This window comes from Parasteatoda tepidariorum, chromosome 9 (genome assembly GCF_982258835.1).
Source record: "Parasteatoda tepidariorum strain Cologne lab strain chromosome 9, Ptep-v5.0, whole genome shotgun sequence".
Taxonomy (NCBI): Eukaryota; Metazoa; Arthropoda; class Arachnida; order Araneae; family Theridiidae; genus Parasteatoda; species Parasteatoda tepidariorum.
Genome location: NC_141763.1, coordinates 79,554,546 through 79,784,392, shown reverse-complemented (window position 1 = coordinate 79,784,392; position 229,847 = coordinate 79,554,546). Strand labels below are relative to the sequence as shown.

At 27.6% G+C, this 229,847-nt stretch overlaps 6 protein-coding genes across 8 annotated transcripts; 4 read left to right on the top strand and 2 right to left on the bottom strand.

Moving 5' to 3' along the window:
• The first annotated feature begins 32,676 nt into the window (after nucleotides 1-32,676).
• LOC107439827 (coiled-coil domain-containing protein 40) lies at nucleotides 32,677-73,325 on the top strand. The gene is made up of 19 exons (XM_016052544.4): nucleotides 32,677-32,916; nucleotides 36,882-36,974; nucleotides 40,979-41,078; nucleotides 41,163-41,265; nucleotides 42,784-42,867; nucleotides 43,713-43,932; nucleotides 49,013-49,170; nucleotides 49,873-50,013; nucleotides 51,400-51,503; nucleotides 54,578-54,821; nucleotides 55,565-55,747; nucleotides 57,366-57,611; nucleotides 59,201-59,414; nucleotides 61,553-61,722; nucleotides 63,025-63,116; nucleotides 63,667-63,787; nucleotides 65,450-65,638; nucleotides 70,108-70,266; nucleotides 72,997-73,325. Exons 2-19 carry the CDS (start codon nucleotides 36,962-36,964, stop codon nucleotides 73,231-73,233), a joined length of 2,778 nt encoding a protein of 925 aa, XP_015908030.1. The 5' UTR covers nucleotides 32,677-32,916; nucleotides 36,882-36,961; the 3' UTR covers nucleotides 73,234-73,325.
• A 431-nt stretch (nucleotides 73,326-73,756) lies between these two features.
• On the bottom strand, nucleotides 73,757-112,739 carry LOC107439828 (ubiquitin carboxyl-terminal hydrolase 22-A). Of its 2 annotated transcripts, none has more exons than XM_087152226.1 (13): nucleotides 112,464-112,739; nucleotides 109,238-109,370; nucleotides 106,814-106,903; nucleotides 103,698-103,778; nucleotides 101,465-101,646; nucleotides 100,148-100,295; nucleotides 98,746-98,836; nucleotides 88,262-88,311; nucleotides 87,412-87,466; nucleotides 82,973-83,087; nucleotides 77,822-77,973; nucleotides 76,378-76,524; nucleotides 73,757-74,387 (listed from the first exon to the last, which is right to left on the bottom strand). In XM_087152226.1, exons 1-13 carry the CDS (start codon nucleotides 112,581-112,583, stop codon nucleotides 74,336-74,338), a joined length of 1,416 nt encoding a protein of 471 aa, XP_087008352.1. In that variant the 5' UTR covers nucleotides 112,584-112,739; the 3' UTR covers nucleotides 73,757-74,335. The 2 variants fall into 2 exon arrangements, with proteins under 2 accessions (XP_087008352.1, XP_087008353.1); XM_087152227.1 differs by having other exon boundaries at nucleotides 112,225-112,705.
• A 50-nt stretch (nucleotides 112,740-112,789) lies between these two features.
• LOC107439829 (tubulin polyglutamylase complex subunit 2) lies at nucleotides 112,790-123,119 on the top strand. 2 transcript variants are annotated; one of them, XM_016052547.4, is made up of 7 exons: nucleotides 112,790-112,947; nucleotides 116,017-116,096; nucleotides 116,280-116,367; nucleotides 116,767-116,892; nucleotides 119,224-119,334; nucleotides 120,502-120,677; nucleotides 122,388-123,119. In XM_016052547.4, the coding sequence occupies exons 1-7, from the start codon at nucleotides 112,893-112,895 to the stop codon at nucleotides 122,442-122,444; spliced, it is 693 nt and encodes a 230-aa protein (XP_015908033.1). In that variant the 5' UTR covers nucleotides 112,790-112,892; the 3' UTR covers nucleotides 122,445-123,119. The 2 variants fall into 2 exon arrangements, with proteins under 2 accessions (XP_015908033.1, XP_042902735.1); XM_043046801.3 differs by lacking the exon at nucleotides 116,767-116,892 and having other exon boundaries at nucleotides 122,388-122,847.
• Nucleotides 123,120-123,993: 874 nt separating this feature from the next.
• Kdsr (3-ketodihydrosphingosine reductase) lies at nucleotides 123,994-144,721 on the bottom strand. Its single transcript, XM_016052548.4, has 11 exons — nucleotides 144,375-144,721; nucleotides 143,505-143,594; nucleotides 140,961-141,035; nucleotides 139,255-139,311; nucleotides 138,250-138,315; nucleotides 135,759-135,854; nucleotides 133,084-133,275; nucleotides 130,501-130,584; nucleotides 129,127-129,210; nucleotides 126,120-126,221; nucleotides 123,994-124,739 (listed from the first exon to the last, which is right to left on the bottom strand). Exons 1-11 carry the CDS (start codon nucleotides 144,465-144,467, stop codon nucleotides 124,635-124,637), a joined length of 1,044 nt encoding a protein of 347 aa, XP_015908034.1. The 5' UTR covers nucleotides 144,468-144,721; the 3' UTR covers nucleotides 123,994-124,634.
• Nucleotides 144,722-144,896: 175 nt separating this feature from the next.
• Neurl4 (neuralized E3 ubiquitin protein ligase 4) lies at nucleotides 144,897-195,963 on the top strand. Its single transcript, XM_016052549.3, has 24 exons — nucleotides 144,897-145,286; nucleotides 149,318-149,666; nucleotides 150,550-150,719; nucleotides 151,747-151,858; nucleotides 152,635-152,723; nucleotides 154,118-154,328; nucleotides 164,933-165,032; nucleotides 167,240-167,507; nucleotides 170,009-170,171; nucleotides 170,765-170,834; nucleotides 172,939-173,093; nucleotides 174,776-174,918; nucleotides 175,698-175,901; nucleotides 177,218-177,316; nucleotides 178,083-178,193; nucleotides 185,248-185,412; nucleotides 185,501-185,659; nucleotides 187,097-187,276; nucleotides 187,912-187,993; nucleotides 189,834-189,932; nucleotides 190,155-190,287; nucleotides 190,381-190,493; nucleotides 192,683-192,806; nucleotides 194,687-195,963. The coding sequence occupies exons 1-24, from the start codon at nucleotides 145,122-145,124 to the stop codon at nucleotides 194,886-194,888; spliced, it is 3,666 nt and encodes a 1,221-aa protein (XP_015908035.1). The 5' UTR covers nucleotides 144,897-145,121; the 3' UTR covers nucleotides 194,889-195,963.
• A 4,462-nt stretch (nucleotides 195,964-200,425) lies between these two features.
• LOC107439833 (uncharacterized) lies at nucleotides 200,426-228,350 on the top strand. Its single transcript, XM_087152224.1, has 10 exons — nucleotides 200,426-200,887; nucleotides 212,799-212,948; nucleotides 214,267-214,328; nucleotides 215,432-215,666; nucleotides 216,648-216,722; nucleotides 218,236-218,296; nucleotides 224,535-224,650; nucleotides 224,742-224,847; nucleotides 226,757-226,812; nucleotides 228,182-228,350. The coding sequence occupies exons 1-10, from the start codon at nucleotides 200,807-200,809 to the stop codon at nucleotides 228,299-228,301; spliced, it is 1,062 nt and encodes a 353-aa protein (XP_087008350.1). The 5' UTR covers nucleotides 200,426-200,806; the 3' UTR covers nucleotides 228,302-228,350.
• The last annotated feature ends 1,497 nt before the right edge of the window (nucleotides 228,351-229,847 follow it).

The following is a 229,847-nucleotide window of genomic DNA, read 5'->3' as shown; positions in this document are numbered from 1 at the left end:
TTTTTGAAAATGAACCATATACAGCACTTAAGCCAATTACAATGCTCGTAAATGTATCGAACAAAGATATCTTGTATTGGTCCTTTTAAATTTCTAAATCCATAAAAATCCCTTTTTCTTTCTCAAAATAATCAATCAGAGATTGTTTGAAATAACTTATTCCATAGTTGAATCGAACTTAACAATTTATTAAAACAAAATTCTGATAAGACATATCATTTTTCCTATCTAAGAGTTTCATTTTAACGTTACACATCTCACTCACTTAATGGAAAAAGCGAAGCAAGACAAATTCAATTACAAATCTTAATTTACTTTGCCTCTCAGGTTATATAGATACACAAACATGCTTCATCCGTTAGATCTTCTTCGTCTGACTAGTTCCTGATTCGCGATTTTCTGCATCGACGAAATCCTGTTTGGAGAGATGCTGATCTCTATGGATCGATGTTTCCTTACGTTGCTTATCGACTTGAAATTCAACACTGTTATTCCTAAATCTTCTGTCCAGTTTGATATTTTTCTTTCAGTCGAAAAAGAAAATAAATGTTTAGCAAAACAGATTTGTCTCTTTAAAAAAAAATTTGAATTTATTAAACATGTTAAATCTTGTTTTTTATTAAAATTGAATTTTCAATTATTTCATCGTCATGTGTTTTTTTTTTTTCATTTTACGTGCAGAACTATATGTATGATGTTAAAGCTTGCTTATTTAATAGTTCAGTTTCTAAGTAATAAGAGTTTGATGGATTCTTGTTAGTTTTTGATTGGTTCGAAAGATCAAATTTGATTTGGTTCAGAAAGTTGAATTTGATTTGGTTTAAAAATTTCAATTTATTCTTGTTATCTTTAGATTAATTTGAAAAGTTAAATTTGACTTGGATCGAAAAGTTAAATTAGATATGGTTGTTTTTTGTTTTTAATTAGCCTCTCATCTCCACTTCTCAAGAAAAAAAATATTTAGTAAAACAGATTTCGTTTTTTTTAAATAGATTCATTAAATTAAACATGTCAAATCTCATTTTTTGTTAAAATCAAATTATTTCAATCGTCATATTTTTTTAAAAATCTATGTACAGGAATAAATATATATTGTTAAATCATACTTATTTATCAATATAGTTTCTCAGTAACAAAACTTTGATGGATTCTTTAATTAACTAATTTATTGAAGTTAGAAAAGAAGATAGAGTTAACCTATATATAGATGAGAAATGTAATGAGAAAAATGTAAATGAAAAGAAAAATGAAATTTAAAAGAAAAATTCTTTTTTTATGTTGCTTTTGGTTTAAAAACCAGGAGAAATAAAAGAAACAAATTCTGCATCAAATGTAATTTTAGAGGTAAAAAGTTGTTTATTCATTGTATACAATATTATTGGAAGCATGACAAATTATTGGAAGACATTATTGGAAGTATTTCTTTATAACGAGTTTAATAACAAAACTAACAAAATTTGAAAAAAAATCAATTTTTTGTATTGTTTTTCCCCTATTCAGGGATTTTTGATTACTATAGTACGAAAACACAGTTTTATAAATATTAACTTATTAATCAAAATTTTAACTATACTCAGTATCAGCTCAATCTGAAAAATATACCATTAATTGTTCCTAACTAAAGATAGTCAAAATGGGTCACAATCAAACAATTTTTTCCATTTATTTTGAATTTTAACCCCCAATTTATTTTTCTTTCCCTTAAAAGTTAAGTGCTAAACATTCAGAACTTGTTATATTTTACATTATTTATGCTTTAGAAACAAATTTCAAAACCGTAATTATAAACAAAATCTATGCTTGGTTTAAAATAGCTTTCAAACATCAATTCCGTGATGCAACTCTCGCATGTTTTCCATTTAAACACTTGAGAATAATTGACATCACTAATCTCAAATAATAAATTATTAAAAACTTTTCTTTGATTAAATAGAGCTGTAATATGATAACAAATGCATGTAGTTTAATTTGGAATTGCGTAATTGGCAAAACAGAATCATCTGCAGTTTAACTTATAACAATGCCAAATTCAAAACCTATGAGAAAAATTCATTTTTATCCGTCCCTCCAGAAACTTTTGAACCCGATTCTTGGAATCGGAGCTAAATCTTACCCCGCTGCCCAAATTTGATGTCCCTATTAAAAATGGTTTTGAATTTATTAGGAAGACACACACAAACTCTTCTTTTTATTATAGATCAGTGAAAAAAAATTATATAAAATAGAAACATTCGAATTAATTAGAAAACATGTGATGAATTCGAAACGTGATGTTGTGTATTTGGAGATCTTATGACCTCCTAAAGCAGTCTTTCGGTTTTTATGCTAACGATTCCATTTTAAGGAGCTTTTGAATACTGTGAACTGAGGGAGTCTTTAAATAACACAACAGTGCTGAAACGAAACTTTCGTGGAAGTTTCGTCTGACCTACTTAAAATAATCAATACACCAAATGAAAGGAATGAGGGGGAAGCTCAAATTTTGTGACCGGAAGCCTGGTTTTCAATGAGAAACAAATATTGAAACTCTTTTAAAGAATAAAATTACCTGGAGATTTCAGTCTCAGTGTTTCACTGTTTTTGTTGAGTTTTGTATTTGAATCGAATTTGGGGTAAACGACAGTTAAGATTTCTGTAGAAATTCATAACAAAAGATATTGCCATATGCGACTTATTATACTTTATTGTACTATAGTTTACTATACTCATTATACTATCTTATTTGTTTTTTTACTTTTATTTTAAAAAAGAAGTTTAGTTGAGATAAAATTTAAGCTTATTAGAAGTAATTTAGCATATTTTGTTTTTAAATTTTAAAATTAAGTAGTCTTATAGACAATAATTATTTTATTCAAAACTTGTCTCCTTGCATTGTATTTGCATGTACAGAGCGAAAAATAAAAAAATTTACCACCCTGAATAACTTTTGATCTAATGATCGGATCTTCACATTCAGGGACTCAATCTAATGGTTTGAGGGGGTGAACTCAAATATGCTATTTAATTAATGCAGACGATGTTTTCAGTTACGAAATCAGGAACAGAAACATTTTTTTATGAATAAGCATATTCTTTGTCGGTGGATTCAGATTTCTGACACCCAAAATATAGAGGGTAGCCACAATCTGAAAAATATGGTCCCAATAGTTAGGTCAGGAGAGCGGTGCAAAGTTCGAACCCGTTAATGTATATTCGCCATATCTCGAGAAATTTTTAAGCGAATTGAAAAATTTTTGTACACAATTATAAAATTCATTAATCCAAAGGTAATCTGTTATCAATTATCAAGGTAAGTAATTATCAAAATTATCAAGCTTATATATGCAAAAATAACTCATAGTAAATATTCATCATTTTTTGTAATTGTTCTTAATATTAATCAAAAAAAATTGAATGGTAAAGAATACAATTTAAAGAATATAATTTTGCATGACAAAATACAAAATTTGAGTATAATCGGTTCGAGAAGTTCCTGAGAAAGTTACTTTCAAAAAAGCCGCATTTTAAAAATTCAATTTTTCAGGAACTACTCGACCATTTTCATTCAAATTTTGTATTTTATCATATGAAAATAAATTTTTTAAAATGATGTACAAGTTTGTGTGCCTTAGATTTCAAATTTTTATATTTTTATTAAATAAAATAATAAAAACAGTAAATAATTATTAAACTCATTTTTTGCACGAAATTGTATTTGGATGAGAATGTGCGAAATTTTTTTTTCATTTCGCTTAAAAATTTCTCGAGGTGAGGTGAAATACGCAAAAAGTAAAATTAACATTAAATAGTCCAAACATTGGACCATTCTCCTCTCTAAACTATTTTGACCGAATTTCACAGATTACGGCCTTTATTTGTGCCTGATTTTTTAGCTTGAAATATCATCTACACTAATTAATTAGCAAATTTGAAGTCAATCCTTTGAATCATTAAGAATGAATCATTGAACGTGAAAACCCGATCATTAGATCAAAAGTCATCAAGGGTGATCCGTTTTCCTTATTTTGCAAACTGTACATTTGCGTTTTAATATGCTGAATCTTTTTTTTCTTCTGAAAAAGAATCTTAGTTAAAATAAAATGTTTTTGATAACTTTTTTTAATTTTAAAACGAATTCTTTTTTGCAATTTTGTACAAAAATAATAATTTTATTTAAAATTTATCACCGTTTTACATTGTAGGATAATTTAATAAATATTAGTTTTAATTTGAATCCCATGATCCATGGTGCATTTCTTTATTTATATCCATATTTTTTCAAAGTATTTGCCATAGCTTACACGTGATAGCTATAGTTTATGTCATAAGTTAAGTTACATCAGTTTGATTACTATTTTTAAAGCATTTTAAACATTTATTAATTTCATAGAAACATTAAATTTTAAAGATTATACGAGATACAAATATGTTAATATAATATTACATTAAAGTATAAGGAAACTAAAAGTGAATACTACTTTAACCAACGGATGCTGGAAAAAATAATTCTGGTAAAATTACCGTACTGAAAAGTAATGACATTTCTGATGACTATTACTAATTAACTAATAATTATACTTGTTGAGTAATTATAACATGTGAGATAATTTTTATATATTTTACTGTTTATTACAGTTTTATTTTGTACTATAAATCTCAATTATAATACATACTCAGATTTATTATTACTGCAACTCTCGTAATTTTTTATACAATAAAAAAAAATATTTTTCAGAAAAATGACATTGAAATAAACTTTCAGAGTAAACATTAACAATTTTAACATTCTAACTAATTTAAATTTTTATAGGATCATACCATTGTAAATCATTAATGTAAAATATCTTTAGATATTAGTTGCGATAAACTTTAAAAAAAATAGCTAAACACTACCGATTTTAGCTTGAAGGAAATACAGCCTTAATCATCGTTTTAATTTCGTTTTTCCAATCTGTGCTCCGAAAATAAAAGAAGATAGACTTGAAAGCAGAGCACATCAAAAAAAGAGAAGACGAAAGATAATTGGTTTTGTAGAATGAATACATTCCGTAATGTGTTTGGGAAAATCTCCTAATTTGAAACCTGCAACCACATAAACTGCATAATCAGAATCATTCTAATCAGAAATTGTTTCATCACGAAAAGTAATCACATGATCACGCCATCGTTTAAGTTGCACCCGTATATTTTTTTAATGCTGTTGGAAGAGTAAAGGAATGAACGTTTCTCTTCATACAGATTTGAATTGAGTTACATCGTAAGAAATAATTCCGTAAATAAGCGGAGCACTTTTAGACAGCTCCATTCTCCGAATTTTTTTTTCCAAACGTATCTTATATTTTTCATCAACATCTTGAAATTGATCAATTCCTAACTCAAAGATGCATTTTTAAATTAAAAATGACAATATTTTTTAAATATTACTCAGATTTTAGGAAATACGATAATTTAAATAAAACCATTCTAACAAAAGCATTTTTGGAATAATTAAAAATGGAAATCATTTGAATTCAGTCAGACAAAACCAATTAAAATAAAAGTTCTGTTTCTAGTGTCGAAATTTGCAAACTTTGTTGCTACGTACAATAAAGTTTATAAGTTATTACTGAAATTCAATACATAAACTTTAACAATATCGCAGACATCCCTTCACTGAGAAAATAGTATGGTCAATACTACCAGAATATGGTAAAAATCGTGATTTTGACTCTATATAAACACAGAAAGGTCGGTAAGTTTTAAACTAAATACTTTTGCAATAAGTTTGGCAAAATTGACTGCAGAATATGGTTTTATAATATGTGATAAAATTTGGTAAATGTAGTAAAATCTGGTAATTTTATCGCGATAACTCAGAGCACGGCATACGAATCATTTATTTGGTTGAATTTACTTTTCTGTTGTATAATGTTTACTGAATATGTGGTATTAAGAACTATAATTTTAAAAACCGTAAATTCTGGTAAGCCTTTAGCATATGAATGGAAAAATTGCCAAATGAATTGTATAAATACAGTATATTGTATTCAAATATTCCGCCTATGTAGCATAAACAAAATGATTACCGAGTCTTTCAGTCTCGCCTTGGTGCGTTAAGGATCAAAAATGTAATAAATTAAATTTTTTTTCAGTGGATGGTAAAAAATAAAAGTGTTAAGGAATTCACTGTAGATTGTGAAACAATTATTCATCCCATTAATTACAAATTTAAATTAGAATATTTTAATAATTTTGAAATTTTGTCTAGATATATTGTTAAAGGTAACCGATTTTTAAATTAATTATAACAGTTTTTCTATCACATAATCCAAACATGGTCTAACACCTAATACCTGTTTTACAAGGCTCTTTCTTTTAACAAAGATATACCGCATAATCTTGATCCCGACGAAATGACGTGGTCAGCACCTGAGTCTATACCTCAGTCTCCAATCTAGTTTCCCCATCATTTGCACATTACGTTCCTCCATTTAAAATTAATTTTAAAACTTACTTCTTATTTTTTAAATGAAATTCGTTTAGATCAGATGCGCAATACTTTTGTGTTTGTCCTCAAAATAGGAAAACTATAAAAATATAATCAGATTTACTTATGATTACTATCAAACTATCTTTATCTTTCAGGCAATGTTTTAGAAATAGATTTTTACTGGCTTTGTCCAAACGCTTTATAAATTAATTCTTGAAAAAAAATTAAGGGCACTCATTTCAAACTCGTTTATAAAATAAAGTTATATCTGGCAAAAAACTATTATTTAAAAAATAATTAATTTCAGTTAGATCAAATTCATTTTTTTATAAAATGTCGTATACTTTAATCATAAATCTCAGATGAATCTTTACATTTAAGTCCTATTGACTCGAAAATATTGACGGCAAAATGAAAACTTTTGTTTAGTTAATTTGTTGATATTTATGGCATAAATATTTTCCTGAATTTCAGCGAAATTTATTTTTTATGAAATCAGTATAAGATTCTTATGAAGTCCAGTTATTATACTAAAAATAATTCGCATAATGCTTATATTTTTTAAATTCAAAATTTTAATAAATTAATCGAAATTCTTTTGAAAACTATAGAAAAATAATTGAAAGTATATCTACAAAAGTAGTTTTTTGAAATAATTTTATTAAATAAAATCTGTAAGTTTCATAAAGCACTAAGAAAAGTAAAAATTTCTTAGAAGAAAATATCATAATCTAAAAGCAGTTCTTCTTTAGAAAATGCCGAAAAACTGCCATCTTGTTAACTAGTTATACTGTAAAAATGTTTTCTTAACAATAAGCCAGAAAGCTCCAGGAATTTTTTGCAGAAAATTCGATAGGTTTTTTACGCAATATTGAATAGGTAACTTTCAATGCATGGTTTCATGAAAAACACTCAACAAAATCAACAAAAGGTTTTTTTCCTTTCAAGTTCTTCATCTTTTTTTAACATATTTATGAAAATAATGAAAAAAAACTTTTTATAAAAATTTCAAAATTTTGTTAAATATAGATGCGAGTTTTATGCTAAAAGCAATCTGAAATAATAACTATTTTTATGGATTTTATTAAGAAAAATAATAACTGCTTAAATATTTATGAAGATATTAACTAACGGCAGATTCATTTTAAATTTCTTCTCTTGATTTATTTTATACACAGCCATACATGACAATATTTTTACTATCGTTACGAGATACGATGTAAAAATAAAAAGTACATACTTTAATTTGTATTTCCTCAATTTTTAAATTTAGCACTTTTTTAGGGTAAAAAATGCCAGAATTTGTAACTGAAATATCAACTGATATCATTGCTATTTTCTAAAACACAAACGCGTTTTTTAGAGAATTTTCCCAATAAATAGTTTTCTTCAGCTATTTAATTTCTCTAAGCTATGAAAGGTGAAAAAAAGAGCATCGAACACTTGAAAATATTTAGCAAATTGAATGGTAAGCTTCACGGGACAAAAAAAAACATACCCATTAAATTTTCAGAAACTGAAAAATTTTTTTTCTGAAGAATTCAGATCACATAAATTTTGTATAATGTATAATGATAAAAAATGTATACACCAAGTATCACACTACACTGCCTTCTGGCGCTCTTGTAGAAATTATACTTTGTGTACTGTAGTCCACACAGCAAGTAAATAAATCTCTTTAGAAATGCATCTGTTTTGAATTGCAACTTACTAATTAGCCTCATAGATTTAGTCATTTTCTTTCCTTTAATTTTTTGCAATGGCCATTAGAATTTTCGTACAGATTTACAATCTTTCATATAAAATTTTCAAATCCATATTAAAACTTGATACAGTAACTCCATCTGCGTAAACATAGGGTGGTTATAAATAAATTACTCTGTTTAGATTCACTTAGAATCTTTTCCGGTTGACTATTGTTAATAAAACTAAAAATTAGTTCAAATTTTGACAAATAGGTGATGCTTTTCACGTACGAGGAAGGATATTTGCAATTTGGTGCAGTTTTTGAAAGCAAATAGTCAAGGTGTTCCATTTTTTTGGACACCTGTATCAATATAAAGTTACATAACAATGATATTTTTTATATGTATAATACAATTTAATAAAATTACAATAAGAAAACTACTTCATCGAAAATTATTTTCTGGAAAATCCGTTTATATATTTTCATTATTTAAATTTCATTAAAACCCTACTTTTAAATTGGATGCAATTTTCAACAAAACATAAATCGATGCTGTTTTTAACAAGGTCTTCTGCATCTAGAAACTTGTTGTAGCTATGAAGCAATACCTATTGTTACAATTTAAAAATAATTAAAAAAAATTATCCTTAAAAAATAAACGAAAACCATTTTAACCACTCGCTTCCTTCCCGATGTGGAGCCGTAAAAGTGTCTTCCTTACAGAAGGACAATAAATGCAGAGAAAACCGTTTCACAAAGGAAGACTCTTTCGCGATCGTGTTCAACAGCAACAACGTTTAGTATAGTGTTTAAGCTTATGTTTTAAGCAAAGAAATAACAATAAATAAAATATAACAACTTGTACTGTAAGGAGAAAAGAACGTTATTACTCGGAAATTTTTTTTAAGTGGCGTATTTTTACGAACTAAAAAGCACTGAAAATCAATCTTAATTTTTTTAAGGGTTGACTTCAAATATGCTAATTATAAGGTAATATTTTAAGTCAGACTCAAAAGTGTTTTTTTTTCTATATTTTTTCTTTAAGAATAAAAGTGTTTTTTTTTCTACGTTGCTTTGGTTTATGAATAACAAAATTTCAAATATAGCCGCAAGCTGGAAATTACGGTCCAAATAGGAAAACGTGCGAAAATCTGAGCCACTTAATGCTAATTTCACTTTTTGCGTTTTGGTTATATCTACACTGTAAAAAATTCCTGTTCAAATTTCGGTAAAAAATACTAGGACCCTGAGGGTAGTATTTTTAACAACCATTTTACCTCAAAATTTATTTTTACCGCAAACTTTTATATCATGAATCTTACATTAATTCTTTAATTGCGGTGATACAGTAATTTTTTTGGTAAATATTACTGCAGAAATTGCGGTGTATCAAATTTTTTGCTACGTAAATTTTTACAATAAAAAGTACTGGCACCCAGAGTACCGGTACTTTTTGTCGTATTTTGATTCGCATTGTTTACAATGTAAGACTGTATGAATTGTGCAATGCAATTTCTGCACCCACTTATGAAATTTATTGACCCATATCTAATTCAACAGTAAAAAAATTTCAATAATCATTAATTTTTTTTATTATTTAATAAGAGCCAAAAAATTTGAATTGTTACGACACATAAAATTTTACGTAATTTTAAACTATAAACATTTCAAATGACAAAATTGATTGTTGACAAATCGAATAGTTCTAAATGAATAAAAACTTCAAAATATGACGTTTTTTTAAAATTGAACTCATAAATCATTGGAGCTACTTTTTTTATCTTTGAAACTAAATTGTTTTAAGTGATGTAAAAATTGGTTAAGATTACAGTTTAAAATTGTTTTGACTGCTATTAAATAATAATTTTTTTTATTAAATAATCATTAAAAACTATTTCTCCGGAAACTATTCTCCGGATCTTTGTGTAAACACGTTGCACAAGTAGGGCAATAATTTTTTTAATTGCTCAAGAATTCATAAGTATGACAAAAAATACTAAAACGGTAAATAACAGTGAGGTTCTCAAAATTCGCTCTTATAACAGAATTATTGAAACTATATATTCCAGAATGTGAAATGGAATATCCATGTTTACTTAAAAATATAAATCCGTCGAACAACGTACGTTTATTCAGAAAAAGTACCTTTTGTGTTTGATTCGGTAACTTAAGTATTCATTAACCCTAAATTAGTGGTATATTTGAGGTCAACCTTCAAACCATTATGATTAATTTTTAGAACGTGAAAATTCGATTATTGAAGCAAATGTTATGCAGTTGGATAACCTTTCTCCTTTACTCACTGTACAAGTATGTTTTTTTTATTTTTTTATTTTATTTTTATTTTAAAAAAAGGTATAAAATCAACCTGCAGTTTATTTCCGCATCACAAATTATCGAATTTTAATCTTTTGTTTATAATTATTATTTATTAAATAATAATTATTATAATTATTATAATTATTATAATTATTATAATTATTATAATTATTATAATTATTATAATTATTATAATTATTATAATTATTATAATTATTATAATTATTATTATAATTATTATTATAATTATTATTATAATTATTATTATAATTATTATTATAATTACTATTTTAATTATTATTATAATTATTATTTATTAAATAATAATTAGAAATTTTAAAATGAAGAAATAAAATAGCGAAATATGCTTCCCCAATAGCAATTTTAAAAGTTTATTTCTGTTATTTATAGTTTTAATTCCAATGATTTCAAATTATTTAATTCATTTTCATCTTTTGCATATGCACTAAAAACAAATTCATAGCTAGACTAAGTTCACCTACGGAACTGTGGATTCAACTGTCAGACATAAAACATAATTTGAGATTGATAAACAACTGTGCCAAACAATGGTTCGCCCTTCAGGGTTCCGAAAAAATTAGAAACCGCTGATTTAGAGCATAATTAATTACAAAATTTGGAAGTATCTACATATTTCTCTCTCCATTCTCTATATTTTTGATATACAGAAATATATATATATATATATATATATATATATATATATATATATATATATATATATATATATATATATATATATATATATATATATATATATATATATATATATATATATATATATATATATATATATATATATATATATATATATATATATATATATACATATATATATATATATATATATATATATATATATATATATATATATACACATATATATATATATATATATATATATATATATATACATATATATATATATATATATATATATATATATATATATATATATATATATATATATATATATACATATATATATATATATATATATATATATATATATATATATATATATATATATATATATATATATATATATATATATATATATATATATATATATATATATATATATATATATATATATAAGAAAGAATAAAAAAAAGTGAGATTAATAAAGAAAATTAAGAAAAATAGTAATATGTTGTTTGTATATTTGAAATTTCCCTTTCATTATTTTTATTTACATTTTATGTTCTATTTATTTCATAAACAACAAATTTTAATTTCAGAAAACTTTTTATCACTAATAGCAAATAATTCAGGACGTAAAATTTATATCATTTTTACTCAAAATAAAGAAAAAAAGTATTCTTAATAACGGAGCTCAAATTTTCAGTTACATCAAACATTAAAGTAATTTTAAATTCCTGAATTTCGAAATTTTCTATAGATAAATCCTAGAGAATTTGTCAAAATCTTTCGATACTTTTTGCTTGGTTATAACGAGGTAAAAAATTTCAAAACAATGAATGCAAATTAAAAGTTTCAAAAGCGTGTCCCAAAACGTCATGCACAGTTCTACCGAAAGATATCTGTAAAAGTGTATTCCTTGCAGTGAAGCTTTGGAAGCAGTGAAAACCATTTAATGCTGTTTTGAGGCTCTGACGTCTCTTTAATTTACTCTATTTATTAAATAACAGATATTTTTCTATCTGTTACTACAGATTAAATTAACTGATTAAGTAACAGATATTTGTTACAGTTATTCAGGACTGTTATTTTTAGTTTCATTCCATTATAGCTAGTGTCCTCCATACTTATTTTTCATAATCAGGAAGAAAAGTTGAAGTTTTGTCTAGAAAATAGCTTTCGTAAACTAATTTTTAAACTGTAATTAAAAAATTAATTCAACTTTTCAATGTCTGCAATGTTACTAATTCAGGTGCTTTACATCACGTTTCTGTTCCCCGTGGAATTTTACAATATTTTTGGCTCAATCGTCACTAATGTTATCGCTTAAAAAACGGTAAATAAAATCTTTATTTACATAATCTTTTGAATGGTAAATAAACGGAACCTCATTGTTGTCAACTTCACTCATTTTATAACTAATAATATATAATCTAATTTATAACCAATCATTCTAGCAACAAATAATATGTATTTGCATAAAAAAAAATAAAAGTTGTCTAATTTTATGTTGCGTTATTCACGCTGTTACACGCTGTAAAAATTTACAGCATCTGCAAAAAAGTACTAGTACCAGTAAAGTAAAAGTACAGTAATAATAACCCTAAAATTACTCTACTTAAATAAATATTTGTATAAAAATTACGGTGTAACATTTTACGGTAAAAATGGGTTTTACAGTAAAATGAATTTTATGATATAAATGGATTTTACGGTAAAATGGATATTATGGATGATGCACCCAAAGCATCGATACTTTACACAGCAATTTGATACGGAATTTTTTACGGTAAATACAGTTGCTTGATTTCCAGCTGATACGTCCAGTTACTAAAATTTCTTGATTTAAAAAAAAACAGTGACCATCTTTAATGTCCAATTAGCCACCTAATTTGTTTTTAAACATTCGAAGAAATAACAGCGCATTATGTAAAGGTAACTTACGGAACATATTTTTAAGTTTCTAAAAATACTTTCACGAAATGTATTTTCCCTGATCTTAAGTTTTTTAAAATACTTTCAAATTGAAGTGTAAAAGAAAAATTCTGCACAAATAAAGAAAACTGATATATCTTTTGATATTTCTGTGCTTTTAGAGGGGTTATTTCTTTTTACTTCCTTGCAAGATAGAGTTTTATTTCTTTGTAGTTCTTTATAATTATAACTCTTCTAGGAACGTCGATGTTATTGGGATAAACAGGGATTTATGTCTGTATTTGGTATTTGCTCCTACAAATAAGTGGCGACCACCAGACTGTTACTGAGAGCGTCTAAGGTTAAATGTAATCCGTTTCTATGGCAACCGTCGATATCCCTCTCCAAGTCTTCTTTTTCTCTTTGCTTTTTTAAATAGATTGGCAAGATTGGAACATCTCCAAAAAATATTAAAAAACAAATAAAAACTTCGTTGGTTTAGTAGTTCTTTTTTCTTTCTAAATAAGGAAAATCAGAATGCACTTCGTTTTTATTTTCTGTTAATTTTGTATCAATAAATTAAAAAAATATTCAAGTAACTGGATGAAAAATTTACTAAAAGAATTCTGACTACATTACTTTAAAAAAAGAATTTCGCATATTAATGTTTTATTTTTACTGCATTACTTGCGCGTTTTTTAATAAATAAAATTTATTAGTGTTTGTAGAAGTAAAATTATAAATTTAAAAAAAATATTATTGAAAAATGCGAAAAATTTTCTACAACGCAACAAATAAAAAAAATTAGACATTTTATAAATAAATAAAAATATTTATGTTTAAAAATGTTGCCTGCAAAGTTTGAGCAAAAATCAATTTTCATTTTCATTTGCATTGTTATTGATATAAACATTAGGGAATTTGGATTCTCTTGAAAATAGTTAAATAGTCATTTAAATTAATTTGTAACATCTTAGTAAGATCGTCTTTCTCAGTAATGTAACATAGAAAAACTCAAAATTTTGAATTACTAAAAGAAGTAATGAATTAAAACTCGAATGTTGCTTTCAAATGTTACGTAGCTGACAAATTATAAGAATAGATTAATCTTGCTGCTAGACAATTATACAAATGTACCAGGAAACTATAAAAATATGATCTGATTTTACTAAGTTAACTTTGAGAATATAAGCTAGTTTTCTTAGAATGAAAATAACAAGCAAAAAACTTCAACAAAATTACCATTAAAAACTCTTAAAAGCTATAAAAATATTTACCAAATTAAGATATTAATGTTTTTTATTCTTGCACGATCACTGTACTGAATGATAATGACATTTCTGGTGAAAAAAACAACCTAAATTCTGGTCAAGAAAACTAAAATATACAGCTTTTAAACAGCTGGAAATACTGGTTTTAAGTATTATAATTCTTATAACCACATATTTAGTGAAAAATACAATGCTGAAAATTAAACTTTACCATGTAAATTGTTTTTATGCCATGCTCTAAGATATAATGATAAAATTACTAAATAATACAATATTACAAATTTAGTAAAAAATACAATACTGAAAATTAAACTTTACCATGTAAATGGTTTTTATGCCATGCTCTAAGATATAATGATAAAATTACTAAATTTTACCGCATTTTTAAATTTTCTCACAGATTATAAAATGATGTTTAGTTTCAATTTTACCAAAATTATTACCAAACAGCTTCGATAAAATTACTGAGCATTTTAGTGCCCTCATAAAGCCAGAACCATGGTAAATTTTACCATATTATGGCAGTTTTGACACATATTTTTTTTCTCAGTGTACTTACTTTACTTTTTCTTAATTTTGATTAAAAAAAATCTTGTTATTACTTTTAGATGCTCTAGAAGGTGTTCCGTAATTACCAATCTTAATGCTTAGTTTTAAAATCTTTGTTAAAAGAAATCTACATATTCGGAGCTTCAAGCAGTTATTTAATTTTGTCACATGTTACATTCCTAGGTTTAAAAAATATATCAAAATAAAGATTTTTTTAATAAGGCCTATTTCCAGAATAGTCTTTAAGAAAAAAAAACTTTAAATTTTAAATTTGAACTTCATACATATTTCAATACGCTATTTGCATACGAAGAAGTCTTTTCCAAATCAATATAACTAAATTTATACACTTTTTGAAAATATAGTTATTGTCATTTCGAAAATATGATTACAATTTAGAACTTATTGCATTCTTAAAATTAGTTTAAAACAAAAATATATAAGTAGTAGCATTTTTTTCAAATATGGAATAAAATTAAAAATTGGTTCAACAGTTTTTTTCCTTAAAACAGAAGAAAGAAAACCTTTATGTAAAATGAAAATTTCCAACAAAATACAAATTATTTTTCCGAACTACGAGCATTCTTTTTATTTTAATAAGTTTCTTTTATCATAAATCTTGCAAATATCAAAAATAGTAAGCAACAAAATACATTATTTTTTATCTTTGATACTCAAAGAAATGTTTTTCTTTCTTGAAAAAAAAACCCTTGAAGGAAATTCTGTGTCTCAGTGAATAGAAAGGTTCTTTCTCTTTTAATATTTCTAAGCGCCAAAGTTTAATATCTCGCCAAATTCAATTAGAGTTTTATAAGTTTCTTTTCAGATAGAGTTGCCTCAAGACAGTATCCAAAGAAAGAACTTAGGTAAACTGTTTTAAAACATTTCTTTTCAGTCTGTGAGATAAAAGCTCTTTTTAATAAATTAGTTTCGAAATAAAATTTGTCGTATAACTTATTAATTCTTAAAAACAAGGTTATAGAATATTTTGATTAATCGGTATCTCAAATTGAAGTCAAAAGGTGTTATGTTCTTTTTATCTCTCTTTCATTTTTTTTAAACAAATAATTACTTTTTTCGAAAGTTTTATTATTTTTAGAAGTAAGTTTATTCCTCGGTTCACACTTTCACGCAAATGTTTTTGGGATTCTCTTTTTAAAATGCTATTTTATAAGAATATTGCTCGCATATCTTTCGATATGTTTCCTAATTCTAAGGGTTCAAAATCATTTTTGGAGCAGTATTAGTAATTTTTAAGGTCTATTATAGACACTGTTTTGGCTTTTATTGTGCTGCTGTATCATACAACAAGTACATAATTCTTCAATGAAAGGTCTTGAAAAAGTTGGAAATTTAAAAGCTTTTTAAAAATTGATACTTTTAAATTTTTGCGTAATTGAAAATATTATTTTAAATTTGATTTTTTTTAAAAAATAAATTTTTTTATCTAAATTATCCTCATGACTTTTACTATGAGTAGTTAAAAAAATGCAAAGAGCTTTAAAAATCCAATTACTCTCTAAATATATAAAATATAAATAAAATCTAAAAATATTTTTCAATTCGTAGGAAAGCAGATTAAACATTAAGTAAACTGAAATGTACATACATGTATACCTGGAAAAAAAATCTTGTTTGCTTCACTTTTTTATGAAGCACAGAAAAGTTATGCTACGAGCGCACAAAATTGGTGCTCATTCTCAAGACACCATCAGTGCTCAATAGAATAACTTTTCTTCACTTTAATTGTGAAGCAAACGAAGTTCTTGCAGGCAATAATTTTCTTGTAGATTTATTCCTTTCATAAAATATCTTTATTCTAAATTTCCAGCAGTTCTCTTTAATAGTTATTGAGGTTTATTTTTATAGTTAAAAAAAGCAATAAAAGATGATCACAGAGAAAAAAAACTTGAACATTTATGCATTGTAATTATTTTGAATCTAACATATCAAGCAGGAACTAAATTTTTATCGTTACTATTTTATACATTATTTGGCAATGGTTTAGAAGTGAAATTGAAAACGAAAATTGAAGTGAATTGAAAGTATGGTGACTACCTTAATTTTTGAAAGAACTATAAGGAGCGTTAATTTGTATTCGCATTCACACTCCATTGGACCTCGTATTCCATTCACCAATCTGAAAGTATACTTAATTAATAATTTTTTAAAAAATATTTAAATTATAAATTCAGGAAATGTAGTTCACGTACAAATTAAAATTAAGTTCAATAATTCTGTTTTATATTCAATTTCTATTTATGAAATTTTAATTCATAAAAAGGAAAAAAAATTCTATCATTTGAAATAATTACCAGAGATTTCTAAATTCTGATTTCATTCGTAAACCTATTAAATAATTTTTAGCTATGAAATGATTTTTAATTAAATACAAATGTAATAACACAGACACTATTCGATTAATTTTCGATTTTTAAAGTTTGAAGCTGCTTGTATGCTCCCAAACAGTCCAATCAAGTTTTTACTTTAAAAATTTCCTTTTATTGATAAATGTTAAAAAGGAGAATAAATTTAAAATGTTCCTGTGTGTGACTATGTAATCAAATTTGTTTTAACGCTCCATTTACTGTTCAGAGAAATATTATAAATTTGCATTCATATTTTATTGTATGTTCTCAGTTCTATGCAGTTTATTCTACACAAGGTGTTGTATAAATTCTAATCAATGTGTTTTATTCTATAAAATTTTCTTGTACTTCTACATTGAGAAAAATAATATGGCCAAAACTATGGTTAAATTTTGCATGTTTCTGGCTCTAGAGGAACATTAAAAGTCCCAGTAATTTTTACCGAAGCATTTAGTTAATGATTTTGGTTACATTAACCAAAAGACACAGTGTTATAATTTGTGATAAAATTTGGTAAAAGTGGCACCATTTGGTAATTTTATCATGATATCTTAGGGCATGGCATAAAAATTATTTATTCTATTACATTTGTTTTTTAGTTTTGTATGTTTTACTAAATGTGTAGTAATGAGAACATTAATTTTGAATTAAAAATTTCCGGTAAATCGTTGCCATGTGAACAGGAAAATTGAAAAAGGAATGATTATTTAAGCACTGTATATTTTGATTTTATTAGCCACAATTATGTTTTGTTTTTTTACAAGAAATGTTCTTATTGTATAGAACGGTAAATTTTCCAGAAGCGTTTTGTTAACGATTTTGGTTAAATTAACCAAAAAAATACAGTGCTATAATATGTGATAAAATTTGATAAATGTGGCACAATTTGGGAATTTTACCAGGATTTTTCAAAGCATATCATAAAAAACATTTATTCAGTTAAATTTAATTTTTAGTTTTGAATTTTTTACTAAGTGTTTGGTAATAAGAACTATAATTTCGAAAACCAGAATTTTCCGCAAACCATTATCGGAACGGAAAAAGTACTAAATGCATAGTTTAAAAATATCATATACTTTAGTTTTATTAACAAATTTATGGTTATTTTTACTAGAAATGTCATTACCATACAATGCTGTAATTTTCCAGATTTTTTTAAGCATAAATTCTAGCAGATCTGTTTCTATTTTTTTTTGTCAAGAAAAGACACTTTAATAACTAACTAAACTAATAAATTCTTATAAATAAATGGATGATGAGTATATTTTCCTTATACACCCGAGTGAATGATGTTAAAAAATTAATAAAAACATAAGCATATACTTATTTATTATTTGTATTTATCTAAAAGACTATTTGAATAAAATATAAATTAGGTTATAATTACCGTTAGAAGTACTATAAGTAAAATACTTAATATAGCTAAATTACTGGCTAAAAGTATGATCATTGCTTACTCTATTTTCCACTCAAAATACTCTCAGTTTGAATACATTGTTTCTCAGTTTTATGAAAATTTATTTCAATCTATAACTCTAACAACTAAATTTAAATGTATAGTAGAGTAAATAGTAATATAACTAAAAGACTGATTTTAGGACATAGCTCTGACTCCATTTTTACGTTCGACCCAGTGTTTTTCAAGTTTATCTGCATTTTAATGAAGCTGTTAGTAAATTGAGGTTAAATAAAGCTGTTACTATGTATAAAAGCTTTTTAAGGGCAACTAAAAAGCTAGTTAAATCTTGTTCTATGTATGAAGCTAATTAAATACATAACCATGTCTAAGAAGAAAATTAGTTATAAAACTAAAGCTAAAAAATAATTACTAACTTTAGATAAAATGGTGATTAATAAGATACCCATAGCAAAGCAGATAATTAATTGTGTAAATATAGTTAATAATATAGTAATAGTATAAATATAGTTATTGTGTATACATAAATAATTCATTATGGAACATTGAATAAAACGATAGTCAGCAGCATTATCATAGCTAAGAATATAACTAATTATTTAACTATAGCCAAAAAGATAATTACCAGTACAATCATAGTTAAAAAGATAATTAATTACATAACTATAGCTGCAAGGTTGATTAAAGTTATACTAGTCAGCGTCTTGATTTTCTAAAGCATCAAGATTTTATTTCGGTTTCCGGGTTCAACTTTAATTTAACAGAATTACTTCTCTCTCTAAAAGATCACCCGTTATGAGTGGTTAATGTATTAAAAAACCATCAATTAAAGATATAGCTCTGACTCAGTCTTTACATTCGGCAGGTCTTTTTCAAGTTTTTTGTATTTAAGCGAAATTGGGACTCAATAAAGCTATTTGTATGAAATCTTTCTAAAAGCAACTAAAAATTTAGTTAAATCTTGCTATATCTGAGAAATAAATTAAATACGCAACTATGTTTAAGTAGAAAATTAGTTACATAACTGAAGGAAAAAAATAATCAATAACATAACCTTAGCTAAAGAAAGTAATTAATTATATACCCATAGCTAATGAGATTATTAATTACCTAACTATAAAAAAATAATAATTATAAAGCCATGGGTTAGAATATGGCCAGTTAAATTATTACAGCTGGAAATGTAATTAATTACTTAAGCATAGTTAAAAAGATAATTATTAATAATATAATCGTAGCTAAAAGGATAATCAATTATGTAACTATACTTGCAAGGTTGATGGTATACTACTTAGCGTCTTGATTTTTCATTCCAGAAAGTCCATAATTCGATTTCCAGGTTCAACTATTATTTTCTCTAAAAGGTCACCTACAAATGTCCTGATAATGATCTAAGTAATTTAATTTGAACTAAAACTATAGCTGCAATAATGTTTAAATTTCGAGTGGTTACCAACTATAATATTCCGAACACTATACATCAGATTCTTGTTTTGGCGGATTCTGATTCACTTCTACTTTAATCAAATTGCTCACTTTCCCATTAGATCATAGTGATATGAATCTCAATCTAAAGTAGAACTGCACAAGCATTTTTAACCTAACATCCGTAACAGCAAGGTAGGAGCTCTGATTAAATATGCAAAATTTGAAATTTTATTCTAAACTAAATAAATTTATAAAATGAATTTAGAATCTATTTGTCAAGATCTTTTTTAATAATGTGAGAAGAATATGTATAATATAATTTAAAGTTATAAATTACCAATTTAATATAACCCAATACTATATGAAATGAATTGCTTCGGAACTTAATACAATAATTTTCTACTGAAAATACTTTGTCACAACTCTAAATCTATTTATGTATTTTTATCGATTTACTTTACTGAAAAGAGTACAAATCTCATTTAATTAGAAATAAAATAAATAAATGAAAATAATGACTTTTCTTCGTAGTTTGTGGACAATAAAAAATAAACAGTTTTATTATAATTTTTTTACCAACCAAACCTTCAGTGATAAATCCTAAAAAAAATCACTTTGAAAAGAGAAAAGCTGGTTTTCGTTGTGCTGGTTTCATTCTCATTTAGGCTTCTTAAGATTCTCATTCATCTTGAGAATCTTTAAAAAAGAGCTTTTTACCATTTCATAACTCTATAAAAATTTATTGTCAAAAGAGCTACGAAATGTGACACTTAAATTTAAAGTCAGAACTAGTCTATCGAACTCTTTTTCATGAAAGCAAGGCTATATGAAATTTAATTCTGAGTAAAGTATTTCTAATTTAATAAAAAAAAGAACCCATAAAAGTAATTGTTTCAAAATTAACTAATGCAATGATATGCAACCAAATAGATTTTTATCAAAACTTTAAATCCAATTATAATATCCTTATGTTATTTCCTAAAAAGAATATTAAGCTAATTTAATTAAAGAAATATAGACATTTTTTTGTAGTTTGTAGATAATAAAAAACCAGACTTTTTAATTATAAAGTCTTATTATCGACCAAAGACTTTAGAGATTAATCCAAAAAAAGCCAAGAAGAAAAGAGAAAAGCTGATATTCGTTAATGAAAAGAGAGCTTAAAACAGGAAGAGATAGGACTAATACTAAGTTTTTTTTTTTCCTTTCCATTTTCACTCCGCCATTAGAAGCGGTACAGAATGCAGCAGAAGACCACAGTGAGGGGAATGGCCCCGTTTCTATAGAAACGGGAGACCGATCCACGCTTCAAATTAGGGAGATATGATAGAACAGCGAGTGCGGAAAAGGGAAAATTCTCACAAATCCTTACCTTTAAGGACCCTTTTTCGAATTCAAAAATGAATTAATTATAAAAATTGGGAAAAAAACAATAAGAAAAACCGTGCTTACCAAAATAGAAGTTTATAGAATCGTTATAGTTTGATCAGCATTCATAAAAGGAAAACGATTTTCATCAGATATTGGAAGATCTAAGCCTAATTTTCGTGTTCCTTCTCGCAGCTCACTGACGATACTTCCACCTTGTTCATGATGCTCCCCCTAGTGACAAGGGATATCAAATGTGACAATAGGACTATTGTAGCTCCACCTACAGGTTTTTATTCGAAACTACATAAATAAATTTAAATAATTTGAATCAGAAATCTTAGATATCTTAAATGAATTTATTTCAGGCCAGCGTAGTATTTTGCAAATATTCAAAAAAACAAGTACTTTGATTAAGCTACAAATATTATTAAAAGTTCTAAAAATTTTCATAATTATTAAATTACTTAAATTATTATAAATAAACACTATTGAAAATCTTCACATTTTTTTATTAAAATACTTAAAATTGAATTCGTTTAAAGATGGTTGTTGATTACAACTGCTACCATTGTCGTTGAAAAACTTTAACTGAAAGTGCAATAGGAATACAATGATTTTAATCTGGATAAAAATTAAACTATTATTAAGTTGAGTAAAAAATTTAAAACTGGTAAAAAAGCTCATCATTAGTTAGTGTAAAAATTTGATATTTATATTTTCAATGAGAAAAATTATGAAATAAGTATGATATACATATGCCACTTAAGTTAATAAGTCTTGTTTTATCAAAACCAAATTTTAAAATTAGGAAAAAAATACTTTCTTAGGTATTTTTTTTAAAAATTTGTTCTTTTTAAGCAGATTTCCGAAAATAAGATACATCAAAATGCTCGTAACGTTGCAAAATCTTTGTTCAGTGAGTAATGAGAAATTCAGTGCTCAGTGAGCAAAGAAAAAAAAGAGAGAGAGAGAGAATTTCTATCTAAAGTAAGTAGTTTAATAGTTTGTGAGGCCATATTTCAAATATTCTTGTTGATTAGTGTTACATATTATTTAAATTTTGGAAACCAGACCAAAAAACAGTTTTTTTTTTAGTAAGCAGGAGCATTTTACAGATTCGGTTTTTCAGCTCTCAAGGTAACATCAATTTAGAAAATTCAGGATAATTCCCAATGACCTTACTTTATTCACATAATTTTACAATGCATAATTTTATAATGCAAATATGTTACCGGCAAAGTATGAAATCCGGCATTCTATAGAATGCCTAGGCATTGTATATAATGCCTAAAACTAGCCAGCAATGTATGAAACGATTTATATTTCACACATTGCCTAGGCATTCTATAGAATGCCAAATAAGAAGCAGGCACAGTATAAAATCTTCTGTGGTCATGTTAGTAAAGGTGATGAAATGGATATTTTGTGCAATATTTGTTTCGAAACTGAATATATATATATATATATATATATATATATATATATATATATATATATATATATATATATATATATATATATATATATATATATATATATATATATATATATATATATATATATATATATATATATATATATATATCATGATCCAAATGGGCCATCCTACATAGTCTCCAAAAAATACTTAAGAATGGTCGAAGGTTTGAGATTCTTTAATTTATATTTCTTTTAATAAAACTTTCATCATATCTCGAAAACTAATAGCTTGAATTAAACACTCCCAAATTCTTATTTATAGCCTCATTCATATTTATAGCCTAAATTCACATAGTAGCCATCACAATCTGGAAAATATGGTTCTTATAGTTCAATCACAAAAGCAGTCAACAGTTTGCGCCCCATTATGTTAAATTTCTCTCTTTGCGTATTTTGATATACTTAAGAAGCCAAATTTTTATTTATCAAGAACTATTCCATCAATTCCCTTGTTTAAATTTGAAATAGTAAACTTTATGACTGTGTAAAAAGTCCATTGCAAAAATTTAAGGTGCTTTTGAGGCTATTTTAAGGTGTTAAGGTTGATTTGACGTTTATTTGAAGTTAGTTTCAAAAAACCTTAAAAATTCACCCTCCGATGGCTTATAATCAAGTCGCATGAAGTTGTTTTATTCACACTTGAGAATGAGAGAAATCTATCTTAGAGCAACTAACTTAAAGAGGCTGTTTTTGAGTAGTACGGGTTATTTTTTCGACATTTCAAGAAAATAAGTATATTTGAGGTGGGAATAATTGCCACCCGTTTTCAACTAAAATTATTGCTGAGCTATACATGAGGTTGATTTTATGAGGTTGAAATTGAAGTTTATTGATGAGGTTATTTTTGGTGTAAAACCTAATTGTATTTTTTTACATCTATCAACTTCAACTCAACCTCAGAAACGAATTATTTTGGCACGGAGACAGTTTTTATTCACTTTATTAGTTACTGAGATATGACGAAATACAAAAAAGCTGAAATTCATTATGGTACCTAAGCTTTCGACCACTGACCTGTCTAATCTTTTAGGACCATATTTTCAGATCGCTGAAACTCTGTCCTATTTTGAGAGTCAAGAATCTAATTCCGTCAACAACAAAAGGATGATTTGATTATTCCTTATTCAGAAACAGTACGTTTTAGCGTCTGATTTCATAACTTAATATATCGTCAACTCTAAGAAATTAACTCATTGAAGGTCTTAGAGCCAGACTTAGTACGTAAAAATCAGATCATTAGATCAAAAGTTATTTCCGATATCCTCTTTCCTTGCGCACTTTACTATAATAAGACATTTATAAAGTAATTTACAATCCTTTATATTCATAAATATTAATTTTAAAAAAAATTTCGTGAAAAATATTTAGAATTACCATTATTCAGGATATATAAATTATAATTTTTTTCAAAATTATTGAAATACATTTTATTTGTAATCAATACATTTTCGCAAAAAGCTATTTTCTAAAAATAAATATGGAAACAAAATGATTCATAAATCATCAATTCAAAAAATAAATTAATTTCTGACTTTTTTAAAAATTTTACTTTAATAACCAGACGCTTTGTAATGTACTTATTCTGATTTAAAAATATGAATATTATGACGTTAAAAATATCTATAGTAATATGAATAACTATCGAAATTAAATAAAATCTTATTTTCAATTCATTTTGAGATGAGGCATTATCTTTTAGGAAAAAAAATCATTATTTGTCAATATAAATTCAAATACAAATAAAAATAAATAAAACTTCAAGTAAATGTCTTTCCTAAATTCCGTCAATGGCATTGTCGTTTCCATAAACCTTCTTTAAAATTCCACACAAAGTCTTTTTTTTTATTTTTATATGAAATAGCTACAGGGCATTTATATCTTGCATTTATGATTCTTCGTTTTCAAATCACGAAAACAAGTTAAAAATGAGTAAGAGGAAAAATATATTTTCAAAAAAAATTATTTTATGATATTTGTAAAACAACAAAATATCGAAACCGAAAATGCAGTTTGCGTGAGTGAGGTTAAAAATCTGAAGCATTGTAAAACTAAAATATGGGAAACATGCTGTCTAAAAACCTTTCATAATTTCTATTTTTAGTCCTTTTATCAAATGTCTAAAAATTGGAACCTCAAAATTTGAGTTATATTTCGTTTAACATCCTTAAAAAAAATTAACATTGCCATAATCTGTTCATTCGTTATCAATTTAAAATGTAATTAATCTGAACCCAATTTTAGACTTATATATCTTTTTTAATTTAAAATAAAAATGAGAAAAAAAATTGATAATAGTATGTGCTTAGATAGATGATGCTTTTTATTATCCATTATTATTTTAGAATTTAATATACTTTTAGTTTCTTTGTTAAAGAAGATGTAAGATTTAATATATTTTTAGATTCATTGTTTGAAGAAGAAGACTAAAAGCTTTAAACTGCATTGATAAGTATGAGAAATCGCATATACTAAACAATTTTAGATTTATAAAATGATTCAATAAAGTACTCTCTAAGTATTTTTTGAGAAGGATAAGAAAATAAGTTAGTACAGAAGTGTTTCCAGTATTTTGTCTAACCCTGTATATATATATATATATATATATATATATATATATATATATATATATACATATATATATATATATATATATATATATATATATATATATATATATATATATATATATATATATATATATATATATATATATATATATATATATATATATATATATATATATATATATATATATATATATATATATATATATATATATATATATATATATATATATATATATATATATATATATATATATATTCTCGCCTTCATATGGAGAGAACCAGGGATCCGCTATCTACCCTCAAATGCCCGGTTTAATGGTCTGGGCAGGTATCATGTTGGATGTCCACACACCTCTCCATGTCTCTGAAAGAGGCTCTGTGAATGGTGTGAGGTATAGGGATGAGGTCCTGGAACCCTAAGTTTGCTTTTTCCTGGGTGCAGTTGGCCATGAGTTCATTTTATTGAACGATAACACGAGGCCACAGAGAGCTCTTCTGGTCAACGAATTTTTAGAGAGTGAGGATATTCGCCGGATGGATTGGCCAGCCAGATCTCCTGATCTCAACCCTATAGATAATGTCTGGGGTGCACTGGGAATGGCAACTGCAACTCGCTACCCCCTCCGAGGACCATCCAGGGAATGCAAACAGCGTCGCTGAATGGGGACAATTGCCACAAGAAATGTTGAACTGCCTCATTTCAAGTATGAAATCGCGCTGCAAGGCCTGTATAATTGTAAGAGGGGACTATACCCCAATTAATCCATTTTTATTATAGTTTATTCTGCAACCGTTGTTTCATACCTTCCGACTTCAGTGAGTGTTAAACACGATCATGGGTGTGTATTACAATTGTTGAATGGTTATTTGTTTTGTGTTGTATCACTGTATGTACATATCAAATTTCATTAAAATCAGTCCAATAGTTCTAGAGATAATCGACCAAGTCGGCAAATTCTCTTAATTTCTTACACCAGTGTATTTTCCATATTTTCTCTATATTTTTAACTTTATAATATATATATATATATATATATATATATATATATATATATATATATATATATATATATATATATATATATATATATATATATATATATATATATATATATATATATATATATATATATGGCGTGCTTAATGTTTTAGCGGCCCAGTGCAAAACATTGAGGTATTTTGGAGAATTGATTTTTTTTTTTATTTCAATAATAATTTTTTTTAAACATTATTTTCTTGTTTAACGATCAACACTCTGATAAAATGAATATATAATACTTAATATTATTTAACAGTAATTTTGTAACAAAATAAAAAATTTAATATTATTATTTAATTATGGCAAACTAATTACTAAATAAATTAAGTTAGTTACTACTTTCTATCAAACTCAAAACCTTAATGAATTGTACAGACAGAGAATCGATTTGTCAAGTGAGAAGTAAATTAATTTAGATCGGAAAGCATTCTTAAATTAAATTATTCTTGGCAGAAAAAGTTTTTATTGTTTAATTAAAAGTATATAACTTAACAACTATATTTAATAAAATTTAAAATTACTTGTATTCAAATCAATGTGTATAAAATTAAATGTGTATAAAATTAAATGTGTGTAAAATTAAATTGGTATATTTGAAATATTTACTGATAGGGAAAAAAACAAATTATTTTGCATACTATAATGAGCACATTAAAATATGAAAATGGCATAAAAAGAATAATGGAATATTATTATTTAAAAGTTACACTCTTAGCCACATTTCAGTTTTTGAATAGCAAAAAAAATCTTATATCGTTTTTTAATTTATTATCATTTAAAAGTTACATTCTTATCCGCATTTCAGTTCTTGAACAGAAAAAAAATCTTATTTCGTTTTTTAATTTATTATCATTTAAAAGTTACATTTTTATCTACATTTAAGTTCTTGAACAGAAAAAAAATTATCGTTTTATCTTATTTCTAATTTATTGTTTTATATTCCTTTTTTCGTTTTTTGATTTATTATCAATAAGATTTTATACCAGTGATTTATTATCTCAGCCTTAAGTATATACATATTAGATAATGCAATACTGTAGAAATATAATTAATTTCCTCATGATAAGAATAAAAGATTTATTATCAATGAGATTTGATATCAGTGATTTATTATCACAGTCTTATGTATTTACATATTAGATAATGCAAGGCTGTAAAAATATAATTAATTTCCTCATTATAAGAATAAAAGATTTATTATCATTGAGATTTGATATCAGTAATTTATTATCACAGTCTTATGTATTTACATATTAGATAATGCAATACTGTATAAATGTAATTAATTTCCTCATGATAAGAATAAAAGATTTATTATCAATGAGATTTGATATCAGTAATTTATTATCACAGTCTTATGTATTTACATATTAGATAATGCAATACTGTATAAATTAATTTCCTCATAATAAGAATAAAAGATTTATTATCATTGAGATTAGATATCAGGGATTTATTATCTCAGCCTTAAGTCTATACATATTAGATAATGCAAGGCTGTAAAAATATAATTAATTTCCTCATTATAAGAATAAAAGATTTATTATCAATGAGATTTGATATCAGTGATTTATTATCACAGTCTTATGTATTTACATATTAGATAATGCAATACTGTATAAATATAATTAATTTTCTCATAATAAGAATAAAAAATTTATTATCAATGAGATTTGATATCAGTGATTCATTATCTCAGCCTTGTGTATATACATATTAGATAATGCAATACTGTACAAATAATACTTTCTATATTAATCTATGATTTAAAAAAAAATCACAATGATTCATATTAACCAATGTTTTTTTAAATAAAATATTTTTTAATCGTGCTAACCCTGCTTTTTATTTTTCTTGGCATTATCTGCAGCAGTTCTTAGGGATTGCTATCCACACACTCACAAATGGGCAATAATTGAAATTTTTAATATAATTAATTTCTATGACATCAAAGTTAAATCCATATTATTATTTTAAAAATTACAATTCTGATATAAAGGATCATTAACTGAAATAAAATTAGATAGATTTATAAATATCAATAAAAATAATTCGTAAAAATAATATATCCACGTAATAAATTTTTTCTCTCCAAGATATAGCAAATGTAAGGAAAAACAAACAAAATTGCTTACAAATATGGATAAGTAAATTATAATGCAATTTTTTTAACTTCTTGGGCAGCTAAATTATCTATTAAAACAGAAAAATCTAAAGAAGTTTATAGATCATTCTCAAAAGGAATAAATGCCAAAGATGAAAGGTGGGTATTAGTTATCATTGATCTGAATACATTTTTATCAGCTTCAGTTTTGAAAAGAAACGTTCTCCAGTAGCAATATTAAGAGGAACAGTAAGAAAAATTCTTAAAACAATCACAAAAATTGGTATAGCATCGGTGAAATTATGTTTGCACTGTAAAGTTTTTTTTCTGTAGTATTCATTATCCTTCTTGAGACTAGAAACCTTGATTCATAGGCAGTAACTAAATAGCAATGTGAGAGAAATTAACTATGGCAATGTCTTCTTCACATTTCCCAACTCCCAGACCACAGAAAGACGACGATAACTGGCTATAAGTTAAATAACCTTTTCTACTGGGAAAGAAATAGAACTAAGAGTGTAATTTATTAACAGTTAAAGGAAATTTTCTCTACGCGGCAAGAAAGAGAAGGAAGAAAAAAACTGTAACATAAGCATATATTAACAAGTTTTGGTAATTTAGCGGCCCATTAGAACATCTAAGTCAAGCATCAGGGGCTGTGGTCAGTAGGTGGGTGGGAAACCACTTTGGTTAGCCTGCGTAGGGACCGAGGATACGTGATATCGGTTCTCGTTAAACCGTTCTACTGTAAAGTGCTCGAAGTCGCACACAGGTCTTCGGTCTACCAAAGCGGGAGAGCCATTATCTCTGAAGAGGGTCAAGATTTTCGTGAAATGTTTTCGGATCATCCTTAACGACGTATACCATTTCATCACCAACAGCCCGTTGCACAGCTCTGGCGTGATGTAAATTAAGTTCCTAATTACCTAGTTTTTGAAATTACATAATTTAATTGGATTCATTACCATAATCACGGATAAAATTTTTGTGTTAAATATTTTCAACCCAACTTTTTAAAACACTTAGGTCACGTTCCAATAATATCACTGGTTACACTGGTGACAACAGTTTGTCGCACCAATTGTTCCGATATGAAAATTGGTTACACTAGTCGTTCCTTTATTCAAACTGGCATTTAAATCGACCATGCCACCCTTCATTTATCAGAAGGTACCTCATGATAGAATCAAGTTAGCATGTCTTATATGCTAATGAATTGATGTTTAGAATTTATAATGGTAGTTTCGCCACATTACTACCTTCCCAGAATTTTATCGTCCCCTTTTAGTCTTATCTGACACATAGGTAATTTTCATTTCTGTCGGACTAACTGCTGAAGTTTCGCCTTAAAACTTCTTCACATAAACAAATTTGCTTTCGTGAAATATTTTATGTTGAAAATACAGTTATTAGATATTTAAAGTCAATTTTCTCATAAACATTGCACTATATACCATCTATATCAGTCCCGCAGTGGACTGATCGTTAAGACACGGCTCCCAGCAGATCACCAAATTCAAGCATCACTAGTTGCGGTCAGTGTACGGGTGGGTGACCACTTGGATCAGTCTGTGTATGGACCAAGGGTGTGCGGTATATGTCCTCGTTAAACTGTTCTACTGTAAAGTGTTCGACTTCGCGTGCAGGTCGTCAGGCTACCGAAGCGAGGGTGCCATCCCCTGTGCAGAGGATCAAAATTGTGATGGCATATCTTCGGATCATCCTCAGGGGTGTTTCCCAGACCATCGCCAATTGCCCATTGTGTAGCTCTAGTGCGATGTAAACCATCTATATCAAAATAGCAGTTGCAAAAAATTTTCTAAATTCCAGCAATCAAATGTTAAAATTTATTTTGACTGTCTGTCATTTACATTAATGCTTTTACTTAGTAAGTAAAAGCATTAATGTCAATGACAAAGAAATAGACCTTATGTTAAATTTCCATGTTTGTTTGGCTAACCGACGGAGGCATTTTAAAGGTGGCTTCTCATGTACGTCAAATGCTGTCAAGTTTACATTTTAAAAGACCTTATTATATTTAGATAAAGTTGCTCTCGTGAGGAAAATTATAAGGAAGGAAAGTTTATTTTATATTTAAAATAAATTAATTTATAAAAATTATACTATTTACAAAAAAAAAATGAAGCAAAAAATAGGCTAAATATTTTTATTTTTAATTTAAGGAATCAAAAGAAGAAAATGCATTAAATTCTAAATGATGTTGTGCTCTGGATAATGAGTTTTAAAAAAAAGCTATTGTTTTTAATGCTTCTTACATGAGCAATAAAATATTTTTAAGGGCTAAATAATTTAAATTTGTTTTAAATTGAATTGTCAAAATATTTTTATGTAACTATAATGTTTAGAATGTTTATTATTTTTTAACAGATTGAACGAAAATGTTTGAGGTATTCAGTCCCCATTTTCTGTATGTTGATAATCATATTTCAGTAACTTCCTAAAATTCTAACACATAAAGAAATGGCAATACTACTCGATTATCTTATGCAGTATGCTTATATTTAAAAAAAAATCTTATCTTGTGCACTGGGGAGGCGGGTAAACTCCTTTATTTTATGGTAGGAAATATTTAAAACTGCCCCATCATTAGAGATTATTTCCTATTAAGAGTTTTTGAAATGCGTCGATTTTTTTTTATGCATTTAATGTAATTTTCGGTCAGATTAATGTAAATGTTGCAAATTTAAAAACTAATAACTAAATAAAAGAACTCAAGTGATAATAAATTAAAACATTCATCTTTTCATGTAAGTAACGGTGATTTAAATGGCTTTTTTTGTTTAATTAATGCAAATTTAATTCGATTCTTCTTTAATAAATCTAAACAATAGATGATTTAATATTATATCATTGTCAGAAGTATAACGATTTACTTTGTAAAAAAATTAAATAAATAAAATTACGATACCAGTAAATTTGGAAGCAAAACTATAAACAATTTTACTGAGTAAATTTTTATGTTTCTCTTTTATTGTTAAATACTTCAATATACTGAGAATATGAATATATTTTAAAATAATCAATTAATTTTAAATTTGGAAAAATGTACAAAAATGATCAAAAACTGTTATTGATGCTAAAATAACTCAAGAAAAAATAATAACTCAGTGTACAATGATATATAATTAATAGTAGAAAAAACAATTCAAACAATTTTTCTATATGAGATTTCTTTTTTTTAAATTCTTTTTTCTTCTTATTTTTCTTTTGTAGGTGATTTTGCGTAAAACTCATTTGTTAATTTTTGTTTACTTTAACTTTATGTTTTGAATTGACAGCAGATCACCGAAGTCAAGCATAACTGGCTGCGGTCAGTGTCAGTGACCACTTGGATGAGTCTGCGTATGAACCGAGGGTGTGCAGTATTGGTCCTCGTTAAACTGTTCTACCGTAAAGTGCTCGACTTCGCGTGGTAGTTGCAGGTAGTTGGGCTACCGAAGTGGGGGTGTCATTCCCTCTGCAGAGGATCAAAATAGTGATGGTCTGTCTTCGGATCATCCTCAGGGATGTTTCCCAGACCGTCGCCAATAGCCCATTGTGCAGCTCTAGTGAGTCGTAAATGAACTACAACAACAACAAAAACAACAACAATTATGAATTGAAGAGAATAAAATATTCAAATATTCAAACTAGAGACTTGTTAATATTTCTTGTATTCTATTTTTTTATTTTTTATTTCTCATGCGTGATAAAAGTTTTACTTTCAATCAACTAAATTTATAAATCATACGAAGAAGAACTGTGGAACTAATAAAGCATGTGCATAATTTTTGTGCTTTATTTTATAAAACTGTTTTAAAAGTCTAGAAACATAAATTCTTTAACAATTCAAAAATAGAACACCCTGAAAATAAATAAAATACCCAAATAAGAAGGAAGAATACCCAAGTAATAAATATAATCAGGAATGCACTTTTCACAGAAGATTCTGAAGGAGGAGAGCGTCAGAACCTAATCACGCCGAAAGTAACTGAGGTCACGTGACTGGTTCACTAATATTGAAACACGGCCTTAACTTCACTTTGACTTTAACTTCAAGTCCCATTCAACTTTATTTGTAAACAATTCGAAGTAAAAATACGTAATTTAACGCATCGCGGGTGATATGAAACTTGACAGCCAAGAATATGATTTTAGTTAACGTTTATTATTTTTAAAATGAAAATAAATTCTATCGAGATCTCTTTATAAAATCAACTAGAAGCTTAACTGTGGGATTTCTGGCAAGACAGTCTAAATAAACTCTCTTGTTAATGTTATTTGCTAGAAGGTTTTGTTTTTCTCTTTCATATTTTAGCCCATGTTGTATCATACCAAATTATTTTGCCTGAAAAAAAATATTTTTGTATAATGACAGTAGATATTATCATTACTTTTTATAACGCATTGTCTCTTTAGAGTTAAAAATAGTTGGCGAAACAGATCACAATACAAAAATATCCCCGTAACCAAATGAAAAAAATGCTTCGTAATAAAATATTTATGATTTATAAACTATTGAATACATTGCTTATTATTAATAATTTTACTTGTAAACTTTTATTTCTAACTGAAAAATATATTTTACCCAAAGATAGATTTGATAAAGTATCACCTACCTAGAACTAGGACAGAGAATGAGACAATAATGAAATAAAAGATGCAGTTGCTTACAACAGCAATTTACACAAATTTGCTTTACCCATATTAAATTAATATTAAGGTTAAAAAACTGGAATAAAACTGTTTTCAACCTGATTTACATAATGTGTATTCTATACTGAAATTACTGTCCCAGTTATGTTTAAATTGATTAATTTATATATTTGACATTTTATATAATTATCTATAAAAGAATAAGTAAAGTTTTATAATGATGTTTTATACTTAAATGTAAATTTAATATTTGAGGGCTAGGGCAAAAAACTGTACAATGTATTACAATAACAATACCAGAGTTCTCCCTAAAAATTAAAAAATGGGCAGTTAACTTTTTGTAAAAGTTTATTAAAATGTGTAATATTATGAAATAACTGAGCGATTCAATTTTTAAATCTCAACAGTTTTTAAATTGCCGTCTTATAATATTTTATGGATGTATTTCAAAAATAAACCTCTGTGTATAAATTTTTTTCAAAAAAAGTAAACTAAAAATTATTAATTGAATAATAAATGATTATTAATAAATTATAATTAATAAATGATTATTTGATAAAAACTTGAAAGCTTTTTTCTATCATTTAAACTGAAAATTATGAGAAAAAAAAACTTTTAAAAGCATTTTTTTTTTAAAAAAAGAGGTATTTATTTAAAAAATAATTTTAAATCATTAAATAATTTGTTAATACCCCCCATGGAAAAAGAGATGAAAATTTAGCAAGTTAAGAATGACCCTAACAAAGTAAATATTTGTAACAGTGATAAGAATTGAACCTGTGTAGTGGACAATTACAATAAATTTTTTATTTAAATCTTAATGTATTCAAAATCCCTTAAAAGTCCCAGAAAACATTATATTACTTTCTTGAAAGTACTATTTATTAAATTATTTATCAATAAAAAAGGCTTCCTTTAATTTTTTCTGAAATGGGGAGTCACATGATAATTCATGAACTGATGTCACACACGACCATCTGCCATTCATTTACAATCGCTGTGCTGTGAAAACCAATACTTCTTGCTTTTATTTGAATTTTCATAATAAAATCCTACTATTTTAGATGCTATATAACTAAGGGAGAACAACGATATGTTTAATAAATTGTACCCTAATGTAGCTCAAAGAAAATGTGGGTTTAATATTACATATTTTTATAGCAATGTTAAATTTCAATTGTACCCACTGAAACATTGTTAATAGTTGACGAAATTTTCTACTTCTAAAAAATGTAGGTAAGCTTAAGTTATCTATTTATTTTTCCTGGTGTGAATTCAATGCTGGGAATTATCTTCAATATACCAGTTGTCTTTTCAAAAACTTGTGATCTCAGCAAAGCTTACAATTCTTCCTTAAAAAAAATATATTAAGTTATTTAAAATTAAGTAAAGTAAGATAAAAATTTAATTCATTCCACTAGATTTTATTAACTTTCTTTTAATTGTGTTACTCTATGTTATAAGAGTATTGAAATCAAGCACATGGATTTATTTAGAAACAAGAATTAAATTTTATAAATACATATAAAATAATTTATAGCCATAGCAAAGGTTCTATTTACTTAAATAATAAAAATATTGAGAAAAGATGTCAACATTTCTGTCTACTTTTTAATTTTTTAATAAATATAAAAATGTATAATGTGTTGTTCATTTTACTATTTTAGAATTTGTCATTGCAAGCACTGACAATTAGTTTGCAAAAATAAGGAGAGAAATCAACAATAACCATACTTTGTAAACACTTTATTGCAGAAACAAGATTTAAAATATATAAATTTGAAAATAAAAATAATTTCTAACAGCAGTAAAATTTCTCTCTACTCAAAGAATAATAAATATAAGCATTAATGTGTATTTAAATATTTATTACATAGTGAAAAAAAAAGTAGACATAAACGGCATTAGTAAATCTTTACTTTAAAAAAAAGTCCTTCAACTCAAGTAAAAAAAAATACAAACAATAATTAAATTACATTGCTTGAATTTTTGAACTATAGCACAAAGAATTTAATGATAATGGATTGCTATTTTTAAGTGGACTAGATTTCTGAAAATACTGATTTGTTTTATTGCAATACTGTAAAATCATCCACCCTATACTTAAATAGCTGTGAGTGATTTTAATTAAGTAATTAGCATTATTTTAATTAGCATTTAATTAAGTATTGGAGCATTATTTTAACTTAAAAGTAAGTGAAATAAAATAATATTTTCTATGAATTTTAACACCACTAATTTCAGCCGAAAAGAAATATTAACTTGTTCTGAAGAGCTGCGTAATCATTTCTTCAGATATTTTAGTGATAAATAAACAGTTTGAAATTTTTAAAATCTTTCTTTAATTTTGCACACTCTTAAAACTATAAATTTAATTCACAAAGTTTTTACTTATAATTTACAAAGGATGTTTATAAGATATAAGTGATATCAAAATTAAAAGAGCTTTGAAATAACCTTAGCAAATCAAGGCAGCACGTTTCTTTTCAGCACATGTGACATCATAACAAATCAGACATCGTTTCTTATTGCTCCACTTATGGAGGGAACTTTTTGAGCAGTTTAAATGTTTAATAATAAAATAAACATTTGACAAAAAAGCAATCAGATTTTCGGTTACAGGAGAGAATTTTCAATAAGTTGCGATTGAAAAAAAAATTAAGAGATGCTGTAAGTGTCCATTATTATTCAAACTCTGAATAAATTTTTTTTTCAAAATGAAGTATGAATAAAAAAGCAATGTTTTTAAAGGATGGTGGCTTATTTGTATAAAGAGATCGGTATTTATAGGAATCAAAAGGAAAGCCGGGCAAGCCGCCTTTCTAAAAGGGAGAACACTGTAATACACTGAGATAAGAACTGTTCCAAATTTTATATTTCTTGATTAATTTTTTAAGGACTACATGAATTCCATATTTGATATTTAATACAACTATTTATAGTAACTGGGAAAAGAGTTTACAAAATATGACAATTACAATTATGTATAATTGTATCCAAATAATTTCTGGTGCCATCTAGACTCACTGGAATTTTTAGTAACTTTCTAAAGCAAAATTTAAAAACCTGAGTGTCACGGACTTAACACAATGTATTCCACCTGTAACTGCAGGTTTTTAAATTTTAAAGAATATTTTAAATTTCTGAATGTTTATAAAAATTTTAGGATATGTAAATGACACCAATATTTATTTAAAAAATAATTGTGAACTGTTCCAGTTTTTAAGAATAGTGATTTCTTTTTCAGGAATAAGTGAGTTTTATATTTGATATTTACTACCATTATTTGCAAAGGATTTTTTGAATTGCAGCTTTATGATGTTAATAACAATTAATTGTAAGAATTTAGCATTGAAAGTTTTACAAAACATGAAATTTGAAAAACCATGCCAATAACAACCAAAAACTTGTGAATTCTTGATATACTTATTGTAATTTTGCCAAAAAGAAAGCTCCTTAATTGTCTTCACTTTTTTTTTTAATATTGATATTGTTATTCATAATTTAAATGCTAAGACTATCATTTTTTTGGTCTTTAAATTCAAATTTTAGTTTTTATAAGAATATATTGTGATTATAATTATTATCTTTGATGTTTAGGATGTCTGTATACTGATGCATTGTTCCAGACTTTTTTGATGTTCCTTTTTTGATTGTTGCAGTGTTTTTAAGTATTATACATGGAGGAAAACAGTAAGTATTCTAATAAAAAATATTTAAAAAAAAGAATAGGTATTTAACTTTTTATGATGGTTCACACTTTTTAATGAACTGAAACATCTTTTTCGATACCAACTTGAAATACTGATAGTATGAGTGATTCTTCTGCTTTAATTGATAACGTGAGCAGGAAAAAATACTGATTGCACAATTTCTTATAATTTTTCAATGTGAGCAAAAAAACAGTTCTCTGAATGAAGCATAAGAAAAACATTTTATAAACCATTCTTAGTTCCTTTTAAATTAGAAGTGTTACCAAAATAACTTTTTTGCTAGTGTCTGGATAATTTGCAAAAAACAGCAAGATCTACAAATCTTTGAAATTTTCATGCTATTGTTTGTAGAATAAAAGTATCTTACGTAGTAGTATTATATATTTATTTTTCTTCTCATAGCCGATTTCTTTTTATTTTTCAATGTTTTATCCATTTTAACTAGGTATTTATTTATTTATTTTTATTTATTTCTTTAGAACTGAATTCTGTAACGATCTGCCCATTTGGTAATTTTATATCAAATAAGCTGATCTCTAAATACATTACATATGATCTCTGACAGATTACATCTATATTATTTTAGGGGTTTTCAACCTTTTTTTCACCTATGTACCAGTAAAGTAAATAAATTCTTAGTCCTCTAATGAAATAATATCCAAAAAGAAAACTAATATCAAGGAAATTTTTTATTTTATTAAATTTGTTGTTATGAAATAGTGGCTTTTGTGTTGTGTAATTTTTAAGTGGATAAGCAAGAGAATATATTTTGTTGATCTGTCCTCAAGAAATGAACAGCTTTGTTGAATTTTGGGCGGAAAACTTATTTCAGACAGAACTGAAAACCTATTTCTATGCTGATTAGAAGTCAGAAAAATAATCTACAAAATCTCTGTTAGTTTGATACTTGGTAATTTTTTTTGTAAAGGTGTGACCAAAAGCGATATAGTGATTGAATTTTACATCAAGTGCTATGGAATGGTCCAGAAATGACATTCTTTGATTTTTGTAAGAAGTTTGTGAAATTGTGAAGAGGAGAGGGTAAAAAGAAGTTTGACATCACACATTTTGCAGCAATTCTAACATTTTTGAATATTATATTCAAAAACTTTAAAAGAATCTAAGTTTGTTAAAAAATTTTAAGTAGTGTTAATGATTTTTTAATTTCTAGTGCCATTTCTGCTTACTCTAATTTTTAGCAACTTTTATTACTAAATTATTTTTAAAAAATTAAAAACAGTGTCATTGACATAACACAATTTATTACGTCTAATTTTTGTAACAGAACTAAATTTTTTGCTGTAACACAGAGAAACCATGACATATCTCTTTTAAAAATTACTAATTTTACTTTTGAGTGTGCGCAACAGGTTAAAAAACTTGGAAGTAGACGAATAGGTTATTTATAACAAACAAAGGTTTCTGCACCAGGATGGTGGGCATAGAGAGCCCGCCTTTTAATGAAGTTAACCAAGTTTGAATCCCAGCGATGGCTGATCGATACAAATCTGCATCCGGCTTGCACCGACCATAGTGCTGGCGTGAAAGATCCTCAGTGGTAGACGGATCATGGGTTAGACTCCCCTTGCCATCAGGCTAACCGTGGGAGGTTCTTGTGGTATTCCTCTCCATGTAAGGCAAATTTCTCCTAATACTTGATCCAGGAGTTTCCTTGTTTTCCAGATTGGGTTCAAAATTGCAAGGTTACGGAGTTGAACGTTAGTAGTTGTGAACTCAAAAATTCGGTCGGCTGTTCAACGACAGTTATAAACTAATAAAAAAATCAAAGGTTTCTATGGGTGAAGAAACAGATTCTAGCCCAAATTTATCAATGTTAAAACAAAAAATTACCTGTGCCAAACCTGAATTAAGCCAATTGCTTCATACGACAGTGAAAGCTGGTCACTAAATAAATTTAAAAAACACAAGTTGATGATCTTTGAGAGAAAAATATTCTGAAAGATTTTGGGTGCAGTTTAGCAAAATGATGTCTATAGAATACAATATTATTATGAAAATTACAGTAGATTTAAAGAACTAAATATTGTCAAAATTTTAAAGACTAACCACATTAGATGGCTTTTATATGTAAGGATTCAATCTTAACTAAATTTGTGACTTTTTCAAAAATTGAAGGTACACGCGAAAAAGGAAGACTAGGTTCGTTAATTCTCTTTAGTGAGATCTGGGGGTCAATCAGTGGCAATCTATTGTTCCAGACAAAGGACAGAGTCAGATATATGAAACTCATGTCGACAGCCTTTAAACACATTTAAGCCTTTAAACTTTAGGAAAAAAAACAGTTTTTATTTTTTAAAAACATTTTAAATTTCTAAATGTTTATAAAGGTTGGATAAAATGTGAATGAACCCAAAATTTGTTTAAAAAAAATTCTTTGTACTGTTTGATTTGTTTTTAACAGAGATATATGCTTTTATAGTCTGTAAATATGACATTTGTAAATGTTAAAATTGCCCTTGCTCAAAATGTCATAAATGTTGAAATAAGATCATTTAAAATTATGTTAAATATTTTTATGTAAGTTATTTTTATCTAGTTTATCTTTATTTAATTTATTTACATATGTATATATTTTTTTTCTTTCGTATCTTTTTCAGCTTGTGTTTACTTAAAAGATATGCGTATCTTTTTTATTTTGTGTTAAAAAAATGATCTTAAATAAAGTTTAACTTGATTCCTTAACTTTACATTTAAAAGAAATTCTTTTAAGGCCTTAATACTTTTAACTCTCCAAGGGTTGAATGCATGGATAAAAATGCTCTGGAATTTATGTTGCTACGCAACACTTACTCATCAAATAATATTGGAGAACGAGTTTTTTGATACTAGAAACGGCTGGATTGGAAATTAGGAAAAAGCTTGAACTAATACTAAGAGGGTTAAAAAAAAATTGTGTTTTATTCAATAGAAAAATATACCTGAATTTTAAAATTTAAAATATTTTAATAAGCACTTCTTTATCTCTGAATCGCAAATATTCTGAACAAAACCGCAAAACTTTACTGGGTGATAGAATGCATTTACACGAGCAATATTTGTCATAGAATGTATGATTAGAAAATGTAGTTTTCCATTGTCCCATTTAAAGAATTCACACACACGTCTAGGAAAAGATGCTTCAGAAAACTTTTTATTAACGGGAATAGTATTGATCTTTAAGGAAAATACTCAAAAGAAAAGGATGTAGTTGATGTGCAAAAAATTTCTCGAAGAAATGCTCAAAGAATTCGCTCAAAAGTTCTCCCAGCTGCAATGCAATTTTCATATCTGCAGTGTAGAGTGTAATGTACTTTCGTATAAAAACAGCAAGAAATTTATTTTTTGGCATTTCTTCGAGCAATTTCAACATCGATTATATATTTTTCTTTTAAATGATTTCTTTGTACCGCAGTCATATCCCGGTAAATAAAAGAGTTTTTCAAAGCCTCTTTTCCCATTGTGTTGATTCTTTAAATGTGAGAGTGCAAAACTACCTTTTACCTTTTCACTGCTTGTGTTCCGATCTTACATTCTACAATTCATATTGTTCGTGTAGATGCGTTCTATAACCCAGTAAAATTATGCCGCCTTGTTCAGACTTGCCCTGTATTTAACAAAATTTTAAATGTGACTGGGAGTTAAGTGATATGATTGAGTGTAACAAATATGACATGGGGGACAAAAATATTGAAAACTGTGGGACATCATTTACAGATAATTTCAAATTGACAACTTAATGAGCTATTCTTTCTTAAAAAAGGAAGAAAATTATTTTAACTATTTATAATGAAGCAGTGTAGCTCACATAAGTTTGCCTTTCTTTTTAATTGCCTGAGCAAAAGTTCTGAAATCTCTAGTTATGATCTGCTAAACCACTTTTCTGACCAGAAGTAATTATTTGCTGATTACCACGAACTGAAATACTTATACTATTATCACTTCTATTTTATTTTTAATTCCTAAGATGCAAGTGTCTTTACACAGGTCAGTCTCAGTTATTGGATCTCTCTAAAAGTGATTCTGCGCCAAGTACATCAGAATCTTCAGCTTCTGTTGAAAATATAATCATTGGAGATAGTTTAAAGTGATTATGTTTCTCAAATTTAAGTTATATTTGTACTATATTTCGATTGGATTACTTTTTATGAACTTGTCTTTTTTTTAATAGTGCTCCGCATGTTCATTTGGAATCTGAAGGAAGTGAAAGGACTGGTTTTAATATTAAACTTGATGTAGGAGGCGGAAATGACAAATTTTTGTTGTTCGATCATGTATGTTTTTACTACATAATTTATTATATTCATTTTCTAAACTTAACCAAGTTTCATAATGAAATGTGGTTTTTCTACTATTATGCATGTTCAAGCTTTTTCATTCACTGTGATAATATGGTTGCTACTAATGAAAACATTATTACATATCAATTTGAAATAATTTATAACTTCTTTCTGGCATTATATCATTTTGTTCAAGCTACTGTTATCTTGGGATTCTCCTTGAGGAAATTATCTGCTTTGCAGTTTATTTGATCGTTTCATTGTCTTTCTTTTGTGATTATGAATTGCTCTAAAAAAATATTGGAAACATTTTCAACCATTTTACTGTATCAATGGTTACTTCACTAATTCTTCAGATTGTGGAGAGATTATTGTAATTTACAAAAATAAATTTTTATTGTAGAACTAGTAATTTTTAGTTTGAAGGTAGATATGAAACTATTAAAATTCTATTTTTTGATTATTTAAATTATTTTCTAATTCTTAATTAACAATAATATATTTTGTGCTTTATTAAATATTTCCCCAGGGTTCCAAGAAAGGCATTTGTTATTATTCACCATAAATTATAAGAAAAATTGCTGCTTCAATTTTTATTTTGCAGATTTCATAAAATAAAAAAATAAGCTTTTTTAAAAAAAAATTTGTAACAAAAACCTTTATTGCATACATTTTCAGCTACCTATGAATAATTTTACGGTGTGTATAATATATTGAGGAAATTTAAGCCATTTCATTAATCATCAATATTTTTGGGCTTTCTAATTCTTCTGTATGTTGAAACTGTAATTTACATAACTGACTTTATTATTATTGCATTTATTGATTCTATTGTTAATAGAGGTCCGAGAAATATTAATCTATTTATAATTATTTTATGGATTTTGTGCTACGTTTTTTTTTTTTTTTTTTTTAAATTTCACCAGAATTTCAAAAAAGGCATAACATAAATTATATGAAAAAGCATGGCTTCATTTCCATTTGTCAATCAAAATTAGATAATTTTCTGTCAGAATTAGTTCTTGTCTAAATTTTAGAACTCTTTATATATAACTGAGAAACTGTTAGAAAAAACATTCTTGATTTTGTTGAATTCATTCAATGTAACAATAATTATGTAATTTATGTTGTAATTCAATGAAATAATAAATATTCGAACTTTGATAAAAATAAATTTCAGTCCATGTAGGGTTGAGTAACAAAAAAGAAATATTTAAACTTACCATTGATATTTTAATGAATAAGTGAAGCATGTATTAAAATTTTTTTTGCAAATTTGTGAGAAACTTTAACAGTTTTTAAAAAGGTATTTTCAATGTATATTTTCTATTGAAAACTGCTAATTAAAGATTTTGGCTGAATTCTTTGCTTAGAGCACACAAAATGTAATATAACTTATTATTTTACTAAGCTTTTCAATTTACTGTGTAATTTGAAAAATAATTCTATTTATGTTTTAAATGATCTTAAATCTTTATTTTTAATTTGCAATATAATTTATTTATGGTATAGCCTTTGTTGATAAAGTATCAAAATGATCTGAAAGAAAGATTGTTGAAGCTTAATCAAGAAACTGATGATCAACTTATTGATTTGGTATGTTTTTTTATTACTGTTACCAAGAAACTTTAAATCTTTTTTAATCTTTCAGTTTCATAGTATCTTTTAATTTAAACCTGCTACTAAAATGCAATTATTTGCAACTATGGGAGTAAAAACTTTTTTTTTTAAATTTAGCTTTTAATAAATGCCTTGTGAATAAGAGTTAGGAATAAAAACTTGTTTTTTAGTTGCTTTACATTTACTTTATAAGGGTTTAAGAAAAATCTCTTTCTTATATAGAAAATATTTAAATGTTACTTATGTACAAAAGAAATATTACTTTTAATAATTTATTTTTGATCTTAAAATCTATTTTTAATGTACGTTGCAAAAATTATTTTGATAATATTTTTTCTGAAATTATAATTTTCTTTCTAAATAAAAATATCTTAATCTCTAAATGTGTATTTCATTTAAGGTCACTATGAGAGCAAAGTATGTAAAACATTAGTTGTTTAAAACTATGTTATAAGTTTGGTTTCATTATTAATAAAATAATAATTAGTTTCGTTGTCAATAAAAGTATAAAAACTGTATGCATTTTATCATGATTATTTTTAGTATGTAAATCGAAGGACGAAAGAAAAGCATGAATTTTCTTTCTTTTTTTTTTTTTTTTTCAAACTTAAAATACCAAATGATTTTTGTGGATTCTGATATTGATCCTCTTTTTTTAATGTTTTAATACTTATTCAAAAAATTTTTTTGCACGCGATACCGGATATAATTTCACCTGACTCAAAAATTCACATATTCTTTGTTTCAAAGATACACTTGTTAATACTTTATCTACCAAGCACTGTATATTCAAAAATTAAATAAGTGTTTGTTATAATTAGAAAAGAACTATTGAAGCCCAAGAAAAAGAGAATCAGTTATTTGCTGAAAGAGGCTATGATCTGCAGAAGGATTTAAAGCAATTAGATGAAAAGTTAGAAGCTATTCATGTCAAGTATGAAGAACAAGTCGAAAGAAAAGAAACCAATCATGAGAAGTGTACTGATATTAAAAACAATTATCAAGCAATTGAGGAGAATCGGAAAAGTGAAGTTAAAAAAGGTATTCTTATTGTGTAGTAATATATTCAGTAATAAATGTTTAGCACTTTTTTTTTACTAATCTAATATAATTTTTTTCTAAATTGCATCAAACGGAGGTTTTAAGAATAAAATTTTTGGAATTATTAATCATCTAATATTTTTTTGATGTAGAAATTTAAAAAGATTAAATGAAAATACAGATATTTTTTGGATATTTTTGCAAAAAGAATTACCAAAGCAATATTTTTATTTACATGCTATGATGAGCTCCTTAGTTGGTGTAGTGGCCTATGTCTTTGATTTTTGTTGGGAAGATTTGGTTCTGAGTGGGTTATGTCTTTGAGTTTGTTCTCAAGATTGAGTACCTGAACAGACTGCAGTTCTCTAATTGTATCGTACTGGTTCCGGATCCACTCTTATGGCTATATCACACGAGAGAAAATATGTGCAACTGCAAGTGTAAGTGCAACTGTAAGTGAAATTTCTCCAAAAATTGCTCGTGTGATATAGAAATCAGGGTTGCACGAAATATCTGCAACCGTTCAGGCAATTTCTTTCATGAACCAATCAGATCGTTTGCTTTTATGACGTTTCAATTTTATGTGATGACGTATACAAATGTAAATAAAAATGGCGGCGACGTTGGTGAAGAGTATGATCGGATGAAATTTTTTTATAGACGTAACGGAACAGTTTTTTAGTTTAATAATAACATTTTCTTTAAAATCAAAGCATTAAAAATACTTTCACACGATGAAATAACCATCTCAATGCAGTTGAGGTACTACCATAACAGGAACCTGCACATCATTTTAGTATCGGTGAGTATAGTACACTATTTTCTAGATAAATTTTCTTTTAAAATATTTATTTATTTTAAGCTAATAAAATTAAAACTTATTATAATTTGTTCCGATCAAAGTTTTAATTACTTTAAATGGAAATAATTTCTATTTTTATATATGTAAAGATTTATACTGGCGAAAAGCTTTACTTTGAAATATTCGCCAAGCAACTTGCCAAACTTTGTTACATTATTATAACATAAAATATAATAATGATTATATTTCTTTATTTTCAAATTTTAAACTTTATTACTGTTGATTGTAAAAGCATGTGTCCGATTATTTGAAATTTTTTTATTATTATAATTATTTGTGAATTAATTATTTTATTCTTCCCTAAGAATTCTTTTAATTTTTGAAAATCTAAAATGCAAATTTCCAATCTCCTTGTCTGTTTCTACATTCATCCCCTCAATTCTTTTTTTTTTGTGTGTGTGATGATTTACTAATGATACTTTACTTTTTATTTATACTTCACATTTATATTTTGACACTTAGCTTTTCTACAATGACAGTAAGTATGTAAGTGTACCTTACTAATTTTTCAATATACATAAATTTTTAATAGTCTTCGATCATAAATACAATCTATTTTTCTTAAAACAAATTTCAATCCAAACATAAGAACTACAAAACCAAATATACCTGCCATCTTTCATTAGTGTATAGAATAATCTTAGAACTCTAATCAAAATATCTGTCAAACTTAAAATAAGTTTAAAGGGGATACCTAAGGACTTAAATGATTTCAAATTAATGGTATTTAATCTCTCTTATTCTAATAATGTGTTGGTAAAATTTTATCATGAAAGTGATTTCTTTCTTTTATTTCAGATATTTCGTGTAATCCTGTAAGGTTTGTCTGGTGAAGAAGGAAAGAGATGCAATACTGTTTTTATGAAAGAAATTAAAAAATAAGAAATGAAAATGAATAATGTTCTAAATGTTTCACTTGACAATAAATGTTTTGTTTTTTTAATTGATTCTTGTATTATTTAAAATGCAAAACAAAACACGTAAAAGTCTGTAACAAAATAATATGATACATAAAAAGTATGTTCTTAATAAAATATTGTTTTTTTTTTCATAGTTATAAATAAATTTTAATTTATATACTGTATATTACAATAATTTTGTCCTAAAATAAATCCTATAATTTTTAATTAAATTATCTCATATCAATAAAGAATGTTTTAAATTTTACAATAATAAATTGTAAGTATGACATTGAAAATCCTCTTATATTTAAAAAACAATTTTACTAAGAAATTGGAAAAAATAATTTTCATAAAAGTGATATTCCTGATATGCAATGTGTAAATGAATAAAATTGATGATCCCTTAAAAACTAAACTAAACTCAGCGGCGCGGCAGTCCACAGAGGGCCAAGGCCTTCTGTGCCCACCTCAGTTTTCTTGTCCTTTGGGCTCTGGGATGCAGGAGCATTTGTTCCGGTTAGGTGTTCAGCCATACGTGAAACCCCCAGTGTTTAGCTCCCAAGTATGCTTGGTACTCATTTATCGACCCACTGAAGGAATGAAAGGCTGAGTCAACCTTGCTCAGCCCGAGGATCGAACCAGGGACCTGTGGCACGACAGCGCGAAGAGCTACCGCTAAGCCACCGGGCGTGATGATTCCTTAATGCAATGTAAATTAATTTGATGACAATAAAATTCTGACACATTGTAGTATAGACAAGAAGACAAGTATAGACATTATTTATTATGTATTTTTTAGACTAAATTAAAAAAATAGAATTGATTTGATAGAACTAATAGTTTTGATGTTATAAATATTTTATGAGCAAAAGGAAAGTCAAAAATTGTATATTTCATACATTAAACCCTCATTTCTTCTAAAGAATTATTTCAAAGGACTATGTTTTTTAATTAAGCTTAAAAAATTAAATTTGAAGAAATGCCTTACTTGTTTAGATAGCAATGTCAGTTGCATAAAATGGTATAAGTCATAAAATTGTCCTTTCTACACATGAAACTTTTATAAATTTTCGAGTAGCTAAACTATTAAATCAGACAGCTTGTTTTTATTCTCATTCGATTTAGCGTATACATAGATAACGATACCGCACTTGCCTAGCTAGCATGTTAGATAGTAAATATATATAAATAAACTATGCTTTTACAGGGTGCGGAGCCAAATTCAACAAAAAATAAGCAACTTTTAAGAACATTTTAGGCACTCAAAAAATATTTTTAAGCACTATGTAAATTGACAAAATGCAAAATAAATCTCAGACTTCACATGATCATGATAAAATAACTAGAATTTGACAAAGAACTCTTTTCTTGATTATATTAGCCATTTAAAAATGATCAAGAGATTTTTCGGTTCGATTTCAAAGGGTGAAAAATAAAGCCTGAAATTGAGAATATCTTGCAAAATACAGCAGAGTTGCACATGAGAAAGCAAGGATCTCACCAAACCCAGCTCACTAGACGCACATGCGGACTCGCAAGTACTTCACCAAACCTGCAAAATGATTGGCGCTTTCATACGCTATGGACTGACGGTGCGCTGAAATTGATCGTGGTTGAATGAATTCTGAAAACGTGAAATAGAAAAATGTGAAAAACACGTTTTTACATAATACGTGGCGAAAATCGACATTCCCTTTCATAGACTTCATTTTCGAAAAGGGAAAATAAAGCACCTTTTAAAAACACCCATTAAGAAAAGCACCTTTAAGGGCCTTTAAAAAATGAAAATCGAAAATAAGCACCTTTAAGCACTTTTCAAAAACGCTATGCACCCTGTTTTATACCCTAGTCACTCAAATCAAGATAAAAAAAAATTGTCAAAATTCTAGATAGTATTTAAGTCCATCCCCCTTATCCTTTTAGAGACGCAGCATGTATTTAAGTCCATCTCCCTTTCACCCCCTTATCCTTTCAGGGACGCAGCATGAAATTCAATGATATCTTAATATCATCTCATATTATGAGGTAGAAATCATAATCCTTTTTATACTATGCTACTTCACTATTGGGGAAATAAAGTTTTTTAGAATTTTAATTTGCTGCTGAAAAAAAGACTTAACACAAATACAAATGTAAAAAATTAAATCAAAATCAATCAATATTCTACAGCGTCTGTGATTTCTTTTTCCTCCCTTTACGAACATCGTTCAGAAACTATGATATAATAAAATATGATAAAATAAAATATGAGCCAAAAGTAAAGATAAATAACAAAATATGGTAACCCAATTACATGCAACCGTTCAGGCAATTAAGCAACCCTTTCGGCAACTCCGAACGGAGGAATTGCGCTTAGAGTTTCACTTACACTTGCAGTTGCACATATTTTTCTCTCGTGTGATAGAGGCATTATGTGATGACTTCAACGGTCTCAGAATCTTAAAAGTCTAGGCATGGTATAACAGTTGGGTCATGAAGTGCAGAGGTGATGTCATTACAACCACCAATAATTGGCCCTTGATCAAAATCAGAGTAGTGTAGTGTGCACATTTGTCTGTCTTCGGATCATCTTTCAAGATAAATCCCAGACTGTGGCTAATAATCTATTAATGTTTCTCTCGTGTGTTAGAAACAATCAAACCAAATCCATACTGTGATAAGCTTTTAAAATTTAAGTGTTCAACCATACAATATGTATAGAAAGAATTTCATTGTAGGGCAATCGCATTGGTAATCAATTATCTGAAGAAAATTACAATGAGTAGGTCCTCTGAATATTTCTCATTCATGTTGGAAAATCTAACATCAGATAATCTTGGCTATATTTCATTTTGAAAATAATTAATCAGAAAATAAATTTAAAATTTAGTAAGTATTTATAACCAAGTTTTTTTTAAAGGATATTAATAATCTATAATCAAGTAAATAAAAGAGTCTTTGTTCTTTTCTTATCATTATTTTAACCATTTATTGAAGTAAATATGGTACATTTAAAGCATTCATCTTAAACTCTTTGCTCCTATAATATATATATAATAATAATAATCATAATAATTTATATGTAAAATTATAATTGTATAAAATTGATTGATCATTATTTATGCTATCAAATAAGATAATTGTGTTGATTAAGTGTAATTTATAATAAATTTTTATTTCAAAATTAATAAAATTATTCTAATACAATCTAAATTTTAAATATTGAAGTAGAAATTAAATTAAGTCATATTTTTTTTAACATTTTGTATGCTGATGTTTAGAAAAAATACTTGGAACAATTGATTTTATATTGTTTTGTGCATCTCATTTTCCTTAGATCTCGAATTACAAAAAGCTGTTGAGCAATTAGCTTTTGAAGTGGTTCAGCTTACGTCTTTACAAATGGAGTCATTTACTGATGCTAAAAGTCTCCAACGTACTGTGGAAAAATCAACCAAGGATAAAGAATTATTGGAAATTCAAAAGCTTAGACAGGTGATTATACAAAATGTCTTTCTTTCTATTTTGTCTTCTATGCAATAAAACAGGATAACTCAAACACTTTTTAACTCCCAATGTTAAGTTTGCATTATTTCTTATTCATTTGATGGATAGAAGTTCAAAAATTTTAGTCATTGGTCCAAAGGACCAGGTACTAAAAGACATTATTACATATCTCTGTTTGATTTTATTTTTAAAAAAAAAATTTAAAAAATTAATTTAAATTAAAAATTACAATACAAAGTATATGTTATGTCACAATTATGAAAAATGAAAAGTAATGATGAAATTTTGCTGATGCAATTCAACAAAATAGAATTTTCAAACTAAAGTAATTAAAGAAAAACACTGGATAGGCCACCCCATTAGATACACTGCACATACCAAGTTTTAATGCTTTAAATCATAAACACTGTGGCATATCTCCACAAAATTTAGTTAGTTCTTTTAGGTACCCACGGTTAATTTTTTTTTAAATTTCCTTTTTGATATCTTTTTTCTTCTTTTTTGCTCAAGGCCCTATAAAGCATGAGGTCCAGTGCAGAAACACCAATTGCATATGTCTAAGGAATGAAGTATTAAAATATACCTGTTTATTCTATGCAGTTTTCATTATGAAGAAATAGCTGTTTTAAAGTTAATTATGATTTATGTAATAACCCTACTAGTATTATTTAATGCAGTTTTTTTCTTCAGGATTTGTTAATTTCTCAAATCGAAAATAACAGATTTAACTTGGAAGACAAGATAAATTTCTACAGAACTCAATGGGGCATCAAAAGAGAAGAAGCATCTGAATTAAGAAAGGAATTGAATTCAGCAAATGTAGAAATGGAGGTTAGCAATTTTATTATTTAAGTAATATTTTATATCAAGATTATTTTATTATTTTATTTTAAAGCTGTTAAAAAAGCACCAGAATGCTTTTTTTATGCTATTTTATTTTATTTATGTCTGTCTTAATTAAATACCTACTATTTACTGAATTTTATGTTCTCACTGTTCTCTTTTTAATAATAAGATTTTTAATTTTAATTTTTTTTTAAACGTTTTTATTGAAAGTATGTACTTTTATTTTAGTAAGAATGTTCAAATATTTGTTTCAGTAGTATATTTCAAAGTGAGGATTAAGAGATTAAGTGTATATAATTTTTTGTCTGGTAACAAATAAATAAAGGTATTTTGTAAAAGTACATTAAAGGTACAAAAAGTTTATTTCTGAAGTATCTATTAATACTGTCCGTTATGTCTAAAACTCTTTATATTGATGAAATGTACAAGTTTGAATAGACGATCCATGTTTAGGTGGTGTGATCATATTGTCTGAATTAGATCAACGTTATGAGGTTTTCTTATCACTGCTATTGCTTATTGAATTTTTGTGAAAAGGAAAAGAATTTGTGATTGAATTATTTAATATTTGTAAAATTACCCCAATGCTGAATTGTTAGTATTTTTAAAAATATGAATAAAATTGAGGATTAATAATGCTATTGAATTCCACCTAAGTGGAAATATCTCTGTAATATAAATATTTTTAGGAAAAGTTTAATCGATTTTTTAATATTAAAGTTTTCATTTGAAGTTCGAACAATTCTTTTGGGAAATGTATATATAGTTTAAAGTTAAAACTTCATCAAATTGAAGGTGCTCAAACTACAGCTTATTTATTTCCATTGGTGTAAGGACCTCATCAGACTACCTAAATTTTTTAATTAAATGTTCTATATAAGATGTATGAATGGCAAATGTTATTAATTAATTAATTTATTTTTGAAGGTGCATTATTTCTGTTTTGTCGCCAGAATCAAGAATATACTCTGTAATATTAGACTCATTTTTTCTTCAAATTCATCGAAAAACAGTCAGAGAATTTTTTATTTTATAACATCAGAGAATATTTTATTTTTCTATTTGAAAAGTGACCCTAAATTTCTGTTATAATGAATGTTCAAATATTGTATGTCTCTTAATTTTTTCTCTCGATTTGTTAATGTATATTTATCATAAGTAGATTACAATTTATTATGTTGCAGATTGCTTCAGAATTCAGGTGATTTATTTTTGATATTTAATTGAGGATAATTTATTTATTTATTTCAGTATTATATGGATCCTGATGTCAAATTTTATGTGTTGTTTTGATATTTTATGAGAATTAGAACTATTATAAGTTTATATTTTCTGTGAACTTAAAAGTTGATAACTTAAATTTTTTTTCAGACAATACATTTTGAAAAACAACAAATAGTTCATCAGTGGAAACAAAGTTTAGCTGCCTTAGAAAAGCAAGACCGAGTTTTAGCAGAAATCAGAGAATCAGCTAGGTCTGTATTTATTTGCCTAACACATTTATTTGAACTTACTGTTATTAAAGCTTAAGCAACATGAAAAGAGACAGACATTTTGATACTGTAATCAAACACCTTTTTCAGTGACAAAATACAGAATAAAAGAGAGAAACAGAGAGATGCTTAAGAAATTGCTAACCAGTTAAAATAAGAAGAAAAAAAAGCTTGAAAAGGATGCTAAAAAAGTTAACTAAATTGTTAGGATTTTACAAAATACTTTAGATCATTTAGGTTATTGGTTGAGGAACATTCTTCAACTGTTTTAACACATTGCAGACCGGCAGCTTTTCTGTGGAACAGATGTGGAAGTTAAACAATATAAATAAACTCTAAAGAATTTTGTTTATTATTCAACTCTTAATCGTTCTTTTTCATATAATAAAAAGTATAACAATCACCTACGTGTAATGGTACACCACAAGTTTTGCAAATATATCAAGTTTCATAAAGTTATAATAAATTGGTAGAGAATTAAATAGTAAAACTTGAAAAGTAAGGAAAATTACGCCCACTTTTTAAAATAGTCACCACGAGATCACTGCTAACATGATTGCTATAACTCGTGACCGCTCACCAACGCTTGGCCATGAAAACATGAGTTAACTTGTGACCACTCAGCAATGTGTTAATAGAAGAAAGCTCCAACTTATAATCAGAAGTTGAGCAATGCAGAGGATGATGGAAGATTGTTTATGAACTTCATTTTATACATCTCTGCCATGTTAAGTTAAAATTTAAGTGTATGTTTGGTTTGTCAAATTATATGCTAGGCCACAGTGATAAGAAATATAGTAAATTACCTGGTTATTGATATCAGCAATAGGACCTTTAACAGGGTTCCTACACGATCAGGAAAACCTGCAAAAGTCAGGCTATTCTAAAATTAAACTAAAAAGTCAGGATTTTTCTTACATTTTCATAAAGTTAGGAAAATAAAAAAAAAAACTATAGTGCATTCAAAGACTGATAGGCAAAAATAAAGTTTCAAGGAAAAATTCTGTAATTCAAAATATGTAATTTCCTCATAATAACATTCCTCTTTCCCTGGTAGAACCTGTCCTGTTAGCAATTTTCCTCCTGTCTATCCAATGATAAAGAATTTTCGATAGGGTTGCTAGGTTTATTGCTCTTTGTGTGAATAACTGGTTTACAGACAATAGTAGCTGAAACAACAGCAGAAAAATCAAAAAAGGAATTTTTACTGTTTTGTGATACTGCCAAAAAAAAAAAAAAAAAACGAAGAGCAAAAGAGTTTCTTAGAGTTTAATCCACAGCAAAAGAGATTAGATAACTTTTTTTCGAAATATTTGCACGGAGAAAAAAAAATTTAAAACTTGTGGGAGGTTATAAAAATTGTTCTTATCCTCTCTCCTGGTAACGCAACAGTCAAAGGGGGGTTTTCAATCAATAAAAGCTTATTGGTTGAAGACTCCATTTTTTCGCAAAAGTGTGTGTATGATTATGTTTCATTTATAAATGAAATTAAAAACATAGACATTAATGAAAAAATGCTAGATGCTGTAAAAGGATCTAGAACAAGATGGAGACATGCATTAGAAGCCCCCCCCCCCAAAAAAAAAGAAAAACGAAAGAATAAAAAAGCTTAAATTTCTAGAAAGCGAATAAAAGAAAAGATAGATGATTTGAAATTAAGAAAATCTAAATTGACAAAAACTGCTGCAACAGAACTGGATGTTCTTGATTCAGAAATTGTCAAACAGCAAAATATGTTGAAAAATATTATATAGCATAGGAGCCCCTGAGTTTCTCCGGAAGCTTACAGTATTACAGAAATAAATTTAAAAATACTGGGAAAAAAATATTTTTGATTTTATTTTTCTCACAAGTTGCATAATATTTCTATCTGAATTTTTATTTGTATCTAATTAACTTTTCTTCACTTCTTTCCCCTTTATATTTCAATATTATCTTTCAAAAGAAAAGTCAGTTTTAAGTGAAATTGTGAATTTTAAAAATTAATATTTTAATGTAACAAATATTCTAGTACGTTTTAAGAGTAAATATTATTTGAGGATACTGATACATATCTCGCAGATTTGATTAACCCTTTATATCCTGACGACACTCATGCATTTGATTCCACTTAAAATTAAATTAAATAATATTTCCATAATCCAGCAGATTTTCTTGATCTTTTTATTTAAATAGTTTTCGTATCCAACTACAAAAACACACTAAAAGTTTAATCTAATCATGATAATTAAAAATATGTTTCACAAGTTTTCTGAAAATATAATTTGGGATATAAAGTGCTATTACGCAATTCCACTTTAATATATAAGTGTTTATCCTATTCAATCTATGATACTTATGACTAAGTAGCATATTATTACTAATTGAAACTGCAATGTTAAAAGTTCTGTTGGAGTGGGAAACGGCGGGTCAGGAATTTTATTGTAAAAGGTCAGGAAAAACCTGCAAAAGTCAGGATATTGTTTTCTCAAAATAGTGTAGCAACCCTGTTTAAGGTTGGGGAATTTAGTTAGTTTACTGGGGAGAAAATGGTGTTAAACTCATTTTATTCGATATATTTAGCAATTTTGGAATAAAAAGGTTAAGCAAAATAAAATAGATTTCAGAGCGTTAGAAAGGAATTCAATATTAACAGAGTCATTAATTTAATTATTGAAACTTTTAAAAATATGACATGATTCCCAGAAATTAAGAATAGTATTGAAGTGCCTTGTTGAATGATTTTAGCAGAAAAAAAAATTGAAACCTATGATTGGAATTCCTGTCATATAGAGTGATGGTAAATCATGGAGTCTTCATTTTGCTTATGTTGGTTGTGTACTTTTAGTCATAGTTTAATTGTATGTCTAGTCGTTCAACGTATGCAAGGCCATACTCATTGTAGATTGCAAGAAATTGGATCATTGTAGAGGGAAAAAAACAATGGCTTAACTTTTTATGTGACATTTTCTGCTTTTTTAATACTATATAAGCTTATATACATATAAAGTTTATTTTTTTCTTTACTTGAACTCATTGTTTTGTCTTTTTTTATAAATATTGTTCACTGTTCATAGGCATTTTGAAGAAGATTCTAGAACTCTTAATATGGACATTATAGCATACAAAAAACTATTAAGAAAAGAACTCGAACGAAATGAGCAACTAGTTTTGCAGTTGCAATTTAGGGAATCAGATATAGGAAATGTTCAAAGAGATCTCAATGAGATAGTTGAGCGTGAAAATGATCTTGCGGAAAATGTATCTGTTTTGGATCAAACCGTAGAAATATCAGAACAAGAACTAAAAATTCTATTGGATGCAAGTATATTATTTATTCTTGGCACTAGCACAGTCTTAAGGCACGGCACAATATAATATAAGGATCATATATATATATGTTGGGATTAATTTTATCTTTTTATATATTTTTTGAAATTAAATATATGTCTTTTATAATATTATTTTACTATATTTTTTTCATACGATAAAATATTTTTTTTAAGTAAGATAGTAGTCAGCTATTGGGAAATATGGGGAAACTCTGCAGCTATATTGTCTTAAAAGAGTATGTTAAATATAGTCTCTGATTTTTGCACAACTTTAAAATACTCACTTTTTTTGTTGTAATAAGAATGTTTATATTGTTGTGAATGTTGAATATTGCAAAACTAGGCTTTAAAAAGCCACCATGAGTAATATTTATATTAACTCAAATTACCGAATAGTTAAAGCTGTCATGTTTGTTTTAAAAAACCCTAAACTTTTATTTGCCAATGGAAAATTTATTACTTTTTGTAATATTTCTTTTACAAAATGATATGAAGCTTATTTAATGTATTTTATTTTGTTGCGTTCTACGATGTTATTTTTTAAAAAAATAAGTCTTATTTTTAGTTACATTAAAAAAGGCTTTTTCTTATTTAATGCAAATCAAATGTTCAAAAAAGTTTGAAATCATAATTTCAATTGAATTTAATGATTACGGTGACATATTCACAGGAATTTATCTTTCGTTTATTGAATAAATTGTTTTTATATTTATGTGTGCCCTTATTTTTTAGAGTAAAAGTGTGAAAGAGAAGGATCTTGAGGCAAAGGAAAAAGAACTTCAAAAAATATATGCTTCTCAAACTAATCTGGAAAAGAAACACATGGATATGTTACATGAAAAAATGACTATTACAAAGGCATCTAAATATACTGAAAAACTAATCAAGGATACCAGAAATTTTATTCACTTGAATGTAAGTTTTTACAATATTCATTAGTGTTCATTTCTATGTTATGATTTTTAATTGTGAAAATAATTAAAAAATATTTTTTAAAAGTTTATTTTCTTAGATCACATTATTGTTTAATTTTTTTAAAAAAAAAATCCAATGCCATGGGTTTATTTAACTTTTGCTAAATTTAAAATAATAATATTCTGATTGTTATCATGCTCATTAGTATCTACTTAGCATATATTGTACAATTTTTTTATTTATACTTTTTGTTTTACTCTTTGTACTTAAAATTCTCATCTGAAGATCACATTTATTAACTTCCTCATCTTAGTAACAATGCGACATGCAACAATGCTACTCTTTTTTTATTCACTCAACAGTTAAATAGTATCTATAACTCATAACTGTATATTATTGAAATGGAGTTGAACTCGTTTATGAAGAGCATGAAGGGACCACAATATTAACTCGTTATAATCGAGTGCTCGTAAAAAAACATGCTAGCGAAAAAAATCGTAAAAGTTCATATGTACTTATTCAATTATATTTGTACTGTTTTTTATTATTTTTCATTTCTGTGCAGAACAAACAAAAGTTAGTTAATTGCTTAAAATTCTCTTATTACCTCTTTGTTGTGTTATTGTCTGAATAAGATTCGTATCCCCAAAAAACATTGTTATTTGCATGCTTGCAATCAGAAAAAGTTTAAAAGTTTTTCTGCTCATTCAAAAGTGATTGTGTACGTCAGGTTGAATTAGCATGAAATACCTCACATCCGTTGCTGTCAGCATTGCTTTCATTATTTTTTCATCTGTTTGAATTTCAATTTTAGTTACAATATCCTCAGAACTAGGTATGTATATTGAAAGTGATAGCATTAGCGTTAATAGCTATGTAACTTTAAATATTTTCTCAACTTATTTTCAAATTTTCAGAATCTGCAACTTTTTTCTCAGTCACAAAATAACTCATGTTTGTGCATTAAAAGCGAGCTGTGCTCATTCAAAATTAAAATTTTACCAATTATGTACTTCTTTTGTTGTGGTTAAATCTTGCTTCATATTAAATCAGGACTCATTTTAAGCGAGTTTGACTGTATTATTATTATAATAATCTTCTGGTGCATGGGAAAAGCAAGATTTGTGGATATTATGGTAAAGGTGGGGGAAATCACCCAACCTTAACATGCTTATTCTATTTGCAAAAGCTATATTAAAGTTTAAAAGATAAACAGATTTCATTATAACCTATTGGGTCTTTAGACCTCATACTTTTCACTTTATTTTGGTTGTGGTTTTGTATTAAATAATGCATTATGGATTAAGATACAATCTTTCTTTTTTTTTATGCTATATAAACTACGGCTGTTTAACGATGGTTATAAAATAAAATAAAAAACTCAAGCTGCTTATATTTTAGGAATATCATAATTTATTTTTGTTAATTCTGATTTTTACTAAATTTAAAATAAAATAAAAAAAAACCTTTTTACAAAATTATAAAATAAAATGAACTCAAGTTCCTTATCATATTTTAGGAATATCATACTTTATTTTTGTTAATTCTGATTTCTGTTAAATTTCGAATTAAAACTATACTTTCCTTTTTCTACCTAAATCATTTTATTGAATTTCAGGAAGAAAAAGGTGCTAAGAAGGAAAATGAAAGAGAGAAACTCTTGTTGAAACTTGACAATCTGAGAACTTATATTAGTAATATGGAAAATAAATTAGAGGAACTGTTACAGGAAAGAAAAGAAAGAGCTCTTTTGTTGGACAAGAGTGAAGAAAGTGCCTTAAAGAGCCAAGAGAAAATTGACGTGAAGCGTGGTGAAATTCGTGAGCTTGATAACAAACTGAAAGAAATGATTAGTGAAGCTGGTGTAATTTTTTAAAATTTTTTTTATGATTTTCAGTAGATAAATGAAAAACTATATAATATGTACTAATGCTGTATGAAAATCTAATTATTTAGTTAATTTTTCCTCTTTTATTATCTTTTTTTTTCTAGTATAATTTTTATCTAATGGAGGAAGGGAAAATTTCTGACACAAATATCTTTAAAAGTTACAGACCAATTTTAACGAAATTTCTTTATTTGTTGTAATTGATTTAAGATCTTGTAAAGCATACTTTAATATCTCAGTAACACATTTCTAATAGTTATCATTATATTTTCTATAATTAAAAAGACTTCTTCTTCTTCAGGAGCGCAACAGCCCTTTGCAGGCCTTGGCTGCCTCAACAGCACGCCTTCTCCAGCTCCCTCTGTCCATGGCAACTCCCCTCCAGTTCTTAAGTTTTAGGACTTTGAGGTCGTTTTCGGTGTCTTTGAGCCATCGAGTAGGTGGTCTACCTCTAGAGCGGGACCCCTGAGGGTTCTTGAAGGTGGCAATTTTTACAGGACTATCTTCAGAGCCTCTCCATATATGGCTGAGCCATCTTAGTCAGTTGCTTCGGATTATCTGCATAATTTGAGGATGTTTATAGAGCCCATAAAGTTCAAAGTTGTACCATGTTCGCCAACATCCCCCCTCTGGTATAGCACCAAAGATAGTTCTAAGTATCTTTCTTTCAAACGTTTCTATCAGGCGTTGGACGTCAAGGTTTAAAGTCCAGGTTTCGTTTCCGTATAGCAAGACAGGCAGAATGAGTGTCTTATATAATTTTAGTTTTGTTTTTCGGCTAATAAAATTCGATCTTAGTTGACTTTTAATTACTTTTGACTTTTAATTAATTAGTTGACGTTGAATTAAAAAGACATTCATTCAAAATAAAAGAAAATTAAATAAAAGAGATGTATACAACTTTTAAAATGTTTATGCCAGATTTTCACCTTTTTCTCTATAGTTAACTTTAATATTTAAAAATAAGTAGGAGAACTTGATTAAAAAGCTAAGAAAAATTTAGAATATCCACTTGTAAGGAAAATCCATTTTTTTAAATCAAATAATGTCTCTTGAAATTCACAGTAACAATAATTAGCCATTTCAGATAAAAGTTTGTAATTTATCATAAGTTATAGTTTACTTTCAGTAAAAGCTCCATTGGAACATAATTAAATTTCCTGATCTATATTTAAAAAAAAAAAGAATTTGAATGTTAACAGTAAATCTAAAAGGTCGTGGATTTTCATGGTTCAAATTTTTTCTTGTGTGTAACTATATGAGCAGTTCAACTTAATATTTAATAGGCTAGTATTAATTTATTTTTTTTAAATTTTAGCTTTTTGTGTAAATTAATTTTGGTTCCTTATTAATGTTTGGTCATGATGGTTGTGATGACATGGTTATATGCAGAGATTAGATAAACTGAAAAACTTTCTTTACACATTGATAAACTCTTGTAACTAGTAACTCTTGTAATCCTAAAAGTGCTGATTTAAATATTGTTAATATCATCATTATTTACCTTTCCTCATCTTTCTTCATTAATGTGAAACTAATATTTTATTTATTTACAAATGTTTCAGGGCCAAGAACTTGGACCATATGAAAGAGAACTGGCAAACCTAAGAAAAGAAATAACTATTGCAGAGCAAGGAAAGAGAAATTTGGAAGAAGAATATTTACGATGCCAGCAGCAGTTATTTGTTTTAAATAAACAAAGTTCAATTAAGTCAGAGGAAAATGAATTTTACAGTAAAAAAATTGCTATATTAGAAGGCAAGAAAATACAGTTAGAAGGTTAGTTCCTCTTTTAATAAACATATTTATTGTCAACAGCTTGTGCCAACAAGCAATTGATTTTATATTGGGAATTGATGCTTATTTTATGAAATTTGACATCATTAATTCAAAAACTTAATTGATTATCCGTGATCTAAAGGTTGATATCTGACACAATTATTTTACTTGAAATTTTTTTTTCTTTTTTGTAAAGAATGGACTGAATATTTAATTTTTAAATATTCAATCAATTCTCTGTAATATATTATTGAATAGTTGCATACAGTCCCTTGATATCAATATACATACTTATACAGTATATTGATATATTTTTACAATATTTTGTAATATTTATCATTCCATAAAAATAATGGTTTTAAAATTGGTTTTGTTTGAAAAAAATGTAACTATTTATTTAACGATTTAACTACAATGCATTGTTGATATGCATACAAAATTTATATTTAACCCTTATATCGAGAAATCTTTCTAATGTTACTTTTGACATAGAGCAAAGTTATTTTTAAGTGACTAGTAATATTAGGTAAATAAATGAAGTAATAAATTACAAATAAAAATGAAATTTATAAAATAATTTGAACAGTGATCGGAAAAGCTATATTATTTTTGTAGTTTACTACAATTTTGTTACAAATATGGCTAATTATAACTACTTTTTTTTAAATGTAGTGACTACAAACTACTTTGGAACTACAGTAGCTACTGCAAAGAGACAAACTTTTCTGGAGAACTTAATTTAAACCTATGTTCCAAATAGTTTTGAATAGGAAATTTCCTTCCATTAAATACAAGAAAATAATTTAGAAATAATTATCCATGTTTACATGAGCAAATTTGTTATTCCAAATTTTTTTTTCGAATTTGTTAATTAAAACCTTCAATTTTTTTATGTCTTATCAACAGTGAATATTTAATTTAAGAAATGTGAAATTATCAAATACTTGCAATTTTGAAATTGTTCAATGCTCTTTTATATTTTATTTAAAATTGTTCAATGCTGTTTTATTCTTTAAGAAATTAAATACATCAAAAATGTGTTCCTTTTCTTTAGAAATAGCATCAATGTTTAACAAGTGTGCATTCACATTTGAAAGTGTGATCCTGATTAATTAACTATTTTTCGTGATGGCATAATAATTTCCTAAATATTAGTTATATGTGATTTTAAATACATAATTTCTCTCAATGCTCAGCATCAGTCATAGGGTCATTTTTGTTGCATTTATTGATGGACTCGCAAACCCATCAAATTTATTTGTACCCATTAAATTTGAAAAATCAGCTGCATTAGAACCATGTTTCTTTTTTAAACTAACATTAATAGTAGTTCCCAGGAATCACTACAACTACTTTTTTTCTGTATCATACATCTAATTATGCTACTTTTTTAAAAATATAGCACACTACACAACAAACTACGAAAAAAGTATACTACTTCAGCAATTTCACTGCTTGTAGTTCACTACTCCCGATCACTAAATTTGAATTATCATAATAATACCAAGCTCAATAGCTTGTAAACAAAAAAAAGGGAAAGTTAAAAATACAAAGAAAACATGGAGAAATTATTTAAATATTTTAATGAGAGAAAAAGTTATAAAATTAAATATAAAAAAAATTTCAAAATTTTTTAAAAAAAAGTTGGAAAGCAAAATAAAGGAAAAGATATATCCTCATCACAGCTCATACAATTATGTCCTCAAAAGAGATTACTTTTATAGCATCGTATTAATATAACCAAAGCAAAATGTATCAATACGATAGAAAAATATATCATTACAATTATAGTAATAAATATTAGAAAGCACTCTTTTTTGCGGATATAATTATGTGAGTTTATTACAAGATTTTATCTTTTCCTTATTTTATTTTTCAACTATTTTTATTTTAATTTTTATTCAATTTTTTTAAAAATTTTTTAATATTTTTAAAGTTATTTTATGGGTTCTATGTACTTGCAACTTATGCACAGTATATTAAACTTACTATATTGTGTTCATATATATTTCATCTTGGGTTATCTAATTTTTTTATTCTATAGCTGTAAATTTTTAAATGCCAACAGTTGTAAGTTTCTTGATGAAATAGTTTTAATTATATTAAATTAGTAAAAGCTTAAATGTTTCTGTTATTAGCTGATATAATTAAAGAAGAAAAAGACATCAAAGAAGCAATGATAAGAATAGAAAGTATTGGACATGAAATTGTTCATATCAATAGTTTACTGAAAGAAAGGAAAGATCTCCAAGAAAGTCTCCTCCAAACTTCAGAGCTCTCTAAATTTGATTTCATTAAAACTTTGAAGGTGCATAATTTTTTTTCTTACATTAAATAAATTTACTAACTGCAACGATTTTTTTTTAAATAGATGTATTTTTGTAAAGAAACTGGATTTCATTCATCTCTTAATATAATATTATTATACTGCATGACCCAGTGGCCTTTTAGCTTCCAACTCTTCATTATGCTTGCTTAAATACTCGATTTATGTTAAAAGTGAAATCTGGCTGAGTTTTTTTTTTTTTTATGATTCTAAACTATTGGCTTATTGTTGATTGTGGTGACTCATTTCTGTTAAGTATTGGGATTAGAGCCGTGGTGGCAATGGGGATAGAGCGCTCACATTCCAATGAGATGAACCGGGTTTGAATCCTGGCGAAGACTGGTTTATTCGAATTCCGCATCCGGCTAGCACCGACCACGGTGCTGACGTAAAATATCCTCATTGGTAGACCGATTATGGGTTAGAATCCCCTTGCCATCAGGCTAACCATGGGAGGTTCTTGTGTTCTTCCTCTCTATGTAACGCAAATGCAGGTTAGTTCCATCATAAAGTCTTCCTTGAAGGCAAATTTATCCTAATACTTGATCCAGGAGTGCCCTTGTCTTCTGGATTGGGTTCAAAATTACAAAGCTACGGAGTTGAACATTGGTAGCCATAACCTGAAAATTTGTTAGGCTGTTCAACGACAGTTATTAAAAAATAATAAAAATAAGTAGATTACGGATTAAAGCCAGTGAAGGCAGAAATGGTTGGAAGGGAGTTAGATAAAGAATGAAATGAATTTTATCTACTTGAACAGATTACCTGATCTTCTAAGCTTTTGCAAATCTCACAAATTTTTAATATGCATTAGATAAATTACTGAATAATATTTAGACTGTAAATGTGTTTAAGTGTTGCCAATTTGCTCTATGATAACTAAATAATCACACTTACGTGATTTTCTTAGCGTTAATTTGCACTAGATAATTAATAAGATTTAGACTGTAAAAATGCTTAAACTTTTGCCACCTTGCTCTATGATAACTGACTAATCACAAACACCTGATCTAAGTATTTGAAAATTTCACTAACCATTGATATGCACTCGAAAAATTAATAATATTTAGACTTTAAAAATGCTCAAAATTTTGCCCCTTTGATCTATGATAACTGAATAATCTCACTAAGTAAAAGTTCCAGTCTTATTTCTTTAAAATATTTTGTTTTAGTGTATTCTAACTTACTTTTTTTGTTTTTACCATTTTATTTTATTTAATTAACTTGATCATTTTGTTGATTATCTTTAGATAATGCTTGGTATAAATATTCTGACTTTTGCAGGATGCTGAATTCCGATACGTGGATAAGCAAAATGAATTGAGAATTTTAAGACGAAAGAAGAAGAAACGGTTTAGGAAACTATTAAAAACTCAGTATGTTTATTATAAACTACTTTATTTATATATTTAGATATCATCCTAAATTATATTATTTTGTATGTAATGTTATCATTGCTAAGTATGCATACAAAAAGGATAAGTTTTTTTTATTTTTATTACCCATATGGTAACTTAAATTTATTTTATTTCATAAAATAAAGTTTTCAGATTGATAATTCAATAGCTATTCCATTTTAGATACATACAAAAAATAATTCCTTTGTACCAAAATAAGTTAATGAAGTTCAAAAGTAAAAATACCAATTATTAAAATCTTTTATGAAAATTATCTCTTTCTATTTACAATAATTTGAAATTTTTTCCAGTGTTTGAAAGCTTTCATTTTAAGATTTAATTTACTATTAATGTGTTTATAATCTGATTTTTTTTATCTCATTTCTTTTTTTAAAAAAATTATTACTTGTAAAGTTAACCAGAATAATTATCTTGTTGCTAAGCCATTCTTAAATATGTTTGAAATTTAGGATATAAAAATTGTATGTTAGAAGGCAGTAGTCTAAAATTTTTTTATATTTCTCTTTAGACAATGCATTGTGTATTGGGAAGGTAGAATTCATTTGGCTGATGAAACCAGAAAAATTTTAAAATCGGACGAACATCTTAGTGAATTTTACCTCTTAAAAAGTGAAATTAGACGCTTACAGGTAAATGAAATTTTTTTGTATAATATTTTTTTTATAAGTATATTTTGTTTAAAAATAAAACTTGCATTGTATTTGTGGTCATAAGATATTTATGTGCGTATATTTATAAACATCTACTATTAACTTATAATTAATGCTGCTTTCCTTGCGTTTTGACTTTCTTTTCTTTTCAATTTTCTTTCTAATGTAATTGTTATTTACAATGTAAATGATATTGCAAACTTAATAGTTTTAGAATTTTTTTTTCTGTAGCTGCCATTTTGTTTATTTTATTTTGAAATCTGTAATTTCTATAAAAGCTTAAAAACATTACTATAACATCTTTGTGAAAAATATTCAATAAAATGTTAAAATGTAAACAGTACACTCATTCACAAAATTTAGTCATTTTAAAAATTGTGTTTCACAATTAAATACAAATATATCTTTCTTAGTTCTTATAATTGAATTTGATATTTTCATATATATATATATATATATATATATATATATATATATTACTCTTATATTTTTAATTACAGTGATGTTTTTTTTTTTTTTTTTGTATGTAATAACAGAAATATATGTCGATATGTATCTATCACTGTTATTAAGATAATTAGTTCTTTCATCAGAATGGATGAAATAACAAGTCTTCCAAGAACATTTGCTATGTGCTAAAAGCGAGATAATAATTTTCTAAATTAATTTGTTTTATTTGTAGTATGTTCAGTATAAATTTACAAACATATTTTTAAAGAATTCGCAGAGGGTGGGACAAAGGCGTACCATTGCTGCAATGAAAACGTTAAACTAGTGAAATCTGATTTGAACAATCAGTTTTATTTTGCAAAGAAAGGCTTTTCTTTTAAAACACTTGTTTTTGACTAATTTGTATATCCTTATCATATTATTTAATATTAAGTTAAAGGTGTATAGTAGCATTAAAACTTCATGATGGTCTGCAAAGGTAATTATTAAACTACATTAATATTTTCATAAATGTTATTAAAACTTCTTAAGGATAGCATTAAAAATTACATATAATATTGAAGGAGTTAATAATAAATATCTGTCTTACAACAGTTTATTTCTTTTGACATGAAGTTAGTGCTATTTACAATTTACCTTATACATAGTAATAAAATCATTATAAAAGTTAAACTTAACTCCTTGCCGTGAAGCGTTACTTATATTTACAAATGAGAAAATGAATTGCTTTTAATACTTTTATTGTATTTTTTTAGAGATCCTTAAATTTAAAGTATTGGGATATTTTTAAAATATCATTTCAGGTGAATTTCATCTATGGTTTTGCTGTTACACTCTTTTTAGTTTAAATTTTCAATAGCAGTTTTGCTTAAATGTGGCTGAAGTTTATTTTTGCAGAACTCAATTTCTTCCTCAAAATGTAGTTTGGTTCTAGACTCATTGTCTTAAAAATTGAAAAATTGTATGGCATTCAATTATATGATCCAGGCCAAAATATTGCTTGAAAATAAATAATACTTAAATAACACTGAGACTGTCCTGATGGCTTTATTTTTTTTAGTTGACAATATTTTACATTTTATTGACCAAGTTTTCAAAATTCAAATTTTGCCAAAAGTTTTACCTTTTTTTAATGCTAAATTTATAATTTTTAAAATATTTATTCAATCAATGCTCTCTCTCTCTCTCTAGGTTAAAGAAGAGCAGATTAAAAAAGAACAAGAGAAACTGATTCTAGAAATGCGAAGAGCAGTTTACACTTATACTAACTTATATATTGAAGCAGACAAGCAATCAGTTTTTGGAAAAAGGAAAATAACTCCTGATTATGTAAAGAAGAGGATTAAATACACCCTGAAAAAAGTCCAGGAAGAAAAAAAAGTAATATGTTAAACTAATATATATTAAATTGTATATGAAGAGCTGAGTGGAAGAAGATTTGTGTGGCATTTTAATGAATTTGTGGGAATTGCTTTTTTTTTTTTTTTTTTTTTTGCATGGTATGTGAGGGGAAAAATTTTTTTATATGGAAAGCTGAGTGGGCAAAGTTGCTAAGTTGCATTTTAGGGAATTAGCTTTCAAGTTTTTTTAGTTTACCTTTAGTCTTCATTGTTTTTAGGTTGATCTTTTCGATATATGTGAGGAAATAAAAAATTTTGTATGTGAATAGCTAAGGATGAGGATTCATAGTGGCATTTTAATCGAATTTCAAGTTTTTATATGGTTTTTTTTTAGTATGAGGAAATAAAAATTATTCCTCACCTTCATTTCTTATTTGCAATCAGCCAAATTAGAGACCTTCAACTGTTGTCTTTGACTGTTTTTTGTCAGTTGCACTATTAACTTTCTGCCTCTCCAAAAACATCCCACCGTCATTTAGTACTTTCCTTCACTGAAATTCCATGACCAATTTCCATGACTTGGCAATATAAATGAATTTTGAGAAATTAAATTTAAAAAATAGGATATTTTCCTGAGAAATTTTGAATTTTTTTAAAAAAAACTTCACTTAAACTTTTTACTTAATTCCTTTTTCTACTCAGCATTTCATATGTGCTATTGAATGGAATTTGATTTTCTCAAATGTCTGTAAAGCTTAATTCTAACTATTTCTAAAACTAGTGTGATTTGTTACTGATATTGTAAATTAAAATGAAGAAGAGAATTTAAGGATAGTTGGAAATAGGATAAGATGAGTAGAATTTTATCATTATTATTGTTAATTGATTTCACATACAATCTAAAATCATTTGCTTTATAGATATTTGACAATTAGGAATCAAAATTAGCTACTACTAATTATTATTTTTATTATTCTAAGATGCTAATCTAAATTCACTCCTCCTGTTGTATTAAAAATAAAAAATTAAAATCACAGTCTCTAATATTTGTTTTAACTTTCAGTAATATAGCTGCAACAATTAAATTTTATTTGTTATTAGCCCATCACGAGATATATTGGGAGCTTTTAGATCATTTTACGTACAAGAAAACATTTAGAAAAAAGAAAGAAAAAAAACTATTTTTTTTGAAGGGAAAAAAAGGTTTAAACAAATTTTTCATGAAAATGTCAATTGGATTTCTATCTTGTGCATCTTGAGGATTACCAAGTTTTGAGAAATCTATAATGTGGAAAATCAGTTCTTCCTGAGAGTTATTACATACTGAAGATAGGCCTTGCTAGAAAAAAAAATGGCTCCTGCCCTTGTAGAAAAAAAGAAAAAAAAAAGAACAAAGAATGGTGAAGAAAACTGGAAAGACTAGGGAGGAAGTATTGATTGAGGAGAAATTTTGAAGAAAAGTTGGTTCTTATCCAACCCAATCTTAAAATTTTATTTTTCCTCAGCATCAAATGTTGTAAATTGTGTTTTGAAACTTTAAAGAGGATGTAAATAAATGCTTTTGACACCTATGTATATTTTTACGATTTCAATTGAATGCTTGATCCTAAAAAATTCTCAAACCTTGAAATTTCTTTGTCTCAGAATCAGCTTTCATGGATATAAACTGCACCCCCTTGATTTTCATGTATTAAAGGACACGGGAAATCAATAATTATGTTTTGTTATTGTGACCAAAATAAGAAGAAAAAAAATTCAATTGTGAAATATATTTTGTATTTGTGATTTCTTTGAAAGACCAAGATAATTGGCTTGGCATATGCCTATTTAACCCTTTTGCAAATTAAAGAATTATTTTCGTTTTGAAACAATTAAAAAAAATCTATTTACCTATCTCTAAACATTCCAACCATTCCTGTGTTTATCATAACTTCCACACAAAAAATCTAGGGTTCCTAGATATCAAAGAAATTTAATTTTCTTTCAAGTAGCATTAATTTTTATTTAAAAAAACCTTCCAAAATCACCAACCTTGAAATTAACGAGAGATTAAAATTAAATTATTCTAAAATCTATTGCAATTTTTAAATATAAAAATTCTTTAATAAGTGGTTGAAGTTCGATGTGTAAGCAAATTGGGATAGTCATTGATGATTAGCAACTTTTTTAAAAAAAAAATTTCTTTAAATTGTTTCTTGGATGTTAACATTTCAGTACTCTTCACTAATTAGGCAACATTTGTAATTATTATGATTAAATTAATTTATATTTCTTTTTGGTTCTTAAATGTATGATACTGTTATAATATGACTTAATTAAAAAATCATCAGATCATTTTCTTAGAAACTTAAGGATAGAAATGGCATATTGTGGCACTGTTAAAGTAATGAGCATCATGTCTTAGGACATCTCTATTCAATAAGAAACTTTACTAAGTTATTCGATAAGATTATAAATTATTCAATAAGAAACTATATTAAATTCTGATTTCTTGAATCAATTCTAGATCTCTCCTGAGCTATTTATTATTATTTTTTATAATAATGTTTTCGAAATATTGTTATAGTTCTTGTTGTTGCTTATTTTAACTAATCTAGCCCATAGGCTAGACCAGCTTCATGAGACCGTATACATTCAGAAAGTACAAAACTAGAAGTGGTCTCAGATCTTCCCTCTCAAGTCCCAAGCAGGAGAGGAGATGATCAGATGTAGGATTTTAGGGATTACATTTTCCACAGATGGGAAAGATCTTTTTTCAGTAATCAAATCTAAGACATTTTAAGTACTCACACAATAGTCTTGGCAGTGCACGGCCATCCTCAAATGTCAGAGCATCTCCAGGTTGTTTGCCACTATTCCAATTGTGTACCAGAGGAGAGCGCCAATAAGAAACACCAGCAGATTTTACTCTTGAGTAGATTTCCAGAAAAGTTAGTATGCAAGTAGAAACTATTCTAGTTCCTTCCTTAGCTAAGGCATGAGTAACCTCATTTCCGTCACTACATCATGTGAAGGTACCCATTGGAAATATTCTATATATTGAAGCTATTCTAGTTCCATCCACAGCTAAGGCATCAGTAACCTCATTTCCCCCAACATCAACACATGAAGGTACCCATTGTAAATATTTTATATATTGAAACTATTCTAGTTCCTTCCTCAACTAAGGCATCAGTAACCTCATTTCCTCCAACATCAACATGTGAAGGTACCCATTGTAAATATTCTATATATTGAAGCTATTCTAGTTCCTTCCTCAACTAAGGCATCAGTAACCTCATTTCCTCCAACATCAACACATGAAGGTACCCATTGTAAATATTTTATATATTGAAACTATTCTAGTTCCTTCCTCAACTAAGGCATCAGTAACCTCATTTCCTCCAACATCAACATGTGAAGGTACCTATTGGAAATATACATCTTGGCAGATTGAGAGTTGTTTTAGTGAATTCAAAATTGAAATAGATGCGCTATGGCCAATACGGTGCCAGTTTTTCGGATGTTGTATAGAGCTGCAGCTATCAGTAAGAATCCAAATGTTATTTTGTTAGCAGTACAAAAGGCTGCAGCCTGGAGACCTTTTTCTATTGCTATTAGTTCTAAACAGAAGACTGAGAAATAATACGAACTTCTAGTTTTGTTAGTAAGACTACTAGATGATGAGTTAATGAGGACACCACTATCACTCTTGCCATGTTGGTCTTTGCTTCTATCTGTGAATATCCGAATTGCATCTGTGGAAATACTATTAAATGTTCTTAAAGTAATTTGCATGAGATAACCTGGTAAATCTGTTCTTTTGTTGGTGACAGGCAAAACTCTGTGTTAAAAGGAACTCTAGAAGTGTTATTATTATAGTTTATCAGCTCTATGTAATAAAATAAAGTGGAAGATCTTAACAGTGCAAAACGTGAAATCTGGGGCTTTGTGTTCTATGGAATTTAGCGATCATTTCACAAAATATATATTTAAGTATTTGTTATTTTCAGAAAAAATTTTAATTTTCTGCAGAACTAGCGACAAACAAATTAATAAATTTTGATTTGCTTACATTTTAAAATTTAGCTTTATAACAAACTCATCTTAGCAAATAGTCATGCAAATAATATAAATATTTTATAGTTCTTGCTTAGTTATAGAAATTTCTTAAATGCAAATTTCATTGTTTAGACCCATAAAGTTAGTGTGGTTTATGAAAAATTTTAATCTGTTGAATTGAGTTACATACTGTGCATAAATTAAACCCTGACTTGGAAATATTTAGTTTCTTATATAAAATTTGATAATTATCTCTTTCAAAAGTATTTATAATGACTTAACAAATGCTGTAAATAGTAAAAATGAGATCTGAAGTTTTTGTGGTAAAATCAGGAAATTTTACTTTTGAATTTGAGTGAAAGCTTTAAAGATTCTTAACTAAAAGGCATTATCAGAAAAAACTTACTATTTTATATAGTATATATATAACATTCCTTATTTATTTTTTATTGCATTAATTTTCAACAGGTTCTAGAAAAATACTTTCAAGAAATAGAATCTCTGAAAATGACTCAGTCTATTACTAAACAAGAATTAGATTCCTTGCTCCTTCTAACTACTGATCTAATGAATAAAATTAAATCATTGCAGTATGACATGCATAATAAGGAACAGGAAAGAAGACTGGTAAGTAATTTGTGAATTTTTTTTTATTTCATTTTAAATTAGAAAAAAGCTAACGGAGATCAAAAGGTTAATTTATATTTCATAGATTTAAGCATTAATTTTGATTATAATCACTAATATTAAAACTTTTTTCAATTTGTTAAAGAATGCTATAGGTTTTAAAGAAACAAATGTATGTAGTCTGTTTGTATCATGTATTACACTCATTAAAGTTGAAAGGTATGAAACAGTGATTAAGGAATCGAATAAAGAAAAAGAGGTTAAGAGTGGTTATGGTCTCCCAGTTTATTTCCAGTGATATGCAAACCTCATACCATGAAGGAAATAAGAGAGGTATTCCAATGGCTACTGAGCCCACACCTTCTACAACAATGTTTTCAGGGGGTTCACTATTTAGTTTTTTATGGGAGATTGTGGGTTGTAATTGCTCTCTCTCTCTCTCTGTAGGATCTAGACTGGCTTTATAGAGTTGAGGTCTGGAGATCTAGCTGATCAGATCATCTAATGTCTATCTTCACTTTCCAAAAACCTACAGATGAAATGAGCACTATGTTGTGCCTAATGAGACCTTGACTCAGATTGTGATCTAGACTCAAGGGATACAGCGCTTGCCTCCCAATGAGGTGTCCCAGGTTTGAATCCAGCAATTGCTGGTTCATACGAATTCTGCTTTCAGTTTGCATTGACCACAACGTTGCCATGAAATATCCTCCAGTGGTAGATGGGTTAAAATCCCCTTACCATCTGGCTAAACGTGAGAGGTTTTATGGGTTTCCTCTCCAGTTATGCAAAAGCAGGTTAAATTTCTTCAAAAAGTCCACCAGAAAGGCTAAATTGTTCCAATGCTTGATACAAGAATTCCCTTGTCTTCTGTATTGTTCAAATTTACAAAGCTACTGAGTTGAATATTGATAGTTCTAAACTCAGAATTTGGTCGGCTCTTCATGGCTGGTTATAAATTTATAAAATTCAATCTCTGGTATATTTGTTTTTTCACACAAAAAGAAAATATGAGCTACAAGACTTCATTCTTATAGCTATAATACAAGCCACAACCCTATGAATCAGGGCTCGAAAAACCACCCGACCTCGGCGGTCAAAAATTCCCAGCGGACAACGAATTTCTCGAATCCAACGTCCTCGCGGACGGCCATTTTCCCGTTAATGTTGGTGATACATTTCAATTTTTGTTATCTTACAAGAGTCTAGCGCCTCACTTCTAAAATGACCCTCTAATCTAGAAATACAGCAACATTATACTGCGCATTGTGGAATTGATGTTCTCTGTCCCGTACTGCAGCGGTTGAAAGGGACTTTTCAGCAATGAACTTACAAAAACAAAAAAAAAAAACATTACATACTGGTCTTAAACAAGAAGCGTTAAACGCAATTATGAACATCTACCTAAATGGAAAACCCCTTTCAGATTTTTGTGCAGAAACCTCTATAAATCATTAGCTTGATTGTGGAACTGCAAACGTTATATTTGATTCATTTAAAAAACGCAGTACCCTCGGTTAAATTGACATTCCAGATAACTAGACATTTGTCATTTAAATTATTTTATAAAAGGAATTCTAGGTTCCTATTAGTAACCTAGTATTCCTTTTATTACTGTATAATGCAATCCTAGTAACTACTAATTCATTGTGCAATTTATATAAATGTTTGTAATAAATAAGAGAAAATTATATTTTTATTTATTTAGAAGCGACGGGTTAGTTTCAAAGGAGGACGGGTACATTGTTGAACAAGCCATCCTCGGGGACGGGTAAAATTTTTGAGTTTTTTCGAGCCCTGCTATGAATGTGTTTTCAATATAAACTTAAACACAAGCAATATTGATGTTCACAACAAGCTACATCAAGTTAAAAAGTTTATAACTGCTTATTATGTGCTTCCCCCCAAACTGCAATTAACATGGCAGATCAATCAAAGTTCCTACTGAACAATTTATGTTTGGAGTAAAACAATCTACCTAATTTTTGGGTTTACGACTACTAATGTTCAAAGCCGTAGCCTTGTGATTTTGAACCCAATCCAGAAGACAAGAGATTTCCTGGATCAAGTATTGGGAGAAATTTGCCTTCATGCAGGACTTTTTGATGGAACTAACCTGCATTAGCATTGCATGGAGAGGAAAACCTTCCCTGGACCCATGATCCATCTACCACTGAAGTAAGTGAATGCCAGCTAGATGAGGAATTCGTAGCGACCAGCCATCATTGTGGTTTGAAACGAGTTCTCCTCATTGATAGGCAAAAGCTCTATCTCCTAAGCCATCATGGCTCAATGCGGTGCAATTAAAAAAAAAATGTCTCCCAGTAGATTTCAAGAAAAGTGGCTTGAAAACTATTTTTTTTCCTATTGCTAATGCTGTGAATGCTAAAATAGGATTTCAAAAAACTGATAATACAAAATTTATTCCTAAAAAAGAAAAATTGCTATTATACAAAAATGCCAAGTATATAAAATTCTCTATATTGAAGTTTTCTATTGCACAGCACTATAGATGTATCAAGGTGTTTGTTTAATATACGTCTTTTTCTTTGATGGTGAGGTAAAATACTCTATTAAATCTCTGATCTAATATTTGACTTTATTGATTTTTTTCACTGAAACAATAAGAAATATTCTTATAAAAATATAATAAGTGTAATCATACTTTTGTGGAAAATATAATTATTTATTTTCTAATGGTTTAATTAATTATACATTTCTTTCTTTAAGGCTGTCATTAACTTATCCTTCAAGCAGAAAGAATCAAAATTTATGCAAAAAGTTTTAGATGGAAGCTATGTTAGAGCTATGAGAAATGAAATGCATCGATTAGAAGAAATTGGTAAGCTTCAAGACGGATTGAGGGCTATGCAAGTAATATCCCACGCTGTAATAAATGAATATCCTGAATTAGAAAAAACTTTTCGCAAAATAACAGATTACATAACTGCTTCAAAACGTATTTGAATGGTTCGCTGTTATCTTTTATATTACATTTAAACAGTATTATGTATGAACATTTTTAAAGGTAATAAATTTCTTCATGGGTCTTTTTGTATATTAACCTTTTAATGTTTGAAGTTTATATTGATTGACAGTTTCTTTTTCATTTACTTACCTTATCCACAATTTTTCAAGAAGTCGCTCATGCCATATCTGATAAAAATTTCTAGTCATTTGTGGTATAAAAATAAATTGGAAAACCTGTTTTCAAAAATGTTTTTCTTTAAATTTTCCATTTCGCTAATGAAATTAACTAAAAAAATTTTCAAAGGATAAATTTTACATTAAATTTAATCTTTAAGCCTTATTTTTTCCATTGCTAGAATTTTCGTAGAATAGATAGATAGGTGAAGGCTTGAAGTTTTTAATATTAACAATGGTGTTTTTTAAAATAAGCATCAACATTATGAAGAACATAATATTTCTTCACTTTCTGAAGATATAGGAAACAAGTTATTTTAATGAATGCAAAATAAATAACGCAATCGACTTCTCTTTAATTTATTTTAACATAAAACACCATACAGTACATTAGAAAGCACAATACATAGTTTCTGTAAATAACCATCTACAATTTTATTATAAGGAATTTATATTCTTTTAAAAAAATTCATTAATCGAATTGATAAAAAAAAAAGAATAAATAAGACAATTTATACGTTTCAGGTCAACAAGATGGGAAAATGTGCTCTAAGCTCACATTGAATTTATTCTACAAAACATAAATTGGCAAAGAAACATTCAATAATACACAAGGAACAGAGCTAAAGCTCATAGTATTTAAATATCTTTGAGATACAGTCATTTGTCACAAGATATTTAAAATCATATGTGTAATCAAACCCTCTTATTCAACACATTCATGCTAGTCACAAGAGCAACAAAGAAAGATTTAATAAGTGTCACGGCCAAAGGTAAAAGAGGAAGTCAAGGTTTTCTTGAAGCTCCGAACATTGTTTTGAGCAAAACTTAGATTCATGCACCACGTCACTACCAAAAGTCAGTCTATTATTTTTATTAAAAAAGATCACAATTTCGAACACAAGTGGTTTGGGATTATAAAAAATCAATCCTTCTTGTTGTAATCGACTACTTCTTTGTGATAGAATAACAGGTACCTATAAAAAGCAAACTAAGTTAGCTCTAACCTTCATTTATAAAGATGATATATGCAGAAAAAATTTGTAAAAATATAATTTCAGATATAATTTGTAGAAAATGAGAAGTATAAGGTTAGTTTTTCAAGATATATAAGCAAATAAGAAATGTAGAGCTTAAGGATGTTCAAGCTTTTAATGATCAGTTCCTTAGTATTTTAAAATTAAGTTTATTGCTAGACTTCACGCCAGTATGGCAACAATTGTACATGGGTGATAGAATTGTGTACCTGAAATATGTTTGGAAATTACAAAATAGTAATGAAAAAGTTTTTTTTTTAATCAAACTCAATGCACTTAAAAAAATCTACTAATTATTATTCTACACATATGTAAGGTTTTAGTTTTAGAACTTTTCAAATGGAATAGCTGAAAAGCCTGGCACAAGATATTTTTTTATTTAAATGTTGATATTTCAAATTTACTTGTTGTGCAGTGCTTTGCTTTCACGTATTGTCACTATAATTGTTCATTAATGAACATTGTTTTTTGCTCTTTTAGATTTGACTTTATTTACAATTTTATAATTTTTAGATAATTTTTAATATAAAACTTCATTAGTTATTACTTTCTCTGTTTTCCTCATCTAGTTATAGATATTATTCAGCTTTCTTTCACTTAATTTTAATAAATACTTATCTTCAATCATTATGGGATAGTGAACCTAATTAATTTTAGGGTGTCACGATGGCAATTAATAGTTTTTGATGTGTACTTTAACATGAATTATGCAATTTTAAAGGTCGATTTTTTTTCAAGTTTGTCCACCATATTAAGTTTTTGGATCACTAAATTAATACCAAAATAGTCCTATTGGAGTCCTTTCCAAGGTAGTCATTTCTCATTGCTGGTGTGAATCCTATTTATTGCCAACCCCAAACAACTCCAACTTAAGTGAAGAATTATTTCAACAACCTTCTACTGCAATATTCAATACAAAATCTGATGTTTGGTTCAAATATAAGTAGATTATAGTTGTAGGTTTTAGTTAAGAAATTATTTTCCATCTAAGTTTTAGTTAAATGCAACTAACTACACAACTAAATGTGAAACCCAATTATTATACAAAAAAAATTGACATTATCAAATCTTTATTTTTCAGTGAAGTATAGTATTAAATAAACTTTGATTATTCAAGATACTCTTAAATAGATAAAACAGTATGAATTCATTCAAATGAGCTTAAATTCCATTGTCTGGAATACTTTTTAAAAAAAATAATGCATTGACTTCTTCATTTTATACAGTTGAGTAAATAATGGTGTTAAATATTATTCGCATACAATTTAACTAATTGAAAGGCTTTGAGATGTCTTTCTGTCCGTTCTTTTTCTTGTTAAAATATAATTTCCCTCTATTTTATTCTATAAGAAAATTGTTTTTTGAGGAAACTTTTTGATACAAATATAAAATGCTCAGCCAGTCATTTTTTAAAATTTAATATATTTTGAAAAATTATTTCGTAGAAAAAGAATTTGAGAAATATTTTAAACGTGATAAAAATTAACATAAATATTTGCTCTAGTTATAAAATTATTTTTCCACACATTTGTAATACTTTCACTTAGTTATTTTGTAAAATGAACAAGAAATAAGGTCTATTTAGCAAGATCATACAACCAAAAGTAAGTCAAACATTAAAGTATTAAAGAACAGTTTTAAAATGACTATGTTTGTTTCATGTATAATTTAACTTTAGCTTCCAAATAGGACTTTTCAATAGGAAATCCCTTCAAAATAGGACTAGATGCTTGGCTATAGATGGGTCATGTGCAAATTATATACTAAGAATTATCTATGGGTCATGTGCAAATTATATAATTTTACATATTATATACTGGAATTTTCTCATTCCTGATGAGAAAATTCCAGTATATAATATGTAATATGTCAGTATATAATATGTCCAGTATATAATATGTATATAATAAGTAAAAATATGATACTGTACCCTTCGCTCACGAGGACATCATTTACGGTAGCATTCGTTATCATGTCATCATCACACTTATACCACTTCTGCTTCATTTTAATAAATGAAATATAGTGACCACCTTCTTTATTTCCAGTGTGGTTAACAACAGCAAACAAACAAAAGCTATTTGGAAATAAAGAATATCACTGACACATAGGCTAACCTTTTAATAAAATATATAATACTTGAACAAATTATTAAGACTATATAAGAGCTTTTAAATTCACCCACTGAGAGAGAAAAAATGGACGAGTATGAAATTATGGTTAAGGGACTAAAAGACATTCATTTTTACATTCTTTCTATTTGATTTATTCCCCATTTAAAACAGAAAAGATAATTTTTTTTCTCAGAACCTTTCTGGTGCAAGGCCAGTTCCCTGCCCCCTACACATGCCAGCCGACCAATCTGTGTAGAGGTCAGGGAACTGACCTTGCATCAGAAAAATTCTGGTTTGAATCTCGGACAAGGCATCGATGTTCTTTCCTTCTCTGTACTATCTGTCTTTATTGTGGGAGCAATGTTGGCCCACCTAATATGGTTTTCTGAAAGAGTGGCCAATAAATCAGTCCTTCAGATGCCTATATGATGCAAGGTCATTCTCCAGGTGGGCATTGGAAGAAAAGAAAAAATTTCTCTCTTGATATACAGCTTATAAAAGATCTCAACTATGAAATTAATACAAATAAATGTATGTAAAAGTTTTAAGTAATGAAAAATAATTACATAGAATGAAAAGTTTTTACAGCAATATTTAATAATGTTGTAAAAGATTATTCTTTCGCAGAATTAGTTTGGTCTAATTATAATATTTCAACATATTTAATGCCAATAACATAGGCTTCAAAATTTTTAATTGTTTAAAGCATAACGATTTGAAGTAGTAAAATTATCAGAAAAACTGCTCTAAATTTGCCTATGAAACAAAGAGTTTAACATTGACTCACAAAAAAAATAGATGTTCACAAATTGGAAGAAAATTATACGGTAAAATAAGAGAACATTTTTTTTAAAAAAATGGACTTTTAGGTTGTTTTTGAGAGCTTTAATCAGATTTAAACTCTGTAGAAATTAAAGTAAATTCAAATTGGGCTGGTAAAAGCCTTATTTTATGCCTAAAAAATTATAAATTCTGCGTAAAATTTGCAATATTTAAAAAACATTAAAGTTTGGATATACTAAACAACTGAACAAATAAGTTTTTGTTGAAACATTTAACAACAAGAACAAACCTAACTTGTTTATACCATTACAACACATTGAGACCATTTTAAATGAATAAATTATATATGTAATAAAAACTACAATATTAAATCAAAATAAAAAAAGAATGTTTAAGAATTCTTAATTAATATTATAGCTATTTTTTTTAAAAAACAATCAAACAGAGGAAAATTTCTAATTGATTGAAATAACTTACTTATTATCACTACTATTGTAAGGAGAATTACTAAATGAACTTTCTTCATTAGTCCTAGAAGATGTACCACGTATTGATGATACAAATGGAGTCATATTGAGGTATTCAGGAAATTTAACATAAGTTGTAATTTTTTTGCCAAATTCTAAACGCTAAAAAGATAGAGATTCAATTATATAAATAATTAGCTCTATTAGTTAAAATAAAATACTGCCTAAAGCAGGAGTTTCCAAAGTTTGTGTCTCTGTAGCCTTTCATGCAAAATGTTTTAGGTTTTTTTTTTATTATTATCTCTCAGCAGCTTTTTATTTCTATGAACAGTATTCTTCTCTTCCCACCAGTGTTTTTCTATTCATTACAATTAAAGTGCTTGCAAAAATTGTAAATATAATTTACTAATCATTCTTTAATTTTTATCAGTTACTTCTTACTAACTTCTTTAAAAGGCCTACAAATAAGAAATGTACAGCACGCAAAAACCACCCTGACCTACAAAATATAGGGGGTCGTCGCAATCTGGGAAATATGTTCCCAATAATTTTATCAGGAGAGCGCTTCAAAGTTTTGGCCCTTTAATAATAATTTTACTTTTTGCGTATATCGATATATCTCCAAAACTTTTTAAGCAAATTTAAAATTTTTTGCACAAAATTATAAAGTTCGTTTGTCCAAAGATAATTCCATGCCAAAAATAACCTTTATTAAATATTTATCATTTTATTTAATAATGGTTAAACAAATTTTGAATTGTAAGGTATACAATGTTTTGCATAATTTTAAAGAATATAATTTTACATGGCACAGTAAATAATTTGGGCAAAATTATGCGACGATTTTGCTCAAATTTTAAATTTTGCCACGCAAAATTATATACTTTAAAAGGACGCAAAAATTTGTATACTTTACAATTCAAAATTGTTTCAACCATTATTAAATAAAATAATAAAAAAATAAATATTTAATAAAGGTTATTTTTGAAATGGAATTATCTTTGGACAAATGAACTTTATATTTGTGTGCAAAATTTTTTAATTCGCTTTAAAAGTTTTTGAGATATAGCGAAATACGCAAAAAGTAAAATTAACATTAAGGGGTCAGAACTTTGGAGCGCTCTTTGGACCAAACTATTGAGACCATATTTCCCAGATTGTGGCGGCTTGCTTTATTTTAGGGTCAGAAATTTAAATCTGTAGAGAAAAAAGGTATGTTTATGCAGAAAAAATGCATTTTTCTGTCAGATTTTGTAACTTAAATATGTCTGCACTCATTTATTAGCATATTTGAGGTCACCCCCTCAAGCCATTAAGTCTTAGATCGTGAAGATCCAATTATTAGATCAAAAGTTATTAAGGATGGTTCTTTTTTTGTGCACTGTACATATCTATATTACATTTATTAATATGCTAAAGATAAATATAATAGGATAGAAGAGTCATGTAAAGACCTTTATCTCTTAAATGTGTCACAAGTAGGTTCAATTTGGAAACTCCTGATCAAGATAAACAACAAAGTCAAGTAAAATATCAAACATTTTTATATGATGCAAACATTAACGAAACGCAATCATCTCTAGAAGGAGATAAGAAGTATTTCAATTTTTTTTTGTTGACATTTTACTAATTTGAGATAAGAGTGGTGTAAAAAACACAACTGAACAAACAATTAAACACAAAAAATTATCAAATAACTGAAAGTATACTATACTATTAAAGGGTTTTTTTTTTAATTTTATTTTTTTATTTTATTTCAAACCTTTAAATTCACATTTTTACTATAAAAGTATTAAATGCATGCAAAATAATTTATTTATAAGTTATAGTATGTGATTTCCTTTAATCAAAATGTTAAAACTTATCTTACACATCTAAAAATAATAATTGTAACTCCAAAATAATTTCCTATGTATAATCCATAGGCAAGGGGGTGCACTTGCACACCATGGATGTTTTTTAAAACAATTATAAAAAAAACAGAAAAACAATTTTGTTATAAAATTATTCAAAAACAAATAATTAAGTAATTATTGATACATAATTGTTAAATAAAACAAGAATTGTAATCATCTTGTTTGCTGCCCAAATCTGTTTATAACTTTTTCAATGAATTCTGAGTAATCCTTGATTCTTTTCTTAAGTACACTGAGCATGCACAATTTTAATGAGGCATTGATCTCTCATGAGACATTGTAGACTGATTTTATGTTTTGATGCGTTGCATTGCACCAAAAGGGCATTCAATAGTGCACGTAGTAGCTAGAAGAGTTGGGCCAATTTTGATTGCCTCCGCTACAGCTGGATAAAACGGTGTGTTCCTGAACGATAGTTCTCGGAAATTCATTATTGCAAATACTGATTGAAGACTTAAAAAAATTCTATTAAAAATTGAATTTATAAATCTGTAAAAAAATACTTACGTAAAGTTACTTTTTTCTACAAAAAATATCAGAATGCAGTCAATTTGTAAAATCTATTCATAAGTCGTACACTCGAAAGTAATTTTTTATCTAAACTGTCAAAAAAAAGATTTTTTTCTTGGGCAGATATCTAAGCTATATTTTTAAATTTCATTTAATAAAATATAAATAATATTACGTTTTCTATTAGTTATTTAGTTTAACAAAGGTGTATAACACAAACTGACTTCTCACAACTGTAAAACTTCATCAACACAATAAATATCAATGTTAAGCGTGCACAAACACGTTAGTATACGAAACTACTGTTTGTAGTTATTTGTGTTTCAAAGTCAGTAGCTATGCCAGCGTCATCAATATAGTTTCTCATGGCAAAATTTACAAGCACAAGAAATTCATACATTTTTTTAAATATCTTGTTAACAATGAAGAAGTGTATGTACACATCTTGAAAAAAATTAACAGATGAAAGTATATGTAATAACAAAACAAAATGTAATAACAGAATATTCTTAACTTTTTTTTCGGGGGGGGGGGGTTAGTTTGTTAGAGGGTTGCATCCCCTTGTATATTATTCGGCCGGCGCCCTTGACCATGTGCATTATTTTTGGTAATTTGGTAAAAAAAAAAAAAAAAAACATCTAGGTAGATTATTTTTAATACTTGTGCTAGTTTTAAAATATGAAGAATCAGAATATTTAAACATCAAATAAATCTCGAAATAGTACTGAACTTTATAATGTTTTATGAATAAAATTCATCAAAATGTCTAGTTTAAATGATTATAAAAGATGAGTGATTTTTGAAAGCAGAAATTATCTGAAACTTTTTTCTTAATGTGAGGTTTTTTTTTTAGTACTTAATTTTTTTTTATCTTTTTGTATATAGAAGATAAATAAAAGACTTATTTTTGGACATAAAGGAAACATTTATAAAATTTAAAGCGAGAAAGGAAAATTTCTTATCTAATAAATTTTCTTTTTAATGCATAGAATAATATATATATATTGAAAACAAAATTACATATTACTTCTTTTTGCATTCAGTTACTAGTTGTCAGATTAACAACAAAATTTAAAAAAACACATGTATTAGCAAAAATAGTACGTCTAAATGTAATTGCTCAAATATGCGAATGAAATTTCTTGATTTTCAATATTGTCTGAAAACATTGGGATTTAAAAAACCATGAGGAAATCAGTATCAATAACTATGAAAAAGTCGATCGAAAAAACTAGTATTGTCGCATAAAAAAGTGGTAATAAATGCACAAATTTAATTCTGCGTGTCATTATAATAATGTATAAACAATGCAGTCGGGATTTTAAAAAAAATTGAGAAAATTTATAGCAATAATAGCCGCTGAAACAATCGAAATGCCGAATGGATTTACGATATCCGAGCATATAAAAAAGCGATTATTCAAATTTTGCATGTCATAATTATATCAGAATCTTAAAAACCATGAGAAAATCAATTGGATTGCAAAAGGAAAAAAAAAAGACAGAAGCAAAGATTTACGATGGTATAAAGCGAGTTAAAAAGTGATTTCTGAACTATGTGATTCGAAATTTCCATGTTGTAATATATTAAAAATTAGGGACATAACAAATATTCGGATAAGTATTTTTGGACTAAGTTTCTTTTGGGTGGAATTTGAACCTAGGTAACCAAGAAAAGTGTGATTCTCAACATTAAAGTTACATTTCTAAACTAAGAACTATTTTTATTTGTTTCTCTTTTGTTTTTTTATTATGACACAGCATTTTTAAAATCGTTTCTGATGGCCTCTATTTCTTTTAATGTTCTAAGGATAATTTTTGTTCCAGAAAATTTTTTGTATTTCCCTATTTCAACTTTACCACTTTAGTTTTTTTTCTAAATAGCGGTTACTCAGTTTTTCATTTAGTTTGAATATTTCTAATTATCTTAATATCTAATAATCTTAAATATTTCCATCATAGTTTTTAATCATTCACCTCATAACAATAATATAGCTAAGTTAATAATATTTATTAGTGATATTTTTTCAAACAAATGTTGCTATTCGGCCACCAAATATTTGGCCAAATTACTATTCATTACATCCAAAACTTAATTAAGTCTAATTGTGGGCAAATATATCACATTGATTAAATAATTCTTCTATTATAAATCGGAATTTGCCTCAAAATTGCTATTCATTAAAATATAAGTTTAAAAAAAAACACCATTTTATTTTTAACCAAACGATCTTTCAAAGGCTCGCCATTATGTAATTACTTTTCAGATAATCAATTTTATATTTCAGTGTTTGCCACAGAAGTTCATCAATTTTAGCCAAAAATATTATGAAATTTTTTTTGTCAGTCATTGTTCACGAAGTTGCATTTTTCTCTAACAAATCTGTGTCGTTATCATGTGAATGAGAACTTGGGAAGAAAAAAAAAGAGGTTGCTGGTATAGGCAGAATAAATATCTCATTCACAAGATTTTGCGAAATTAACGAAATTTAAATTTTAGATTCGTGGAACTCCGTGAAAATTTTGCCGGAATATAAATTATGGATTCGCTTAAGTCTATGAATCAATGGTCTTGAAATTCACAGAATTCCACGTATTAGCAACAAAAAAAATTAAATGCTTGTTCTAAATAATTTCATTAAAATGAAAAGAAATTATGGTTTTTTGGACCCTCAATTAGATAGCAAATACTGATACTAGGTGTAACTAAAATGTTAGAAAATATTTTTAATTTACTTTTAGATGGAAGCTAATTACAACAGGAAGTTTCTGTACTGTTAGCTGCTTTTTAGATAACCCATATTGTTGACAACTATCACAACTACTATGAAGCATCTCGGGTTGAGTATATCTGTAAAAAAAATAACATACATCATAAGAAATATAAATAAATGGGTGCTCCTTAATAACCACCCTTAATACATAGTTTTAATACCCATTTTGAAAATGAAATTAATAAAAAAATATAGGCATCAGGTGTGATTTGTGATAAGGTAATTTTTAGGAGAAAGAAAAAACATTTTTAAAATCTACCAAATAATCATATAAGATTATTAAAGTGAGTGTATGATTAAAAATGCCAAAACTAGCTTGTGGGATAAAATTGGAAAAGTAAAAATACAACAAAAACAGACAATTCGTGTTTTTGCAAAACTTTTACTTTTTTAATACAGTAAAGAGTTGATTATCCGATCTAATCGAGACCAATGCTGATCCCGACAGCAAAAAATTTGGATAGTTAGACAGTTGTTTTAAAAGCAATTATGAGAATGCTATTAAATAACTTCTTGTTAGACTTTTTCCAGTCTTAGGACTGAGCATTGTAGTAATGCCTATTATGGCAAGTTTAAAATAGCTAACATTTTACAATACAAGTGTCAAAACTGACATAACATGTCAAAACTGAGAGAACATTTCAAAACATGTTTCATCTCTGCTTTCTAGTTCTTGGAAAATGGAAAAATCTGTACACAAGGCATCTGCTACATTTTAAATTTTCAAATTCATGACTTTCCATAACTAATTGCAAGAATTTTTCATGACTTAACAAAATTACAATTTTTTCTGACAAAAACATATTAAATTTAAAAAAAAAACATTATACAGTGAACTCTCGCTACTGCGATATCCGATACAACAATAACTCCCTCTATTACGATAATGTTCCGTGGTCCCGCCAAACTTGCATATGGATTAATGTTATCTTCCTCTCAATATAACGATATTCTCTGAAGCAGTAAACCTCTGTAAAACGATTTTTTTTTAAATTTCAACATTATTTTCCATTTTTTTTTACTGGTTTTCAAATAATGTAAAATGCCTTTCTGTCATCTTTTACCATTTTTTTCATCTTTTCTGATAAAAGGGTCACTGCTGGTTATGATCTTTCACCCCACTGTTATTTCTTTGCACATCAGAGAATGGCTTTTGTATTCAAATTTCATTCCCCCACTGTTGAGGTACTTAGACCACCCTAAGAGCTTCATGTTTTAGAATTGCCTCCTTCAGTTCTTAAGAAATCACCATTGTAACATCATGAGTCATAAATGACCACACACATCACAGTAACACCTGCGACCCTGAGAAGGTACTGTTTCTGTAGAAGGTGGGTGGAGCACGTTTATTGAAATTGAGGAGGAGAAAAAAATGTATACTGACCATTGGTCATCGTTCATCACTGTCACTTAATCCCTGATTTAAACTACACCTCGTGTTTTCATGAGCTAGCGCAAATTCTACGATCAGAACTTTTCGCATTTAGTGCTGCTAACATTTTCAGCTTGGTGAGTCTTCAGTGTATTGGATATTTTTTACTAGTGTAATGGCAGGGAGAAAGCAACTTTCATTTCAAGATAAACTTAACGTTATTAAAGATATTGATGATGGAATGAAACAGATTGATGCAGCTAGAAAATACGGATTATCTCAATCCACAGTTGCAACGTTTCTAAAGAAAAGAAAACAGATCGAAGATACTGTAAGTTCAAATTTAATTAATCCAAAGCGTAAACGACTAAAAGTCGCAACTAATGAAAACATTGATGCTGCCGTCTTAAAATGGTTTCAAGAGATGAGAGCAACAAATATCCCGATAAATGGTCCCTTGTTATGCACACAAGCACGTAAATTCGCAGTAATGCTAGGGAACGAAACTTTTAAAGCTAGCAATGGTTGGCTAATGCGTTTTCGGGATCGACATGGAATAACTTTCCAGGAAGTTCACGGAGAGAAAAAATCTGCTCCGATTAACGAAGCAAATGAATGGAAGCAAGAGAAGATGACAGATATTCTTCAAAAGTATAAACCAGAGAACGTTTATAACGCAGATGAAGCTGGGCTGTTTTTTCAACTCCTTCCCGATCGAACATTGGCATTTAAGGGTGAAAAATGTTACGGCGGAAAAAAATCAAAGCAGAGATTGACTGTTCTTCTGTGTGCCAATAGCACAGGGACACACAAGATTCAACCACTTGTTATCGGCAAATCATTGAAGCCGAGGTGTTTCAAGACTGTGAAAAGTCTTCCAGTGGAATATAAAGCCAATAAAAAAGCTTGGATGACTTCTAAGTTTTTTTCTGAATGGTTGTTGATGTTAGATAAAGAAATGAAAAAGAGGAAGAAAAAAATTGCTTTATTAATTGATAACTGCACCGCTCACACCTCAATTCCAAAACTACACAATGTCGAAATTGTTTATTTCCCGGCCAACTGCACTTCGATTTTGCAGCCACTCGACATGGGCATAATCAAGTGTTTCAAAGGATACTACAGGAAGCGTTTGGTTGAATCGATACTTGTCAACATCGAAAATAAAGTAGAAGATCCTTTTAAAACTGTGAATGTCAAGGAAGCATGTGATATTATTGCTGGTAGTTGGTGGGAGGTAACAGAAAAAACTATTCAAAATTGTTGGAAAAAGGCCGGTTTGTGTGTCTTGGAAGATGAAATTGTTTCTAATAGTGAAGAAAATTCCACAGACAGTGATCCTTCAGATAATCAAGAATTAGTTTTGAATCTTCAAAAATCTTTATCCCAACTTGAGGAAAAAATGGGTAAAACATATGGTGTTAACGTGGAGGACTATTTAACTGCGGATGACGATCTCACAATTTTCGCAGGAGTTAGTGATGAAGAGATTCTCTCTGAAATTACGGATGAAATGGAAAATAATGATGAGGAAGAAGATGGTGATGATGATCCATGTGTATCACAGTCCGTATTGTCACCCCATGAAGCTCTTCAATCCGTAAAATCTCTAAAGACATTTTTCTCAAGTCTTCCATTTACAAATGAAAATCATTTTCGGGCATTGGACTCTATGCATACTTTGTTGGTTGACTTAACAGTCAGAAAAATGAATAAACAAACAAAAATATCTGATTTTTTTCAATAAAAATGTTTTTTTTAAGGTAAGTTTACAATCTTATGTTCTGTATTTATATCCATTGTTTTTAATGCTTAACCGTAATAAACACTTTGCAAATTAATTTTGCCGATAATATATAAATATATTTAAAGTTAATGAATATATAACATTAAATTTCAAAAAATCTCATTGCGTCCCAGAATTATGTGGGCCCTCGATATAACAATATATCCCTCTACAACAATATTCTTATTTGGTCCGCAAAATATTGTTGTAGCGAGGTTTTACTGTAATAACATTAATTGGAATGATAAGTATAACTTAAACTCTGCATCTTTATATTTATTTTTAAATTTAAAAAAAAAAAAAAAAAAAAAAAAAGAGTAAAGAAAGCATTGAAGCAATAAATTAGCTGAAAAAAATACAAAAGCAAAAAATTTTTTTTTCCTTTTTCTGCAGAATTATATTCTGAAGATACTTTTCTTGTTCATAGGAAGGAAAGAAATACTTCTGATTTTTCCGTTCTCATTTCGGAATTAAAAAAATTCGCCAATGACTGCCATGCTTCAGCAAGAATTTAAAATTGATAAAATAAAAAAAATAAATTATGAATAAATAAAAAAAATTCTGAAATCACAGAAGTTTAAAAGATAATTCCTGGAGAAATTATGTTCTTTCTTTCATTTTTTTTGAAAGAACACCATAAATTTTAAAGAACATGATAAAAACATTTTATATTTTTATAAAATATGACTGTGAGTGGGGATTTTGATACAAATTCAGATATTCGGAGCATCATGAAATTGGAGGGGGGGGATAAATTCCATCTTAAAAATTTGATTTTTCAGCAACCTAAATCTATAACTTTCCATGATTTTTTTTAAAATAAAGTTAAAATTATGATATTTCATGACAAATTTCATTCAATACTGAAATCCATGACTTTCCATGATTTTTAATGACTTTCCAGGTGCGCGGATACCCTTTTTACAGTTACTAGAAATTATTAGTCAGTTGCCACTCTTTGCCCACATGAGAATAAATGAAATGTACTTTTCAAGGTAACCAAGGGACAAAAGAAGCTGTTTTTAACCTCTTTCAGATATTCTGAAGGAAAAAAAGAAGCATTTCTACGAAAAATTTATTTTTTGGAAATGGTGGAAGAAACACATGATCATGATCCTTGATTGATCGGGTCAATCCGGTAAATTAGAGTTTGATAATCAGCACTCTACTGTATTTTATTTTTTTAATTTTTGTTCTATACATTACTATATGCACATATATAATCAATTTTGTGTTGACCAACCTTTCTAAACAATCTTTTAGAGAAATCGAACTTTTTCCTGAGCCATCATCTGTTCCTAGAAATTTAATAAGAAAAAAAGTTACTAAAATTTAAGAAAATAATAATAAACACAGGCATTATGAAAATATTTTGTATACCATGAACTAGGTACTTTTATACTAATAAATATTCTTATAAAACGTAAAATTGAACTTATTGGCTAGGTTTGAGCAACTGGTAAGGTACAGTCGAACACTAAAAATAATTTAAACGTACTGCTTTTTATAAAAAGTTGATAAAATTCAACAAATTACAGAAACATCTAAATGATTTCATAGAAAATACTCATGTCATAGCAAATTATTGTATCGAGTTATGCTTAGTTATAATGAGAGATTGAGCATCTCTGATAAAAGTTAACTAGTTTTTGAGGACCTACATATTATTTTAAGCCTTTTTTATTATAGATATGATTTTATAACAAAATTCATAATGTGTAATAGATAGAAATGATTTTTAATTTTTGTATATATATATATATATATATTTTCTAGATGTGTTATAATGAGAGATTGAGCATCTCTGATAAAAGTTAACTAGTTTTTGAGGACCTACATATTATTTTAAGCCTTTTTATTATAGATATGATTTTATAACAAAATTCATAATGTGTAATAGATAGAAATTATTTTTAATTTTTGTATATATATATATACATATATATATATATATATATATTTTCTAGATGTGAAAATGTTTTTTTTAAAAAAAAGACATAAATGAAGGAAATGTTTTCATATAAATTATGAAGTCAATTTTAAATAAAAATAAACAAATGCAATCTATTTAAAAACATAAATAAAATACAAACCTAAGTCTAAACCTATATCCCGGAACTCTTCAATTTTTGTACGGACATTTCTAAAAAAAATTAATTAAGGAATTAGATGTAAAGAAAACAATATTAATAAAAGTTATTAGGTATAAGGACAAAATTCTCAATATCTAAATAATTCACCTGAACACATATTAACAATTATTTGCAGAAAGCGTAACCAGTGTTTGACAAAATTTTAAAAAAACTTTAATAGCTAAATAAAATATTTTGTTTCTTTGTTTGGTAATATAGCAGGTTCTGAAAGAACATTCTCAGAGAAAGAACTGCCTCACCTTCAAAAGTAGAATTTTTCAACTAACACTAATTAAACATTTAACCTCAGCCAAACTAATCACTGTTAGCTCAAACTACACTGTTTATTTATTGATCTATTTTCCCTATCAAGAAAATAAAAACAAAAATTATATCTGTGATATCAAATTATTATGAGTGCACAATTATACAGAGTGCTAATTTTGGCAACTACATAACTAAATGCAGTTGAGGAAAGTAACAATTCAAACAAAGAGTTGTTTTCTTCCAAAGTTTAATTTTGTTAATTATGGTTCACCTAAGTTATAATTCAAGTATTTAAGTATAAGAATTTATGAAACAATTATATGTACAGTCAGCAAAAAAAAAAAGATATCACCCTGAATAACTTTTGTTCTAATGATCGGATTTTCACGATCTAAGTGTCAATCTTAATGGTTCCCGGGGGTGACCTCAAATATGCTAATTAATTAGTGCTAACTATTAATTAAGTTACGAAATCAGACACAAAAACGTACTTTCTCTGAATAAACATGTATTTTTTTTTACATATTTGGATTCCTGACCTTCAAAATATAGGGGGTAGCCGCAATCTGGGAAATGTGGTCCCCATAGTTTGGTCAGGAGAGCGATCCAAAGTTCGTACCCCTTAATGTTAATTTCGCTTTTTGCGTTTTCAGTCATATTTTCAAAACTAATGAAGCAATTCAAAAAAAAATTGCACCCACTCATAAAACTCATTTACCCAAAGATAATTTCATGAAAAAAATAATTTTTAATATTTATTTATTATTTTTTATTATTTAATTAAAGTGAGGATGAAAAAATATTGAATTATAAGGTATACATTTTTTTATACCATAATAATCTACATATTTTTCAATAGAAAAATCTAAAGTTTCAACTGTTTTTATTTATTAGAATCTGAAAAAAATTACAATTTATTATTTTTAAAAAAATAATTTGGCGACAATAAAAAAATGATTAAATGGGGCGATTAATATTAAAATGGGATAAACTTGCGAGGAACTTGACTTCGCGCGCGTAGTGTAAAATTTCATTCATATTTTTTTCGCTAATAATCGTTTGCTAATCTTTTTACTTTTATTTCTTTCAAACTATAAAATACGATGTTTCTTTTTAGTCATTTAATAATTTATTTGTAATTCAGTAAAGAAATTATGAATAAAACATTTTGAATAAAAAACACTTTATTCAACGGATGTCTAGTTTTATAAAGGCGTGCATCTGATAGAATATGATTATGCACCAGATTGTGTTTACTTAATGTGATTTTTTTTTAATTTTTGATTTTCTTTTTCAATAACAGATACAATTTCAATAATATACATACGTATGCATAGATTTGGAATAATATATTTATCAATTTCTTGAATATATATTTTATAATTATTAATACGAATGCGTAGTCAACATTTTTAATCAACTTAAAACTTCGCCCGGTGACTGAGCGGTAGCGCTTCGCGATGTCGTTCCTCGGGCCGGGCAAGGCTGACTCAGCCTTTCATCCCTTCAGTGGGTCGATAAATAAATACCAAGCATGATTGGGAACTAAACACTGGGGGTTCCGCGTTCGGCTGACCACCTGACCGGAACATCTGCTCCTGCACCCCAGAGCCCTAGGTCCAGAAAACTGAGGTGGGCACAGTAGGCCTTGGCCCTCCATGGGCTGTCGTGCAGCTGAGTTTAGAGTAGAGTTTTTTAAAACTTCTTTACATCTTATATATCGCCTTAATCTTAAAATAAATTTGTAAATTGCCTGTCTGTGCGTGTTTCGCAGAATTATTTTTCTAACTTTTTCATTAAATTTTAATGCAATTTTTTTAAAATTCTATTACGTATATTTTTTTCCAATAATATACTAATCAATCATTTAAGTACTTTAATTTATGTTTTTCTTTAAAATAAAATTACTTTTTAAATTATTGCTAAGTTCTTATTGAAAGAAAACTTAGAATTATTGCCAGCTATCTGAGAACTAAATCTTGTTAAGAAATTAAAAATATTCTATTGATCACACACAATATCATTCGAAGCAGAACAGCTGACTATTTACTAAAAATACTATTGTTTACGAAAAATGAAGATAAATTATTAATTTTATTTTTTTTATTGCTTCTTATTTATTCGAGTAATGAAAAGTAAATGCGTATGTGCGCACAGGGGAAAAATTTAACAGATTGTTTTGTTTTTTAAATGAACAAAAAACTATGGGCATGCAATTTTAATTCAACATTCAAAGTTAATCTTGTGCGCTAACCCTTTTAAGTTTCCCTTTTGTCTTAAAAAGTTGAAAATATTTTCTTTAAAAGTTGTTTGTATGATTTCTCAACTTTTGCACAGTTCAAAAAAATATTGCTATATCAGGAAAATGTTCGATATGCCTTGTTTTGTTAAACAACTACTAAAATAAAAAATTGTAAAAAGATTTGAAAAACGTGCTATTTTTAGAATCATCATCTCAAAAATTGTTCTTTTACTCCATTTGACTTTTTTCTTCTTAAATAACTTATAATCATAGTTTTAACACACGTTTTGAAGAAATTATGTATACAAATTTCTCCTAATATTTCGTAATAAAAAAACAAAAATATTAATGATTTATTTATACAGTGAAACCTGCCAAGTTGACCACACTTGTAAGTTTTACACCTGAATAAGTTGATCTCAATTATCAAGAACGGAAATTTTCCTACATAATAAAGAAGCAAAACCTTTGTAACTTGACCACCTGTCTATCTTGTATGTTGACCACTGAAATAAGTTAATTTTGTCTAGGAGTATTATGAAATTCTATTCTAAAACCCTCATAAGTTGACCAGAAAAAAAAATTCAGAAAATTTTCTGTCATTTTGCAATGTCTGTTAATATTTCACTTGTTTGGTGAAGTTGTGTAAAAAGCTAATCTAAACCCTTTTGTGAGTTGACCATCTGGGGAAACTGTAGGGAGTCAGCTTTTGACCATTTCTTTCATTCATTCATTGAAAACAGGTGTGTTAGTTGAAAAGTTGCTCTTCCAGTTGCAATAGTGAGCAAATAGGCTTGTATGTGTAGTAATAACAGAATAAATTTTAAAGTGTTAAAATAATTTTGTTTTGTTAAAGTTTTCAATGTTTTGCTGTTCTGATATTTTAAGAAATTATTTTTATTAAACACTTCACATGCATAACTAACAAAATAATTTTTTTTTAAAAGTTAGTTAAATATTAAAATTATTTCTGTGTAACAAATTGAAGTTCGTTTAGGTTTAAACACATTTCTTGAGATATTCATTTAGCCATTTGCTAAATCAAATTTTAATGTCAAGTAAAAAAAAAAAAATTAAATATATAGCAACATGTGGGAAACGAAAAAGTAAACAATGTCCCACCCCTTCTATAAGTTGACCACTTGTCTACGTTGGCCACTAAAACAATGCACATGAAGAGGTCAACTTACACAAGTTTTACTGTAATTGTTTCATTGAACCAGAGTAGTTAATTGTTTTCGTAATAATCGGCCTTACAACTATTTAACTTAGATTCTTTGGACTAGGCGTCACTTCATGCATGTCTTTCGAGATTGAAATTTCAAAGATAAAATGTAAAAATTACAAGAATGCGTAAGCTGGTTTCAACTAACAAAAAAAAAGGGACAAAATCGTTGGCCATATAACATTTATTAAGTTTTACAATTTTATCGAAAATAAATACCGTGATTTCTATAAAATTTTGCGATTATGCATCAGAATAGCTATCTTTTATCAGGTCCACCTTTGCTTGATCACTTTTTTTTCCTTCCCTAAGAAACTCGAAGTGACCGGCAATAGCATTCAACCCTACAACTCTTCAAAAATTTATGATAACTTATAAAAATTTGTTTTTAATTCAAAACTGTCATACAAATTACATTAAAACAGCTTTAAAAAATAAATTATGTCAGATAAAAAGGTAAAGATTCTATAATCTTGCAGAATCAAAAATAATTTAATAATTTATTTAAATTTTCTTTTTAAAGGAGATTAAAAAAAAAAAAAAAAAGCCCAGAAAGCAAGGCGAAAAATTCTTTTGGTTGCTTAGCAACGAGAAGCACTATCTTTTCCCATCTTGTCATTCGTGCAGTTTCTTTATGGTTGTTATAAATTATTTCCCCTTCTATGGCGAGGTAATTTGGCATATTTTTAAAAAATCGCCAGATATATAAATCCTTATTGAGACTGTGATGCCAGAATTGGCATACACATATTTATTTTCTATCTTTTAAAATATCCTTCATTACTTAAGCTTATTTTTATTAATGGAAGAATTACTTTTAAAATAAATCAAAAACTTAATCTTTTTAAACGAACATAAAATATTTATTTCTTCTCTTCCAGATCAATGTAACGGATACTTTCTTTTTATTTCATTATTATGCAGACATATAAATTTACTGTCGCCTCTAATCGAAAACAAAAATCTATTTATAACTTTTTATTCTAATTTTCCAACGGCTAAATGTTTCGGTTGCATGGTTATAATAATTCTCATAAATTTGTTGGCGACTCGTGATCGCCAAGGTATTATTTTAACTCTATATTGATATGCTGGTTGGCCTTGTTTTGGCTATGCTATATTTTAATAAATCGCCAATTTTGGATCTCCTACCAATGCTTCTGTGTCCGTCGGGAACAAATTACATGTACTTTTTAATTTGGCTTTTGATAAGGCAGGTCATGGGGATTGTCTCCCATGGCCTGACCTATTTTAATATTACTATGCAAAACTGATTCAACTGAAATTTATGGATAATATTTAGTTTTGTATCTCGAGCTCTACAAATACTATACATAAAATAAAAGCCTTTTTATTAAATATGATCCAGTTCAACTATTATTTTCATCATCTTCTGTTTTCATTACTATCTTCAACTGGCCCACTATACGAATACACCCTCCAACAAACTCCAACCCCACCTGAATATCCATCATCACTGAAAATACATCCCAATATAAATAGGCACCCTAATAACTTTTTATCACAAAAATGGTGCCTAGTTACAAGGAGCGAATTGGGCTTACAACGCAAAATCTTAAAAATCATCTGTTCTTCAACTCATAATTCTTTTTTTATCTTCACGGCTACTTCAAACTCACGGTGCTTAGCGGAGAATTTGCAATGCTGCGATTGAAATTGGAATTATGGAATTGCATGAACCTTGACCGTGGAATGGTTTACGATGCTCTATTTCATCTGATGTTCGACATTCCCCCTCCTATGCTACTCGAAAGAAATATCTATTAATTTATGATTCATCATAAAGAAGAAACTAAATTTGTGTTTCCTTCAACTCTCGTCTTGCTTTTGATTTCGTTTTCATCAGGATTTCATCGAACAGTCATCCGTTACGTATCCTTTCAATTATTTATATTTTATGTTTACAACATTTAATTGAATTTAAAATTTTTGGCATTTGACTTAAAAATTTTTTTAAAAGTTACAAATATAATAGAAATTTTTTTTAATTTTATTTAATTACAACCTGAAATTTTGTAATTTATCCAGTTAAGCGGCATATTTGATTTTATTATTAGCCTTTTAGTGATGTTTGATACAGTGAAGAATTTATTGAAGATTGAATTATTGTTGGAATTAACTTAAATTCTGAAACTAATATATTTTCACAGGATTTGAATAATTTAGTTTATATTTTTATTTCAGTGATAAGGATTTAATTAATTAATATACAAAAGAAGTGATGTGTAAAATCAAATTTTTCCATATTTTGTTTTCTATATAAAAAAAAAAAAAAAAATCGAGTGTTATATATTTTATTCGAGTCTTGCATTTTTTAAAAATGAACATTAACGATGTTTTCAGTGATTTTAAAGAATAGCAATAACATTTAAGAGCTTTTTATTATTCACGTTTATTATTCTATAAAATGATATTTGAGTTAAGATTTAAATTGCTAACCCTTGAATTAAACTATTTTAACGTCTGATCAGAATGATTCAAATATACTTTGGTTTTCAAAGGAAATGTTTTTGGTAAATTAGAAAGAGTGTTTTCAGACTTTCTTGCGTTTTGTTTTATGGATGTTATGGGAGCTTTCGTGGTTTTGCACCTGAATTGACCGGTAAGCAAACTTTGTTAATTTGAAAAATATCTTCAACTCTTGTATTCATATAACAGACAATTTCTTCAAAGCAAAACAAGAAATGATTATAGTGTTGGTTAGGTGTAATTTGCATGTGGAGTTTCTTTAGGTATCTTGTATTTACAGATCGTGAGGTGTTTGACATTCTACTTATGTATAAATTTATTTTCAAAGATTAATTTCTGCAATCAAATTTTGCTATCTAATTAAGAATAACAGAACTTAAAATATTCATATCATATATTGGTTCATAAAAAGAATTTCAATTTTATATGATTTAATTGGTCATTTTAACATTATTTATGTTACCGTTAATATTTTGGGTTGATCATTATCAAGAATTGCAATATTACAATAAAAAGAAATTGATTTTATACTGTTTGCCATAAATTGATATACTATATAAATATATATGTTTTTCAAGTGCATATTTAAAATTATTGTTGTTGATTTACAAATGTTATTACGCTAAACCAGAAATGTATTTTAAATAATACTGATAATAATAATGATATATTTTTTTAAACCCTTATGCACACTTAAATTTTGCAATTTAAATTAGCTTCAAGCTGGTTAAGTTACTTTGAAGTACTCATAAATATCAATAATTAACTATGTTTTTGAAATGTTTCAAATTTCAAATAAGATAACAATACTTAAATATGGAATATTTACATCTGCAAGAAAACACAATAGGGAATAACATGTTATTAAAATGTATTATAAGGATTAAGTTATCCCAAAGTGATTCTTAATCAGTACTTATAGTAGTGTAGCATAATTTCACCCAGATTTTTTTTAGAATTATGAAGTAAAATAATAAACACACAATTACACACTTTTGTTATCTTATGAAACTATGTGTTGGTCTTATATTTCAATCCTTTAGAAGTTAGGTTGGTATGAGTGCTTGCAAATTTGAAAATTAAAGAATTCAACCTATATATTTTTTTCTTTAATTAAAAATTTCATTAACTGTCTCATTGTTGCTGTTGTTTTGCATGGAGGCATCTGTGCAGAATGATTTATGGTGATTTTCTTTACTTAGGTGCCAGGTAATTAAAACTCATTAAGTGACATAGAGATATTTTTATAATAATATGAACATAGTAATAAATAATTCATCTAATATTTTTTTTAATTTTACAATAGCTATTATATTGAGCACAAATAGTTTTTCTCTTACATAAGCAAGCTATTTTATTCAATGCAAGTGCATATTCAATAGGGTTAATCCAAACAGTTACTCATGAATAATTTGTTTTATCAAAGCATAAATAAATCCAGAAATTTTATTATATAAAAAAAAAATATTCTATTGATTTGAACAATGCAACTACTGAATATCTTGTAAGCATTTTCATTTTTATTGAATAAGTGTCTAACTGAGCTAAAAATAAATTCATGAAATTCAAAATGAAAATAATTGAGCATTTATATATAATATGACAATATTTTCCTTCATTAAAATGAAGTGAATTTTTATAGATGCAGTGAAAAAAAAAAAAAAAACAATAACTTTTATCTTCTTGAATATAATATACAGCCATGATAGTATAAATGATAATACAATGCATCATGTATGCAAAAATTCAGGTTAGAATCCTGATCATAGGCATGCTATAACATTAATTCAGAAGTTGATAGGGTTAAAAAAAAAAAAAACTATAAAATTATTTTACCTTGAATTTAATACTAGATAGCTGTGATAGTATAATTGTTAATACATTGTGTCACAAAAATTCAGGTTGGAATCCTGATCACATGCTTTTTAGATCATATTAGTTAGTTCAAAGGTTAAAAAAAAAATGTTAAATAAAAATATAGATTTACATGCTGCATTTTTAGATAATTTTGCCTCTAAAATAATAGAAATGATTTTACCTCTTGAAATATAAGAGATGAAAATTTTGCCTCTTGAAATATAAGAGATGATAATTTTGCCCCTTATGAAAAAGGGATGACTAAACCTAGGTAAATAATGTAGCAGTCTGATCAACTGTTTATTTAGAGCTAAAATAAAAGCTCATATTTTTTGAATGATATGCTCTGCTCAGTATGTTTTTAATAATAAACTAAACAATTCTTTTTGACACTTATAATTATTTGAATATTTGATAGTAATAAACATTTTATTAACTTATAATAAGAAATATAGAATATGATATGATAAATTGCACTTATATGTTTAAATATTTTAGATTGTATATGTATATCAATGTGAAAAAGTATAGATAATAAGGAAACTATATGGTAAAATGAAATGATTTTGCAAATTATACTATTTGTTATGATTGACTTTTCTCAAATTCGAGAGAAATTAGAATATCCTGTCCAGGTGATGACAATGCTCAGCTAATTTCACATCAACATAAGATTTAATAACATGAGTATTGAAAAGATATATTTGAAGTATAACTTGATGTCATAAATTTTTATAGTTTTGCTTTGATATTTAACTATACATAAGTGTATATTATAAGTTCCATGGATATATTATGTTTTAATGCATAAAATTTTTTTGTAACATGGGGGAGATCCATTAATAAAAAAAAAAAAATATCTATATATATACATATTTTTTTTCTGTGTTCAGCGGGGATATATGTGATGCCAGAATTGGCATACACATATTTATTTTCTATCTTTTAAAATATCCTTCATTACTTAAGCTTATTTTTATTAATGGAAGAATTACTTTTAAAATAAATCAAAAACTTAATCTTTTTAAACGAACATAAAATATTTATTTCTTCTCTTCCAGATCAATGTAACGGATACTTTCTTTTTATTTCATTATTATGCAGACATATAAATTTACTGTCGCCTCTAATCGAAAACAAAAATCTATTTATAACTTTTTATTCTAATTTTCCAACGGCTAAATGTTTCGGTTGCATGGTTATAATAATTCTCATAAATTTGTTGGCGACTCGTGATCGCCAAGGTATTATTTTAACTCTATATTGATATGCTGGTTGGCCTTGTTTTGGCTATGCTATATTTTAATAAATCGCCAATTTTGGATCTCCTACCAATGCTTCTGTGTCCGTCGGGAACAAATTACATGTACTTTTTAATTTGGCTTTTGATAAGGCAGGTCATGGGGATTGTCTCCCATGGCCTGACCTATTTTAATATTACTATGCAAAACTGATTCAACTGAAATTTATGGATAATATTTAGTTTTGTATCTCGAGCTCTACAAATACTATACATAAAATAAAAGCCTTTTTATTAAATATGATCCAGTTCAACTATTATTTTCATCATCTTCTGTTTTCATTACTATCTTCAACTGGCCCACTATACAAATACAAACCTCCAACCTCACCTGATATATGCCTATCATCATCAACATATAAAATCGACACCCTGAATCATCCTTCTCCATAAAATGGCACCCTTGGCTTTCCTTCTTCATAGAGACCTAATTTACAACCCATTTTTTTCGAAATTTTGTCTACCCCCCCTATTTTAAGGGTCAGAATTCCAAATATGTAAAAAAAAATACATGTTTATTCAGAGAAAGTACGTTTTTGTGTCTGATTTCGTAACTTAATTAATAGTTAGCACTAATTAATTAGCATATTTGAGGTCACCCCCAGGAACCATTAAGATTGACACTTAGTTCGTGAAAATCCGATCATTAGAACAAAAGTTATTCAGGGTGATATCTTTTTTTTTTTGCTGACTGTACTTAAGCAATGGAAAGAATGTAAAAACAATGATTTATAATAGTGGTAATATTTAAATTGTCGGTCTCAGTTGAAATAGCACGATTTTGTTAAAATAAAAAGCACTTTCAAGAAAAGTTTATTAAAATTAATAAATAATTAGTTTTATTGATCCCTTTATTTTACTTAAATGACAAAAACTAGATTATAATTGTGATCTATAATGAATCACTAATTCATAAAAGACACTTTTGTATAATGGAATTTTCCTAACTTACAGCCCACACACAAGTTTCGCTTTATAAAAATAGATTGTATACGAAAAATCAAACTAACAAAGCTCTTGATCAAAAAAAAAAACATTATTTAAATATGAAGAGAAATTCTTACTTGCAATGCATGCAAAGAATATCAGATTGTAAGCGACCAGTATATATTTTATGGATAATACATTGGCAAGAGCTATCATCTTCTTTCGGATCTAAATAAAAATAAATAAATAAAACTTTTGCTTAAAAAGCTACATTTGAAACAAAATTTATTCTTGAATTAAAAATAATTTGGTAATAAATATTTTGATATAAGATATTAACACACATTAATCCTTTCACAGTATACTCTGACAGATAGCAATAGCATTTTAACCTGTGAGTAATTTTATATAAACCAGTTTCACATTACTGAATAAATTAGAAAAGTATAAATGAGAAATATTATCACAAATTTGACCATTTAAAAAAGCACAAGTACAATAATACAAAGTATTTATAAGTTGTATGAGATAATAAATATTCTGAAATTTATTTTTAAATTATTCCTACACAGAATTAATAATTAAAAACTAAATTTTTTTTATCAAAATTAAAACAATATAGATGACAGAAATGTGTTCAATTCTATAGATTGTACAAGGAAGAAATTTGCTAAATAAAAAAAATTTTAAAGCAATAAAATTACATTTTATTTCAAATGAAATGAAAATCTTGATTGCTTGAAAATGGGCTATTCTGCTATAAAAAATATTAGAGGCATAAATTATGTATAAAAATATTACATTAAAACTTTACATAAAAGACAAAATCATCAGAAAATAAGAATTTGTTTTAAGCTTTAAAACCTTACTTATAAAAACAAATATCTTAACCGAAATACAAAAATATGATAACAATTGCAGAGCTAAGTGAATAAAACTTCAAAGTGACAATCAAAAGGTCTAAGTACCTTGAGTAAAATAGCTTTGACCAATACAGCATAGCAGTGTCTTTAGAAAATGATTTAAAAGTGATTCCCAAGAAGACAATACTGTTTTTGAGCACTGGTTATTTTCTTTTCCGAATTATGACTGAACATACTCAATTTGTTGCATCAGTTGAGGTTTAAATTCTGATTACAAAAATTATGCTATCCTTTTATTTCATGTCAACAAGCTTGCAAAAAGCAAAATCTATAAAGCCCTAACACTAGCTATTCATAACATAGCATTCAAATTCCTATTACCGATTAATTTAATTTTCTGATAAAAGAGACGTTTTCAAAGGTCATTTGTAGCCTAATGCAGTTGGAACCTTCTTCTGCAGCAAAAACACTTAATGAAATGAATAATGCTACATAGTTAAAAAAATACTAAAATATCAAATACTAGATTAAATTTAAGAAGGAAAAATAACTAAACAGTAAAAATTTATAAATTTCAAAATTACCAAATCATGTTCTATTATAATAGCTTTATGTGACAATACCTAAAGCATAAATAGAAGGTTCATTTAAAAAAAGACTAATAAAAGGAACTTACTTTTTGAATGCTCGTGTAGGACGTCAAGCATTGTTATAAAAAATTCGTGGGCATCTTGTGGATCATAGCCATCTAAGTGCTTGGCATGCTTCCAAATTATGTAAACTAGTTTGTATGGAATGTGTGGTACTTGCTGGCCTGAGTAAAACTGAGGGAAGAGGAAAAAATTTAAATAATTTATAGCTTATAACGTTTTAAATATAATCGATTTTCTTGTGGACATAGTTAAAAAAAAAACTCAACCAAAATATTAATCTAATTTATTAGGAGGGTTATTTTTAAAGTAAGGACCGTTTGAAACAGGGTTCCCACTCAATTTTACAAAAAAATTCCCTGATTTTTCAAGGTATACCAGGTAAATTTAAATGAAAATTGAGACCATATTTTCATCAGAATACTGTGATTCGTTTATTTGTAATGTGGTATATTAGATTTTCTGTGTGTAAAAAAATATTATTAATGGAGGAAGGGAATATTTCAGTTTGACTATAATGTGAAATGTTTACAACAAATAATTGTAATAGATGTTAGAATTATTTAACTCGTATTTCAATAACTGATTACTGTTACTAACAATTTTAAGACTGGTTATTTTTGGAGTTAAAATAAGATTCCCTGACAATTCCAGGTTTTCCCTGACCTGTGGGAACCCTGTTAAAGATAAAAACCCAACTAAAGAAATTTTTCAAGGAGCAAATTTATTTTCAGATTCTACAGACGTTTCTCGTTTTCTCCAGCATAGTTGCTAAGTTTGTACTCCGTTAATGAAGAATTCATGGCCGTTTTCACGTATTCGTCACTGTTGCAGTGATTGCTATTAAATTGATGTTTGAAATAATGGAAAAGATGAAAAACCACTCAGCGCAAGGTCTGGGCTGTAGAAAGAGTGGTCCAAAACTTCCCAACCAAAAGAGTCCAATAAAGCTGGGATCTGAGATGCAGAGAGTCATTTTCATAAAGTAGCAAAATTCGCAGCATGGCATGGAATTTTGCTACTTCACAAATCCACCAGTGAATGCATGCAACAGACAGGTTTTTGATGACTAAAAACGTGTCATTATTAATAATTAGCCCTATAATGACTTATTTTATTAAAAAAAAGCAGTTTAAACTGAGGGGGAAAAAACATCACTAGTAGAGCAAATGGATTTCAGATTCACGATTCAAGAATCATTTTTTGTATTATAGATTTCAAATAGATCTTTTAGCCATGGCAATCAAGTAATTTTTGTGGAAGGCATTTCATTATGGAACAATTCTTTTGAAATTTTTGGCATCCTACATCCATTTACAAATAAAAACAAATTAAATACATACTTCTTGAAATAACGCAGACATTTCACAAGCTAAGCAAGTTTGTCGATCACAATTAAATTGGCATGTGTAGATGTTGTGTTTATCAGATAGGAAATAATTTCTTAACAGAGGGTTGTGTGTTAGTACTTGAACTATACAATTCATATAGCATGTCTGGCCTAAATTGACAAGTCCTCTTAAGCCTGCAAGAAAAAAAAATAATTCTAAATATTATAAAACTAAATCACATTAGCATCACTCATAAAATAACATTTGTATCAGTGTAATTCTATTTTTCAATAAGGTACAAAAGTATTTCAAAACAGTAAGAACCTACTTTTCAACCAAGGAAAGGTAGAGTTTGCTTTTTAATTGATTTTTTACATTAAGTATATAGTTATCAAAATTTTATATCATTAACTAAAATCAAATAACAAAATTCCATTTAACTTTTATTCAATAGAATTCAATTTTTTTATTTAATGTTTACAATTTACTCTTTCTCTTTTTTAAATTAAAAATAATATATAAATATATATATATAAATATATTATAACTATATATCTATATAAACAGTAGTCTCTTGATTAACTGGGATGGTCGGGTAATGCTTTGTTCCATCTAGTCGAATAACCCATATAATACAATTTATGTAAATTTTGATGAAAAAAATTATAGAAAAAGTAAAACTATAATACAATAAAAAAAATTAGTTACGGAAAAAATAAAAGATGTGGGAACGATGAATCTAGGTTCTACTATATATATATACAGTAAAACCTCTGTTAAGCGGACATTCTAGGGACCGAAAAAATTGTCCGTTTAGGAGAGTTGTCCGCTTACAGGAAGGGTACCCTAATAATGAAGTTTAACACAGTTAATTGTTTTTAGAATATTTTCAAAGAAGTAGAAATAATTAAATAATTTACAATATCTATCTGCAAGGATATTTATTTAAACATTAAGAAAGATAAAATAGAATATATAAAGAAGTTTGATAGAAATACATAATTCTAGATGTAGCTACAGATAAATGAATATAATTTTCCTATCAACAGATCACTCAAGTCAGACATATGATACCGAATGGGAGCTTTCAGTCCTTAGTCGGTTTCAATTATTAGGTTTAAATCCCCTTACACCAACCTATCATTTGATAGGGAACATGATTAATACCTTCTTGAAAGTTAAACTCCCATGATTCACAGTTTAGTAATGAGGACCTATGGAGTTGATTATTCACAATTGATCAGCTATCAAGTGTCTGAATAAGTGTGTCATTTATATGAACACATCAAAGACTATATTTCTGTTCTCTTTTTTACTCCAGCTGTGTCAAATACAGCCTTCAAATAGATAAGAATATTAAAGAAATTTTCAATGGGGATGAAGCATTGAGAGCATTTAAGATGTCATTTCAACTCCAAGGGTCTCATAACCTGTGTGGTCCAGATGAAAAGATCAAAATATGCCGCTGCCCGAATTATTTCAGGAGAGTAGTATTCTTTTCTCTACTTTCTTTACAAGGATAAGGCAAGGTGACAGGAGAAAGATTGATTCTTTAGTAGTAAAATAACTATAATTTAACTATATTTTTAGTTATGGATAAGGCAAAAAATAAACCTGTTTTAAAAAAGGCAAAAAGTTTTATTTTTCCCCTTGCAATTTAAAGCAGAAATAGTTTTTTTTTTTTTTTAAATTTAGAAAAAGTAGTGTCCGGTTTGAAGAGGTAGAAAATAATGTTTCAGGGCCAAAATGACTGTCCGCGTCCGGTTAAGGGAGTGTCTGCTTTGAGGAGAATGTACATAATGGTTTATTCATAGAAGATTACCAGGGAATTAAAAATATGTCCGTATTGAGAGGCGTCCGTTTTGCAGGAGTGTCCATAACAGGAGGCTTCACTGCGTGTGTGTATATATATATATATATATATGCATTTGAACATTTATGATGTTTCTTAAATAATAATAATAAAAATAAAATCAATCCACAAAATTGAACAATAAGAAAAAACATGTACTTTTCTCTGTCATAACAAACCCCTAAATTATAATTTCTCAATTCTCTATTAGTATACGAACAATAGCTACAATGAAAAACGTTAACAGAAAAGCAGTGCTATCATGCGAACTACAAAATTTTCAGTCAAACCAAAGTGGGAATTCAGAAGAATCCATCAAAGTTATGTTCTGTAGAAGCAACACAACTTATGAGAAAGAATTTTAAAAAAAAAACTACAGAAAAATAACTTTACCTAGAAACTTGCTGCGAACAATTCTCCCACTTTCACATGCATTAATCAAAGTTGTATCACTTTCTCCAGGTTGCCACAAACCTACAAGGATAGAAGTCTGTTAATTTATTTACAAAATTGTAAATGATATTGGCAACATTGAGTAACACAGTGTTTGATGAAACTATAATAGTAATTAGAAATCAGTGAACTACTGATTTGAAATAGGCCACATTGAATGATGCACTGTGTTTGATGAAACTCTATTGGTAATGTAAATTAGTGAGCTACTGATTTACAATTACCATTTTAACTGATTTGTAATTATCATTTCAGTTGATTTTCTATGGCTGTTTCAGTTTATATGCAATTAGCATACTACGAATCAATCTAGAATTGAGTTTTTATTTTATTATAATGTATGTTACTATACTAGAGTACTTAGTTTTAATAATTAATAAAGAATAAATATGTTTTATAACTAATAATAATGTTTTAATAATTAATAATAGCATAATGAATGAACGTAGAGTAATTACTTAAAATAACAATATAATTTACAAAAATAAATTGTGAAGTAGATAATAAATGTCAAACTTTATTTTTCAAAATTTAATGTAGGGGACACAATAAATTTCTCAACAAGGCTAATATCATTCGCAAGCAAAAATTTGAAGCACTCTAGTTACATAACATGTAGAATAATTAATATATTCATGTAGCATAATTAGTTTATAATATTATAATTAAAAGTAATAAGTAGTTAATATTAATGGTAGTTCTTTATTTACACCACACTGCACAATGAGCTATTGGCGACAATCTGAGAATTATACTTCAGGATGATCTGAAAATATGCCATCAAAATTTTGATCCTACACATAGAGAATGACTTCCCTACTTTGGTAGCCTGATGACATGCAAGCAAAGTCGAGTACTTTATGGTAGAACAGTTTAATGAGGATCGATACCTCACACCCTCAGTCTGCTCTAAAACTGGTCAAAATGGTACCTTATCCCCTCACTTTGGAGATCTACTGGGATCTGTCTTGTGATCAATCCACTGCAGGACTAATTTAGTTAATAAACAATACACCTTACTTTTAAAAATTTAATAGAAAGAAAACAATAAATATCATAATATGGTAAATATTTTTATAACATTCACGAATAAAATTTTGAAACCCTCTATTTGTATTTAAATATCAATCAAACTAAAACAGTTTTATGATAAGTTACTAAACAGAATTGTAGTTTTGGTAAATAATAATGTCATATAATGTGAAAGATTAGCATAAAATAAATAAATGGTTATTAAAAATTTATAACAGAGTATTATAATTGCACCAAAATAAACTACACAATTTATTTATAGGAAATTTTGAACATATTTTTGTAGAATACATTAGAAAAAAATAAGGAATTTTAAAACAGTATTTAAAGGCCATTTTAAGCATTTAAATGATTACTAGAAGTAAATTTTCATAAATTATAATTATAAAATTTCTTCTTTTACAAAGAAATCTCCCAACAACATTCCTTTGTTGGACTGTATTTACCTATGCGATTAGTGTTAAGAGGTGGCAGTTATTCTTAGTTATCAATGACTTGATTGTTCAAAAATAAAAAAAAATACTAATCAGTACATTTAATTCATTGATACTGATCTAATAATGTTCACATTTTGTTTTTACAAGTTATTAAATTGCATTTTTCATTTTAATCTTTCCACTTGGTTTTTTTCTTACTAACGTCTTCATTAATTTCGATTTTATATTTGAGTGTAAAGAATTTCGGTTCGAGATTATCACTCCTATTTAAATCAGTAACATTTTCTTTATGGCATCTGTACCAGTATCAAGAACTAAAAAAAACTAAAATCCAACAGCAAAGATTTGTTCTTTGTGCTTGCAAGAGCAGAAATGCCAATTGCCTTGGATTTGACAAATATTTTAAAAAATGGACTGAAAACTAAAATTTGTTGATTTTTGACTAATTTTGCCAACTTTTTAAAAGGGTCAGCTCAACATAACTGTAAAAAAGTGGTATATCACATAAGGCTTTAAATTATTTAGTAGTAGCGGTGAGTAAATCGAATAATATCGATTTACTATAAATCGAATTTACTGAACAAGAATTACACATTAAAAGACTACCACTCAAAATTATTTTGCTGCTGTCTGAAGCAAGTTGGCATCTATGCACAAGTAATTTCTTCGTATTTCATGAAATGAAAGCCGAGCAATGACACATAATTTACCACCTATTGTGAACGCTAGAGCAAGATTCATGTAGATCATCATGAAAGATGCAGATTCTCTGTAGTAGACGGAATTGTGCTGTCCAATTGTATCTATGATTCATTTTTGCAAGAATGCTTAAAAATTGTTATTTTACAATGACTGGAATGTGCTCAGTAGCGATCAATTTAAATTATTGCAAATTAGTGACAAAAAATGTGAAAACAGTTAACTAAGGGAACCTTAAAACAAAATTGATGTTAGCAATGGGAGATCGTTATTCAGAGAGTGCTGTTTGGAGGTTGACCCTAATGTAAAGCCTATGGAAGATGTTTGGTTCTTTAAACATATGGCTTTTCCTCAGAGATTAATGATAGCCGTTAAAGGAGATTTAAATGTATCTTCCTAATTATAATGCATAAGCAAAAACATTTATTTACAGTGAATTAAGTCATTTAACTATAAATAAATGTTTGTATTAATTGATTTTTTAATTATGTCATTCAGGGAGGGTTTTTGGGAAGTTCACTCTAATATTAAGCCTATGAAAGATGTTAGGTTCTATAAACACATGGCTATTTCTAACATATTGTTACTGCTTAACAGTGGTCAGAGTAGGAGATTTAGCAATAACTTCATAATTATAATACATAAACAAAATATTTATTTATAATGAATTATGTCATTTAATTTTTAAAAACGAAGGGAAGATTTATTCTTGTTACCCTAGAATAAAGCCTAACTAATAGCCATTTTAAAATAAATCAAGCTCTTGAATAGTCAAAAAAACTAATAACAGTTCAAAGATATGAAATTTATCAATATTACTTTATTTTAGAAAGATAAAAAGTTTAAAAGCCAGTGAAAAACAATAAATAATGTAACAAAACAAATTACCAGAATATCTCTTAGACAAATTAAGTTCTATGTCATACATGTAATCTTTGCAACTGAAGCAGTAGACATTGCCAAATGTGACATCAATAGCTGAAAAGAAGAAAATTTAATGTGAACAATTTAAGTGAGAAACAATTTAAAAAAGAAAACAACTTTAAAAGTATATTAACAAGTCAATGTGAAAAATATTTTTTTTGAAAAAAGTTCTATCATGCAGAATTGTTTTAAAATAAAAATAATTACACTAATACATAACATAAAACATCATATAAAACTGAAAACTCAAATTCAACCTTCCGATATGACTATGTTAAAAAAAAAAAAAAAATCATAAGCCTTGGCAAACTGTTTTTTCAGGTAACAATAAACTGTAGGAAAAAAATAAAAATATTGTTTTAAATCAAATAGATATTTTACAATTTTACCAACAGTTAACAAAATTTTCAAATATTTTAAGAATTTATAAATAAAGCTATGTGATTTCAGAAAAACAACACACATAACTTTTATCATCAGTTTAATTAATGATATAAAAATAATTTAGTTTTTCATACTTGAAAATCAATTAAAAATCTCAGGGGTGATTGTGAGTCCAACTCAAAAATCCTGAAAATTTATTGAGTAAAATCATTAATGAAGCATTTCAAACAATTAATGTCTTTATAATTTAAAATTATTGATCTTTTCAAAACCTGAAATTCTAAGTAAATTATATGTAGTATAATTTAAATCAATAATTATGTATAAGTTTACTTTTATCTCTAATCACATTTATTTCTCTACCAGAAAAAATATTTATTAATGAAAGAGATGTTAAATGAAATATACAAGAATTTTTACACATAAATGTGATTGTTGATTTCTTGAAACTTCTGGATCTTGGATTTCCGGAAACTTTCGGACCGCAATTAGTGAAAAATCCAAAAATCTGGATTTTTTTCCAGAGCACAACTATTTCCGAAATCAATAAAACTTATATGGTACATTAGTGCGAGTGAAGTTTTTTTTTTATATAAATTATCAATTAATTACACAATAACAACAACAAATAAATATTAAATTAAAATATCTCCCTTAAATTTCAATACATTTAAACCAGATTTCTAATTTCTAATAAATGTTAGATAATAATTGAAAATAAAATTTAGATTAAGTGGAATGTCATATGAATATATTATTTCAACAGTGGGCTAACTCAATTTGAGACACAAAGCCATTAAGTTTTCTTATTTTATCTTATTTGTGGTGCCATCTGGCAACAGAAATAAGTTCAAAGTGTTCTTGTTTTAAGAAATGATAAGAATGACAAGTCTAGGCGAAAATGAAGCTAAATTTTATATATTTTTTAATAAATGGAATGATGTAGCTCTCTAATCACTAAGATTTCCTGGCACTTTTTGGTTAGCCAAATGCAAGGAAATTCAACTATTTTTTTAAATTTCTTTAACTTTTTTTTTGACATGTTATTCAATATTTTTGTGAATGTCTATTTTTAATAGTCTTTAAAAATATAAATAAAATTTTAAAAGAAGCAAACAAGTTTTAAACAAAATTGGAGGTCAAAATTTTTCGACAACTTTTTGCTTGTGCCCAGCTAATCAAAAAGCACCGGTTTTCTTATAATACAATTAAATCGAATTTGTATTAAATATAGATGTTACACCTCTAAAATGTAGAAATCGCTTATTCAAGAGATTATCTATCTAAAATGCTGATTAACAAAGGTGATTTGTTGTTTCATTTGCCAAATTAATTAGATAATCTACTCATTAACTACTAAGCACTTACTAAAGAAAATAAAGCTTTGTTTTATGTACACTTAAATTAACATCATGTTACTTATTTATTTTTCACTATCTAAAAAATCTAATTACTACCAAACAATCAATGAAATAGTTGATAGACTCAATCACTTTATAAAAAAAAAAAGATAATACCTAGAATCACATAGTTTAAAATATTATTTCAATTAAAGAAATTAACATAATGACATTTATTTTTAATATTTAAAAAATCAACTTAAAATAACCATCAAATTAGTTAACAGACTAAGAGAGACAAACTTTTTAACTTTAATGAGACATTTGTTAGACATTAATGAGCAATTTACCTAGGTAAAATGTAGAAAACTCTTGCTTCCGCACTTTAACGGATCACCCAAATTAATCTGCAGACTAGTTAAGTAATAAGCTTTCTAGCTTTAATGGGGACATAAGCACAGTGAAATTAAAAATCAATGAGATTAGAAGTCTTGTATTATGTACAATTTAATAGTAAAGATGAATTTGCAAAATTCATCCAACATTGTCTACTAGGTTAAACAAAGTTTCTCATTAATTTATGAGTTTTCACATGTTATATAAGATTATATTTACTAAGCATTCCCCAAAAACTAATATTTTAGGATCAATAATGAAAACTTACCAATTGAATGTTTATTAAGATCAGCATGTGCTTGGATATGTTCTCTGTCAAAACAACCAACAAACGAGCATTCTAGACAAGCATGAAGTCGATGAGATCTAGTTTTACAGATATGGCAGAAACATTCCCTTATCTAAAAGAAAAATTAAGCGATAAAATAAGGCAAAAAATAAGAACCTAATGCATATGAAAAAAATCTTGCAATAATTTTAGGTTTAGATAACATTAAAAGCAGTTAAAAAGAACAAATTTAAATACTAATAAGAAACTTTTTTTAAAAACGACAAATAAATTTTATGAATGGTGTTTTCAATATGAATGAAACAAAAACAAATCTTGAGCTCTTTATCCAACGACTTCTGATTAGAAAGTGAGGTGAAAACCAATATTTTCAAACAGATTTTGTTTTTAATAAAAGAAAAATCTACTAGAATTTCCAAGCTCAATTCTACTGCATTTCATAACATATTAATGATATTGAGTGAGTTTGAAGTGAAAATTTGTTTCAGTTATGCATATCGTTAAAAAAAGGCTACATGGTTGCCATGTTTAGAAAGAACTCGCTATTTGGCCGCCCTGATTAGGCTTATTTTGACTTGTTTATAACTATTTGTTCTTGTTGCAAGCAATACACCGTGAAAAAGTTAGTGTTAGTATTTAATTAGAGTAGTGAGACAAAATTCATTTTGCGAATTATTTAGATTTAAATCTCAAAGTTAGTACATTGTTGACAAGGTAATAAATGTTTGATTACGATTTTTAATCCACCACTAATTAAAAGTTTTATTATCTCTCAAACCACATGTTTACTATTTTTTCATCATTTTATTTTATCATTATGTAGCGAGTACTGTTTTCACTTTTTACAGTCTTTTTATTAATTACTCTGTTCACTGTTAACATGAAGTCAAATAACTTAAATACATAGGATACAGTAACTGGGAAATTTGCACGATAAAGAGCCTGCAGCACTCCCTAGTATAGAAAACACCATCTATAAAGAAATCGTACATTGAAAAAAAAGAGGAGAAATAGCACAGCTTAATAAAAATTTTGGTTGTTGTATAAATTATATTGATTGTCAATTCATTTCACAAAATTTGCAAAAAAAAAAAACAAAAAAAGAAGTTCTTGGTGAAAAGATCTTTCAATTTTACCTAACACAGAAATACCGGATTCTTGGGTAAAAAAGCAAGTTGCTCTGATCCCAAACGTAGCATCACAGTAAAGGATTAAATAACTAATGAACAATCCTGTATAGTCCAGATGCATTTCTGTAGACTATAAAAAACAAATATAAATCAAATCAAATGAAAAATCACTTAAAAGACTTGTTCCCAGAGCAACAGGATTAACTTATGATCTATCATTAACGGTATATGAAGTCAGCATGATGGCAATAACCATTTTGTATCAATCAATTAGCAAATAGTGATTTGATAATCAGATCAAAAATTAAATATAAAATATGACTGATTTAAGTTCCATCTCCACTTACTAAATAAAATCAGCATATTCAGAACAATTCAGCTTGAAATAGTTATTTTAAAATAAATAATTAATTTACAAATGATAACCACGCTCTCAAAGTGCAAAGGTTGACCTTGGTGTAACAAAATAAACTTATTTGCCTTCTACTACATAAAATATATAAAATCAGCATCATTTTATAAAAATAGATTTAGACGAAACTTGATAATTAGGTTTTTAAAGTGGAACAGTTTGACTATGAACTATCATAGGACTAAATTTGATCTTTGTATCATTAAGAATCTTTCAAATTATAACTAGGATCAGAACAATTTTAAATTAATTAAGGAATAGAAATTTGATAAGCAAGTTACAGTCTTCCAGTGTACTCACTTTTAATACAGCATAATGAATCAATGTGCAAATTACAAATTAATTACATATTTTGTGACAATATTAAGAGCGTCAGTATTACTTTCTGAAAATTTAACATCATATCTATCCTTTACCTTATAGGGTATGTCAATTTAGAACAAGAAATAAAACAGTTTTCAAGTTATTTACATTGCAACCTACAATGTATACAGGCATGAGATTCATTCAGCATACAAGTAACGTTTATTAAATTTTCCTAAGTTTTTCAAATTTTTTTTTTAATGCCCTAAATTTAAAACCAATAGTGTATTTAAAAGCATAAAAATTATTTGGAAAAAAATTACAGACAGTATAAGAAGACAAGCTTCTAAAGTAATACAGTAACTTATTAAATTAAACAAAGATAATGCAGTAGAAAAAAGTTTGGAAAAGCAACACCTTATTTAAATTTTTTAGAATACTCGATACAATGAGCAGTTTTAGTTTCATTAAAATTATAGAGAATTCTTCCGCACTAAGAGAAAATTGGAATGTGATAATAGTCGTTAATTTGGTATTACAAAAACAAAATGCAATCATTTTTCTGAGGAGTTACAAATTTATAATGAAGTAAATAAGAAACTTAGTCTTTATAGGGCAAATATCTTGATAGGAAGTGAAACTGAAAAAGAATTTTAGTTCAAAACATCTAAAATTTATGTAAAGATAGCCTTAAATAATTATTAAAATGTCGTTAAGATTTGCATAAATTAAATAAAGTATCTGTTAACAAGTTTCAACATCATAGGAAGGTTAATTAGGTCAGAAAATGAAAAAATTAAACTAATAAGTACAAAAAAATAATCAAAAATAAGATAATTAACTTGAAATGCCAAACATAATCATTAAAGGAATCACTTATTTTTAGGATTAAATTTTAATTTACTGGTAATAGATAAACTGTCTGTAGTAGTTCAATTGTTTATGACAAACCCGATTATATTTGAAGACATCAATTAAATAGTTTAAGAACTATTTTCTCATGAATAAAAAACTAAATGTTTCAAAATAATTCACAAGAAATTTTAAAAATCTCTTGCACTTCATAACAACGCAATTACTAAAAAAAACTGAAAAATGAAGTAAATTAATCCTTTATTTACGTTTTACACCTAAAAAATAAAACTTTATTAATCTATATGTCATTGTAAGATACTAAAATGTCTTTTTTACTGTTTTTCATACAGACATGAGGAAATTAATATCTATCAAAGGCTGTTCAGTGGTGAACATTTAATGTTGTTCACAGTCTAAAAAAATTCAGATGTAAGCTAATATAAAATAAATTTTTATTAAGTCATTTTTTCAACATTAGTCGATTCAAAAGGTAAATATAATATACCTTTTGAGTACGCGCACTTTGTTTTATACAAGTAATATAGTTTGCATGAATTTTAGAATAAACATCTATTCCTTTTAACTTTTTATAATCTGCTATATGGGTACAACACAATTTACTCATAGTTTATGCCAAGTCATTAAGCCACAATGAATATTTTGTAGCTTATTTATTTTCTTTTATTTTTCACGATGTTTACCAATCTACCTTGGTAACCATCTGCCCGGTGAAAGCTTCGCTTTTGTGTTGTGTTCATTTGACGTATGAAAAGTTGGAGTCAAAGTTCATAAATAAGATATGAGGAAAAAGTACTGGAGTCAAGAGTATTTCCTTTTATTTTGGATCATTATTGACAAATAGCTCTCAGAAATCGTACAATCAACCAATCAATTAGTTGTAGTTTCGGAATTCAATTACATTATGAATTAAAATATGGATCGTACACTTTTTATTGATAATCTGACGTTAGGAATAGTGAAATATTTTGGTAATATTTGTATTATTTAAAAAAGAATTACAAAAAACTTCAATAGTTTTTAAATATTTTTTGATTTAATATGAGTTTTTTCTTATCCTGCTTTATATCTTGAAGATTTTCACTTTTACACAAACGTACTTCATGAAATATTAAAAATTTGTTGTTCTTTATTTAATAAAAAAACAGAAGAAAACTGTCATATCATCTATTATAAGGGACAATTTTTCAAAAGAGATCTTTACAGTGGAGTATAAAACTGATTTAACGTCCTTTTGTTTACTACGGAGCAGTTTTAAAGAAGGGACAGGTCCCCCACAAACTGTGATTCTAGTTACGTTTTTTTTTTTTAAATTTTTACTCTTACTAATCTTGTTAAAAAAAATATGCGTGAAAGAGAATAAGATAAAATATTAAAAGAAAAATTGGCTCAACAATTTGCATTTATTTTATCAGTATCATTGATCATGATGTGCTACTATAAAACTACACCGAAGAGAAACTTTTCCTTAATTACTATAATACTTTTTAGCTCTTACAAAATTATATTTTCATTTAATATAGTCTTATAATTCTAAAGAAAAAGAAGTTTTTTGTTAATTTCGTGTTTGCTTTTAATAAATTTTAGTGGATTTATAATTATTATGTGATGCTAAGGAATTAAATTTTTAAGAATTAGTTTTAATTTCTCAAAACTTTTATGTCCACATCTTATTTGGGGAAAATGACCTATATTTAATGATTTTTTATGTACCCCTCCCCCCTTTATTATTTTTAAATAATTGTAAAATATTAAGGAAGTTTGTAAGTTGCCCTTTTTTATTGGAAATCATAATTTGATTTCTAAGTAGCAATATTAGATTTGAAATTTTCATTTCCGTTATAAATTTGGAAAGTTACTAGATTATAATATTGATATTTGTAAGTTACTTTTTTTACGGAAAAATATAATTTGGTTTCTCAGTAGTACTATCAGATATGAAATTTTACTTTCCAATATTCATTTGAAAAGTTACAAAACGTTAGTTTTTCCCAAAGTACTTTGTGAAAATACTAAAATACCATACACTATTATGGCTATTTTCCTTTGGAGTATTTTTTATTATTAATGTTGATAAAGTACTTTAAAAATCATTTTAACTATTTATTTCCTAATTAGTACTTTAATTTTTCAAAACTAAATAAGGCATAAAATAGTTTTAAAATAAATTTTTAAATTATGTTAAATAGTGACGAAAACCTTGGACAAATATGTATTTTAAAAATTGGGGAAGGTCGAAGTTCTATTAATAATAATTTAATTAATAACTCATCAAATTGTGAATGTTCAATTATACAGCAATCATCTTTAAATTAATGTTGTGTCAAATTCTTACTTGCAAAAAAACTCCAATTTAATAATTTTATTTGCAAATAGAGAGTTAAAAATGAATGTCTTATAAATTTATTTTAGAAAGTTTCCGTATAATTTTGAAAATGTACTGAGTAAATAACCGAGAGTTTAAATTATATATTTATGCATTAAATTATTCATTTTTTGAGAAATTATTTTTTAAAAAAAACAAAAAAAAAAAAGATATTTTTCTATTTTTTCGAAATGTCATAAAAAAAAATTTTTCAAATATATTTCAAAAATAATTTCATGGTTTAATAAAGGGTAAGCTTAAAGATTTAATTTTCTATTCACTAATATTTAATTCACCTTCAGCAAGTTAAGAAAAAAAAATGCCAAGCAAAATTTTGATATTACTAAAAAAATGTAAGGATATTTTACTTTCATGAAAATTGTGTTTTGAAATAATTTGTTTGTAAGAAGACTTTGAGTTTCTGAGTAATATTAATTTTTGTACGGAATCAGTCTCTTAAACCAATTGGACAAAATGAAATAAGTTTAAACAATGTAGGAAGGGTGCATTGTATAGAAAAGTTCTGAAAATAAAGAACTTCAATAAAAACAAATAGTTAAGAACTAAGTTTATTTATTTATTTTTTTAATGTTAACCCGAAAATTTATAGCAAACTATTTCCTGCAAAGCATCTCTAAAGGCCTTGAATCAATTTTACAGATGAAGACTCAACCTCTCAAAAAATGATGTTACCATAAGCTTTTTTCTTTGTTAATATATTTTAGCTTTATTATAAATGAATATTAGGTTAGTTTTAAAATTTTGTAATTAAATAATTTTTTTTTAAGACTTCAAATTTTTTTTAAAAAAAGGTTCCTAAAAACAGTCCTGTTGTACTAAATATTATTAGTAGTTTAGATTGAATTATTCGTAAAATTTTTGTGCAAGGTATAATTTTTTTGCTGAGTCTCCCAAATATAATGTAACATTATTTTAATTAGGTATGAAAAACCCATTTACAAATATTGTTAGTGTTGTAAATTGTTAGCTTTTACTTGATAGTAAGAAACATAAAATCATGTTTTTGTTATGATAAAATTATGTATTTCACTTTGTTTTAAATAAAAATTGCTGAGAATAGGTTAATTATGCCATATATATTACCTAAAGAAATATGAAATTAAGAAAATTGTTGGTTTAATTATAGTCTGGGAAAGAATTACTATATCAAGAATTAGTATTACTATTTATACTTCAAAAACATTTTCTGTTAATTGCTTTCTTCTTTCTTTTTTTCACAGTTTACTATAAATAGGAACTGGAAACTTTCCTTTAAGTCAAAAATTCTCAATTATTTAGAAAAGTGTTTTCGATAATTATAGATTTTATTATTATCCTATCAATTTTGGAGAGTTAAAATAATTTTCCCATAAATTTGAAGGTTTTTTATTTATTTTAAAGAAGGGCATGAATTAGGAGTCCCCATCATCCCGAACAATGCTTTGTAATAGATTATAATTGCATATAAAAAGCACCTTCCCCTTCATTGTTGGCCTGGAAGGTCATAAAGGTATTGCTATTCTGATCCGAACGGAAAGCAAACCTCAATTCTTCACAACGGTGACTTAGTGCAAAATTCCATTTAATATTTTCTGAAATATTTGTAATTTTTATTATGTTCTAATCTTCTTAGTTGTTCTGAAGGTTGTAATGTTATAAAATAATATAATTTCAGAGAAATTACCATGCGTAAAATCAACAGTTATATCAGAAAAAGCTCATGTTCAAGAAGCAGCTCTTACAGCATGGGAACAGGTACTAGTAAAAAGTTTCTTTTGCCATAAACGATTTATAACGTAGTAAGTTCATTAAAAAAATTGTTGTAATTTGCTTTTTTAATTTTGGCTGTTTAAATGGATTATTTCTAATTATAGAATTATATATTATTACATAAAATACTTATACATTCATTTTCATATTTTAAATACTTTTTTGCAGAAGAATGGCTGTACATTACCGCAAGATTTAAAAAACTTTTACCTAGCTACCGATGGTTTACAAATAAAATGGTTTTGGAAGCAAAGAGGTAACAAGTTTTAAAGCATGTCTTTGGCATTTTATTTTAATCTAAAAGATACAATAAAAATCTTAGTTTTTTATATCCTTTATTTAATGCTTTTAACTTACAAAATAATTCACTTAGTATACCAATCTTTCACTTTCAAAGCATACAAGAATCCTTTATTAATAACAATAATCAAAATTTGTACTTTACTTTTTTTTAATCTTAGTTAATGGAACAAAAATCTATTAAGTTGACACTGTAACTAAAAATTTATGAATATCTTTCTTTTTTAAAATAGTGTTATGTACCGTACAACAATACAATATTAAAATTTACAATTAGTAACCATTATTTTACTGTGTATGAAGAGTAAGTTTATCAATTATATAACTTTTATATAATTATGTTTATTAATTACAGGAGAAACTTTACCTTGTGGTGTTATAGAAATAGCGAGACTAAGTCACTTAAAAAGTATAGGACCAAAAAGGCAAAGTGCCAATTCAGAACTTCCAAGCCTTTTGGACATTGAAAGTGATTCTGACGGCGAGTAACATTTAATTCTAAATTAGTCATTTATCAAAATACAATTCATAGGCAAATAACATGACAATAAAAGACTAATATTATTTTTACAGCTTTTCTATTCAATGCCCATGGCAATTTGGATAGAGATTTCTTATGGGGGTCAAAGTTTACAATGATCATGCCCTGAGAGGCTTCCTTTTATTTAAATGAATATAAGTGCCACGATACTAAGAAGCCATGTCATCTATCTTTTTTCTTGAGTTTTTTCCTATTCTTCACATTCTCTTCTTTTGCATCAAACTTCTATCACCATTTGATTTTACCTTGATTGCATATTATCATAAATTAGTTACCTTGAATTTAGCATAACATGGCTACATGCTGCTCTTGTGTAATTAAATTCTACAATCTACCCAATATCCTTTAACCCAGTTTTGGAATTAAATTCTCACATTCTTGTGATACAGAGTGTTTTATCATGGTACTAACATAATTTTGTAAGCAATTACCTTTGACCCTAAGCCAATGCCTTTGTTTAGTGGGTCATGGATAACTTGAACTTTTTGCCACTCAACTTTATGATCAGTCCAAAATGATTTCTTATTTAAATTTGATATTAAATAAATAGTAATTATCTTTTTGGCATTTAGGATTTTTAATCAAAATTATTGCAGATTTAATTTTGGGCATGATTTAAAAAAAAAACTTAATTGTTCAATTTTATTTTATTTTATAACCGTCGTTAAACAGCCGACCCAATTTTGAGTTTATGGCTATCAATGTTCAATACCATAGCTTTGTAATTTTGAACCCAATTCAGAAGACAAGGGAACTCCAGGATCAAGTATTGAGAGAAATTTTGCCTTCATAGCGGATTTTTTGATGAAACTAACCTGCATTTGTGTTACTTGAAGAGGAAAACCTCCCACGATTAGTCTGATGGTAAGGGAACTCAAACCCATGATCCATCTACCACTGAGGATATTTTACGCCAGCACTGTGGTCGGGTGCAGAATTCGTATTGACAAGCCATCGCTGGGATTCAAACGCAGTTCACCTTATCAAGAGGGGGGTGCGCTATCCCCTGAGCCACCATAGCTCTTATTGTTCAATTGTTCTTTTTTTGGGTAGAAAAGATATTCATTTGTTCTATTTATTTACTGACATAAAATAAAGTATTCCCACAAAAGCCAGGGGTCTTGGAGGTTAAAGTTCCACAATTTTGAGACTAAGGACATGATTGCAGTAATGTGATCAGTATTATTCAAAGGCTACCTTACTTCCCAGACAATTGATACCCATCAATCTGAAGCTGGGTGGGCTTTGAAACCCAGTCATTTAGAATGAAAGCTCAGTGTCTTTAAGCCATTGTGGCTCTTATATACTTATATATTATGTTGTAATATGGTTTTAGTTAAGCCTGTCCAGCTGATTAAAGTCGATATTTTGTATTTATTAATTTGTCCTTCAATAGAATTATTATTTGCACAGTCTGGTAATTTTTTTTATATTGCCTCAATAAAGTTATGAAATAACCCAATATGAATATTTACCTTCTACTTGAAAGACTTCAATTTCTTTCTTTTTGGGGTTAATTTTTATTAAAAAAAAGTATCCTTTTATGTTAAAATTGTTTATTGGTGATAACAATACTTTAAATATCATTATATACTGAGTTTAAATATTTTATTAAGTTATGAAATTATTTTTTACAACAGTACATAAAACTGATTCAAGAAATAGAATTTTATCAAATAGTTGCATTATTCAACAGAGGGTGTAGCATTTTTAAAAAGTACTTAAGGGTGCTTATTTCCGATTTTTAAAAGCCCTTAAAGGTGCTTTTTTCATTGGGTGTTTTTAAAAAGTGCTTAAGTTTCCCTTTTCCATAATGAGATTTTTCCTTTACCATGTTGATTTTCGCTACGAGTTATGCAAAAAGACGCAGTTCACATTGTTCTATTCAACGTTTTAACAATTAATTCAACCCCAACCTATTTCGGCGTATTCTCAGTCAAAATTTCATGATTTTCGACAATTGTCAAAAACAATGCCAAAAGGTTTTTTTGTAACATGACAGTTAAAACAAGATAAAACGGTTAATTGTCAAAAACTTTCCAACCCTGCCTAATTATGATATTTTTAAGTGCTTAAAAACATTTTTTGAGAACTTGAAAAGTGCTTATTTTTTGTTGAATAATTTGGCTACACACCCTGGTCAAGTATACTTTAATGGTATTTTTGCTTAAATTTAATTACATCTGTATAAAATGTTTTTCCATATTTATTTCTCCCATGCTTGATAATTTAAATTAATACAAACTGATATTCTGTTGTTGCTATTTACAGATGTTTATGATGGACATTCAAAACCAAAATTCAGAGATGGATGTAAAATATTTGTAATTGATCATTGTCAAGGTATTGGGAAAGTCTGTTTAATTTATCCTAAGCGAAGAGGTGAGCTACATTAGATTGACTGCTCGTTATTTATTATAATGCATTATTTATTTTTAGATGATTTTCAATTAAACAATATTTTGGTTCTGTTTAAGCTATCTTACAAATTATATTTGCAAATATACATACATGCATTTTACAAAATATTTATAATGAAGTTAAATTAATTAAATATTCACAATTATTATTTAGTTAAAAATATAATAGTAGTGAATTAAAACATTACTTTTAGTTGCTTAATTCATAAAATAATATGTAATGATCAAAAGTATGGTAGAAGATAATGCTTATATTTAATGTTACTTTCTAACAAAACATGTAACAATGTTAAAAAATGGCAAATTAATTTTTTTAATAATTTCTTGGAAGAATGAAGGTAAACAAATATATTTGTAATCTATTAAATATTAGAAATAAAATATTAAATGATATTTTAAATTGAATTTGTATATTATATAAAAATAAATAGCATGTTCTTGTATTGTGCCACTAGTATGAAATTCTTTACTAATGGATTTCTAAATAAATAATTTATCTGTAAGTTATTTATTTAGATTTGAAACAAGTAAAAGTTAAAATTATTGCAAAACTAAAATTTCTACTTTAGATATAAAGCACCTAAGAATAAAAATTCGCCAGAAATATCGCCAAACTTTTTATAATTGCATCAAGATTTAATGGTATTTATTAATTTAGATCCAATAAATTCATTATTGTTAGTTTGAAATAGTTTCTTCCATTGTTCTGACAAAATTTCAAGAGTAGATTTTCTGTAAATGTAACTACCACAAACAAATTAATCCTTAGTGATAGTTTATTAATAATTAATTCTTCTATTATGAATTATTGTTTAACTTATAAAATTTGAGTGTTATTATTCTTCAAATGTATTAAAAATATTTGTTTAATTAGCAAGTTTTGTAAGTCATACATATAAATAATTAAGATATTAAATCACCTAATTTATGTGCTTCAAACATTAAGTTCAAGTTTTTTTCTGTACTATTTATTTTGTCATTACATTAACAAACACGTTTATATAAGTGTATATATAGAAATTTTTTCTTATTATTACTTAATAATATGCATACGTTCATGATTGAATCAAATTTGTTTCACGTTTTAATTGTTTATGCATTATAGAAAATAATATCTATTACTTTTTAGATTCTTCTGGTGATGGAAATTTACAACAGCCATCTATCTGGTTTTTGGATAGAGCACTTGATTTTCATTATCTCACTTCAGATTTTGCATCCTACTATAGATTAGCTTTAGCCCATTTAGGAATACCTCAATGGCAATTACTTTTTACTCCGTATGGACCACCAGTGAAAACTAGAGTAAGTTTTTAATAAGCCCTTTGAGATTGTAATCTAATTAATCACTATGCTGGGTATTCTAAAAATGACTGATGATTTAACAAAAATAATGGAGATAAGAATATCAGGTTTGCAGTGTTTTGCTCAGGAAAGCCGAATTGGTAACAAGTTTCACAATTAGTTACAAAGTTTGTAAACAGATGTCGCTGCTTAAAAAAGTCTAGAAAAATAATGTTTTAAAAATTACCACCATTTGCAGTAGTAATAAGGTGCAATCTAATGACAAAATTGGTAGAAATATTTCAGTTGGAATAGTACGGGGCTGATTGTGATCCGTATTTCCGAAATTTTCAATAACCGTGATCCGGAAGTTTCCGGAGATCGAAGGTTCAGACGTTTCAAAAAATCATTGATCACAAAAGTTTCTGGAAATCAAATTTTCAAAGGTGGAACTTAAAAACACAGTTTATTTAATTTGTTTGTAAGGGAGAGCCAGATAAGCTAATATTCTAGATTAATATTCATTTTTTATCAGTAAATAGTTATTATAATCATGAACTCAAGAAAGAAAGACATATTTGTAAATTTCAATTACTTCTCCAGGTCATCATAGGTATGTGTAAATGGTATAGGTATGTGTAAAGTCTTAAATATATTTTAAGTAAACTAATTGAGAATTTTAAGTAAATATTGAGAAAAAGGAAAAAACCTTGTTTAAATTTTTTTCTGATTTAAACTTCTCTTTTTTTTTTTTTACTCAAGAAATTTTCCGGAATTTTAACTTGGGCTCACAATCACCCCTGCTAGTATGATATACAGAAAGAAACATTCTTTAGTTTTTCAAAAAAGCCATCTAGTAGACAAACATTCTAACTAATTTTGAAATTTGCTGAGAATAGGTTATTTAATTTTCGAGCAAAAACTAAGCGAGCTGAACATTTCGATTTTTTCCATTATTCTTTGTTTTTTTCAAATCTTTTGTCATTTTTTGGAAACACAGTACTGCTCGGCATTTAATAACTTAATTAAAAAATAATATTTACAGAATGGTAACTACTTCAGAGAATTTGAACCTGAAATTAATACAATATGAAAAAAATGAAACCACATTTATTAGCATTATATACTCAAAGATATTTTAACAATAAAGCATTTTGTAATTTAATTAAAATAGATAAATAGCTATACTATAATTTTAAAAAATCAATTTTATATTATAAATTGCTCAAAAAAATTTAAAATAAAAATAAATTACTAACATAATTCAAATAATTGTTACATAAAATGTGTATATTCATTGAAATCTTAAAAAAAAAAATTTTTTTTTAAATTAATGTGTATTTAATCCATTAATAATATAAAAGCTTGAAATTTCTTTAGACAAATTAATGGAAGTAATGTTTGCTTTTTTTATCATATCTAATTCAGCTGACAACTTTATATGATATTTTCTAAGATAATAATTTGAAAACAGAATAAAATTAGTAAATTTTTAGAAAAAAATGTTTCATTTCATAAATAATTTCTTACTTTTAGAATTTAATGAAACGTATCAAGTTAGTTTTTCTACAATGTAATTTATTAATTGACTTTAAAACTATTCAGAATCACTCATTTCTACCTAAACAAAGTTATTTGATTAATAAATCTTATGAAGTGCTAATTTTCATTAAATATAGTTTTACAATTTCATTTCCCAAAATTATTGTACATTTATTTATTTGCTTGCAGCTGCTATTGAATATGTTTGCTCCAGAACGACTTGTGCAAAAAATCCCAAATCCTTAATTTGTTTTGTGTTGTCATATTTCAAGATCTTTATTATATGACTGAAAAATTCAAAATGTATGTAAGGACAATGATGTATATAAATCTAAGAATACCATTTTGTGTAGATAGTATTCAAAAAGAAAAACATTGCTTAGTTTTAAAAAAAAGCAAAGTATGTAATAGTTATGATAAAAGAATAATTTTTTATTTCCTTGTTAACTAGACAGTCTGTGTGAATTTAATATTATATCCTTAATATATTCATATTAAAATTGATGTTAAAAATTGCTTTTGATGAATTCATATTAAAATTGATGACATGATTGATATCTTCTTTGTTAAACAAAAACTAATATTTTTCATTCATTCTTTTCTTATTTATTTGCATCATTTTGTTTACAATAAAAATTGTTTGCAATAATTTTTTATAAATTTGTGAAATTATAATTTAATACATTAAAGATATTATTTCAAAAAATTTGCTGGTATTTTAATTGGTAAATTATATTTGACTGTTGTTGATCTATTTTTTACACATATTTGTGTTATTGCTGATTAATTTGCAAAATTTTAAATTGATAAAATTTTTAAAATACAACTACAAAAAAAAATTGTTAAATGAAAGAATTTTTTAAATGCTCCATTTGAATTTATTGTTATAATAAATCATTAAATAAAAATATTAATCCTTTTTATTATATTTATCATACAGATTATCAATTTGCAATACAATCGTTTTTAGAAAAAATATTTACCGGTGTCATCAGTATTAACTATAAATTTAAATCATTTATGTTTGAAAGCTGGGTATTCTTTTAAGGACTTATAAAAATAGACAAAATATCCAATTTAGGAAGCAATGGAAAATTATTTTTGCAATGTAAAGGGTTTCATAATCTTTAGTAAATTCATAATTTTAAGTTGATGCAGTATAGCATAAAAGCAGTAAATTTATGTTCTTAAAAATAACAAAACATTTCAAAATATAGTTTTTAAAATTTAGAAACATTATTTTGTAAAGAATTAGAGGAAGTTTTTCAAGAATCACTTTAAATATAAATCTGGAAAAAATGTAAAAATCTGTTAAAATTTTTTGTTTGGCAGAAAGCTGGGGGCGGGAGGAGTGATGATCATTGCTTGTTTCCTTAAGAGTGAAAAAAAAAATTATTATCGATATCACAAGCATAACTATAAATTTAAATCATTTATGTTTGAAAGCTGGGTATTCTTTTAAAGACTCAGAAAAATGGGTGAAATATCCAATTTAAGGTGCAATGGAAATTTTTTTTGCTAAGTAAAAGATTTCATAATCTTTATTCAATTCATAATTTTAAATTGCAGGCAGTTTTATTTTGATGTAGTATAGCATAAAAGCAATAAATTTGTGTTTTGAAAAATAAAACATTTTAAAATTTAAATACATTATTCTGGAGAAAAAAAATTCACCCTAAAAAATTTCTCATATAACTAAGAATAATATTTAAAAATCATTTTTGAATAAGAATATGATTTTTGAACGAATTCACCAATTTGATCCTCATTTGCCATCATAAAAATACATCAAAACTAAAAGACAAATTTAAATAATTTATTTACAATTTTTTTACAAAGCATTATGGTATTGTTCATTATAATCAAGTATACATACAGAATTATATTTCTGACACAATTAAAAAAACATCAAAGCAGATTACATTTTATCAATATAAAACTAGAAAAAATAATGCAAAATACTCTATACTGGCAAATAAGCTTTGAAAGTACAATATATGTGTATATAATTGAAAGTACAATTTGTAAGAGAATTTTTTTTTTAAAATAAATAAAAATTTAACAGCTAAGGAGTAATAAGTACTATAACTCCTAATTACATTGCATTTGCTATGAAAAATAACATAATAAATGAAAAAAGATGATTAATAAAAGTTAACAACATGCATGGGACTTTTGATTTATGAATTTGATGATGTATTTTAATGTAAAGGCACCAATTTACATAAATATTGCAATTGTGAAATTGCTACCCAAAAGCGAACTCATTATAAATAGTACAAAAGTGAGATATATAAAATATTTGTTGGTTCATTCTATGACTAAATATTAGGATGAGTGGGAATGTCAAAATAATAAATTTAAAATATGTTTTTTTTTTCAATGCAATATGCACTGTATTGCAAAACATATTTCAAATTTATGTAGAGTAGAAAATCAATTTTTTTTCAATTCCCTTTCTTTAAAACATTTTTTTATTGTTTGATCACATTGCAAAAGATAAATATATAATCCAAGTCTCATTAAACCTGTGGTAGCAACCTGGAAAAGAAAATAGTTCAAATCAATTTAACATTATACTTTAAAATACAGATTTGAAAAGCCTAAATTTAGAAAAAAAAATCACACTCTCTTAGACAAATATAAAAGTAACAGTATCTTGTATTGAAGAAATCTTTTAATAGAAGAATAAGAAATCTTTTATTAATATTTAATAAATAATGGTTTAATAGATAATGATTTAAAGAAATATCAATACATGCTAATAAAGTTAATGGATTTTACATGGTTGATTTAATAAAAGAGACTAAGCTCATTTGATAACGTCTAGGATCTTTCTTTTAAATGCAACTACCTACTTGTAATCCCCTAATTGTACATTTCTTGAATATGCTAGTGTGTTTTATTTGAAAAAAGCATTCCTTAAAATATTTTAAGAATTTCTACATATAGTATAAGCGGGGGAAAAAATCAACATTGTGAACATCAATTTTTTGATTTCCATTGTTACAAGTTTTTTGACATACTGCTAAGGACGCTTGATATAAAAAAGGAGTTAACTGACAGATGATAACCTTTTAATAAAACCTATTTATACTATTGACTGATAATTGGGTTTGACAAAATTTTTTACTGAGAAACATCATTAGTGTAAATAAATCAAGAAAACTGGGAATTACGTTATTCTCCTATATGGTGTTGGGTATAATATTAAATCACCTTTTCCAGAGAAAGTAAAAAATAAAAAAAAGAGATAAATTTTTTTAATTATTTATTCAGCAATTTCTTAAAAGCTTTAAACATACACTGTTCAAGTGCTAGATCAGAGATCACGGATAACTACCAGTGGATTTTAGTACTATTTAGCGTACTTTTACAAAAATTGATCCAGCAGAAACGGAACCTTCACAATAAGGTAAAGTAAAATAAAATGAAATTAGGGTAGTTAAAGAAAGATATTTAAAATTTTTTATAGACCTCTTCTACAGCATGGACTTGCAGAGTGTAAATGTTTCTAGAGTCAGGCCTGCATCTTGGAAAATGTCATAATGGCACCAAAAATCTTACTTTTTTCTGAACCCACCTATAATGGTCTCTAACATTATAATGTTCCTTGTTTTTAAAATTGTTTTCAGTGTATGTTAGCAAATAAAAGTAATTTAATATGTATTTCTTGCATGATACAGAAATATGTGTCATGTAACATCCCTGTATTAGATAAACAAAGCCAATACTAATATTTAGCAATGAATCACCCCAGTTGTATATGTAAAATAATATCTAATTAATATGCATCAGTATTTTCATGTATGCTTAAAAATAATTTTGACAAACATGAAAAAACTAATGTAAAACATTTCATAACAATCTTCAAAAAATGATTACAAAATTGCATTTCCATCTCAAAATAATTAGAAATACCTGTATTAGCAATTGAAAAATTGAATTGACTGGAGTTGTACCACTACATGCCACACATAACATCCATCCTTCAAGGCCAACAGATGACATAAATTTATTATCCTAAAAAATAAGAATTACCAGAGATAAGAATTTTGCACCATGAAAATAAAGTATGTATTAAAAAGTCAGGAAAAAGAGTAAATTTTAAAAAAATGACAACTAAAACCACAATTACTTTTTATAATTTATAAATTTTGATGATATTAGGAATGAAGTTTATCTTTTAATATATCAGTAAAAAATAAATTTTTTTTGTTAAAAAAATTAAGAATTAAAACATACAAGTTAAGAATTTATAACTATCATGTGAAATTTAAAAAGTACCAACTGCTTTATACTGAAAATAAAAATATTAGCTTTTGATACTGTTTCTTTGTGCTAGGATCAAAAATAAAATTGATATTAATTCCATTAGAATGATAAAAATATAAAATGCTACCATTTTAAATATTTTTAAGTAAATTTAAAATTCAGGCAAATGTTGGTATTACTATTCCTATTACTCTCATTTTAAAGGGAAATTAAATTTATCAGTCTTATCTTCTGTATCATATAACAAAACATCAAAATAAACTCATATTTTGTAGAACATATTGAATTGTTATCACTTCTTACTATTTTTGTTGAAAACTTAACAAATAAAAACAAACTCTAATGTCTAAACTAACTCTTAAACTTACTCTAGATAGACTGACTTCTATATGCAGATTTTTATAAAGCTTTATGTTTTGATAAATAGACAACTTATTGTATCTTGCATGTAAAAATAAAGATGGACTTGAATTAATAATTTCATAATATTTCGCTTAAAGAAGTCATCTGAAGAACAATATCATTACATTGAAAACTATGTAAGTGTATACTTTTGCTTCGTTATATTCCTATTAAAAAATACTCTCAACAGATATGAGCAAAATATTTATGGTAAAAAACATTGGCACTTTTTCCATGCTATTTTTTTAACTACAACACTAAAAATTACTGTTTCCACAGCATATAGGAATCTTTCAAATATTATGTAAGCATGTTTTTGGCAATTTAAGACTCCCTTTCCTTTCTTGTAAACAAAAATAAACAAATTACAAACCGCCTCTAATGCTTCTCTAAGAAAATTGCACCCCTCTTTTGTTTTATCTTTGACTTTAGTAGTTTACTTTAAAGATTAAAGTCAAATTATGTAACTTCATATGAAAGAAAATTTATGCTTTAATTCATTTTATAAAATATTGAGTAAAATATTCATCCCAAATGTTTTGTGTTTTCTTTTAGTAATTAAAACTCTAGATATCTGAAACTCTTAGAAATTTTTCCTAACTTTAAATTAACTTTTATTTCAAAATTAAAATTTTACCAATAATAATCTTTTCTAACATTTTTTGTTAGTTTTCTTCTCTGAATTAAAAAGAAATGTGAGTTTAGCATTGCTATTCTTCCCTCCCTTTTATCAGCAAAAATAAACATAACATTTTCCTCTCTCCCCGTAAGGTATTTACTGAGTCTTTTCTTACATTGTCTTTTCTTTCAAATGTCTACAATGTTTACAAATGTCTTTTCTTACATTTTTTGTTAGTTTTCTTCTCTGAATTAAAAAGAAATGTGATTTTAGCATTGCTATTCTTCCCTCCCTTTTATCAGCAAAAATAAACATAACATTTTCCTCTCTCCCCGTAAGGTATTTACGTAATATTTGAATAGTCCCAGAGAAAAATACACTAAAAAATTAACCCTGTTAAAAATAAAGTGACTATTATATTTTTTAGACCATATATAGGTATTTGATACATGAATCTATGGTTTAAAGCAGAATTTAATTTCGTAATCAAGCTTTTTGAAACTGATCACATACCCAAATCTTTTCACAAAAATAAGCACCTTTTAAGCACTCAAAAAACATTTTTGAGCACTATACACATTAACAAAATACAAAATAATTTTCAAAGACTACATGATCATGATAAAATAGAAATTTAGTTTCTAACAAATAGCTCTTTTCTTGATTATATATAAGCCATTATAAAATAATCAAGAGATTTTTCGGTTTGATATCAGAGGGTGTAAAATGAAGCCTGCAATTAAAAATATCTTGCAAAATGCAGAAGAGTTGCACATAAGAGTGCAATAATCTCACTGAACGCAGCTCAGTAGACTCCCATGCGGAATCACAAGTATTTCATCAATCATGTAAAATTATTGGCGGTCACATACGCTAGGGACCAACGGTACACCAAAATAAATTGTGGCTAAATGAATTGTGAAAACGTTGAATAGAACAATGTGAAAAGCACCCTTTTGCATAATATGTGGCGGAAATCAACACAGTACATAAAAAAATTCCCATTTTCGAAAAGGGAAAATTAAGTACTTTTTAAAAACACCCAAAGAAAAAAGCACCTTTACAGGCTTTTAAAAAACGAAAATAAGCACTTTTTAAAAACACTATGCACCATGATATATAACAGCACAGGAAAATCCATTAAAAAGAGCCACTAAGATAAATAGGGTGGCATCGTGAAGTGTACATCTGTCTTACAAAATAGCCTAAACATTCACCAAACTTGAAAAAAAATTTTACAATAGTGTAATGTTGGGAAGGGTAAAACAATAATCAAATTAATGCCTGTCATATTTATTTCCCATAAGCCAATAATTCCCATATCCATCCATTACCTCTAAGTTTCTATTGTATTCATTATAGATAGAACTATAAAATCACGAGGGACACAATGAATAAAACATCAATCACATAGCGTAATGTTGTAAATACCATTGAAAAGTTATTAATGAGCAGAATAATGCACTGTTTATGGATAAATCCTGAAGTGAAAGATTCACAATCAAAGTGCAGTCAACTAAATAACATTTAGGTACAGTTGGGTGAGTTCAAAAAATCATAAATGTTCAAGTATATGAATATGTAACACAGTTGCAAAATTAGCCATTAAAATATAAAATTTAAGTGACTTACTAGTACGTCATACAATGTTTTTCTTGCAACAATTTCTGCTTCATATAAGCCTCCACTTTCAGAAATTTTAGCAGTTTCAATAGGCTAAAATCATTTAGATTGTTTTTAATTTATGATTTCAAATAATAGAACAAAATTGTAAGCTAAACTTTTGAAGCAAAATAAAAAAAAATACGTTTTAAAAATTAAGACTTTTGCAAATATTAATGCAGATTTAGAACACATGTTGAACTTTTATAAATAATATTAGATGCAGATATGCATAGTTTACACTAACGAGTGAATGCCATTAATGTAAAATGAGTGAGGAAATTTTTTTAATAGTACTCATTAAAAAAAGAAAAGAAAATCAGTCAGGATTAAAATTCCCAAATTCTACCCTGCCGTTAATTTTAGAAAATTAGGATACAAGCTTTGTATTTAAAAAAGTGCTACAGTTATGCTGGTATGGATAATAATCAAAATTTTATAAAAATTATAACATTTTATAAAAAATCAGTCAATTTGAACAAATTTTGTCTAAATCAGGTGGTCATGAAAAGAATTACAACTAGTTACAAGAGTAAACAAATTACTTGCAAAAAGTTTTTCAGTTTATCTAAGTGTGATTATATAAATAGAAAATATGTATGGTTATACATAATATATACAAAAAAATAATAAATTATACATAAAAATGCCTGAGCCAAATATATTAAGAAATGGAATTAAGATATAAATTATTCAAACCACAAATGCATAAGTTTAAAAAATGTATTATAGGCTACATATACATATAAAGTGAAAGTTTATCATTTACAAAATATAATAAATATCAAATAGGTACAGTAATAAAAGAAAATGAAATTTAAAAGAAATATGAACTCAGGATTAAACATTATGTTTACTATGCGTAAAATTACATAAACACATTTAAAAAATTCTTCTCAAAACTCTTTTTCTGCTATAGAAAAACATCATGCATCACTCTATTTATAGTTAATAGTATAAATATTTCTGTTGTAAGAAACTTAGAAATGGGTAAAAATAAAATTTAGGGACTTAAATGAGAAGTGAATGCAATAAGTAAATCTTCCTCGGTCATAAATGATGAAGTCAATCTTTCAACAGATTAACCCTCTTAGCGTCGTTAGTCACACTTTATCCTGAAATTTCAGGTGCAGGCATTTCTGCATCAAAAAACCAGTTTCTTCATGTTATCAAAGGAGAAAATAGTGGCTAACAGGAAAATTTCTGTACAATTTTCCCCAAAGGCTCAATGCTTAGAGGGTTAAAATTCAATCATTATTATGAATTTTGCCTATATTTTTTAATCAGATAGAAAAGTAAACAAGTTTTTCAAAAAAAGTAAATAAATATTTAAACAAATATTACTTTAGTTTTCATTTCTTCTGCATATCCTGGAGTAGCAGTGTCAGGTGGAAAAGAGACAGTAACACCAATATTGTAGGGTTTCATCTATACATAAAGGTAAATAGCATCAAAAGATTAATCTAAAACAATTATTTAAAATTAAAATATCATTTTTTATACATATTTACCAGTCTATAACATACTTAAAAATCTATAAACATAGTAATTTTAATAAAAAGTTAAAATAAAACAGCAAAATTACCAAATTTTTTCTGGAATCTACAAGAATCAACTATACCATTCCAAATAAAAAATTTTGTCAAAAGAAGGAGAAAAAGGAAACAAAAAGAGATGAAAAAGTCATCAAAGGTTAGTGAAATCTGTGTAAGATAAATTCCCCAATACACACTATGAAATAAATATGCACAGTAGCAGCACCAATAGTTTTCACCCCAGTAAAACAGTTAAAAGGTTAATGAAAAAAAAAACTTAAAAGAAAAATTACCCTTAAACTTTGCATTTAAGAATAAAGAGACAATACATAACTTTTATTTTTTTTAATGTTAGTTAAAATTAAAGGCTCTATTGGCAAAATATAAACGAATTAAATAATTTGATAAACTTAAACTTATGATAAAAAATTTTAAAGTTTACACAGTATTATGATTATCTTAGATGCCCAAAAAAAATTCTTGCGGGGTTGGGACTAATTTTTTGATCTCTGTATTAAAGACATAAAATAAGAGTGATATTAACGAAAATTTTGCATCAGCCACAGAAAAATCACAATCCTATCCTAAAACTATAAATCTTTACTGTAAATAAATCTTTACTTAAGTAAAATTCATTGAATCTGAATAAGTCCAATGAAAAACATTAAAAAATACAATAACCGACAAGCAAAAAAATGCCTTTAAATTAATTTTCAGCACAACAGGTTTTCATCAAAACAATGTAACATGAAGGAGAAATTAAGAACCAATTTTTTTAAGGACACCTCTATTACAGGGAGGGAAGTCTAAAAAATAAAATTTAAGGATGCTGATTCTCTAATTTATAAGATACTTTCCCTGACACGCAATTGGTAATAGTTTTAGTAGTGCCCACACTTGAGGGGAAAAAGATTTTTTTTATAAAAAAAAAAAAAAAAAAAAAAAAAAACATGCAAAAATTTCTTTTTTGGTTTCTGTCTTCTGTCAAAATCATCTAAGTATGAAAAATCAAGAGGCAGAAGTAAAATATAAGATTCTCCTGTTAAAAACAGTAGAATATGGTACAGTGATGGGGGAAGACAGGAGCTTTTTATTTCTCTCTTCTACAGAAATAATTGTCTTGAACATCGGAAATAGACTAATAACCATTATTGGCGGGCTATGAAGTCTTGGCATTCATTTTATTACATAGTTTCATGGCATATAACAAAATTTATAATTTTTTCTGAATAAAAAAGTTCCATTCTTTTCTTTTTTGGAATCTAATAACGTTAACTCCTTTTGTTAACATCAACAAAAATTGGAAAATCACAGAAATATTATGGCATTAATTGAATTATTTAAAAATTAAAGACATTTTTTTAAGAAAATTAGGGAACTTAAAGACAACTTTAAGCCCAGCTTTATTACCACTAAAATGGCTTGAAAAACTATACAGAATGTACCCGAAGGCATAAATGTATTGTGGGCTGACCATTAGTTAAATTTTCAAGGTTCTTCATGATTAATCATTCAATGCTATTGATATTTTTCATCCAATATTATGATGTAAATTAAAATAATTCGTAAGAATATGATATGATGATTACAATAAAGTAAGTATTATAAGAACACTTTCTTAAGTTATAATGATACTGTAAGGAAGATTCATATGATTGTCACATCAAAGAAATCTGCACGTTAAGATGAATTACAGTATGTATTATAACATGTATTAACATATTTTCAGATCAACTATTTGAATAATTACTCTACTAACAGACTTACACACAACTCACTCATTTTGTAGCATAAATAATTTGAATAAAATCTGATATGTACCATGTAAAATTTTCTCAAGTAGTTAGTTAGTAATTTTCGCTAGTAGTTACAATATTAAGTAAGCACATGGCAAAAAGAACATGGATTTTTTTTTTTTAAATGAAAGGAAGAAAATACAAAATAGATTTTAGTTAACAGAAGTTTTTTAACAGTAGAAATAATGTCTGATAAACAAGGTTTTACTGTACAAAGACATAAAATAAGAGTGATATTAACGAAAATATTGCATCAGTCACAGAAAAATCACAATCCTATCCTAAAACTATAAATCTTTACCTAAGTAAAATGCATTGAATCTGAATAAGTCCAATGAAAAACATTAAAAAATACAATAACCGACAAGCAAAAAAATGCCTTTAAATTAATTTTCAGCACAACAGGTTTTCATCAAAACAATGTAACATGAAGGAGAAATTAAGAACCAATGACAAACCAATTTCATCAAAACCTAGATTGGAAACCAATGACTTATATAACAAAATATGCATTTATAAAACTAAAAATATATATAAAACTTATTGAAATCATTGGCTGATGATAAAGTTGAAATTTATAAAAACATATGATTTACCTCCATTTGAAGAGCTTCTGCTAATCCCACTAAAGCAAATTTTGAAGCTGAATAAGCTGTATAGCCATACAAACCAATAAGACCAGCTAAAGATGAAACAAAGATTATCTTGCCTTTACATCTTTCCTTCATAGCCGGCAATACTGCTTGAGTTACACTAACACTTCCAAGGTAATTCACATTTAGCATATCCTTCAAAAATAATAATATTTTCATTAGTTTTATAAAACAGTGAAACTATTTGATAACCGTAATATGATTTTCCCATTAATCAAAAAGTATATTTTTATACAATGTCAGACTTCAATGACGAGTCAATGTTCCTAAAGATACTTAAAAAAATTTTGAAGCAAAAATAAATATTCATCAATAAATAACATAATTTAAACTATAAAATATTAAATAAAATGACCAGATTTGAAACAGCAAAATAAAAAAAATAATTTTGACACTTAAAAACCGGTTTTTAATTCAAAAACTTTTCAGTGAAATATAACTAAAAACACAGTTAATTTGCGATAAAATTTTTTGTTTGTATAATAAGTAAATAATAAAAACAAATAAATTACGCTCAATAAGCTTTTGATCAATTTAGTTTTCAGATTGAATTTTAATGTTTCTTAATCAGTTTATGTTACTTAAACAGTGTTAATTAAGTATGTTACTTAATGCACAGTGTAAATTAGATGAGATGTTATTTAATTAGCGTCATTGTGGTTCTGTATTACTATAAAATCAAACACAATCTATTAATATATTTTCTATAGATAAAAGCTAAAACAATGGTTAACTTTTAAATTAAAATAGCATGCTAAAGAGGAAATAATAAATAAAGTTAAATAAATGAAATTTTTTAGACAGAACAAAACATTTTATTCAATATACTATTTACACTACATTTGTAATTTGTTTGTAGATAATGAATTGTCATTGTAAAGGATTGATGTTCTATCCTTGATAGCGGCAAATAGACCCATTATAATGTACATGAACACCGTTTGCTGAAAATTTGTCACCATCGTGGAAATTTTTTTACTGTTACTAGAAAGAAATTTGTCTTTAAAGAGAATTGTTTTCTTACCAATGCAAATGCGATTTTAAATTACATTAACATGTCTGCGCTCGTTGTTTACCTTTAGTTAAGTCATGGGATGACTTAAAAGTTCGATCTCGGGTGCTCATCGTGAGTGGTAAAAAACCATGCAAGAGAGACAATGTTTTCCCCATGGGAGAAGCTAGTTACTAATTAATTCTTCATCTACCTGTAAACTAATTTAAGCAAGGTTTTCAGTAGCTCGTAATTGGTCGATGATTCCAAATCACTGTGTTTAAAAACCCGAGGCATAATCAGACTTCACACTCTCTCCCTTTGTTTATAAAAGCTCCTATGTAAGCTTCCTCCAGAAGAAGAGCCTGTTCTTAGTCATGGGACTCGGTTATGATTATGTTACCTTTTTCTTTCATCTAATCATTTGTACTTTATTCATGTGTCACAGTCACCAAACAAATATATATTTCAGAAGAAGCTTTGTTTTCCTAAGTTCGGCCACTACGCAAACTCATTCTGCTATTTATCTATGTATCTATTTAATAATGTTATCGGATAATGGAGGCCCATAACCACCCATCAAAAACACACGATTTAAGAGCAAACATTGTGTTCTGTATTTTCACAATTTTATATAAAATATTGTATTCAAATGATTTAAAAGTCACTATTAAGATTCGTGTTCAAGTGACTTAAAAAATTATACATAAGAATTTGTATTCAAGCAATTTTAAAATCAAACATCAAGATTCAGATTCACACGACTTTAAAATTAAACATAGAGATTTGTATAAACGCGATTTTAAAATCAGACCTCGAGATTCGTATTCATGTGATTTAAAAGACAAATGTTGAGATTCATATTTAAACAACTTAAATAAATAAAATCTCACATCGATATTTTTATTAAAACATTAATAACATTCTGTGTATTAATAATTGATACATATTTTTTTTCTTCTTAATTTCAGGTAATTTTACAATTATTTAAAAAGGGTTTTTCCACAAAACATTTTTGGATTTCTATTTTGAGCTTTTTGGTGTTTTACCAAATGCATTGCTGGGGTATGAATCAATATAGAGTACTATAAAAATTCAACATCTAGAAAAATCCGCGGTTTTCAAACATATTTCTCCAAAATGAGATGGCGAAGATGGTTGTAACTAGTTATAAGAATTAATCAATGCGTGAAGAATGTTTTTTTTAATTTAGACTTTGTGTTTGCAGAACTTTTTCATTTTATCTAAGTCAGCCATATACTATTTACACTACAACTGCAATCTTCTAGAAGGTATTGAGTTGTCATTACTCAGGATCGATGTTCCATTTTTGTTAGCAGCAAAGAATATCCAGATTTAAATTAATGAGTGTCAGCTTGCCTTTAAAAAAAAAATGGCTGCATCCAAAGCTGACTACATTGCCACCATCATGCCATACGTCTTGAAACTTTTAAGTCTTTATATCCATGGTCTTCGAACAGACAAGTCATTTATACTAATCAAAGATTAAAGTGACATTTGTCATACTCAAGTAATAACAAAACTAAGTAATTATTTTTGTTTAACAGTAAAAGCTAAATATTATGAACAAACACAAATTCAGTTGAATGTAAGAGAAATAAGTTACTTTGAAATCTTGAATTGAAGAATCTTCAAACCTTTTAGAAATAGATGTTCCAGCACAGTTGAAGAGGAAAGTGACTGGACCACAATTTGTTTCTGCCTGAAATGTTACAAGCAGTAACATTACACAATGGTGCACAGTGTGCCAAAAAAAAGGACCACCCTAAATAACTTTTGATCTAAAATGCTCAGATCTTCGAAGGTTAGGGCTCAATCTAATGATTCGAAAAGGTGCCCCTCAAATATGATAATTAACTAGTGCAAATGATATTTTAAGTTACGAAATCAGACATAAAAACGTACTTTCTCTGACTCTCCAAAATATAGGGGGTAGCCACAATCTGGGAAATATGGTCCCCACAGTTTGCTCAGGAGAGCGATCCTAAGTTTGGACTATTTTATGTTAATTTTACTGTTTGTGTATTTCGCCATATTTTTATGTGAATTGAAAGTTTTTTGCACACAATTATAAAATTTATTTATCCAAAGATAACTAAACACAAAAAATAAATTTTAGTAAATATTTATTATTTTTTTTAATAATAGTCCAAAAAAGTTTGAATTAAATAGTATGCAATTTTTTACCCCAATTTAAAGTACGTAATTTTAAATGGCAAAATACAAAATTTGAGTGAAATTGGTTGAATAGTTTCTGAGAAATCAAAATTTACATACATGACTTCTTTAAAATTCAATTTCTCAGGAACTATTTGCTCAATTCTGCCTAAATTTCATATTTTGCCATTTAAATTTACACCTTTTAAAATGATGTAAAAAATTGCAGACCTTATAAATCATAATTTTTTTTAACTGTTATTAAATAAAATTAATAAATATTTATTAAAATTTATTTTTTGCATGATATTGTTTTTGGATAAAGGAATTTCAAGTTTTTCAATTCACTTGAAAAGATCTAGAAATATGATGAAATAAGCAAAAAGTAAAATTAATATTAACCCCTTAACTGCCGAGTGAAATTAACGTGATTCACTCCCCAGTGCCATCGTTTTTCGCTCAAGTGCACTTTCTTACACGGTGTTTGGAGTGGGAAAAATGATGCATGCTTTGCAATTTAAAAACAGTTTAATTTTACAAGAAAAAGGAAAGAAAGAAAATACAAAATTTAAATTAAATAATAAAAATACAATATAAAAGATGTTAAAACTTAGCTGTTGTATGATAAATCCTGAAACATGGTTGGACACATAAACCAACATCACATTCATCGCACTGATAGCGGGATTCACGACGAATCTTTTTTTCATGAACAAACAGCACATTTTCGCGATGCATTTTTCTTTGAAGACGTTGATGGAAAGAATAAAAAGCACCAAATACATACGGGAAACAAAAGCGAAAAAAGAATAAACCCGACCTTACTGAAATAAATACACACAAGCGATTAATACGATATCACTTTTCCATAACATCCTTTTCCCATTCCCCCTCCTCCGAAATTAGCAATACATTCGCAAAGCAAACACTTTCAAGGCCATTTTACTGCATTCTGAAGAAGGGGGTGTAGTTCTATTTATAGCAGAGCAATGCAAAGCATCGTACTTCGGGAAAGCGTATATATACGACTGCGGCAGTTAACGCATCGTCTGGCCGAGACGTATATATACGCCCGCGGCAGTTAAGGGGTTAAGAGGTCCAAATTTCAGATTGATTCTCCTGACCAAACTATAGGGTACCTATTTCCCAAATTGCAACTGCACCCCATATTTTGGGGGTCAGAAAACCGAATTCGTCTAAAAAAACTTTTTTCAGAGAAAGTATGTTTTTGTGTCTGATTTCGTAACTTAACACATCGTTTGCACAAATTAATTTGCATATTTAAAGTTACCCCCTTGAACCATTATGATTGAGTCTTAGTACGCAAAGACACAATTATATCAAAAGTTATTCAGGGTGATGTTTTTTTGGGCATGCTGCAAATTTGAAAAAATAAAATAACATAACAGATATATTATACAGTTTTTTTGTAGAATTCTATACAAAGATAAATAAAGAAGATGAAGAAAAAAAATATACACCTATATAACCTTAAATATATAATTTATTAATGTGTTACCCGGAAGAAAAAAAAACACGATTGTTTGGCCAAGTTTAAAATAAAGTTAAAAATACTTATTTTTTTACTTAGTTATATTTTTCATTAACATAAACAAAACACTGATATGGAAGAAACTGGAAAATTCAGTGAATGAACGTAATTTTTATTGTCAAAAAAGCTGCTGTGCCAAACTCAAGTTAAAAACAAGATTTTAAAGTATCAAAGCATTTAAGGTAAGGGGAAAATAAATGTAAATATATCAAAGAACACACAGGAGAAAAATAATAAAAAAAAGAAAAGAAAAAGGCTAGATCATTCCATAGGCAAAGAATCCATTTACTTTTAATAAGATATTAATTTTAGGACAGTAAAATATTTATTTCCAGAAAAAAAAACATTTAACTAAAACGAATGAATAACAAAGTGTACAGGTACCAACCTCAGCTATAATATCTTTCAAATTAGCATCTTCAGAAGTTATGTCAACTGAAAATGTCAAAATTTTCTAAAAAAAAAATAATAGAAAAAGTTTAACAAAGCTAAAAATAATATAAAACAAAATTAATTTCTCAAAAAAAAACTTATTTTACACAACTGAATGCAGCTTTAATTTTTTTAACTCCAGAATTATAATTATAACCAGAGCCTAATTCATTTTAAATTCATATTTTTATTTGTTTATTTAAGTTAACAAAAGATATTAGATATTAAGATTAAGTTCTGTCAAAATTTTCTAAAAAAAAAATAATAGAAAAAGTTTAACAAAGCTAAAAATAATATAAAACAAAATTAATTTCTCAAAAAAAAACTTATTTTACACAACTGAATGCAGCTTTAATTTTTTTAACTCCAGAATTATAATTATAACCAGAGCCTAATTCATTTTAAATTCATATTTTTATTTGTTTATTTAAATTCAGAAACAGTATACAAAGATAAGAGCTATGATAAGAAATAACTTCTACCTTATTATTGAATTAAAAAAAAATTAAATGCTTAAATGTTTAATGGCACATGAGCCATAATTATCTATGCTGTGCGAAGTGTAAATGGTATTACATAATCTAGATAAGCTGCCTAAGAGAAAAAGAAAATGAGAAAATCAGTTCCAAATGGGTATTGAGGCCAGAGCCAAGAGAAGAATGTAAAATTGACTCAAACAGTAGTCAAATTATTAAGGGCAAAAACTTTTTCCATAAACATCACAACAGGAAAAATTTTATTGCTTAAATAAATAATATTGTGCAATATCTTATCTCATAATTTATTTACTATATCTAATAAACACTTTTCTGTTTTTGTAAAGTTACAAAACTTTTCAGTTGTGTGCTACTACTTCGGAAATCAACAATTGTAAAATTCGGAAATAATTAAAATGTGAAATAATACAATAAATAAATAAATAAACAAATAAATAAATAAAAATGAATCTAGCAACACCTACCTGTGCATTATTTTTTGTGTAACTCGAAATAATCTTTTTTGCAGTCCCAAGACTTTTCTAACAAAGAAAAAAAAACCTTATATAAATACAAACATATGTAAGAAATTGAAATGGAAGGACCAATGCAATGACTTCAAATTAGTAACTAATATGAACAATAAAGGGCTCATAGTAACTAAAGGCTGGCTTACATGGTCCAAATTCTTGAATCCGGGAAATTGAAGGAATTTCTCTCTTCAAGAAATTGGATGATTTGTCAACACTATCCAAATTCTTGAATGTCACTGATTGGTCAGAAGAAAAACTTGCGCATGTGCATTGTTCATATTCAACATTATAAAATTATACTTACATGACTTTAAAATTACTGAATAAATTCAAATAAAATCATAATAACACAAATAGACCATAACAGATTAATTTATTTGGACGAAAATAAATGAAAACAGACAACAAAATGAAATAATATGATGCCTGCTTGTTGATCTCACAAAACTTTAGAAGCTGTTTGATTAAGGGAGAAAATACTTAGATAAAAAGTAGTACATGCTCTACTAACGCCCAAGGACTTGGACCAAGTACTTGGATGATCGTTTACACGATCCAAGCTTTAAAAAAAACAAAAACAGGTTTTCATCAATTTCAATCAATCTTCGTCCAAGAACTTGGATTATTCAAACAGGCCTTAAGAATTAAAGTTGGTTTATCTTCTTTAATTCAAAATTATAAAAATGAAACTTTTTTAATGTGTCTTTATTTCATTGTAACTCTTAAATAAAATAATACAAAGCAAATTCAATGATTAAGAGAGAGGTCAAGACTAAAATGATTAGATTTTGTACAAAAAGATTTGATTTTGTAGACGACTTATGTTTACTGACCAACACTTTACAAATAAACATAAAATAAACAAAAACATTTTAAAAGTAGAGTCAAAGAAAATAAGACTTATTATCAACCAAAATAAAACTAAAATTTTGAAGATTTATCCTAAACAATTAAAAGATATATTCCTAGAAAATAACATACAGGAGGTGATTTACTAAATAGATTAAACAAAGCCTGACTCTGTTACGCTATTCTCAATAAATTCTGGAAAATTAAAAACATAAATTCAACAAAAATTCGAATTTTCAATACTAATATTAAATTTCTCCTACTTTATGGATCAAAGACATAGCACTGCAATAAAAGTAACAAGAAAAAACTACAAACATTAATTAAATTAACAAAAATTTAAGAAGAATTTTATGTATCAAGTGGTTCCTTAAAACTTGTAATATAGAAATCCTTAGGGGGAAAAAACGGAAAATTAAAAAACGTTAGAAATGGATTCATCATGTTCTATGTAAACCAGAAAAATTTAAAGTAAAACAAGTTTTTGATTGGAACCCTCAGAGCAATATTTTCAATTCCTCTGTGGAAGACCTAAAAATACTTGACACAGGACTATTGTAAGTGAATTGAAAACAATATGAAAAACATGTCCGCTGGACATATGAATACAATAGAGTGAGACGGAGAGCTATGATAGAAGGTTTATGCTTCAATTTGTAGTGAAGAGAAATATGCATGTATTTATTTGAAAATCAACATCAAATACATGACTTTATTATTTTTTTCCTAAAACTATATGTCTATTTTAGTGAATTCTCAGACAAATAGTTTTATTAGTTTAAAAAAGTAAAAAATAAAATAGAACAAACCTTTTTTGTGAGATCAGAAGTTTTTTTAGGATCAGTGAAGTCAGATTCTTCCTTGTCCAAACCAGGTGTGCCACTCTGAATATGAGAAAAATTTTTTTAATTAATATAAAACTATTTTATATTAATTAATACACACGAATTATATTAATTAATTAATACACGAAATACAATCACCCCTGATATATATATCTATATATGAATCAAAAAGCACAATACTTTTTACTCTTTGTAAATTTGTAATTAAAAGATTTTATTAGTATTCACATTCTTAATTTAAATTTGTTAAAAAAACTTTTTTTTAAATAAGGCAGATAAAATAACTAAACTCTCAATTAGAGAAAAATCATTAAATTAATTTAAATATAGTAATTATTGGGCTTCACATTCTTTGATGGATGAGATCTGAATGATTCTTGCAGAAAATAAATTAAACTCAAAAATGAAGCATGGCCATCTTCAATTATTACCTGAACACACAAACAGGTTCATTTTTTCACAAAAAAGGAATAAAAATTGTTCCAACTTGAACTCTCTAAAATATTTCACAATTATAAACTTGCACCTCAAATAGTTAATAAATGTAAACTATTCATTAAAGCTTCAAATTAAAGGCCAAGCAATGGAAAGATGAAATCCTTTTATAAATCCCTTCATGAAGCTGTTGCCCAGTTCTCTCTTCTGACAGGTCATGATATTGGTATCTATGATAATCTTAACTAAAATTTTTTAAACTGATATAACTAGGACTGGGCTATAAATCGATGCATTGTGAAATATCGATTTAATGCATATATCGGCAGGCCGATATAATGACTTTCGTTTTAGGCGATGCATCAGAAATCTGATTTTAGCCGTCATACAAGTCAACGCTTGCGGATTAACGATTTAACATGTGAGAATCCTTGCCTACGCTAACGCTGTCACCACGCTGACGAATACTATTTTGATTTCGTCTAACTGCGGAGCTGTTGATAGCGTCTAGCTACGAAAACGATGTTAGTTTCATGACGTTGAACAATGAAAAGCGAATCGAAACACACCTTCCAGCTTCGTGTGAGGATCAGCGAAATAGAACGATAGTTTCTTTATGCGCCATTTTTGTCCGTGGAAGTTTACTTTCCTTGAAAATTATTTCCAGCTGGACTTACGTTACTTTGTGATCGCTGTGCACTTAATTTCGTCGGGATAAAACTCTACTAGTAAATTATTTTCAGTGAGACTTTTGCTACTTAGCGATCGTTTCATTCTGTATTATTTTGTCTATCGGTACTTAATGATTCTAGTCAATTATTTTTAGTAGACCTACTGTTACTTGGCGATTGTTGCGCAATCACTGTTACCTACTCTGAACTCAATCTATTAATGAACAGAAAATATGAATAAAAAAGATTCAATTAAGTTTTTTTTTTAAATTTTTGATATTTTTCTTTTTAATTATTGTTTTTTATTTTAAGCGATACAATTTAACAGGGGTATTTTGTATTTAACTTGGTTATAAAAAGTCAGTTCTTTTTAAATTTACTTAATGCACAGAAGCAGAATAATTTGATTTTTAAACGAATAAATCTTCAGTCGTTTTTACTTACGTATAAAAAAATTTGGCTATTAGTTAAAACTAATATTTTCTTTAATTGAATAAAAAGTTAAGCAATGTTTTGACGGTTTTTAATTGTTTAATAATAGTACTTAAAAGTTTGTTTTTTTTTTAAATTTTCTCAAAATTCTTTCAATACTTGTTTGTTTCATAATTTGTTAGACAGTCAGTATCATTTTTAAACAAATAAATCCTTAGTCAATTTTATTTTTAAAAAAGAAAATAATAATAAATAAAAAACTTAAATTTATTTTTACATTCATTAAGTATAGAATTAGACCTTTAGTTAATACAATTTTATTATTTTAAATAAATAAATTAAAGAAGGACTAACAATGCTTCAAAAGCACAGTTTTTTTCAACAAATAATTTAAAAAATGTTTTACCAAAATAAACATTTCTTTAGTTTTTTTTTTTATTATTTCGTTTTTTTTTCTCCTTTTAATTTTTTATGCATGTATGTAAAATATTTTGTTAGTTTTATTATTGTTTTTAAACCAATAAATCTCAAGTCATTTTTTAATTTTAAAGAAAATAAATAAAATAAAGCTTGGGTTTGTTTTTACTTCAGATATTTTGTTTTGCAATAGATTTATTCCTCTTATTTATTTTTGATTAATTTAAAGATGTCTGATAGATAATTTTTGAACATATGATAAATTGTGATACATCGCTATATCACGACGTCTAGCAGACGATGTATCACGATATAAAATTTCTTACATCGCCCAGTCCTAGTTATAACCCATGAACTTACATAATATAGGTTTAGAACAATAACTTACTAACCATTACTGAAGAACACTATTTTTTTACCAGTCACATAGTTCATGTAAAATAATAAACATTAAAGAATCAAATCAAATAGAGCTAAAAAAATCCTTTTAAATTAAAAAAAAATTAACTTAATTTAGAAGAATAAATACTATGTCTTTAAAAAAAAATTATACCTTTCCACGAGCCAGAATTGTTACAGATGCTCCTAATTTGGCACATTCAATGGCTAAAGCTAAACCAATTCCACTAGTACCACCAGTTATCTGAAAATTAAACATTTAATTCTCATTAAAAAATACAATAAATAAAAGTATTCAAATTTTTACTAAAAATAATCATGATTATTTTTATTATTCCTTTCTCTAATCTGGAAGTCCTTCTCCAGGAATATACACTGCGACCAATTACAAAAACAGGGTGCGTAACGAAATCTTTCAACAAAAAATAAGCACCTTTTAAGTACTTTTTAAGCACTCAAAAAATATTTTTAAGGACTATATACATTAACAAAATGCAAAATAATTTTCAAAGACTTTAGATAATCATGATAAAATGGCAGAAATTACAAAGGAAATAGCCGAAAAATTATCAATGCTTCGGATCCACTTTTAGATAATAAGCTAACATCCAGCTTCACTAAGATTCCGGCAATTTTAATCTATATATTTATGCATATTTTATAGCTTAAGATTTTAATGTGTGCCCTGATACCCCACCACCTTCTATTTTAAGTCTTGGAAGAAAAAAAAAGCAATAAACACAGCAAAGGAAAACCTTCATTAATGAAACACATTTCTTTAAAAAATAGTTTTTATAAAATAAGATGTGCTATAATCCAAATTTTTCAAGAGTCTTCCAAATGACCATTTTACCTAAATTATTAACACTGATACAAAATTATTTTTGACTTATTAAGTTCATCAGTAAAAATAGTTTTGGCGATTAAGATCTGGCACCACTAGTATTCAGTTTAATGCTAGTATACTTAAGCAATTTCAAACCTTAATTATTTATTAAAAACTATAAACCATTTAAACTATTACCAAGCAATGTTCATTTGAAAGATCATATCTTTTCCTTCTTATAAAAATATAAGCAAGAACAGTTAGTAGGAAAGTAATGAAATATAAAAACATTATTGATCCTTAATACAAATTTTATTTTCTTGTCACTGGAGCACGAGAGCTTCAATTCTGATTGTTTTGATTGTTTGCACCGGCTGTTCGATTCAATCCCCGCTTATCAATTGTATATTCAGATATTTTCAGTTTTTGTTCATAAATCTTTAAACGTTTGCTAAATAGCTTCGCAAACAATTATTTCTCAGTTCATAAAGTTTAAAAACAGGGAAAAGTTTGGATTTGCGAAATTCCAATTTATCCAAGAAAACGGTTACCGTTATCAATTAAAAAATTTGTTTGCTTAATTATTTCTTAAAAAGTATTCAATTTTTTAGAATCTATCTTTGAAATGAAATAATTTTTTATAATTTTTAATAGGATTTTTATCTTAATTTAAATCCAAAATTAAGGAGGAAAGATTATATTCAGTTTTGTTTAAAACTTAAACTTCGACTTATCTGTGTTTATTTACATTCTCTTTAACCTCTGCTCTACAGTAATTTGAAATTCAAATATATTCCGTCTTGGACTATAATAAATATGTGTAATTTATTATTTTTTGAGCAATCTCAAACAAATGCTTCAAATATATTTAGATTCGCTTATGATTTCATGCTATGACCATACACATAATGTTTTCATAAATTGAGCATTTCTTTCCAAAAAGAAATGGGTTTCTCTTTTCATAAAAAGACTGGATTTATGGTTACCCTAACTAATAATGATAAAACTGCTTATCGAAATAATCCTCACCAAGAATTTAATAATGCTTTAGTAATGACAAGTGAACCTCTAGCAGATGAAGAATTATTTGAAGTGCGAATTGATAAAAAGGTTAGATATAAAGTGAAAACTTCTCTAATGTTCAAACGTTTTTCCCGTAATATGACATACTAAGTTATAAATTATGCATTTCTTTAAGATGTGAATACATATAAACATGACTTGTGTATATTTTTTAATGTAAATCTTGTACAAATATCGGTTTCCGGTCAGCCAGAAAATTGTGTTACATTACATATTTTGCGCATATTTCCTCCTCGTATCGTGATCTACCGCGTCAACTACAATCGCCAAGGTGCCAAATAAATTTTAAACTTGCAAATTTAAAAAAAAAAAAGAGATATTTCCGTATCTTGGATCTGTGGCGGAATAATCGCCAATTCTTGGCAACTTCCGGTCAGCAGCCCACGAGAAGCTAAAAAAAAACATCACAGAAAGGGACCAACTCGAAAGGTATAAATCGTAGCCTCCCCCGGGGATATTTCCGTAGCGTGATCTGTCGCGCCAACTACTATATCGAAAGTGCCAAATAGATTTTAAACTTGCACATTTTTTAAGAAAAACATGTAGATGTTTGCCTGGGGGTGACTGAGAGTTATACCATTCGAATTGGTCCCTTTCTGTGGTGTTTTTTTTTTTTAGTTTCTCGCAGGCCACGGCCCGGAAGTTTCCAAGGCTTGGCGATTATTCTGCCACAGATCACGATACAGAAATCTCCCCCCTCCCCTGGGCAAATATCTAATTTTTTTTTTCTTCTTTAATTGCAAGTTTAAATTCTGTTTGAAACCCTGGCAATTATAGCTGGCGCGACAGTTCACGATCCTGAAATATCCCCAATGAAACATGTAGGTGTTTGCCTGGGGGTAGCTGCAAGTTATGGAAGTTGCCAAGACGTGGCAATTATTCTGCCACAGATCATGCTTTGTAAATCTCTCCAATAACTATATGATTTATTTAAAAATAGCATATTTACAGAATTTTCTAAGAATTTATAAATTATTCTTTTGAGTCAATTTATTTTTTATTAAAAAAACTGGATTTGTGGTGTTATTTATTGGCAATTATTAACTGCTTAATGAATTAATCTTCACCAAAAATTTTATGTTATTCACCAATTGCATGTTAACATGAACTGTTATTCACTAACAAAATAATGGTGCTGGGTTTGTAGGGGGATATTTTAGTATCGATACATGTTCAATAGAATTTCTAAGGCATCACAGAGTCATTATAAAAAGAAAAGAAGACGTTCATGCTCGATTTTAGTTTGCAAAATTTGAAAAACAATGTGTAGTGGTTTGTATGTTGTTATACCCTTTAAGAGAGGTTCCCTTCTGTGATATTTATCTAATGTCTCATTGTCAAAAACATCGTAATTATTTTAGCTCAGCTACCGAAACAAACATATTCTCTTTAATAGTAGTTAGCCATTATATTGTAATTTTTTTAAGGCTGTCTATATTTAAAATTTGGTTAGAAATATAAAAGTGTCATAATGTTACTATAAGTGCAATACTAAAATTATCACAAAGTGTCATAAAACATTTAATTGTTTTTATGGTAATTTCATAGATGTTGTAATGAATACTTCAAAATATGGATTTTATAATCATAAAATGGAAAGAATTTGCTAAAGACTTTGGCGCATAAAATAATAACTATTGGTGTCATTGTAACATCTAAGTTAATTAACTGTTAACTCATTGCTTCATGAATTTTCCTTTAAATTTAATATAAAAAAGCACTTTAAATTATTTCTATTTTTAAGTTTATATAAAAGTTACAGTCATAGTAAAAAATTTCACTTTGAGGTGTGAAAAATATAAAATAACCTGAAATGTGTGAGCTCTAACAGGAATTTAAAATCTAGCATGTATTTTCTTTATCATGAAATAATAAGAGAATTCATCTAATTAATGCAAGATCAATTTCTAGTAGTGCACACCAATTCCAAAACTTCATTTCAAAGTTATTAATTGTGATGCATAAGTACAAATTGGTCACATGAAGCAGTATCAGCCCTCAATTTTATCTTTCGTGCTAATAGGTAATAGGGGAAAAGATAATCCTTGTTTAAATAATTAAAAGCTTCCATATACACTGGAAAGTCCCATATCGGGAATCAATGGTATTTCACACTGGAATTTCATGTTAATAAGCATCAAAGTATCCTTTCATGGAAAATAACAAAAAGAGGATGTTTAACATCAATTTCATTCAACAATGTATAAATCTATGTTGTTTGTCTATCATGATTTTGGCAACCAGCGTTGAAAATTAATTTCCACCTTGTTTTTAAAATCTCGATATTTTTATATGCTGTTATAACATGTGGCGAATTCCAAGTCAAGCATTTTGTTTAATTATTTCTCGACATTCTCGATTAGTGACGATTCAGCAGTGAATTCACTTGATAAATCCCCCCCCCCCTCCATTTTCTGGTTTTTCACATGATTTTTCAAATTTTGGTGCTTTAATACGATACTATTTCGTTTGGTGTACTTTAAATTGGGCAATTAAATGATAACTTTTTTATTTACTTAATTATTAGGGATTCATCCACAATCATGCCAGGATTTTTGATCAAATTTTTGTCAGTTTTTGCTTTGGATTTTCCTAGTTTTTAAATCATTCTTTAATACTTCATTATCAGACACAGAAAATTTTTGAATCGCGCATTTATAGAATTACTTTTTACACTGTGCATTATTGACAATTCACCCATAATAGTTTTATCTATCGTATTTCAGATATTGCAGCGGATTTTCGTAAGGTTTTTAAAAACTTGATTTTTTATATTACAGCTCAATAATATTGCTGTATTGCTATTTTGAATCAGGCATTTGAAGAAATCACTTTTTGAGGCACTTGATTTGTGAAAATTTTTGTCAACGTAGTTTTGCCTATGGCATTTTTAACAGTTTAAGATTTCTATGTATTTCTTAACATTTCGGTTTCTTTTTTGATATACTAATACCAGTGTTTTCATCTCAGAAAAAAAATGGGTGAGAATTTCTCACCCTTTCTCAAAAACAGGGTGAGATTTCAAAAAGTTAAGTGAGATTTCAAAAATTGAAAAAAAAAAAAAAAAACACCAAGAGACTTGAAAAAAATTTATTTCTTTTATTATAATGCATTTTTAACATCTTCTAATTTTTAAACCATTGAATATTTTTGCTGCATCATCATATGGAAAATGTTCCACATCTACTTTTTCATCAGCTATTCTCATTAGGTTGCTCAAATGCGTATTTGTTTCGTTTTGATCATTTCTACCCACATTTGTTTCATTTTCATTTGTCCGTTTCGGAGTAGAAGATATTGGCTTTGCAAGGTATTTGTCCATCTTACATTTACGAGCAAAAAATTTGAACATCTTACATGAAGAAACCTTACGTACGGTAAACAAGTAGTTGCAGAGTTCTGAAAGAGGTTCCGTGGTTCAGAAGGATGGTGTTCTGTTGTTCTTAAAGGTTCTGACAATAAAAGCATTGAACCACTACCGGATTACCCGGATTTTATTCTAAATGGCGCAAATGAGAAATTTTTTTCAAAATGCGAGAAATTCGCAAATTTTGAAATTGGTTTATAGTTTGCGCGAATTTCTCGCGGTAATAATTTTTTAATGCGAGAATATAAAAAAATATGCGAGATTCTCGCGTTCTCGCGCTGTAGTGAAAACACTGTAATACTATAACTCTCTGCGTATGTTTTTTTCTGTGATGTCTGTGATTTTTTTCATACTGCAAAATAATGCTTCCGTTTTTGCAGCATAACAATAGTTTTTTATCATAGAAAATCGGATCAAAAGCCAACAAAAATCAGAAATCGAGCTAAAATCATAAAATAGCGGAAGATTTTCATCTCTTCATACTTTTTTAACAGATCTCAAACATATGTAAAAAAAAAAAAATTTGAAAAGGGAAAAATGTTTTATTTTGATTGTTAAAATGTGTTTAAAAAAAATAGACCCTTTCCGGGGATATGGGACTTTGTACTGTATTTACTGAGTTGTTCATGCTATATTTAAATTAGCTGTAACATTACTTGATTTTACTTTTATTTATTAACTATATTTGTAGGTTTCCACATGGAGTGGTTCAATTGAAATTGGGGTTACGAACTTAAATCCTACTTTTTTGGACTTCCCGTCGAGTGCAACAAATTTGCGGGATGGATCTTGGGTAATGTCTGGAAGTTCTATTATGGAAAATGGAAAATCAATCCTTGAAGATTATGGGCATGATCTAGATGACTTGTCTGAAGGAGATAGTGTGGGAGTTATGCGAACAAGATTTGGGGAGTTGCATTTCTTTGTAAATGGTATTGATCACGGAGTAGCTGCTAAAAATGTTCCAGGATTTATATATGCTGTCGTTGATATGTATGGAAAGTGTGCTCAAGTTACAATTATCGAAAGAGAATATTTAAGTAAGCTCATTTTGGTTTTTAGGTATATCCTTGTAAAAGTTCTGAAAGGTTTTATTATAATCACTGATATTAGTTTCATTAAAGATTACAAGTTTTCTTGCTTATGAAATATTAAGGATATGATATTATATTATAGTGACACTGCTGTGTTTATTTTATGTAAACAGCCTACAGTCTAGTTATAAAAGTTTAAAATATATTAGTATATTTTGAAAGATCATGATCAAAACTTCTAGATATTGAGTAAGTTTTACGCATGCAAAATTTATGTTGAGTAAAATGGGCAGAGGACAACTTCATTTGCGACGATTTCATTTAATAAAAATGTTCATCACCAGGAGGATGATCCTATTGAGTGTAATAATAATAATGATTTACAATATGTAATAAACAATAAAAAATATATCTAATAAAAAGTAAAAAATTTCAAAACAATGTTAACTACATTTATATTAAAAAATTATAAAAAAATAAATAGGTACACGTGAAATTGAACAAGAGGAAAGAAAAGAAAAAATTCTTGATTAATATTTTTAGAGAATAATAAGAAAGAAATCTTTAAAAAAGAATTTATTTGGCTGTTAGCTACAATTGATTTATGAACTTAAAGATTACCATGTTCTCCTGTTTATTTAAATTTTAAAAAAAAGAAAAGAATCTATTTAAAATCTATATCTATACCATAATTATTATCATATGGTGTGTTTTTATAGCCAACGTGCAGGGGCAGAAATTTGCTAAGTGCCAAACCCCCTTTAAAGTAATAAGATTAAATATGAACTGTTCCTTTTGATAATAACTTTAAAAAATAAACTATATTTTGGAAGTAAGTGATCAATAATTTTTAGTTAAACATTTAATGCATGAATATTTATTTCTACAGCATTTGGTTTTACACGACCTCCTGATAAACTTCGGTTTCATGAACATTGTGGCACCATGGTTAGATTATCAAATGATAATCGCTCTGCTGAAAGAAGAACACCAATTGATGAATTCAACAATGGAGTTGTGATGACACACAGACCTCTGCTTGATAATGAGCTATTTGAAGTAAGTATTAAGTGATTATTATTAATGTTTAACTCAAGGTTGGCAAGTTTTTGACAATCGACGATTTTATCTGGTTTTATCCTTGGCTTTAGCCGTCATGTCAAAAACTCCTTTTTGGCATAGTTTTTTGCTTTTTCACTTAGTGTCAAAATCCAAAATTTTAGTGTAAGGATAATTATTATCTATTATAAATATGAAGTATTTATAAATAAACATACATATAAGATTACTAGTAATAAATCAATTATATTCTTAAATTATTTTGATATTAAACCCTTTTTTTGATTTAAAGATTACTGTCAAAACTCAAATTTTGGTGTAGAAAATATTAAATAATTCTAAATGAAAATGTGAACAAATGCAATTTATCTGATCTGTTACTTTTCTTAATTATTGAAAATAAAAATACAAAAGCCATCATCTTATAAAAAGAACATTTAACAATCATCTTATTCGTTATATGAAAAATAATTTTCATTCACTCCCACTTTTGCTCCTCTTTTCCCTGAAGCATGCAATTACAAAAATATAAATTTGAAGCCCTCTGTATTCCAAGTTATTAAATTAAGTTTATGCAATGTTGTTCCTGATCGATATATCTATTAAAATTTGAACCTTGACCATTTCAGTCAAATTAAATTTACTTTACTATGAAAGATTTGTTTTCCCATTTCAAGGCATAAATTATAGTATTTTTAATAAGTTGATATAGATGTTTTTGTGCATTTCTTATAGTATATTTTCAATGTGTGAGAAACTCTTAACTCAGTTGAATATATTTTAATAATAAATGACTCCAAAAATTTCATAGACAATATGTAAGTTGATGCTTTAAATCTTGTGTTAGTTGATGCTTATATCTAGATAGCAATACTAACCCTTTCAATCTTTGTTTATATATAGCCTATTTTATCAATTGTGATTATTACTTTTACTAAGACAATAATTGATTTTTTAAATTACTTAAGTTTGTATTTTTAATATTTCATTTTTCAATATCCAATAAAATAATTTTTTTTGTACCTAGATAAGGATTGATGAACTAGTCAATAAATGGTCTGGCTCTATAGAAATGGGTGTAACTATACACAATCCTGATAACCTTGAATTTCCAGCAACAATGACTAATCTAACATCTGGTGAGTATGTTATGTATAATAATTTTAGTTATGAAAATGTAACATTTGTAATTTGTTTGTTTTGTTAGAAATGTCTGAATTTTTATTATTGAAAGTATTAAATTTGATTTTTTAGAAAATGAAATAGTGCACATTTTTTTTCTATCTTTTGAAATCATACCTAAACTTCCAAAGTTAACACACATTATATTGCTAACTCATCACAGTATTATTTTCCTAAATTAAAAATTTCTTTTTGATTATAAATTATTTATTCTTGTGCTTGCATATTCAATAGAAATTTGACTGAGAAAATTAATAATGCAGAAAATATTAAAACTGAATAAAAGTTCCAAAAAAAACTTGTTTAGAAATTTAACTAAAAATCGATACATGTGTTAAATGTTACAATTATAAAGCAATTTTTTTTAAAACCAAAACTAATTTTAAATGTTTTAAAAATACATTATTTGTGATGTACATTATTATTGAACAAAAGTGAAAGGCACTATAACTTAATAATAATGTTTTATTTATTAATCCTAAATTGTAAGAAGATTAACATTTAATAGAATTTTTCTTTGTAAATTTGCTAATTCTTAAATATTATATTATTGCATCAATTTGGGATATATTTTTTTTTAATAATCTGAATAAATTTATTTTAAATATGACCAATTTAATGAAAAATTGTAAAAAATTACATTGCTATTTATATCTTTCTAAGCTATAGTTAGTTTTTTTTCTTTCATTAGTGTTGACGTTTGTAATGAGTAATATAACTTGATTATTAATAGGAACCATAATGATGAGTGGGTCAGGTATTCTTACAAATGGAAAAGGCTGTAGAAGAGAATATGGCGAATACAACTTAGATGATCTTCAAGTAATTACTTTTTATAAATATCTAAATACAATTATTGTGTACGGTATTTTCGGGTTTTAATGATAACATTAAATCTTAAGTTTTTATTAACGTACACGAGCTGAATGTATTATTTTGTTTACTTATAATTATTTTAGTATTTTATTTACCTATAAAACTTTCATACATATATGTATTTCAGGCTTTTAAGCTAAAGATGTAAATATTTGATAAAATGTTCTTCAAATGATTACATTTTATAAATGCCAAAATAGATTCAGATTTTCAACCGTTAAAACACCATTTATTGTCAAAAATTTTTTATTTATTAAATTACTAATTTTAATGAAAAATAAAAAATTCTGAATACTGCAGGTTTTATTCATGCATTTATATTTTTATGTTGTTCTTTCCATATTATTTGTTTTATATCATTCTTTTTACTTTATTCTTTTTATATATCTCTGCTTGAAATAATTTTATTTACTTTTTCTTACATGAACTATTCAATGTTTAATTGTAAAACTCCTAATATTTTATTATACCTATATAAATGATGTTATAAATAATGTTTGATGATGTCTGTATAAAAATCTATATAAATAATGTTTGATTTAATGATTGGATTGATAGAATTTTCTCATAATTATGTGAAATTTTTTTAACTGATTTTGATTTGTCAATTTTGAATATTTATGTTGACTGTTATTTCATTTTAGATTTGTCAGCTTTTAAAGTAGATAAGTCACCCAAATCTAGCTTTTCGTTAATATTCAAAAAATTTTACAAATAAGATACGACACACATAACCCACTTTTTCAACTATGTAACTAAATACTAAAACCTAAAAATTTTCACACATTTTTATGAAAAATAAATATATTTATGAAAAAATTTTAAACCAATATTCATATATATTAGTATTTTTGAATTTTATCTTCATTGAAAGTCATTTTTTAATTTTTCATCATTGTTGGATTTTCTCCAAAAAAATATTTTCCTTATCTCATTTTACAGTCAAGAAACTAGAAAACCCATTGCTTTTTGTATTAAGGAGAAAGTTATGTATTAAGCACAAGTAAGAAAGTTGCGTATAAATTATAAGAGGAATTTTTCTTTATGTGAAATACTCAGCTGGTTAAAAGTTCTATTTTTTTTTTTTTTTTTTTTCAATAACTAAATTTTATATTTTTAGTTGTAGCTGTTTTCGTTATTAATGATTTGCATTTAACATGAAATACCTATTTCTTTTTGCTCTTTTTTTCTGTTTTAATTTTTGCAGTGTGATGGTGAATTTAAATTTTGTGCCACATGTTTCATGAACTAAATTTATTATTTTTTTTTTAATGGTTACTTTATTTCGTAGTTTGTTATATTATTATTTTTTTTAATTACTTTCTTTTATTTTGTTGTAGGAAGGCGACCGTATTGGACTTGCCATAAAATCTGATCGTAAACTGTATTACTATATAAATGGGTATGATCAAGGTATTGCTGCAGAAATAGTTCCTGATGTTGTGTTCGGTGTAGTAGATCTGTATGGTATGACTGTAAAAGTTAGTCTTACAGACAATATCAGACCTATTGTCTACCCAGTTATGGAAATGGCCTCATCTGGACATGCACGTAAGAATAGCTTTTATTTTATAAGTTATTTTAAAAATGTTTGTTAATTTATTAGATCAAGAAAAATTTTCTCTTTTTTTTAAAAAAAAAAATTCAGAAAAGAAGTCTATCAAGGTTATATTTATGTTTTTTTATAAGTATGTTACAATCCTATTTATTAAATATGTATATATATACCAAAGGAATTCGAAAATTATAAGTAGTTTGCAATATATATATTTTTTTTATTATTTGTTTTTCTTGTTTCATATTTATCTTTTTTCTTCCTATCTTTGTCTAAAGAGTAAATATCTCATATCTGGTTGTTTAAGTATTGTAAACAAAAATTTTTAAATCATTATTTTTTACCTCTTAATTCCTTCTTTTATTTTATCTATTTATTAAAATTTCTTTTTAATGAAAAGCTTAAAATCTCAAAGGTAGAATTGATTGTATATTTTTAAAAATGGATTCTATTTAGATGGATGTTATTTATATGGATACTCTTGTTTTCGAGGTTCTTATTGAAATTACTAAAGTTTGTAATTATGAATTATATTATATTTCTTGTAAACTATTAGGATGTTAAAGCAAAATAAAATGTGAATAAAGTCCAAATAAAATTACATAAATGGATATACTAACTAAAAATAATAATAAATTGATGTTGTTTTAGTTCATTTATGTTGAATTAGAGCTACATAATGGGCTATTGTCTGGGAAACATCCTTGAGGCCACCAAAATTTTGACATGCCACCAAAATTTTGATCCTCTGCAGAGGGGATGGCACCCCCTGTTCAGTAGCCAGTCGGCCTGCACGCAAAGTTGAGCACTTTACGGTAGAACAGTTTAACGTGGACCATTCACAGGTTGATCGAAGTGGTTACCCTCCCTCACACTAACTGCAGTCAGTGAGGCTTGACTTCGTTGATCTGAGACTAACTGTTTCTTAACGATCAGTCCACTGAAGGATAATAAATTGAATACATTATAAATGGAATACATAAATTGAATTACATTATAGTATTAAATGGAAACTATAGTATGTCCATTTATTTAATTTCATTTGTGCTTTATTCATATTGTTTTTTGCTTCAGTCTACATAGCACAAAGTATGCCCTTTCCTTTGTTGGATATTAGGATATTATTCATGTCACTTTTTTGTTTATTGTTCCTATGCTACTACATAAATTATTATTTAGTTAACGTTCAGACTTCATATTTGTTTATAATTTAAGAATCTGTATGTGAATAATTTAAGAACATGTTTGGGGAAACTGATAATAATTGAAAAATGTATCAGTATTTTTTTCATTTTTTGTTTCATAAACATAAACAATTATTTTAACTATGACTTTGGCTGTAATTCTTCATATGAAAGCATACTCAAATTTCTTCCAGATTTCTCTATTACCCACTATCAGGTTTTAAAAGTTTTGTCTAAACTGTACAAGCTTAAATCTGAAGCCTAAATAAGTTCAGATCATGTTTTGTTAGTATTAAATGTTGGGGTTTGAAGGTATATGGTTAAACTATTATATTAAGGTACCAAAAATAACATTTAGGAAAATGAATTTATTAAGGTACATCAATTAATGATGCTTAAATTAATTAATGTGAAAATAAAAATTATGGTACAACAAGTATATGAAAAAATAATACTGATTTAATTAAATTTAACCATACTAAATAAATTGAAATAAAATTAGTAGATCTTACGATTCCTTGATCAAACTAAAGTTAACCCTGAATAGAATGCACCACCACACGTGGTGGTCAGTCTTAAAGACGTATTAGTGGATAGTTCATTTTATCTCTGGAAAAGAACAATTAAGATTTTGAATAAGGAAGCTAGAATAAAAATCAAAAAACAATATATTCAGCAAAGGAGAAACGACAAAAAATATAGGTTAACTTACACAATCTTTTATTTCGTGAAAACACAGGAAAGTTCAATAGGTGATCCAAAAATAAAAAAAATTAAAAGGACGGTATAAAAAAATACAATTATATTCATATCTGTAAAACTGATATTTCATTAAAGGGGAACATTAAAAGATGAAGTGAGATTGCCATTCCGGCAAATTTTTCTTTCAACAGAACAACGTACTTTTCCACACACACACCGGAGGCCTAAGCCCCGGTCACCACCTCTCTCGTTAACAGACCCACATCTGCTTCTCAAATTACTTGTCGGGACGCTACAACCATCGTTGCCATCTTCACTCACAAACGTAAAGTACAGGCCTGTCCTCTCCCACTAGAAATTCTGTAGGTGGCGCTCTCTAAAACTCGTCGTCCAGTCTCTTCTCGGCTGGGATTCAGCACCTTCAGCAGATTTTATCTCTACCATGTATTTCGTGGCAAGTGGTGAAAGATCATTAAGTTCAAAGTTCATTAAGTTGAAGAATGACACTACACAAACAAATGTAGTAAAATGCATTGAAAAAAAAGCAATGTTACTAGTGTAACATCTCCCTTCCTTTAAAGGAAAAAAAAAATGAAATAAAAAAAAATATGGATGTGCCCATTGTGAAAAGACCTTCTAAGGAAAGTTAAAAAAAAATTAATAAACAAACAAACATATAACAAATTTTTTCCGAATAACATATACATAATCACCAACATTACTTGTCGTTTCCTTAAGAAGAAAATTTATCCCACTCTCTCTCAAAAAACACAAACAGATTCTCTACTAGCGTAGAGTAAGGAATTATCATACTATATACAATTTAAACTTACATACCGTAACACTACTGTCTTTAGTATAAATGATAAGTTTGAATACATAAATATATACTACATATGTTTATAACCAGAGTTTGCATATTTTTTTTAACATCTATGTAGCTACATTTTTTTTATAATCCTACTCTGGTACTAATTTTACAAAAAAAAATTTTATTTTCTCAATTCTCTTTCAAATCATTTTATTCTTATGTTACTTTATTTGATTTTATAACTTTTATTTACCAATGTGATTTAGCTTAATTTATATATATTCTCCTCTTCTCACATTATGCGATTTCTAAATCGAATTCATGTATTTGTCTGACAACATGATGAGTTCAACATCAAAAAGTAAAAATTTTAAATAAATGGTCAAAAAAAATATATATATGGTAATACAAATAATTTGCTAACTTTGAACAGGATTTTTCCTATTCAATGAAATCTGAACCAGCCATAACTCACTGAATCAAAATTTTGGCCTAAATTTGGAAAAATGCAATTCAAAAAATAGAAATGTGAAAACAAAATAATATTCATCAACTTAAACCATTTGTATTTTCACCAGAAAATTAAACTCATTATCATTATTTTCAAACACATCAATTCAAATCTTTAATTAGATTTAGTATAATCTTACTCATTAGTATTCTATACTCAAATCATGTTCCTTGACCATCTCATTCTCTAATTCCTTTCTTAAAATTCTTTTCTTAAAAAGTTTACTAACATGAAATTTTTTGTATAGGTCTCTTTGCTTATCTTTAATGTGTATTAAGTAATTATTATTCCTAAATTTTTTTGTTATTTCAAATGGACCTTCATATTTGGGATTTAGAGAATTTACATCAGTATTTATCTTTAAGTAAACAAGATCTTTACAATCATAATTAGGAGTTGCTCTACCTTTTATATATTTTCTATGCATTTCAAAATATTTGTTTTCATTTCGACTTACTATTTCTCTAGTCTCTGCAATTTGTTGTCTTAATTTTTTGATATAGTCAGATGGGTTTTCTTCACTGTTGGTATTAACACTTGTATTTAAAGGGAGATTTAAATTTCGACCAAAAAATAGTTCAGCAGGAGTATAACCTGTTACCACGTTGATAGAAGAATTATAGTGTAATTTGAAAAATAAAAGCTTTTTAGTCCATTCCCAACTATTGTTACACATTGAAGCTATAGATTCCTTTAGAATTCTGTGAGATCTCTCAATTAAACCATTAGATAAAGGATAGTAAAATGAAGTTTTACGATGTTCAATGTTTAAAGCCCTAATAAAATCTTGAAACTCCTCAGAGGTAAAGTTGGTACCATTGTCAGAAATAATGGATTGAGGCAAACCAAATTTTGAAAAATGTTCATTTAAATTATTTATAATTGTTGAAGATTTAATGTTAGTTAAAGGTATCGCCTCTAAATACCTTGAATAATTGTCAATAATAGTTAAAATAAAAAATTTATTATCAATTGATCTGGGTAGTTTCCCAACAATATCTATAGATAAAATTTGTCCTACACTTAAATCACCTTTTTCAATGAATTTAGTCTCAGTTACTTTAGATTTGGGCTTATTTGCCAAACATGCATCACAAGATTCAACAAAATTTTGGGTGTCTGCCAACATCCCATACCATGCATAATTTCTTTTTAACAAATTGTAGGTCTTAAAAATGCCAAAATGTGCAGCATGTGCTGCCTTTAAAATTTTACCTCTTAATGAGATGGGTATAAAAATTCTATTTAAAGTTTTATATGGATGTTTAGGTGGTCTCACCCTCATCATCAAAATACCATCATTGTTTACAAAAAATTTTTTAGAAATTAGTTTATCATTATCATTTAGTTTTTTAAAGATTTCCTTAGTTTGTGTACAATTTTGTTGAGAATTTCTTATATTCTCTATTTTAAGCTTATCATTAACTTCAAAAATATTTGTATTATTTACAACAGCATTATCATTAGTTACTCTAGATAGGTAATCGGCTGGATTTTTAAAACCAGGAATATGTTGAATTGTATAATTAAATTCCTGCATATACATTAACCATCTGCCTACTATCTCAGGTTGTTTTTGTAAGTTGATGTGAAAAGTTAAAGCCTTAGCATCCGTAAAAATAACAAAATTTTTTCCATAAAGATGTTGATGGAAATGTTTAATTGAATCTACAATTGCTAAAAGTTCCCTACGGATAGATGGGTATTTAGATTCAGAATGGGTTAACTGTCTAGAATAAAATTCTATAGGGTCAAAATTGTCCTTATTCTTTTGCATTAATATTCCACAAAGAGCACTGCTAGAAGCATCAGTTACCAAATAAAATTTTTGTTCCTCATTTATATTCTTTAAAGTTGGTTTAAGTAGTAGTTGTTCAGATATATTTTCAAAAGCATCCTGACAATCTTTATTCCAATTAAAAAATACGTTTTTTTTTGTTAAGTTTACAATAGGTTTGATAATTTCTGCAAAGTTGTAGATTAAATGTCTAAAATAACCAATCATACCTAAAAAAGTTTGAATTTGTTTAACATCTTTTGGAACAGGAAATTTTAAAATTTTGTCTATATTATCAGAAGCGGGTGAGAAACCATTAGAATTTACATCAAAACCTAAGTATTTAATGTTAGATTTACAGATTTGTATCTTAGCTGGATCTAGAGTTAAATTAAATTTCTTTAATCTATCAAAAACCTTAACAAGTAATTGTGACATTTCCTCAATGGAATCTGCAGCAACAACAATGTCATCAAGAAAATACTGCACATTAGGACCTTTAATGTCATCTAAACATTTAGAAATTAAGTTATGGAAAAAAGAAGTACTGTTGCGAGAACCAAAAGGAAGACGAGTAGGTTGGAAATTGCCTATCTCACAACAAAATGCTAATTTGGATTTGTCCTTTTCTTTTAATTTTATTTGAAAAAATGCACTTTTGAGATCTAAAACACTATAATATGACTTTCCAGAAATGTTATGCAAGATATCATTAATTTTTGGAAGACAAATTTTGAAAGTCTCAGTAACTGAGTTAAGTAACCTATAATCTATAACCATTCTGAATTTTTGCAATTCAGGATCATCAACATAAGGCTTTTTTTTGACAAAAATTACAGGAAAACAATAATTGGAAGAAGATGGTTCAATTATTCCTGCATTTAATAGATCTTTAATCTCTTTTTTGGCAAAGTTTTTTGCAATATTAGGAATAGGATAAGGCTTGGTTTGGATAGAAAAGTTATGCAATAAATTAAATTCAGGTACTACTGCATCCGTAGATCCTAAAGTTGTATAAGATTGAGAGAAAACTTGATAATTGTTTAACAAAACTTGAAGTATCTTATCCGCATCTACCTTATTTAAATGACTCAAATCAAAATCAGAGGCATTAAGTTCTTTTTTTCTCAGTTGATGAATTTCATTTAGATTTAAATTGTTAATTTGGTAATTAGTATTTTCTTTAGGTTTAATTATATCATCATCTTTAATACTAATAACATTTCCTAATTTTGTACCTTTATTAATCACAATCTTATTATCTGTATTATTTTCGATTAAAGTACAGAATTTTTTATCCTTAAATTCATTAACAGATTCATAGATATTATAATTTAGTTTGTTTTTGGTTGGAGAAAAAAGCATTTGTTTACTCTCTTTTATATCCTCAGATATACCTAATTGAATTAATATTTGAGAATGGGGTTCTAACACAATCTTTTTTGGTGCAAAAGCAAAATTATTTACAATCTTTACATCACTTAAAACATTATTTACAATACGAGGAGTATCCTCGAGAAAATCAAAAGAATCATGGTTCACTATAAGTTTTTTGTTGGGTATATCTAAAACAATTTTATTCTGTTGAATGAAATCATACCCTAAAATTATTTTATATTTATAAGCCCAAGAATTCTTAGTTACAAAAAATATCCCTTGAAACCATTTAGTGTCAATTTTGAATTTAGAAGAAATTGCAGACATATAAGGAACAGTATTGTTGTCGATAGTATGAATTCTTACAGATCTAGATAAATAACTTATTTTAGTGTTTTCTTTAATTTCATTAAGAGTGATAGGATCAATTAAACTAAGATTTGCACCAGTATCTAGTAAAGCCGGAATGGTTAAGTTACCAAATCTTAACAAAATAATAGGTAGAGATTCTGAATCGTTACTGTTATTACAGGTCATTACATGTTTATTTACTTTTTCTACTCCTTCATTTGTATCTTTTATTTTACTATTTTTTTTAGTTATATCCTCTTCAGTTACCCAATTACTATTCTTATTGTTATTAGAAATTTTTGAATTATATTCCTTAACCTTATCATAATCTGAATTAAAATTTTTATCTTTAAGATTACTATTGACATAAATTTTAGTTTTATATATTTTGTTCTTATCATTCGGAAATCTATCTTTTTTGCCAATATTTCTCTTTTTTAACCTTAAGTTACCAGTTAATTTTTGATCATTTGAATTTCTACTGGTTCTTGTAAGCTTTGTATTTTTCCACTTGTCACAAGAACCATTAACTAGTTTAAATTATTTTGTCTTCTGTCCGTACTGTTGTTACCCCTCTTTCTAAAATTTCTATTGAATCCTCTTCTGAAAGAGCTGCGGCTTCTTTCATAAGGCTTAAATTTGTTGTTTACATTGTAGTTTTTAGGATAATACCAACATTCTGTGGTGATATGATTTCTACTACATATATGACAAGTTATCTTTGGTTGATTCAATTTGTTCGATTGTGAGATGTTGTTGACCGATTTAGTTTTAGTTAAATCATTTATTTTTTGAGTCAATTCCTCAATTTTTTTGTTGCTTTCTATCTGGCTTCTTAATAAGATTTCAATTTCTGATGATTTTGTTACATTATTCAGATGGGCTTCATTCATTGAAATCGCATTTTCAATATCTATAGCAATTTTGCCTATTTCATTGAAATTTGATGCTCCCCTTTTCATAACCTCGATTCTAATATCCGGACGCATGCTGTCAAGCAGCTTTTGTGATTTCATTTTCCTAGCTAGACTTAAAGTTTGCTCATTACTATCTCCATTGATTTCTAGATACTCATCAGTAGCCTTTTCTACCTCTTCAATTAAATTTCTTATGCTTTGATTTGGTTTTTGAATCAATGAGTTAAATTTACTTTGTAATTCTGCATAACTTAATTTCCTGGAAAATTTATCTTTTAATAATTTAACTATGCATTCGTATTCCATGTCAACATTTGTTTTGGCCTCACTAACTACTTTCAATGCTTCTCCTGCAAGATTTAACTTTAATATCAGACTTTTTTTTTTGTTGTCCCATTTTTCTAACTGAGCGATTTGCTCTAAATTATTCAGAAAAAAATTTAAATTTGCATCTTTGCTGCCATTGAAAGCTTGTAGCGAACTCGCTAAAGAATGTGAAGATTTAGCCATAGTGTATTATTAAATCACAGAAAAATTTACCTAATTAATATCTACCTTAAAATATCACTAAAATGTATATTAACAATCAATAAATAGCATTCAAACCCCCAAAAACAATATTCATACAATACATACAATACTCCATATCAAAATAATATATAAAATGTAGTTTAAAAAATATTATCAAAAAAAATGTTGTCAAATATATTTTTATATTAATAAAAATCAATGATCTTATTGAAATACTATAGAAATTAGTTATATCACTGAAATCTTGCCCTATTAAAACATCATAAATACTGAAATCAATCAATGTATTTACCAAAATTACTAAATAAATTTTCTATGTACTTATTTAAATTTAATATCATACACATAGAAATAATTAATATATTAAGAAATATATCATCATCTACTGAATTAAAATGCTAAATAACAATCATTATAACTCAATTAAAATATCAACCAAATTATTTAAAATTTAAAAAAAAACTTATTTTCAATTATATTGTTCTAAATATATCATCAAATTATATATTGAATTACATATAAAATTTTAATGTTCAAAATGTAATATTTATATTCAAATACTTCATATTCAAAAGTATATTATGAAATAGCGATTCACATATAAATCAAAAGTATATTTCTTGTGACAACATATATATCAATATTAAATTCCAATTTGATACATTATTACTTATTGTTTAAATGTCAACAATAAATTTTTTATTTGTGAGAGAGAGCGAGATAAATGTTTAAAACAAATCAATTATTTGATCATATTTTTTGTGCACAAGGCACTTAGTATTTAAAATTTAATAATATTCCAGCCATAAATTAATTTAAAAGCCAAAGTTTCCAGAGATTCTCTTAAAAAAATATTTATTAACACCAGATTCGAAACCACGCGACGGCACCATATATTAAATGTTGGGGTTTGAAGGTATATGGTTAAACTATTATATTAAGGTACCAAAAATAACATTTAGGAAAATGAATTTATTAAGGTACATCAATTAATGATGCTTAAATTAATTAATGTAAAAATAAAAATTATGGTACAACAAGTATATGAAAAAATAATACTGATTTAATTAAATTTAACCATACTAAATAAATTGAAATAAAATTAGTAGATCTTACGATTCCTTGATCAAACTAAAGTTAACCCTGAATAGAATGCACCACCACACGTGGTGGTCAGTCTTAAAGACGTATTAGTGGATAGTTCATTTTATCTCTGGAAAAGAACAATTAAGATTTTGAATAAGGAAGCTAGAATAAAAATCAAAAAACAATATATTCAGCAAAGGAGAAACGACAAAAAATATAGGTTAACTTACACAATCTTTTATTTCGTGAAAACACAGGAAAGTTCAATAGGTGATCCAAAAATAAAAAAAATTAAAAGGACGGTATAAAAAAATACAATTATATTCATATCTGTAAAACTGATATTTCATTAAAGGGGAACATTAAAAGATGAAGTGAGATTGCCATTCCGGCAAATTTTTCTTTCAACAGAACAACGTACTTTTCCACACACACACCGGAGGCCTAAGCCCCGGTCACCACCTCTCTCGTTAACAGACCCACATCTGCTTCTCAAATTACTTGTCGGGACGCTACAACCATCGTTGCCATCTTCACTCACAAACGTAAAGTACAGGCCTGTCCTCTCCCACTAGAAATTCTGTAGGTGGCGCTCTCTAAAACTCGTCGTCCAGTCTCTTCTCGGCTGGGATTCAGCACCTTCAGCAGATTTTATCTCTACCATGTATTTCGTGGCAAGTGGTGAAAGATCATTAAGTTCAAAGTTCATTAAGTTGAAGAATGACACTACACAAACAAATGTAGTAAAATGCATTGAAAAAAAAGCAATGTTACTAGTGTAACAGTTAGTTATTCTAAATCTTTTTAATATTTTCAATAGTAATCTAGTCCAAAGATTATGTCTTGAATGTAATGAATACATTTAGTATGGATTTTCAAAAGTAATTAACTGATGAGTATCTATTAAACGAAATGAATATATTTGATATTGATGATTGAAAATATACTAATATTTGCTTTTTTGAACAAATTTTGCAATAATGCTAATGTGACCCTCTTTCATGAACTTTTATAATAGCAATTGTGAAATATAATTAATAACTAATCAGTAATTTTTAATAGTCAATACAAGTTTTTCATTTTTGTAATTTTTTTTAAATGTACTGCCAGTTTTAACAAATAAATTTTCCAACTCTGCTAAAAAGGCAAAAATAACTAGTGCTTTAGAATATTTTCTTCTAATTTGAATGTCGTGAAAATGTCATGTAACCTCTGAGTGAAGTCCATATTTATTTTGAAAATTCATAATTTTATTTTTATTCCTAATTTTTATAAGCTTATATTTTACTATTGTAAAAACTATTTGAAAGTAGTGCATTTAATAGCTGTTTTTTTTTATGTGATTTCTTTCAGCTCAAAAATTTGGTATAAGATATGATGACCTGAAATTTAACCCAAAATGTGGACGCCATGTTTTAGTATTAAATGAAGGTCGCACAGCTTATCGACCTAGGTAAATTTTCAAAATCTAAAAATAATTTGAAATTTATAGAAGGTTTTAATGACACAAACTTTTGAATGTTAAACTTTGCCTTTTATAGAATTTGTGTTGTATAGATAATTTTCCAAGCCTTTAAATTTACTTGCTAAACATATGCTTAAGCATTTATTATTTACAGAAAAAAATTTAAATTGTCATGAACAATAGAACTAATTACAAACAAATTTAACAATTTTGGTTTACTTCGATTTCAAAATTGTAACCTCTTAGTAAATAATTAAACAAATAATGTAAAAAGGAAATAGTTCTTCCTTAGTTACATACATTTCTTTATTGCAATTTACATTATTTACAAAATTAATGTGGTTTATGAAGTGTGATTTAGAATTACACTTAAATCTTATACTGTAGCTTCGATTTAATAAATGGGGGAACTCAGAGATCTTGTATGTTAATGAAATATTAAGTCTATGAATGTTCTTGCTATATACAGCAGGTAAAAACTGTTGACTTATATAAAAAAAAAATTACTTGTTAACATATGAATCATTGATGAGATTCAGTTCAAGTTTATCAGCTAAATGAAAGACACGTTGAGTTATTTTGACTTGCATTCAGTTATTGTCATTGTTCAGGTTTTGATAAAAATGTTGAAATTCAGTATTTCTGAGTGTAAACTGATCAGGAAGGCTATAATATTATCCTACAGGGTGCGTAGCATTTTTAAAAAGTGCATAAAGGTGGTTATTTTCGTTTTTTAAAAGCCCTTAAAGGTGCTTTTTTCATTGGGTGTTTTTAAAAAGTGCTTAATTTTCCCTTTTTCAAAATGAGATTTTTCCTTTACCATGTTTATTTTTGCTACGAAATATGCAAATATCAGAAACCTTTACAGAGAAACGAAAAAGAGTCCTTTTTTAGTTTTTATGTAATTTTTACATAAATTTTAGATTTCATTACTATAGACAAGAAAAATAAATCAATTTTGTTTTCTTCTTTAATGTTGATCGAGCAAATCTTTAATCACCATCTTTGATTGACTGGTTTGAAAATCAATTCAATTGTAAATACCTCCCTCATATTGCATAAAAATGGAAGTAGACTATAGTAAAAATCAAAGGAAAAGAAAGAAAATGTTGAAGTGAAAAAAGGTAAAATTGAAGTTAGTTTTATTGTTTTAGGCAGGGGACAGCCAAAAAATTTTAAATTGTTGAGTTCCGAATAAAAAAGTAGATTGAGCAGATTTTTGAATTGGAAACTTCAAATCATAAATTTTAATTGCCTTTTTTATATGGATCTAATAATTTTAAAAACATATATCAGTTGATTTTTTTAACTAAGATATTATAATATGATGCTATTAAACTCATAATTCTAAAGTAATTAACATTTTATTTTTATATTTTTCACCACTTTGTTGATCAGTATTGTAAAAATATATGATAGAGCTCTTCTTATAAAAATAATTACTGATATTTTACGTCCTGAAATCATTCTTGAACTGCTATTATATTTTTTCTGCACCACAGTTACGACATTTCATTTAGTTTTTTTTTTCCATGGGATTAAGTAACGCTTCACTTAACTTTAAGATGAAAATATTAATAGTTATTTGAAATTTCAAGCATATTATTTAACGATATTAATAAAAGCAAATACCAGTAGATTTTGTATATAACAGGACTCCCACTGGTCAGGGAAAACCAAAATCGTCCTTATATTAAATTTTGAAATTATATTTTGACTCTAAAAAGCAGGGAATGGTCAATGAAAGTTGCAATTTGTTTTTTTACAAAAACATGAAAAAATCAGTTATTTTGATATTCGAGTTAAATAATTCTTATATTCATTACAAATATTTGTTGTAAAAATTTTACATAATTTTGTTGACAAACTTTTTCACGTTTCCATTCTCATTCAATGATAATTTTTTGTTCTCAAAATTTAATGTTTGACATTACAAATAGTGAAAATCAAATTTTTCTGATGAAAAATTGCATGTTATTGATAAAATGTGGTCTGGATTTTCATCGAAATTTTCCTGATATACCTGGAAAAAGACAGTGAATTTTTTTTTCTGAAATGGAATAAAAACCCTGTATATTTTTTATGCATGGAATTGTTTGGCATTTTGTATGTTTCATTAAATTGCATTTAAATTATTTTTACTAGGAAAAATACGGCAATAATAGTTAGTTGAACTGGATTAAAATTTCTTACAGGTGCCTGGATGATTTTAATAATGCTGTTGTTATAACAAACAGACCATTAAAACCTGGAGAAATTTTTGAAGTTCTCTTAGAACAAATAGTTATGAAATGGGCTGGTACGATTGAAATAGGAGTAACTACACACTCTGCTGAAGATCTTGACTTTCCTTGTACTATGACAAATGTATTATCAGGTACATGGATGATGACTGGAAATGGTATTATGCACAATGGCACTGCAATATCTGATGAATATGGTTCCAGTTTAGATAAGCTAAAGGTTAGATTCTTTTTAATATATAATATATGTCATGAATAGTAAATTATTATGTATCATTATTCATTTAATTGTTTTTCTTTTTTTTTTAATGTTTCCTTTTTTTTTTCCTTAATTTTTTGTTTATAGAATGTTATGTTCATTGGTAAATGATTTTTATTTCTTTTTTCAAAACAATTGGAAGAGAAAATTGTATTCCAAATAAGTAAAAGAAGACACTTACTAGTGAGTAAAGTGTGAAATAAGAAGAATTATTGAAATGATTTTTTACTCATCACATATAGTTTGTTGTTTTTCTAATCAAATAATATTTTAATGTAATTAAATACTTTTCTCTATTACCTATTTCTTATTTAATAATTATATCTCCTATTTATAATTTTCTTACAAGTATTTGTGTTTCCTAAAAAAATAATAAATATTCTTAGAAACTTACTAGTTTCATCTAATAATGTAGTTTTCAATCCCTAATTTAATAATGATTTGAAATAGTTTTTTTTTCTACAATCTGTGTTTACTTTTTAATTTTATTTTTGACAATGATTCTAAGAATATATATTACGGGCGATAGTTATAGAATACCCTGTATAAATTCATGACACTTACTAGAGAGTTGTGATAATTAGTATTTTAACAAACACAGTTGAAATTCAGATACAAAAGGTTTGAATATGATGGACAGGGAATTTGATTGATGTAACTCTAACAGGGTTGCCACAGGCTATTAAAATGCGACTATTTGCTACTATTTTTGACCTTAGGCGACTATGGCGACTTTTTTTGCCTGAAAAGGCTAAAAAAAGCAACTATTTACAGGAATATGCGACTATTGGGAGACTTTTTTACTCTTAGCGAAGTTATTTTTATACTTATACTTATTTTTTGTAGACCTACTGTTACTTTGCGATTGCTGCACAATCGCTGTTATCTTAAACTTTCGTTCTGAACTCAATAGATCAATGAAAAGAAAATATAAATTTAAAAAGTTTCTTCATTGGTTTTTTTCAATTATTATTTTTCATTTTAAGCGATACAATTTAATTGGGGTATTTTGTACTTAATTTTGTTATTAAAAGTTAGTTTTTTTCAAATTTATTCAATGTAGGTAAGCATAATAATTTGATTATTTTTGAACAAATAAATGTTCAGTTGTTTTTATTTATAAAAAAATTCAAATAAAGCTTACCTTTATTTAATTTGCTTCTATTTTTGAGAAACTGAAAACAAAGTTTTAAAAAAATTTGGCTATTAGTTAAAAAAGCAAAATTTTTTTAAAAAATTAAATAAAGAGTTTAGCAATGTTTGGACGCTTTTTAATAATTTAACATTAGTACTTAAAGTATTTTTTTTTTTAAATTTTATTAAAATTCTTTCAATACTTCTTTGTTTTATAATTTGTTAGATAGTCAGTGTCATTTTTAAAGAAATAAATCTTTAGTCAATTTTATTTTCAAAAACGAAAATAATAATAAATAAGTAAAAATATTTTTACATTTATACAGTACAGAATTTGACCATTAGTTAATACTACTTTATATTACCATTAGTTAATACTACTTTATAATTGAATAAAAGGGGGTCTAATGATGTTTCAAAGGCATGGTTTTTTTTCCAACAAATAATTTTAAAAAAATATTTTTTTTTCTAAAGTGAACATTTCTTTGGTTTGTTTTCTACTTTCGTTTTTTTTCTTTTAATTTTAATGCACTTATGTAAAATATTTTGTTACAGTATTATTATTTTTAAACCAATAAATCTTAAATCATTTTTAATTTAAGAAAAATGAAATAAATTTTGGGTTTGCTTTTACTTTGACTTCTTTATTATTTTAATTGAAAAAAATTAAGCAATAATATTGATATTATAGTAGAATATGTTTAGAATTAATATTTTCTTTTGTAATAGATTTATTCCTTTTTATTTATTTTTGATTGATTTCCCATAGGTAATTTCTGAACATATGCTAAATTGCGATGTCTAACAGACATTGTATCACAATTTAAAATTTCTGACATCAACAAGTCCTTATCATAGTATTTGACAATTAGGCTACAATTTTAATTATTTGGCTACTATTTTTGATAAATTTTTGCTCCTGTTCAGGCAACTATTTTTATAGTTTTAGGCAACTATTTTCATGCTTGAGGCTACTAAAAGCAACTATTTTTGTTCATTTTTTACTGTGGCAATCCTGCTCTAAAGAGCTAAAGTTATTAAATTAAAAATTATCTTGTAATATTATCTTACATTGGTTTAAAAAATACCTTTCATTTGATTCTAGGACTATGTACCTCAAAGCATTATTTCTATCAAATAAATTTACGCATGAAATAGTGAACATCTCTTGACAAAATAATTATAAATAAAATAATAAATTATTTGAAAAAAAGAAAAATGCATGAGACATGTTAACTTGGATTAAATTCTTATTATTCATATTGGCTAATCATAAAAATAGAAATACACAAGACATATTAATTTAGATTAAACTTTTAAACTTATAGGCTGGTGATAGGATAGGTTTGATAGTTTATGGAGATGGTGTACTTAGATTCTTTGTAAATGGTATTGATCTTGGAATTTCTGTGTCTAATATCCCAAAAGGAGTTTATGGTGTAATTGACTTGTATGGCCAAGCAGCAAAAGCATCAATTGTCAGCTATGCAGGTACTGTTTTTTTTTTTTTTTTTAAGAATAAAGTTATTATTCTATTCCAGATTCTATTCAGATTTTTATCTTAATGAGTGTGAAATACATTTGTTTCACTGTAAGTTAATTTATCAGTAAGTTAATTCTAAAAAAGGTATTAAAGTTATCTAAAAAAATTTTTTATCATTTCCTGATTTACAATTAAAAGTATTCTGCAAAATGTAGCAATAGTGATGTAATAAAATGCAAGATATTAATTTACATTGATTTTTGCCCCCTATTAAGTCATGAACTATAAGGGTTCTTTTTCTTGCTATAACTTGTTTTACTCTGGAAGGGAATTTAGAATGTTTCAAACGTAGGGTATAATCTTTTTACAAGCATTATGTTTAAATTTTAAAATATCTTATTACCACTTTATTTTAAACAATATTAATCATAAATCTTGTGAGCTAAGAAGCTATAACACTGCAGACCTTGAGAATAAATTACAGATAAGGAATTATAAACAAATAGAATTTTTTAATTGATTATCATATTATATACATTTTATTGTTTACAAATCATCACTCATCAGTAATTGTTTATTTATTTTGATTATAAATTTCCAGATTCTGAAATATTCATTGAAGATATGCCACTTGCTGCAGAACCAAATTATTTTGAAGATTTGCAAATGAGGTAAAATAAAGTTATATTTGTTATTTTTTAATGTTGTTTATTAAAAACTTTGCCTTTTAAATAAAAATGTAACCACTCAATTAAAATAAAATTTTATAATAGGATATCTGCACTCTTAGCTTAATTTTTTTAATTTTTTATAATTGACATTGAATATGAAATATTAACATGCTGTAACAGTCACTATAGCAACCAAACTTCCTGAAATTACATAAATCAATCAAAAAGTGTCTGAATTTAAATATCAGCTATTATTTCCTATTATTATTAATTCTGTGGTTTTATCTACAGAGTAATAATTTATTTAGCTTCCTTTGTCTAAAATATTTTTTACACAAACAAAGGTATTCATGTTTAAGATTGATTCATGCTTAAGATTAAACAAAGATATTTATGTTTATTCATGTTCTCATGTTATTTATTCACATTTTTTTAGGTATGAAATAAATAAAAAAATTAATTATATTGTTATTAATTACTCAAATATTGTTTCCTGTGAATTTACACTTAAGGTGTATGTTACATACAGCAGTTAACTAAGTTCAAGTGCAAAAAATTAGTCTAATAAACTAATTGAAATTATTTATTTGTATATATTATGTATATAATCGCCTTTTATTATTTGTTTATCATGATAGAAATTTTTGATTTACTTATGAATTAAAACATGTCTAAATAAAACTAATCATTATTCAACCCAACTTTTTTTTTCATACATGTTGTGGACTATTTTCTTAAGCCTCTTTAATGATTATTGTAAAAGTGAATTTTAAATTAAAAAATCATTTTTGCTAACTTAATGAAGATACTAGGTTCTACTCTTTATGCAAATGGAATAAAAAAATAAAACTTTTTATAAAAAAAACAATATTTTTTAATAGAAATAAAGCTCTAAAACATGAAAAGAATTTTAAAACCAAAAAATTAGTAGTCAGCAAGATTTGATATAGTTGGGTAAGGGGCTCTCAGCCTTTTTTTTTTAAATTTTTTTTAAAGCTGCTGTCTAAAGTCAACAACTAAATTATTTTTCTCACCCAAGAATTTATTTTGAAATGAACTTTTAAAAAAATATTGCTTACTATGTAAAATGCAACAAAAGTTTGCTTTTTAAAACTGCAAAAAATTTAGGAATAAATTGTTTTGTTTTTTTTAATTTTATCGTTGAATAAAACCACATGGATTGTGTAGCAAAATGAATTATATCTATGTTTTACTATGTGTTAAACATAAAATGTTTTAACGTTTAACACTAAAAAAAGAATTCAGGTTTAAAGCTTTTGTTATACAGTGCTGTGTACATTAATTGAATTAAGGTTACATTTTTAGATTTTTCCTTCTTCGGACAAAGAAAATGTTTTTTGAAAATATTTTTCATTCCATGCTTAAGACCATTCCGTCTGTAAAAGGAATGATAAACAGCTGCCAGTGCAATAAAGCCTGAGTTAAATTAGAGGTTTCCATTTAAAGTTGGAATTTTTCAGCAAAATTTGGATCCTTGCCATAAGTCCAAAAATAAATTTAAAAATAGTTTGCCAAAATGAAGTGGCTTTTCTTTTAAATGGTTGAAAAATTTCACGATCTTAATCCCATCGAGAATCTTTGAACCATCTCCATGCAAATATTACCAAAAATAAATTGCAGATATGCTGATACAAGTATAGTTGAAATAGTATACAATTATACAATCATATAAGTATAGTATACAATGATACAAATATAGTATGTATATGAAAAAAATTATCAAGCACTGTAACAGCCTTTAAAATGTATGCCGAAATGAATGAAACTAGTTTTGAAATTGAGGGAGGACATGTTAAATATTATTTAAAATTTAAATAATTTAATATATTTATGATAAAATATTGTTTTCAAAATGTGTGTTAGATTTTATTAATATGTGGGTACTTAAATATATTCAATGTTATCTAATTTAATTTTTATTGATAGTAATTGTTCTTGTATTTCTTTGAAACTAATTTTATGTAAAGTATAAAGTTATTTTAGTATTGTATTTCTTTAAAGTTGTTTTGATATATATTTTCATATTATTAAAACTCATAATACTAATGAGCTGGATAATAATATGAATTAAATAAACTGACAGCCAATCATCTGTTTCTGATGAAAGAAAGAATAGCGCTCAGAGTGCAAAATGTGATACAGACAATATCAATGAAATTGTGAAACCTCAACCTTATGAACCACATGCAATTTATTTTGATGACGAGGAGGATAGTTGGAATGATTGCAATAATGAAGGTGATATATAGTATACTTCCATCCTCTCATATTCTTTAACACTAGATTCATGAACATTTTTCATACAGACTTTCATAAACGGTTGTAACCTTCTAAAAGATAAAAATAAAATTCTTCCTTAATCGTTCGATGATAGTCTATGAATCGTGTTTCTCCTATACATGTTTATGAATCTAGAGTTAACATCAAATTTTTTATATCAGAGATATGCAGAAATATTTTATTCTCTAAATGATTTAACAGTTATTAATTTTATTGCATTTCATATACTGTTTGATTCTATTTTTATTCTATATTAATTCTATTCACTATTTGATTATATTTTTATCAGCATTATGATGATTATGTGTTTAAATTTTAAATATTCTAAACTATGATTTTTATTCTTTTTTGTTAAGTAAAAGAACTATTTTGTATTTTCTTGTGCTTTATGTAACATTTTATCTAAAATACTTTTTGATAAAGCATGCAATTTTTTTTCAAACATTTAATTTTGTCAGCTGCACAACATTTTGGGATACTGAAATTGGGGGAAAAAAATATCTTACTTTATTGAGTTATCCTATTTTTTAGAATTTTTTATTTATTTATTTCATTATATCATAAACATATACTTGTATCTTTTAAAAAATGATTTGTTGTTATGAATTTTCAATTATTATTAAAAGTGTGTCCTACTAAAGTATATCCAATTAAAAAAAATTCTTAAATTATGTTACTGTTTTAGTACTACAGTTAGTCTTGTTTAAAAGAATACCATCGGTTCCCACATAACAGTAATCAAATGTGTAGATTATAATTATATTAGGGTAGTACATTGGGTAATATTAGAAGCCCTGTTTTCATGAAATTTTACTTTTACATGATATTTTGTATGTGTATAAGATTTTAAGCATTCTCTGTAATTGAAGTTTTTTTTTTTTTTTTTTTTTTTTTGATCATATAGCTGAAAATTTATCTATTTCTCACCTCCCTACATTCTGAATGGAATGAGAGTGTAACCCACTCCTTTGCTATTTAACAACTAACAAGACTTAATTAATTCTTTAACTATCCTGACACCTGTTTGGATCAGGAAATGAATAGGACATCCCAATTAAAGTGACCCTGTATTGCATTCTCCTCATTTTGAGAGAAAAAGGAAAATTTTATTCTAGCTAATGAAACATTTCTTTTAAAAAAAAAATCTTTTTCTTTCTTCTTTAATTATTTTATTTGAAAGAACTGAATAATTGTTTAAACGACCTTAGAAAACATGAATAATTGTTTAAATGAGAAAATTCAGCTTTGGTTTAAAATAGGATAACTTGTATCTATTAAATTTCATTCGTATAAACAGGCTTTTCGGTTATCCTTTATGTAAATAAATTGGGATGATTGGGTTATGGTTTCATCTTTGTTTGCTAACAGTTGATTTGAATCTGCTTTTTCATGTCGCAGGGTTCTTAGTTTTCATACAGGTATAAAATGCAAAGTAGGTATTTGAATCTTTCCTGGATTCTATGTATAATTTTAAAAAATGCGAATATTTCTCTTATATTACTTTAGAAAAATTAAATAATTTAATGTATGAAAATATTTAAACTGAAATGCACATTTCATTGTAAAATATTTTGCATTAAAATTTAATTGTGAAACACAATTTTAGTTTTATTTATCCTTCTGTTTTCATTTTTCAACAGTTGAACTTCCTTTTTCATTCCATCCAATTTGTGGCGTATACATAAATCTGTTGCATTTGCGTACTATAGCCTACAGGAAAAATAGTTATAATAATGGCTTAGTATTTAGCTCTTCACATATAGAGAGAAATGAGCTTTATGAAGTAAGTGTGATGTTTTATACAAATTATACTCCTAAAATGCAAGTATGTACTTATAATTACTGCACTAATGCTGTGTGTAAAATTAGTATTTTTTTATTTTATTTAACCTTTTGTTTGAACAGTTTCATTTACATACATGTTCAATATCTTGAACATGTATGAACATGTAATTAAAAAGCTTTTATGATCTAAATGTTCAATATTTGAAAAGTTAATTTAACACTGCATTATCTGAGTGCATGAAAAATTTTAATTATTCATTGATTTTAATAATTATTATCTAGCTGTGAAAAATCTCACCAAATTGGCAATTTTTGAAAAATTTAATAATGTTTAAATGTGTAAGCTATTTGCCCGTTCTAAACCTAAGATTATTTTTTATGGCCAGATCGTATCCAGAGTTTAAAATCTAAGCTCTGTTTTGAGGTTAAAGCCCATAACTTTTTTTTTGTTGTTGGCCAAACAGCTTTGGAAAACATTTTTAAAAAAATGAAGTATTTATTGTATTGCTAATTTAGAAATGTTTGACTATTTTATATGAATATTTAATATTCATAAATAAGCTGTATTCAGCCTGTTAAAAAGTAAGATCTTTAAATAAAATTAAATGTTAAAATATATTATCCATGCTCATTAAATAAGTTCATTTTTTTAATAATTGATTTTCAGTAATTTAATATATTTAAGTTTGTTTTGTTATGAATAAAAGTTGCTACAAATGTGAGTTTTTTTAAAAAATATTCTTTGCAATTTAATAATACTTTGAGACTTTTTCTTAGATACAGCTTAGCACTTATCGTGGTGACTACACTGGTTGTTTGAGATTTGGGGTCACTACATATGAGCCTGAGGATCAAGAAAGTTTACCTGCGGATGTTTTTTCACTTGCTAACTGTGATACTTGGGTTATTTCTTACATTCACCTGTTTAAAAACGGAAAAGAAGTCAATAGAAATTATGCTTTACCTTTTCCTTTTTTAGAGGTATTTAATCTTTAAAACTCATGCAGTTTTTCTGTTTTGTTAATTTTTTAATAAATATTTATAAATTAATGTCCTTATTATTTATTATTTTAAATTATTTATTTCAAAAAATAGTTTAACATCCTGCCAAGCTTTATTTTTCTTACTTTATTTAAAGTATTTTTAAAGACTAATCAAAAATATGTTCTTGTTGTTTTTATAAAATATTATTATCTTAATTTTTGCTGGAATGTTAATTAAATGTCAAGACTAGATATACGGATTGTCAATGAGGCAATAGTTACTTTTCTAATGTTAGAAAGTTTAACTATGAAGATTTTTTGTTCATTTTTAGTTTGCTACTCTTTATTTAACAGTGACTTTTTTTTTTTACTTTCAATTGATTTGCAACAAAAATTCCATTGCTATTGGTTATTTTTCTCTTAATTTTTTTAATGTTAGCTTTTCATTTATTAACAAAACACGCAGCATTTAATAAAATACATAATTATTATTCTAAAATTAAAATCATTCTCCAATGATTTTTTTACACTTACCAGATCTGTAAAAATTGCATTACTTAAATAGCAATTTTAGTCTCAAACATATTTTCTGTTTTAGTGTTATTTAAGCAAAAATCAATGTAAAATCCGTGAAAAACTTTTGTCAGCTTATGTAGATTAATTGTGAACCCTGTGTCAGTTCACATATTTCAATGCAGGAGTTGTGCATCTGAGAATAAACTTTTTTTTATTCTACTTTTCGTTTATATTTTGTTTGTTATTTTTGTTCATACTACTACAAAATACCAGTAATTTTTTTTATATATATTATGACGGGAAATGCAAGATTCTAAGAGTATTAAATGGGGTAATTACTGAGAAAACGTTAGAAATAGACATAGATCGTAAAGAAACACTCTTAATACATGATAAATACTTTAAAGCTTCTGTGAATAATTTAACAAAACTAAGATAATTACATTATCATACATTAAAATTTTACTCGTGACGGTTGCTTAATTTTATAGTAAATTTTACTTCAACAAGAAACAAGGAGACAAAATTTTACAATTATTTATTTTTTTTTTTTTTGTCCTTTTTTTAATATTTTGGAATGTGTTTATAATACTGTAAAGCATAACTCTGATATTGTGAAATTTATTTTATAATATTGTAAAATATATTCCTGATAGGTAAATTTCATTTTTTCTTTGACACATTCTTAAGGAAGTTTGTTCATTACTATTGTAAAGAATACTAATGTAAACTTTTTGTTCAGGTATATTCTATTTCTGACTTATTTATTCTTTTTTTTTATTTTTCGCTCACTTTTAGCCTCCTCATACTGTTGGCTTGAAAGTATTGCAAGATGATAGTCTACATTTTTACTTGAATGGAAATTACATGGGACTTGCTGCAATTGACTTGCCAAAAGTAAGTGAAAGTAATGAAGTTATTAGAAAACATAAATTCTTTTTAATCACAACAGTTTACTAATAGTTAAACTTTGAAATGAGCGCTTCAAGCATGTTAACTGTTATTTCCGATTTTTAATCACAACAGTTTACTAATAGTTAAACTTTGAAATGAGCGCTTCAAGCATGTTAACTGTTATTTCCGATTCGTATATTTTTTAAGCGAATAAAGTTTTTAATCAAGCAATTTCTTAACGCTTCAGTTTCTTTGAACTATTTATTTGGTAGTTAATACTTTTTATAATACTCTACATTACTTTAAAAAATGCTAACTCATATTTTAAAAAAATACTAACTCATATTTTAGTTTGTTTTTTTAAGCTCAATATGAAAATTGCTTCTTTTTGTTGAAATACAATATTTTATTTCTTTAACTGTATATTCTTTAACTGTCTATTTCTTTAACTTTATATTTTAAGAAATAGTTATTAAATTAATTCAAATTATTTAGTTTTAGAAGTATAAACTTAATAAGAACTCTCTCTTACTGATTTTGCATTTTTTTCTTCTTCTTTTATTAGAAACTTTATTAATTTTCTCTATTCTTCCATTAGAACCTTTATTAATTTGCGATCTGAATTTATTAGTTTTTATTATCAATAACTCTGAATTTATTAGTATTTAACTTTTTGTTTCACAAAAAGTTTTTATTAAAGCATTAATGTGTCGCCAGTAAAGTTTCTGTAATAGTCATTTTTAAATAGTGTTTTTTTTTTCTTGTTTAGAAACTGCGTATTGTTGCTGACGTTTATGGTAAATGTGTTTCTGTAATAATTCCGAATGAGGAAGTTTTGTCCAGTGCTGATTTGAAAAATATTGAAAAGAAGTCAGAAATGGTAGTTTTTTTTATTTGTGCCTTACATTTTGATGTAGAAACATTTTATACTTTTCATTTCAAAATTTGTCAGATAGTTACTAAATAAAATAATAAAAAATAAGGAATATTTATTAAAAGCTGGTTTTTGTGTTGAATAATCTTTAAATAAACAAATTTTCCAATTGTGGACAAAAAAATTTCAATTCCTTTTCAAAGTTCTCGAGATATTGCGAAATGCACCAAAAAAAATAAAATTAACATTAAATTGACATTTCTACGTTCTCCTGATCAAACTATTGAGTCCATATTTCTCCAATTGTCCCCTATATTTTGTAGAATCAGAAATCTGAATCTGTAAGAAAAAGGTATATTTATTTATTCTGAGAGAGACCGTTTTTGAGTATTTTGTAACTTAGTATGTTTTTTTCTCTAATTATTAAGCATACTTGAAGTCACCCCCTCGAACCATCAAGGTTGAGTCCTAAAACGTAACGATCTGATCATTAAAGTTATTCAAAATTATCTCCTATCACTGTCAAGGTGTAAATTCACCTCTTTGTTAGTGTGGGAATGCTTCTCGGTCCTCTGTGACCTGTCCGCTCATAACAAGGTATCCCTGCATTGGGTACCAGGACATATGGGTATCGGTGGAAATGAGCTAGCTGACGAAGCAGCACGGGCTGGCTCTAGTGCAATTTTCTGGGGCCCTGTGCTGGCAGAGTTTAGTGCGTTGTGGAAAATGCCCAGCAAGCATAATGAAAAAGTCATCTTTTAACTAATCATAAATTTTATTAAGCAAGTAAAATCATAACTTAACTTAAACATCATAAAGGAGAAACAATCCTCTCCATAACATGAATTCAATACATACAGTCTTGAAAATCAAAAGAAACAGAACTCCAAAAACAATCTTGATTTGTTATATATATATATACAAAGTAACACTTGCATAATGAGAGTACTTACACACTCAAAATTAATACTATGCAAATTCTGTCTTTGAATTATTTTTAAATGTTCGAACTCCCTCTTTCAGAGGTTTTTCGAACTCGTGATCTCTGACTCTTACTCGAACCTTGTTCATTGAAATCCATAGTCTGACATGCGGCCCCATCGAACATTTCAAAATAAATTCCTTTAATTTTATTTAATTCAGTCTTAGTTAAAGCCTTAGTCAAAAAATCAGCCAAATTACTTTTACTTTTAATATACTTAATTTCGAATTTTCCCTCATTAAGCAAATTTCTCACAAAATGAAATCTAATATCAATATGCTTCGTCTTTAAATTTTCAACATTATTTTTACAATAATAAATTGCAGATTGATTGTCACAATACAAAACAGGTTTTTCAAATTTTGATATTATGTTTAACTCATTACATATGTTTGTGAACCATAAAAGTTCTTTAACCGTATCGGTTAATGCTATAAATTCTGATTCCATGCTACTTAATGCAATACATTTTTGTTTGCTACATTTCCAACTAAAAGGAATACCTGCTAAGCATATCAAATAACCTGATGTAGAAAATCTGTTTGTTAAATGACAACCCCAATTTGCATCTGAATAAGCTATCAAAGAAGAATTATTAAGATTTGATAAACAAAGTTTATGTTCCTTAGTATTTATTACATAATTCATTAAATCTACAACTACAGTCCAATGTTGGTAATTATAGCAATTCGAGAATTGTGACATAACGTTCACAGCATATGAAATATCTGGTCTGCTACGATTTGCTATAAAAGATAAGCACCCTATCAATGTACGATAAGGAAATTTCTTCATTATTTTATTTTCAACAATTTCATTTACTTTATTTGGCAATTTAAAACCTACTTTAATTGGTAACGTAACATGAGTTTTAGGTAATTCATTAAATCGTTTACATAATTTTTCAATATAAGTTTTTTGATGTAAATACAAATTACCGTTTTTGTTCTCAAAGTTAACACCTAACAAATATTTGACTTTTCCTAAATTTTGAATATCAAGTTTACTCTTAATCAACTTAATAGTTTCATCTAAAATAGTTTTAGTCTTACAATATAACTCCATGTCATCAACGTATACTAATAAAATAATGTTATTCATTTTATACACACAATTACAACATTTAAATTTTTCGAAACCAATCGATTTTAATATAGCATCTAACTCAGCATTCCATTCTCTACCTGATTGTTTAAGTCCATATATCGACTTTTTAAGTAAACATACTTTATTCATTTCACCTTCAATTTCAAAGCCTGGAGGTTGCTTCATATAAATTACCTCACTAGGATTTCCATACAAATATGCAGCTTTCACATCTAGCTGTGCATATTTCCAACATAACATAGACACAAGAATAATAAATAGTAATCTAATAACTGAAAAATTCACAACTGGTGAAAATACATCAAGAAAGTCAACACCATGCTGTTGTCTAAAGCCTTGTGCTACAAGTCTAGCTTTGTATTGTTTAACATTATTGTTTTCATCTCTTTTGACTGCATAAACCCACCTATTTCCTATTACTTTAGCATTGGGAGGTTTATCAACTATTTCCCATACCTTTCTTTCGTTCATAATATTTAACTCTTTTTCCATTGCCTTATTCCACTGATTTCTTTCTGGTAGTTTTTGTGCATCAGAAAAGTTTTTCGGTATTTCTACATTATATACCTCACCTTCAAATATATCACTTATTTGATTATCTACAAAAGAATTAGATGGCGAATCTTCACTTTCGCTATCAGTGTCACTATGGGAAGAAGTTAAATTTTGAGTTTTGCTTAAAGCTTTAAAATAAAATTTAGAATGATCATACTCAATTTGGTTTTTATCACAATATTCTTTAGCTTGGTTGTTTGATCTTAATCTAGTTTTATCGCCTGGAGGGTAATAGTAAACATCTGTTCTGCTACTTTTATTACGCGGTCTCTCAACTCTAGTCCATTCTGTTATTTTTAAAGGTTTTAATTTTAAATCGGGAGTTTTAGCATGAACCTTATCTATTTCATTTTCATTGTTATCATCAAAATTGATGTCTGAATTCAGATTTATAAATAAAAAGTTTTCATTACTAGGTTTACCAAATAGTGTTTTAACTCCGTTTTTACTTTCATCAATTTTTACGTGTATAGTTTCTATAGTTTTCCTATCTTTAGGCAAGTAAATTCTATAACCTTTAGTACTGACTGCATATCCAGTTACAATTCCTACTTTTGCATTTGGTTGTAGTTTGTTTCGCTGAACTTTAGGGATATGAGCATACGCTAAAGATCCAAATACTTTGAAATGTTTAACTGACGGTTTATAACCATAGAAAATTTCAAACGGTGTTTTACCTTCCAGTAGTTTGTGTTCACTACGATTCTTTACGTGAACAAAACAATGCAGTGCTTCTGCCCAAAATCTACCTTTTAAACCACTATCGGCTAACATTGAGCGTATTCCCTCTCCAGCTACTCTGTTATAAGATTCGGCTACCCCATTTTGTTCTGGAGTGTATACTGAAGTTCTCTCCATACGTATACCTAATTCACTAAGAAAATCTTGAAATTTTACATTACAAAATTCCATGCCGTTATCACACCTTACAGATTTAAGTTTAACATTTAACTGTCTTTCATATTTTGCTAAATACAGTTTAAAGCAATTAAAAACTTCATGTTTATGTTTTATAGTAAAAATTTCAACATAACGAGAAAAATCATCTATTACAGATACGAAATATTCAGCTCCGCCAACTGAATTTACGGGACTTTTACCCCAAACATCCATATGTACTTTCTCTAATACACTTTTAGTCATTATACCGTGATTTACTTTAAAACTAGTTCTAGTCGATTTAGTTATTTTACAAGTATTACAAGAATCAATTTTACCACACAAATTATCTAAACCATTCACAACATTGTTTTGACTCATATGATTTAACATTCCTATATTTAAGTGGCAAAATCGTCTATGAACCAATTCCCTATCTAGACCTGTACTAAATGCTAATTCTTTAGTTACTACCACTTTTTCAACATATCCTTTAAGTATATACAATTTATCAATTCTAGGTACTGTAAATAAATAATTATGGTTTTTACCAAGTACAGTCATTTTGTTGTTGCCCCATTTTACAGTAATCCCTGCTAAATCCATATTCGAACCGCTTATTAAATTTCTACGCATATTGGGTGCAAAATATACATTTTCTAATTTTATGGGAACAAATTTATCTCTATCTTTAACATTAAAATGTATATCACCAATACCAAAAATATCAGACTTACTATTTTTATCTCCAACAAGTACTTGACTAGGATTCAAAGTCTTGAAGTTACTAAAGTAGTCTCTTTGTGTACAGAAGTGAGCTGTGCTGGCAGTGTCAATCAGGAATTCAACAAACTGCTTGTCTTTCCTTCGGCGAATTTCAGCAACTCTTATCGTAGTCAAATCACTGTAAAAAGTTTCCTTGGAATCTTGAGTTTTAGAATTCCGTTTCGTGGTTTTCTTCTTCAGGAAACATCCTTCTGCACTATGTCCTTTCTTATTGCAGTAGGAACACATAATTGTTGTTGTTGTATCATTGCCCAGGACGCGACCACTGCTTTTATTTCCATTCAACTTCCGATAGGCTTGCTTTCTAGTAGATGAAGTAGTATAAGCATCGGCGACTATGTCCTCTCCTCTGTCTTTCTGCTTTTGTTGTATCCTTCCAGATTCGATTAGGAGCTCCTTTTCAACATTAGAAATCGAAAAATCTTTATCTTCTAGTCGATAAAGCATTTGAACTAAGTTGTCATAATCTGCTGGCAATCTTCTAATTAATTGGAAACATGTGAGCTTTTCTGGCATTTCAAAACCTGCGTCATGAATCTGTTTCCTTTTTTCATTTACTAACTTGCAGAAAATGCCAATAGTCTCCTTCTCTGGATCAAACTTCAATTCAAAGAATTCATCAATAAGTCCGGCTAACCGTGCTCGGGAGGTAGGTTCAAAGTTTTCCTTCAAAATAGTCCACGCTGTCTTTCCGTCCTCTGTGTCGGCTATCAGCGGTTGAAACTGCTCATCAATTCCTTGGAATATAGTAGAGTAACTTCTAGCTTTTCGCATTTCATAAGAGCGTAAGTCTCTGTCTGTTGCATCAGTTGGTAATGGCTTCTCTGTACCACCAACAAATTCCCAAGAGCCTTTATCGATGAGTAATACTTTCATATTTATTTTCCATCTACTGTAATTGAAACTGTTTAGCTTTGTAAATCCCAATATGGAACTGCTGTCATTTTCGGCCATCTCCAATCTATCTAAACGGCCCCAGTAGCGTTATAATAAACTTGCTTCCAAAGACGACAAAAGCTTAACTAAGCTGGGCAGGTATGGCCCATAACCTTGCTGGCAGAGTTTAGTGCGTTGTGGAAAATGCCCAGCAAGCATAATGAAAAAGTCATCTTTTAACTAATCATAAATTTTATTAAGCAAGTAAAATCATAACTTAACTTAAACATCATAAAGGAGAAACAATCCTCTCCATAACATGAATTCAATACATACAGTCTTGAAAATCAAAAGAAACAGAACTCCAAAAACAATCTTGATTTGTTATATATATATATACAAAGTAACACTTGCATAATGAGAGTACTTACACACTCAAAATTAATACTATGCAAATTCTGTCTTTGAATTATTTTTAAATGTTCGAACTCCCTCTTTCAGAGGTTTTTCGAACTCGTGATCTCTGACTCTTACTCGAACCTTGTTCATTGAAATCCATAGTCTGACACCCTGAACCTGCGCTGGGAATTTCTCCCTCCTCATTTAGGGCAACCATATTCAAGCTCTACGGCAAGATCACCCATGAGCAGTGGCGCGCTGCTGACGGTCAGAGACAAGCTAAGGAGCTGAATCGAGACTGTCCTAGTGTACGTCAAAAGGCGCTTTTAAAGCTTAATAGAAACAGTATAAGGAAGATCATAGGTATTCTTACTGGTCACTGTATCCTCAGGAGACACCTAAACATTATGGGAATAGAACCCAATTCTCTTTGTCGGGGATGTCATCTAGAAGAAGAGACATCACGACACATACTCTGTGATTGTGAGGTCTATTCTGCTCAAAGATTTAAGCATTTAGGGCAGCATATCATCAATGCCTGGGAACTGCAAGATGTTCCTGTAAGGTGCTTGCTGAATTTTATTTCAGCCATAAGGCTTTCATGCTAATCATGATTTTAGGGTTTGGGTACAATAGACCTCTGGTCGATGTGCCCTGCTCGTCAGAGCTGCCCAACCTCTAAGTCTAAGTCTATTCAAAATTATCTCTTTTTTTGCGTGCAGTACGGCATTTTTAACGTTTTATAGTAAGTGGTTGTAAATGAGAGATTTTTCCATGGTCTTTTAGTTTAAAAAAAAATAAAACATAAAAATTTAGACTTGCTGTAATTTCAGAAATGTCCCGAATACATCCCAGAATCCATCTCCCACGAAAGTTTTTTTATTAATTGCCAATTTACGACTTATTAACTCCTCATAAAGACATACATAAAATGTATTATTTTATTTTCGATATATATATATATATATATATATAAGTTTTTTCTCTTGAAATTTCATAAGGAGGAATTGAGGATCATATACGTATTTATTATTATTATAAGAAAAAATTAATAGAGATAAGTTATATAAGTGATGGAGATAAGTTGTTTCGAAACTTTTAACTAAGCACTTTGTAAAGCTTATTAATTTTTATCCAGTTTAAAAGTCTAAAAAAAATTTTAATGAGAAACTAAGAGGATTATTATAAAATTAAATTTTCTAAATATTTCAAAATTATTTAAATCACTGAAACATTTAAAATAAAAATACGAAGTTCTATATATATTTAATAACGAACCAAAATTCAATTTTAAACAATATTAAATCATCGAATTGTGTAGTAGAAAAATAATTCCAATTGAGAGTTAAGTAAGGACATTTTAAAACAACCTATGAAGGAGCACTTATTACTTAAAAGGACATTACTATTCATAACTATTTTTTTTAAGTATTTTTTTGACCAAATGACTAATTGTTAACTGATATACTTTTTCAGAGTATCACTCCTGTGAATGCTAATTCTGCATTAACTTTGTTTCATAAAATCCATTGCAAAAATGTGGAATTAAAAAATGATAATTTGTCAGCAGTAAGAATAGCTGGCTATAATGATGGAGTGTTATTCTCATGCAAGCCATTAGAAAATGAAGAACTTTTTCAAGTATGTTGTAGTATTATTTTTCTTGTAATATTATCAAAAGGAAAAAAAAAATATTTAAAAAAAGTTTTTTTGATACAATTTTTTACAGGTACAAATTGACGAAATTGAGCCTGATTATTCTGGCTGTATTCAAATTGGCGTAACTGATCTGAACCCTGATCAAATTAAACTTCCGACGTCTGCATTGCATTTGAAATCCAACACGTGGATAATATCTGGTCATTGTGTTTTTCATAATGGATTGCCGGTACTGATAAATATTAAATTCTTTAATTTTTAAAATTAATTTTAAAGATAAGTATTGTATGAATTAACCTGATAAGAACTGAATCAAAAAACTGTTGCAAAATTTTATGTCTAGGCAACATAATAATAATCTTATAGTGGTGAAACAAGCTTTAAGAATTATATACTTACACCATATGTTTTAGGACTGTCAGCAACATTAATTTCTGCAGATTTTCAGTTATAATTTTGCAAATTTTTGTCTGAAAATATATATATATATATCGTCAGAATTTTTTGTATTCTATTTATTTGAAATGCAAGTATGATATAATTTTTTTTTACTGTACCTCAGATGTGGCAAAATATGATATTTTTTACATACAGTGGGTGATTGGTTAACGAACAGATCGGTTAACGAACAAATCGGTTAACGAACACTTTCATGAAAGCTTTTTGTGTTCGGATAACGAACACTTTGAGGAAAGATTTTTTGTGTTCGGACAACGAACACATTCGGATAATGAACAAAACGAATTCTAACGAACACTTCTCGGCCTGAAAAAAAATTAATATTAAACATTTGTTATCATTTTGCACACAAAATAAGATCACTGAAAGGAGAAATGTTTAAAGCGTGCTTAGTGTTGATAATTACTAAATGAAACTTGAATTAACAATGAATTTAAAGGTCATTCAATAATTATTATTATGACTAAAATCAATCCTGAAAAAGAGAAAAAAGCAATCGACATTGGACATGTTCTTTGTACATGCAAAAAATGAAAAGGACTGATTAATATGCAAGACTATATGTATGTATTATTTTTTTTAAAAACTTACTAAGAAATGATACATTTTTTAAAATTTAATTTTTAGGATCTCCAGAACGAATTAATCGATTTCACATAGAAGTCTATGGTGAATCGATGATCGGTTAGCGAACAATTCGGATAGCGAACATAGTCCTGGAACTGATTATGTTCGTTAACCGATCACCCACTGTATTAAAAAAAATGAAATACATCATTTTTTTTTATCTGCATACATTTAACTTCACAAAATAGTTTAAACTATTTTTTTTTAAAATAAATGTCATGATATAAAAAAGCTAATTTGTCTGTAAATTATTATTAATAATTTGAATAAACTTTCAAATTAATAATGTTGATAGCTTTTAAAAAGCTTTTATTTTATTATTATTTTAAAACTATTAGTTGAACATTTATAGTTATTATTATTATAGTTATTATTTATAATTGATCATATACCTGTATGAAAGCAAGCCTTTAAAAATCAGAAAACTTTCGCTTCAAGTTTTCAATATAAGTTCTATTTATTGTCTCATTTAATTCTTCCTATAATCTGACATTAAAAATAATCACTTTTGCTGAAAAATTCAACTTAAATTTTATTATTAAGAATATAAATTCTACTACTAAACTCTATCCTTATTTAGGTTAGATCAGAATTCTGTCCAGATTTAAATGATATTCAGAAAGGTTATAAAATTGGTGTACTACTTGACTCAAAGCACTGCCTTCATGTATACTTAAACAATAAGGATTTTGGCATTGCGGCTGTAGATATAACTGTTCCTGTTTATGCTGTTATTGATGTATATGGAAAATGTAAACAAGTAAGTACCTATGGTTTATCTTTAATTCACTAAAAATGAATAGTGAGTCAATAAAATATACATTTCTTTTAGAATAGAATGAAAAATAAGAGGAAATATCTTTTACTTCATTTTAATTGTGTTTGCTATGGCAACAGAATAAAAAAAAAATGAAATACTATACTTTTTAGGCATTATATGCTGTTCCATAGACATATGGTTTATCCTTATTTCAATAATAATTAAAAGTGAGCACATATGATTCAAAGAACTGACTTAGTTTAAATAAAAAGATTTCTTACGCCTCCTTTTAAATTAAAAAAACATTATTTTGTATTTTTACTGCTGAATTTTTATGTAAGCTTAAAAACTATGGTTTTATTAAATAGTAGTGTATATAGTTAAACCTTAAAAAAGAAGTGAAAAAATTGAAGAAAAAACTTCAAAAAATAGTAGTAATAACTTTTTAGTAGTAACCTCTTATTTTTAGGCATTCTTCCTTAGCTAAAAATATGTATAAAGCATTAGTTAAATATATATATCAGGCATATATTCCCTTAGTTTTATATATATATATATGAAACGTATCTTTCATTGATTGTAAAATGAATTATTTTAGTGTTTACAATTAGTAATATTTCGTAAATGCTATTTAGGTCTCAATATCATCTGATCCTTATGTACCAGTTGAATTATCTAATGTAGAGGATAAAAAGTCTGTTGATGCTCAAAATAATGGTAAAAGCATTTATGAATTTTTGTATCTTCTTAAAAGTATCATGTTATATATGAAAGTGAAAAAATATATGAAAATACACAAATCTTGTTTAAACACTATTCTTATAAGATTATTTCTTGTAAGATATAAAGGTTTGAAAATTTTTTAATTTTTATTATAATTTTTTAGATTGTCATTTGTAATCAAAATTTTTATTTCTTAAAATTATAGAACAGTCCTATTCAAATTTACAATCTGTATAATTTAACATATTTATTGTTTTTTCAAATGTAGGTTTGTAGGTACTTTTTATTTTCAAACCATTTTGCAATTGTAATGCTTTGTTTAAAAAATTGAAAACTGATAAAAATGAAACCAAATTAATTATTGTATGAATTTCAGATTTTTTCTTTTAAAAAAAAATAAGTGATTAAAACTAAAATGAATTCAATCTTTGTATGGTATGTTTAAAAGATTTGATCTACTTTTTAAAACTGTTGTGAGGAAAAAAAGTTTAAAATTTTTAATAATTTTCTAATTTAATTAATACTAATTATAATTTTCATGTTATATTTGTAATTTTTGAAGACTTAGCAATGTACTAGTTTAATCTTTCACAATTTTGTTCCTCTAGATAATAAAAGGATAAAAAGTTTCTTTGATAAGTACAGATAATAATTTATAAAAATGTTCTGAAAGTTCTGGTATTTTTTAACTTTTAAATGTTTCTTAAAAAATGTTGTTAATGTTAAGAAATAAAACTTCTGCATTGTAAAGTTGGTTTGCCACTCGATCAATAATTTTAGCAATAATTTTAATTGTAAATCATTTTGATGCAAATAAAGCAATAATACCTTAGTGACAAGTTTATTTAGATTTTATGTACATATATTATTTATATTTTCTTTGTTCATTGAACTGTGGTAAGACTGCACTTAAAATTCCATCGTTTAAGCTACAGCTTTATAGAAGAAAAGAAAAAAAATTATCAATGTAAAATGTAAAGTAAAAAAATTTTTCTATTTTTTCCTAATCAGATAATATGGACTGCATTTTTGAAATAACTTTTGTCATGAGTCATTAAAGAAAACCATATTACAACAGCTTGTTTTAGATCTGACATGGCTGTTGAATATTTGAGCTATTTTTTCAATGTTAATTCATAATCTGAATAGAATTCATAGAATAGAAACGAACTTATAATTTTGCTTATTTAAGAGAGCAACATGAAGTAAAATTGATGATGATTTTACTTTTTCAAAAATAAAACATTGGTCATAATATATATTATTCTAAAAGAAATTCTGAATTAACTAAATAGTTTTTTTCTTCTCTAGAAAAACCCAATGTAACCATTTGATATTCTATTTACTTTTTCTATTTTGTTATGAGAGTAGCCATTAAGTTTAGTCGAATTTGCTTTACTACTCTTCCTGTGACAAGACGAAATGTAACATAAAAAATTTTATGTCTGTAAAATATTAAGTAAAAATTTATTACTATTTTTTCTTCTATCGTAATAGAAGTCTAATAAATTTTGATAATATTATTATAATATATTTTATTTGCATTAAAAATGCACAATTGTTCAGTTTATATTAGGATATGTGTTTAGCTACTATATTTGTTCCTATTTGGACAATAGTTTTTATTTTATTCAGTCAAATAAAACAAACATACAAAATTTTATTTCAATAATATTGTTGTAATGTATACTATTAATATCAAAAAATTATTTAAAAAGTATATCACTTGCTTCCTATTCACCATTTCTACCCTTAAATACTTTGCTTCACACAACACAATCTAATTTTGAGTTTTTTATGTATGTGTATCAATATTATATTTATTCTTTTTTAGAACAAGGTGTTCAAAAATCTCTTAACTCTAGTCCGTCATCAAACATATGTGAGATGCAAAAGATTTGTGCTATTCTAAAGATGAACTTACGATTATATGGTAAATTAATTTATTTAAAAATTTGTTATCAAAAAAAAATCTAATTGTCTTTTAATTCACAATATTTATGAAATTCACTAACTTTTTTTCTCCTTCAACTAAATTATATGCTAATAATGTTAATTTTCTTTTTTACTATTTTGACTTTGAAAGAATTAAGATAATTTAAGATAATCTTTTTTTAAAATTGTTTTCAAAATTTTATCTAATTATTATTTTTAGATACATATTTTGTGCCATCTGGAATTGTTTGTTATTGTAAAACATGCCATAACATAGAACAGGAAGAAACATCCCTTAAAGACTGTCTTAACTACTGTACACAACCATTTGGTTGGTGTTGTTTCCCATTAGTGTAAGAAAAAGTGTCATTCAAATTTCTTTTACTGATTTTTTCTTACTTACTGTAAGAATTTCTAAACTCATAATCAATGTTGAATATTTTTAGATGCAGTTCTAAAAATGAAGTGAATGAATTAGATCAATGGCGTGTTGGTTACTATGCTGTTAATTTTAGAACTTTAAGAAAAGTTTTAGAGCAAGGATCAATCCTTCCTTCAGGTATGTTCTTCATTTATAATAAGCTAATATCTTTTTTTTTTCTTTTTCAGAATGGTGGTATAGTGGGAGTGGGCAACAATTTGGTCATAAAATTATAGACCTAGAGTTTTATTCCTTGCTTTGGCAGCTTCTTACAATCCATTCCTCTCTTCAGATTCAGTAAATAAATGGTGAATTGTGAAAATAACTGTGGATTAACTGTTGTCTGACCAGTTTTTCTGGATCTTTGCTAGTAATTGACATCTCAGGCTCTTAAGTAGAAGAATTAAATATGTTTTCTAAACATATTCAAAGCAATATTTAACCTAAACGATTTTCAATGTTTTTAGATTTTCTTTTTTTATTTAAAAAAAAAAGAATTGCTTGCAATATTGTTGGGAATTCATAAAAAATTTTATCAAAGAATGATAAAAAAAAAAAATTATCCTTTCATACTTGTATTTAATTTACTTTTGTTTCTATTTTCTTTACTAAAAATGCTACAACTAGTAATAAATGCAGGATTAAAGTAACCAACTTAGCTATATTTCGTAAAACAATTAGTGGATCGCCGTTCAATCATTTTTAGCCGAGAGAAAAAACACAATGCTGTGTAATTAGGATTTCTGCCCTTCAGCATGCTGTCCTAACATACTCTTACTTCTGTTGATGAACCTTAATTAAAGAAACATGTAATTTTCTTGTACAGTAATAGATGGCAGCACCATGCATCTCTCTTGCAACAACATACGACTCCTGTGACACCAACAACAAACTGTAGTACAGTTCATCTTTTGCATTAGATAGCATTGCTAGTTTAACAAACTAAGCTACATTCAACAGTTCAAATGTTACTCAAGTTTCCTGTGTTAGGGCAAAGAACTTCACTAGCAACACACGACCATATAAACCGGCATGGCTTCACGCTGAACCATTCCTTCACCCTGCTCTCTATAGGGTCAGTGTTGTAGTGATGCTTCATAAAGCAGATAGGCCTATCGCGGAACATCTTTAACTGATAGATTTAACACACTGCAGTGCATTCTAGAAAGTTGGAAGTTCCATTCTTCTCGTTGTTGCTACATACTGTCACCTCACAACCAGTGTTATATATAAAAAAAAAAACTTAAGTGAGTAATTTCTCGCCTCTATTAATCTTTGAGGAGTGAAATTTAAAATCCAGGAGTGAACTTAAAACAGAGATTAAATTCGTAAATTTTCGCTAATTTATAACTGACACGTTATTAATGTGAATCAAACCCTCTGGAAATTTTGGTCGAATATTTAACCTAAATCATTATTCCACATTATTTTTCAATTTTTCTGCTCTTCATACTGGTTAATTAGAATTCGATAAAGTTTTAAAAAACTTGCTAATAAAATATATTGTACTCAATTTTTTATGAACCTTTTTTTCCCACAATTTTACAGTGTGGCCAAAATTAAATAAAATTAGCATTATTGTTAGCATGAAAAGGGGTGTGCTTGGTCTTTCCCAGGACAATCTAGAGAAGTCAACTTAATGTTTTTTTGCAAGTGAAGCTTGTTTTATTTTTATTTTTCAGGATGCAAAACCTACTCCCTAAGCAGTTGCAGCTGTTGTCAATATTTTGGAATAATTAAAAATCAATGTCCTGATAATTAATTAATAATTAATCATAATAAATTATTCATTCAACCTGAATCAAAATGTATTCAGGATATATAAAAGGGTTGTTGTGTCACTCTCTCTAGATTTATCACTGATATATTTACAGAAGTCTATTATGTTCATTGTTCATGCAGTTATAATAAATAATTCAATCTATTGATTTTTAAAGGGATTTTCTTTTTATAATAGCGTGAAGAAAAACTAATAGTTTTAACAAAAAATTTGCAATAAGTATTTAAACTTAATATAAAATTGAAGAGTAAAATGGAAATCTGAGGTATGAAAATTACATCTAAATGAATATTGACAAACTCTACTCAACAATGCATGCATTTGAGTTATATCTTTAGAAGTTATAACTCATTTTTGACCCTTAAACCTTAAATCATTTTTAATACAAAGCTTTTTATATCAATGCTTTCTATATCTAACTTTTTACCTCAAATTATGCTGTTTTTGAAATTTATTTACAAAATCTTAAAATTCACTTTAATCATTCTATACTCAAAAACATTTCATTAATTTTTTTTTATTATTAATACCTTTATTTAATTTTCAGTGTGTTCTAGTCTTAAAAGTGAAAAGAAATCACCAGGAAAAAGTGTTAAGTTTGATAACAATTATGTAATGATTTCGCCATCAATAGTGCATGCTGGATCATCCAAGTTTGCTAAAGCTTTTGAGTAAGTTTTTTTTCTCAATAATTAAGTTTTAAAAAAATTTACGATAGTTAAATACTTTCTGATGAACTTATGTGTCTATAATATGTATTGCTTTATATTGTTATTTTTGCGGGTTGTGGGATTTGTATGCTTTGTGTTTGTGGGATTTGGGGTAATGAAAAAGCTGATTTCTTGACCAAGAAAGGAACAACTGTTGCCCAAGCATCTCGTTGCTCCATCTCTCTACACTCATTTGAATTGCTGGCTCGAAACAAATTCCGGAACATGCTCTCAGAGAATTTCCGTAAAAGCAATATACACAAAACCTGGTTCAACCATATTTTAACTATCCCAAATCAGCCCAGGTTTAAGGCAGTCATTCTCTTTAGACTTGTAACGGGCCATGACTGTCTGGCCAAACACCTTTTTAGCATAAACATTTTTGACTGTCCTAAATGAAAGCTCTGTCACCTTGGGGAGGACAGGGACTTGCCCCATATTTCCGTCTGTCCTGTGCTCATCTCCACTACTATGTGTGGACGCTACTGGGAGGCTAGGGCCCATATGGGCTAAGCATGTCACTATGCATTCAATTCTATTTATCTCTTTTTGCCTTGTTTTTCTTGTTATTTTATCCTTTTTGTTCTTTTGAATTGGCCTGCCATTGGAAATAAAAAAATAAAAATGAAAAAAAAAAATATTGTTATTTTTTAATTATGAAACATATAAAAACAACTTTGATTTACAAGTTTATCGATTTATATTTTAAATATATTTACAAGGCTCCCATGGGTGAAGGACAACAGACAAACCTGGAATTGTCAGAGAATTTTATTTTCACTCTAAAAAGTAAGGAATAGTCAGGAAAAGTTGTAATTGTTACAAAAAAAGTGGAAAATTCTTACATCATTCCTGGAAAATGATTCTGTCTTAGAATTGTCAGTAACAGTACTCAATTGTTGAGATTCAAGTTAAATAACTTCTAACATCTTAAATTATTTGTTGTTAAAATTTCACATATTTGTGAAACTTCCATATTTTTATTCTCATTCAAGGATACTGTTTTCTCAAAGAATCTAATATTTGACATTAGAAATAAAAGAATCAAAGTTTTCTGATAAAAATTACATGTTATAGATAAAATATAATCTGGATTTTCATTAAAATTTTCTTGATTTAACTGGAAAAGTCCAGGAATTTTTTTTCTGAAATTGATTGGGAATACTGTTTTATCTCATTAGTTACTTACTTTTAGAAGTAATTTTTTATTTATTTGATAAAGTGCTAAAAACTACTAAAATACTTTATTCATAATTATTAATGCAGACCTTAAACTATTATTATTCTTAAAAATATTCAATTTGAATTTACTAATCTACAAAATATAAATAAAAAAATTTGTTTTACGAAAATTACTCTTAAAAAAAGTAATTTTTTATTCATTCTATAAAGTACTGAAAACTACTAAAATACTTTATTCATTATTATTATTGCTGACGTTAAACTATTATTATTTTTAAAAATATTTAATTTGAATTTACTAATCTACAAAATATAAATAAAAAAATTTAATAATATGTGTGTGGCGTAACTACCACTATGATTATTAAACATAAATTTACTAGTATATAAGACGGGTTAACTATATTCTCTCTTGAGTTACCTTTAGATTTGATGAAGGTTGGAAAGAACCTTCGGGTATAGAAGAAACCTTCAAATTAGAAGAAATCTTTACGATTTAGAAGAATTTTACAGAGCTTCAAATATGCAAATCACTACAAAGATGTTTTTAAAGCTATTGTTCGATAATAAGAAAATAATTTTTTGCTGATTTCTATCTTATAGATCTAATTTTAAAAATCTTTTACACACTGAATATAAGTATGCCTTTTTCTTTATAGGTTTTTAGATTCTAAAACCAAAGAAAAATACCAGGCAAAAGCTTCATTTAAAGTTTTTATTCGACCTGGTTCTTTTGGAACTGAGCATCCACAGCATGGATCTCCAGAATGTTTTGATGATAGTAGTGATGCTGAATGGTATATCAAGGATGAAAGTTCTGTTGTGCTCCATAGTTTATTGTTGAAAGTGGAGCATATTTGAAGAATTTCTTACCAGTTTTATACCGAAGACAAACTACAATTGAAATGGTATTGGTAAAATGATGGGTATTATGTAAACATCCTTGTTACTAATCCTCAATTTATATGCCAAAAAAACCTATCTTGTGGTACTTTAATAGTGCTGAATACTTTTATGTACTACACTATTTTTATCCATTAAGTAAATGCCTACATGTTCATCTTGAAGTTTGTTGGCAAAATGTTGACTTCAAATGAATGTATCTAAAACTACATACAGATGTGAAATTTTTCCTTAAAGTATCCACAATTTTACTGTTTATTTATTTTCTTTATACTGTTTATTTATTTCCTTTTAAAGCATTTTTTTTTAAAAAAATTATCTATAAGACGTTGAAAAATAATTACTCTGCCAAAAACTTTTGATGCACTTCTCAAAATGTATGAAATTAGTTAAATAAAACTTTAACAACATCAATTAATAAAGAATTAGGTCAAATGATGTCAATTATAATGTTTCAAAGTGGCTTAGTTGGGACTCATTCACTGATTTATTTTTGTCGAATTATATGTTTTCAGAGTTATACTTATTTGAACTTTTTGATGCACTTCTCAAAATGTATGAAATTAGTTAAAACTTTAACATCAATTGATAAAGAATTAGGCCAATTGATGGAAATTATAATGTTTCAAAGTGGCTTAATTGGGGCTCATTCACTAATATATTATTTATCGAATTATGTGTTTTCAACCAAAGTTATACTCATTTGAACTAAAATTAAAAAAAGATAAATTATTTCAAATTCCTATAAACAATTCTAAAAAATGAAATTTCTATAGGTTAAGAGAGAAAGTGTTGATAATTTTAAAATTACCACTTCATTTGACTATTTTCCATTTTAAACTTCACAAAATGCATTCAAACTATTTAAATAAAGCTTTATATTTATTTTCTGAAAAAGATTGAGCCTAAGTATTGGCAAACTAGATTTTGCAAAATTGCTTTACTTTTGTTATTAATATAATTTATTTTTGTATAGTTATATGTTGTGACAATTAAACTGAAGTTATGTTCATTTGAACTGAAATTAAAAAAATATAAATTATTTTAAATTTCTATAAAAAATTTAAAACTATAAAATTTCTAAAAAGAAAAAGTGTTCATAATTTTAAAATTAACACTTCATTGATGATTTTCCATTTTCTTTACAAAATGTATACAAACTAAATGAATAAAGCTTTTTATTTATCCTCGGATAACAATTAAGGCAAACTGGTTTTTATAAAATTGCTTTTCTATAGGATAATTTTTTTATAATTATGAGTTCTGCCAATTGAACCGAAGTTTCTACAGCCCGTTTTTCTACACAAATCATCGATATTTTAAGTAGCAATTTGCTATAATCAAAATAAAAAAAAATTTATTTTTAATATTCTGTTTTCCAAGCTAAACTGTATATGTTTCTAATACTATGCAATATTATCTGACCCTGTTGATCCTCTTATTCATAGTCCTCTAATTAATAATCCATAGTATTTAAATTCATGCTTAAACTTTTTCAATAAAAATATATCTGCTTCATCATAATAGTTGGCCAGACAGCCCAATGTGAGCCAATGCCTTCCTCTGAAGATTTCTCAAGAAAATATATCAGCACTCATCTTAATTGTCTTTCATATACATTTTTTTATCCTATTTTATGTATTTTAATGTGTGTTCCTCATCTTTTTTCAAGCTAATGCCTGTCAATACTAATTTTTGACAAAAAATAGTAATAATATTTGTAATAAATATTTTTAGTGTTTGCATAGTTCATGTTTAATTTTGAGGTGTACAATGATATTTTGAATGCAATTTAAATTTATTAACAATGCAGCATTAGCAATAAGTCATTTTTGATGAAAATAAGTTTTGTGTCATTAATTTAGAATTTTCAAAATGTTTTCAGATATGCAACCTGCAGTTGGTACAATAACTGAGCTTTCTATAAATCATAAAGCTTTCTATACATCATTTTAATTTGCAATAAATTTCTTTTGACGGTACTATGGCGACTGATTCCGTTTATGACTATGAAATAATTGGAACCCGTACTGTCATTCAGCGCAGAGCTCTTGTTGAAAATAAGTAGTGGATATAATTTTTACCTATGATAATTTCCCGTTGGCGATAATATGACGATAAGATCTAATTGTAGTGATCAGAAAACATTTGAAACTTGCCTTGTTTTTGAGACAGAACTTCAGTACAGTTTTAAGTGCTCGGGCTAGATGGAAAGTGGTCCAACTTAATTTGCAATAAATTTCTCTTGGCTGTACTTTGATAATAAATTCCGTTTATGGACAATAAAATAGGCAATAAATTTGGTTAGCTTGTACTGTCATCTAGTACAAAGCTCTAATTAAAATTTCAGCGATCTAGTTTATCTGAAAGTCGTTGATATTTCAATTGCCCATAAATTCCCTTTCTTGATCACATGGTTATAAGTTCTGCTTTTAGTGAGCAAGAAAGTATGGAAATGTGCATTGTCATCAGGAGCAGAGCTACAGAAAAAAATTTATTATCTAGTAAAAAAAAAATGGTAGAAATTTCGATTTCAAGATTCATTCTTGCCTTGCACCAAAAGAAGGTACTGTAAATGTAGTTAAAAAATAATTTCTTGTCAAGTGGCTTTTTGAATTTGGTAATTAAAAATCTAGTTTTAAAAAAAAACATATTTAGTGAAAGTTTATAGGTATATTCATGGATTCGAAAAACAGCAATGTTACAAGTAAAGAATCAATAAAATAATCAAACCCCAAAATTAATAAAATAATCAAACCCCAAAATCAATAAAATATCACTTAACCTTTTTTTTTTATTTTACAGTTCATTTATTATCTGATAAAAATCATAATCTGAACTATGGATGGTCCTATCTGATTATCTGTCATTGTGACGTAATATTATGAAAATGTTTTTGTCTTCATGAAATTGTGTTGATTTATGGTATTCATGCCAAGGAATCTTTTTGTACTTTGCAATTATTACAATCTATGTATTATGATAAGTTTGCATTTTTTTATTGCTCGATTTTTATTTTAAAATAACTTTATAAATTCTTCTCAATCATAAAAAGCAAAGTTTTGCGAACTGTCAGTTGACAGTTTGTAAACTATCTGAAATCATTAACATTCTTTTAAATGGTTTCAGTGTACATTTTCTGTATACCTTATTTCTTTTTTATACTTTGATATTGACTGTTTTTGCAGGAATTAATGTTTCTAAAATCGAAGAATCAGATTATTAAATATGCTATATACATTGCTTTATTTATAAAATCAAACTACTACTTTATTTAATAATAATTTATAGTTGCTACCTCAGCAGCAGAATTAATACATCCTCAGATTTATTTTGCCTTGTAGACAAAAAATGAATAAATATAAGTATTTAATCACGGGCTTTTTAGACTTTTGCATTGTGTTGCAGATCGATTCAGGGGTTTCTGCTTTTGGGGTTGCTTCATCTTTTGTGAAAAATTCAATTCCAGTTTCATTAATTTAATTGTATAAATGAGTCTGAGTATAATGCTAGTCATTAACACCATATTCTCAGATTTTTTAATGCTCATGTACTAATTTTAATTTTATTGAATTGATCATCAATTTCTGTTTTGTAAAGCTTGTTTGTCTGCCGTCATTTATTGTTTTATTTTTAATCATTTTATCTGTATTTTTAAATTTAAAATATTATTTATACACTTTTTTATTTATTTAATTCATTGTAAAAGACATAAGCATCTATGTCTTGCCCAGGTGCAATGTGATATTACTTATTTATACATTGTTATGTTTTAAGAAAAATAAAAGTTTCTTATTTTTAATTTGTCTTTTGTATTGCTGAATCAAGTGTTTTACAGAATAGTGAGATTATAAATAAAATATCTGTTATACTGTAGTTTTCCAGATGAAGATCATAAACACAAAGTATATAGTTTTTTTTTTAAATTATATCAATCAGGATGAGGCATGTTGCCATTTAGAATTTATTCATTCTTCGTACCAAAATTAGTTGTATACTTATGTAACACAAATAAATCTCTGAGATGTTTAGAGATGATTGCTTCCAAAACAAGTCCGTTGCTGGGTAACCGTTCATAAAATGCTAGTTATCGAAGAAGAAAAAAATCTTTGACTGAAGAATTTTAATGTTATTGAAATTCAGTGGTAAGTTAAGGAAGCAATTCATTTTGTGCTGAAGAATGTGAAAATATTTTACTTTAAAAGTATCGCTGCTAGTCAACAATAAACAAAAATTAACAAACCAACAGAAACAAAAAGTAGAGTTATTAACAAAAGTAGAGATAAAATCAAATTCTTTCTATTTATATATTTCAGTGACATCATTGCTTAGGTGTGATAGTTACATTTGATCATTTCTGTACATGCAAATTGTTTATCAGCTCTTTCTGTACAATGTGAAAAGAAAATAATAAATATATAAAAATACCCCTAATAATGTTTGCTCTAATGATCGGATTTTCACATTTAAGTGTCTATCTAGTTTATTTCAAGAATGCTAATTAGTGCAGACCATATTGTTATATTACATAAACATACTTTCTTTAAATAATAAACATACCTTTTTTTTATGATCTTGGATTTTCACCATCAAAAATTATATAGTCAAAAGCTCAAGCTAAATAATTTTAATTTTATTTCTGATATATTTCACATTGTGTTAGGTAGTTTTTGGGAGAATTGAAAAAAAAATTGCACACAACTATAATATTCCTTTATCCAATGATAAGACATGTAAAAATTCATTTTTAATAATGATAGTATCTGATTTTTTTTTTTATCTCTATTGAGCTTTTTTCCTAAAACAAAAACGTTACCACAGAACAAAATAATTTACTGATTATTATTTCACTTCTGCTTTTCATCATCAAATTATTCTTTAGTTTAGAAGTTTTTTTTAATCAGTTTAGTATAAGTAAAGCATTTAAAAACGTATCTTTAAACGAAATAGAATTTTTTTTTTTTTTTACAAATATATTTATTCGAATCTAACACTTATGCACCTTGAAAATAAAATTAAGTAGTATTAAAATCTCGGATAACAAATTATCTCTCCAGTTACGAAATTCAGTTGTTTTGGCAAAAATAAAGTAAATTTATCTGTAAAAGTACTGAATATAATTTTTTAAAACATTTTCATCTCAATTTAAGCATCTAAATCCATGCTTATTATTTATTGTAAAAAAAAAACATTAAGTGTTTTACAATTATGAAATTTCGTTATCTTTTTGACGAAAATAAAAAATTAAATACATCTGCAGAAGTTCTGAATAAAATAATTTTTAAAGAAAATCTCATCTCAATTTTTTTAGGCATTTATATTCATGGCTACAATTTAAGAAAGTACCATGTATACCAAAGTATATATATTATATATAATGTATATATTTATATGTATTTTAGACTGATGAGTGCATAAAATTTAATACTGTATGTTGTCATTCAGAGTTCACAACATTAGTTCGACTTTGCTGCTTCAAAAATAATCAATTATATATTCGACTCAGACACTGAATGCAGTTCCATGCGATTTTTACGCAATAAAATAGATAATTGCTAAACAAGAGAACTTACTATCAAACAAGAGCTAGAATTAATAATAGACTTCATTGAGATCGTAAAATCAATCAATACAAACTCCAGGTTATCTCTAAAGTGAAAAAGAAAACAATTGAAATCTTATCTAAAATGATAACAACAATAACTGTACTTCAATTTATTGCTGTCAGAATGCATTAATATGAAAAATTTGAAAGAAGAAACTGGAATACAAAACTCATTTGATGCTTATTAGGCTGCTTAATACTGTAACCTCTTGAAGAAATATGGTTTCCTAAGGATCACTCAACAATGGAGCGTATCTTTTAAAAGTTGAAAATGGCAGAATCGAAACAAAATAATGCCGAATTCCACCCTTCATCTTTACCAGAATTTCCATTCCGGCCACCATCTTCACCTGTAAGTTATTTATTCTATTTTGAAAATAAAATTCGATGTTCTAAAGTCATTAAATTAATTGTGCTGAATATTTAGATCAGCAATACATTTGTAAGCTCTTAGAGAACAGTTATTCCATAAATTGTTTAGGTAATGTGCAGATTAACTAGGCTAATCCGTTAAAGAACCGAGAATATGTTTTTTCCCCCCTCAAACTACCTAGGTAGTCTGCAAAATACACGAATATACTCAGTAGGCACTCGTTAAAGTAAAATTAAGATCTTCGCTGCAAAAGCAGCAGCGGTTCTATACATTTTAACATATTATTTATTTATTTTTCAGTTGCTAAAGGATCAAGTTAATACAATCAGCAAATAAATTGATAGAATTAATCCTCATTCGATTCAAAAACTATAATACAAAAAGTCAAACGGTTAAAACAGTGATTCTCGACCACTGTGCTGCGGCACTTTTATGTGCCGCCAAATTCTTAAAATGTGCCGCCAAATATTAGAAATGATACAATAAAAATTATAATGCTTTTTTTTATTATGAGTAAAGTTTAAATTAAAGTGTATATATATATATATATATATAATATACTTTTTATAATTTTTCCACGCTTCAACCGCGTGACCATCTTTGTCGGCGATTGTATTGTCTCTGACAATCTTAAAATAAGATGGAAGTGTTTAAATTGTATATGACACACAATTTTAAAAAATGTTGTAAGAACTAATCATTAAAGTAAGCAATGCAATTAATTAACAAAAGATAACTAAAAAAACAAATGTATAAAAAGCAAATTAACAAAGGATAACTAACAAAAATTAAGATAACAATTAATAATTAGCAAAAAAACTAGTTAACAAGAAATCACAAAAAATAACAGTTAATGTAAAAGAAAAAACTAACAGTTAATAACTATAGAAAACAAACTAACAATTAATAACTAGCAAAAAAATAAATAACTTACTAACTAATAAAAAATTGGTCGAATGAAATAACTAATCCCTTAATAAACGTGCCTTTGTAGTAAATAATATTTTATTTCACATTCAAAATTATTATCACAAACTATTTAACACAGTGTAAAATAGGTAATTAAACAACTTTTAATCTAATTTTTTTCATTGTGTGCCGTCAAATTTCGAAATCGTTGAAAGTGTGCCGCAAAGAAAAAAAAGGTTGAGAATCACTGGGTTAAAATATTAAGAATATGAACACGACGTTATTTATTAATTTTTAGATATTTACAAAATCAAGTCAACGCAATCAATTAACAAATTAGTTCTTAAAATGACTTTATACGTTTGCACTTAAACGATATGGAAGCTGTTTATGTGCACCCAGGTAATATGCGGTAAACGCTAAACCCAATTTCCGCACTTAAAAGATTACTTTAATAATTAATCTGTAGATTATCTAAATAATGTGCAACGGCTTTCGAGCTTTTAGCAGAAACATATTCATTAATGTGTGGAACCTTTTTTGTTTCCTAAACAAAATTTTCATATGTACTTGAAATTTCGGGACTCTTAATTGTTTTCGCTTTTTCGTCAAGGCGAAAATTCATAGCGATGAATTTGTCGTGGAGCAATCCATCGTGAGCATAATTCGTCGCAGTGACAGCTCATCGTGGGCACAACTAATCACAGAGACAATCGTCGTGGGCACAATTTGTCATACGCATGATTCGTCGTCAGTGCAATCGGCGTAGCGGTAATTCGTCGTGAGAACAATTTCCTTGCGCAGTTTCGATAAAATAAATATATTTACGAATACAGAACTCTTGCATTGTTTATAAAAGCTAGCTAAATATTTAATTTATGGCAGTTCAAATGTCACGAAAGCACCTGAAGGAGAAGGTTTTGAGATGCGTTTATCGCTACTCACAAGGGGGTTACTTGAAGGGGTTTGTACGTGTATGAACGTAAGATACTAAAAGCCGTTTATTTTTATTATTATTTAAAAATACGAAAAATGTAAAAAAAAAAACTTGAAATTTATTAAATTTGAAAAGATTTGTATTTTCATTGAAGTTAAGAGTGAGGAAAGAAAAAGTTGTGGAAGGCTAAGATTTAGAGGTCAGGACTTTTAAATACCAAAAGAAAACACAAAATATCCTTTAAGAATATTGTAATCAAAATTTTATGGAATAAATTAAAACATAAATTTAGTTTAACGCAAAGTAAAAAAAATTTTTTTGTTTAAAATTACTTTTAAATTAGATTACTGCAGAAAAGTAAACTAAAAGTTGGTGTCGTTGAGAATTATTTGCGTAAGTATGGGAGAGGGGGGTGAGTAATTTTCTTATTTTTCTGAAAAGGGGTTCGAAATTGAAATTATCAAAAACATTTCTATGTAATATTTGAACGATGCTTTTTTTAGATTTCGCTTTTAGTTTATTGAAACCGTTTTTAGTTTCAAACCTACATATCTTTACCTAAATTGTTGACAAGCCGTTGGTAGTTAAACTATCTCATGTCATACAAAAATCGGCGAAAATTATCACAATTCAACCACTATTTTATTTTTCATACCATGCCGAGACAACTAGGTTTAGGAAATTTAATGAATACACGGAAATAATTTATGAATGATAGCAAAACATTGTGTGAAATTTTTAAAATAAACAACAAAAAAGTTTTTAACACTATTAGTGTTTGAAATAGTAGTTCTAAATAGCACAAATGCAAAAACATTTACATTTTCAAGACAAGTTGTAAAAAAGTTCAATTTGATTGCGTTTTATTTTATTTTCTAACCGGCATTGAGCATCCGACCCAATTCTGAGTTAACGATTATCATTCTTCAACTTCGTAATTTTAAACCCAACGCAGAAGACAAGGTAATTCCTGGATCAATTATCGGGACAAACTTGCCTTCGTAAAAGAATTTCTTGATGGAACTAACCTGCATTTGTGTTACAGGGAGAGGAAAACCTCCCACTGTTAGCCCGACAGCTAGGGTATTCTAAGCCCTGATTCGTCTGCCACTGAGAGTTATTAACGTCAACTGCATAGTTGTTGGCGTGAACTAGGAGCAGAATTCGATCGTATCAACCAGTCACTCTTGGGATTCGAACCTGGGTCATCTCATTAGGAGGCGAAAGAGCTATCCCTTGAGCCACCGTGATTCCAATTTGAATGTGTCAAAAAGTTCAAACGCTATTGGCAAGATGCGTTTCTCAAGTGCATTTTGTTAGAACGAAAATTCATGAAAGCAGATGAATCGCTAAAACGAGCTTTTCGTTGTAAACATATTCACATATTTATATTGAAAATAGGAATGTAATACTAAAAAATTTAATAAACTTGCTTATACCTCTTTTTTTTTACAACTATGAGCAACTAGTTTGATTTAAAATACATATCTGGAGTAAACTGCTTTTGTCTACAGATTATAGACTGAATCACACATTTCTATACTTTATAAGAGACAGAAATTTTTATTACAGAAATATTTGGTGGAAAAGTTTCCAAATCTTACCAAGTTTCTATAAGAATAAAATAAAATAAAATGTAATACCTTTTAACGTCACTGATAAAAGTGAATGTTGATTTTAATCTAGTAGACTTTCCATTATTTATGTCAGTCTAAACCTTTCTATGGATCTGCTGTTTTGTGTAGAGTAAAATTTCTGTTAAATTTAGAGATATCATCTTCAATTTGAAGAGCTCGTGTGCAATCAGTAGTCAGAATTAATTGGTAGTCTCCAACTGAAGTCTAATCTAATTATTTCTGAAACGAAATAGGAATTGCTTAAAATTGCAGTTTTTTGGTGATATTAACAATTTTGAAAAGTATTGAAATTTTTTTAAAGTATTTGTCAATATTGATTACAATGTTTAACTACTACTTTACAATCTTATTTTCAATTTTTTCCCTCTGAAATTCTTTAACCCCTTAACGATTGGTTAATTTTCAGGAAAACGGTCATAAAAGTGCCTGTTTTTTTGGGTTTTGTATTTGTATTACGTATTTGCTTAGTGCTGCAACTAGTTTAAAATAAACTAACAGTAATATTTCGCAGGTTCTTTTTCAGACTTTTCAATGTGAAATGATTTCACCATAAACCTTTCTTGGCATAAACGATTTTATTTAGATGCATACTTATGCCACGGAACAAACATGAAATATATAGAAAATAATAGTAATTAATCACATAATCAATGAAACTTCGCGCTCCATCATAGAACATTCCAGTCTTTTCACACCAAGCTAGAGAACAGCCTCCCGCTTCTTTTTTTTCCTTAAGTTTTTGTCCGTATCTCGCAGCGCCATCTATTGTCGACGATGTCCCCCCAAAGGAAGCACATTCGTCACCTTAGAGACAATGCTGCTGAGAGAGAGAGAGAAAACCTGAAAAATACAATAAACAAAAAAAAAACAGCAACACAGCTTCTATTCAGGTGATGAAATTCAAGTGAGAGCTCCAAAATATGCAGCTCCCAAAAGTCATAAATATATATATATATATATATATATATATAAGTATATATAAAAAAAAACTATATTCCTTATGATAAATAAAACCATAAATATAAACAATTCAAAATATTACAAAAAAAATTATTTATTTTTTTCCTTTTACACGTTATCAATGTAAAAAAAAAAACACTTTTTTTTTCTTTTAAACAACCCTGACATTTAAATTTTGTTCCGAGTTTAAGACAAATATATATACATGATTTCTTTAGGAATTAACTGTTAACCTTGTTTATGCGTCGGCATTTCCATGTGAACTGCCCTTACGGTATGTTAAAGTCATATTGTAGCGTTGTAATGCTAAGGCCCACCGAGAGAGTTTAGCCCCATGAAGGGTACTTCGGGTCAGGTAAGTAAGGGGATTATGGTCTGATACAATTTGTACCTTGGCACCGAAAATCCAAGTATCAAACTTTTTCAACGCTTCGATGACACAAAACGCTTCCCTCTCAATGGTTGACCATCGTTGTTGGCAAGGATTCAGTTTTTTGCTAAAAAATGCGATGGGCAGCTCTTTCCCTTGTTCATTATTTTGAGCTAAACATGCTCCAATTGCAAACGCAGACGCATCAGTATGGAGTTGAAAGGGTTTATCGATGTCTGGAGTATGTAGTGATGGCATTTTAATCAGCTCTTCTTTAAGTTTGTTGAAGGATGCTTCTGCTTTCGAGTCCCATGAAATATTATTCGGAACATTCTTTTTAGTAAGGTTCGTTAAAGGTAGAACTATTTCAGAAAGTTTTTGGATATATTCTCTATAATAGCTCACCAGCCCTAATAGACTTCTAACTTCCTTTTTGGTGGTAGGCTTAGACAAATTTTGGATGACTTCTACTTTTTCAGGATCTGGAGAGTGAGTGCCAGAACCTATTATATGGCCTAAGAACTTCACGTGACTCTTTCCGAAATCACACTTTTCTAGATTTGCGGTTAGACCAACACTTCGCAGAGTTTGAACCACCTGGTCGATGTGGTAGAGATGTTCATCCCAGGATCTAGAAAATATCGCCACATCATCAATATATGAGCGACAGTAGCGTCTATGGCGAGCTAGTACTTTATCCATGGATTTCTGAAAGGTACTTCCAGCATTCTTTAAGCCGAACGGAAGGACCTTCCACTGGTAATGGCCAGCATGAGTGACAAATGCTGTATATGGTTTGGCGCTTTCCTTCATCGGGATTTGCCAGTACCCTTTCGTTAAATCGATTACTGTTATAAAGTGGGCTTTACCTATTTCAAAAAGTAGGTCTTTTGCGATCTTCATTGGATATGCGTCAGGAACTGTAAAGCTATTCAGAAGTCTAAAGTCAATGCACAGTCTAACGCTACCATCCTTTTTTGCAACGCATACCACAGGATGTGCCCATTCACTGTCACTGGGCTCTATTAAATCCCATTCTAGTAATTCTTTAACTTGGCGATCAACTTCGTCTTGTAGCGAAATGGGGACACGATAGGGTTTTAATCTCTTCGGACTGCAGTCTGCTGTAACTTTTATGTCATGACCATCGACATGGGCTTGACCTGGTTTGCTACTAAAAACATCGGTGTATGATTTTAACACATTGAATAGTTCCTTTCGCTGGTAATATTTTAGGTCACCTTTCATATTTTGCAAGTGGGTCCATAAGTCTTCAGTAGATTTGTCCATAAGATCCGCTGGTGCATAGAGGATATCTCCAAAGTCTTCATCTTGGTCGAAAATGATACCAATATGATTCACTCGAACAATATAAGGCCTTAATTTATTTATGTGGAGTTCCCTTATACTCCCGTTTTCCATTTCGACTTTGGCAGAGTGAGGTCTGGTAAGTTCGATTACAGTAGCTGGTCCTTGCCAAGTACTGAGCAATTTGTGAGATGACGATGGGATTAGCATGAGGACTTTGTCCCCAACATTCAAAGTCTTATCCTTAGACCGTAAGTTGTATCTTGACGTGTATCCGTCTTGAGAGATTTTGGAGTTTTCAGCTGCAATGTCATGAGCTTTTCTTATTTTTCCGATAAGATCATGTAGGTAAGTTTCAATTGAGCGGGATGCAGTGACTGGAACGCTACGTTCGCCTGTCCAGATCTCTTTCAATAAGGATAAAGGTCCCGGTGGCAGTCTTCCATACACCATCTGGAAGGGAGACAAACCAGTGGTGCTATGTGGCACTTCTCTATAGGCAAACAGAAGATAGGGAAGGTGTAGGTCCCAATTCCTTCCATGTTCTTGGATATTTTTATTCATCATTTCTTTTAAAGTCCTATTCCATCGTTCGACAGCACCCATACTCTCGGGGTGTCCGGGAGTGGAAAATCGGGGACATACGCCAAGTAAATCTTCAAAAGATCGTGTGAGTTTGGCTGTGAAATTAGTTCCCTGGTCAGAACAAATCATTTTTGGAAATCCGGTTTGAGAAAAAATCTTCATCAGGACGTTGCATGTGGTCTTTGCACTTATTTCTCTAACAGGGATGGCTTCTGCCCATCTAGTGCATAAATCAATTGCACATATCACAAACCGATGACCTCTTCTGGATGGTGGTTCTAACGGTCCAATGCAATCAACACTCCATACTTCAAAGGGTGTTTCTGGTCTGACGATAGGTTGGATTGGAATTCTATCTTTATATGTGATTGTTCGCTTCAATTGACATTCCTTGCAGCTTTCACAGAACTTCTTAACGTCTTGTTTGATAGTAGGCCAGAAGAATGAGTATTTAATTCGTTGAGTTGTCTTTTTCTCACCGAGGTGACCAGCAAGAGGAATTTCATGAGCCATTCTCAGAACTTCTGTTCTTTTCTCTAAGGGTAACACAACTTGTTTGATGTTTTCGCCACAAATATTCTCCGAGTGAAGTAGAATTTCGTTTTGAACTGTATAAGCATTTTTGTTCCTTTTCGCCCATTCAAAGCATTTTTCTAGACTCTCATCTTGTTCTTGAAGAGTCTTAAAATCCAATTTAGTGTCATTTTCCATTCTTGCATTCTTAATGTCTTTTTGTGAAATTTGGGTAATGACAGCACAATTTGAAGTATTTTCTTTCAATGGTGATGGTTCGTCGCTAGAGTCTTCCCCCTCTGAAGAGGTATTCCATTGAAGATTACTGTGACAAAGCTCAATATTTTCACACAGTATCTCATAAGCTGAAGAACTTAGCAGCAAATCGGTTACCAGCTTCTTTGAAACAGCACAGGTGATAGGTACACTACCATGAAGTTCGTCATTTATTTTCATTTGGAAAATTTTCAGTGGAGTGACTTCGCTTTCTCCGAAAGCAGAAGATATCTCTATTTTACTTTCTCCTTCACAAGGTATGTCGGCGACTAACTTCTCGCGGACTACCGATATCTGGGCTCCTGTGTCTACAATGCCATTTAGAACCACGTTTCCGCATTTAACTCTGACGAGTTTTAAATAATCTATGTTTCCAGATATATCCACGGATTTTGAGACAGGAATAGAGATCTTGGCAGTTAGCACTTCTGGTTTTTCTTTTTCTAAAGGGAGTGGTGACGATTGGATTAGATTGTTTTGGGCAGTAGTAGGAGTGTTTCTAGGTTGCCGATTTTTAAGGCAAAATCTGGATGTATGGCCTTCTCTTCCACAAGTATAACAAGATAGAATGATTTGTTTCTTGAATTTCTTTCTGAAGGTGGAGAACGAGGTCGCCACTTTTCATTAGTTTTGTCTTTTGAGGGAATTCCAGTTGTTTTCCTTGAATCATTACGTACACTGTCATATTCGTCAAGCTTATCCGCTAATTTGGTTGGAGAAACGAAATTTGCCCACTCATCAAGAAGGTGGTCTCTTACTTCATGAGGTACCTTTTTCTTAAGTTGATCAGTGATAATGAGATTTTTTAAACTGGCAAAGTCTTTTATTTCAAGTCCATCAATCCACTCTTCGAAATAATTCGTGATTTCATAACAAAAATCCCTCCACGATTTTTCAGTGCTTTTCTGGTGCATCACAAACTTTTTTCTAAAACTTTCAGGATTCAATTTAAATCTCTTTAATAAGATGGTCTTAATGTATTCGTAGTCTTCAAATTTTTCTTCAGATTCTCTACCAATTAGTTGAATGATTTCAGAAGGCAATAAAGTTAATAAACATGACACCCAGTCTTTAGAATCAATCCCTGTTCTTTTAGCCTGTCTTTCAAATAAAGATAAATAAATCACGATATCATCATCCCTTAACTTGAATTTAGGAATGAGCTTAATTAAGTCAACGTTATGTTGTCCGTTTCCATTGGGCGATGAAGTTTGAGTTAGTTGAGTACGGGATTCAATTTCAAGTTTTTTCAACTCAAATTCCATTTGTTCTCTTTTCTGCTGAGCTTCGATTTCGTCCTTCTTTCGCTGTTCCTCAATTTCTTCCTTCCTTCGCTGTTCCTCAATTTCTTCCTTCCTTTTCCTCTCTTCCACAATTGAGAAAAACATTTCTCTGGCAAACGCTTCATCATATGTGTCATTTTGTGTTATTTTGTTTTTTAGTGTTATAATTTTCATACTTGGATCCACATCAATTTCTAATTCGGTGGCCAACGTTATCAAATCCTCCTTTTTACCCTTTCCCAAAAATGCCATGGCTTAAATTTAATAATTCTCAATCATAAAAAAATTTAACGAAAAAAATTGACTACTTCCTAATTAATATTCCAATAATTTCTTAAAAGAAACACATAAATGAACATCATTCACAAATCTATAGAAAATGTCTATTTTTGACAACCTCAAAACGAAATTAACAACCTCAAAATACTGAGAATACTTTGTAATATTCAGTTATCGATTTGTTATATAATAAACCTTATATTTGTTATATAATAAACCTTAACACTTATGAACATTTTAAATCAATACTTTGTGTACACTAGATATAATATATACTTTCCTACAAGTTCACAAATTCAAAACATAAAAATTATTTTAACCAAAATAATTATTCTTAGAACAAAAATCAAATTCTACGTGAGAATGAAAACTTTAACTGAATATTTTAAATCATTAAATGCGATAAGAAATTTATAAATAACTTTCGTATAAATTTCTCATTAAAATGTGCGAAAACAAAATATATCATACGTATAAAAAAAATTCAACAATGATACAATTCAATATCAAAGTAATCAAATAGAATAAAACAAACTCAGTTTTGTATTTTTTTTTCTTATTAAAAGACACTTGCCTCTTCTTTCAGAAATAAAAAAAAAACATTTTATGCAAAAATAAAAGAAACAAAACAATCGTTTTAGAATGAGACTTCCAAGGTTGGTTGACGCCAAATTATATTCCGTTATTTGATACAACCTATGCTTTTTTTTGTTTGGTTTAATAAATCTTATTTGATATAAATAATAGATCATTCAGCATTCTTTATTTTTCGAAATACGATTGCAACATTATATTTTATGCTGCTTCCAATAATTTCCCAAACAGAATTTAAAAACCACAATAAATTCAATTTTATCAAATAAAATTTTCAATTACGATACCACGCTATACGTTATGCACTGGCGTGCTTCCAACAATTTCCAAAACAGAACTTAAAAACAACAATAAATTCAATATAATGAAATAAAATTTTCAATTATCTGGGACGAAAATCAAAACAACAAGAACAACCAAATTCTTTTTAGAAATATGCTATCTACGTACTCTGGCGAGTAAAATAATTCACTTTAGAACACTGGCGTGTTCGTACTCTGACGAGTAAACTAAATTAATGTTCCATGTCGAAACACAAACATTTAATTTCCATTTTGTATAATTTTCGCCCAAATAATTATAATTACTTATTTATGGGAGCATACATTTACAAATATAAAGTGAGCTCTCACCTGGTTTTTGGTTCTGCATCATCTTCGGCGGCTGCGCCAGTAATATTTCGCAGGTTCTTTTTCAGACTTTTCAATGTGAAATGATTTCACCATAAACCTTTCTTGGCATAAACGATTTTATTTAGATGCATACTTATGCCACGGAACAAACATGAAGTATATAGAAAATAATAGTAATTAATCACATAATCAATGAAACTTCGCGCTCTATCATAGAACATTCCAGTCTTTTCACACCAAGCTAGAGAACAGCCTCCCGCTTCTTTTTTTTCCTTAAGTTTTTGTCCGTATCTCGCAGCGCCATCTATTGTCGACGATTCTTATACTAACTATTTACAATTAACTTAAAAATATTCTCGTACTGCCATCAGGTGTGTTGTTGTTGTTAATTTACGTCGCACTAGAGCTGCACAATGGGCTATTGGCGACGGTCTGGAAAGCATTCCGGAGGATGATCCGAAGACATGCCATCACAATTTTGATCCTCTGCGGAGGGGATGGCACCCTCGCTGCGGTAGCTCGACGACCTGCGCGCGAAGTCGAGAACTTTACAGTAGCACAGTTTAACGAGGACCAGTACTGCACACCCTCGGTCCCTACGCAGACTGATCCAAGTGGTCACCCACCCGCACACTGACCGTAGCCAGTGATGCTTGACTTCGCCATCAGGTGTGTAAAATGAGAAATAAAATGTTTTCCGGGCAAAAGAAATGAATTAGTTTTATTCTTATTGGCGCGTTACTACTGAACACTCCAGCCCGTTAATATCACGGGAGCGAGAAATAGCGGACGAAAACTCACCCCGTCATTTTCACGGGAGCGAGAAGGAAGGGGTTAAAAAACTATATTGTTTATTACAAACTTATTGTTCGTGAGAAATATTATAGTATTAGCAAAATATTGTATTTTAAGTTCATTAAAAACTATAGGGTTTAAGAAGAATTAAAAATATATATATATTTGCGGACCAAAGTTTTCTAAAGCAGTATCAGATCATATGCTCTAATCACAAAGTTAAAGGATACACAATCCGATCAAGGTTAAGTTACGGAGCTTTGTATATAGTAGTCGCCGCACTCTTATATATCTTAAATTCAAAGAATCAAAAACCATTATCAACCAATCGACCAGTCTCTTCTTTTTTCTTCCTTTCTTTAATTTTAAAAAAAGGAGGGAAAAAAATATGTTTATTGCCATTATAAACTATATTAATGCCATTATATAAATGCCATTTTGTGTTACAGTAAATTTGAGAAACGAAGATAAATTTTTAAAAATTTTGAATTGCACCACGTTTAAATCAAAAAGATGGAAAAGATAATATATTTTTTTTCCTGAATAACCTAGGGTTAAGCTTACGGGTTACTAAGTATTTGAAAAATCCTTAATCAACCAAGTTTTTTTTAAAAAGTAATGCTTATTCAGATAAATGTCACTACATATTACAACAAATTTGAGGTATGAAGGAGAATTTTTTAAAAGTTTTGAATTGCACCACATTTAAATCAAAAAGTTAGAAAAGAAAATACTTTTTTTCCGGTGAATATCTTAGGCTTAATAAGTATTTGAAATGCATTACATTTTCAGTTATATATTAAATTTTTTAGAAACCATCCAGCTTGAGTGATAAAAGACCTCGTCTTATAAGAAATAAGTCTGTTCAGTGGGCAGATTGGGAGCTGCAAGATGTCATCGCATATCCTCCGAAAAAGAAAACAGAAGCTCTCATTGATGAATCGATTCAAACAGAAATTGAGGTAAGTTTAAATGATATGATATGGAAAAAAAATTTTTGAATTTCAAGTTTTATTTGGAATAAGGAAATTTAAACGTCATATATCACTTTATCCATCTCATTCGTTTCATATCTCACCACTCCACCGATAACCAGTTATTCAGGTCATTTAAAAAACTGATAAATATGAAGATTCTTTCTTACTCTATATTTACATCTCAAATATGTATGAATGTAGCATTTTATAGTTTGCCCTTTACTACACATTTTATAGTTTTCCAGTGAGAAACATACTTTTTCTTTGACCTATTTAATGAACCAATTGTAATTACTCAAGTTTCTCTTTTCCATAAAACAATACATCATTACGGCACTATTTGCAAGATATTCCCTAATTTTTAGTCGAGAGCACTTCGATACCTGTGTCACTTGGGTGTCCGTTCTCTCATTATGATGGTTAAATAAAGCATATGGTAATGGTTAAGTAAATGGCTAAATAATATATATATATATATATATATATATATATATATATATATATATATATATATATATATATATATATATATATATTAAATCATTACCTTAAAAAATTCAATTTTTGTGCTCAGTTTACACATCGGAATAGAATTCATATGGCAAGAATGAAACATTATTTTGAATTATTTGAAATAAAAAAATTGTAAACATTAAAAAATTAAAAATAAAATACAATTATTAATTTATTGGATTTCTAGGGGTGTAGTCACACTCTCTTGACCCCTTTTATGGGTACCATGTCATAACAAATGATTACTCAATGTAAAAACTTTTGAATAACATCTTTTTGGCTATTAAATTTTACAATATTCTAATATAGAATACAAAAAAGTTTTCAAGATTAAATTTTTTTTAATTGTTGTTTCATTCTTCATATTTAATTATATAATAATTATTGTAATAATTTTACCATTTAACATTTTGCGTACTTACATTTATCAAATTACACCTAAATTTATCAGCTTATACAAATTTTAAAATTTAAAATCTAATTAAATATGTGCTTTTTAAAAATATATTCTTCAGATAAAACAGAAATTTTTAGTTTTTAATTGAATATTAGTTTAAGATTAAGTAAATAAAGTATTATTAATGCTGGAGGGAAAAAAATATGTCATCAATTTATCTCTTCAATCATAACATTATCAATCGATGGAATCAATTTCGTTAAGATCTGAAATTTTACAAATAAATCTGCTCAAATGATCACAATGATTATAAACAATTTTCTAGATTTAAATACGGAATTTAAAGAAATTAATATTACTTAATATTTCTCAAAATGTATAATTATTTTATAGCCTCTTCCAAAAGGAGTTACGCCTCTAGTTGATGATATGATTCAAACCTCATTTGAAATTGGGTAACTATTCTGGTATAAGTATAAACGCTTATGTTAATTTTATTTTCAGTTCTTATTAATATTAGCATTTTTTTAACTTTAGATTTCGATGCTTTATGTCATTTTTCATATTTTGAATTGTATTTAATAAAATTTGGCTGCATGAATTTGGTACATTACTACTTACTTAGCTCTGCAGTCTATGAAGGACCTTGGTCTCCTTTAGCACACAGATCCAAATTTTTCTATTCTTGCCTTTATCTTCGAATTTTTTATTTTAATTTTCTGCTTAAATCTCCACGTCAGTACATGTATTCATCTGGAACTTCATACATCAATTTGATTGCAAAATACTTTTTCAATTAAATTTTTTTACATAATTTATATATTCACCACCAAAAATCCAATATGTTATATGATGAACAACATTTAAAAAAAATATTTCAAGTTTTGGTTTGTTTGTTTATATGTTTTCACAAAGTAATTGTCTATGTACAATCAATTATTATAAAAAAAATTATAAGAAAGCAGAGAAATTCAATTCAAGTAGTCTTTAGAACAGTTTCATGGCAAATAAATATCGAATTGTATTTGATTCTAGTGGATTTTGTTTCATCACCAAAATGAGAAGAAATACGCTAAGTATCATAAAATATGAAAAAATATTAAAAATTTAAATTTATCACTTTTTCTGTAATAATTAAAGAATGTATAAAAGTTAAATTTGATAAATTTAGTATTTTCTTTTTAAAAAAAAATCTTCATAGTATTTGTGAATTTATTTTCTTTTTAAACTACATATTTTAAAGAAAATGGCAGTTTCTGTGATTGTTTAACCCTTTTCGGTGCAGTGTAGCCAGTTTGGCAACACGAATTCAACAAATGCTACAAACCATTAGGTATGTTAAACCCAATGCTTTTAAAAGTTTAGCTACCGCTATTCTTTAAACACGTTGTTTAAATTGGAATATATTGGATCGCCTTTTCCAACGTCCTGCCTGACAAAATTTTTTAATTGAAATTTGCTGTTCCGGAAAGGGTTAAAGCTAGGGTTTCAGAAGCATAATGTACTTTTCCTGTAAAATGCAATGTTAAAAAATACTTTTATGTTCTACCGATTTCAGTTCCATTGCATCACGTTCTCGTACGTCCTCCATGAACACCTGCACCACACTGGACGAAGAGGAGGTTAAGCAATCAGCATTAATTGATCTCATCACCCATCTTGAAGATACTGCTGCTCTTTTACGGGAATATCTTATTATGCCACAACCCAAACCAGAAGAACAGAGTTTCATAAAAAATGAACAGACATTTTTCCTACTCAAATACCAAATTGCCTTAGTTTGTTTTACACAGGTAAATTGTCCACCCCTGTTATTAATCATACGTATTATTTGAGAAATACTGGTAATTTGTACTTTAGATGAAATTATTCCATTCTAAATTAACTTTATTTGTATATCAGAACCAAATGATCTATTACGCACAGTTTTTATAGGAGAAAAGCCACGAAACATCTAATAAATTGCATGCTTCGCTTCCTAATGCTTATACAGCCTCGAGATCCGTTAAGGTAGATAAAGCTTTTGTCGCTAAAAATATCGCCAAAAACGTAGCACAGTTGTCGACGGCTCCCCTGTCAACCAGTGTCTTTCCCCAGCCTGTTAGTTGTCATTGTGCATCCGTTGAAATATTTAATGAGCCAAACTAAAATCAGCGTTTTTGGGAAAAGGTTACAAGATAAACAGAAAATTAGAAAAATTCAGCCAAAAATATGGACAAAACACATTTTTTCATATAAAAGACAAGAACAAACGTTTTTGCTAAGATTTGTTCCTTGCTAACGACCGGAATGCTTATATAAATTGCATAGTTTTTTTTTTTTTTATTTATTTATTTAATTTTTTTTTTAACTCGGGACATTTTTTTTTGAGTGGGGCTGTCATGTATGTGAAAAAATACGTAATGTAATTTTATAAATTGTTATAATATTTTTAAAAAAGGGATAATCACTTAAATAAGAAATTATCAACTAAAATCCTTAGGCATGTAATGATTGTTAAACTATTTTTTCTTTTTAAGCTCCTTTACAGTATTTTTCTTATTGCGTTCATATTTAAATAAAATAATAATTGTATCTTATCTTATGAGAGGGGATATTTCTTAAAGATTATATAACAAAAATATTTAGAATTTTTTAGAGTTTAATAGCCTTATTTGCATGGTGGAATCATATTTATCATACTATAACGAATATTTTTCTTTCAAGTAAGCTGTGAGTGTTTAAATTATAATTCTATTCATGTTTGGTTAAATTAAAATCAATTTTCTTCACAGTTAGTGAGTATCCTGATTCTTACCCTGTTCGACAGCTTAGAGGAGGATGTACGAGATACAAGCTATTTCGCACTTGTAAGTTATATACTAAGTTAAAATAAACAGAACTTCTTTTGGGCACCTATTTTTAAGCTAGATGAGACATTTTTCATAAAAGTTGGATTTAAAAAATAAGTTCTTTTACAACTATTATATCTTAAAAATATCTTCACTGTAAAAAATGAATATTCAAATTTCACGAAACTTTGTTTTTGGCGATGTCGTTTCTAGGTACATATACTTCAAGCAGAAATTTCGTCAAAGTGACGAAATAACTAAGTTCTTAAAAGAAATAAATTTCGTCATTCTACTTAAAAAAAAAAAAAAAAAACGCAACGCCTAATGTAGTTAACTTTCCTTATTATCACTTTATTGTGGATATCATACAGGCTGATTAACATATCCCTAACAACATAATAAAGACAGAGAGATAAATTACATCCATGCCAGAAGCGAGATTCAAACCCGAGATCTTCTTGGCACAAGGTTAACTCTTTGACCCCATACATTGTTTCATCACTGTTTTTTTTTTCTTTCAATTGTCTAGTCTTTATTCTAGTTAACAATCTCCCACAATACACTACAATAAGGTTTCGAGTTGCGGAAGCATTTTCATTATCTATGTGAGAATTCGCTTTTCGTCACAAATCATGTGATTTCTTATCGAAATGATTCTCAAAATTAACGAAATACATCTCAAGAATCGCTGAATCGTCAAAAGTGACAGTTTTATTTCATTAAACGAAACATTTTAATAAAAATGTTACGTTTTAATGAAGCAAAAATATTTTCATAAAAATATTTCAATCAAAATTTTAGTTTCTGTCATTCTTGTGTCTAAATATTCTTCGCAGAAATATTCAAAACTAAATTATTATTAAAATTGTTAGTTACGAATATGTAAAAATTCAGATATAAATATACGTTTTGAGCATAACAAACATATAATGAGAAAAAAAGGGATCTCTTTAAATAATTTTTGATTCTTATGATAGGATTTTCAAGTACTAGGACTCAATCAAAATGGTTAGAAAGCCTGACTTTAATGGTAATTGGAGCAGAGCATATTTATGTTACAAAATAATACCCTCAAATGTAATTTCTTTGTATAAACATGCACTTTTTTAGGTGAATTTGAATTCCTGACCCTTAAAATATGGGGGTAGGTAAAGTATATGTTACCAATATTTTATCAGAAAAAACAGTTGAAAGATCGGGACCCTTTATGTTAATTTCATTTTTTTGCGTAGTGCGTCCTCTTAAAGAAATCTTTATGTATGATTTCATAACTTAAAGTCTGCACTGAATAATTGGCATATTGAAAGTAGGTATTTCCAATTGTTATATTTGAGCCCTAATACGTGAAAATACGATCATTAAAATAAAACGTATTTTTTTCGCTCAAATTTCTACTCCAAAGTCTTTTGCTTGACGCAAGTAATTATATCTATTTGTTACAACATTATGCTTGATAAAAATAAAACTGAAATTGAATTGATTGAAATTTTTTTGCCATCCTTAAATTAAGTATGTTTTCATTGCATTACAGACTATAGCTTGTGGATCAGTTTTACAACTGCTGAATATGGTTCTTGTATCATTTGCCACAGGTAATTAGTTATAAATTGCTCCAATTATAAACCGTACCGGTAAAGTGAGAAATGCCAGCATTGTGGCCTGTCATTTTTTAGGAAACGTATTAAACATGAGAATTATTATACTCTTAACCTAATTATTCAATGCTTGTAGACAAAAGCTTGAAAGCATGATTTAATACGCGATGTAAAACATTTTGAGAATAACATCGCATTATTTTTTTCTTCGCTATCTTTTTATAAAAAACATTACTTAACTGGTAACACTTCTTTAGTAAATAAATAAATTTTTATGAAAAACAAATTTCACTTTAACGTGCGTATTCAGGTATTATGAATAATATCCATATTAGGAAAAATAACATTGTAGGAATACCGGGTAATGGCTCTTTAAGAGAATACCGGACAAAATACATTCTGTAACATTGTATATAATGCCGGATTTTCCACTTTGCCGATAATACACATAAATAAATAAATAAAATAAAAGATCTGATGATGACATGAAAAAAAAAAATGGTGTTTAAATGTTAAAAATTGCTTGTAACTGATTTTATAAATGAGGTAAGGTTCTCTCAGCAATTTTGAATTTATCTTATAATCTAGAACCAAGAATGATTTAGTAGCATATTTTGACATTTTTTTTATCACCTTTTAATTCGAGCTAAAATATTTTTACTCGATTAAAAACAGACGACTTTCTTCATATTAATTCATTCCTTTGAGGAGATGATATTTTAAACTAAGCAGTATCAATAACTACTGCCTTTACTCCTTTGATTATGTTCCAAAAATGTTTAAAAAATAATATTTCTAAATTTATAAAAGCAGAAGTCTTTTTTTATTAATTTATTCCTTTGAGCAAATGATATTTTAAACTGAGATATATAGTATCAAAAACTACTGCTGATTCTCGTTTGATTATGTTTAAAAAATATTCAAAAAGAATATTTCTTAATTTATTAAAGCAGGCACACATTGTTTCAAAGTTTTTAATTTTAAAAAGCAATTTCTTAATACGTTAAAATAACGTAATACGGTATTAATTAAGAAAGTCTCTTTTATGAATTTTTTTGTTTCCCTAACTAATAACTGTTGACCTGTAGTAAAAAACAGTTGAGGGGGAGGAACCCTCTCATATTAAGTTGAAGACAACTATGACAACAATAAACTTAAACATTTATTTAACAACTGAACATAACAAGCTAAAAACAGAAACATAAAAATTAAGTAAGACTGTGTGGGATAGAGACTGAGTAAAGTTCGAAGCTTCTTAAATACTGGGGCAGTTCCAAGGTTGCCGATCGTGTGTTTGTAATCCCGTTGATTCTCTTGGCGCCTACGCACCATGCCTGGCGCCACATCACTCCCCACCGGAGTTTCATAGTCGTCAGATTCTGAAACGAACTCTTCTACCATACCGAGTAACGTACTTCTTTGGGTCCGGTACCTTTTCTGGCAAAGGAGACTCGGTAGTTGTAGTTGAAGAAAGGTCAGACTGGCAAGGAGAATCATGGTGGAATAAAGTATGGGGCTCGTCCACTGGCAAATACGCTGGTTTCAACCTGTCAATAGAAATCCACTTTTTCTTCGTAGAGATCTGCAAAAGATAGATTTTAGATTTTTTCTTAAGAACTGAATATGGACCGTCATACGGAGGTTGTAATGGTCTCCGTACGGCGTCATGTCGCACGAACACATGCGTACAAGTCTGAAGATCTTTTGGTACATAAACGACTCGTTTGTCATGCCAAACAGAAGCTACAGGCTTGACCTCACTAAATGCCTTACGCAACTGGGAAATCAATTCAGACTGCGAGATGTCATTTCCCGAGTTAGTAAAGAACTCTCCGGGAACTCTCAATGTTTGCCCATAGACTAACTCAGCAGAAGAGAAGTTCCAATCCTTCCGAACAGCAGTCCTCAAACCCAGGAGAACTAGTGGCAAATTATCAAGCCAAGAATCTGTAGTATAGCACATAAGGGCTGCTTTTAATGTTCTATGAACACGTTCAATCATCCCATTGGCCTTAGGATTGTATGCAGTCGTACGAATAATTTCAACACCCAGAATTTGTGCTAATTTCTTGAAAGTGAAGGAATCCAGTTGTCTTCCCTGATCATTTGAAATTCTAACAGGAGCACCAAACCGTGAAACCCAATTAAAAATCACTGCTCGTGCTACTGTATTTGCCGTGATGTCTTGTAGAGGTACCACCTCAACCCATCGTGTAAACCGATCAATTAAAGTTAAGCAGTACTTATATCCTCGACACACCGGTAATGGGCCAATCAGGTCCAAATGCACGTGCTGGAACCTAGCATTAGGCACAGGAATTTTACCCAATGGTGATATAACGTGTCGATGTATTTTAGCCTTTTGACAACTTAAACAAGTGCGACACCACTGAACAATGTCTTTTCGAATTGAAGGCCAAACATATGTACTACATAACTGTCTTAAAGTAGATCGGGCACTGATGTGTGCAAGGTTATGTACAGAATCGAAAATCATTTTTCGAAATTTCATGGGTACATACAAACGAGCACTAGGTTGGGAAACATCAAAATACAAATTTACATCAGAATTAGGCAAAACAATTAATTTAAATTTAAGATTAGTAACATCTGGATTTTTTAAATATACCTGCAATTCCTCATCAGTCAACTGCTCAGCTGCAATTTGCACATAATCAATTTTGTCAGGAAAAGCAATTTCTTCTACCCTTGACAAAGCGTCTGCCACTAAGTTTTCTGCGCCTGCTAAATATCGTAAGTCACAAGTAAACTGTGATATAAATTCTAATTGTCGTAAACGTCTAGGAAAGCACTTTTCAAAACTTTGGGCAAAGGCGTGTGTCAAAGGTTTGTGATCAGTTATAACATGAAATACCCTTCCTTCCAACATATAACGAAAATGAATTATTGACAAATAAATCGCCAAAAGTTCTTTGTCATAAACAGAATATTTAACTTGGGCATTATTTAACTTTTTGGAGAAAAAGGATAAAGGTATATAACCAGATCCAGTTTTTTCATGTAAGGCGCCTGCTACTGCAATGTCACTAGCGTCCGTAAACAGAACTAACTGGCAATCAGGTGCCGGGTGAGATAGCTGAGCAATGTTTACAATACTTTCTTTGCATTTTTCTAAAGAATTTTCTAACTCTGCAGTCCAGTTAATAGTTTTACTATCGCCTTTTTTACTACCCCCAAGTAAAGCGTTTAACGGGGCATGCAATTCTGCCGCTTTGGGAATAAATCTCCTATAGAAATTTAAACACCCAAGAAACCTGCGTAAATCTTTTAGAGTTTTGGGTTTAGAATAGTTAACAATTGCATCTACTTTATGTGGTAAGGGTTTAACACCATGCTCATTTACTAAATGTCCAAGGAAGGGTACTTCAAAAGATCCAAAAATACACTTAGAAGCATTAATTGTTAAACCATACTGTTTTAAACGTTCAAATATTAAACGTAAGTGATACAAATGTTCAGTCTCGTTAGCACTTGCCACGAGAATATCATCAATATAAGCAAATACAAAATCTAAACCATATAAAACTTCGTTAATAAAACGTTGGAAGGTTTGAGGTGCATTACACAAACCGTAAGGCAGATACAAAAATTCAAATAACCCAAAAGGTGTTATAACTGCAGTTTTCTCAATGTCTTGTTCTGCTACGGGAATTTGATTATATGCTTTAACAAAATCTATAATACTAAATATTTTCTTGCCAAACAGATTTTGAGAAAAATCCTGCAAATTTGGTAAATACTGGTTTTAAAATTTCCCGTATGGTGTTATACTGGTTTTAAAATTTCCAGTATGGTGCTATACTGGTTTTAAAATTTCCAGTATGGTGCCATACTGGTTTCAAAATTTCCAGTATGGTTATACTGGTTCTGGTATCATTTTTACTGGTTTTTGATACTGGTTTTAAGATTTTTTTCCAATAGGGAAAGGATATTTATCAGGCCGAGTACAGGCGTTTAAAGCTCTGTAATCGCCGGTAGGTCGCCAATCAGAGTTACTTTTTGGGACCATGTGTAGGGCGCTGGCCCAAGGACTTTTGGATGGCCTACAAATACCATGTTGCAGCATGAAATCAAATTCAGATTTGGCAGCTTGAAGTTTAACAGAATTCAATCTGCGAACTTTTGAAGCGACCGGAGGACCAATCGTGTTAATATAATGCACTGTATCGTGCTTAATTTTAAGATAATTAGGTCTAACTCTAGTAATTTCAGAAAATTCCTGAATTAAATCGTGATATTTAGTATTGCCAAATATTGTTTTAACACTTTGGATTGAGGAAGGAAAGATTTTACCTTGATGAGCCAAAGACGTTTTCGTATCAATTAATTTCTTATTTTTAAGATCGATTAACAACTCAAAATGTCGTAAGAAATCCGCGCCTAAAATTGGTTTTGAAACATTCGCAATTATAAATGCAAAATCAAATTTTCGATGTAAACCAAAATCTAGCGACATAAGTTTAACACCAAATGTTTTAATAGCAGTGCCGTTAGCAGCATGCAACACATAATTTGATGTTGGCCTGCAACCTTTAAATGTTATAGGCAATAAACTTACATCAGATCCGCTATCGACCAAGAACATTAACTTAGTTTTGCGATCAGAAACAAAAAGTCGGTGGCTAAATTTTAAATTCTCACTACTATTAACCACCGGACTAATAGTAGAGCTCATCAGTTTAAATTAAAATTGCAAGGCTCAATACATTTGTGTGCTTTTTTAGCATACTTCCTATGATACCAACACATTTCCGTTTCGGCAGTTTGACTCTCTGCTTCACCTTTAGAAGTGTGAGAAAAATTTTTCGAAACATTTGATTTGGAACGCAAACGACTACGGGATAGACTTCGATATCTACGCATAGATTTAATTTCGTTCTTCAACTCTGCCAAATCCGTAGACATTTGAGCTATTTTTTCCATAAGTGAATCTTTACTTACAACTTCATTACAACTTGAAGTTGCAGAAAAACTAGTTATTTCAGAAACCTTATCTGCCAAAGTTGACAAAGTGTCTAAACCTTCCGTACTAACACTTAAAATAGACTGAATAGATGAGGGTAAATGAGATAGCCAAATAGATTTAATAACCTCATTTGAAAAATTAGATCCTGCTAATTCTCGCATATGTCGCAACAAGGCAGACGGCTTAGAATCCCCCAATGCAAGGTCCTGAAGTAAAGTTTGAATTCTTTTACTCTCGGACAAGGAAAATTCTGCAATAAGTCTATCCTTAACCGCAGTGTAAGGCTTTTCCAAATTTGGGTTTCTGACCAAGTCCGCAATTACTTGCATAATATTCTGATCAAGAATAGAGATTAAACAGCAATACATAGTAGATTCAGAAGTAATCCCTGATAATTTAAAATTAGCCTCAATCTGCGTAAAATATAGACTTGGATTATCAATCCAAAATCCAGGTAAGCGAAGGCCAATTTTATGAATTTCAGTTTCAGTTCCCGTTTTATCTTTATCAGTCATTGTAACACAAAACTAAGCAACTAGTTAAAGATTCACTCATGAAAATTTTCAAACTAAACTAGTTGTATATATATACATTAGAACAATTCAATAACTAGAGAATATATGGAAATATTCACAATAAAAATAAGTATTTACATGACTAAGAATGATTCAAAACTACAAATATTATACTAAGAAATATATACAACAGCATTTAAAGTTCGTATATTCAAATTCAATAACTACTAATTAAAGTCTCTTACAATAATGTTTAAAAATTTCAGTCTAACATTATACAATAAAAAGATATTACTATACATTAAGTTTAAATTTTAAGTAGTGCAAAGCAAAGCAGTTGACCAAATAAGAGAGGAAATTGTACATTACCAAATTCAAGCAGCTATTCCAAATTGTAAAACAACGGATAATAGCGTATCCAAAAACATAATAAACACAAGGGTCACCAATTGAGGGGGAGGAACCCTCTCATATTAAGTTGAAGACAACTATGACAACAATAAACTTAAACATTTATTTAACAACTGAACATAACAAGCTAAAAACAGAAACATAAAAATTAAGTAAGACTGTGTGGGATAGAGACTGAGTAAAGTTCGAAGCTTCTTAAATACTGGGGCAGTTCCAAGGTTGCCGATCGTGTGTTTGTAATCCCGTTGATTCTCTTGGCGCCTACGCACCATGCCTGGCGCCACACAGTAATAATTTGTTACAAAATGTATCCATCTTCTAGCTGTTTTGTCGAAACAAATGATGAGATACAAAGTGGAAGGGACACTCATGGCTCAAACGTATTTAGCAACCGTCGTCACATTTGCTGGTCTTTACTTCATCATTTACAGAATTGATGTATGTAGAAAAAATATAACAATTTTTTCTTTTATTATTACTTTGTGAATGAATTTATATAATATTACTTCACTAGAATTAATTTTTACAGCCCAATAATTGGGAGTTCGGAACTGCTAATAAGATTGAAGACAACGTAGCGTTCGGGCAATATATTAAGATGCTGTATTTGTCTGTATCAGCGGCTACTCTGTGTGGTATGTTTTTTTTTCGTCCTCAGTTAATTATTATTATTATTATTGTTGTTGTTTCTTATTTCGCATGCAGACACGCTTACTTCATAATAGAAAATAAAATTGATGATGCTCGCTCCGCTTATCAGTCCCAGTGATTTCCTCTCATTTGTCTTTTTTTTCTTTCTTTCTTCAAACTCGTTATTTTTCATAAAGAACATTTTGTCAATAAAATTTTGTAATTATTAAAATATTGTAATTATCTTAAGTAAAAAATGTCAGAAATTTTTTTTCGAAAAAAGCACTTAAATTGTAGTAACCTTCAAACAAATTAGCATTTCAAAAATTTGTGTTTAGTTCTTAAATAAAAAAGGCCCTTTCAGCACACCATATTTCAGCTTTATAGATACATTTTTGCAGGCTGCAGAGTTGCCTGCTAGGTATTTTTTTTTATAAGTTTAACAGTTAATAGTTCTCAAAATAAATATCAAATCCTTAAATTAATTTTGCTTCATAATAAATTAGTTTATAATTTTTAAGCAGCAAAACATAATCTATTCGCGATCGCAACGCTCGAGTACGCCCTCTAGCGGGAGCCTGAAAATATCGGGCATTAGTTCCGTCATAACCTTTGGCAATGACGGACGACATTTTCTTAGCAGCAAATAAGAAGCAAAATTTCCCTAAGAAAAAGGTAGAAAAACTAGAAAAAACTAACCAGAACATGCCAAACATTGAAGCAGAACACGCCAAGCATTTGAAAAACAATTTCTCAAGAATTTTTACCTTTCTATTACCAACAACATTAATTCCGATTTCATGATCTTTTGCTGTTTCAGATGTGTGTATCACGGTAAAATAATTTTTTCTGTCCTCAATTCATTACAAATTAAAGTGAAGTCAACATTGCTTTTCTTTCGTCATTCCAATGAATTAATGTGAATTCAGAACGTACACAGAACTGTATAATAGTTATTGAATATTCTTCTTCTTAATAGAATAGTACATATTTCTGTATCTATATTATTAGGGGATTAAGGTTGTTTTTCGAAGATTCTGTTGTCTCAGGAAATGATACTTTTTACGAATAATATGACTGTTTTCATAAATGTATATTTTGTAACGTTACCCATGACTGTGAGGTTAAGTTAAACTATTTTTAGCCAACGCTCCTATGCTAATTCTGAAAATGGCACAAAACGTCAATATGGAGAAAAGCCATAGTTTTAAGAAAAAAAAAAGCTTTAGCAGTCTAATTTTGTTATGTTTAAAAACTTACTCAAATGCTGCGTTACCTGGGCTCATGAAAATTTGCATAGTGAATAAGGCATTGATTTCGATAATTTTCATCTTGGGGGGAAAATGTCGCCAAATTGCGATTGTTTAAAAAAGTTTAATATTTTTTAAACTATTTAAGTTATTTGTCCATTCTAAAGCCCAGATAATTCTTAACGGCACGATGACATGCATAGTTTAAAGTTGTTGCTTTGTTTCAAGTGTAAGGCACTTAAAATGTGGCTTTTTTATTTTTCTTTGTGAAAGTGCTTCGTAAAACGATATTTAGCTCCTGCCTCCCACTGAGATTCCGGATCTAGATTTATACCCTAAAGACAACTTCTTGATTTGTTATTGTTTAATGACGGTTGTCCTTCGTGGATTTCCTCTTCATACAGCGCGAATTCGGGCATTTCAAGAAGGCGAGTTTATTCCAATGAGTGATCCATAAGCTGTGTTGTCTTTTGGATTTGGCTCAAAGTTACGGAATTTCACATTCAAAGAGATTTAGCACTTTTACTTAGCCTTTTATATATATACGTACGTTTTTCTGTCCAGCAGAGTTATAGCAAAGCAATATCAGTTCTCTACAGAACTCACGCAGCATAAACATGCCGAATTTTCTCCTGGGTTTATTTTGTTTATCTTTTTCCCCTAGGTGCTGCAAATATACAACCAAATAAATGGCACGTCACATTATTAGTCAGCTTTCAAGTAAGTTCATTCCCTTATTTCTGAACATTAGCAATTTGGTTATGAATTATTAGAAGTATTCCATGCATGCCCCCCCCCATCGGTTTTAACAGATTTAAGTAGAAGATTTAAGAACTTTGTGAAAAAGGGGGGGGGGAAATCCTCTCGTCAGAATTTTAGCACTCTTGACGGGGAAAATCTAGGGTTCTTATAAGGGTAATTAAACTATCAGGAAGACCGAAAAAATAATGCTTTTTTTTCTATTTTCCCTTTTTTTTAAAATTAATTCAAAAAGTTATATTTTTAGCAAGCTTTTATTTTTAATCAATGACGTAATAATCTCATTGTCAGCAGTTTTTTAGCCATTTAGCGTGCAAATGTTCAATACCGAATAGATAAAAATCCTGTAGATACTTTCTTCGAAATGTCTGGAGATGTCATTTTGGACATCCTCCAAATTTTAAAATTTTCTGCCTCTCAGAAAATATTGTAGCAATCAGAATAAATGGAAATCTGATGGCGCAATTTTATGGTGAGTATGTGGGTGGAAAAGTACCACTCCTCCCCCAATTCCAATATATGTCCTTAAATAAGCATCGCAAATTCCCTTTTCGATCAAGTGTTCCATCACTATCCTTTTGAAACGTAGAAAACATGTAATGCTTGTATTTATGGTCAATTATAGTTCTTTTTTCTTTCTATAATCAGTAATGGCATAAGTATATTTGAAAATAATACCTTTTTTTTTTTCGGTAAATTCAATATTTTGTCAAGGTGATGCTGCTTTAAAATGTGTATTCATCAATAATAAATAATAATAATCAAAAACTTGAAAATATAAGATATTAATTTTCTGAAATTTTGATCTTCCGCGTGCTTCTTGTAAGCATTTCCTTGAGGCTTAAAAGAGAAAAGCAATTAAAATTACAAATGAAAATAAAAGTTTATTGCGCATTGAGCAATCTGGTGACATTTACAAAATCCATAAGACCTAACAATAAACGTCGAAATTACGTCACAAATTAAAAATTTCGTCAAAATTATTAATTAATTTAAAATTACGCCAATAAAATAACAAAAATAGGCTTAGATCTGTCCCTAAAGAGGAACACTGATGGGTTAAAATATTGCTTTACAACTTTAAGCAATATTCAAATAATAATAAAGTCTTCCCATTTACTTGTAAAACTTTTCCTCAATTTTTTTCAAAACTTCTTAGTAGATTAATATGCTTGGATTTAATACCCATCCGCTATGTTTACTAATTTAAAAATGTTTTTTGTTTGGTTGTGCAAGTCTTAAATTTATGAAAGTTGACATTTTTACAATTTGTCTTAATTTGTCTGTTATTCTAGATTTTATTTTTCTTTTCTATTTTCTCACATTATAGAATGTTGTCAATTTTGTATATTCTGCCTCCATTCTCGCTCAGACTGTCGGGAATTATCACAGTTACACTGTACAAGTACGAAGATCGAGTTCCATGAGCCGTCTAGCAGCAAAGTACTAATAAACATTTGTGTATTATTTGGCAAAATAAATTATATTTATGTATGAAATCGATTTTATTCGAATAATTGGGGTTCTTTAATCAAACGTACTCACACTTACACTTATATATATAATTAAAATTTCTTTTACAGTTGACTAAGTATATAATGAGATAATATTAACTGCAACATTGAATGAAAATGAAAGAAAAATGGCTTTGATTTAAATCGTCTGCTTTTTTCTTTGTTTTCTCATTTTATGATGCTCACCTATTGTATTGATTATTTCTTTATTCACATTTTTGTAAGTTGTAAAATTAAATTTAAAATTGAACGCGAATTATTAGATGCACTTCAAAATACGTATTTTTTATCAAACCTAAAAGAGTTTGAACGCAACGTATACAATGCAAAATGCTTCTTAAACCATTGAAAATTCGTCTACATTTCATCGTGAAAAAATCTTTGTGGCGTTAACATAATCAATATTAGTCTAAATGTACGCAAAATAGAATAAAGCATTGTATTCAAAGTTAAAAGAGTATAAAACGTTTACAAAAATAAGAAAGTCGTGTTATTTTTTTCCCTATACAATAATATTATTGTATGAAATAAATCTTATCAAGACTGTTTATGGCAATAAAACTTCTGAAAAATTTGAAATTTTTAACACGAACCTTGAAGAAAATGTAAACATATACATCTATTTCCTAAAACCGAAGGAAAAGGCGTCCAAATTCTTACTTTGAATAAATAACATTAAAATAAATTTATTTAAAATTGTTCGATATTTGGAGAATCATCTTACATTTAATATCTTTTTCCCCGACACTGTGAGTTTTAGGGCGAATATATTGTACGGCAGATATTTTCTTTTAACAAACGTGTTTGCGGAAACAAAACTTTTTACAAAATCAAGTATGGTCGTCTTCGGAACTATTTAAACAAGTCGCAGCTGTGAATATAATTCACATATTTAACTGCAAGAGATTAGTTGCAAAAAATAATAATAATAATTATGTTTGCAAGACTTCCATATGACTAGTCTGTTTAGAGTGGTATCAAAATTTTGGTGAGTCATGTCGCATGAAAGAATACGTGTGATTTCATTAAAACAAACTCGCTAAAAAGAAAATATGAGAACGGGATGAGTAAAGTCGCAAAAACACCCCTGACTCTTTAATATGATAAGGTAGGTCCCCCGATGGGGTATATAATTATTTCCTGTGGTAGGGTACACTATTACCCTGTAATATAATACGTGGTTCATAAGTTTTACCTCAAGAAGTTGGCCTGGAGAGAACAAGCATATAAAAAAATAGTGAGTGGAGTCCCTCCTCGCGGAAGAAGTTAAACTTCGTAACCTGCGACGTTAATTGTAGAAGAATCAGCAGTCGTAGAAGGATCACTAGTTCTATTCAACGACTCTTTTTCCTGTTCCACTCGCTTCCGTGCTCTGTAATAACGGTAATATTGTGCATTTTTCCCTCGTGGACCTCTTGAACCAGTGGGAGTGCTTGTGGTTGCCTCATCGTCTCGCCATGGAAAATGTATTTGTATTAATAA

Excerpts from the sequence above, each read along its gene's own strand:
- LOC107439827 (XM_016052544.4), top strand. Across the intron at positions 54,822-55,564 it reads AACTAAAAATTCTATTGGAT|AGTAAAAGTGTGAAAGAGAA; the intron begins GCAAGTATATTA and ends CTTATTTTTTAG. Across the intron at positions 63,117-63,666 it reads AGGAAACTATTAAAAACTCA|ACAATGCATTGTGTATTGGG; the intron begins GTATGTTTATTA and ends ATTTCTCTTTAG.
- LOC107439828 (XM_087152226.1), bottom strand. The coding sequence starts at position 112,583 with ATGAGTAAATTGTGTTGTACCCATATAGCAGATTATAAAAAGTTAAAA. Across the intron at positions 109,371-112,463 it reads AAAGTGCGCGTACTCAAAAG|ATAAGGGAATGTTTCTGCCA; the intron begins GTATATTATATT and ends TTTTTCTTTTAG. Across the intron at positions 103,779-106,813 it reads TTTGTCTAAGAGATATTCTG|GTTTGTGGCAACCTGGAGAA; the intron begins GTAATTTGTTTT and ends CTATCCTTGTAG.
- LOC107439829 (XM_016052547.4), top strand. The coding sequence starts at position 112,893 with ATGGATCGTACACTTTTTATTGATAATCTGACGTTAGGAATAGTGAAA. Across the intron at positions 112,948-116,016 it reads AGGAATAGTGAAATATTTTG|AGAAATTACCATGCGTAAAA; the intron begins GTAATATTTGTA and ends ATATAATTTCAG. Across the intron at positions 119,335-120,501 it reads AATTTATCCTAAGCGAAGAG|ATTCTTCTGGTGATGGAAAT; the intron begins GTGAGCTACATT and ends ATTACTTTTTAG.
- Kdsr (XM_016052548.4), bottom strand. The coding sequence starts at position 144,467 with ATGTTTTTATATTTCATTACTTTCCTACTAACTGTTCTTGCTTATATT. Across the intron at positions 139,312-140,960 it reads CTTCTGATCTCACAAAAAAG|AAAAGTCTTGGGACTGCAAA; the intron begins GTTTGTTCTATT and ends TTTCTTTGTTAG. Across the intron at positions 133,276-135,758 it reads CTTCAATTCAAGATTTCAAA|GATATGCTAAATGTGAATTA; the intron begins GTAACTTATTTC and ends TTATTTTTGAAG.
- Neurl4 (XM_016052549.3), top strand. The coding sequence starts at position 145,122 with ATGGGTTTCTCTTTTCATAAAAAGACTGGATTTATGGTTACCCTAACT. Across the intron at positions 150,720-151,746 it reads TTGATAATGAGCTATTTGAA|ATAAGGATTGATGAACTAGT; the intron begins GTAAGTATTAAG and ends TTTTGTACCTAG. Across the intron at positions 178,194-185,247 it reads TTGAAAAGAAGTCAGAAATG|AGTATCACTCCTGTGAATGC; the intron begins GTAGTTTTTTTT and ends ATACTTTTTCAG.
- LOC107439833 (XM_087152224.1), top strand. The coding sequence starts at position 200,807 with ATGGCAGAATCGAAACAAAATAATGCCGAATTCCACCCTTCATCTTTA. Across the intron at positions 214,329-215,431 it reads CAAACCTCATTTGAAATTGG|TTCCATTGCATCACGTTCTC; the intron begins GTAACTATTCTG and ends TACCGATTTCAG. Across the intron at positions 224,651-224,741 it reads TCATCATTTACAGAATTGAT|CCCAATAATTGGGAGTTCGG; the intron begins GTATGTAGAAAA and ends TAATTTTTACAG.